The sequence below is a fragment of the Agelaius tricolor genome, unplaced genomic scaffold, assembly GCF_023055355.1.
Source record: "Agelaius tricolor isolate 1412-34295 unplaced genomic scaffold, bAgeTri1.0.p SCAF_25, whole genome shotgun sequence".
Taxonomy (NCBI): Eukaryota; Metazoa; Chordata; class Aves; order Passeriformes; family Icteridae; genus Agelaius; species Agelaius tricolor.
In genome coordinates this window covers 6,829,941-7,039,822 of record NW_027269285.1, presented here as the reverse complement: position 1 = coordinate 7,039,822, position 209,882 = coordinate 6,829,941, and the positions used below count along the sequence as shown (strand labels likewise).

The 209,882-nt window shown below is 45.5% G+C and overlaps 2 protein-coding genes across 5 annotated transcripts; both read left to right on the top strand.

Annotated features, from left to right (window-relative positions):
- Positions 1–13,081: 13,081 nt before the first annotated feature.
- On the top strand, positions 13,082–185,077 carry COL26A1 (collagen type XXVI alpha 1 chain). 4 transcript variants are annotated; one of them, XM_071447847.1, is made up of 15 exons: positions 13,082–13,523; positions 36,478–36,600; positions 47,122–47,219; positions 139,075–139,136; positions 152,196–152,349; positions 155,262–155,306; positions 159,162–159,278; positions 160,424–160,576; positions 165,930–166,022; positions 167,520–167,581; positions 169,936–169,998; positions 173,816–173,860; positions 175,142–175,186; positions 175,781–175,865; positions 180,458–185,077. In XM_071447847.1, the coding sequence occupies exons 1-15, from the start codon at positions 13,372–13,374 to the stop codon at positions 180,628–180,630; spliced, it is 1,470 nt and encodes a 489-aa protein (XP_071303948.1). In that variant the 5' UTR covers positions 13,082–13,371; the 3' UTR covers positions 180,631–185,077. The 4 variants fall into 4 exon arrangements, with proteins under 4 accessions (XP_071303948.1, XP_071303949.1, XP_071303947.1 ...); XM_071447848.1 differs by having other exon boundaries at positions 47,116–47,219; positions 180,482–185,077; XM_071447846.1 differs by having other exon boundaries at positions 47,116–47,219.
- Positions 185,078–188,184: 3,107 nt separating this feature from the next.
- LOC139600027 (3 beta-hydroxysteroid dehydrogenase type 7-like) lies at positions 188,185–203,598 on the top strand. The gene is made up of 6 exons (XM_071447884.1): positions 188,185–188,332; positions 192,965–193,120; positions 196,577–196,685; positions 201,146–201,245; positions 202,099–202,261; positions 203,159–203,598. Exons 1-6 carry the CDS (start codon positions 188,185–188,187, stop codon positions 203,596–203,598), a joined length of 1,116 nt encoding a protein of 371 aa, XP_071303985.1.
- Positions 203,599–209,882: the final 6,284 nt, after the last annotated feature.

Genomic DNA, 209,882 nt, shown 5'->3' with positions numbered 1-209,882 from the left:
ACGTTTTCTACCATGATGTTTTGGTAGCAAGCAAAAATTATCATCTTCAGGTGATTTTCCTTGTAAAAATCCTCCTTCTTCCCTCCAAAGCCACTGCAAGGTATCAATAATATTTTAATAAAGCTGTCCTTTGCTCTAGCACTGCCAGTGAGAACTTGAGTGAGAGATGCAGTGATTGCTGTATGAGGGCAAGTGATGCTTTTTGCCTGAACTGCAGCTCAGAGGATATTTGCCTCCAAGGTAGAGACCCAGAGCAGTAAAATGTAATGCCAGTCAGCTTTCAGATAATACTTGAGCACTTGCAAACCATTCAGTCTTTCAGTATTCTAAATTTGCATTGTATTTCGTTTAATGTGGCAAATAAAAATTTTCCTATGAAAACAACTCAAAAAAATTTTTTCATAAGCTTTTGTGGCTCAGTATTGGTGCTTTGTTTAATGTACTTCAGCAATGTTTCCAAACTTTAGGAAACACGCCCTGGAGCACTCCAGTTGTGTGTGAAAATGCTGCCTGGGTTAGAAGCACAACCACATGGCACAGCTCACCATGAAGGGCAGGCTCTGCCTGCTTGCTGGGTGTTGCATGACATTTATTGTGTGTGTGCAGAAACAGCTCTTCAGTGGGTGCAGACAGGGACCTGCATTACATCAGCCATTTATTTATACTGCTTCACCTGGAGGCAAGGCATGGAGTACAGGAACTGAGAGGAAGGAACACCTATTTTTGAACATTGTATTCTGTTATTAAAAATTAAGGAGAAAATCAATATTGTAATCTCAAAGCTTGTTGGTTAAGAAGCTCAGAGCAGGGATGTGTCTCTGGGGCTCAAAGCACAGCTGATTAAGTAAATGATGGTTTGGATGAAGTGTGGCTGCTCTCTGGAAAAACTTTGGGTGGAGCTATGGCAAGAGACCAAAGGGAAAGAGGACATTAAGGTGCATTGACAGGGGTGAAGTGCAGCCCTGCTCTTTCTCATGAGTCTGTGGGGTAACACTCAGTTCAGTCTCTCAAGAAACCTATTCTGGAATCAACAGGAACAGCTCATGCAAAACCTTATTGCTTTGTTCATGCCAACAGATTGTCAGGGACTTCAGCTCTTATTGATCTGTGGCCTCAAAGTCCTTCCCAGGGGAGATGAGGGTCTTTATTTCCATTTTATAGATGGAGAAACAAAGCAGAGATGTAAAAACAAACCCAAGGAATATGCCTGCCTCTATGGCTACCCCAAGAAAAGACACCAAAGTGTTCTGATTTTTGAGTGGCAGTACATGAATCCAGAAGTAGGAGTTCATTTCTGTGGTTTGAATCTTCAGGTGCAGCTGCAGATGATGCCTCTGATAGATGTTTTGCTTATTCTAAAGTCCGTGGAGCAACAGTAACACCTAGTGGCTGAATGTGCCAGTCTGTTTCTCCTTTCTTCCCTTCCTTTCTAGAAGTAGAGTTGGAGGGCACCCGCTGTGATTGACAGCTTTGACTTGCAAGGCCAACACTTGGGATCCCCAGGGATTTGCTATTTTCCTTTCAAGCTCCCACCACATTCTGTTTTCTATTAAAAGTGGTAGATGAAATATGAAACTCTTCCTCCCACCTCCCAACCCCCTTCACTTTTCTGGCTTATGGAGGAGGTTGTTCCAGTCCATCTTGATCTGTAGGTGGGTGGGCTGTGAGTGACCAAGCCTACTGCTTCCAGCTTGGAGCACTCAGATTTCTGTAAGAAATCCAAGCTTTTTCATTTTCTTTGTATTTTTTCTTCCTTTTTTTTTTTTTTTTGGCCTGAAAAGGATCAAGCAGATCATCTGGTAGAGGTTGGTGACCTCAGTCCATTTGATAATGTGGTGTTAACTTGCCTGCATTAAGGCAGACCAAACCAATCAGTTCCAAGAAGTACCATTTCCTAAAATGTGGTGTGTGGGATTGTTTGCCACAATCTACTGGGACTGCTAATTCATCAGAGAGGGACCCCTAGAAAAACAGCATTAGGGAGGAAAGAACCCACAGATGTTTATTGTGTTAGCAGGAGAGCCCTTCAGAGGGTCTTCACTGCTTCTCACAGGGGAAGGTTTCAGTTTTTCCATGGAAAAAAAAACATTAAGCAAAAGTATTTCTGCTTAAGCCCATATCATTTGCATTTGTAAACAGAACCTCAACTCTTTGTGGGAATCACAGTACTGAGATATTCTGGGTTTGTCATATTCATGCTGTTTAATTTTAGGTTTCTGCTTTAGGTATTCTGAATTACCATTGGAAGCATCTGTTCAGGAGAGTTGGCTGCTGCCAGAGCCTGAACTCTAATTTACACTGTATATATGGATATATGCTCTTTTACAAATGACATCCACTTGTATCACCACTCAAAGAATAGTATTTGCCTCCCTTCACATCCCCAGTTTGTCATCCAACTTCCTCCCAATTACCTGAACAGATTAAATTTAAAACTAGCCTGATGCCTCTGGGATAATAAAATAAAATAAAATAATCAGCTCCATGAACCCATTTACTGCAAAACTGCACAAAAGCCTGGTGCTAACAGAAGGGAGGTAATGGGGACCAGTGGGGACATGGCCAAGTGAGACAATAATCCATAGTCAGACCTCCTAAATCTGGTGTTCCCAATACCTGTTTGTGAGGGAAGGCAAAGAGAAACACACCCTGCTGCTGAGAAATGAGGAGCATTGTGCTGGGATGTGTTGGACAACCTTTGCTCTTCCAAGAAGGGATGTGGCAGCCTTGGGCTGGGTGAAAAGTCTTCCTTAATGTTTGGTAAAAATGCTGTCAGAGGTGGCAGACCAGAAAGTACTGAAAGAAGACAATCACAGGCTAATTGTTATTTGTGATTCACAAGGATCCTTTTCTGTTAGACCATATGCTTTTTGTTTTGAGTGCAGAATTCAAAGTCAGCTTTGTTTCTCAGTGGCAGCTGTGGTGTTTGCCACCCGTGCTGGTTTGAGAAGAGACAGCATTTATTAACGTTGTCTGTTCTGGTTATTCACTCAAGCCAGACCCTCAGTGACTTCATAGGAAGAAAGCAAAGCAGTGTGCAGAGTCTTTAGAGGGACTGCCATGTACCCTGTAGGAGAGGAGAGCCCACTGACAGGAAGATTTTGTTTTCTCTCAATTTCATTCTCTTGTTTGACTTATGTGTTACTTTGCAGTTTATGGCCAGTCACGGGAGTTCCTTAACCCCACGATCCTTCCAGGCATTATGTTTCTGCTAACATCCTGGGTCAAATCAGCTGTCTTTTCACATGTCACACATTCATTTTCATTTAAGGCTCAATTACCTCTTGGCAATATGCCACTAGTGACAACAGATTTATACCAGTAATTAGTATGTTTTGAGAAGTCTGGAATAAAATCTTTGCTCCTTTGCTTAGGTACCTGGATGCAGTGATGAATTTTTAACTCTACACCCTAAACTTTAAAAGATTTATTCTTAATAATTTTGCCACAATTCCCTTTAAAACCTTGTAAAAGTAGTGCATTAGTTTCCAATGCTTGGCTCACTTGCAAACTCCTCATTTGAAATTCCCTCCTTAATGTCTCTGGGCCACAAAAACCCGTGTGTGAGACTGGCCCTCTGAATGGGAGCTGCCACTGCAGACCTGCTGGGACTGAAACTCCTTCCACTGCTGCAGGTGGGGCTTGAAGCACTGTGCTGTTCTCTGTATTTTAAACACCACAAGGAATGTCTTGGAAATATAAAAAGCAAAGTAGACTGGGCCCTATGAAGGAGTTAATATTTAATACAGATTGCTGATCATTTAGTATTAAGTGGTTCATTATTTTATTGTTCTTCAATAATTTGAGAACTTTAATCTTCTGCTTTTGGCTTGGCTAGTGATGCTGTCTTGAGCTGGGTTATAAAAATACTGTGCTTCACCTAAGCACAGATTGTTATAGTTTTCATCTTAATTAGCAGGCTGCAGATTTAGATGGATTAATACAATCACTCTTTCTTTCTTTTGCCATAGAAGTTCAGAAGTATAATCTGTCACTTGTGAGAACATAAAGAATTGGACTGGAAGCATTCCAAACTCTTTACTGTAAGTGTTCAAAGATTTAATGGAGTCCTCAGTCATAAAATCTTAAATTTGAACTAGACCTTTATATTCTCCATTCTTAAATTCACTATTTTTATGTCCAGGGGATTTCCTGTTATCCAAGTATGTACGGAGGTCCTTTATTTCCCTCTGTGTGTGTTTTTTAATTCAAATCAAATGTGTATGTCAGTGGTTGATTGCACTTAACCTCCTTAGGTTCATATTTCTTATTTAATTACATTACATTTTAAGGTTTAAGGCGATATATTTACTGCAGTTAATAGCACACCATATTTTAATGAAGCTGTTATCTTCTGCAAATATATACAGAACAATGGAGATTGATTGTATAGGACCTTTTGTAGAAATTCTATCTCAAAGCCATTTAAAATGAATAAACACAGTGGAGAGTTTTTCTTAATGTAGTTCTTCACCTAACACAGCTTCAAACCTAAGGAAATGAGTGGTTGGGTTATCAGGGCTGTTGTTCTCCTGGTCCCCAGCCAGGGACTGCACCTCTGTGGGTCACAGCCACAGCTGGAGTGTCCCAGTCCCAACAAACCAGAAATGCTCCAGAACTGCAGCTCCAAACCCACTCACCTCCCAGGTACACTGGCCAGGATCCCCCTCTGCCCTGCCTACAGCTCAGCTCTGTACATCTACTGTCAGTCCATGCAGGGAAGGCTCAGTACATGAACAATTATTACCTGATTTTACTGAAACATCTGAAAACAAGGGCAAGAATTACCTAGAGATGATGTCCAGAAAATCTGGGACAAATCTCCTGTTCTCCACTAGAATGCAGCCAGCTGAACACCTGTTTTCAATGCAGAACAGGGCATCACCCTACACTGGGGCACTGCACTGGCCTTCTCACAACAATCTGAGAGTTAAATACTCTGAATTGAGCCAAAAAGTGCTGGGAGAGACTTCTTTCCAGGCACACTATCAGCAAGGCTGATAGTCTTGTCCTGCCATTCCATCACATACCAAAAATCTCCTTAGTCTGGTCAAAAGCTTTTATTTCTTCTTTTGGGCAACAATCAGTTTAAACATTGCATAGTATCTTGCAGACTTTATAATTTCCTTTCTGCCAAAAAACAATTTATATCTCTCTTTAGATTACATCTCATCTTGCTTCTTTTATTTTTATTTCTCTTCTTTCATTGTTGTTACTATTTATACCACGTCATTTTTCTTCCATTCCTATTATCCTTACAATAGCCATGATACATAACAGAGCACTGAACCCTGTGCTACAAAGGGAGGCACTGAGAGATTTCCTGATGGCTCTGGTAGGTCAGGGAGTTCAAGCAGATTCTCTCTGGATGTAGACTGACAGCCCATGTATCCTTCCTGCCTGAGACCCTGTGGCATGAGGGGCTGTGAGCCAGTGTAATCCCAGAGGATTATTTGGGGATTGGTTTTGCATTTGTAGAGAGATTGATCTCCCTTAGGCAGAAGAGAAAACAGAGAGATGAAGAGCATTTCTTGTGGTAAAAGAGATTTGTGTTCTGTGTGTGGAGCTGGATATAAGTAAAGTACAATTTAGTAGCTCCAGCTTGGGTCATTTAAAAATGGAAGCGAGGCCCTGGAAGAGGGCTGGATTTTGGAAACCAAGCCCATTAGGTGTGGAATCCATTGCTGACAATGTGAACACCTAAGCTAGCATTAGTGTACATGTGCTTAGCCAAGAAATACTTGGAACCTGTTGCTTTGCAGTGACTTTATCCTTTAATGCCTGCAATCTTTCGTATTTAGCACCTTAGCTGCCTTTTTATTGCTTCCATGGAGGAATCTGTCAGGTTCAAGAGAGGAGATTGGGTAGAGAGCCAGCTAAAGAGCAAGGCAGTGCCACTGAACAGTGCTGGTGTTTGCTTGGATGATTGCTCCCCTTGGAATGAGGAGATGCAAATGTCATAAAGGTAAATTGATAAATCTGGAAAATATTCTCTTTGAATAATCCCCAGAGCTCCCAGCCTAACACACAGCTGTAGGGGAAAAAAAAGCACCCCAACAACTGAACAGGATGTTGGGCTGCATTACAGTAAGAACAGAATATATATCAAAAAGGTGTTATTGTTATTACCTAAACCACTGGTGAGTTCTTGTTGAGAGTGCTCTTTTCAGTACTGCTCACTCTACCTAAGGAGGATATGATTAAGGGATAAAGCAAGGAAAATGACAGTAATACTGTGCCTTTCAGCTTTGAGTTATAAAGCAAGACTGAAGAGCTTTGGTATTATCTTGTTTAAAAGAGATCTTGCAGTGATTTTAAATGATTTTAAAATAATGAAGGAGATTAATCACATTGAAACAGACAAAGTCTATGAAAACAAGAGGAGTTACATTGGAAAATAGGATCTTGGGAAAAGAATGAGGACAGAGAAGGGTAAGGTTCATGTGAATGCTCCAATAAATGTGATACCAGTTATCAGAGGGGGCAGTTATCTGGATGTGCAGGGTAAGGAAAACAGGAGAGTGACAGTGGCATTGCCACTGTTGGCCAGTAACACACAGAGAGTGGGAGCCACACTGGAGCAGGCTCTGGGAAACAGCTGCAGCAAGGAACAAGAGGCAGGTCCTGCAGCCTGGGTGGTAGGTCCAGCATGGGCAGGGTGCTGCAGGGAGACACTGACTGACAGAGTTTGCAGTGTGAAGACAGAGGCTGACAGGTAAGCAGCTTGGGGAACAAGGCAGGAGAGAGAAGATTGAGAAAGCACATGGCTGCTGTTAATCCACCTGAACTGCAGAAGGTGAAAATACTGGAGGCAATTTCAGCTCTTAGCTGAGCAGGATCTTGCTGTGGATGTGGTGGTCCATATACAATGCAACCAAGTGCAACAAGTTTCAGCTTGCAGCCCACAAATTTTTGAAGGACCAAAGCCAACTTCTAGGGGCCCTGTGAAAGCCAGCTAAGAAAAGCAGACTATTGTGGTTAGTCCTTGTTGTAATGGCCCACAGAGAAAGTTCCTAGGAGATTTAAAAAAAATCAATAAAAGCTGTAAAAATATGGCTAAAACATTCAGATTTTCTGGGTGGATGAAGGGGAACACCAGTGTCCCCACTTGCATCCACACTGGTTGGTTCCACAGGGCAGGTGGCAGTGACTGGGATGAGGGTGCTTATTTCCATAACCCCTTGGGTTTTGTGTGCATTTACTTGTGTATTTTGTGAGGAAGGCACTGAGCCCACTCTCTCTTCTGTGACTTGCACAATACAGAAGGGGAACTCAGACTCCCACTCATACTGGGTTCCTCAAGTCAAGCAACCTTTGTCCATGGGGAAATTAGGAGAAGTAGAAGGATTTAAGAGCCAGAGTACAAAACTGAGACATTCTTTGGTCATGAAAGTCCTTCCTTCTCTGAGATTCAGAGAGTCCAAGACTCAGGACAGATTTTCAAATTAGCTAAGCCCACTGAATCTGGATATCCTATAGTCAGTGACTCCAATAAAAATTGCAGCCTTGTCTCTGGTAGCTTTGTTTTGTTGTAGAAGTTCGAGATTCTCTGTGGTCTGGAGAATTTATAATATCAGTGTTTATGTCCTGTACAGCATCAAGCAAGCAGGCAGCCCCCAGTGACTGAATGATGTTTAATGAACAGTTAATGAACAGGATCATGCTTTGGGGATACAGACATGGAGGCAGACCTCCCAATGTTTTCTTTAGTGACCTCAGAGAGGGAAGAGAGAGTGTACTTATTAAATCTATACATGAGGCAAAGCTGGAACTGAATGCAAGAGTTCTGGAAGGCAGGATTAAAATTTCAAGTGATCTTGACAAATTGGTGATATAATTTGAATAAAATTAGATGAAACCAATTAAGAACAACTGCAGGGCACTTTACTTTGGCAGGAATAATTTTAACTAGCAAGTATAGGATGAGGGAATGTCAGGCTAGCAGTCCTGTGGAAAAGGCAGAGAATCCCAAACTGAACAGGGATTAACAATGATGTACAGATGTCAAAACAGCAAATCCTTAGCAGGGCAGTGCTGTTCCACAGAAATATAAGTCATGGATACCATAAAATAGATGTAGACCTGTTGGAAAATCCAGAGAATACCAAAAAGAAGCAGAACTATCTAACATGATCTGAAGAAACTGCTGTTGTTTTGCTCCTAGAAGACAAAGAATGTTATTAAAACATTTATTAAAGTATGTTGAGGAATTAAAAGTCTCTGTAATGAGAGAAGAAATAGTTTTCTACATCCATAATGAAAAAAGTAAGCCATTAAGAGCTTAAATTACAGTAAAGCAGAATGAGGTTGAATGCTAAGAAAAACTACCAGAACAGAGCACAAACACTGGAATTTGTTTTCAGATGACCATGGAGACTTTCTATCTTGAGGTCTTTCAGAACAAGGCAGAAAAATTTGTGCCACCAATGATCTGTGTATAACAGATCCTTCCTTCTTACTGGGAGGAGGAAGAAGGATTAGGTAACTCTTAGAGTCCTTCCTGGCTACTTCTGGATGTGTTTCTACTCTGGCAGGTCTGAGGGCAATAGCCTTGGTGCTATTTCTGCCTTGTCTTTGTCACCCCTGCTGCACTTTTGATGATTCTGATGGATCAAGGGTGTGTCCACAACTCCCTGGGCCTGTGCAGATCAGTGCCTGACATCAAAGGTGCCATCAATCTTTTTTCCAGGACACAATCATGCTCAGAGTATGTATAATTCCACCGGACACAGGCATTGTCTTGCTGATCAGTTGAGTCATCACATTTTCCATCTGCTGAATTATGCTTCAATCTGAGTTATTTTATCCCTTGTATTACTTTATAATACCCACACAAGTGCTTCACTCAGGCAAAGTTCTCATCTATGGTCAATGAATTTTGCCATTCATGACTTCTGACTCATTTCTCATGTTGCACACAATAACACTGTCTATCATGTTTGCTGTATGTTAAACTGCTTGTGTAAGTGAGCCTTTTTTCAATTCTATTCCATTCTGAGTTGTGATTAATTTATTCCTTGTCAAATGTAAGAAATGTCCACAAAATAGCTATCTACTAGCTTAGAATAAAAACCTCCACAGTCCCATAAAATTTTCAGTCTGGCTCAGGTTTGGTTTGACTCCCCAGTAACAGACATGTTACAATAACCTTAGTAATCTTATAATTTAATTTATAATAGAGGTCTTGAACTCTTACTGGTGGTAACCTCTTATCCATCTCTTTCAATTTTCCAATGTTTCTTGAATACTTTGTATATCACAATGATCTAGGCATTTTGGGAAGCTAGAAGGGGTTTATCTAAATTATTTTTGGGTTTAGATGATCTTATCAATGACTTCATTCTAACTTCAAAAGGACACTTCATAATTCTAAAGCTCCTCAAGGTTTTATCACCAGAACAAAGCTGCTTTTCCTTTGGTCTCTTCTTAGTATCCACATGAAAAGTGCACTTGAAAAATCCTAGGACTGGCCTTTCAAAATTTGTTTGCCATGATTCTAACAACATTGTGACTTTTCTTTTTCAGCTAATTACTGACTTCTGGAATACAAGTGGTGCTGAAGAGTTGAGATGGCATTTCTATTGTGGAGCTGCACTCTGCTTACAGATACAGCAATGCTTTTCTACCTTTTAGTGCCAGAGATCCCTCTTTTGCTGTATCATTCCAGTTTTTCCCTTTCAACTGAACAAAAATCAGACTAAACTTTGATTATTCATTTTATTGTCTCTATTTTCCACCACTTCATTTATTGGTTGGCTTGCATGCAGGGTGTGTATAGTTAAAGAAATAATAGACATTTTCTCAGAAGAGTTTCTGATGTTTTAAGTCTCAGGTTTGCCCAGTGGACTGGGTAGCTGAAACACACTCCATGTGCCCACATGATTTTTGTCCAATGGATTATCCTTCTGACATGACAGTGCAAGGCTGGCATTTGCATAGCAAGTGAGCAGAGTGGAGGAGGACAGAAATCCTTCAAGGATTTCTTCTTTATGACAGCAGAGTTCACAGGGTTGGTAAATAAAAAACTGCCCCTTACCTCTTTACTTATTTCCCCCAGTGCTGCTCTGCATTGTGGCTTTTCAGTGTGCATCTGCCCCTTCTATCTTGAACTGAATTGGTGAAGTGTATCCAAATAACTTATTTAGCCCTGCTTGCCTGGGCAAATCTTTAATTAACAGGCATAAAAAGTGTAGCTTTCTATTTTAAATATATTACATTTGGTTTATAAGAACAGGACTGTTCAGATTTCAAGGGTTTTCTTCTCAAAGCCAGTCCCTCTGATAAATTGAAGGGATTATGTTTTTGTTGGCTGTCTTTGTTACCTCCATCACTGTGTTTCCAATTTATCAACATAGTTTTGAGAAATTGTTAGAATATGTTGCACTCGTAAGCACCGTGGGGAGAAAAAATATTCATTTATTACTGCTATTGTGTTTGATTATATTACACATATCCAAAGGACTAAAATGAAATGTCATCTTTAATTCTCCCCTTACAGTAGACAATATCACCCTTTCTTCTTTCTTTCCAGAAACAGCTTGGAAGTCAATTCTTCATTTTCATTTTAAATCAGCCATACAGAATAGAAGCAAGTGTGCATTAGGGACACGGCAGAAATAATGGGAGGCTGGAGATGTGAGCTCTGTTTCTGGCTCTGCTTTTAGCTCTTTGCAGTCTTGAGCAAAGTCATTTGACCTCTGGTCTCCACTCTCTCGGTTCATGAAATAGGAAGACCATTTGCTTCCTACAGATGTCTCTAATAATTTGCTAGAATCATGTCTTGTCTAATCACCTGTGTTTAATATCTCCTAGGGTCTTGCAAAATCAGTGAAGGCTGAAGCGGCAAATTTTCCATGCAGCTGAAAACAAAATGCTTTTGGAAAGTTAAGATTTGAGGACTACAAAGAGCTTCTGAAGGATCTAACCCAGGCCAGGTTAGAAAGACACTGGTGCAGTACAGTGTGGTTAAATATTGATAAATGATCAATCTGACCCTGTCAGGAGAGAGAGCTGTGACTGGGACAAAACCCTGAACCCTGCCCTCAACTCAGTCTGGTGCTGCAAGGAACTTCACTTTGTGCACACAGAGTTGAGGATGAGCACCTAGGTTGAGGGGAAGGGGGGTCTTAGAGAACTGCTCAGTGTTTTGCTGTTCCTGACTCCTTTCCTAGGTGAAGGCTGAATTTGCAGTGGTCAGTGGTCCAGCTTAGAGGGAAGAGCAGAGAGTAAGTCTCTTCTTTTGTTGCCCTGTCAGGCTGAGCAGAGGTTTCCTGAGGTCTGACTCTGAGCAGCATGTCTGAAAGGCTGACCATCCTAGGGTGGCTTCCTGGGAGCTGTGTGCTTTTTGGGGGTGAGAGAAGGGAAGGGAAAACATTTCCTTGCTGGAGGTGAGGGAGATATAAAGGGAAGAGTGCTCAGGCTGCAGGCCTGGGGATAGAGGGCCCTGTTACATCCCAGCTTGAGGCACTGAGGGCTTTTTGTAAATACACAGTGTCTGTTTCTGAGTGGGCTTGGCATCCAGTGTTGCTGGAACAGAACTTTTAGGTCCCTTTGGGCTCAGAGAGTGCTGGTGCACTGCCTGCCCCAGCTCTGGGTTTGGGGCAGCCTGGGGAGGCTGTGCTGAGCTGCAGTGCAAACTGCATCTCTGCCTCCTTGTGTGATTTGCTTCAGTGATTAATGGCAGCGGCTGTTTAAAAACCTGGTGCCTCATTTGCAGTCTAAACTTGTCTGGTTCCAGGCTCCAGCCAGGGGCTATTTATCTCTGTGTGCAGGCTCTGGAGGTGGGCACTGTGGGGGCAGGGGTAGCTGCTCACCTGTGGCTGGGGGCAAATGGCAGATATAGGATACTGGATTTTCCCAGTGTCTTGTAGGGAACATTTTTTCAGCTGCAACATCTTGCAGGGATTGTATTGCCCTCGAGGAGAGAGGGCCTCTGCCTTTGCAGACCCCCATGGGGAGGCCCTGGGCCCCTAGAATATCCCAGCAAGAGACTTGATTTCAGTGGTACATCAGGGCTGTCTTTGGCTCACTGCACAAACAGTGAAGGTGCAGAGGGGATGTTGAGAGTTTGAAGGATCTGAGGGTAAAAAATTTAGAAAGACATTTGTGTCATCTTAAAAATTAAATCCCTTCTTGAGGTGTTTGGTGCAGAGAAGTTCCTTGCCTATTCAGTGAACTGCAACAGCCCAGGTTCCTCTGGAGCTGGAAAGAGGATACTGAGCCAGCAAAAAGGGTCCTGACACTGTTGCCAAATGGGGGATGTACAAGGGTTTTAAACATAGATTCAGCTGCTGTACTGAGGGGGAGCCTTGCTGCTGCCTTCCTTCTCGGGGTGTTACTGTTGCAGAGCACCCACATCCTTCTACAACTGCAAAAATGTTCCTCCTGCCTGGGCTTCACTGTGCAGTTCTTCAGAGCCATCCTATGTGATAAACCAAGGGAGTCTGTGGGAAGTGTGGCAAAGGGAGTGCTTGTGTGTGAATCATAGAATCATGAAGGTTGGAAATGGTCTCTAAGATCATTGAGTCCAACAGTCAACCTCACACTGTCACGTTCATCACAAACCCATGTCCCCATCTGAGTGATGCCAGAATGAGCAGGATGCACATGGTGAAAGCAGGGATCACTTTCTCACTGCTTACCATGTGAGTGAAATGTCTTTAAATTATTTATTTCCTATTTTATCTGTGTAACTTCTGCAGCAGAAGTTATCTGTGTTAGTGGCAGCAGCAGGCACCAGCTTTGAGGTATTTGGGCTGCACTGCTGAGCAGTGAGTTCCCTTCGACCTGGCCCTCAGTTAACTGGGGAGACACATGGGTTCTGCTGTGTGTCGGTGATGGGTTTGGGTGGGGACTGGGGCTCCCCGGGCGCTCCCTGCCCTCGGGGTGCTGCCGGCTGTGCCCGGGGCAAGGCTCAGCCCCGAGGGTTCCGTGTCCCGCGGGAGCGCGGCTCGTCCGGGCCGGGACGGAGCCCCTCGGCAGCAGGGTCTGCCGCGAGGCCTGGCAAGGGTTAACGCCGAAGCCCCACGCCCCCTTTGACGGAGTCGGGCCAACCTCGCCAAATTTGAAAAGGCATCCGGGGCTGAGTGTGCGCCCTGGGAGCATCGAGCCGCGCTGGCCCCGGACCCCCTGCGCGGGCAGCAGCCGCAGCCGCCGGGGCTCGGCTTGCCGAGGGTCGGGGCTTCCCTTTGGCGGCCGGAGCGGCCATCCCCTGTGCCCGGCACCCCTGCCCCGTGCTCCCCGCTCCCGGGGCTCCTCCGTGCCGCGGGACCCCGCCGTGACCCCGGCCGGGGCAGCGCGGTGTGGCCCTGCGCCTGCCGTGCAGTGTAAGAGGGAAAGGGGAGGCGGTAGGAAAACCCCGTTCTTGCAAAAATGCAGCTCGCTCTTTTCTTGTCCTGGTGCTGCTGCCTGCACGGATGCGCGCTGGGCACTGGCTTCCTCTATCAATTCCCAGCATCAACCCTGCAGCACAACTACCCAGAGCAGAGCTCCGGCTCGCCGGGCAGCGGCTTCGCCAGTCGCCGGTGAGTAAGACCGGGTCCGCCTCCGGGCGAGGAGGCTGCGCCCCGCCGGTGGCCCCGGGGGACAAACGGGCACGGCAGAGCCGCGGGCAGCGGTGCCTCGGAGGGTGCAGGGGCGGGCTGGGCTGCTGCCCCTCGGCCAGCCGGGATGGGCTGCCCGCATCCTCAGTGGGGCGCGGGACGCTCCCTACCTGCCCGCAGCAGTGTCCGCCTCCGGGGGGATGGAGGAGCTGAGCTTGGGTAAATGACACCCGCAGAGTGTCCCCCTGCCGCGCCCAGCCCGCCGGGGAGGGGAAGGGGCTCTGCCGGGCTGAGCGTCCCTGCGCAGCCGGAGCAGGAAAACCTCCTGAGCCGGGACGCTGGGGATGTCGGCAGAGGGAACTGTTATAGCCCTCGGCTGCGAGGAGAAACTTGTTCAGCTCAACAAAGGAAAGCCCTTAATTACAGATCTTTCTTCAAGAGCTGCAACTTCCAAGTAGCTGTTTAAAACCAAACCTCCCACTCTTCTCCTCTCCCCCCACCCCAACCCAATTTCTTATAAACTTAATATAAATCAGGTTTGATTTACTATATCTTACTGCTTTAGTAGAGCAAACAGCTTAGGCTTCTCCCCCTCCCCTCTGTTTTCTCTGGGTATTTCTCTAGAGGTGAAACAGCTGTTCAGATGAATGAGCTGCACTGTATAAAGCAAGAGAGTGGCTTAACCTGATTCCAGTTGTTCTTGAATTTCACTTTTTTCTTTTTTTTCCCCCTGTCATTCCCTTAAGTGGGGACTTGAGATTTAATATTCAGGGCTCGTCCATCCTGTCTCTACCTCTTTTCCTCCTCCCTTGCTAATACCTAGTCTGCGTGAGTTGTGCTGCTGTGGAGGAGGGCTTCTGTTAGCACGGCTTACTTGGCCTGGGGTTTGGGAAAAGGCACGGACTCCGTGGATTTCCGTGTGGGATCGGAGGTGCAGGGGCGGCACCAGCCCTGTGCCTTGCACGGGGCTCGCATATGGTGCGGATTTTCCCCCGGGGGGAGGTGGCTTTGTCCGCTGCGCTGTCAGACAGCCCTGGGGCTGCAGGGGGTGTGATGTTAAACTACAGCAACTGTCAAAGGGTTTGAAACGGCAGAAAATTATAGGAGAGTAATGGGATAAACCTATCCCAGCTGGATCTCTTCCAAGGTACCCCCTTCCCAAAGCATGAGCTGCAATGAGAACCACATGTCATTTGTCTTACATATCTATTAGCCTGCAGATCTTTGTTCAGAGCTACCACACTTACATGAGTGTGGACTCTGCTCACCAAAGACCTTCCCCAGTTCCCACTCTTGCACAGCTTTCCTATGCCTCAATGGTTTGGATAGCTGATGCTTTGTCAGGGGAATGTGTCTCTCTCCAAGTCTATAAAGTGTTGTGTAAAACCACATAAACCTGATTTAAACAATGATGCTGGGGAAAGCTGGTAGATTTTTTAGATTTATTTTTATGTCCGATGGAACTTTGCCCTGGGAGAATCTCCCATTCTAGTTTAATACAGAGGGGGAAGTAAAAAATTGAAGGGAGGAAAAAATCAACAGTGGATGTTGTGAAAGAAAAATTCAAGTGCTCAGTTAAATATCACACGTTGAAGCAATCTTTGTATGTTTTAATTTCCCCTTGAGTGGTGAAGTTTTGTTGTTGGCAAATGTCTAACAGCTTCACTTTCTGATGGGAAAATCTGTGTGGGAAAACTTTCCCCAGCTACAGTGTTGGACTTTTGAGGGAAGTCTCCTGCTGGGTGCAGCTTCAGGTTGGGATAGCTGGACTTTTCTGGGTTTAATATGGTCCATGATAGGAGTGAGGCTTTTTGCTCTGAGTTTGACATTGATATTGATCTATATGGGTGCAAAGCCTTTTTTCAAGGACTGAATCAGACTGGTATAGATGGGTTTTTATGTTGTTCAGTGTCCCTTTTGCCATTGAAACAGGGGATCTTGGTAGCATCTGAATTATGTGAAGCAACAGCAGCTCCATCACAGTGAGGCTTTCTGGCCTCTGCTTTGGAGAGGCTGTGGAGGAGACAAGATGGTGGGAAGGTGATTGCTATTAATGGCACTATATTGCCATTCTGACTTTCTCTTCTTCAGCCTTCCCAGTGTGTGCTTTGTACAGTGACTTCTGGCACTTTTCTGAGCCAAAAATAAGCAGGGACAGAGCCTTGAAAACTCCTGCTGCAGCTCCAGGTGTTGGTACATGGCATCACATACTGCTGGGATGCTGTACAGTGGACAGGTTTCCTTGCTATAGGACACACCATCTTTCTGCACTTGTCTGTTCCTGTCTTTGATCAACAAGTGATTGAGCTGTTTGGGAACCTGCTATCAATTTTCTAAAAATTAACTTGTTATAAGAGCTGTATTTCTCCAAGGGGAGAAGTTTCTGGAGTCCTTTGTGCTGATACAGCCTTTGGTATCAAGGTTGCAGGCTGGCTCAGAGAGGGCTCCTGAGCTCTGAGGACTGCTGATCATGTTTGCTGCAGAAGAATAAGGCCCTGAGCACTGTAAAAAGCTTGGGGTGGTGGTGAAGGGAAATTTGGAGGAAAAATTACTGTTATTCACATTCTTCAAAGTGAAGCCATGGAATACTTATTCTGGAGTAATGATGTATTCTTTGTTTCCTTTTTTTTAAATGAATATTCTAACTTCTGATTGGCTTCAGTTGACAGGTCTTGGTTATTAGACCAAAGAAACTTGCAGTCTATCTTTGCATGTGCTTGAATTGAACTGCTGATGTGCTGCCTGAAATCCAGTGTCTGCTGGCATTGTATGGACTGCAACAGCCTCACAATTTAGCTTGAAATTCCCATTCAGTGCATGCATTTTGAACTTGCTGCTGTGTTAAGGCAATGAATGGGAAGTGGGCCTTACTGGAAGCATAAGAATGGAGGGGCTGCCTGCCAAGGAGAAATCTTCCTCCAAGCTCTGAGAAGCTTTGCTAACTGAGTTAAGGGAAGCTTGTTCCCATGCTGGAAGTAGCTGAGTTGTCAAGGAACGCTGCCTCTGTGTTAGTTGTCTTTGGGGTTGGTGTTCTCCCAACTCCTCATTCTATTTTCCTGTTCTTTCTAATTAGTCATGCATTGAGTCCTTGTGAACTTAATTGTGGGAGTCTGAAACTTCTGAGAATAGAGGCAGGCCTTAGACTGGAAACCTCTTTGGATGAGAAGTGGAGGTGGCTGATAGAAAATCCCAAAACATGAACCCAAAAGCAATGTAGGATGATAATTTTTTCACTGGGATCATTACAGTACCATCACAAAAGCCCTCTGGGGTGGATGCAAGTCCAGCTGTTGCAATTAGGTCTTCAAAACACTCTTCAGCCTAAAAACTTCTTCCTGTTAATGAAGATTAGAACCATGATGTTACAACTAATAGGACTGTACAAATAGGTATTCTTATCCACATTCTACTGGCAATTGCACATTTGGTCACAGTAATTCCCAGTGATTCCTACATCAGTGATGTTTCTTGAGGATGGATATGGAGAGGAAAGTAATATCTGATAGCTCTAAGTGCAATATTTGCTTGGCAGAGGCCTTGACATGGAAGGCCAGGTAGCCTTTGGCCATTTTATGTTGTGACTCAGAGCACAGCCCAGGAGAGTGAGACCTGGGTCCCAGCTGCTCCTCTACCAATGGTTTACTCCATATCAGGGGCCAAATCCCTTTGCCATGGATTCCATGGAATAGTTAAACAAGCTCTGTGAGCTGCTTTGGTGTGGGAATGATGTTTAAACAGACACCAGCTTTCCAGTACTGCAGCTTGTCTTCCTTCCCTGAGAAACCCAAAGTGTTGGTGCTTGAAATATGTTGCCAATTATTCCTTGAGGCTACCAGTTTCCTAACAGGTCACTTGGATGTCTGCCTCTCAAGATCAAGATGCATGTGTGGACCTCTTGTAGGTAGTTGTGTTCTGTCCAGAATAACTGCCTGTGTTGTGCCTGGCCCTGCAGCTACATCTGTGCTGGGCTGGAAATGACCCTCCCCAGCACAACTGCACTGAAATGTAACAACCTCCAGCCTCTCAGGTGAGCTTTTAGTTCTTTTAAGTAACTGTGGGTCTCTTTATGTGATAGAGGCCTATTCTTAATATTAAAAGGTCATCTATGAATAAGTATCCCTATTTATGTAGTCTGTAAGAATACTTTCAGAATGTGTATCTGGAGTTTTCCTGATGGATTTTTATTAATTCTCTCTTCACTAGAGACAGATGACTTGAACCTTATTTCAGCCTCAAATTCTGAACCTCTCGTGACTCTTAAGTGGGTGTGGAATACAAAACTATACATATTGGCCAAATGTGGTTCTCTCTCCTTTTAGTGACAGGATCTTGCTCTCTGAGTCATTCTCTCCATCACCTAATTGTCTGCTCATTGCCTGAGGTCCCTGGTTTGCTCTGGACTGTGAGGATGTCAAGCAAACAAACTGGGATTTGTGTCACGCTGAGTCCTCTGCTCTAATTCTGCTTTGAAGTGCCTGACCCAGGTAACCAGGAGGTCAGAAGGTCTTGAGCTCATCACCAGACCCTGGAACTATCTGGTGTTTGTTCCCTGGGCTCTGCAGCCATATGATCTTCATCTGCCTGCTGGGGTTCAGGGCTGTAACTTTGCAATGCAATTAGCAGTGGAGCCAATGGTAGGCTGAGGGTCTGGTGACACTGGAATGGCTTTGAAATACCAGATGTGATTGTAGCTACTGCAGTAAATTGTATTCCTGTAGGAAATCTACTGTCCTGCCTTTCCAGCTGCTTGTGTGAATGATTTCCCCTTAGGTAGGTTTCATTTACCAGCTCAAGGGGAAAAAACAAAGGGAGCAGAAAGGCAAAACAATGGGTGCCAGTGAACTTGTGTTCCTCTTGGATAAATGAACAAATATTTCTTTCAATAATCCTTATTTTTTAGTTTTCTCAAAGCTGAGCTTGTTAGGGTGCTAAAGTGCTGGTGGAAATAGATTAGAAATGTCACAGCTTTGCTTGGGGAGTGGTTCTATGACACTGGGAGCACAGAATATTTACTTACATCTTAGTTTTGTTGGGCTGTGTCTTGATAAAGGGGGAAAATGAAGAATGACTTTGAGATAATGATTAAGAACTGAAAGCATGGAGTGCTTTAGGTCTTCTAGGTCAGAGTAATGGACCCTTTTCTGCATCAGACCTCCAGCATGTCTGGAAATTTAACTGATTTATAAAGCATAGATGCCTTTCCTGTAGGATTATACAAAAATTCATCCAACTGCATTTCTGAAATATACACAAAGCTCTCAACTCACTTTTAATTAGGCAGATCTAGACAGTGCTTAATGTACTTCCACTGAGGCATAATGTTTATTTAGAATCTTTGAGCATACACCCAGCCTGTGCCAACTTAGATATCACAAGCATTCTGCTGAGGGTAGTAGCTGCAAATTAGAAAAGAGGCAAATACTACTAATTTGGTTGCTGTCCTACATTTTCCATCTTTTTATATAGCTGAATAATACTAAATCTCTTGCTTATTGTAGATATGCACAGTGTAGCACTCATCTGAATTAGAGTCCTTAATACTGCAGAAACCAGCAAGAGTAGGAACTGTGATATTGCTCCTTATTGGTTTTGTTCCTTGCCTCCTTTTGTTTGGAGAAATGGTTGTTTGTTTATGTGTAATTTATTACATGGTTTAGGTGCTTTGGCTGCTTTTGATAAGTAATGTTTTCCTCCTTTTGGAATTGAACAGATGTGTAAGTGAGGAGTATGCTTGGGTGGAAGTATTGCCTGTAAGGTTTAGGCCTTGCTGTTTGAAAACAGCTGAATCTTTTGGGGAGGACCAACAAATAGGAAACTATTTCAGATTTCAGACTCCTTTTCCACTTCTAAAGCTGGGCAATCATATTTGTGGCAAAGAAAGAAGCCTCTTCTATCTGTCTAGAAATGGCTTTCACCCAGAGGCTCCCACAGTGGATGCCTCTGAGACAAAAGCTGAAGGCAGTTTCACAATGTTTCATGTTTGCAACAGGTCAGTCTCCTCTTCCACATTGATGTAGTTTATCTGGGAAAGAGAATCTGCTACTCAAAATCATAACAGCTGATTTGGAGACTGAGAAGAGACAGTATCTATGAGATTCTCTTATTCAGGACTCTTCTCTTTGCCTCTGTGGTTTGCTTTGTGTCTCCTGTCCATCCTCCCAGAGCTGAGTAAGGCTGTTCTTATCCAGCCACCTGCCTTTGTGCTGAGCAAACAAACCATCTGTCAAAACATTAAAGCTAAAGTGAGGTACCACTGCATAGAAGGGACCAATTCATGTCCAATATTGACATCAGGTTATGTAGTCAAATGTCTTTTTAATAAATTCCACTTTTTCTGCCCCTAGGAACTGGGTGGAAGTGATATTCTTTGCAGCATTTGTGCTGCATGCAGGCATGTGTTTGCTCAGAGCATCTCAGAAATGCCAGTGCAGTGAAATCATGAGGCAGGGGAGTATTCCCTGGATGTGGTTGTGTAACCAAGTTAGACTGAGTCTGTAGAGTTAAGAACAGGTCCAGTTCTGTTTCTTCTGGATGTCCCCCCACCTCTTTTGTGTGTGTGTATGTGCACTCTGGAGAGGAGGTGTGTTTGTTGGACAAGGCTCTTGATTCCTGATTTCCACTTTTTAATGGAATAAAAAGACCAAGGATGTGGAAAGAGTGTGCCTTGTAAAGGTAGTATAGGACAAGGTGTTTCATGAAAGGTGCCTGTTTCATGCAAGGACAGTTTTGGGGTGGACTGTGAGGAAGGGGGCACAGCAAATTCAGTTGCAGGACCTCAGTACTAAGGTTCTTGTCTTCTATGTGAGAAATGGGAACAGGATGCCCCTTCCCCTGTGCATGTTGGATGTTAGAGCTGTTTAGGACTAAGAAAAGGCAGCTGCATAGTGCTAAATGAGCTAAATACTCCTTTTGCCCTCTTGGGATGACCTGGTGAGATGGAGCTGCTCAGTTAAGGCGCTACACAAAACCTTCCCTTTTTGTTTTGTGCCTGGGGTCAACCAAATCTGCTTTTTGCCTCCAGGACTTTGCTAAGTTGCTCAGGAGTGTGGTGCTGGGAGCTCTGAGCTTGGTGGGAGCTGCTGCTCCTGTTGAGGGGCAGGGCACAGGGGCTGGGGGATGGATGACATCACGTCTCCACGCTGGGCTGCCCTTGCCCGCGGTGCCGGTGCTCGCTGGGGTGTGGTAGCCCTGAACGGAAGGGCAGACATTTCTTTTTTGCTGTGTGCTGCTTAGCCCTTATTAAACTCAGATGTTTCTAACCCCTTCCTCCAGGCTCTCATTATTGCTGTAAACACAGCAGAGCACAGGGAGCTTTTTCAAATCCTCGTTTGAGGCAGCAATGGGTGACAGCTCTCCCCACATGAATTTAACACTTCAACCCAAGGGAGATTCTGCCTGTGTTTTCCCTAAAGAAAAAGACTTTTTCATCTGATGCCACTTCTCTTGTGCCTGCCTTGGGTTGCTTGGCTTCCTGGCTTTCTTCTTGCCTGATTCTGTCTTGTGCTTCCCCAGAACCTGTCTGGTTTCTGCAACCCTGCTCAATGTTGGCTGTCTGGCTCTTTGTCTCATCACTGTATCTTGTTCAAATGTTGAGTTGTTTGCATTTTCAGTGGCAGTGAAAACAATACCAGCTAAAATAAGGTTTCTGTTGCTGTGCTAGGATGAGTCAAAAAGGCTCTCCTGGAAGAAACACCTAGATCTGCATGTCAGCAGGTCTGGATCTCAGCTGTACCTGTTTCAGATTTACTGTGTGCCTCTGACAGAAAATTATATTTCAGCTTTCTGTGGAGGGAGAAGGAGAGGAGAGACTGCCATGGTAACAGGATCTTAGATGCTTCCTACCTATGAACCACAACTTCACCCAGCATGAGCTACTGTACCCCTGTGGGGGAACTTAGGAATCCTTGGTATCTCTGAATATAACCCACTAACTTTGAGGTAAATCCAGGCTATTTATAACCTCCCTGTATGCAGTTCTCCAAGGACTATATCCATTGCAAATCTACTTATGAGTCTCAAATATCTGTCCATTTAATATAATTCTACTTTGAGCTGAGAAATTCTTGGCCCATTTGAGGTATCAGAGCTGCTTTGTGCATAGCATTGGCTTAGTAAAAGCTGTGTTCCTGCAAAATCTCTGATGGTCTCTGTCAGATCATCTGTGTGACTTGATCTTGGGACATTTGTGTCTCACTCTGGTTTTGTGTTGTCCCTTGCTGTAAATTGAGCTAAAGAGCTCCTGACAGAGAGCTGGACAGAACCAGGTTATGGCAGATGTTAGGAAGGTCATTGCCATTCTGATGCTGTATTTAGTCACTGGTGCTAAGTTTCCTTTTGGAAATTTAGGCTATCCTAAAACACTTAAAGATGAGCTACCTTGTTGCAAAATTCTCAAAATCTGGTCCCTTGAGTCTATGGCTTGATTTAAACTGCCCTTCAAAAGTTTCTGGCATGTGGGGAGGTACAGAGAGCTTTTCTCAATTGTGATTCTATATCTCCAAGAAAACACTGATTTAATTAGTGGCCACTGCAGATTTGAGGTGAACTTTCTAGGCAGCTTTTAATAAACTTAGAGCTAAAATGGCAGTGCCCCTGAGAACTGAGCTGTCAGCTTGTGTCTGTCACTGGCACCAGCAGTACAGGACAGAGAAAATCTGATATGCTTAAGCTTCAGTATTTCAACATGGCAAACCCTGCTAACCTAAACACTGAGGGGGGAGCTGCATTCTTTGCTATGCCTAATCTCTGTATTTTGTTAAACATGCATTCCTGCCAGAACTTTATTGGACAGAACAATAGTGACCAGCTGGGCAAGTGACCCTGGCTTTTCTGGTCGGCAGAGGAATTCAGCATTTGAGAAGTTCAGATTCTCATTTGCAGCTTAAAGTGATCTGGATTTAGTTGCTTTTAATTATTAGCTGGCTGATTCATGAGGCTTTGTTTTCCACCCTCTTTCCCAAGACAAAGACTGTTTCCTTAAATGCTCAATATATATTCTATAGAGCAGCACAGAGTCTGGGAACTGAGACTTGCAAGTTCTCTCTCTCTTTTCTTTCCCCTAAATAAAATGGGAATAGTAATACTTCCCTTCATGTAAAGGAGGGCTCTGGGGAGTATTTCACGAGGGTGTGGTTATATCTTAGAGGGAAAGCTACAAAATCCAAAGTACTGTATATGAATTTATGCTGAAGTTTATAATAAATCTATGAATGATAATACTTGGCTCTTGTATAAACTTCCACTCTTACAGAGTAGAGGTCATTGTGCTCCCTGTTTACTGCACCTCTCTGAGTCTGAATGACTGAAATTGGTCTTTGGGGTTAAATCTTTGCCTGAGCTCTGCAGAGAAGGATTAGTTTGAAGGGGATGCTGAGGGGTGGGAGAGGGAGGTGCTGAGCAGGGCAGGCTGGACTGACCAGTAGCAGAGGGCTGGGTGATGGCACAGGCTGAGGGGCTCTCCCGTCCCCAGGGTGGTTTTTGGGAGCCTGGCTGTGGGACACACCTTTAGAAGCAGCTTTGAGCTCAGGGCACAAATGCCTGTGGCAATGGGTGTGACCCAAGAGCACCGGCCTTGGAGCAAAGGCAGCCCTGGGCTCTGGTGCTGCAAACTTCCCCTGCTCCCATCTGAAATACAGCAGAGAGCAAAAAGGCAAATTGGCTTTGTAGGATGTTAGAGTGCTTGGCTTAATGCTGCTGTAAATCAGCATAACCTGCAGCAAAAGCTACAGCCTCCCTGCAGTGTATTTCAGGATACAGCACCGAGCCAAAGGGTTTAAACTATCACACAGTAAAATGCTGTCTCTGGGGCAGCTGTTACTGGAAGTCACTAATGTATATCACAAATGATACAAAAATTTTGGATTACAGAGTGGTAGGAATTCTTAGGCTGTCAGCCTGTGGATAAGCTTTGAATGAGTGTGCATTGCAAGCAGAAATAATAGGATCTCATATTGCCAAGCACTAGAAAAATACTTGAGGCCCGATACTGTAATTAAAAGTCTGCTAAAACCCTTGCAAGACCTCTGCAACCAAACCCATTGTAAATTTGTTTCAAGAACCACAGCAACATACTAATTTTCTTGGGTAATGTCCTTTGAAACAATCAAGCTCTCTAATTATGTCTGTCAGGCCTTGCCAAGTGGTTCTTGGCATCTGAACTAGAAGGTTTTCAAAGTTGCTTCTGCAAATGACTGTGGAATTTTGCTGAAGGTAAACTTTCAGCTCCCAGGTACCATTTAGAGAAGTTGCTGCATAACTTTTAGGAAGGTTAGAGTGAAGCTGTATAGCTGTACAGTGGCTGGGAAGAAGGAGGAGAAAAGTGGGAATATGGAAATTACAGGAATCATCCCAGCTTGTCTCTTGAATTGAATGCAGTTAGAGACTGGGTTGATTTGTGTTGGGCATTTCAGCTGGTGTCCTGGCTGAGCCTGGGAGTCATCTTGTGCTGCCTGTGTCTGGGTGATGGATTGGATCTCAGCATCCCTGTGGAAGCAAGGTTGGATTTGCAGCACACACTCCATATGTGGGGGTGGTTTGGGGCTTTTTTTGTTGTCATTTGGTTGGATTTTTTAAACCAACCAGCCAAAAAAACACCACCACAAAGACCAACACCAAGCCCCACCCAAGCATTTGACTGGAATCACACACTTCCCATGGGCTGGTGGCTCAAGTGTTGCCAGTAACAGCTGGATAGGTGAGCAGCCTGTTCCCATGGACATACCTCCAGCAAGGGGAACCAGTTCAAGAGTTCTTCTGTCACTCTGTGCTCTGAGGTTCTACCAACCTTTTTGATTGGTGAATGAGAGTGGTTTCTAGTGAAACTCAAACCACTTTTTTCTGCCGTGATGTGAGTCTGTCAAAGCCATTTAATGTGATGTTCAGCACTACAGTGTTCATATATCCCTCTATACCTGCTTAGAAATGGCTCAAGTGAATGCTGTGGCAATGGCAGCTGCTGGCTTTGCTTCCAGGGTGGCTCAGTCTGGCACCATCCTTTGCTGAGACAGTGCATGGAAAGATTTCTCCAAACTGCAGTGAAAGGTGTAGAGGAAAACTCTCATGTATGTTTGTATGAGGGAGGAAAAACCACAAGCAAGTTTGAGCTGTTGTGTGTGAAGGATGTTTGTGTACATACTTAGTGCAATAATAAACACAGATTGTTGCTGTGTGTCACTCACAGGTTTGCTGGTGTGCCCTCAGCCAGTAAAACAACATTAAGATGTTCCCAAGCTATGTAAAAGGTACCAGAAATACAGAATAACTGTCACCCATTGGTAAAATTCAGGTCATAACTACTTGTTTGAATCAAACTTTTATCTTGCATGCTATTTGTGTCACACTTCATTCTCTGATGGCAGAAATGTGTGTAAATAGGAGAAAAGGAAAAAAAGTTAATCTCTCTTTAATGGTTTTGCCTTGAATTTGCCCCAAGCTTTTGTCAGTATTGTGTGTTTAATGTCTTTAGTTTCAGCCACTCCTTTGCTCACACAGACCGAGACCCTCTCGCCAGTAACTCCAGGCATTCCCATTCCCAGCAGAAGGATGAGGGATGCCTGTGAAACCTTTGCTTTAGGAGTTTGGTTCACTTGTGGGCACCAGGTTGAATTTTCACCAATTTGTGGTTAAAACACTTTAAGTTGTGGATTTTTGCACTTTGCCATGGTGGAGCAGTTAGGTTGCCCTGTCCTTTTGCATTGGCAGGCAATCTCTAACTTAAACCACCACCAAAGAAACCCTGCAAACCCCCATCTAGTGGAGTTTGCTGTACAATTCTGCACAGAACAGGGCAGGAATTTTTCTGACCAAATGCCTGTATCTCCTTCAGACCTCCTGCTGTCCCCTCTCTTGCTCAGTGCTGCCTTCTCCCCATCCGGTTTCCCACGTGTCTCCTCGGGAATGTTTCAAGGCAGTGTTATCATTCCTAAGGAATCTACTGTGCATGCACAGCCTATGGAAGGTTTTTTTTTTTCTTCAGCTGTTATTACTTGGCCAAATCAAACCCATTTTCCACCTGGATACTGAAATGTAGATCTCCTCCCTTCCAAACAGAGGCTTCCAAAGCACTGAGGCACTAAAGCAGTTTTGTAGATTGCTCAAGAATTTTTTAATAATAGGGAAAGGTGTTAGTGTTTCTGTTCACAAGAGAAAGGTTTTCTTTTTTTAAGCTCTTTTTATTTCTAATGAACAAACTGGGTTGCAGCAGGGTTTAAAAGGAGAATACAAATAATTGTTCTTGGCTAGAAATGAGGTATGGTGACTGCTTCCAGAACCAGTGAAAGCTTAGGAAGCTGTGTTAAAAGCAGAACAAACCTTTTACATTGAAAATAGTTAGGTAGAGCACTTAGTTTCTTGCTGTCTCTTTCCAGTCTGTCTGTAGACAGATATCAAAGTGCAGTGGGTTCTGTGTGATTAAAACACACCATCTGCTGAAGAGTGACTTTAGAACTTGGTGAGGCAACACTGAGTGCTCCCCAGCAGGGTTTGGGACTTCTGTGTGCAAAGAGCTGAGCTCCAGCAAACCCTGTGGAGTTATTTTTGTGGCATTGGATGGGTGAGTCAGGAGAGTGGGAGTCTGGAGGAAGGTGAAGAGGAGGCTGCTGGTATACAGCAAATTGTTGTGGAACTGGAACTGCCTCATCCCAGCCATGCTGTAGTTGCAGGGAGGTTTCAATGAGGTCTCTACTTAGTGCAGAGGAGGCTCTTTGGAAGGGCTCCTCATTGGCAACCAAGAGGTGTTTTAGAGCAATTCACTTCATTTACATGGGCTCTGGAAAGGACTGGCTTGAGAGGGAAGCAAGGAAGAGAAAGATGTGATAGACTAACACCCATGGATGTGAACATGTGTTTGTAAAGGCTATTGCTATGCTAATAGTGGCTTTTAAGAGTTTTAGCCTGGGCAAGTTGGAATTTATCAACCTTAAAGCTATTGCTATATCCTTCTGCCTTAGCTCAGCTCCTGATCCTGCTCTCAATATGCCCTTGGATCAAAACTGGCTGTTGTAAAGGGCAAACTCAGCTCTCTGATGACAGGACAGATCTCAGTTCTGATGTTCCTACTTCCCTACACATGAAACTCCCATGGGTGTGACTGGAACAATAGGATTATTTTCCAAATTATTTTTTATTGTAGTAACGCCCAGGACAGCCTTGTGCCAGACATGGCAGACATGGAATAAAAAAGTTTTCAATTTAAATAGCAAATTAACACACAGGCTTTGGGGTTTGTTTTTCAGGCTGATTAACACTTTGAATACCCAGGCAGAATGGTTTTCCAAGGCTTTGTTTTCACTGAACTGGGTCTTATGTGGCTCATCCTGGCAATCTTGAGCTGGTCTGGGGGTAAAAGCCTGATTTATCTACAGCACACAGCACAGACTGGTAGAGCAGTTACTGGAGAAAAGTGCTTTGCTCTTGAGGTGCTGATGTGTTTGTGGGGTACAGCTGTCCCCAAAAGAATCTTCCTGGAGTCTTGTCTGAGGCCTGGTGCAGATGCTGGCTCACAGGTACCTGAGCTTCAGCTGCCTCACTGAACACAAGTGGCTAATGTGAGAATGTAAAAGGAAGAAGAGAAAATGTTGGTCTCCAAGCAAAATAAGAAGATGGATTTGTCTAGACTGGCCTATTGTTTCTAATCACCTCCTCCAGCACAGGAAATATTAGAAAACTGTGGGGTTTTCTTGCACTTGAGGAAAGGCTGTTCCCTTGGTGGTTTCAGTGGGGTTGGTGTCAGGTCTGGCTCTTTGGCAGCCACCTGAACCAGGAGTGAGCCTGCACAGCTGCTGCAGCTTCACTCTGGAAGAGGTGCCTTGGCCCATGAAATCCTGTTCCCACCAGGGATGGACAACCACATGGTAGGTACTGCTTAGAAATGTCTGCTTGTAGTCCCTTGTACACCAGAGCCCACAAATTCCTGTACAAGCTGCTGACCAAATTGAAGACCTAGACTGAAAAAATTGGAATGTGGCACAGGAAAAGAGAAGTGGGCAGGTGGAAGGGGTGCTGCTAGAAGAGTTGTGGGTTCAGTTTACCTCACACAGCTGTTTGTGCAGGTATTTCCAGTTGCATCCTAAGACCTGTGAATCTGAAGTTAAAACTTTAATCTGGTTTTTGATACATTTGGGGCTCACTGCTCTGACAGTTGAAAACATAAGGAAAACACATCTGTATTGCTCTAAATAGAAAGCAATGTGCTGTTTGTGGGATCTCTTTCTATATATATTTTTTTGGTTTGTTTCTAGCTATCAAAAGGATGTACCTTCTCCAGTGCAGCAATATCCCAACTGTTCAGCTCCAGGAAAAACCCAAAACATGCATGTTACATGAGCAGATTAACATCATGCAATAGTAGGAAGCTTGATCATGCCATCTTAATTTTTTTTTTATACACTCAACACTGTCCTTTTGACATTGCCTTTTGTTCTTGCTGTAGTTTGTGGTTTTTGGTGCCAGTATAATGTTAATGAAAAACACTGCTTCATTTAGGCCAAGTGCCTGTGTTCCTGTCATGCATGTGGCATTCATTGCTGCTGGTAAGTGCTGGGAGTTTGGCACCAGAGGGCTGAATGGGAGGCACAAAGATGCTCTGTTGTCTGTACAGAGCTCTATAAGCAAAAAAACAAAACAAATTTGGGAGTAGGCCCTGTCCAATCCCTGCAGATTGGCTGCTGATGCAGATACAGGCTTTGTAGGGCAAAGGGTGGCACTTAAGGAGATGCTGAAACCAGCAGGAGCCTGATTTGTCCCTTTTGGAGGACTGAATTGTGCAAAGTGTTTTGTTACAAGGGGAATTAAAGACAGCCATGGGCACTGCCTTTGTGGATGGTGGAGGAGCAGCTGTAGCCACAACAAGAGCAGTAGTAAAGCACAGGATGCTCTGACAGGGTCAGTGACTCCTTATACTGCTTTTCTTAATGTTTTCTTTTCTGCAAAGGTTTTGAGGACAAGCAGGTGTGTGTCAGTGCCCTGTTCTTCTACTTAAAATTCACACTCTACTTCTTGCTAAATCAAATTTAGAGCTTAATTCTGAATGAATTGTTCTAAACTCAGATGTATTGACTTTTATCAAAGTTAGTCTGGTGCTTATAATGAGGATCAGGGTCACTGTCCTCAGCTTAACCAGTTCTAGATCAGACCCTCAGAGGAGGACACAGACAAGTACCAAATGTAGACTTAGACCACAGGGATCTGTTTCAGACAGACAGTTGGTCTGCCAAATCCCTACTGCCAAATCCCAGCTCTCTACTTTCAATCAAGGTCTTAAGGATTTTTTTTCCTGTGATCCCACCCCTCCTTTCAAGGTCAGGCTTTTTAGGAATGAACAACCCAGTTCTCTGGATGTATTCACAGTGTGGAGGTGTTAGACCTATCTACAACCATGTTATCCAGCTGTGCACAAATGTTTAGACTCAGGTTCTTCTTTTGGAAGACTCTAATTCAAGCAGTTTTTAATGCTGCAAAAATGACATACTTGGTTGTAATTGTGCATGATTTCCACGCTGCATGGATATCAAATGCCAAATTCCACCAAGTCAGTCTAACAAAGACAGATTCCATGGATATTTTGGTACATTTCCTCTTTCCTCCCTCTGAGAACACTGGAAACTACTGTCTTCTCATTGATTGTGATAAGCTCATGGGAGGGAGCAGCAAAACATTGCAGTGTGTAAAAGAATGTCTGTAAAAGCAAAGAACTTCAAAGGGGTGAAGCCCCCTTTTATTTCTGAGCACTCAGTCATGGACTAACTTCTTTCATTTCACTGCTGAAGGTAATTATGGTTCAGGTCAACCATATTTATGGTTTGATTCAGTTGGAACATGTCACTGGCAAACTGAGAGGAGATGGGTACTGGCTCTGAATCAGAGGGACTTTATGCTGGAGGAATATTCTTGGTGCCCTCTGCCCTTACACACAAACAGGTATGTAGGCTCAGAGGGACTTTTGAATGTGATCAGTTTGTTTCTGATACTCCCTGCCTGATCAACACTTAAATCTTCATCTCCCTCTGTTCTATCCTTCATTAATATCAGTGCTGATGCTCTACAAGGGTGTGTAACAGGTGAGTGTTCTTATCTGGCAGGTGCCTAATGAATGAGTTTGAAAATTAGAAGAGAGGAGGGATGTTCTCATGGCTGAAGGAGCTGAATGTGGCTCTGGGAGCTGGATCCCTCCTTATCTCTGAAGAAGAGTTGCACACATGTTCCTTGGTATTTAGCTATGCTGCTTCTAGGTGTTTAATAATTCCAAAACAGAGAGGTTTTCCCTTAGCCCCTGTAACTTCAGTGGCTGCAGGAGGATAAGGTAAAATCTAATGCAGTTTCCTATGGATTGAAGAAAACTCAGCCCTCAAGGTAGTGCTTTTTGGAGGGTCATCCCTGCATGAAACAAAGCAAGGAAAGCACAGTTAAATGTGCTTGGCTGCAGAGCTTTCTGAAGACTGAGGCTGAAGCTGTGTGCAGACTGAACTGTGTTTTCCTCCTCAGGTAAAGATTCCTCTAGGACTAAACTCCCTCCAGCAGGCTCTGATAATGCACTTTGTGTGGGAAAACTTAAGGCTGTTATTGGCAAGTGAGTATTTGAAGTGCACAAAGCACAGAACATATTGCTCCCCTGGGGAAGGGTTATGCTTTTGAGAGGTTCCTAGATAAATTGTCCCATCTTACTCTGCTAGCCAGAACTTATTTTTATGGCCACTTTGTTCAGACTCTTATTGTGGGGGTGGAGTGGTGGTGTGTGCAGAGAGATTGGAGTTCCTTCCAACCTTTGTCTGACCAACAGAGCAGAGTGGGAGACCTGGAACTTGTCTTATTCATGTTCGTGCCTCTGGCTCTCTGCTGCTTCAAATGGCTGCTGCTGTCTGGCTTCAGAAACACCAGCAGCCTTCCAGTTTTATTCCTTTCCCAAAATGAATGGGCTGTTACAGAGATTTCTCTCCCTTTTTTTGCAGGAGTCAGGGTAACCTCTATTAGTGACTATGAAGTGCTCAGTGGGAGTAAGGCATGCGTAAAACATCAATATTGACAGCAAGATTACTGTGGCTTGTCGTGGCTTCTGACTTGCAGGCCTCTTAAAACTTTGTAATGGAGGAGCAGAATCTGCTTTGTACTGAACCCTGCCATGATAAGCCTGTGTACAGCCAGCCCCTCACCCCTGCCAGGTGGTCTTTCATGGGTTCCTTAGCAAAGGTCCATCTATGTACAGGCAATCCTGAATCAATCCATCAACACTGAACATTCCAATAGTGTGGAGACTGCTGGTTACAATTGAATTTTGTAGCTGGACAATGAGCTGGATGACAGCCTTGATCCTAAAACCTAGTTACCTGGGGAGAGCATGAATACAGCCAAGAACAGGGGGAACTTAAGCCCAACTTGGCTTTTATCTGAGCTTTCCAGTAACATGTGATGGGATGGTTTCCTCTTTAGCCAGGTCACAGCAGTAAAAAGTAACCTGGTCCCAGCCAACTGAATTAGCTGGTAAACTTGATCCTGATGAGAGTCAAAGCACATTCAGGGAGGTGTGTATTTGTGAATAAGAAAGGAATAATGTGATTTTATAGAAGTGGATGGTTCAGGAAGAGATAACCCAGAGAGCCTGGAAGCCTTTGAATTTGGATTTCTTGGAATGTAGAGGGCAACTTCTACTCCTGGCCTCAAGGGAATATATAAATAACTAACCCCTCCTAATGCTGGGCTGCAGCACAGAGTGTATGGATTGCTGTTCTGGCAGAGCAAATGGGATGCTGTACTATTTACACAGAGAAAAGGGCACAGTTTGCTTTCATTGAGTCAGAATAGCAACTTTTTCCCAGTGAAAGTCAGTGACCTTCTGATTTTATTGAAATTCCTCACTAGGATTGCAGGGAAATTGATAGCTCCAGTGAAAAATGTTATGAGGAAACTTGGGGAAATCTACCTAGCTATCAAAACACTCCTACTGTTTTCTGTGCCCTAAATGTTGATCTCTGCTAAGTATAACACACAGTGTGTTATCCTTATGGAAACAAAAAAGATAATTCAGTGCAGTTGTTTACACAGGACAAAGCTTTAGGGCAAATCACAAGCATCAGAAATGCCAACCTTCCTAAGAGACTTCTGTCATATTTATTGAGAGTGGGGAGGGTCAGTTTGTGCCCAAACACATGGAACAGGTGCTGATGAAACCATCCTGCATATGAAGTGTTCTCCTACTCTCAGAAAGAATTCTCTTCCTTCTGGCTTGTCCAGTTAACTCTTTACCAAACCCACACCATTTTACTCAGCTCTACAAATGGCTTTGTGCAGAGCCCAGCTGGGGGGATTGTTTCTGCTGGAAGCTGTTCTGAGCTGGTGGGAGTGTGGTGTGATGGGAGACCACGGATTTCAGGAGCTGGAGCCGTGTCTTTCAGTCCAGTGAGAGCATCAGCTCCCATGGGGGAGGTGGTGCCTGCTGTAGGTCTGTCCCTAGCAGGGCAGGCAGCCCTGGGTTTGTGTGTGGTGCTGAACTGTCACCTCTCTGACAGAGGTGATTAGGCAGGAATGCAGCCACTTCCATTCTGAGCTGCACAATCCCGATTCACCAGCCCTTGCTGGGTCCTGATCAGTCCAGCCCAGTGGTTCTGACACTGCTCACTTTGTGATCCCTTCTCCAGTGAAATGGAGCCAGCAAACAGCCAGGGGGCTTTTCTCTTGTGAACCACCTGGAACGTCCTCCAGGGACCCCCAGGATGAAGAGAAGCTTGGAAAAGTGAGCAGTTTGGACTAGGAAAGAAGCAAACACTGCTTTTGGGCATGGCTCTGTGTGTTGTGGTGTGAGTGCTCCTAAGGATGGGTGGGTGGATGGATGGAGACATCTCTTATGCACCCTGTAGGCTTAGGGAACACTGTGCAAATCCCAGTGGTGAGAAGGGAGGGAAGATGAAGTTTCCTGTCAGTGTCTGCCCATCCATGAAATGATTGCTCTAACTATGCTATCCAGGAATTAAGCTTTGATATGTGAGTGTGGGGCTCTTCTGGAACCCACAGTATTTTAGCTTGGTTGTATGTTACCTTACACTTCTCCACCCTCTGCAGTCCCTTTTCTCTCACTGTTGGATGTAAAATCATCCAGAATCTCCAGAGGTGAACTGGGAGTCCCAATAAGCACCTGATGGGTGCAGGAGGATCAGAAAGTCAGTGGGGTGCAGGTATGGCTTTGTCTGGTGTCTGCCTCTGGAAGCAAACTGCACCTCCAGCTTTCTGAGTAAGCCTGGATGTCCTGTGAGATGCTCTCAGGCTGTTCCCCATGTGCTCTGGAAGGGGAGGATTTCTTGTGTCCCTCCAGTGTCCAGGTGCCTGAAGCCATCACTGCTTTTGCTGAGTCAGCAGAGAGCAGGCACCCCTCAGCATCTGCTGAGGGAGGGGTCTGTTCAAACTCCAAGCAGGAGTTTCCAGACTATCTCCAAATGGAAGCAAAGTATTGATTTTGTTGTTCCATTTAGCCTGAAGGGTCCACAGCAACATTCTGAACCTACACAGTGAATGTGATTTGATAGCTGCTGGCATCAACACCCCCATTCCCTCTGGAAAAACACATTGTCAGCTGGGATCAAGACATGAGATCTGGGTCTGTAGCCCCAGAAGGAAACTGTCTAAATCAGCAGTTTGCAGGCCATGATCTGCAGATCCTCTGTTGTCTGTGAAAGTCTTCCAAGAATTAAATAGGGTGTGAGAGGAGGGGGTGTTTCTTTGGAAACAGCTGGAGGAAATGGACCAAGTGAAACTCCTCTCTCTGAGCAAGGACCAGTTCCTTGGGATGCTGCAGAACATCACACTAAATATGCTGGTGATGAGCATGCATGAGATCCTGAAGGAGCTGCTGTTTGGATCATTTTGTTTGCTTGGTTGGAATATTCTTTCTGAATAAGCAGCAATATATTCTCTGCCATCCTGGATGCATGCCAGTAAAAGTCCTAAACCTTCCTTCCTAGCATCTGTGTATAATATAAAGGGTCATTTATAATCTCTGTAAGCCATGATGGGGCCTTTCATCACGTTGTCTGAAGCCTGCTTGCATTCTGGAGGCTGTTCTTGCTGACTTTTGGCTTGCAAAGGGAAGTTTTGGGATGGTTTTGTCTGTCTGTCTTTCTTTTGTAATCACTGTGCTATTTTATCTGCACTGAGTTCCAGGCTGCATGTCCTAATGCATCCTTGACCAGCTGTGTTCCTGTTTTTGTCTCACCTGCCTGTGTGCCACAGTAAAAAGCCCTAAAAGTTGTATTTGTAGGAAAATTATGCTATTTATGGGAAGCCAAGAGTGTGATGTACCTTTCACTCCTGGCTGTGGGTACCTTTGTAACCAAACCCTCTCTTCCATTGGTAAAGAGAGAAGTTGGAGAAATCAGTGCTCACATTTGATTAGCTGAGTATCTTTGGGGTCTGCCCCTTTTTTTTATGCCCACATTGGTGTTTCTGCTTTGGAGGTGAGGTGATAAGTGTGCTGTCCCTGGATTTGAGTGAAGGATCTGTTACCCTGCCATGAGCTGCCAGTCCTGTTCAGCCTGGCAAACCCAGGCTTCAGGCAAGGAAGGCAATGCATGGAGAGCCTTGGGGAGCTTCTCACTTCCTGGAGTGATTGAGGAACCACTGAGGGAGCTGGGGGTGCTCAGCCTGGAGAAAAGGAGACTCAGGGGTGACCTTATCACTCTACAGCTCCCTGAAAGGTGCCTGTGCTCAGCTGGGGCTGGGCTCTCTCTCCAGGCAGCACTGACAGACCCAGAGGACACAGCCTTAAGCTGTGCCAGGGGAAATATAGGTTGGATATTAGGAAGAAGTTTTTCACAGAAAGAGTGGTAAAGTTCTGGAATGGTCTGCTTGGGGAGGTGCTGGAGTCCCCATCCCTGGGTGTGTTTAACAAAGCCTGGATGTGGCACTGGGTGCCAGGGTTTAATTGAGGTGCTGGGGCTGGGTTGGACTCGATGATCTTGAAAGTCTCTTCCAGCCTGGTCATTCTGGGAATTCTGGGAATGCAGGGCTGTGATTTTCCCAACCCCTCTTGTTCTCACCCTTTCTCCTGGCTGCTTTTCCTTCTGTGCTCAACTGGCTATTCCCATGTCATGAGGAGATTTTACCCCAGCCTGGACAAACCCCATGACTCAGGCTTGGAGAGACCAAATGGCTGATTGCACCAAGTGTGCAAGTGAAAGGTAAAAGAAAACTTCACTTTGAATTATCACATTTTCAGCCTTTAGCTCCTGTTGTTTCTCCTGGTCCTGTTCCCTAAACTTTGTATGGAAGCTCTGTTGAGCCCATTAAAGGATCTGATGTCATCATGTGATCTGAAGCTTCATTAACTTCATCTTTTCCCCCCTTGTTTTGATGCTGCAGATGTCAGTAGAGAAATTTGGCTACTCCAGTGCCTAATCCCTATTTACACACCACAGATCCCTGACAAATGTGAGATAAGTGGTTCTGAAAGACCTCCCTGCTCACCTGGGGTCACCTCAGGTGTGCCCACAGTGCACACTCCCTGCTGAGGAGTCCAGGGGGGTTTCTGGTGAGCAGGAGCAGTGTCTCAGGGAAAGCTGCAAGCTGAGCCCTGTCCCTGCTGCTGGGCTGGTGGCAGTGGCACAGAGCCACCCCTCCCTGGGTGTCCCAGCCCTCCTGGCCGGCTGTAGCCCAAGGGTCATCGAGCAGCCCGCTGGCCCCATGTGGTGCTGGCATCTGTGCCTCCTATTCATGGAAATGGGAGCTATCCAGAGAGCAGGGATTCCTGTGGAGATGGGAGGGGAATGCAAAAAGGGGAAAAAAAAAGCAACAAATGCTGTAAATTGTGTGTTCTGGGGAAACTGACAGAGAGGAGGTGGTTTAGGGAAGGAGAAGGGGATGTGCAGGTGCATTTCTACTTTGATTTTTGGTGTGCAAGGTTGGGGAGTCACTGTGGTGCTTGAAGGGATCAGCTCTATTGAGGGCTCTTGCTCTAAGATAGATGAGGAGCCAGGACTCTGGCTCTGGTTCAGCAGGGAATGCTTACACAAGCACTGGGTGTGTTTTGGAGCACAGGCTGGTGTCTCCATGTCCCACAGTGACCCCAGTTCTGATCCCCAGTCAGTAGGAAAGTGACTCTCAAACCTGTTAACTACACTGATGTACAAAAGCATCACAAAACATTCCACACCAAAATATTCACAGAAAAGTGAACCAATATTTGGCAAAATGAGCAATACTTGCAATGGGAAAAGTTTTTGTGTCCCCTCAAGCATGTCCCTAGAACCTAAAACTTTTTTTGTTTTTTAGAGAAGGTCCCTGAAGGGTCTTTAGGTCTGAATTCCCTGTGCTAACACTGTAGTTCCTTCTGTCTCATACACCTTGCAGTGAGGGGTCTGTCTCTCTCTCTCTTGACAGTGTGAGACACTCATCCCTCCCTCCCCTGCATTTTCCCTTGCCCATTTTTAGGCAGTAACCTCAGCAGGACAACAACAGGACTTGTTCAGCACCCAGCTTGTTCAAGCCCTGCTGACAGAGAACTCCACCACACCAAAAAGCAGAACTTTCCTACTCTGCTGTTGTTCAGAATGGTGGGAGGCTGGGGAATGATACCATAACAAGCAGGGTGGAATTAGGACCAGTACAATGGGAGCTGACTATCAGGAGATTTGGAACATGTCTTTTTTTCCTCCAAGTCCTATTGTTTCTGATAAGTCACAGAACTAAATTATGCACTGTAAAACTCTGGCCTCTGACAACCAAGCAAGAGACATTACTGGATCTGTGGTTCAGGTTGGCAGGAGCTGGGAATCTTTCTGCAGCTCTTGGAAGGAGAGGGTGGGGTGAGAAGTGAAGACTGCAAGTCAGCCTGGCTATGGCTGGCAGAAGAAACCACCCCACCCCCAGATTCTTGGTCTGTTCTTCCTGCAGTCTGGTGTGTGTTGGTTCCCTGGCTGTCTCACTGGGGCTCACTAACGTGTGTCCTCTCTCTCTGCAGGCACTGGTGTCACTACACAGTGACAAGGACAGTCTCCTGCCAGGTGCAGAACGGGTCAGAAACGGTGATCCAGAGAGTTTATCAGAGCTGCCGCTGGCCAGGACCTTGTGCCAACTTAGTCAGGTAAAAATCTTCATGTCTCATGCTGCCCAAGCCTGCTGCCCTTCCCCTTGGGTTGGTGGCTGGTGAGGGCTGCAGAGAGGGCTGAGGGTCAGCTGGGATGTCCTGCTTTGGGGGGCTGTGACTGAGGAGCACCACTGGTGGTAACTGCAGGGAAATCACAGGTGAAGGTAAGTGTAGCATTGCTTCCAGGTTTAGGAGCTCCCTGAACACAGACAGGTCTAATTTAGAAAGGAGACATTGTTTATTCTGTGCAAGGTGGAGGCTCCCACAAATCAAGCACATTGAGGGGTAAATATTACATCTTTTATACAGGAATGTTTCCATGAACCCCCATAATACACATTCTCCTATTTATTTGGGTGATATAATCTTACACAAGATGCTTGAAACATAAAGTTCTCTTTTTCATTAAGTGACTTCTATTGTAGGAGTTATGTGACAACATCAGTTTCATTTACAAAAGGGGAGCAAATTCAGCCTGGGGGCAGATAGTTCAATTCAAAGACATCAGTATTAGGACAAGTTCTGTGAAAGAGTTTAGCTCAGGCTGGAGTGCCAGTTTGTGCTTCTCCACACAGGAGGCTGCTGCTGGTCAGGCATGAAAGCAGATAAATGTTCAGTGTGAGTGGACAGGGTGAGCAGGGATGCTGGGTCAGCCCCAGCACTGACTAGTGGGTTAACCCCACTGGTTCTGTGGGACTTGTTGGTACCAAGTCCCCACACTCAGGGCTGTAGTGGAAATATTGATTACATACCCTGGAAAGCTGTGATCAAATCCCTTACAGGCAATGGGGAACAAAGGTAATGTGCCCTGTAACTTTCAGGGTGGAATTTCTTTAGACTTCCTGGATTTCAGTACCATTTAAAGACACCTCAGAATGTCCTCTCCTCAGACAAGAAACAAAGCTTAAAAACAGCTACATGTCAAAAACTTGCTCTGAGCCTGCTTTGCCTTTTGATCATTTATAGTCTTGGAACCTACATGTAAGAAGGGAAAAAAAGTGTGAATGAACTGTCCCCAGCTATCACCTTTCAGTCAAATGTCTGCATTGTTGTGCTTTGCCTTCTCTGAAAGGCATTCTCAGAGCAGAATAGTGTTACCCACCCAGCTGGGAATTGGGGCAAAAAAGCCATTGTGCTCTAAATTTGCACCTAGCTTCTAAAACAATTTCCCAAACAGACAAGCCATAACTTAGCTCACAGAACTCAGTCATTTTATTGTTGTTGTTACCAATTCACCCACAGGGCACTGGTTGAGGTCCTCCTGTAGTTGATAACCTGGCCAGAAGGTGACTGCAGGCTGAGCCCCGCCTCCCTGTTGTTGTGACACTTCATCTAGAACTCACATATTGCATGGGGCAGTTCCCATTGTTGGTTCTCCAGTTTCCACTTGGCCAGTGGTCAGTCTCAGTTTTTTCACTTGTAATATATCTGCTTTGGTGTCTCTTTTGTCTTTATGCAAGGCTGTGGTTGAAACACTTCATATTTTACACTGTCATGGCCAAACTTCTGTTGAAGTTTTTTAATTTCCCAGGCTTTTTAGGCACATAATTGTCATTAGAAACTTGTGAGCTTTCACCTTGTCTCCTAAACTTGCCAAAAATCTTAGTTATTTTTCATTTTTAACACAACTGGAATTTCATAAGAACCAAACATTTGATCATGTTATTAATAAAAATTCTTTTTGTGGGCCCCTGCAGTTGATTGATGCCATTGATTCTTACATTAACCCAGAGACTTTAGGAGTAGTGTGTGCTGTTGTGACATTGTTCATGGAACATTTTCAGTTTCAAATGTAGTTTGGTTTGTTTGCCTGATGAGTCCAATTGTTTGGAGACAATGCAGAACAGCAGAAGACATCTCAATTTTTCTTTCTGTGTGAAAATATCATGGAAAGAAGCCGGGGTTATTAAATATTCAAGATCTCAGCTGGTGAAAGCTCAGCTAACAGGAGCTGCATTTTTGGAAGATGATCACTATGGAGAAACCTTCCTGAAGAGATGGGAGTACATCAGTGCTCTGTTCCCTTTGGGCTGGGAGGAAATGCAGGACAAGAGTATGGAACCCTTCCAGGGAAATGCCTGTATGCCTCTAGGCACATATTGCATGACATTCTTGCATAAAGTAGAGAAAGACCCTGCACCTCTTTCCCAAGGATCTCTCAGAAAGCTGCTGACAAAATGCTGGAACTCATCCAGTTATCATTAGAGGTAAAACAGGTCCTTGATAATTTCCCCTACTGCCACTGTCAGAAAGGGAGAGCCCCAAGAAAGAGTAACAGCAAAGGTGGGATCTGAGATCTGAGAGTTGAATGGGCTGTTTGATAAGTTATCCCCAGTCAAGACATCTTTTATAAGTGGTTGCTTGTTTTCAGCAATGCACCTGACTTTGATAAGAGAATGGGAACAGCTGCTGAAAATGGTGACTCTTGTGACGTGTGGCTGCTGTGGGCAATGTTTGGCACCCTGAGCCAGGCTGTGTGACATTGGTGTTGTTTTCTGAGCACACAGCAGCCTAGCACTGCTCTGTTCCCAGCCCATAGGGATGCTTGAAGTGGTTTTCTTTTTTTTCTCGGAGCCGAGCTGCAGTTCTAAAACTACATTTAAAAAAAAAATCTTTTTCCTCCTCTCTTGCCAAAATGAGTATTGTCTTTTTAAGAAACACCAATCTCTCTCCTAATTCAGGTAAACCCCATCTCCTGTTCTGAGATGATAACTCCTCGTGCATAAAGGGCAGAAATAAGGAAAACAGTTCCCAAAGGCACAAGGTAGTGTAGTGCCTTTCCTGTTAAGAAACTGGCTTTGAAAGGGCTTGTAAGGGTTTATCAGCCACCAACCTGACCAGCTTCCTTTGACAGGTCTCTGAAAATCCCTGCAGAAGATGAAGAGCACAAAACTCAGCCTGGCTGCCCTACTTGTTTCTGTTTCCTCCTTACCTTGTCTGTACCAGTCTCTCTTTTTGGGATTTCTGGAAGTCTGGCTTCAGCAAGGTCAGGCTCATTCCAGGTCTGGTAGTGGCTAAAAATGTTCTTGCTCTCTATATCCCTGCAGTTGTTCAGGTAATATAAATATATCTGCTTTTCTTTTGCTAAAAAAGTAAATTTGAAGTGTCTTTTGGCCTTCTCCTGCTCTTCTCCAGGGAGGTTTGTGGTGTCTGAGCTTGAATTGAAGGGCACAGAGTGTTCTGTGTGGCTGTAAGCAATGCAACATGTCAGCAAGCCATTGGCACCATTTTGCCTTTACAGTGTTTCTCCCAGCTGTGATTTGAAACAAACTGTTTTCATCTCCTTGTTTACAGGAGTCAGCCATATCTGGGAGAGCTTTCATTCTGCCAGCACCCCTTATCAGGCTGCTCACTAGCAAAAGGGATGGCAGCCAAGGAAAAAGGCATCTCTCAGCCTCGTGGTGACAGCTGAGAGGGGCTCTCTGCTACAGAGACTCCACTTTTGAGCAGACATCGCTGGGGCCAGACAGGATTTAATCCCTTTCCTGTCTCCCATTCATTCCTGTTGGGTTTCTTTCCCTTACTGCACAAGCTGCAGCTCAGGGTCAAGCCTTTGGCAGAGGAGGATCTGTGAGATCCCAGCCTTGCAGCCCTGGCTGTGGGATGTCCTTGCTGTCCATTCACTTGCTCCTGGCAAGCTGCTTTAGCAGGAGTGTTGTCATCTTGGCTGGGCTGGGCTGGGATGAGCTGCTCTGTTCTTGCCCTCTGCCCCAGGCTCTTTATTTAGCTTGGGTGCTGAGTTGCTCTGGAGCAGTCTTGGCTGGAGGATTTCCCTCAGCAGATCTGTTCTTGAGCTCTCTCCATTTGTGCAGTGAAGGCTTCAGCTCCTGTGTGCCACAGGCTGTGCCCTTGCTGTGTCACACTCTGGGTGCATGGGCAGCTCTGCAGCAGCCTGGCTGAATGCTTCAAACTCATGTGCCATTTGTTTGTCTAAAGGAAAGGACAAAGTCCCTACCTTGGGGTGTCAATGGGAACCTAATCTCTGGTTCTCTGCTGCCTGGATGGTTGTCCCCAGCCTGGTAAACCAAATTGTAACCCTTCTCCTCAGCAATTCTTCTGCTGCAGCAGCTGCAGGGTGATGCCCAGTCCTGCCCTGCTTGGGACACTGCACTCCTCAAGGCTCACTCAGAAGGGTGGTCTTGAAGACCAGGCAAGGATTTGAGACCTACATTCAGTTGTTGGAGCTTCTGTGACCTCCTGTGCCTTCAGACCAGCAATGCTACCTCACCTGTAAGATGAAAGCAGTGCTGCTTTTGTCCTTACTGTGTTTTATGACACAATAGGGCAGCTTCTTGCTATACTCTAGCTGGCCAAAATCAGCCCACTTTTGATTAGAATATTTGTGTATTATTGTTGTGGTCAGTAAAGTAGTGTCTGACCACAGGGAGGTAAATTGATAGGATGAGTGGTCTTGGCAGATCATGTGCTGTTACAGCCTTCAGAAAACAAACACTTTCTGCTTCAAACTGTTGTTGCCTTGAAAATCCCCATCTTCTCTGGAAAATCCCCATCTCCTCTCTGGAAATGTTGTTCATTTGTGGTGGGAGATTCCAGCTCCTCTCCTACTTGTCCCATCCTTGAAAATCAATGTTCCCAGCAAGTTCCCAAAACTCAACTGTGTGAGCTTTTATTATGCTTTGCTGTACTCTGTGGTCACAGAGCTGTCTCACTTTAGCTTTTGAGCCTCCTGTCTCTGCAGCATTTTCTGCCTTCAGAGACTTTGAAGATTTTCCTGGAAACCCTCAGCTGGCTTGTACAGGGATGGGTTTACCTGGTCTCTTACTTTGATAAGAGTCATTGAAACTCCAAACATTAAATTATTCATCTGTTGGCTTTAAACTTCACTCAGAGATGGGAGAGATGGCAGGAAGAGTGTTCTTGCAGCACAGCAAATCTGGGCTGTGATGCCCTTTCCAGCTGCCTGTCACTGCCTGGTTTTTTATTTCAGTATTGTAGCTGGTTTGGCTTATCACAAATACTCTGTGCATTTCATGTAAGCAGGCTACACATCTTGCATGGATCATCTTGTTTGGTGTTTTTGAATGCTGGGTTGTTTTTGTTTTTCTTTTTTTTTTTTTTTCTTTTCATTTAAATTGAACACATTACTGCTCCCAGAGGGATTTTACAAGCTAGTTTGTAGAATAACAAAGAAGGAATTCTGCAGGCTCATCCAATTTGGTCTTCTGTGCTTTTGAAAACTCTGTTGCTACAGGGTCAGTAGGAGAAGTTGGGGATCTGTCACCCAGGAGATTGGCCTGTAGATGATGTTTCCCCTCAGTTTCAGAACTAGTAATGCCACAGGGAAATCCTTCTCTCTTTCTTGCTTTCCAGTCAATTGAATAATAAATCCCAGAGCTTATTCCAGTGCATTAGGATTGCTATTTGAAGTCCTGTTACACATAAACTCTTTTATGTGTTTAATTCCCTTACAACTCTACGTCTTGGAGAGAAATGTGCTTGGAAAAAGGCATCTGCTCTCTGAACACACATGGGATATAAATGCAGGATGAACAGTGCTCCTACAGCAGGACAGACAGAGGCTCTGGGTGGGTGGGATTAGAGCTGTAGCACAAAGGGGCATTCTCAGCTCTGAACAATGGCTGTGTGGTGCTGCCTGGGCACAGGTGGAGGGTCACCTGTTCCAGGGGTTGTGCTCAGGCTGCTGATTGAGGCCTTTTGATCTTGCTCAGACATTCTCTGATCACTCCTCCTCCCTGCTGCAGTGCTGCTCTGCAATAGCACTGACATCTGATTGTTAATAAAGGCAGGAGCTGATGATTACTCTGTGGTGGCATAGAAACTTCTGTCTCTGTGTCCTTGGCCCCTTTTCTTGGGACTGAGAGACTGTGGACAGCAGGGCATGGCAGGTAGATCAGTTTGTTTCCTGGGTTTAGTCTTTTGCTGAGTTGTTTGAACCAGATGTGTTCAGAGCTAAACAAAGTCTTCTTCCTCCCCACTGGCAAAGGCAGAAGACACAATGAGCTCCAACACTCCTGCAGCTGCAGGTTGGTTGTTTTTTGTTTAATCTGGTGTCTGCAGGAGCATATTTGGAGCTCCCCTGGTTATGCTGTTCCCTGGGGAACTACTCAGTTTGTGGTAGGGAAGCTGGAAGAGCAGGGGCAGGAAAAAAGAGCCCAGCTCTGATTCACAGTGATGGTCTCTGCCATGCCTGTGAGTCCAAATGTGATGGCAAAGGTGCTTCTTGTCTCTGCATCAGCTGTGGCACTGGTTTGAGGTGAAGTTGTCCTGCCTGGTGTAATCAGTGTCTGGTAGCCTTTGAGAGGAGGCTTAGGATGGTCTGTGTGGGCATGGTCGTGTTGGGAACCAAATATATATTTGATAGCTTCTCTGAGCTCTTAAACTCCCTTCTTTCCAAGTACTTTGAGATATGGTTACTTAACTTGATGGATTTCAAATCTGATTTCAGAACATTCTGATTTTCCGTGGGGAATTGCAGGGTTTTGGCATGTCTGTAAATCAGGGCATTGGTACCAAGAGTTAGAGGAACCATCCAAGCTTTGTCCTGAATGCCTTTTGATGCACTTGTTGGAATGAAGATGAGGGTCCCTGGAAGACAAGGTGGCAGTTTTATGGATGGGGCTGAACCCACTGAGTGGATACTTCAGTGCCATGAGAGAAGCAGGGAAACCAGAGCTTGGATTCCTTGGTTTCTGGACTCTTTGCCAGTCAAAAAGGCAAGTTCATTCATCTTGTGATCCTGAACCCCATCAGGAAGTGATGGTGAAATTTCCAACCTGGGGCTTGAATAAAAATCAATAGGAGCCTCTGAGGGTCACTGAGGTCTCCTTGGGCACAAACTGCAATGGCTGAATGAGTCACAGTAACAAAACCTTCTCTTGTGATGTGGAAAGGAGCTTCACGCCTTCTCTGTGGTCTTTGTGCACAAACAGCTTTGTTTGTGAGTGTCAAAGGGCAGGGGAAATCCAGAAAGGGTGAAGGTATTTCCTGTGTGTGACAGCCTGTCCTGCCTGGGTCATGGCAGAGATCACCCTGTCTCTTTTGACCTGATTTTGGAGGCTTTGATCCAGGAATGTGGCACTCTTCCCCTTCTTGTGTCATGTCTGCCTGTTATGTTCAGTGACACTTCCTTGAAAAGGGGGACACATCCTTGTGTGCTGAGGAGTGAGACTCCTTGGCTGCCATCCCTTGGTGTGTCCTGACCTCTCCAGTACTTACAGCTTTGTACCCCCAAATCAGTTCATCAGTCAGCTCATGCTCCTTCCCCAAATCACCTCTTCCTTGGCAGTCATTTAAGCCACAAGCAAGAAATGCTATTTCCCAAATGATAATTGCATGTGGTCAAGCTTGTGTAGCTCATCCTACAGGGATCAGGCAGCTCCAAGGGCAGCCATGTGTTGCCTCTGGTCTAGGAACAGCTGCTTGAGCTTTCTGGGCTCTTCCCTGGGAGTTGCCCCACTCCCTGGGATATTGTTGTGCAGCCTCAGCAAAATCCCTGGAAATGACTCCTGACTCTTGCAGTGGAGTGGCAGACCCTGGGAGTTTGTTCTCCATGAAGTGCTTGTGGTTCTCCTGCTAAAGGGAGCTGTGTGCTGAGCACATCCTTTGGCTCCCTGAGGAGCAGAGCAGTGCAAGGTTGTGGCTCCTCCAAACTTCTTCCCCTCTGCTTTGGCAGATTTCTGTGCCAGTGTTTGTGGCTTGAGTGACATCCAAGGAAAAGGCTTCCCTATTTTGCTACCAATCCTTTTTTCTGCCTCTTGTGTTTTCCACACATTTTCATTCAGGGGCTTCTGATCTTTAACAGGTATCTTCCTTCCCTCTCCTTTTCCATATATATTTTTTTCATCTCCTTCAGTTGCAACACTACAAGTGTCAGGTGGTGGTGATGCTTTGCTAAAGGTGCTTTTTGTGCTCCCCTCCTGGAATAGGAGTCATAAATCTGCATGATGTGTCTGCACCAGCAGACCTTGGTGCCATGTCACAAAATTGAGGAAAAATGGAGCTGTGAAGGACAGAGCAGCTTCAGAACAAACTGGACTTGCAAGCTGGGCCCACTTCAGATGCCTGAGTGTGTAATGTTGAACAGAGCTGCACACATCAGGACACTTCCAGGGAATTCAGGGTGGGTGGTAGACTGTGACAGCTGAGCTCCACGCTTGTCATGCCCTGAGAAGTCCTCCCTCATTTGAGGATTAAACTAGAGCTACTTCCCCGACACAGAACTGCTGCCAAAATTCCAGTCTGGCTCAAGCCACTCTCCACACTTCATAATGAAGTTTGAAAGAGTTTTAACATCTTGGTGTTGGCAGAAACATGGTTTTAAAATCACGGTGTGGTTGGAGACACGCTGGCTCTGGACACTGGTAACAAGGCTGGAGACTTTCATCTGAAGGTCAAATCCAGCTGTGGTGTTAGTGACAAAGTCATGAACTTCTGACTGATGCTTTGGGGCTTACGTGTGGAAATGTGTCTGGAGTCCAACGCCAGGAATGGGAGCTGGGAGACCTGGGTTCCATTCCTGGGCTTTGCCAGAGCTATTCTGAGAGACCCTCAGCAAGAAACTTAGTCTTTGTGCCTTTGGTCTCTTTGTGAAAAAGCACTGAGGTCTACCTACATCAGCGTGCTCCAAGTCCTCAAACTCACATGACTGTGGACTCCTGAACACCACTGGATGCAGAAGAGCAAAGAAATGGGTGGGATGAGCTGGCTCTGTGCAGCCCATAGCAGCCAAGAGCCTGGATCACAGCTGTGGGTATTAGCAGGGGCTGGTGGGCTTTTTGGCAGTTCCAAGAGTGAGGACATGCTATTCTCAGGAGACTGTGCTGCTCTCCCTCTCTGAGTGAGGCTGTTCCCAGGACAGGCAGCCCTGTGCAGCCTACCCTCTCCAGTGGCTATAGCAGAACTTAGTTTCTGTGTTTGGCAGCTGGCACAAATCATCAGCAAACAGCTTCCTGAGAAATTAGCTTCCCAAAGACTCTGCTAACCACGACTGAGCTGCTCAATCTTTCCAAGACACACATGGGCAGCCTCTCCTGGCAAGCCTTTGTTACTGCTCTTTGGAGTAGCTACCAGTGCTGTCCTGGGTGTACACCTGCCTGCCCTTGGAGCAGTTTTGGATGAGATTCATGCAACCTCCAGCTCTGCTTTCCCCTGTGCCCAGCTGAGCCTGGGGCTGTCTCTCTCCTCTGGCTCTCAGCAGGAGGAGCCTCTTCCCCAGGGACAGGGTGCTCAGGGCTTGTGTCTGCCTGGCTTGGAGAGACGAGCATAAACTGCAGCCTGCAACACTGTAATCCCAAAGCTTCAGACTCTCCCTGTGTGTGCCAAATTCTTTTGGCTGTTAAATAAGGGTAGGAATTTTGAGGGGAACTTGTAGAGTTTGCTTTTAGCTTCATGAATAGCAGCAGTGACTTTGTTTGGCTGTATACTGGGAAAACTCTGAGTTGCCAGCTTTGACGAGCTGCTGTTTTAAAGGAAAAGTTGTCACTTATGCAACTGTCTGTTTTGTGTTGACTTCAGAATCACTGGTGCCTTGCACAGCCCTGCTGTGTCTGCAGGTCACCCTCCAGTTCCCAGAGGGGCTTGGCAGTGCTTGTGCTGTAATTGGGACTCTGGGGATGCTGTGCTGCTCACAGAGCTCCCAAACTGTCCTGCAGAACCTTGGCTGTGGTGCAGAGGAGTGTGACCCTATTTCAGATGGGGGGAGAATTGGGGCACAGGCCAGGTAGCTGAGAAAAAGAAGTTCCCTGATGTAGTTGTCATGTTGATGTGTTGGTACATCCCAGGTCTCAGTGGTGGGGAAAAGGAAGGCACCTGGGAGATGGGAAACTTTTACTGCTGAGTGAGAAAAGGCTATTGCCAGCCTCTGTTCAATGTCACAGAAGCCCACATGAAGGGAGAGTGTGGGGATCAAGTCAGCATCTCTGCATCTTGCAGGGCTTTGCATTGGTGAGATCTCCACAAAACTGCTGGTGGTACCTGCAGGAGGAGAGGTGTGGGGAAGAGCCAGTAGAGCATGAGGGCTTAAGAAGGAAAATAAAAGCTGTTAAATCACATCCACACTCTAATAAATGTGGAGGGATAGAATGTAAGAAAATAGATAGTGCAGAAGGCAATCTCACACCTGAGGAGTGCAGCTGTGCTAATCACCAAAGATTAGGAACAGGCCTGCCCTTAACAGGCCACAGCTGTGTCCAATGAGGGTGAGTGCTACAAAAGAGTGGGGTAGCTGGGTGAGGAGAGAGTTGGGATTTGTTGGTTGTGCTGAGAAGAGTTGAAGTTTATTGTCTGTACTGTGAAGAAGAAGGAGTCTGTGCTACAAGGAGCTGCCCATGAGGAATTACTGAGAAGGTATGGGACTTCTGCAATACGAGGACAACAAATAAATCCTTGCTGATATTTTGTGTGACTCCTTTTTCTGTGGCTGGGGTTGGCTGGGTGCTCTGGGATGTACCCAGGTGGGAAGGTGTGCTGTGAATCAATAGCAGCACTGCTGGGTTAGGGCACTGTGCTCTGCTGACTCCTTGTTTGTGTTAGTTACAGGACTCTCATCAGGCCCACGTACAAAATGTCCTACAGAACTGTGACCACGCTGGAGTGGAGGTGCTGTCCTGGCTTCACAGGGAGCAACTGTGAGGAGGGTGAGTTATCCAGCAAGGCCTCTGTCCTTGTGAGCAGCAAGGATGGACTGGCTGCCTTGAGCTGGGGCTTGTTCCTTTATGTGCCCTATACACCTCTTAAACACAGGAGCAAATCACCTGTTCCCTTCACACCCCAATTTTATCTGAATGTCACACACAGCTCTGAAAGGTGGTCTTGGAAAGCAAATAATTCTGAATGCCTGCAAAAAGGCCTGAACAGGGAGGGGGGAAGAAATAAAGAAAGAAAAGGGAATCAGGGATGACCTGTTTAGAGCTGTGCTCATGCTTGGCATCCCTGGTGTGTTCAGAAAATGTGTTTTCTCCTTTTTGTGTGTTATCTTCTCCCTGTTCCTGTTGTCACCATCAGTTGCTGTACCCAATAAAAAGCTGGTTCCTGGATGCTGCTTCTGTAAGGTCTGGACATAAATACTGTGCTCCCAGAGAGCTTGGAATCAATTCCTTTGGTTCCCCTTTCTACCTGCTCCTTGACTTACTGGTGTAACATTCACGTAGCACAGTGTGTGTGAAAACACAGTTCCCTCCACTCAGAGGAAAAGGGGTCTCTCCAGAGGAGGAGGAAAAAGTATTTTCCTTTTTTTATCACAATAGGGCAGGTTTTACATTTTCCTTCCTAACATTTTCTACTTTACTGTCACTTTTGGGGATTTGAAACGAGTCCTGCTTCTCCACCAAGTATCAGGTTTAGGCATTAAGACATCTGCTGAGCCTGACTTGAGAGTTCACAGCTTATGAATGGGAGAAACTGAGCCTGGACTTTTCTGTTCATTTGCATCAGGTCAACACAGCCTGTCTCTGGCTGCTGAAGGGTCAGTGGGGGTGTCCAGCATCTCTGAGTCTGCTGTTTGTGCTGCTTTTCTTTGTGCTGTGATATCTTAATACCAATCACACAATTCAGGCAAATCTCTGATGAGGAAGTTGTCTCGTTGCAGTCCCAAAGAGTGATGGCTGCAGACAGCAGCTGGCTCCAGGCTGCTGAGCAAACAATAGCTTCCCAGAAGCTCCAGAAAACCCTTACAAAGAGGCAAAACTACCCAAAGTTGCAGTCTGCAGGAGAGAGCTTTACATTTTAACATAATGCTAAAAGAAGTGTCACAGGCATGTTTTATGAAAAATCCTTTCCTTAGGATTTTTCCTCCTGAGAAGCTGAGAAGCCTCAGGAACAAAATGCAAACAATGATTTCTGCTGCTGTGGAATACAACAGGTGCATCTGGGATTGGTCTCATAAAGTTGTTTCTAATTAATGGCCAATCACAGTCAGCTGGCTCAGACTCTGAGACACAAGCCTTTGTTATTAGTTTTTCTTTTTCTAGTCTTAGCCAGCCTTCTGACGAAATCCTTTTTTCTATTCTTTTAGTATAGTTTTAATTAATTAATATATATATTACAGTTTTAATTAATATAATATATATCATAAAATAATAAATCAAGCCTTCTGAAACATAGAGTCAGATCCCTGTCTCTTCCCTCATCCTTGGACCCCTGTGAACACTGTCACAGAAGTGAGCTGAGAGAGAAGCTGCTTTGTGCACTTTGAGTTTTCAGCTGTCCCTGCAAGGCAAGGGGAGCTGGGGATGGTGGCAGAGCTGAGGATGTGCCTGGTGACCTGAGGAGCCCCTGTGTGCAGCCTGTTTGTGCCTGTACGTTTGGGCAGGTGTGAGTTATTGCAGCTTAGTGGTGCTGCTGGTGCAAAGGAGAGATTCCAGCTCCCCCCTGCAGTGCCAGATCTGTCTCAGCAGAGTTCAGTGGAAGTACAAAGCCAACATGAGCTGCTTGGAGAAAGCCGGCAGTGATCTCGCAGGAGCAGCTCTGTGCAACGAGGTGACAATTTTATACAGCTACTTTGAAAGGTGGAACTGTTCTTTTGGGCTTGGATATGGTCTGTGGAGGGTGAGAAAAAAGCCAGTAGTAAGCACTTACTTTCAAGTGTGAGATTCTTTTTACCTTTTTTTCCTCTCTCCTTAAAACATCTGGTGCTACTGACAGTCCCATATCCTTGAATGAAAGAGGAAAATAAAAAAGGCCCTTTCTAGTGCAGCAGGGTTGGGCCACTTTAGTTTTTAGTGTAAATACTGGTGCTAGTGGTCTGCATGGCCCTTCAAGCTGTCAATTTTAAAATGGAAATATTTACTTACTCTTTATGTTAATTCTTAATGTTAGTGTCACTTGGAAATCAAAGTAAAAAAAGGCTAAAAATAGGCTGGTTTAGGGTTTTTGGCAACCCAATATGAGGCCTTTTGTACTCTTTCCTTTCTGTGCTCTCCCCTGCTGCAAGATTGGTTCCTCTGAGAGGGTGGGATGCTTATCTGTGTGAGTTCTTCCTGGAAACTGCAGACAAAAGGAAACAGAAAACTAAACTGAAGCAAAACAAAAACAGTGCAGTGATGAAGCCACAGTGAATTAGGGCAGAACCTCAAAATGCTTTCATCTTTCTTTGGTAGTTAGATTCCTCCTCAATATTTCATTTCACTTGTATGTGCAGCTGGTGCTTTAGAAGTTGATGTGAGGTAGGTATGACTGGAGGCAGCCTGGACCTGCATTATTTTTAGCTTGGTTTCTTGCTGTGCTGCAAATCCTCCCATTCTCTGACAGCCACTGTTGCCCCTGGCAGCTGCAGTGGCTCTGAGCTTCCATGCAACATCTGGTGCCAGAGACTGAGGGGAAACTCTTCCTTTCCCAATGGGCCTTGGAACAGTCAGGGTGTGTTTCCCTCAGTGGGCTGGATTAAGCCAGCAGAGAATGGATTGATGGAGCACACAGAACAGTTCTGAGAGCTGTGTGTGCATGGGCATGGATGAAGGTAGTCTTTGATGATAGAAATCTGTCTCTAAGATCTATTGATTCCTTCTTTAACCCACTATAAGCAGAGTTAATATTTGCTCCTTTTTTGTGCTGTTCTGGAGCAGTTTCTTTGGGGGAACCACTGTAGCATAGTTTATTTTTACTAGCTGTCTTTATATCAAGCCTTCCTTGACCTTTTAAAATTTATTTCTTTTAGTATTTTATGAAGGAAGACAGGATAGGGTGAACCAAGGAAAGAAGTGAAAGAATTTGAAACCATTCAGAGGCTGCAGCTATCTCTGATACCATAACTTGTGATCTCCCAAATGGCAGGTCAGCTTTTCTTTTGCAAAAGCAGCGGCTCAGTGTGGGTGTCTAGCCCCAAAGTATGACAGATTCCTGATGAGACTGGTTTGCTAGAAAACACCCCTCTGCTAGAGCAAGGTGTTAAATGTAATTCAATCATTGAAGTGTCTCCATCCTCAGCTGGTAAGTGTAGCTTGAGACAGTCACTACTTCAGTGTCACCAGCTGACAGGCACCTACATTAACACTGAAAACTGCACAAGTTTTGACTTAAATGATCCTGGGAATCTAATTCCTGCATTGAAGCTGATAAAGAGCAGCATTGTCTGGAGGAAGCCCAGCTCTAGAGGTGGATGGAGGTTCTGCTCTCAGTGGGCCATTCATTTACTGAGGTAAATTTCCAAGCTGCTTCCTTTTTCAAGCTGACACTGCCTGGGCCTTTCTCCCCTTCCTTTCCTTGCTTTCTACTCAGCCCAAGGTAAATCAATATTTGAAAGATCTCCAGCTCCTTTACTGGTTTTGTAGAACTGCTCATTGAGTTGATAGTCAAAAACCACCAGTTGTACCAGGCCTTCCCAGAGGGTTTCTTGCAACTTCCTTGGATGGAGAAAAAGACTTGATGCAAGCCAGTCTGGTGAATATAACTGTCACTAGACACTAACTTTTATTTTCCAGTTTCAGGGGGTTTTTGTTTTCTTTAAAGTGGAGCCCAAGCCCAGGACAGGAAATGAATGCACTGAGCCACCCAGTCTGCTGACTGCTGATATAAAGAACATATGGATGAGGGCAGTGCAGGGGTGAAGTGCTTTAGCCCTTGCAATCATGCATCAAGCTGATTGATTTGAATCCAAGATGATGCTGACATTTCAACTCAGCCTTTTTTTCTATATGGCTGAAAGTTCAAAGGCAAATGCAACCTCTTGGGAGAGGAAAAGTGTCCCCAGCAAGTTCAGGGGCTCAGCACTGCCCTGGAGCTCTCCAGCCAGGCAAGGTCTTATTTTACTTTACAAATATAGCATAGCTTTCTCCCTTGTTTGTTTGTACTGCTTGAGTTTGGGACAGTAGCCAGTATCCTATTTACCCCAAAAGCACACTGATGGTAGACAGCTTAGCTGTTTGGGCAAGAGACAGCTCCCAGAGTAACCTCAGCACCTCTAAAGTGATGCTATTGTGATTCCAATCTTGCTTTTTTTTTCTTTCCTAAGTATGCAAGTAAGATAGGAAATTTGAGCAGCCTTGTTCCAGTAATGGCTTAACTAGAGAACTAGTTTTGTTTTTTTTTAATGTCACCCCCTCCTCATTTCTGTTCCTGGAATATCCTGATCTCCTTCTAATAACTATTGTTTGCATCTTTCTAGTCATCCTGATATTTTTTAAACCTCTTAAGACTCCCATGTGTTTACAGTTTTCAAAGCAGCATAAGAAAATGAGGACTTTTCTCTTGGTATGATAGAATGCAAAAACCATTTTCATTTTACTGCTGGTTTACTAAATTTCTTGGTCCCAGGAGGAGAGATGCAGAACAACACTGCCAGGAAAATCTTAAATGAGCAAATGCAATTATGAGATAAAATTTGATGAGACTGGGAGAAAGGACATGAAAACAAGAGACCTGAAAGTTTGAAAGCTCCTTGAAGTGCTCTGAAGGGAAGGGAATTCAAAGTGGTGTTAATGGGACCTCACTTCTCCAACCTTGTCCTTCTTCCCCATGAACCATTCAAAGACAGAACTGTCCATGATGTGGAAATTCAACACAGAGATGATGAAGTAACATTTCCTGTAGTATCACAGCAGTTCTCTCCAGGAGTTGAGCTTGTGTGTTCTCCTTTCCTTGAGTCCCTCAGTCCCTTCCTCAGCAGAGCTTTTTGCTGCTACTGAGCTTTTTAATCTTCCCTTAGAAACTGAGAAAGTGTAAGAGAAAGCAGTGGGAGTCAGAGCCACTGCAGTGCCTGTTCCTGTTCCTGCTGAATCCTGGTTCAGTGATGTTTGCCCACTGCAGCTGAGTCCAGCTCCTGTCATAAAACAAAAAATTCCATGTGAACATTGAAATTCCCCCCCAGGGTGGATTTTTCAGTGCCCTCTGACTGGCTGGGCAGTTCTGTGCTGCAGACATTGCAGGGTGAGCTTCCTTCCCTTCAAGTTTGGATCTAACAGGGATGTAGCTCTCTACTAGAGACTGGTTCAGTAATTCCTTTAGGGAAATGTGGGGCTTAGCTCTCATTTGAGACCTTTGAAACCAAGTACAACATTTGATTCCACATAGCAAATTTTTTTTTCTGAAAATATCTTTTCATGCCAAAGTTTTTGTTAGATACAGTACGTGAATTTTGTGAATACATGTTATAGACTATTAAGTGGAATGTGAATTAATTACAGTTTTTAAGTAGGAGGTAAAATGTGGTAACTATCTCTGTAAATCTACCTTCAAAAATATTTTATGAAAAAATATCAAAACATGTGAGTCCCCCATGATGGAATTGCTGCCACATGGAAGTGGCTTCCTGAGCACTGATGTTTGATGGAGTCCCAGGTGTGACAGGACCTACCCCAGTATTTTCTTCCATAGCATACACCTCCTGCTGCTCCAGTGTTCCACCTCCTGCCTGTGCTTCTGGTGGCCTCTTCAATCAATACAAGATCCACCAGAAGTTGCCCAAACCACCCTGCAATGTGTCACCCACTTGCTGTCTGCTCCCATCACCATGCTGACCACTCAGCAGCCTCTGGCTTCAGGCATAGCTTGTGTCACCCCTGATCAAACTGATCACATTTTCTGAGGAGTTCCTGGAGTGTGTGGTCACTGTTGGAAGTATCCACAGCCTGCTGAGAGCATTTCTGGCATCAGCACTCTGTGACTACTTGAACAATTTCTAAATGTTCATCTTCCTTTTCAATACATAGATTAAAAAAAAAATAATCCCTGTTAGATTTCCAAATATTTTGACACTGCATTCCAGCATCTGAGTAGTTTCATTTCTTTGGACATTTCTAATCTGAACAGGGAGAATTTTATTGGGCACCTAATGTCAAAATATCTGAAGTGCTAAATATCTGCAGATGTTATCTTAACATAAGTGGGAAAGCTGTATTCTGTACCATTACACTGTCCCAAATTTTTTAGCTCCCATCAAATCAAATACCACATCAAATAACTGTGGTATGTAGAGAATCTTTTGTGTTTTCATAAGCTATTGGCTTTCCCAAACACATGGGCTGCTTTCTCCTGTGTATGTCTTAATTCACAAGTGAGGGACCCACCTGTTTATAGTGAATGACTTTCCTTTATGAATTTGCTTTATTTCTAATCAGTGAGCATAATCTTCCCCTGGGAAGGGCTGGACAGGGCTTGGAGCAGCCTGGGCTGGTGGAGGGTGTCCCTGCCCATGGCAGGGGTGGAATGAGATGAACTTTAAGGTCCTTTCCAACCCAAACCATTTCAGACTTGTATAAGCTCAGAGACATCTCGAGTGGTAGATTAGTTATATATTGAAAGTTTTGCACTCAAAGGAGCTCCTGAGTTACTTTAGAATAGAATTTGGGAGGTGTGGGTTCTGAAGAGCCCATCCAACCTCTTGACATTTTCTTTCACAATCTTTACTGCCTCCTTCAACCCTGAGCTTTTAACAAGCTACTTTCTTATGCAGCTGTTCCTTCAGAGCTCTTGTTTTCCCCCAAATTATCACTTGTTTCCCATTCATCCTCCCAATGATGAAATTTTATTTGCTTGAGGCTGTTAGAAGGGAGTTGGTTTTTTCCCCTCTGTGAGTCTCTCATTGTTAGAGCCTTTGGGAGTTGCTGACAGTGTAGTGTCCTCTGGAAAAAGGGAGATGTGACATGTGCTGTGAGTCCTGCAAATGCAGTTAGTACCAAAGTCAGGAAAAACATTCTCCCAAAAAACTCCACCCTGTCTCTCTTTTCCACAGCCATTCCCATGGAGCTGGTGTGGAAAGGGTGGAGCTGTGTTTATACCAGAAGTTGGTGCTGTTTGGAGTGAAAACTCCCATTTGCATAAGGAACAGCTAAGTGAGAGGAGTAGTTTCTGATTGGTGGCCACTGATCAGTTTGATGCTTTTCAAGTGAATTAATGGAAGAAGAATTAAACCCACCTGCTGATGCTGTTTCCAAGTTTCCTGCTGCTGCACTGACTTGTTTTTTTATCAGGAATAGGAAATGATGCTTAGGCCTTTGATATGAAATTCCACAGTTGGAAGGGGTAGCAATGAGGAGTCTCTTTCTTTTACTCACTTTGCAAGGCTATTACCCACTTAACCAGCTGGTTTGTGTTTAATTTTTGAGCGCTTATGAAATTACAGCTCCCTCCCCATCACTTTCCAAGGGCTTAGTTATGAAATGTGTGGATTTAATGTTGCTGTCAAACAGTGCTGAATGGAATGGTTCCTTGAGGAAGAACTTACTGAATTTCTTGCAGGAGAATACTTGAGTGGCCTGATTTGCAGAGTTCCATTTCTTTTTAGTGCAGTAATTTATTTACTTGTAGTTATCTTTGATATCTGACTCTAGAAGCAGTGGAGACTTGTGCAGATGTGAATGTTGGGGAGGATAAGGGAAAGATGAGGGACAAAGTTCCAGGTTTTCAGGACTTTCACACCTAAGTGTGACTCTGTGTTCAGAATCCTGCTGCCATCTCTTATTTCTGTCTTGTCAAATACTGGGGGAGAGACAAGAACATACTTTACACCACACAAATTCTAAGAGACCTGTGCAGAACTGATCAAACAATGATTTGTCACTTTGTGTGAGCGATGGAGAAATATCTTGTACTCCTGAGATTTAAAGACATGAGGATAAAGGACGATCCTGAAGATGAGACACTTCATCATCAGCTTTCCACAGAGCAGATGGACAGGCCAAGGTACTCTTGCAAAAAGTTTTTTAATAAGTTTAAGCCAAGCTGTTGACAGTGCAAGCTTTTTGCATGGGTGAGTGGCAAGATGTGTCTGAGGGGGTGTGAGACGAAGGGGAGAGGTTGAACACAGAGTACATGGGATGGTGCAGTTGGTAGCAAGCTGAACTGGAGTCAAGATTTGGGGTGAAGCAGATGGACACATTCCTATGTATATCTTAGGGACTCTTGCCTTTCCCCCCCTTTTTTATGCAGGTTTTTCATGAAACAATTTAATGTGATTGGTACAGTAACACTTGTGTTTTCTGTGGTAACTAATTCCAGTTGTGGGCTGCTCAAAAACATCAACACAAGGAGGATTTATGCAAGGGCAGGATGTGAGCAGGGTAAGCCTCATCCACACAAACTTTCTTCAGGAAGAAGAGATTTACTAGGTACCTTAAATCCCCATTACAACTACCCTGGGATGCTTTGCCATGTGGAATTGGGATTGAAAGGAATTGGGTGTGGTGGGATAGAATGCAAGAAAATAAAGATATTGCAGAAGGTAGTCTCACACCTGAGGAGTGCAGCTGTACTAATCACCAAAGATTAGGAACAGGCCTGCCCTTAATAGGCTACAGCTGTGTCCAATAAGAAGACCAGTGCTACAAAAGAGTGGGGTAGCGGGGTGAGGAGAGAGTTGGAGTTTGTTGGCTGTGCTGTGAAGAAGGAGAAGTCAGTGCTGCAAGGAGATGCCCATGAGAAATCACCAAGAAGGAATGGAACTTTTGCAATACAAAGACAACATCCAGGTAGAATTGGGATTGCAAGCCCAGGGGTAGGAACAAAGGTGGATTTTCCAGAGAAGTTTGAGGTTGGTTTCATGTTTTGTACACTTCAAGGTGAAAGGAGGAAGTAAGCATTGAATTCCCATATTGCTGATTCCTAGACTTTATTCTTACTCCATTCCTTGTTATCAAATGGGGAATCAAAAGTGTTCCTGCAAATAATAATTTCTGGTGGAGTTTAATTTCAATTTGACATGAAGTGCTAGGCAAAAGCATGTTCCATACATTGAAATGTGTCTTCTCTATGTGAGCCCCTTAGAAGGATAAAGGCAGCAAAGTTAGTACAGCTTCATTTGGCAAGCTACAGAAATGTGCAACTGCAAACCACACAGCTCACTCAAAAAACCCTCTGTGCTGCCATTAGTGAGGGCTCAGACTGTGCCTGTTTGGGCAGAGGTGGCAAATGGAGCTGTCCCAGGGGCTGTTCCAAGTTAGTGGAGGAATGGAGAGCCCTCCCTACTCAGATCTGTGTGTGTTGGAGGCTGGGCAGTACTGGGAATATGTGGTAGACTAGGATTAAAATGCTGTTAAATCTTGATTGAATTGTAGAGTTGGGCAAGAATCCATGAAGTGAGATTCAATCAAGGATAGCTATAGAAGCAGGAATAATTAAATGCACAGATTTAAAGAAGGGGTTCTGAAGGTAGTGGGGTCCCAGAGGTGGGAATGGAGGTTGTGGAAGATGTCAGAATGAAGTGTTGCTCTAAAGTCAGGAGAAGAAATGCCATGTTGGAGTTTGATGCTGCAGATATTCTGACCAGGTGTAACATTTACTACTAAATAATCCATGGCACTGCCTGGCACACAAGTAAAACTTCCATGGACTGTGGTACCTGCATGTGTTTGTGTTGGTGGTTCTCAGAGAGGTCAAGTTTCAGCATAGATTGGAACTTCAGCCTTTTAACTGCTAAACTCATGTGAAAGCCAGTCCTAATTGTGCTGCACATCTGAGCCCCAGGACCTTCAATACTGTAAAGGGACATGTTGCATCTGTGAAGGGAAGTGTTTGGCTCAGAAAGGAATGTGCCTTTCATGGTAGATGGTGTGTGAATATGTTGTAGAGTTAAATAATTAGACTGCCTAACTTTGGAGGAGTCAGTAGGTGTGGCTTATACACAGCTGAAAATTAGCATCAGCACAAACAAGCTGTTCTAAATATGCCATGACTGCCATGGTCATTTAGGCTAACTGATGGTTTTCAGAAACTGGACAAGAAGTAGGTATAGATGACATGATGTCATGCACATAATTACAGAAAGTCTAGAACTGATTAAATATTTCCTATGAATGTATCACTGCAAGATATCCTGATTGTCACTGAAATATTGTCAAGAAATTTTGTTGGATGGTTCTTTAGCAACTTTACCATTCCTAAGTAAATGAAGGCTGGGAAAAACTTTCTGGAGAAATGAGCTTTGCTTTTATGTCCCATCAGATTTCAAACAATATTTAATAAGTCTTCACCAAAATGCGAGTGAAGCATCACCATTTAACCAAGTTGTACTAGGTTCCTCAACCACCAAAGCAAGAAAGACACCAGAGGAATGGCTCTGTGCAAATCTCCTATCATGAAGCTCATTAAGGACTGATAAACTTTATTCTGGACTCTAACATATGCTTCTTGTTCGGGCTCCTGATTTGTGTCTCCTTGGATAGTGCATCCAAATCCACAAGTAACATGCAAGTTTGCATTTCATTTTGAGCCCAGCAGGCATACAGCAGTGAGGTTACAAGACCTTTCCAAGTGAGCCTGGAGGGACTTGTTGGCTAGAGTTTGGATCTCTGGCAAGCAGCTCCCTCCAGCTCTGCTCTGTAATAAACTCAGGGTTCAGTCCCCGGCCTCGCACAGATACCGAGCTCTGTTGCGTGTCTCTGGGTAATCAGTCACTGGGAAGGCCCAGATGTTTCAGGATGCACAGCAATGGGTGCAGCATAAAAGAGAGGCAACAGCAGGGTCATGCTACAGATGCAACCACATCTCACATGTGTTCCTTCTTGACAGGAGAATTCTTGTAGCATTAGTGGTTTTCTGGTTGCTAATCCCATCAAATGAGGACTCAAAGGCTGATAAAGCTCAGGCCTTTTATTGCTGCTCCCTTAGCCATGCAGTGCCAGGTATGGCTGATGCCTCCCCTGCAGGCAGGTCCAAGAGAAGGGCATTAAAGTAACAGAGAGGGGTGCACAATTGCCCCACGCAGTGGATGAAATTAATTTGGGCAGCAATTTTAATAAAGTCAGCAGCATTAAAGAAATCTGAGGCTAGAAGATGTCCTAGCCTTCACCTGGTTATGGAGATAAGAAATGAAAATCTGCATTTTTCTCTTCTTTTCCTGTAAGTGAAATACACTTGAGCCTAAGAGAAGAAGCCAGACCAAGTCAGGATTCAGTTTGATGTTTCATTTGTGTGCACATAATGACTTTTGTAGCAGTAATGCTGAAGAAGTTTTGGCTTGTATCCACTGTGGGAAGTGCAGGGTCTGTGTTCATTGCTAGGTGGTCCTTCATTCTAAAAACCTTGAGGGACACCCAAGGCAGATGGGCTTTAATTAGACTATGTCCTGCTTGCCAGTGACTGTCAAATGTGTCTCCCCAGATCAAGCACTAGAGCTTTCTGTTGAAGGTGTCAGGTCTTGCTCTGGAAAGAGAGTTTCCTGCAGCATGAGCTGTAGAAAGTGCTGTGGTACCCCTGAGACCCCGAGAGAAACTGTGCAGTATCTTGGTTAATTAGTTCTTCAGCGGCCAATTGGATGGAGATACAAACCTGTTACTGTTGTCAGCCAGTGTTTTAGCCTCAGTGGCAGAGGCCCGTGCTAAGTAACAAAGGTTCTGGTTTTCTCTTTACTGGTGTGGAGACTTGTTAAACCCAAGTGGCTCAGAGTTCTTGTGTAGGGATGGCTCTGCTGTGTTGCTGCAGGGCTCTGCACTGTAAAAAGCTACAGCCTATTCAAGGAGGGGGACAAGCTACTCCTAAACTTGGCTTGTTTGATCTTTTCTAGCTTAGCCTCAAGTGATTAAGCAAACAGTGTCTTTTCAAGCATTCTCCACTTGTGTGATCTGCTAAACACATCTCACAGTGTGATCTGCCAGAGATGCCTTGAACACTGTCCTTGTGCTGTGCACTTGTGGGAACATAAATAAGCAATTATTTCTATTGCATCTGGTCTGTCTGGGTGGGATGCAGAGGATGGGTGTTGGTTTATGTTTAACCTAAACTTGAAGATTCTTGCTTTTGTCTTAATATTAGCACTCACAGCAAGGCACAGCTCTTTATTAGCTACCCAGGAAAACATCCTTGCAAAAGTCCTTTCTCCTTGCAATGAGCTCCTTCATCTGCAGTGTGGTGTGTCTGTACAAAGGGGTCATTCTTGCTCTGCCCTTATTTTAGGGAAGTAGAATGTCTACCAGCAGTAGTAGTTGAGATACCAACCATAAAACTGTAAGCTCCTTACAGACCAGTGTAACCCTCACACCTTCCATGGGGAACATGAATGAGCATTTACATGGCTCCATTAATGTCTAGTGGGCACTTTTTTCTCTTTGATGTGTATTTTCTGATCACAGCAATCAGTCATAGATCAAGTTTAGACACAGTATTTGGGTTTTGTTTTCATTTTCTCTGCAATAGATGCTCAAGAGTTCCTCTGTTCTACACATACACCAACAGCCTTGTTCTTTACTGTTTACCACTGAACCTCAGGGCTGGGTTCCCACTGCAGATGGGTACCTACATGAGGGACTTGCTTTTTCTCAGTCTCTTTACTGTTCTGCTACAGGTTTAGCTGTTAAGCTTTGGTCTTTGCTGATTGATGCAGAAGAGAGCAAAAGTAAATTTGATGCCTCAAACAAATTTGAAATGGTCAGGAGTAAGAGAGGATGGTTTTCCTGAATTATATTAAAAGCTGATTATTTATCAGACCTTTCTTCTTGAAATTGGGATGATCCCAGAGTAAATGGGACCTTTTTCCTATCCACATAATTTTGAACTTTATTTATATCTCAAATCAGCAGAAACTCTGATCTTCACCTGGCCTTTTATGGCAGCTTGTAGAACAGTAAATGTGAATATGCTGTGACAGCAAACCCTAAATCAACCCTTGGTCACTGCAAGCTGGAGCAATTTGAAAACCTGTGTAACCTTTTGACCAAACCTGGGCTGATGTTCAACATCTTTAACAAGAACTGAAGCCAGAACAGAACATTCTGATGACTTCAGACTTTCATTATGAGCCAGCTATAAGCTCTAATATACACCCAGGTTGGGACAGAGGATGCAGTGGGTCAGCTGCACCATTTGGGCAGGAATGTGCTTCCTCTCAGGGGATCCATTGAGAAATGGTGTTCTCAGGGCTGCTTTTTGCTTTGGCACTGAAAAGCAGTGGGCACTTCTCCTTTTCACCACTGCTGCTGGGCACCAGCCATGTTGGGGCAGTCCTTGCCAGCTTCTGTCATGGTTTTCCTTTGCTCCCCAGCTCTCCCCATGGCCCAGTGTCAAACTGAGCAGCTCCTTGGGAATCATCCTATAGCTCTGCACAAACCCTGCACTACAACAGTGGGCCAGAATTGCTGGTCCAGGTGTGCAGCTGATTTGAAATGTGTGTTAAATCCCTTCTTCTGGCACAAATCCCTGAGCAGCTTCATGTCCCATCCATGTGGATTGGAGCAGGCAGGGTTGAGCTAGTTCTGGGTCTGCATTAACCAGCTGAATAGAGGCTAACTTCAGCTTGGGTGCAATAATCAGCCTCTGCTGGTGCAGTAGTATGGGCTCTCTCCCATTTGCTGTTAGCTGAAATGGATCCCAGTTTCTGAGAGGGTGTTGGGAGAGCTAAGAAGCAATTATCAAGATGTCTCTGATTACTATAGATGACAGATCTGGTCCAACAGAGAGTTGGACCACTGATGTTTATATAACAAGACTCTGTGGAACGTGTATAGGAAGGGAAAGTGATTTTATTTCAAAACACATTAATATGTTGATTCTACCCACTCACATTCTTGTAACTGTGAGCACTTGTGTGGTCTGGGTTGGATCACCTGTGGGACATGGACAAAAAGGGACAGTGGCTGTCATATCCTCTGTCTTTTGAGTCTTTCCAGGCTGTTGCAGGAAGCTGGATTTTGGAGAGTCTTTCTTGCCTTCTTGATATCAGCAATAGTTGTGATGTTACCTTTTGAATTAGGAGTTTGCTTACTTCCCTGTCAGTGACTACAACTTAGGGCTTCTGCCTGTTGTCTTTGACCTTTTTTTGGCTGCTCTTTTTCTGCCCACTGAGATAACAGGAAGGAGCACAGTGTGTGTAACCTTCATGTGTGTTTCCTTCTCAGCAGTGTTAATGCTCCTGTCAAAAAAAACCAGTTGGGCTTGGACTAGGTGATTGTTGTAGGTCCCTTCCAACAGGGACTGCTCTAGAGAACAATTTCTGTGTGTGACATCCCTGTGCCTTTTGAGATGCATGCTGTGGGCTGAGTTCCATCCAATGCACCTGCAGATCCAGGTTTCTCTTTGGGATCTTGGAGTTGCTTTGGATTCACAGAATTCACAGAATCACTGGGTTGGAAGAGATCCCCAAGATCATGAAGTCCAACCCAGCCCCAGCACCTCAGTTAAACCCTGGCACCCAGTGCCACATCCAGGCTTGTTTTAAACACATCCAGAGATGGTGACTCCACCACCTCCCTGGGCAGGCCATTTCAAAACTTAATCACTCTTTCCATGAAAAACTTTTTCTTATATCCAACCTATATTTCCCTTGGCACAGCTGAAGACTGTGTCCTCTGGTTCTGTCAGTGCTGCCTGGAGAGAGACCAACCCCACCTGAGCACAGCCACCTTTCAGGGAGATGTAGAGAGAACAACATGGGAGCTTCTCTGGGTTTTCTACCATAAAGACAGTTTTGATGTGTCCTGAAGCATCTTCCTGAGTGCTCTGCTCCCAGCTCCTGCTCCTGGGGTATCCAGCTTGCCCATGCAAACAGACCAACCCCAAACCCCCCAAAGACCATTTAGTGTTCAAATAGCACAGCTTTCTCCCTCACTCCAATGACTAAATTCCACTTCATTGATGCAATAGGATGCTTCAGGCCATGTTCTCCAGGACAGTGATTGGAACTCCTCATGTGATTAAAGTCACTTGGCTAGCAGCCCTTATCACAGAAGGGTTCATTCCTCCAGTAAGAGAGGCTGGTGCATGTTAACCACACTGGGGTTCCAGATTTCATAGCCTTGGGATTTCTGCCTCAGTAGTGAGAATACACTGGGATTTGTTGTGATCCCACCTGAGCCCCACAGGACATTTGGATAATGGGCATACAGCAGGATGTGGGTGCCTGAAGCCATCAATCTCCACAGGCACAGTAGATGTTTTTATTGCCCTTGCTTATCTGGCTGTCCCTCACTCTTTTAATATGAACCATACTAAATAAAGCTGACTGAGGATGGAAGATTATCTGTGGTATTTGTCACTTGTAGGAGGGGAGTTGGTTCAGTGCTGGCTTTTAGCATTTGCTAGGCCTTGTCTCCTTGACAGAAAATAACAGACTAAAGCCATTACCAAGAACAGCTGCTTAGAAGGGGCTTGGAATATTTTTTCCGCCTTTGCTGACCTGAACCACAGCAATTATAAGTTCTGGTTATTGTAAACTTACCACAGAACACAAGGCATACCTTAAAATGATGTCATGTCTAGACATACAATTCAGGTATAAATTATGGAGAGAAAGTAGCTTGTTCAGTGGTTAAACTGTAAAAATTTAACAAGATATTTCTGTGTCTCTAGCCTTCACTCTTGCATACGTATTTCTTTACCTCTTACCAGGAGAATTCTGTGACTGCCTCTTAATTTTTTGTGTTGGGAGATGGAATTTCCTCCCTGTTCTCCATTTCATTTCCTATTTCTGCCTCGCTGTGTCTCAAGGGAAGTTGTGTAGCCATCTACTCAGAGTCCAGAGCTGGAGAAGAAGACTCTTGGGTCCAGTCATGACTCAGGCAAGGTCACACAAGGGGTGATGTACGGCAACCTTTCCAAAATTTGGCTTGCGATTTTGGGTAGCTTTGTTTTATGGGGTAGTAGAGGAAAGAGAACTCTGCTCTAGTGCCCAGGTGCCTGATTTTCCAAATACTCAGAATTTGGAGTCTTGGCAACATCCCAGTGAGGCTGCATGGGCCTTACATTTCAGGGGAAGCTGGACCCCATTTACAGCAGACTCATCCCTGTGGCTGTGTGAGCTGGATTTCTGTCTGGAGCCACTGCTGCAGCCCTCAGGGAGTGGTGGGCACAGCTGATGGGCAGTGTCACCTGGGGGCTTGAGTGCTGCAGGATCAGAGGAGGGGTGGCTGTCACAGATGCTGGTGAGCAGTGTGTGCAAATCTGTGTCCTGCCCACCACCAGGGACTTGGGCAGAACTCCACTGCTGCATGGGGAGGGCTGCCCTGCTGACAGGGCCTGGCTACTCTGACTTGTGTCAAAATGCAGCTCCCCACGCTTGGCCTGGGCTGAATTTCCCCATGAGATGGGAAGGGTTGGCTTAGCACCTGGTGTCATCTATCCCTGCAGGTAGCTGCAATGAAAGGCAGCTTTGGAGGTGGAGGAGGCCTGTTGGGTTAGCAAGCCAGTGCAGGGTTATTCTCCATAGTGCATTCTGTTGTGCTTTCCTGGCCTAATTACACAATCCTCAAATGAAGGAATTTGGCAAGAGCATTCTTCTGTTTTTACTGGTGTTTGGTCTCAAGTTCTCTTAGTAAGCTTTTTCTCAGTCATCTCCATTAGAACAAACTGCCATCTAGAATTTCTCTGTGTAGAAGCCTATTGTGGATTTTGCTGCCAAGTCCAAATATGATACTTCCTACCTGAGAAGCACCTTGCTGTCCCCAGACACCTGGTTTGCCATCTGTGTGTCCTCTTGAGAGCAAGGATCTAACTCTTGTCCTACCTGGGCATCTCATGGTCTTTTTTAACCCATAATCACATGGGTTTGTTTCCTGGAAGCTGTCTATGCTGCAGGTCTCTGGAGACAACTATTAATGCTCGGCAAGCAGAGATGGCAATTGATTCTAGAGAAGTTGTTCTGCTCTTGTTGCCATGGGGACAGTTTTGGAATACACTGAAGAACAGTTTCACTCTATTTCCAGCTTATGCAGCAATATTCTCAATTCCAAAGGGGCACATGTTTCTGCAGTCTCATGAACTTGAAGCATCCACACTGGCAACTGGTGTGGAAGACTTTTCTTTGGTATCCATGAACTTAGGGAGAGAAGCCCTAAGTCTAGGTTCACTCTCAACACCCATTTTTTGGTAGAACAGCAATCAGGTCAACTGTCCCTGTGCCATATAGATGTCAGATCTGCTCTGGAACTGTGGCTTTCTTGTCCTGACCAAGTATTTGTACAAAGGTCCCCAGGTCCTTTTTGCTGTCCTGCTTTTCAGGATCACAGCAAGACCTGTTTTCATTGGATGCATTTGTATCCATTGTTTCTCCTGGCCTCTTTGTCCCCTGTCAGCCAGGAATGACCTTTTTCCTGCATTGTTTCCCTGTGTTTGCCCCCTGCTTTTCTGCTGTCTGCAGGGCAGTGTGTGGAAGGTGAACTTTGTGCATCCTGCCAGGTGTCCTCTGAGGGATTAATGCTCTGTGCAGGGGGCACAAACCTTGGGTATTTATGAAGGCACCACAAATTGCTATAGCATCTTCAGAGATCCACAAATAAAGTGGTTGTTGAAGCAAGGCCACGGAGTAGACACTGCCACTGGAATACTTTGTTGTTTTAAGAGCACTGAAGAAATTAAAACTCCCACTGCACCCTTCCAATGTCTTGCACAAGCTGAGGTGGCCTTAGGGCCCCTTTTCAGCTTTTGATTGAGTGATTGTTTTTGTACATGGATGTCTTTTTTTTTTTCTTTAATGGCTATTAAACATAGGAGGAGAGTGTTATTACAGCTCTAAGTGCTGTCAGCCAAAGTTTGTCCTCACTTCTGCTTCTAGGATATCCACTTGCAGTTGTCCCAGTTTTCCCTATTCATGGCTTTTAAGAGGTTCTTTTTCTTTCATGAGACTCTTGATCAGCTCAAGTACAAACAGATGGAAAGCAGCAGAGATCCAGTTCCATAGCAGCACCCAGGCCAGGGTCTTAACTCATCTGAAGTGTTTGGTGCTCAGGGATGGGGCTGCAGCCAGGAATTGCGTAACCTGGGGCAGGATGCTGTAGGTTCCTCCATGTGCTGTCCTTCACTATTCTCCCATCTTTACCTCTCCCTCACCTCCCCTTTCACCCTGTCTTTCCAAGGCTCTTGTTTGCCCAGGTGGAGCTGACTTCCTTTCCCAGAATAGTGGTGTGTCCCTCTCCTGGCCAAGTCCAAGGACAGGAAGCCACAGGGTCAGCTGGCACCTGTCCCCTCCCTGGGCACAGAGGGACAGGGAGCGATGGCTGATGGTCCATGGGAGCTGAAAGCTATGGGGAAACAATTGGTGTTTCATGGAAGAGTTGTCTTGGCACCCTCTCTGTTTCATGGTGTTTAGGAAGTGCTCTGCAATGGAAGAACTGTTTATTTGGATAAAGGATTCTGGTCCTGCTGCTGAGTGTGTGTTGTGAATGCCAACTTCTGCTGTTCCTTTCCTCAAATACCCACAAAACAGAAGCCCTAGTTAGCACAGAAATTGTCACTAATGGGCCATCTTGCCTCGGGGGGTGTGTGTGTGTGGTTTTGAGCCCCTGGTCACTGCATTACCTCACTTGTAAGGAGGTTTGGCCATGTCCTGACTTTGTGCCAACAAAGGGAATTCTCCACTGGACCACTGTGTGTGTTTCTCCTGTGGAATGATCACCATGTAACTTTGCCAGGGTCAATGTGAGCCATCTTTCAAACAAATGTCATATGCAAGTTTGCAAATCCTATTGTCCCAGGAAAAATTAACTTTCTCCAAAGTGTTGAAGTGTTGCAGGAAGCAAAACTTCAGACTGCACTGGAATATTGAACTATGTGGAAGTTGGAGGATTTTCCCACTTCTGCTCCATGTGGAGTAACTTAGCTTTTTCAGCACCTTAAGGGCATTGACATACATCCAGAGAAGGGAAAGGAGTAGAAATGCAAGAAATGAAAATGTGAACCAGAGCTGCTTAGGCAGAGACCATGGCCTGGATATAATACTCCCTTTTGCTTCAGATTTTATAGGATTTTTATGGGAAAGGGAAGAGATATGATCTCTGGGAAGAACACACCTATTCTGCAGCTTTCTACTCAGATGTGGCCTTTAGCAAGTGTGTGTGGATAGATAAGCTCTTAATATGAAGCAGAGCTTCTTCAAGTCCTTAACAACATCTAAGTATCACCACTAGGAACTCTGCAGGGAGAGGTTTTGTTTAATTTTAATAGAAATTTTAAATTTTAATGGGAATTTTAACTTGTAGGAAGTTCAAGTTTAGTTAACAGTTCATACATTGTAGTTGGGTCAGTGCTGCTGGGAATTGAAAATGCCTGTTGGAAGTGAAGCAGTGGATAGAGTGTAGTGTGAAACCTGCTGTGATGTTGATTCTGAATAGATGTTGTTTAACACAAAATAACAATTTCCCTTTATATAAGTTCTAAATATACATAGAAAAAATGGGTGTGCATCTGTGGATGTACTGAGAAGAAGCATCTTTGCTCACAGATTTCCATGTTTTCCTCTGGCTGACAATCCACTCTGGCATTTTGTGCCATGTAATTGCAGGGCTCTCAGTCTATCCATTTTCCAAGTAGTGCTCTTGGCCACACCAGCAAGCCAGGCTGTGAACATTGTGAGGACAGACTCTACCACATTTTTCTATAATCTCAGCTAGTTCCTGAAGTGGAGCCTTGAGTGACTGGTGACAGATCTGCTCTACGTTTGGAAGCAAATGCAAATTATTTCAGAGAAAATCTTTTTCACAGAGCAAGCCTCTGCTGGCTGGGGAGGAAGGATCAGATATATTCACCTAGGCTTTCTCATCTAGCCAGCTTCACATTCCTTTCCCTCCTCCTCCCAGGCTTCTGTTTCTTTTGTTTCCCCCCAAGACCCATTGTTCTTGTTCTCTTCCAGTGGTTAAGGCACAGCTGGAGTCAGGAACAGCCAGAGAGCAGTTTTGGGGTGCTGGGCTGAGGTGGGCTCCCCATTCCCAGCCCCAGCTGCTCTTCTGTGCCCAGTCCTTGGTGGCTTACAGCAGCTCCCACCAGTGCCATCATCCACAACTTCTGCTGCCTCCACAGGGTCAGGCATTCCAAACTCCTCTGCCTGTACTCTACAAGTACAAGGCCCCTTCTTCTGCACTGCTAATGGGGAATAATCACATCAGTCTCTAGAAAAGCTTCAGATGTGGGAAAAGGAACAGGAGGCAATTGTTTCCCCATTTCCCTGTCATAAGACACCCCAAACCTGGGATGTTGTGGACAGAAATTTGTTCTGAGAGCAGCAATGCCTGGGGAAGCCTCTCTGCAATGGGTACTAAACTGAATTTGCACCAGGAGGGTTGGTAAGGGATTGTCCCCACCTTGCTGTGGGTTTTCAGAATGGCAAAGGCTGCTCTCCTGTGCTTGGCTCCTCAGGCTGAGGAAGGTGAGGGGACTGTCCCAGCTCTCAAGCTAGGACAGGGTGTGGAGGCCCTGCCTCTCAGCCCTCTGCAGCTGCTCCTCGTGCAAAGGAACCAGAGGGTGAATCCAGCAGCAGCTTCTCTCCTGTTCCTCAGCCACCTGAGGAAGGTATCTCCTGTGCCTGCTTTCTGCAGCTGCCTTCCCTGGAGGGCTTCCCTGATGGAAATGCAGGAGGGCTCTTGGCCTGTGAGAAGGAAAGTGATACTTTGGAAATGACCAGGCTCCAGGATTTAAGTCTTTAGCCTCTGGGGTTCCCAAGCATGGACTGCTTCAACATGCTGAGTTAGCCCCTGCTTCCCAAGTGTCCTGCAACTGAGCTGAGCCTTCTGGGATGTGCAAGGCAGCCCATTTTCTTCCCTGCATCCACAGAATCCCAGCTGTGCAGGCGAGAAATCATCAGGGAACAACCCAGCAAGAAAAGAAGGTGAGAGCAAGTGCCTGAACTCTGAAAAGCAAAACTCTGGGAGTGGCTCACCTCCCTCCCCACCTTTCCTAAAGCTCAGCAGCACTCATGGAGCTGGAATAGGGGCTGCATTTATCAAATTCCTGTCTGCAACAGCAATGCAGTTGTTTTAGATTAGTGTACAAATAGACATTAGTGTAATACATCTGTTGTTAATCCACATCTTGGTAGAAAAGAGATGCCAACACATCATTTATTAGCCACATCGATCCTATAATGTCCTTTCTTTTGTCTTTTGAGTATGTAATGGGTTCCAGGATGTCTTTTATTTCATTGTATACCACATTTCCTCTTGTCTAACATAGCAGGACATAATGTGTTCCAGGATATAATTTATGCCATTTTGGAACTGGACACCACAGAATGTATCCTGAACTTTTCTGAAAACCTTCAGTGTGTTGTGCTCTGCTCACAGGTCTTTGCACAATTGATGGGTAGAAAGAGCTGGAAAACCAGTAGGAAGGAAAGCAATTTATTCTTAGTCCAAGGAGAGCTGAAGGACCATGAGGAACTCTGGATGCTGGCATGGCAGGCTATAACTCTTACACCCTTGATTTGTTTAGAGAGTTGGAAAGGGAAGTGATAAGACCCTGATAGTTTCAGTGAGATTTCACCTTGGAAAGGAACCAGTGAAGGGGAAGCTGTTTATCTCCTTTTTCTGTGAAAACTGAGAGCTGCTGCTTATCTGACTATATCAAAACTCTGTGCCAGCCATAGGTAAAAAAATGAAAATCCTTCACTGTCTTTTTCCCTGTTTGGTGGTGTTAATGGGGTTTGAGAAGCAGATGACATTTACAGGTTGTGAGGGAAGCAGGGACACAAGACCTGCAGAAAATTGGGGAGTTTGGTGGGAATTTTCTTGTGGAATGATCATCTGGGGAGGAATTGGCAGTGGCCACTTGCCTGATAGCTTCTGCAGGAGTCTGTTCCTTTTGCTTGTCTTTGTCATGAATTAAAAATCCCACCCAGAATGATGGAATCTCTGCATCTCCTCCCCAGTGCAATACCCCAGTGTCAGCTTTGGCCTGAGCCAGATGTTCACTTTGTGGTGGAGTTGGACACTTGAGCAAGAGACTGGTCCAAAGGGACAGCACAGGATTTCAAATCAGCTTCTGCACAGAGGCAGGATCATGAGCAGAACCTTTTTGAGTTTTAGGTCAGACCAACAGTTGTTGTCAACTTGTGGAAAGGTTTTTAAAGATAAAATATTTTGGCATGATAAAATAGATTCCGTTGTTGTTGTTTATTTGTCTTTGTTTTGTTTGTTAGTTTGTTTTGTTGTTTTCTTTCTTTCATCCAAAGATCTCACAGCAGACAATTTGTCTTGCACTGTCCCAGTTTCCCTGCTGTGGACCCCATTCTGTCTGAGTGTGTCTGGCTTCTGATGCCTCAGTCCTGAGGCTGGAGGACTGGAAGGTAACAATGGCCCTGTTAACTGCAGCCCTGAGTTCTTGCTCCATCAGACCTTTTTCTTTTTTTGTGCTGCTTTTAAGCACAGGGATAGTACAGGGAGTCTGGGGAAGGGTTGCTGGGGTAACAGAGACGTAAGACCAGAGGGAATAATGTTAATAAAATAAATTGCTGACTCTGAGCAGTCTGATAACTCAGACGGGTGAGTTCTCAGGCTTGACATCATGTTTTTGTCCTTTCCTCCCTCCTGCCCTGCCTCTCACTTGCAGGCACTGTCATTCACAGGCCTGCAGTTCAGCTAAATCCAATATGGTGTCATGCCATTAGCACACAGGTCTCCTGTGCCAGGATCTCATTTCCAGGTCTCCAGAGAACCAAATGTTCAAACTTGTTAAAAGGCAAACTGTTGGAGAAATAGGAAACTCTTATTCCTCTCCACACAGCTCAGCACCATTCCTGTGCAAGGGGAGATAGAATATGAAATAACAAACAGCACAGACACCAGTCAAATGATTAATTCTCCTGCCAAGGCATAAGAATACCAGAGGGTGGGAAGGAGTGGAGAAGGTGGAGTTATTTATGTTGTGAATTACAGCTGTAGGTCTGTATTGTGCTATAAACACAGAATAGGGTCTCAAACTGAAAGCTCTTCCTGTCTGCACTGTCTGCTTTAGTTAAAATGAGGGCAGTTGTGAAATTGTCTTTGCATATGAGTGGGCTCCAGATCTCAGTGTCACAGGGCATGAACAGCTGAATTTTCTGTGTAGTTCAGAACTTTTTACTGCTATTGAGATCTCTTCTGGTTGCATCAGAGCAGATAAGCTTCTCAGAGCACATCCCAGCTAGAAAATTGAGGTGCTTGAGAAGAGCCTTAAGGAAGGATAATTTTTTCTGTTAACAGTCTGATGTATGGTCCTTTATGCTTTCCTTGATGCCAGCCCTTTTCAAAAGCATTTTCTTGCTGGCACTTCCTATTGGCATTTACCTTGTTGGTTCCTGAGGCAGGTAGTTGCTGTTGAGGGCCTAGATGACACTTTGTGCTACCACCAAGAATTTAAGAGCTCCTTAGGAGGAGTGGTGTGTGCCTGTGCACAGAGGACAAATTAACAGCACACTTAGGTGCTGTGCAGGTTGGGACACTGGAGGAAACCTCCAGTGACTTTCCCATGGTTAACAAACTGTGCTCTGTAGAAGATGTTGGTGCTTCTCAGCTCTGTGCCTTAATCCAGTTTGCATTTTCTCTCCCTGGAACAGAAATGACAAATATTTGGGTGATAGAAGCTGCCTAGATCATGTAAAATTCTGCCCCTGACCTTTTTCTCCTAGACCAAGCCCACTTTGTGTAGCACTGCTGAGGGTCTGGTGAAACCTGCCTGGCCCCCAGCATGGCCTGGTGGAGGATGTGGTGCCACAAACACTTGATCTCTGAGCAAATTGGCTTTCCTGGGGTCCAGGTAAAACTGGCTTGTGGTCCTCATCCAGTCCTTGGTCCATCAGCTGCTCTAAGATCACCTTTAGAGCTCAGCTGGTTAGAGCATGGTGCCTGTATCACTGAGGTTGTGGCTCAATCCCTGTATGGGCCATTTGCTTAAGAGCTGGACTTGATGATCCTTGTGGGTCCCTTGCAACTAAGAATATTTTATTTTGCACACTCTGGTTTAGTGGCTTAGAATGGCCAAGGGAGCCACTCCTAGGCCATGTGTGCTCCTGTCTGGGCCCTGCAGCCAGAAGGTTGCAATTATTTCCTTGCTCTTCCAGCCTTCATTATGCTGCTCCTCATGCCTTCATATGGTAAAGGACACTGCAAGTTCTAACAAGCTTGGCTGGAACAATCATTCCTTCTTGGCAAATACTTCCCCTGACTTAAAGCTGTGCAGTGAGACCAAGGAATCATCTTTATCTTTTTGCAGTGGGGTGGGGATGCTGCTCTCTCAGCCCTGTTCCTGCTGAGGCAGGTGTCCATTCCTGTGGGAAAGGGAAGGAAATACTTCAATTTTGGCTGTTGAGCTAAAATCAAAGTGTCTGCAGCTCACAAGCCCTAGGAATGTGCTGTTGCCATGGTGCTGCAGGCTGGGCAGTGCCATGTGCTGGTGCCACAACTCCCCAGACCACTGAGGGGGTGGGTTAAGAATCCTGTGCCCAATTAAGCACAGCAAGCACCAGCCTACAGAGCTGTACAGGCAAATGCAGTGAGGGACTGGGGTGGCTCTGTGGGAACTGTAGGAAAAGCAACACTGAAGACACTTAAAATACCTTGGAGGTGGTTGGTTTGCCACATGCACTTTCTCAGGTGAAGCTGGTGCACTTTCAGGTACTCTTTTACTTGTACAGCACATAGTTTAGCAGGTTAAATTTGATTCCTTCCTGCCCCTGAAGGCCCTGGAACTGCTCTGAATTTACCCCAGCAGAGCTGAGGTTGGGTTTAAAGCAGATGGGAAACTTGGCAAGCTGTGCAGGCAGGATGGCCTTTGCAGGGGCCAGGCACGAGTGCACATCTGTGTGCTTCTGCCATTCTGTGAATCTAGTGAGAGAGGGTCTTAAGGGGGTTAGAAAAAAAAAGGAGAAATCATGGTGTGATGCAGTGTTTTGGCACGACTGAGTTATTTTCCTTAATAGTTTGGAGATGATTTAATCTTGGAGATAATTAAATTGAAGGTGTCATTTCAAAAGATAACAATGTCTGTATGAGCTCTGTTAGGTTTGGCATAAACTTCAGCTTGTTTTGTGGGGATTGAGGGATTTTCTTGAGTGGAACATGGTGGAGGAAAGTGGAACATGGTGGAGGAAAGGCAAGGCTAGCTTGATGGTATTTGTTTCCACCCTTTCTTGCTATAAAATAATCTGACATAATGCAGAGCAAGAAATCAGCCCCAGTGACTTCAAGGGGGGTGAGAGCAAAATACTCCCCTGGACTTGAGTGTAGCTTCTGACAAAGAAACATCTTAGATCAGGGTCCCATCTTCATGTGCCTGCTCCCATGAGCTGCTCAGGGAGAGAAACTGGACTGGGAAACAGTGCTGGGGTCAGGAAGCACTGTGAGCTCTGCAGGGACCATTCTTAGGGGTGTGGGGTCCCAGGGTCCTTCTGGACTCCCAAAATGTCACTCTCTTCTCCACTGTCACTTATTTCAACTGGAAGGTCCCTGGGTGTGTAGCTGATGTGGTTTGTGGCTTGCTTTGTGCCTTTCCTGCAGGACAGGCAGGTAATCATGAGAGCCACCTCTCCTTCCACCCCAGCAGGGGAAGTTCTGCCCTGTGCTGGGCACGACTCAGTTTGTGGTCCCTGTGGGGATGTTCTAATCCTTATGCTTTGGGTACAGGTCTCCTCCAGAGCTGTGTGTGATGTGGGGGACTTACCCAGCCAAAATTTAACATTTAGCCTTCTGGTATGTGACCTACGGGTGACTGGAACACGTGTTCCAGAACTGAGGTGCCAGCCTGCTCCTATGGACCCTCTTGCATGGTTGGATGGAGCCAGCCTGCAGTTTCCCCAGCCAGAATCCCTGTGGGTTGGCAGGGAGCCCTCAGTGCCTCGTGTCAGTGCTCTGCTCCCTCCCTGCTGTGCCCCAGGGGTGACCAGGGGAGCTGAGGAGCAGGTCCCTGCTCAGGACACCTGCCTTGGTGAGCTCTCCTCTGACTCTCCTTAAAGATGCTCCCTCAGCCCAGCCCTACTCAGCAATGGGTTTGTGCAGCAAGTGATTGGTAGCAGTTTTCCTTCTCTTTGAACACTGCATTTTTAGTGATATTTTGCCTTCTTCCTAAATGCTGCATTTATTTCTCTGGGCCTCAGTGTTCTGCTGCCACCAGTTTAACACCAGCTGTGTGACCCTCAGAGAAGAAAGGCTCTATGTAATAAAGTGTGTGTGTCTGTATTTTTTTTCACTTTAGCTCTGATGTGAAAAGCCCTGTCTGGGCATTTAAGTGGAGTAGCTTGTGATATACACCAATTTATGTAGAGGTTGGCAGGGTTTTTTTTCCTTGCCAGCAGGAGAAGGAAGGGGACCTGGGACCTCCTTCTGGTGAATTACTTAGAAAAACAGCCAACATTTAAAATTACAGGTTTGGAATTGAACTATAAATTCCAGTGAAGTAAAAGATCCATGAATAATATGTCATTAGTCTGAAATATAATTTGTTTGTATGTTTTAAGCAGTAGAAAGGAAACAGGATATAATTCCTATTAGCAACGTATATATTTTCCCCAAGCAAGAACCAGCTGCCTGATGGAAAGTTTATGTTTGCTCCATAAATGTTTTTAACTGTTTGGTTGTACTGGGTTCTTTTTCCAGTGGTACCCAGGGCTTTAATCTCTCCTGGTTCAGCTGGGCTGGTGTGCTGCTCACAGTCTGGGATTGTGTGCCCCCTGTTCAGTGTGAGCGTGTCATGGGCTGCCACAGATTTAACACAAGATCCAGAAATCAACAGTAAGTTTGTCTGTCTGCTCTGATGGGCATCTTGAGAATTACAAGCCAGACTCACAGAAGATCTTCTCACATTTTTGCTCAGATCTGACCAACACTTCTGTGATCTGGAAAAGTCTGGTGAAACAGGAGGAAGTGTTTTTACAAGGGGCTTTTTGCATTTCTCACATAGCATTGGACCCAGCGTAATCATAGAGAACTTTTGGTGGTTTTATTGGGGACCACATGATTTTGTTTATGCCATAAGATGTCTGGGTGAACTGGATCAAAGCTGTTGCATTTGCTTCTGTTTGAGACAGAAATTGCCACAGATTCTTCCACAAAAAGGTTTAAGGCACTTGTGATGTCCTTCAACATTTGCTCTTTCAGTGAGCAGAGGTGGATGCCAGCTGAAGAATCTGGAGTTTATCTCATTTTCCTTTATCATTCTCTGCTCACTGGGATGATGGTGACATTGTGGCTGTACCTGCTCATCTCACAGCAGGCAGCTGTGGAAGGCAAAAGTTTACAGAATTTTTTTTTTTTTAAAGAATTATTCCAGTTTAACATTTTTGTGTTTTAAGTCACTTTGGGTTTAGGTTGGGAGGCTGGAGTATGGGACTTGGTTTGGGAAGTTATGCTGGCTCCAAAGTGGTGCATCCCAGGGGTAAATTTGGGCTCACAAAGAGCTTTTGTGGGTTCTGAAAAGGTTCTGAGCTTCCTGAAAATCTTAATGACCTTGATAAGGGCTTGTTGTGAATTCAGCTTCAGAGAGAGTGAGAAATAAAAAGAGGAGAAATGATTCAAACATGGTGTGTGGTGACACCTGGCACTGCAGGAGGCTGAAGGAGCAGTGTCTGCCCAGCAACACTTGGGAACAGTAAATCTGTAATTCTGGGGTCCTGGGCCATTCTCACTGCTTGGAACTGGAAACAACTCAGCCAAAGGCAGTGGAGGAGCAATTCCATAAAGATGGCACAAACAGGAACATGGTGGAGACCTGTGGCACCCCTGTGAATCCCAGGCTGAGCGAGAAAGAGTTAAAGAGCTCCTGTCCAGGGAGTAATGGCAGGAGCTGCCCTTTGGTGCTGACAGACAGGGAGTCACTCGCTGCCTGCAGCTTCTATCAATTTCCACTCTGTTGTCAGCAGGTTGTAAATAAAACCTCTGCTGGGCTGCTCTTTGTGCTGGCTCTGGGACTGCAGCTCCGATGGATTCGAGGCCTGACGGACGCGCGGGGCCTGCGGCCATCGCTCGGAACAAGGGACACGTCCCCGTGCTGCTGGCATGGCCCCAGAGCCTGCCAGGGCACTCTGGGTCCTGTGGGGATCACCCCAAGGAAATAAACTGCTGTCTGATGAGAGCTGGCCTCGAGTTTTTGGCAGCTTTGAGAGAGAGAAATAGGATTAAAACTAAATGGAGGAATTCCTCTTTTCAAAAAGAAAAATGGAACTGAAGGGAAAGGGTCCAGCTTGAAATTGAGCTTAATATTGCTGCTCACTCTTGGAGTTGCTCAGAAGGCATCCAAAAATGAACTTGTGTGTTTTTGGGAGTGCCCTGGCCCAGCACGGCGAGCTATGGAATGGGGGCCCTGAGCTGTGCTTTGTGGCTCCACCACCAACTCCTGCTTGTGATGGGGACCAAAGTACTCAGGCCAGCTTGTCAGAGGCAGTCAATAATTTTTGGGCTGTCTGGTTTGGGAGTTTCCAAATCCAAGCAGCTTCCACTGGCTTCTGTTGGTGGTTCAGGGTAGGCAGAGCCTTAAACAAACAAACAACCCCTGCTGCTGCTGCTCAGACATCCCAGCTTAAGACATCTGAAGTCTCCACTTCCTAAGTCCTCTTTCCACACCAGAAAATGTTGGCTTTCATCTTTGTCTGTTTCTTCATCCATAAAATAATAATTTTACAGGGAATTGCTTATACCTGATAGCTGATGTAAGCATAAAAAAAGTTAGCTTCCTCAAAGGAAACAGTTGTGAAGCAAACTTTACAAATGTGGTGCCAAGGCTTTCATGATGGCCCTGTCTCTATGGGAGGCTCAGATGCCGTGTAACTCTCTGTTTTGAACTAATTTAGAGCATTTCTTTTCAGGCTTCTGCTAGTTTTGTCCTCTCTGAACATGGGTGTTCCCATTTTCCAGTTTATTTTTCACATCCATGTGGTCATCTGGAACAGCCCAGTTCCCAGGGCAGGCTGTATGGAGAGCACTGGATTTGAGCAGGATGGTGTTCAACCCCAGAAAATGCTGATTTGAGGTCACTCCAAAGCAATAGCTCCAGCAGGACACTGCCAAAGCTGCAGCTTTGGGGGTTTGGATGGTGGCTGGGGGCCTTGGGTCTCTGAAATGAGGCTGAAAGCTTTTAGATTCTATTAAATGGGCACTTTTATTTGTGTTTGCTGCTGTGATAAAGGTAGGGACTGTTCATGTCTCCTCCTGCCTGAGGGCAGAGTGTTTGGTGCTGTAATTTTAGCTGTTCAGCATCTGCTCTGTTACTCCCCTGCTCGAGAAGGGAACTCAGCACTAAACTTTCCAGGTCTGTCTGCAGTTCTGCTTCAGTCCTGGCATTTTTGATGGGAATTTTATGACTTCTTTCTTGCAAGTTTGGTACACATTTTGTTTTCTTTGGAGCCAGTATTGGCTCCTTGTGCCTTTCTTTTGGAAGCTCCAGTGATCAATGCCTTTGGTTGTGGGAACTCTTGCAGAGAGGAGTCCTGTCATCATTTATGGGGGTACAGGAAAAACAGATGAAGAAGTGTAATATATGCCAGATATTATCCTCAGAACTGCTCTTATCTGATATCTACAGCTGTACTTGTTTAATGTTAATAATTATTTTGCTTAGCTGGACCTTTCTGTAGAGAAGTTTTTGTTAAAAAAAGTAGAATTCTCTGAAATCAGGCATCTTTGTTCAGCAACTAGAATTATCTGTGTTGGTATCTGTGTGTATGATTCATTTTTACTGCGTTGGGATTGGTTTTTAATACTATGTATTTTCTAAAGTCCCATTCTGGTGGAAGCCATCAGCAGCAAAGGAGCTCTTGTGGTTTCAGATGTTGGATGCACTCCACTGGTTGGCTGGATAAAATACAACACCTTATTTTTAATCTGGCACTGCTCTGCCACCCAGATTGGCTCCTTAGGTAGGTTCTTGAAAAAAAAATAGGAATTCTTGGGTAGCACGAGCCAGCAGGACAGATTCTCCATTGGTATCATTGTCACATGTGGTGTTTGTGCTGCCTTATGCTCAGTTCCCATCTGCTCCTGAGCCTGTTAAGTCATCTGAGCAATTAGTCCAAGGCTTATTCATCAGCCAGGGACTATTTATGCTTATTTTTGGAACTCTTTCATCACAGTGCCTGGACCTAATGAAGGGAGTGTGGTACAGATGCCAAGGCAGGTAAATGAAATAAGTAAACCTCAAAGTTCTCAAATCCCCCAGTAACTTTTGTAACCAACAAGCTGATTTTGGAGACAGAGCACTTGGCCTTTTAAGGGAAATCTGTTGTTCAGTCTGGAAATTCAGACTGACAATTAATCTTTAACTCCTGCATCACTGTTATGACCCAAGGCAAGGCATCCATTCCTATTGCAAAAGAATTGTAATCCAAGCCCTGACCATTCAGGATAGTGATGATAAAACAGGAGCTATTAAAGCACTCACTGCATGAAGCCAACAGTTACAAAAACATTTTTAATAGGTGTAAAAGTGCCTAAAAATATTACCTGCCTACACAAATAAGTTTAAATCAGAGTAAGGAGTAGAGTCTCTTAAACACATCAGCCTAAGATTCAAAAAACATTTTTTTTTTCAAGTGAAAAGCTTAAATAATTTCCCCAGAAAGCCAGTTTGTAACTTAAGCCTTCCTAGGGAATGATCCAACGTCCAGTCTAATCGTTTTATGTGACTATTTAATCTACTGTTTAACAAACAAAAATACTTGCAGTACCATAGCAACTACTGCACAGATCAGTGCCCCTGGGACAGAGATCAGCTTCCTGATCCAAAGCAAACCTGCCTACTCTAAATTCTAAGATACACTTTAGGGCAACCTTGTGGGATCATAAGGAAGACTTTCCAATGCAGGCTAAAAAGGACCCATTTTTTGGATGAGGATGTTTCATTCACTGGCCCAGGGATGCATAAATATGCTCCTTGCTTTTGGGATAAATGTGCAGCCATATTCTGCAAGGCTTCAAGGGCCATGAAGGTTTCCAGTCTTTTTCCTGAATGTAGATATATTATAGCTAGAAATCACTTAATTCTTTGTGCATAAAACCTGTGTGTGTTGAGTTTCAGAGGAATGCCCAGCTAATGGTTTTATATTTAAGGTAATAAAGAACCTCTCCTACTCTGACTGGGGCTGGAAATCTTTAGGAAACTTTGCAGAAGCACTGGTTTTGATACAAGGCTCTCTTGTGGGTCTACACCCCAACACTCCTGATTCCCTTCCTCTCTTCTGGATGTTTATTCCACAGCTTCACTGCTGCAATGGAGGCTTTTCTGTCCCAGCCTTTCATATGTTTTGCTCTGGTGCTGTTGGATTTGCAGCATATTGAGGACATTACCCTGGACCACAGCACAGCTCAACAATTAAAATTAATTCTGATCAATCAGCTACATTTGTGTCCCCTGATGAACATGCTCTGGACCTATGGATGTCCTCCTGTTATTCTGTGAATTTTCATTTCTGCTCTCCCCTCTCCTGTAGTTACAGCACCAACAAAAGCTGATAGTATGTTTGCTCAAGAAAAATAATTTATCATATATGTGTGTGTAAAGTTTGAGAACTTTTCTGGTTTAAAAACATGGATGATAGCCACATGTAGATATTTAACTCAAAATTGCTTTGATAGTCTGGTACTTTAACTGGTGCAAATCCCATGTAGAAATGCTTATTTTGGGTTGCATTAGGAGCAGGGATGGGTGTGTGCTGTGCTCACTGCAGGTTGATGAGGGTCAGGACATCAGTTTAGCAGGCTGCTGCCATTCTGTGCCCTCTGCACATTGTGACACAAAGGACAATCTGTTGGCTTAAAAAAAAAATCTGAGTGTGCTAGGAAATGGTTCATCTGACTTAGATTAATCCTTGAATCCCAGAATGGTTTGGGTTGGAAGGGACCTTAAAGCTCATCTTGTTCCACCCCCTGCTATAGGCAGGGACACCTTCCACTACCCCAGGTTGCCTCTAAATACCTTTTCTCATTTCCTATCCAGCCCCTCAGTCAATTCTTGGCCAGAATTGTGATGGGGGCATGCACAGTCTGCGTCCTCACAGTCTGCACACCTGCTTTAAATTCTGGAGAGTACCAGGGTTTTTAGAGATTATCCCAGCACTGACATAGCTGGATGCTGACCTGCTGGAAAGGTCCCTGTGGGATTTGGCAGTGACATCTGGAAAAAAGCTGAGTGTTGTGCCCTTGCAACACCATGAAGAAAAAGCTCTGCAGGGTGGTGTTGCAGTGATGCAGTTTTGTGCTTTTTTTTTTACTCGGGACAGTTTTGTGCTTTCCAGGTGAATCAATTGTGGATACACTGAAGGCCATCTTGTTTTTAAAATGCTTTGCTGGCTTAAGGCCTTGACATGGGGATTTATCCTCTACCTTGATATGGAGTAGCATTATCTTAATTGTTCTTGGTGTGGTGCAGGACAGATCCAGCCCTTCAGGCTTTGGGTGGGAAGAGTGAGAGCCTCTGGGAAGCACAGGGGTGTTTTTCTGTTGTCTGGCTGCTTGATTAAATTGCTGGGAGTTCAGCTGCCTGAGCAGCTGAGTTTTAGTGCATGATTTGTGTTTTGAGGGTTGTCAGGAGGCCTAGATCCTCGAACAAGCATGCTTTTTTCTTTTTTTTCTTTTTCATCTTAATTTTGAATAAATAAAACGAAATTACAGCGACAATTCCTGGAATTTCATCAGTCTCAAAGCTTGTTCAAATACTGGACCTGCTCAGATCCCAGGCAGCCAGGTAAGGAACATCTGTCTATCACATAACATCTGTCTATGAGTAAGATAAATTAAGAGGTTTTCTTATTGGTCTGCCAAAGTTATTGGTCTTAGAGTTGGGAATGGAAACTGAGACCTTTGCTGTGCTCTTCAGACCACCCTTCCAACCACATGCTTATGTTTCAGTGCTCAGGCTCCTCTCAAGCATGTGCAGTTAGTGATCTGTGCTGCTCATGCTATCAGGCATCTCCATTAAATTTATTATCCTGCAAGAGATCTAAGCTTTTGCATAGTTATCCCCTGGCTGTGTTCCTCTGTGAATTATTTACGGTAGTATTTTTGGTCTTCAGTCATCCAGTTTTGGCTAAAACTCTTCTTCCTCCAGTTTCCTGCCATTTATCCATCATGCTTGAAGCCAAACTTTTAGATTGTATGATTACTGCATTTCAGGTGTTGTTGTTCACCTCTTCCTTAGAAGGAGCAGCTTTATCCAGCAGATATTACTGGAGCTCTAGGTAGCAGATGAACATTTTTTCCTTCTTAAAAGGGATGGTGTCAGAAGATTTGTATTGAAAACAAGGAATTAGAAGTCTCTGCTTTTAATAAGCCAAGGTTATTTTGTAACATAGGGAGGGGTCTTGGTTTTTAACAATTGTGTTTTTGCCATTGATTTTGTTTGCTGCCATTTGAGTTTCTCAGCTGGACAATGAAAAATATTCTTATTTTAGCCGGATCTTACAGCAAGCACCGCTTTTCACTTCCATCAAGAGACATTACGTGTAGGAAGGCTGCAAGGGATCAGATATTTTCTTTAATTATGTTGTTTTCACTTTTCATGCTTCACTTTTCATGCACAGTTCTGTGATTTTTGCTATGTCAAGCAAATATTGCTGATTTTTAAAAGCCCAGCAAAACATGTCACCAGAGTTACAGTTCTTTGGAATTTCAGAACAACAGTCAAAGCTCACCTGTGGGAAACTTATGATTGAAGGAAGACTTTACTATCTTCCCTCTAATTGTAACAGTGATTGCAAAAGTGCTGGAGACATAAAAGATTAATGCATTCCCTGTAGTGGCTTTAGAGACAATGAAACTGCAGAAAATAACCTGGTAACAGAAATGTAACAGAAAATAAACTTACTGAAGGTGAAGAGGGAGAGAATTGACTCTTCTGATATCTGAGAGATGCTTTGTGAGGTGAAAGCTGGTCCTTGCTAATGGAGATTTTCTCAGTATTTTTGACTATAAATGCAGATGTTATGTAGGCAGGATAAGAGTAAGTGGGTGATAATGTTTCAGTAAGAAAAAAGAAATTACTCTGAAGGATCTGTGGCAGAAGGGCAGCAGCAGAATATCTGTGTGTTTGTGTGTGCCTGTGTCTCCCTTCACTCTTGCCCAATCCCATACAAATTAAACCTATTTAATCTTCCTTGCTCCATTTTACAAGCTGTGCACAGGTTCACATATTAACTCTACTTTGTCTTAGCTATAGCAGCAGTACAGGTGATGGATGGACTGTCATGCATGTCCTTGTTCATTTAACAGAGATGGAAACATTCTTCCTGCAGGCAGGTTCTCATTCCTCTTTCTGCTTTCTCAATTGCTGTCTGGCTGACAAGAAGATATTTGTTCTGTAGGAGTTTATCTGCTCCTGCTGTTTGTTCTGCACCTGGAGTCAAGATATTGATTTGTGGCACTTTGTAATCCCATCCACAGCAACCCACAGGGACAGCTTGAGCAGTGTGGGGATGCTCCAGGTGGGAAGGACACATAAGGGGGAGGATCTTTGAAAACTGGAGAATCCTCTCCTGCAAATACCCTGCAAAACTAAAATGTCAGGACAGCCCCATGGCATCAGTCCTGTGGGTTTGAGTCCTGAGATTTTCTTCAGCAGTGCCTATAATAATAGCAAAGGATCTGTTTTGGGAAAACTGTTGACAACCTCTAAATGCCCAGTGTGCTTTAGAGTTTCTCTTTGAAGCATGGCTTTGCCTTGAACTATCTTTTTGGGCATAGCTCTTCTCCCCCTCCCCACCTGCTTATCTCCTTATCTCTTTCATGCTAAACTGCAGGGCTTGGTTAAAATAACAGTGGAGTTTTTAGGACAGCCAGAACAGCAACAACAAAAAAATCTCTTCACTGAAGTGGCTACAGGTCCTTGATTGCTTCCATCCCATCCTGTCTTGAGATTGTTATTTTTGCTTTCTTGGGTTAGATGCTTTTATGGATATTAGCATCCCCTTTCATCTTGGAAACTTGAATATTTTGGTACCAAATAGTGCTAAACTTGCCTTCATATGAGAAGAAATCTGGCTCAGTTGCCTTTTGTAATATTTCCTGACTAACTTCCAGTTTGCTTTATCTTCCTCAGTTTTATTGCTGTAGGTCTCAGCAGCAAACTTGTTCATGGTTGAGTTTATACCAATAAACAAGTTTATACTCAAAAAAGGAAGAGGCTTTTTCAGCCTTGACCTGCAATAATCCAGCTAACCAAATGTGTGGAGAGAAGTTCAACCCTTAAAACAAGACACTCAAAACTTTCAAGGTCAGAGGGATAAAAACTATTGTGCATTTTTTGCTGCTTTAGCAGAAACAGCTCTGTGGACCTCTAGTGGTCTAAGGATCAGACTTTTAGCCACAGCTTTTATCTGGAATTAACACATTTCAGAAGTTGTTTTAAGTTTGTAAACCTGGTCTCTCTATGTTGAACTGCTTTACTGAAGAAATGCTGGATTCTTTGGCACTTTAATGTCAAAAGCTGAGCAATGTTTGAAAAACTAACTAAAAAACCCTTACCCAGCAAAAGGGTGAGAATAGTATACCCAGTCAAAAAAAAAAAAAAAAATGCAGACATAAAGGAAGAATCTAAGGTCAGATTTCACCCCAAATTTAGGGTCTGTGTTCTCAAGAAAACATCATGCAACATTTCTCTCAGACTTGGACTTCATAGAACATTTTTTTTCTCTGAAAAATGTTCTATCAAGAGAAATGTTTTTCCTCCACCAAGATGTGTGTATGTGTAATACAGAATGTGGTATCCTTTACATCCCCAGCACTCCCACATTTTCCCAGCACACCAAGAACCATTCAGTGAGACAGGATGGGAGCTGTCACCCAGAACACACGAGGGAGGAGAGTTCTGAAATCATACAGTGTGAAAAACGTGGAAAGAGGAAAGTTTTTCAAATTCTCCATTTTAATAATGTGAGTGGATCCAAATCATTGCTGCAAGTGCTGATTTCAGTTGTCAAACTGATGTTCTCTCTGCTAGGAGGCAGTTTTTGAGGCAGCTGTGGTGTGCAGGATGCAGAGGCTGCACATCCCACCTGGCCCTCTGCTCCCTGCTCTAATACAGACCTGATGCTGTGGAGACACCAGGGAAAAGGGGAACCAATCCCAGTTTATGGTGCACTGTCCCAAACAGTTCATAAAACAGTGCTATTTTCTTTAAATTGCAAGTTAGTCCTCACAAAAGAGCATTGTATGACCACTCAGTTGTATGTATTCTTCTCTGCATTTGGTTGTCTGCTTCTCTAAAACCAGATTTTATTGCAGCAGTGACTACAGAATTCTCAGAACATCAGAAGTTAGGTGCCTGAAAGGACAATTCTGGGATTTTTATATGTGATTAGGCTGGGATAATCCCCACAACAAACTGGAAGAGGGAAAATTCAGGCCATCCTGTGCTTATCCAGCTGCAGCAGATAGAGAAAATGTAGTAGAAAGACAGACTGGCTGCCCCAATGTGCAGTCATGGCAGAGGAGAGGACTGTAAAATTGGCCTGAGACCATAATTTCATTTGGAAATGTGTTCATAATAATTACTGTAATTTTTCACAGACCTGATCACAAATTTTCCAGCAGTTCTCTAAAATGAAGCTGCTGTTGGAAATAAAGGTGCAAGTTGTTCAGTGTCAAGTCCTGTTTCAGAGGATTTGGAAGCAGAATTTGTATCCAGGTTGCCAGTGTGGTTTTTCACAGGTACCAGTTGCTTCACAGGAAATCTTATTTAAATGGAAATGGGCTAGCAGGGCTAAAGGCACAGCATCAGGATTTCTTGCACATTTATTAACATTGTAGAAGTGTTTGTATGTAGATTTTTCTCCTTTCTAATTTCAGATTTTCTGGTGGAATGGATAGGTTACTTTTTTAACCACTTGGAGTTGATGGGAGGTGTTTGAAGCAAAGATGATGGACCAGGCTCCCTAGTGTCCATGGCATGGCTGTGTGTGCAGCTCTTACCTTGCAGAGCTCTTTGGGCTCAGCTCTTGGGATGAGGGCAGTGAATCAAAGTGATGCTGCCTGAGGGGCATTCCAAGCAATCTGTGTGCACAGAGTTCCAGATTTCTCTGATGTTCAGTGTCACTTGTCTTGCTGTTGAATTTTGCCTTGCCATTAGAAGAGTTCACCCTCACCTTTAGAGACACTGGCTTGGTTCTTTTCATCCTGAGGTGGCTGAGTTCCCTGTGTAGCCATGGCCACTGCTTTTGGAGATGGAGTTTGGATCTCAGCCCATTTCTGCTGACTAATTCAGTGTTGGTGATGTGAGGAGGCCACGATTAGCAGGTGAGAGATGGATGCTGGCACGCAGAAGATGAGAGAAGGCAGTGGAAGGATAGGATGCCACTCAGCAGTGTCTGAAATGGAAGACAAAGATCTGGTGTGCAAGTTGGGGTCCCTTCCAGCAGGAAAGTGGGCCTTTGTCTTGTGGGACAATGTTAGGGCACAAAGCCATCCTACACGCTCCGAGTGGGGAGCTTAACAAATGAGCTCATTCCTACTGAAACTCAAGCACTCTGAGCATATTACTACTATGGATTAATGCAATTTATTTCTGTCCCTGACTGATTCATAGGGTGTTCTCCTGCAATTTGCAAAAGCACCTCGTGAATCATTGAAGTAGGAATTAGAAAATTAGATGCTTCTTTCCTCTTCTGACGCTAGTCCTTGGAGCCAGGCTATCTGGGGGAGGTGTGAGGGAAGGGTGTGTGACTGTGCACAAAGAGTCATGTCAGCAGTTTCTCCTCTGCTTCTCTCACATCACAGCTTGGAGGACATTAGGATGTTGAGGAACCCTCTTGCTCTGCTTCACATGCTCACATTGGAGAGAGGGTTGCCTCTCACTGCACAGCTTTGCCTGGGTTTGGTGGATCAAGTGCTACACCCATTTTATGTGACCACGTCTGTTTTGTGCTTAAGACCCACTTACACTGCTCTCCTGGCAGATTTTGGGCTGCCTGCAGCCAAATTCCCCAGGCAGGCACCAGGTTTGTACCGTGGGTTTGGGTGTCTGGCTTTAGCAGATAACCCTGAGCGTGGCCACCTCCTTTGGCAGGCCATGGACACAGGCTGTGGCCACCTCAGCCTGCCCAGAGCACCCACCCAGGATGGACAGGTGTCATCTGTTCCTCCTGTGGGCGTCCCAACCTCCCTGTGACTGCCACCACACTGCGGTCCTAAGATCAGCTACCTGCTCCTCCAGGAGCTGTTCTCCTTCCTTCACCCCTGGAGTCAACATTTGAGGAATTACTGGCTTATTCCTCCTTCCTGCCCCTCCATCCTGCCTCCTCCTGTGGGTTTGATTCTGTCTGTGCCCCAAAGTACTTCAGCCACTTGATATTTTTCCCTTTGTTACCACCCTGACATTTTGGAGTGGGGTTCTGGGGCTGGGTTTGGTGATGTCCTGAGTATCCCCCACTGCTGCTGGGATCATCTCAACCCTAAAGGGCACTTCTGCAGTCTGGGTATTTAAAGAGCAATGAGTTGGATATTTAATTGAATAAAGTGAGACCTAAAAGGATGGCACCTTCTAGCAAGTGGTCCAATGAACACTGCAAACTGTGGGAGAGCCAGAACACTTCTGGAATATGATGTCAAAAATAGTGTCTGGGAGAATTTGATTCATTAGCCAGAAACACTGAATCTGTTTTACCTATACTGTACCTTTTCCAAAGGGGCTTAGCAAGTGAAAACTTTAGGTGTTGTTTCATTAGAGTATTCCTCAATTTGCAGGGTTTTCTCTTTTTTTTTTCCTTTAAATGACTATGCTGTAGCTTTAAACCCCTGGAATATTGTAAACATATTGCAAGCATATGCTTTCCATGCAGAAAACCACAAAACAATAAACCTAATGTTGAAAACCACATTAAAACAAGGGAAAATCACTTCACTAATGTTTTGTTTCATACTATTTTTTAAGACTTGGAATGGAGTGGAGTCCATTCTCTTGGCTGCTAATCAAAGAGTAAGCATGCTTCACACAGGAAAAATGTAAACTTTAGAGGGCCAAGGATTTTACTTTCAATGCCCCTTTCAGACAGTGGTTTTTATGGGTTAACAAATGTTAGCCAATACTTCTCTGACAGAGACAATCAGTACTTGGGTATCTGAGAGTAGCTGGGCTCCCTTTGGGGGACCTGGAATCACTTAGTTCTTGTTAGCCCAGTGATTAGAGTTGTTGAGTTTTCAGTGTGTCACCATTTTTGTAACCTGTTAAGGAAATAAACAATATTTACAAAGGGAAATAAATTAATGTGGATTCCTCAGTTAATTGCATTCATGTCTTCCTAAATCAAGATGCTTTATTTGGATTTGCTGGAGGGCTGCAATTCTTGTCAAAGGCTGATTGATTTGGACTTTTCTGAGCCTTCATCTGGATCTGATTCCCTCTTGTAAAGTCGGCTAACAACAGAAACATCTGATAAAAGGACTTTTCACTTGGAGCCCTTTACAACTGTAATTGCAAATTATCAGCCTGAATTAAGATAGGGGAAAATTATTAGTAAAAAGGTACTTGGCTCAATAAGTTCCATACATCGTAATTTTAGCTAAGAGTCTTCTGGCTGCTTGCACATCACATCCCCTGATTATTCAGAAGCATGCCTGTTGGTCTCAAACTCAATTAGATGATCTCCTTTGTCCATGAGATCACCTCTGGTTTTAGCATTTATAAAAGTTTTTGGAGGTTCAGAAGACTTGGCAAGGCCTGGGTGCAAGGCCAGCCACAGGGGCCATGCACTGCTCTGCCTTCCCTGGATCATCTGCACTGGGGAGAACTCAGGGAGATGGCACAGGGACTGGGAAAGGTCACAGAACTCAGGGAGATGGCACAGGGACTGGGAAAGGTCACAGAACTCAGGGAGATGGCACAGGGACTGGGAAAGGCCCCAGAATTGAGGGGATTGCTCAGGGACTGGGAAAGGTCCCAGAATTGAGGGGATTGCACAGGGACTGGGAAAGGCCCCAGGGGATCTTTGCCCTCCTTAGTGCACAAGGAAATCACAAATAGGAGCAAACCAGTGCTCCTTTGGCATTTCTCAGTGCCTGAGGAAGAATCACTTGGGAAGCCAGAACTGAGGGAATCTGCAGTGGGGTTCACAGTGTTGAGTGCAGTCACTGATCACCACTTCCCTCTTGCCTGGGAGTAGAATAACAAAACCAAAGCAAGTCAGGGACACTCCTGCCACTGAAACTGCTACTGAAGGGTGCTCTGGTGCCATGGGTGAGTGCAGTGTGGGAGTAGAGGCTGGTTCAGCTCTTCAGTGTCTTCCTTTAAGAGTTTTCATGGGGGTGAGGCACCTGTTTCTCCCTGCCCTGCTGGATTTCCGTATCAAACATCCTTCCTTGAAGGTGTCAAGTGATTTGCTCTGTGTGAGGTGTGAGCCTGTGAGAACCTTGAACTGTGCAGTCAGTAGATGTCAGTAGAAACTGAGCCATTTCTCACCCTGTGGGGCTGGACTCTTTCCTCAATTCACCAGAGCTGGAAGTGTCTTGGTTGTGCTTCAGTTCTTGGTGATTCTTCTGCTGGTCAATGCTCTCTGTGCACACTCCCAAGCAAACCATGTAAGCACAAATTCTTCATTTCCTTGGGTTTATTTCCCAGGCACCAAACTTCTGCCTGGCCCTGCAGCTGATCTCTGCCATTTTGTTGACTGGCTTCCCTTGTAGAAATGTTAAGGTTGGAAAAGGCCTCTGAGATCATGGACTCCAAGCAAACAGACCCTCCAGAGGCTCTGCTGCTGCAGTACAAGTGCTCAATGCCCAGGGCTGCAGGTTTTGTTCTTGGCCATTGCCTCCCTTCCCTCAGAACTCCCATTTGCTCCTGTGATAAGCCTGGCTGTAGATACCTGCAGTAAGGTTGATATGTGTAATCTGTATAAACTGCACTATTCCACTGTATCCATTTAGTCTGGTGGAGTTCTGCCTTCATATTGACTCCTAAACCTGCCTGGCTTTCAGTTTTAATTGCTCTAGCTGTTCCTTAAGTATTTCCCATCTTTTTTGGTGATGAATTTCCAAGACATTCTATAAGAGTCCTCACTGATGTTCTCCAGGGCATTTTCAATCTATTGCTCAAAGGGAGAAAAATTTGTACATTCCTTTCTCAAGTCCTTGCAGTCTCCTCAAGAACTCCTCAGATCTGCTGATAAGATCAGAATGCTCTTAAACATCTGATGGATGTAATTATGGCCAGCAATATTCTGAATTGTGAAGATTAGGAACACTACAGTGCTTGATAGTGTTGGCTGCTCAGCAAATCACACTGGGGAGTTCCTCCTCTCCTGACACATGTTCACCCCTGCCTTGCTGTGCCTTAGTGTCATCTCAACCAGTGTCTGAGTCATTGGAATTTTGGAGTGATTGGACTCCTGGCTTCTGCCTCAGGGTTTGGTTTTTTTCCTTTTTTTAAAGATGTGTAGCAACATCCCTAATCCATAGCCCAAATTTAGTATCCTGAATCTCTGCCCAAAAAATCGTCAGATGAAAAGTTTTTAAGCTGTTTCCTTTCCTCTCTGGGATCTGTTTTCCCATCTGTGTCTCCAGCAAGAGCCATTTGCTCTCCCTCCTCCTCCAGAGAGTCTCTGCAATGCTAAGGTGGGGCTGAGGAGGGAATGCTGTGTTGTTGCCACCTCTTTAGAGGATGGATCCAGGCACCTGGCAGGCTGGCGCTTCTCACTTGCCACCTCAGGCTGCAAACATTGGTTTTCCATTAAAAATTCCACAAAACATTTAATTGCTTTGATTGAAAGTGCTGTCAAGGAGTGAATGAAGTGCAACCAGTGCAGAAGAATGCTCTTGTCTCTGCAGGAGCTGGGAGCAGGTGCTGGGGTGGGAGGACAGGCTGCTCTGTGCTGCTGAGCACAGGCCAGGGGAGCTGCTGAACCACAAACCACTGCAGTCTGGGAGGGTTTCCAGGTCAAGCATTGCTTTGTGCTGGTCCTGTACACTTCCACACACAGCAGCTATTGCCTGCTAGGGAAGTTGGGATCCCAGGGATCCTGGGACATGGCCCTGACTGAATTCCTGAAGTGGTATTTTATGTGTTAAGTTCTTTGTGTGGAAAAAACCAGACAAGAGATTCTGTTATTTACTGTGACTGGCACCTCGAGTAGCAGGTGACAACCTGAGCTGTTGCCTCTTCCCTGCCATCCCCTCAGTCCATCTAAGCAGCCTCAGCACAGCTCCTGGGCTTTATCTGAACCCTTCCTTCTTCCTTCATGAGGTAAACCAGACCAAACTAAGGGGGTTGCTGGTCCCCAGTGCCTTTATGAGTACAGATTTCAAAAGCTTTTCAGGCAGGACTTCTCTGTGTGTGATACTTTGACAGTGTTTGCCTCCTCTATTTTGCCTCATTTTAACTCTTTCTCTTCCCTATGAACCATTATAGGTTCTCCCTTTCTCTTCTTTAGCCCATTATAACAAGATTGTCATATTCTCATGCAGAAGGAAATTTGTGTGACCTTAGGTAACCCAAAGTCCTACATTTGGGCCTTACCAAGTGTTACTTACATATTTTTGAGCAAAACAGTGCTGGCTTTGGTGTTGTGTGACAAAAGAGAGCCACAGTGTGCTGAAGGAGCCATTGAGTGGCAGCTGCTTGATGGAAATGTCACAATTCCTGAGTGTCCTCATTGTGATTTGAGGCAGACCCAGATCAAGTACTCTCAATCACAAGGATATTCAAATCTTAATCCAGCAGATGTAGTTCAGGTGTATGTAGTGCACCAGACGTAGAGCAGGGTGGATTTTTTTCCATGCCATAATTTCCCCCCCCATCACATTGGATTGAATCAATGGTCTTTTTTTTAGCACCTTTGTTTTCAAACTGTCCTTGCCCTGTGTCATCCCACAAGCCCACATGCCTGAAACAAATACAGCCCACGTGGAAGCTGCTCAGGAGCTGTTCTGCCTGTTCCCCCTGCTTGTCCAAGGACAGGGAAATCCCCTGTGCAAGTCTGGCCCTTCTATGGCTCCTTTCTCTTATTCCAGTTTGACTCAGCAGGTTTCAGAGGAAGCTTAGATTTTCATCTGGCATGGAAGGAAAAGCAGTTACCTTCCCATCACAGCTCTTTGTAGGAAGGCTCTAAATTACCATCCCAGCTGTGTGCAATGTCTGCAGGAGAACAGGATCCATCCTGCCCCGTGCCAGCTCCCTCATTCCCACACAGATGGATCGGAAGCCAGCTGGGAAGTGACAGCCTGGTGCACCCCTCCACAGCCTCTGGGAGCAGCTGGAAGTGCAACACACCATGGAACTGCCTTGCATGGAAGAACAGCCATCATTTATTCCCTCCTGGATCGTCTGCCTGGGTTGCTCTTGGATGTGCAGTTCCTCTTTCATCTGAGATTTGGCAGGCGGTGCTTTCCTGCTTCATTGAGCTCTTTTTCAGAGAGAGACAAAGATTTTACTTTTTTTTCTTAAGGGGGGTGTGGAGGAGAAATCACTTGCAATCCATAATTTGGTCCCAAATTGAGAGCAGCAGAACTTTCCAGGAAAGGATGAGTCCCTCTTTGGCATGGAATTCAGTGGTTTTCATTGTTTCTGGTTCTTTGCCTGACTTTTCAGAGATTGCTGAGCATATGCAGCTCTGCCCAAATTCACTGGGATACAGAGACTGAGGACTCCTGGAAGTCACACCTTCCTCGTTTAACTTAAGCTCATCTTACTGGATCACTGGAGGAATTAAACTTTAATAAGTGGCAGATTTATGTCATCCTTTAAATGACTTGCACCTCACACTGCATTTTCTTTTGATTAATATCAGGCAATGATTTAATCAACACTTTTAGTTACAAGCACATTTCATTCCTGGCTGGAAGTTATAAATCAGCAAACTCCTCGAAAGGATGTAAATAGAAACCTACAGAATTAATTTGTCAGCCAAGAGGTTCTAGTTTGTCACAACTTTACTCTAACCATGAGAACGTGTTTTTACAATTAGAAAGAAATGTTCACTTCAAAAGTATATTACATTAAATAGAAAAAATATGCTGTTAGATTGGAACTTGAGCTGGGGTTATGGTGGAAGCAACTGAATAAACCAATGAGGAGAAACTGAAATATCTGTAAACCCATCCAGTGAGTTACCCAAAATATATTGTGTGTGTAATTGAATATAATCCAAATACAAGGTAAACCAAATAAAAGCAAAACAAAACCATAATCAAGATGGCAAGGAATAACATTAAAATAAATTGTCAAATATTGAGAACTTAGGGAAAAAGCCCCAGCTGGTGAAAAGTACATTCTACAGGGTACTTAGAACTTCTGACATGGTGGGTCTGGAAGTGCTTCCCATAATTCCAGTTGCTGTGTTTGTTTTAATTATATGCTCTGTATGTTTTGACCAAATATATGAAACAACAAAAATTATATGCTTCAAAGGAAATTGATTAAATTTAATTAGACTTTGACAGAAAGAAAGAGTTTGAGCTAGATAGAAACAGCAGATAAAAATAAATAGCTGGGAGAAAAATGGCTAAACCCACATACAAATGTAGCTCTCTTTAAAGAAATGAGAACTTTAGCTGCTCCAGCCTGAGCTGGGAGAGTCCAGAATCCAGGGAAGTCTCCCCAAGGCTCTGGAGATGGGAATGGAGAGGTGCTGATCCACAGGAACTGAACCACAGGGATCAAAAAAACCCTGCAAGAAGGAAAGGAAGTGATTACCTTGTCAATGACCTGAATAACTGGAAATTCTGGAAAACAATCCAAAAAATCCTGCAAGAAGTAAAGGAAGTGATTGCCTTGTCAATGACCTGATTGGTAACTGGAAATCCTGGAAAACCAGCTGATGAGCCATGCAGATAAAGGAATGACATGTTTAAGGAACTGGTTCAAGGGATACATGAATCCCAGTGCAAAGCAAGCAGATGGAATGTTTGCAGGATCCCAGCTCAAACTGCAGACTGTAATTTATGTTCCCAGTGTGGTACAAATGTGAACATTTCTGTGGAATGAGGTAGAGCCTTCGGGGAAGGTTGGTACCCCCCCACAGTGGTGGTCCTCCTCAGCAGAAGGGAAAATTGCTGTATAATTGTGGCTTTGGATGCTTAAACCTCTGAATGGCTCAGAATCACTAACCTAAAGGTGCTTTCAATAACTCTGTGTATCTGCCTGCTCTGCAGCCATCTCAGGGTGCTTGGGCTGGTTTGTTGGTTTGCAGCAGATGTGCTGGGAGTGCTGCTGGGACAGGAGTGTAGGCAGTGGGCACTCGTGGCCATGTGCTCTCCAATCTTTCAACATTAGCATGCATGTTTCAAACGTTTGTTTTGGACCTAAGTGAGCAAAATTAAATGTAGCATTCAATTTGAGATGAGCTGCTGATTTATATAAAACACACACAAGATTGCCTGAAGTGGTTGTGGAGCCTCCAGTGTTGGAAATCTTTAAGAACCACTTAAGCAAACATGTCAGGAATGATAAGAGCTGAGCTGATCCTGCTTTGGGATGAGAGGATGGGCAGATGGCCTCCAGAGGTCCTGGCCCCACAGCTGGAGGTCAGAGAGGCATTTCAGAACGAAATAAAACACAAAAATCAGACCTCTGCAGATCAGCTCTGGCCAGGAAACACGCCCATTGTTAGCAAGTACAAAAGGAGAATTTGAGCCACTTGCACTTCATGAGCCTTTAAAAAAAAACCCTCCTGAAATAGCATCCAGTTGTTTAAGTGACTCAGATTTTTTTGCTTTGACAGCGTGCTTGGTAAGCTACATTGTTTTGAATGATTTGCTGCTCAGTTCTGTGACATTTATTGCTTTTTGGATGAAAAGGAGAAAACTCCCCTAGGTCTGTTTAGAATTTGTTCATCTGTAATTTCCACGTATGTTTCCTTATTTAGCGGTTGGAGTTGGAAGTCTGTGTTGGCATTCCCTCCCTTCAAATTTATTGAGTTACACTCAGAAGAGCCTCTATTCCTCTCTGTTGGGCAATGTGTACAGAACAGCTTATTCAGCAGTTGCTAAATAGGTGATAGGTATGTGTGGTTTCTTTCCCTTTACTCCTCTGCCTTGTTCCCAGCCTTGCCTACAATCGCTTTTAGGGTTGGGAGTGGGGAGCTTGCTCTGAGAGCTGCCCCAGCAGGACCTGCCTGGTGCCCAGGTGCAGCCCACTCGTGGTGTCCCAGCCACACGTGTCCCAAATGTGTCCTAAACATGTCCCAAACACCATGGCAGTGGCTGGTGGGACTGGCAGTGGGGTGTGCTGGGAGGGAGCTGCTGGCCAGCCCCAGCTCCAGCTGCAGGGAACGGGGCCAGCAGGGGCTGGGGAAGAAGTTGATGTCATTGGGTTGACCTGGGACCCACCCACACACGTGCCCAGCCCTATGGTGGACATGAGGGAGATGACTGTCATCTCCCACCTCCTCCCTTCTGCTCTCACTGGGGCTGTGGCTGCTGACCTGCTGCTTCCAGCCACGGGAAGGGCTTGGGATGGGGCCTGTAGCCTCAGGAAGGTCACTGTCGTCTGGTGGGGTGATCCCAGAGGTCACTGTCTTCTGATGGAGTGATCCCAGACCTGTTACTCTTTCTCCTCAGTGTTTTTTTGTCTAGACAATCCCTCTTCTCTCTAACACATGTGTCTCATCTGTGTCCCATGGGGCCTGGATTGCAGGTAGGACAAGCAGCACATCTGCTCTGGATGCTGGGGGTGTTTGGAGTGACCTCCTTGCTGCCGTATTTTCAGTCCATCCTGAGTTATAGCTCTGGCTATGGATGCCCTGCATCACTGTCATGCTGAAAAAGGAAGGCTACATGTGGCTTCTCAGAGATGGAGGTTGAATATTCTTTTTAATAAAAAATATTTTTTTTCTTCATACTTAAAGACCCTTGAAGAGTTCAGAAGTCAGATCAGCATTAACACAGAAGGGAAGTTGGTTAGATCTTAGTTCAGCTACCAGTGTTCATGAAGAGCCTGTCCTATTGATAAGGAGTGAGAGCAGAGGGAGCTGTACAAATGCTTCTAACAAGACTTGCTCTTGCAGAGAGAGAAAATTAGGCAAATATTTCACCAGTAAGGTAAAGTCACTCCAGATTAAGAGTGTGGGTGGATGTGCCCACCTTCCAGCTGGCTCCTGCCTGAGGAAACGTCAGGCGACAGAAGCAATAAGCTCCAGATAGAGCCCGTGGGCTCCAAAAACCTCTACCAGAATCGTGAGCAGAGGTAGAAAAGTGCCAACATTCAAGTAATTCTTTCCAAAATGCTGCCAGAAATGATTTAATAATGTTCCACTCCTAGCAGTTCTTCCCCTTTGCCTTTCATTTCTGGAGGAAGTCCTAGTGGCATTTTCTGGACTAGTCGTATCCTGTCTGAGATCAGGCTTGAATTTCATCTCTTCCCCTGTGTTGTTCCAGTCCTGTTCCAGTTGTGAATCCTCATTCCCAGCCCTTTGCAGGCTCATGAAAATTTCCATTCTGGCCACAGTGGTGTGAGCAACCTGGGGGTTGGTTACTCATTTAAGCTCTTTTAATTTCCTCTGACCACTGTCTGGCAGAGCTGAAGGCTGCAGCACAGACTGTGGCCCTTTTTCCAAGCAATTTGCAGTGTTTTTTCTCCTAGGTGAGGCCACTGAATGGGTCAGCCAGGAGAATCCAGTATTGCTGGAGGTTGTGTGAGATTTTAAGCTGCTTTTTATGCCTGTGGGATTGTAGTGTTTGTTTGTAGGTCATCACTTCTGACTCTGCAGAGATTACTTGAACAAATCCACTGTTTGGTCCAACCTTTTGGGTTAAGCTGGTGGATGGTGACTCAGAAGTGCCAGTGGTTGGTCTCAGGCTGTGCCTTGTGCCTCCTGAAAGATCCTCTGCAATATTTGCTGGTCTGTGATGGTGGAGATGGGAGACATCCCTCATCTCACATGGTCGTGGAAAATCTCTGCTCTGTTCAGACACAGAGTTCCCAGTTGTGTGTCTGACTTTATTTAGCCATTTTCACATGGCAAGTTTGGAACCAGCTGTTGACTGAGTGGCAATAATTTAACAGAAAAAGAATAATTTAACAGAAAAATAAGTAAGTGAAAATACACAGTTGATGTATGGGAGTTCATCTTCTCTGTTGTGGTATGAACACACTAATTCAGTTATCCTTGAGATCCTGCACAGATCATGGTAGGCTACCTGCAAGTTTTGAAAGAGGAGTTGGTTCCAGTGGGTGTGTCTGGGGAAAATCCTATTGTTTATACATAGGTTTAGGTTCCTCCCTTTCCTTTTAGTGCAGCTGATAAAATGAGAGAAACAGTGGTTTTAGTTTACAGGAATTCACACCCTAAAACCCTACTGCAAACAAGAAAGAAATGCTTTGAATTCCCAATGTGAAGTGAACAGGACATTGTAGGAAATCCAGGAATGATCTTTGTTTGTGGGTTAACAGTGGGGATCTGTGTTTTCAGGGCAGTGTTGCCATTGTGGAAGGATCCCAAAGCTCAGATCTGATCTGTGTTTTCAGGGCAGTGTTGCCCTTGTGGAAGGATCCCAAAGCTCAGATCTGATCTGTGTTTTCAGGGCAGTGTTGCCCTTGTGGAAGGATCCCAAAGCTCAGATCTGATCTGTGTTTTAAGGGCAGTGTTGCCCTTGTGGAAGGATCCAGGAGTTCAGATCTGATCTGTGTTTTCAGGGGAGTGTTGCCCTTGTGGAAGGATCCAGGAGCTCAGATCTGATCTGTGTTTTAAGGGGAGTGTTGCCCTTATGGAAGGATCCAGGAGCTCAGATCTGATCTGTGTTTTCAGGGGAGTGTTGCCCTTGTGGAAGGATCCAGGAGCTCAGATCTGATCTGTGTTTTCAGGGGAGTGTTGCCCTTGTGGAAGGATCCAGGAGCTCAGATCTGATCTGTGTTTTCAGGGGAGTGTTGCCCTTGAGGAAGGATCCAGAAGCTCAGATCTAAGCAGTCTCTTGTGCTGAAGCCTAGAAAAGATGGATGTTGGTGCTGAGTGAGCGCTGCCATTGCCACTCAGTGATTGCCACCTTTGGGTCCCCTTGCTGCCCCTGGGGGCCCCTCAGCCTGGAGAATGAGCTCCAACCCCAGCATGTCAAACCCCTGTGTGCCCTGCTGGCAGCTGTGGGGTGGCTGTCCCACCCTTTCAGCCTCGGCAGGGGCACTCCTGGCCCCTCTCCCCAGGATTCCTGAGAGCCCAGCCTTGTCTAGCAAGGCTCCCCCTCTAATCAGAGCCGGAGGAAAGGAGTCCTCAGGGGTCTGTTCAGAACAGGAGCTGATAAAGATCCAGAAGGTGATTTCACTCTGTCCATTGATCACAGGCAACCCAGGGAGACCAGACCAAACACAGACATGTCGGCTGTGTCCCAGGGTTATGTGATACAAATGCTCTTGCTTAAGAGGTGGAGTGTTTTAAACTCCTCTTGATTATGTGGTCAGTGTGTTTAATTCCTTTCTCTGCTACATTATGAAGTGGGATAAAATCTCAGCCTCTCTTGCTTTCAAGAGTATTTCCTGCGTCTCCCTTCCTCCCAAATGCCCATTTCTTCTTGCCTAATGGCTGGAATCTGTTGGAATAGGGCTGGGGCAGTGTGTGAAACCACTAATACACAGCAGCCTTTAGGAGGATCAGGGATCCGTGGTCCAGAATGCAAATACATGCTTTAAAAGCGTTCCACTGAGCAGGAAGGGAGAGAGGATTAAAGTTTCACTTCCTTTTCATTTTTATGGGCTGAAGTTATTTGTCAGTTGGAAACATGATAAATTAGACAAACATTATCCTTTCCCTCCTCCAGGTTGCATATTCTGCTTTGCATTTCACAGTGCAATGAATAACTAAGCTTCATTATCACCAGGCTGTCAGCACTGAAAAGCTATTGCAGGGCTCTTTGCCTTTAATTGAATCGAGTGTGCTGTGCACCTCATTCATGGCTTGGTGCATTTGTCATTCAGAGTGTGAATGGCAACAAAAGATGACTTTGGTTGGAGCATTGCTGCTGCCTGGTGTTCACAGGTCACTTTTCAAAGCTCCACCAGCATCAGGTATTTACATTGTGCAGTCACGATAACGGTATCACGAAATAAGTACAGCAGGGACCATTTCATCATTTCAATTATGTGATTGAAAGATGTGGGGAGCTGCAAAGCCACTGAGGTTAAGAATGCCATGATGTATAAATAGCCTTGGATAAGTGTAAGCATCAAATTGGATGCAGATGGGTTTGTGGACTTTGCAAGTGGCTTGCTTAAGAATGTCTGCACCACACACCCAACCATGCATCCATCATGGTAAAAGTGCAGTCTTTGTCAGCAGGTCTGAATTATGCTAAAAATACCTAATTTGTACCTAATATTTTGTGAGAAGTGCTTTACTGCAAAGGATGGCATTGTTCTTCCTGTGCTGCATTTACAGAAATGGTGGCACAGAAAGCCCTGATGGCAGAGCAGGTCAGATGGGAGCTGAGGAGAAAACCTGCTTTAGGGGCAGCTCTGTTGCTGTGCCTGGGCAGGAAGGAGGGTGTTCAGGAGGAATGTGATGTGGAGTTTCCTCATGGAGCTTCTTCCTACAGCAGCCAGCACTAGAAATGAGCTTTGAACAGAGGCAGTGAAAGGACTCAAGGACTTTCTTCCTCTGGGGAATTGGTGAAGGGTCCTGAAGTGCATTCCAGCACTAGGATCTCTGGGATTTGGGTCTGCCAGTGAGGGATTTGGGTCTGAAGGCAAGGCAGAGCTTGGGCCCCTGCCTGGCACATGCAGCATTCCCAGCCCAAAATCAGAGAAATGTTCTGTGAGCCACACCAGGGGGAAACGGGCTGGGGTGGAGACAGCTTCTCCTCATGAGTCTGGGTCACTGACTGGTGCCTTGCAGAGGTTTCATTTCCCACCTCAAGATTAAATCTGAGATTTAATCTTTATTTTTGCAGTGACTTAGTCTTCCCAATGCTTTTGGCAAAATGGTCAGCTTTGATGTTGGACTTAGCCAGACGCTCTCATGACATGAAATGCTGCCCATCCCAAACTTCCCCCACAGTTCCATTTAGCAAAGGAATTTTTGAGAAGGATCTTAGAGTTGGCACTTTCAAGTGCTGAGTGAAGCTGTGAATTTATAAACTTTTAAGTCTCCACCAGTCACAAGTTCTTTTAGTGTGTGACCTCCTGTTCCCAGCCTGGAGAAACAAAATGGGGCAGGATGGAGCCAGAATTTAAAAGCTCTTTAAAAGGACCATGGCCACCTCCAGCTTAGATTTGGGAGAGGGTCAGAGCTGTGGAGGGGTGGGTTTGGGTCACACTTTACTGAGAGATGACACTTTGAGACTCAAGCCTGCAAATGTTTTCCTTCTCAGTCTTGTTTTCTAAGATGTTGTGGCAACACAGCGAGAGGAAGGTCTTTGCACAAGGCTTCAACCATCTGACCAGCATTAAAATTGCTCTTTTTGGGTTTTAATTTGGCTGGTGAAGAAAGGGGTGTGCTCCAGCAGCTGGTGTTGAATATAGAAGCAGCTGAATTTTAGAGTTGCAACTCTGAAGTAATAGTTTTGATGCTTCTCTAAAATGTACTATTTTTAAGTGTCAGTGCAGATGACCTGTACAAAAGGAACTTGGTGATCTATAGGCAGTACAGGCTGCACAGCCAGGGCATGTTATGTGAATGGAGATGGGGGGAAAAAATAAAATTGAAAAAGGGAATTATAGGAAACCAGTACAGGAGCACTTGGTGAGCAGCTCTTTAATAATTTAGGGAAGGTTATACCTGGTCTAACTCAGCATTAAAATAGAAATCATGGGGTAAGACTTGAGCTATAACATTCCCCTGTGGTTAGTATCAAAGTTTATTCCAACAAGCTAATGGGGTTTTTTAGAGATATCTTTGGTCTCCTAAAGTCAAACTCGTGGCTAGTTCAAAGTTTTATGGCTGTCTAAGGTACCAATTTTCATTTTCCGTATGTTTCCATACTGTGCAGTTTTTATGGCTACACTAGAATTACTGATGTTTGTGCATACTTACCAAGTTATTTAAATATCCTGGTGACTCTTAGCCCAAAACACACACTCAGGCTCTCCAGGGAAGTGCCTGCTACTCCACACAGTTGACTCATGTGGTATACATTGCTGAACAGATTTGAAGTACAAGCTGAGAACAGAGGGCCTATGCTGAGTGACTAAGATAAATTGCAAAAATTGGTTATTTTCAGCCTATATGCAGGAAACTCTGAAGTCAATGAACCTTAGGAAAGATCAACAAATGCAAGATGCTCTTTGTAATTTTTTTGTATTGTTCTCAGTGTTTTGTTTACTTATTTATTTTACTTTTGGATTTTTTTGCTTTGTGTCCTCACGCTGTCCTCACCCCAACCCACTGCTGAGCTACCTTGGTGAGAGGCAGTGGGAGAAGATAAAGGCTGGAGACATTTCTTTTTCTTTATCTTTGTCTCACTGCTGGGATGCAGGAGAGCTCCCTCTAAACCCAGGGAAGAGCCACCTGTGATGGAGGAGGAAGAGTGAAACTCAGCTCAGGCATGGGCACCACAGGAGGAGGCCCAGGGGAGAAGCTTTTCCATCTGGAAATGGGCTGGAGGTGTGGGATGTGGGTGCTCCAGAGAGCCAGCTCTCAGCTGGAGAACTGTGATGGGGCTGTGGATGCAGGGGTGGGCTGGGGATGCAGGGATGAGATGTGGATGCAGGGATGGAGCTGTGGATGCAGAGATGTGGATGCAGGGATGAAGATTTGGATCCAGGGGTGGGTTGTGGATGCAGGGATGGAGCTGTGGATGCAGAGATGTGGATGCAGGGATGGAGATTTGGATGCAGGGATGGGGCTGTGGATGCAGGGATGGGGCTGTGGATGCAGGGATGGGGCTGTGGATGCAGGGATGGAGCTGTAGATGCAGGGATGGGCTGTGGATGCAGAGATGGAGCTGTGGATGCAGGGATGGAGCTGTGGATGCAGAGATGTGGATGCAGGGATGGAGATTTGGATGCAGGGATGGGGCTGTGGATGCAGGGATGGGGCTGTGGATGCAGGGATGGGGCTGTGGATGCAGGGATGGGCTGTGGATGCAGGGATGGGGCTGTGGATGCAGAGATGGAGCTGTGGATGCAGGGATGGAGCTGTGGATGCAGGGATGTGGATGCAGGGATGGAGATGTGGATGCAGGGATGGGGCTGTGGATCCAGTGGTGGAGCTGTGGATGCAGAGGTGATGTGGATCCAGGGATGAGCTGTGGATGCAGAGATGGAGCTGTGGATGCAGGGATGAGCTGTGGATGCAGGGATGGGGCTGTGGATGCAGGGATGGGCTGTGGATGCAGGGATGAGCTGTGGATGCAGAGATGGAGCTGTGGATCCTGGGATGGGCTCTTGATCCTCCTGCAAAGAGAGGCCTCCTGAGATGGTCACTAAGCTCCAAGTCTGGAGTATTAATGGGTATTTGAGTGTTCTGTCAAATAGATCATTCCCATGTGGCATGGGAATCCTTGTTCAGTTGATTGTTGTGTTGAAACCCCCCCAAACCCCAGATTAGCCTGTCTTGCAATGCTAATTCAAAACCAGGATAAATTTGCATGCTGGCTTTCATGAAAAGAAAAAAGAACAAAAAGTGTCTCCTGTACAGATTTCTGAATCTGGAATTAAAAAAAAAAAAATACAGCTATTAATATCTGAAAGAAATGAGCTGATGTCTAACTAATGATCTTTCAATGCTGCTGGGAACATGGTTTATATTTTTCATTTTATATGATGTCAGCAACCACTTCTGGGGGCTGGCACGTACTGTGGGCGAGTCCAGAACATTTCTGAGACAAGCCAGCATTTTCAAAGCAGCTGTAAGAGTTTTGACTCCTGGGCACTAAGGAAAAAAATGTTCTTTATGAGCTAAGCCCATCCACAGTGCTTGTTTCCCAGGCTGCCTCGTTTATTCAATAATTTGAGACAGTGTTGGATTAAATTTCATCTTCCAAGCCCTGTCTGCTGAAGCTGCTCACCAGCTCTGTCATTTATCAAGGACACTACATGTGAGCCTTGATTTGATTGCTGCTTCTCTGGAAACCACTAACAGAGGGTGAGAGTATAAAGAAACAGAGAGGGGGAAAAAAAAGGAAAGAAAAAAAAAAAAATCTGTGTTTCTTGGAGGCAAGGAGTCCCTGGCTAATCTGTTGAGCCCTGCAGTCCCCAGAAGCCAACTCCTCAACTAGAGTTCTGTCAAAAATGAGTCCTTCCCTAATGTAATACTGAGGGAAGAATAAATTTACAGCTTGCTCAGGGAGGGCAAGAAGCCTTTCTGAGACATCTGTGCTGGACCCACCCTATCTGGTTCTGATTTTTTTGTTTTGAATGCATCTCCAAACAATCACTGAAGATAAACAACACGAGCAGGGAAACTTAGCCAAGTGACTGAAATTACTGAACCTTTGAAGACTAAACACATGCAGGATCAATCTTCCCTGTAGCCTTTCCTACTGAAACTGGATCATTTCTTGCTGCTACAGGAAAAATTGTCTGGAAATCCCACAAGGCCTCCCAGAAAGACTGGTAATCCCTTACCTGCAGCAAACTCTAATGTGTTTTCCCTCAAACAAACTTTCAAGCCTTCCTTGCTGGGCTGCTTTTCTTTTTCTTACCAGTTTAGGAAAGAGTATGGATTAGCCTAATAACTCCTGGGGTCATCCAGAAGTTGTTAAAGCTACTGATGTCTTTGAAAGCCTTGTTCTCTGTAGCAGCCAGAGCTTGTGCTTGGCTTGAAGCTGCCTCCACTGTTACAACCCCTAACATTAGTAAGTGAACAAGGAACTGAGCTAGCAATCTTCATCTGCATTTGCCCAGATCATTTTCAGGTTCATAAGCAGGCTGTTTCCAGCCAGGTCACAGAGCTGTGTGCCAGTGTGTGTGTGCTGATTTGGGCAGTGCTGGCATGGGGAGAGCTGAGTGTTTGTTTCTGGCTTTGTGCAGAGGAATTGCTGCCATGCTCTGCAGTGTCTCCTGAGGTACCATGCAGTGAAGCTCATTAATCAATGTGTCACTAATGACTGGAACCCAGCTGAGCTGGATGCTGCTGCTGCCTGCTGAGCAGGGCTGGAGCAGGGAAAGCAGACCTGGGAGGTGGGAGCAGTGAGTGTGAGCAACCTGTGGCAGATCCTTCTGCTTCACTTCCCTCCATGGCCTCTTCTAAGTGGAGGGTGCCACCAGTGTCCAAAACAATTGTGATTGCAGCTGCAGTCAGCAAAGTCCTTGGCTGTGTCTCATTGGGAATGCTGAGATGCCACTCTTGCTGCTTCAGTTTCCTTTCCTGAGGCAATCTGGGAAGCAGCAAGGCTCCACAACAGTGCTGTGGTACAGCCCAGAAACTACCAGAGGTTTGTTAGTGGCGTCTTCCTTTAAGTGCCACATGTCTTCAAACTCATGTTAAAAGCCATATTTATATATTAGGTGAACCACACATCTTGGTTACTGCCAAGTCTGGAGTTGGTGATGTACCCATGCTGTATTAGGAGTTCTTGCAGCAAATGTGTATTTATTTGTGGGCACTTTTGGCTGTCCACAAACTGTTATGTTCAGCTGAGCTGCAGTTTCCTTACACAGCACTATTTAGCATTACAGTGCCTCAGCCTGACTCTGCAGCAGCTAAAATATTCCAGCAGCAGTGTCTGACCCACACTGCTCAGCCAGGGCTTGCTGTGACCCTTCTCCCTGCAGCTGTCCTCCCTTGCTCAGGAGAAGCTGTCCTTGTTCACTGAGTGCAGCCTCTGCCTCTCCAGGCCCTGTTCTTCCTTCAGGAATTCATGTCTGCAGTGTTTCCACATTTCCTTCCTGAGCAGGTTCATTCCTCAGTCTTACAGCAAGTTTTTTGGTTTGTTTTTTTTTTTTGGTTGGTGTTGTTTTTTTTTTTTTTTTTTTTTTTTTTTTTTTTTGTTGGATGCTAAACCCTGGGTGTCTCCCCCTCATCTGAATCCCTGCAGGATGTGTGTATAAATTCTGGGATTGGGTCACTTTGTGCACAGGCAGAGAGAGGTCTGTTCCAGCATCATCTGCTGTCTAGAAAGCACTGTCTAAACACATCAAAGGGAGCACTGGGATGTTAAGGCTTGGCCACAGTCCCAAGCCCTTATGGTCTTCAAGCCCATCCTCCTGGAGCAGCTGATTGTGGAGCTTCCACCAGGTGCCTACAATGAGGATTTGACATGGTGCCACTTGGCACTCAGCCCCCAGCATTATGGGCTAGAAAAAGCAGCAGAGGCTTAGTCCTGCTACAGCAGATACTTTCCAGGTACTCTTGCCTTAATCCCTCTGTCTGTCTTCTTTATCCCAAAGAGCAGGAAAATCATGATAGAATTAAAATGGGATTTGCTTGCTACAAAATCCTGAGCAGCTGTCTCCTCAAAAGCTGCATATTTTAGCAACTCTTCTGTGATGGTCCAAGAGGTTGGTGGTGAGATGCAACTTCTGCTTTTTGATGGGATAAGGACCCATCATTTCCCTCTCTCTTTGTGCTGTCAACTTCCAGGCTCTGATTTCCATAAGAGAGAATCCTAGGTGGGTTAAACAAGACCCATGTCAAAGATTTCTGTTCTTCAGAAGTCTGAGATAAAGAAAAGAAATTCCTTATCCACTACCCTGATCTTTGAAGCTGAGGAAAGCAGATGGAGAATGAAGGCACAGGGATCACATTGGTCACCTTGGATCAGATCAAATATCCATCTATCCCCTGGTCTTGTCTCTGACACTGGCCAGGAGCTGATGGCTGGGGAAAAGTGTGAGTAAAAATGCAAGTGTGTAGTAATGCTACCCTGCAGGCCTGAATCCAGCAAGCTATGGCTTAGGCATGTCCTTAGCTCTGAGCTGATTTTATTCCTCCTTTTAGCCCTCAGTGGATTTTTCTGTAGCTTCCTCCAATCCTTTTGTGAACCTGTGAAAAGTTTGGTCCAGGGCAGTCCTTGGGATGATGTTACAGTGCAAGGGTCCTGGCAAACAGTTACCCAGCTTCACTGCCTGCAGTGTGCAAGAGCAGTTTTGTGCCACAAACTCTGTGATCTTGGTCAAGGCATTTTGATTCTTATGTAAAATGAGGATTATGTATTCCTGTTTCACAGGGAATTGGGAGGATAATATTTAGAGGTTTTTCAGATACAAGGGCTGAGAGATATATAGAAACATAAATACTAAATTAAGCAATTTGGTCTTAATCTGATTCCTTTCTGACATCCAATAGCCCAAGCTATAAAACCAGGCTTTCTTTTAATTCTTTTTAATTTGGTTTCTCCCTCTCTTAAGAAAATAGCAAAATGTACCTTTGCTGTCTTTATTATACCTAATATTTGTGCTGGACATGCTCTTAATGTGGGTTTTCCAGTGTTAAACTCTAAGATAGAGGATGCTATTGTACCTTGAATATGTTATCATTAAAAATCACTGCAGAGTTAAAGAGTTCCCAGGTTCAGCAGGAATTCACAGTCCTTGTCACATTCAAAGAAGAGACTCCTCCATAGCAGAGTTTAAGAAGAGTCTGGTGTTTTCCTGATGGAAGAGTCTGAATGTCTCCTCACTGTGGCTGGCTTGGGCTGAAATGCTGAAAGGAGGGAAGAAAGAGGAGAGGAATAAATTCTCCTTGGTGTCAGGTCTGACCTGGTAGGTGGAATGTTCTTCAGGGTGGGTGACACCTGTGAAATGGTTGAATTGGGTGTATTTTGTGCTATGAAACATGAGAATGTTGCCTTGTTTGCTCTGCTCATGCACAGCAGAAACCCTGAAAAGGCTGATTTATCCACATCTTCTGTTCTCTAAAAATGAGAAATCATTCCTGCACCTTTTCATTTATAACTTCATGGAACTCCACATGTGTGGCAGAAATTAGATCATCTAATTGATTTATAGTCAATCAGTGACTGTAAAGCCCTTGCATTCCTCATGAACAATTTATAGAGGTCTGAAAGCTCACCCCCTGAGCTGCAGGGGAGGCTTTAGCCTGGCTGCAATGTGGCTTTAAAACTGCTAAAAAATCCCTGGACTTGCGATCCTCTGGTGTTGGAGATTGTTTTAGAGGGTGTTGGCTGTGTGGTGGGAAAGGGGGTGATGAGAGAACAGAAGTGAGTGCCTGCAGCCTGAGAGCTCTGACACTGCAGAGATGGAGCAGCCCTGGCCAGGGCTGGGAGCTGCAGCCATGGAGGCATCACTGCAAGGGACAGGAAGGCTTAGTTGCAGCTCTGTGTTCATTTAGCCCAAAACTACTGCAGCTCTGTGTTCATTTAGCCAAAACTACTGCATCTCTGTGTTCATTTAGCCCAAAACTACTGCATCTCTGTTAATATAGCCCAAACTACTGCAGCTCTGTGTTCATTTAGCCCAAACTACTGCAGCTCTATGTTCATTTAGCCAAAACTACTGCAGCTCTATGTTCATTTAGCCGAAACTACTGCAGCTCTGTGTTCATTTAGCCAAAACTACTGCAGCTCTGTGTTCATTTAGCCCAAACTCCTGTAACTCTATGTTCATTTAGCCCCAAACTATTGCAGCTCTGTGTTCATTTAGCCAAAACTACTGCAGCTCTGTGTTCATTTAGCCCAAACTACTGCAGCTCTATGTTCATTTAGCCAAAACTACTGCAGCTCTGTGTTCATTTAGCCAAAACTACTGCAGCTCTGTTAATATAGCCCAAAACTACTGCAGCTCTGTGTTCATTTAGCCCAAACTACTGCAGCTCTGTTAATATAGCCCAAAACTACTGCAGCTCTGTGTTCATTTAGCCCAAACTACTGCAGCTCTGTTAATATAGCCCAAAACTCCTGCAGCTCTGTGTTAATATAGCCCAAAACTACTGCAGCTCTGTGTTCATTTAGCCAAAACTACTGCAGCTCTGTGTTCATTTAGCCCAAACTCCTGCAGCTCTGTGTTCATTTAGCCCAATACTACTGCAGCTCTGTGTTCATTTAGCCAAAAGTCCCGTAGCTCTATGTTCATTTAGCCAAAACTACTGCAGCTCTGTGTTCATTTAGCCCAAAACTCCTGCACTGACAGGAGGGGGAGGTTCACCCTGGCTCTGGCTCCTGTTTGAGATGAGGATTTGGGAATATGGAAATAAAGGTGAGATGGATTGTTTGTGCTTTTCTTTATTGCTGTTAGTGCATGTCACTATGTTATTGGAAGTTCTTGCTTCAGTTTTGATCACTTAAACAATTAACAATTCATGTACAACCAGGAGTAGTCTTTGCTTTTTCCCAGATCTGCTGTTGGAAAATATTGGAAGAAGCAATTAAACCCCCAACCCCCAAAAGACCTCAAAATCATCTCTTCCTGGAAAAAGAAACAGGGAAAAGGAATATATATGCACTGGTGTAGGAGCAAGCATCAGTTTTGGCTCCAGCTACACAGATGGGTTTGGTTGCTTGGTGTTCATCCCCTGTTGCCAGTTATATCTTGTGAATTTCCAGTTATCATCATCCACACACAAAACCCCAGAACCCTTAGTTATTAATTCTCCCTTCCCACTGACCTGGCTCTCCATAAATCTCAGGCCTGGAATCTTTCTTCCTTTCTTCTCCTCCTGCTCCCACCTCTTTCTCTCTTTTTTCTCTTTTAAATTAAACACATTCCAGAGAGAGGCTGGGAGCTGTTAGGAAGCTCTGCATTGATGGGGTTTCCTTTGGGATGTGCAGGCTGGTGAGATTCCTGCCAGTGCTTCTCCAGCCTGCAGCAAGGAGTAAGGGGAGACATCAGCCTGTGGCATCCAGCACTCCCTGCTCTGCTCCAGAACCACTTTTGCATTCTGAGGTCACCAGGAGAAATACACTAAAAATTAAGAATAAACCCATATCAAAATCAAGATATGTGCAAACTACTATTGTGACTCTTTCCTCAAGGGGCCTGGTATTTCATCACAGAAGAAAATTAGATTAGTTTGACATGATTTGTTCTGGACAGATGTATGTTGACTGTAAAGTGACTTGATTGTTATCTTCCAGGTGCTTATAAATAGACTGCTTATTTACTGCTTCATTTTTTTCTGGGTATTTATGTAAAAATGGCTGGCTTCTGTTCTCCATTTTTAACTATCAGCATCATCCTGCCCTTCTGCCCACAGGATCACAGGATAGCCTCCAGAAATTCTTGAACATGTTCACCGGTCACTCACCAGAACACTCTTTAAGTGCTCTCAAGATACTGTGGCTCACATACTCAGAAACTTCAGAATTGCCTTGATAAGTCGATAATGTAATAATTAGCAAGATTTTCTCCTTTGGATGCTATATTTGTGAGAGAGACATGTAAAACTTTTCATTTTTAAACTTTGTGCACTATTTTGGTCATGCCCAGAGACTCAACCTCCCAACTGGGTGAGTCTGAATGTGGATTCCCCTCACAGCCAGAGAAGAAAGTATAAAAGAAGCTGGGAAACTTGAAAAAGGATCTTAAGGACTGATTGAAGTCAACCCAAGCATGGCAAGAGAAAGCCCTGGGGTTTTATGTAGTGCAGGCCCAACAGAGAAATAAGGCAGGGAAGCAGCGGATATCCCACCTATTAATTTTGCACTTTGTGTTTGGCTTTAACAGATTCTTTTAGCTGCAGTGCTTTAACACAATAAGTGGTGTAAAATGTTTTAACTTTCTCAAAGAAGCCCAAATACTTTTCGCAGATGACTTGATCTCTCGTGCCAGTGAGCGTGTGCTTCAGTCTCTGAGCAATTTCCCTTTGACAGAGTGCCCAGTCCTGCAGCAGAACAGCTGAAGGCACAAAGTAATTTGATCAAAATTTTAAGACATCTTGAAGGATCTAAGGTTTGCCCATCAAGAAGAACCACTTTTCACCTTTCCCTCACTTCTGCCTCTTAAAAATCCATAAGGAAGAAGGAAAAAAAAAATTCCCCAACCCTTAATTTATATTTAGAAGCTGACTGTTTTCCTTGAATCCCTTTCTGGCTCAGCCAAACTCAGAGCCCAGGCTGACAGCTGTGAGTTTGTACCATCAATTTCCATGTACATGTTCCTCAGATAATTACCTGAGGGAGCAGGTTTCAAACCACAGCGTGTGGCCCAGGGCCAAGGCGATAGAGATCTGGCATTGTGTGGGAAGAAGGGTCAGTGCAAATCAAATATGAGCCCCATTCCCACATGAAAAGGAAATAAAAGCTCCACGTGCAGGCATGTGGAGAAGCTTCTCCTAAGTCTCTCAGCTTAAATACAACCAAGCAGGAAAAATAATGCTGGCAAGGAAATAGAGCTGTGTTTATTGGCCATTCGGTGCCCAGCAGGTCTCAAACCCTTCAGTGCTGGTTTTTCATTAATGCTGCACTGGAAACCCTGGCTGCCTGCTTGTTTTAGGAGCTGAAAATCTTCTGTATGCTGGAGGCAGGAATAAAAGTTTGCAGCAAAGAACATAAAAGGGAAAAGTTGACATGGCTGTGAGCAACTGGGGTGGAAAGCCTTAAGCTCCCCACACAGAGAGTGCAGAAACAGGTTCCTCCAGAGTGGATGAACTGTACTGGAGGTTGGTCACCCAGGGATGTGAGCCATCCACCCTTTGCCTCTGAGCATGAAGAGAGGCCAAGGTGACCACCTTGGGCTTCAATGTCTCACCTTCAGGTACCTAAATTAGGGCAGGTAAATCCCACACTTGCCATGTAGGCAGGGACTCTTGCAGATAATGATGCTTCAGGGGGAACAGGTCATGTCTTGCCATGCTGCTGAAACTCAAACTGTCAGGGATGGCTCCAAAGGCCCCATGTTCTGTTTGTCCAGGACATTGACCCCAGTGTCTGGTTCCTTTTCTACAAACAAGAGCAACCCGGTTTCCACAACCAAATTGTTTCAGTGGCTTGTTCAACAAGCATGAGCTCAGCCATAATCATCCCCAGTGCCACCCTGTCAGAAACTGCTGGATTTTGATGTGTGTGGAATGGCTCTGTGCTAACAGGGGACCTGCAGGGGGCCATCAAGGTGTCCCTGTGTCCCATGGGCTGCAGGACAAAAGAGCTCAAGCAGCACATTCACCTGAGCCAGCTGCTGGGTTTATTCCCACCAGTGTCACTTGTCCCACCCTGGAAAGGCACAGACCCCAGCCTTGGTGAGGTGTCCTGTGAGTCAGCTGTGGATGCTCTTGGGAAGTCAGGAATTCTTCCCATACAAAAACTGCAGGCAGTGTAATCCAAATTGCTATATTTAGGCATTTGAACCACAACTCACTGAGTGCCCCCAGTGTAACAGAGCAAAAGGAGTGTGAGGAGGTAGCAAAGAATTTGTCCCACATAAAGACTAAATATCCATTATCAGCAATCTCTTTGGCCTGCTTCCTCTGTTGTTTCTTTCCCTCTGGAGATTTGGCAATTGGATTGATTTGCTGCCTGACTCACTGTCTTAGATTGAGATACTGAGAATTGCTGACAGTATTAATAAAATTAGCATTAGGGAGGATGTTTGAACATTTGCCTTTGACGTTTTTAGGAGAGAGAGCTGACATTTAGTCTAAGTTAAAAAGTTACTTAATTGCCATTATTTTTTTCCCTGACCAAAGTCTTTGTAGTTTTCATGTGAAAACTTAGTCCAGAACTAAGAATTTCAGATTGCAAGCTTTGGTCTTTCTTTTTGCTGAGAACCCCTGATTAGTTAAGAAAGCACTAGATATTTAACAGCATTCTTGGGAGAAATATTTTCATAAAACCATAAAATACATGTACAAGTATCTCCAGCAGTATTGTCTTATGATAGTGAGGATTATTTTGTTCTGTCTTAGGTGACATAAAGGTCAAACTGAAATAATAGTCTTAATGTCAAAATCTAAGGACAGGCAAATAATTTTCAAGAATGGTTTGCATCATTACTTTTAAATACAATTGCCTGGTCTTTAGGATTTGTGGTTAACTTTTGCTCCCTATGGGAAATGACTGAATTGAGGAGACATTTGTTTCATGTCATGACTGCTCTTTATCTACACACGCTGCACTGTTTTCACGTGGTACAATTAATCCCCAGGGAACAGCAGCAGGCTGAGCTTGGGTTTGCTCTGGTCAGCAAGAGGATCACTTCCCAACAGTCATTACAAGCAATTTTCAGTAGTCCTTAAAGGTTTAATTTGGGTGTTTGTTGTTTTGTGCTCCTTGCCTGACAAGTGGAGCTGCCTGATGTCACTGAGTCTTCTTAAATGTTCCCTTTCCATAACCATTGGGGCAAAGCGTCCCAGCTTCTGCCACTGCTCAGTGTCCATGCAAGGTGTAGAATAGTGTGAAAGATCTTCCATGTGTTAACACTCATTTATTGGTTGTATTGTTATAAACAGGATCCTTTTTATCCTTTTAAATGGGGCACTGCTGGTCACCTCCCTGTTTCCTGTGTCCTCCTGTCTGTTTCCTGCTGGCCTCAGCCCTTGGCTGGTGGCAATGCCATTTTTTGGGGCTGCCACTGCCATTACTTTGTGCCTGTGTCATTTTGAGGCCATACATGCTGCCTGTGTGCTGCTATCAGCAGTCCCAGCTCCTCTTCAGGGGGGTTTTGTGTGGGGGAATCAGCAGAAGCTGTGCCAGTCCCAGCTGTATATGTGTGCGGTCGAATTCCCCCTGCCTTTAATGAAGAGCCACCGCCAGAATCTAAAACAACTTTTCTTGCTCTCCCATAGACACCACTGCTTGTTCTATCCCACAAAAAGCTGCTATTCTCTTATCCATTTTTCCCTTTCTCTGACTGCAAAAAACTATAAATTATTTTAGTGCAAAAATTTTGGAAGCTTTTCTCCCTCTTCCCCATTTCCTGAAAAGCTTACATACAGAGTGAGACACTCATAAGCTTTTCCGAGATAAGAATTTAATTTATTTATGCTTCATTGTTCCAAGCATGGCTACAGACTGGTTTGGAAATTTGCTGTTCCAACTTTAACAGGTCACTGCATGGAAAGGAGCAGCTGGATTTTCCTCCAGAGCAGCCGTCAGCTGTTGGAAATCTCTTGATACTCCCCTGGCTTCTCCAGATTCAGCATTAACTTCTCCTTCCTGTAACAGGAATTATGCTACGTGCTGTAGACTCTTTAGCTAGAAAAAGGAGGAAAGCACAGGAGGGGAATACAGCAGATGCTGGTGGGGCTGGCAGAGGCCACACCATTGCTCTGTCTCCTTTTCACCTCCATAAGGTCAAAGTGTAGGAGAAAAAACCCCCTCTAAAATCCAACATGCCACAATCTGTCTGAAGTGACTCCTGTAGCTCAGGCAAGTGGGCAATGAGTCCAAACTCCAGAAATGTGAACTACTCCATGCTTTTACACTGCTTTTCCCTCTCACCTCTTCACCTCTTAGGAAGTGCCTCCTGTAAGAGCCTAAATGAGGGATGTGGGACTCCAGGCAGTCTCCAAAATGCAGTTTATTACATCCAAGAGGTTACAGCAGTCCAGGGTGGTGGGTGACAGAGCTGTGCCCACAGCTGTCAGCTCCAGCTGCAGGCAGGCCTGGAGACCCTTTGGTTTTGGTTACAATGCATTATAGACTTTTCTTTGCTGAGCATCCTCATACAGTAGAACCAATCTATACCTTCACTTTTACCTATAGCCTATCATAACTCCTGTAATTACCATATTCATGTTACTATTCTCCAATCACTATAAGTTGGTACATTACAGTTTAAGCTAGAAGTTGTTTCTCAGTTTTCTTGCAGTGGAAAATTCTGAGACCTTTTTTCTACTTGCAACTTTGCTGCCTTGTTTGCCTGTGCTGTCCTTTCTGCTTGGTAAAAACATCTTCTTGTTTGGGGTGGGTTTATCCTTTGCTCTAAGCCATAAAAACCCTTCTAACTAACACACCCTTTGCCTCCTTGGTTATCCAGTGAGACTGGCTCAGCAATTCTTTTCTTCTATATCAAAACTTGCTTCAATCTCTATTCCTTCATCAGACTCCACATTTAAAAAATCTTTCTGGTAAATACACATGTCTGTGAAACTTTCTTGTCAAACTTTCATCCTTCCCAACAGCCTCCTCCATTGCTCATTGCAGAGCTCCAGGATAGCTGAGGGATGGAGGCAGCAGCCCCATTTCTCACCTCACATGGCTGCATGGCAGCAGGATTGTGCTGACTCTGCTGAGCTGCTCCTGATTTGTACAGATAGAATGACCCACATGTGAAATCTGTGTGATGACATCTGCAGGAGATGTCATGCAGCCAAGTAACTTTGCCATGAGAACAGTTCCAGTGTTGCTTGACTTTCTTTTAGAATACAATGACGAAAACATCATATTGCATTAAGTAGTACTTAATTAATGTAAGCCATGAGAGAGAGAAATTCAAGCAAGTTGCTCCTTTGAGCTGGATGTTTTACTGAGAACTGAGCCAGAGTGACATAACTGGTGACTTTTTTCAGAGGTTGAGCTGTTGGTTGCCTCTCGTCACAACTTTACTGAGATTTGTCCTTCAACACCAGCTAAAAAATTTGAAAGCAGGTTTGCTGCTTGATCTTTCACATTCTTTGTATCAGAGCCCTCATCAGTGCTCCTTGCTCTGAACTTTGTTCTGTAATTTGTCAGCCCTGAATGTCTCCAAAGGTTGTGGGACAGAAACTGCACATGCAGAGTGTCCCAAGGCAGACAGAGCTGCAGGCATTGGCAGCACAGTGTTTAACCTCTGCAGGGAGTTGCTTGATGGACATTTTGCATACAGTCACAATCAATACAACGTTTTCATGTAACTAGAACTGATTATGGGAAGAGAATAAAGTGAGAAAGGGAAAGGACAGGGGAAAATGCCACACAGTTACTACTGCTGGTTATCAGAACTTGCAATTTATGTCCTGTTGAAAACACGGGGAAAAATAATTGAAAGTCAGAAGGGAAGAGTTACTGGCCATGACATCATTAACTCAGTTAATATAAAACATTAAATGCTCACAAGTGGGAGACTTGTTTGTTGAGCTGCTGGTAGAAGGGGTGGATTCTGCCTGGTATAAAATGACATGGTTCCACTTTGACATGTCAGATTCACTGGCCTTTAGTGTGGTTCTGTCCAGACCAGGAGATCCTCAATTCTCTGTGATTAGTGTGACCTTTTCCCCTTAGCCTTTCTGCTTAAGGTACAAGACAGAGGATATAAATTTGGCTGTAGGATGCAAGGAGCCTGAAGACACTCAAGATGAAGTTTCCAGATCCTTTTGATGCACTGTTGACCATTTTCAGGCACTTTTCCTCTTGCCTGTGTTCTGAACTCTGAGCTATTCATTAAAAGGGAAGAAAGAAAAAGCAGTTCCCTCTAGCTGAGGCACTTCATCATGTTTGGGAGATGCAGAGCAGCCCCTGAATGGGCCCAGTCTGAGGCTGGGCTCTCCCCGGGGGATATTAGCGGCTCATCGTTCGCACATCCAGCTCCCGTAATGACGAGTGGGATTATCAGAGAAAATCCCCCCTGCAGCAGCGAATCTGAGCTCCAATTCACAAAATAAAACAGCTGGATTAGCACAGGCAAGGCCAGGATATCTGGGGGAGGGGTACATCACCTCCTGTGAGCAGAGCAGGCATGGCCTGAGCAGCGTTCCATGGTTTGTCTGACCATGAAATGCTCTGAGATTCTCTTGGTTTGTGTGGGGAAAGGGCTTCACAAAACCCTCCTGAAAAATGGCTGTTTTTAGAGCTCCTGTTGATGGTCTTCTATGTGAGAAACAACTGCTCACTTTGAAAATTTAAAGAGGTTTATTAAACCTTGAAAAAATACAACAAAAGGACTATATAAGGAAGAATTTGCAGCGCTGGGAACTGCCCTCGAGGATACCACGTGGCCGGTTCATCTTCAAGATGGATGCTCAGTCTTTTATACCCCTGAGGGTTTGTGATAGGTGAGTAATGTGATGATTGACCCTCACAATACACAAATCTCATCTATATAGGTTAAGAAAAGTTTTACAGATTCATAGTTATGTTGTACCCCCTCACGTGGTTATCAAGCTGGAGCTGGGACATCTGGGAGGGCTGGGTTGTCACTGTGGTGACACCTGACCTCCAGCCAGGATTTGAGGAAGACATCTCCATCACTGGATAGCAAAGAAGGGCTTGATGGACAGAACTTTGAGAGGGGTTAAAGGGTTAAAAAGGAAGAAACCTCCATTGTGAGGGGGCTGAGCACATGGTGGGGAAAATCTTTTGCTCCCTGCTCCATAACCTTTTTTCTTTATTCAGTCTTCTGTTGTATTTTTGATAAGGTTTAATAAATCTTCCTAAACTCTGAAAAGTGAGTAGCTATTTCTCACAGGTTACCTCAGCCAGCCCTGGCCCCTCCAAAGTCTGTCAGTCAGCTCTTCTTTGCCATTTATCAGTGGAGATGCTTTCTTGTGACTGCATTGGAGCTCAGGTGTTGCCATGCCCACCCCCTGAGCACCCCCAAGCTTTTCCATTCCCACCTGCCCCATGCAAGGGACACCTGTGCAGCTTCTTTGTACCTGTCCCACACAGCCCAGGCTGTCTGATGGTCACAATACAGGGGGAAAGGGAACTGTGGGGAGAACAGAGGACATCTAAACTCCAATAACATAACTGTGCATCACTAAAGCTTCTCTTAATATTCACACAATAGTTATCTTTTAATTGGGAGAGCCAATCATCTCATTATCCATCTATAACATGGATGAGTGTGACTTTATGGTAGAACTCTCCTTCTGACATTCAGTGAGCTCACACCCCCCCATGTCTTGGCCTGTGCTAATCATAATCACTCGTTAATTGGAAAACAGTGAGGGAAATTGGTAGCCTGCTATAGAATGAAATATTCCATGGACATCTGGAGTTAGATGCATATATCCAAGGGGTGTGAAATAAGAAAGCAATTGTCTGTGTCTCCAGGGAGCTGTAACCCTGTCAGTAATGTATTTTTTGTCCAGAGAATGTAGCAGGAAGGATGCCTTCTCCTTGGCAAAGTATGGACAGCATTGGTATTGTCAGGAAAATTAATCCACAAACACCAGAGGTTTATGTCCAAAAAGGAGACAGAGGAGTTCTTTTACTTTATTCCAATAAAGGGAGAGGCCATGGGGCATTCCCCTGGGATCTCTCCAACTTTTGGAGGATGCAGCCTCCTTTTTATCCCAATTTCCCAGCCACATTTCCCTTCTCTCTTTCCCCATTAGCTGAGGTACTTAGAGGTTCAGACTTCCCAAAATACCTGATACCAGAGATTTCCCTCTAATGTATAACCCTCCTTTTAATTTTTAATTCTTATGGAATTTAGGGTTTTTCCCCCATTGTTTCTCTCATCTTTCAACGTCTAATTTCATTTATCAGCAAACCTACAGTTTATTTGTAAAGGCAATTATCTTTTTCTATTCATCAATCAGTGGAATCCTTCCCATTGTTTCTTTTCTCTCCCAGTGCTGGTTTTATCTCCCAGCAGACCCAGAGCTTGTTTGTAAAGACAAATCCTCTATTCCTCTCAGTATTGGGGTCAGGGATCCTCCAAGGACACAGTGTCTCACTCAAGGCTGATGTGAGTGGAACCCACCAAACATGGGCAGGAGGTGGCTGGGCAGGTATTTCACTACCTGAAATATCAACCAAGCTTCAGAGTTTAAAACCATCTCATCTACCCTCCACAATGAGAATTCCAGATGCATTTCCATCCCTTGATTTTCAGTTAATCTTCCACTGGTTTGTGATTTCTGAGGAGCTATAGATTGAATCCAGGCATGCTAGCTCAGCTGAATTTCTGAGTGGTAGGGGTTTTAAATGTTTGTTTATTTCTTTAAAAATAATTTTTCCTTTGAAATTCCTTCAATACCAAAGGGTAAATGGATTCTTGGGCACTAATTTAAGATATTGCTACTAATAATAACCTAATGCTTGCTGTTTGTCAAAAGCTGAGAATCAGCAGTGATGAAAGATGAAACTGCCCCAACTTTCTTGGCAAAAGTGATGGAGGCAAATATTTCAGAGGTCACTTCAATTCTGAAATTTGCTTCCTCAGAGATTGTGCTGTGGTAACATTTGCCTTCTAGATGTTATCAGAGAAGCACTGGAATTTCATAGTAACTGAAATGAAAGAATTTTAGGATGTAGAGTCTGGCTGTTGGAGATATCCCTGCCCTGCTGTTCTCATTAACCTTGCTGGTGTTGCAGGCAATCTCTGTGCAGTCCAGGTCCAGCCTTTCTCAGTCAACATCTTACATCTCAAGCTCAAAATTATTTGGTTGTCCCCATTCACTGATAACACACTTGACTCTTGTCCTATTTGTTATCTTTTGGCTCTTCAATAAGGTTATGTGCATTTTTCTCTTTTTTTTTTTTTAAAAAAGCAAACATAATCCCAGACTTGCTTGTACATTAATTAACTTTGCAAGTTAAATAGTGCTCTCTCATTTAACAGCAATGCTGCAGGAGCACCAAGAGACCACTCAGAGCAGAGCCCACTGTGGGCATGGAACAAACTCACAGCTGCATCAGGACCTGCCAGGTGGCAGCTTCTGCAGCCCCAAACATTCCCTTTTATTGCATGGGAATAATGGAGACTCTGAAGAAATGCTGCATTGGTAGATGCTGCAGCTCAAGGGCAGCAATGTAGGAAAACAAAAATCCTTTTAGCTTTTCTGTGCACCTTTTGATACTATCCTAATTTTGATATTGTGTAATTCTTGCACAGCATAAAACTCCTATTGCTTTTGATTCATAGATGAGTTCAGCTGCTCCAAATTTACCCCCTGTTCCTAGTCTGGAATTCTGACCTGTATCTTACTGGGTGGAGCAGGAAGGCTGGACCCAGACACTGGTAGGAAATTTATTTGTGCTTTTTTTCAGCTAAACTGAATCTGGCAGCATCTTGAGAGCAGCTGTTGATGTGTTGTGCTCCTGCAGTTGGTGCCTCTCCTTGGGGTATCTTGGACCTCAGGGAGAAGGAATTGAAATATCTTTTCATTGGGAAAACAGGGCTTGTGTGGGAGCTGGAACAGGGAGAATGTCCTTCTGCAGAGGCTGTAAAAGCAGGTGGCCTGTTCTCCTGGAAGTCACCAAGTGCTCTGATCTCAGATCAGAAATGAAGTGCCTGTTTCTGTGAGCAGGTGAAAATACCCCAGGATATGGTCAGATTTCTAAGAAGTTTCAACACCTACTTACTCTGTTTCTTTCCTTATCTCCCTCCAGCAATCATAAGTCATGTGGAACACCTTTTCTCATGGAATTGAGCTGCAGGTTGAAAACCCCTCTGCAGTAGATTGTGAGCAGGTTGCTGCTTTGACTTTTCAATTTATATCACTGAAGACAAATTTTATTAGTAAAATCTTGGGCAACTCAGCCGTGGATTTTTAGGCTCTGACTGGGTGCCTGGAGCTGCATTTCTTTGAACTGTCTTCTAGAGGAACTGCAGCTGTATAAATGGATGAAGACTGTGGAAAGAAACTATAAATATGGCTTTATTAAGGTGGGTTTTTAAATCAAAGTGACTTTTTGAAATATTTTAATGAACCCTCAAAACTGTTTTGCAGTCCTTTCCAACAGTTATGTTACATTTTAGCAGTGGAAGAGGAGGGGGATGTTAGTGAGGGAAATGTGGCCATTGCATCTGTGGCAGTGCCTTTTCCATGGACTTGGCTGGACAGAAAACTTCAAATGTCCAGGGGCTAGAATGCCTCTTCTGCTACTAATTTTCATGGTGTAAAGTGTAGCCAGGTTTCACAGGGATACCACATTGTGGAGTGAGGAATTTGGGGGCATTTGAGACATTTCCTGTTGCCCTGAAGCTTTTTCAATGGGCACTGCTGGATTGTGCTTTACCAGGAATGTGACAAACCTACTCAATATATGTTTTCCTTGCTGGAAGTAAATTGAAAACAACAATTTAGCACATAAAAAAAAAAAAAAAAAAAAAAAGGGCAAGCATTGTTTGCTGATGGTTTAGTGCATTCTTTTCCCCTTGTGTTCTTGTCCCAGAGAGTTTAGGATCTGTGCTTAAGCACACCTGGCAGGTTTCAGGATTCCATGAGCCAGCTGGTCCTTGGTGTTGGCTGTGCTGGGAGTTAGTGGTGGGCTCAGTAAGCACCACTGAACTGTGCTTCCTCAGCAGCTGGAGATGGGAAACTCCATGGAGGGGCTTTACATCAGAAAAGACACATCCATTCCAGCTTAAACACACATCTCCACATCCCAGTGACTCCAAACCTGGCTTCAGTGAGCTCTAGAGGGACTTAGAGTGAAACAGGCAGAGAGTGGAGCAAGGCAGAGGTGGAGGGAGATGGGTGTTCAGTGGAAAATGAGGGCCAAACCTCTGGCAGTTCTCTCTTGCTCATTCTCCACCATAACACCACTGGGCAAGGTTCCTCACTGAAGGCCACAGCATGAAGGAAATCATTCAGAAAGCTGCTCAGTAGTATTGCAGAGTGTAGAAATTGCAGTGATGGAAGCAGTTTTTCCTCTGGGTGTGTGCACATGGACATGTCTGTGTAAATGAATGTCTAAAAGGCACTGGAGTGCATCATCCAGAGGTGGTCTGAGCTGGGATTTCCACTCAGCAGAGCCTGATGTGGGGAGGCTTTGTAGCAACTGCAGTGTTCTGTTTGGGGAGGTGTTCCAGATACACAGTACCATCATGGTAAAAATGATTTTGGCACAGAGGTAAGCACCTCTCTTTTAATTCAAGTGTCACATTCTACCCGCTTGCAGTTTCCTGCTTGTATGTTTTGGCTTTTGCCCAGCACCTCGGGCTATGTGTGCTCATCTGGTTTTGATAAAACATTGAACTTAGACAATACATCTTCTTGGACATTTCTTCCTGTTAGATTCAAGTGTGATACAAAGCAACCAGCACTTGATCAGTAGCAGACACTGTTTTTATCAAGCATTGTTGGATGTTCATTAGCCATGAAAGGACTGTAGAGAAAACTTGCCACAGGACAGGCTGGTGCTTCTCCTTCCTTAGCCACCTCAGTGGCTGCCTGTTGGGTGCTTTTTGAAGCCCATGTTCACACACCAGGCTGCAATATCCAAGTTATTTGGCTGGTGTTTATCTTGCCTCTTTCATGGTCTTGTTAGTCTGCTAAGAGAGATAAAAATGCCCCTGAGATTTTGAACAGTGGCAGATGAATGGGAGTAGTAACTTCATTAAAAATCATCTCCTCATCCTGACATTTAGGTAGCATTTGAGAATGCAATGTGGTAAAATGTTGGGTGAAAAGATGAATAAAAATTTCTCATGGTGTGCCCAAGGAGCACATGTGACCTCTGATATGACTGTGATCACTGAGCCTCTGTAACACCCTTCACATCCCTGATATATGCAAGAAAAGGATGCACCACATCCATGTTTATTAGACAGTGAGCTAAAACATGAAAAAAGGCATTTATCTCACTGAAATTCATCTGTCTGCCTGTCTCCTTTTCCCCTTGGGTTCCCCTTGGAGGAGGGAAAGGAGGGATAACTCCAGAGGCTGAGCATCCCTGCCTGATTTGCATCCAGAGGTTGCAGTGTCACCACATGGTGTTAGTGATGCTCAAGGAGCTTGGGATGCTGCCCTGTCCCCGTGTCAGCACCACCCTCATGGAGAAATTGCCTAAATTCCAGTCCCAGGGGAGCTCTGCCTTGCAGCAGGGCACTGTCCCTGTCCTGTCCTGCTCCTGGGGATCCAGGACAGCAGCTCCCACAGCCCTTGCTGTGGTGCTGATTTCAGAGTTCAGAGCTCTTCCAGCAGGAGGGAAATGGGTGACACTCCATGAAAACCTTCTGGATAAGGTGGTCCTCATGCTGTTGGGAAGCCTGAGTTGCACAGGGAGATAAAAGACACTCAGGCTTGCAGAGCAGCCTTGTCAGAGGCTTTGGCCTGACCTCAGGCTCTGACAGACGTGTTTATCCAGCATGAGGGAGGCTGGAGGCACTGCAAGGACCTCTTTGTTCTCAGCTTTTTTATCTCTTCGTGTCTCATCTCCCTTCCTTGCCCTGGTGGACCGAGATGAAAGTTGTGTCCACCCCTCTGCAAGCCTCCTCAGAGATCCAGCTGAAATACCTCATCCTTGGAGCACATGGGAGGCTTGAGCCATTGAACCTATGCCACTGGAGGCTTACAGTCCCAGAGCTTTTTTTTGGTCTTGTTTCTGGGATTATGGATATTCAAAACTCAGATTGAACACTTAAACTTTTATGGGAAAGGCTGGTAGAACTTAATGTGCTCTTTGGTTTTCAGCAGATTTTTTGCTCAGTGTGGAACTGAGTTTTGCCATCTTGCTGCAATACTATACTCCAATAAATAAATGCAGTAGAATCCCATTTAATTTGTATGAGTTGCACCCCCTAAAATCCTCTAGGCTATTTGAACAGATTACAAACCAAACCCCAGAGTTTTTCCCTAATTTTCCAGCTGTGCAAATCCATCCTTGGATATTAAAAAGACTAAGTCTCATTATACATTTTCTGTCTCCTCTATCATGACCAATTTGCTAGAAAAATCAAAGATCTGCTTCTTGGAATGTTGTAACTAACAAGTGTTTTTTTAATCATATCTTAATCCTTAAAGGCAGGAGATAACTCTCAGAGTAAAAGCTGCCTGTAGGTTTCCCAGTGACACTGAAATACCTGATAGACCCTCACTAAATCTGTCTCCAGGTCCAGGGATTAGAAGGCAGCTGACAATTTTCATTAATGATACGTAGGATGAGGGGAAATCCAACTTACACTCCCTGTATTGGTTGTTGTGATGATTGAAATGTGGTTTTATTTTTGCCTTTATCACATGTATGTGGAAAAGAAGAAATACATAGCAGAGGTTCCATTTTTTTGAAGTGTCACTCATCTGAGCCATCTCTGGTGTAAAATATGAAGTTACTTTTACAGAAACCATACAAAACCATTGTCAGGGCTTATATGAAATACTGTTGTGTCCTAATAATAACTTCTAGCTGAAAAATCTTGGCATCCTGCAGCTTAGGAAAGGGTTTTAAAATTCACCTTCAGTTTTTGGGCAACAGGCAAAACATGTGGCTCTGTTTAGGAGCTATTTTCGTTAAAGCTTGACAATACAGGATGATAAAATACAGCTGCATTGTTTAAACTTTCAATTTAATTTCTGGTTTGGGTCCAAGCTGTTTCATCAATATGGCGCCATTCATTTCAAAACAAAGCCCTTGGAAGGGTCTCCATTACCCCACCATTGATCAAGAGGGTGTTAAAATGTACAGCCTAATTATGTTCCTGGCCTCTTTGGAATTCCAGAATTGGATTTTTATAACTGTCAAATTTGCAATCAGGGTAACTTTCCATGACAATTAGTCAGAATTATTAGTGCTTTCCTTGCCAGGGAGTTATAACTAATGGTGGTGGCTCACTTTTCAAGGCTCAGTAAGAGTCAAAGGCAACATATATCTTACAGAAGAGCCATTTGACTGCAAAATTGTCTGCACTGAACTGCACCCGAGCCTCTACTACTGTTACAGTCATTTTTATCAGTCCTCTAGGGCTGAGTTGTGGCTACAGCCTCTATTACAGGCTCTGCACATAGAATTAACCACTGGGTTCTGCTTTGTTGCAAGGTGGGACTCAAGAAATTGTGACATGAGGAAGTTCATCCTTGAGTATTTCACTCAAGCTTACCTTGGTGAAGGCTGGTACTCAAAAAGTTGCTGATTTTGGTCAATTATTGCTTTGAATCTTTAAAATGAGCCAAGAAGAAACATCTGTACAACCTGTCTGAGGAAGGCTAAATCCTCTCAGCCTGACTTGCAGCTGAAGCTCCTGTCTGTGTGTAAGGCTGAGTTTGTGCTAAACCAGAGATGTTTGCCCAGGTGGGAATTCCTTCTTGGTACAGCTCTATACAAAATATTCAAGGGAAAAAATAAAGAAGAAAACAGTTACAACAACAAGCAAAGCCAAACCCAAAGACATTAAAGACATTATCCACCCTTCCTTGCTGTCTAATGCAGTACTTTGCAGATGTGGTTCTTCAGCCCAAATGCTGGTGCATGAGGGTATTTGCTCACAGGAGAGCAAACACTGGCAGAGAAGAGCAAACACTGAGCCTTGCTTCCTGTGCTACATCAATTTTGGAGGTATCTGTTCGAGATGCAGATGACCTTGTGCTGATAGGGACAGATTTTTGATGAGCTGCCTGGCATGGCAGGCAATGACCATGTCCTCATCCTGCAGGAGTTCAATGAGCCCCTTCCCAGGGGCTGCTCCAAACACCCCTCTATGTGCCTGCTCCTCCTCCCACCCTGCTCTGCCCTTTCTGTCCCACTGCCACAAGTGGAACAGCCACATGCTTTAAGGAACTGATCTCCTCAAGAAATTATCTTCTCAAAAAAATTATCAATTACTATCTCCAGATTGGGTTATTTTTCATCTTTCTCCTTCTTATCTGGCAGTGTCCCCCCATGAGCTGCAGACACTCATTCTACAAGTCAAGGTGGCAACTCCAACCAGTTAAACTTGAGCACAAGTGCTGGTGTCAAACTATCACCTCTGGCTTTCCCCAGGCAGCCAGAGCCTGTCTTTTGCTCTTAGGACATCTCTTTTTCTCTTAAAATATTTTTTTTTTTTTCTTAGAACACCTGGAACATCTCTGTGTCCACTGACATCTATTTACCTGGACAGTCATAGGATTGTTTTTGACAAAAAGATCTGGAATTTAGCTTTATTGATACAGGTTCCAAGTTGCTCATACCCCTAATCCTGCAGAACGTTTGCCCTGGAAGAAAGAGGGATTGTACTCAATTTTGCTTAATTAAATCAACCTAAACTAATTGTCAGCTAATAAAATAGTGTTGGTCAGCTCATAAAACAGAAATGAAGATTAAAAGAGCAGTTGCCATGAACAGGTGGTAACTCTGTTTCCAAGTTAGACCACATTACTCTCTGGCACAGAATCTCTGAGAATACCTCATATTCCAGTTTTTTTTTTTCAAAAAAATGTTTATGAAACTTATAAAATATAGAGCTCATTTTATAACCAATTTTCTATCTCACCTGCCAAGAGCAGTGGGGGTTGAGCCAGCACAAGGCGGATGCAGAGTTTTAGGCAGATGTCCAGAAATGGATTCTCTGCACAGGGCTGTGGAATACATTTCTACCTTTGACTGGCCTTTCTGTTACAATTCTTGAGGTTTAGTTTTTTATTTCTTGTTGCTGTTAGAGAAAAGACCTAGTAAACATTTTTTTAATGTCATTGATCTTGACCTGACACTGTTGTGCAAAGGGAGAAATTCTGTTCTCACTGTGGATGCTGTTTAACTCTAGATGGATCTTGAGTTAGTTAACAGGATCCCTCTGGATTTGGCCTTTAGTATTTTTGTTGACTCTGCAGATCTTGCAGAAGGCATTAAACATTTATCTAATTTCATCTGGAAAAGGCTAAACTGGAATCTTTCTCTGCTTCTCAAAGTAGAAGCAGAACTCAGTAGTTTGAAGTTGCTGCTAATGGATGAATGATGAAAGAAAATTTATTGCATAGTGATTATTCTATTATTGGGATAAGAGTGCAAAACCATATGGTTTGGAGCATTTTGTTATGGCTTGCAGGTAATGTGGATGCTCTGTAGTGGTGCAGGGCTTCCAGCACCAAAGAAACTTGCCATCTTCTGTGACCACCCATTCCCAAAAATCTCATGCAGGATGTGCTTGGCTGATCTTATGTGAAGCCCTCAGACGTGAAAGACAAGATGAATTTTCCTCCTCTTCACTCAGGATCAAAGTGGTGCCTTGATGCAGCTCCTCAGGCTGCACTGACAGTGTCAGAGCACAGGGGAGGCTTCTGCCAGAAATGTGTGTGGGCTTTAGTGACTCTGTGAGGGTCCTAAGGGGCTCCAGACATTGTCCAGGTTGGCACTGGTATAAATGCACCAGCACCTCCTGTTCCTGAGGATGAGTAGGAGGACCCTGAGCAAATTGGCTGCTCAGCTTCCCAGGCCTCTGCACAAACCCATCCAGGACCTCAAGCTAACAAGAACCACATTCAAAGCAATTATCTGATCTTGTTTGGTTGGTTTTAATGTGATGTTTCTAGACACTGGTACAACAAACACACTCTTGTAAACTCTTGTAACAGTTGTTTGCAGTTAGTATCTTCAAGATGGTTTTATGTGTGTGATCATGACTAATATCCATCACTTCAGTGGGACTGTCACCCTCTGCTGCTGGGGGAAGTTTTTCCTACTAAGACAATTATTTTCTCAGCTTGTTTAGCATTTTTCTTTTTCCTTTTATTACCCTTTTAGTCACAAAACACAGATACAGATTTGCTCATATATTTCCAGATGAAAGTGCTTTGTGATTCACAGACCTAAATAATTAGGTCTTCACAGACCTCAGACTGGTTGTAAAGGCAGTTGGAGTCATCATCTCTGGTTTTACACTTGGAAACAGAAAAAGTCTGTAGAGGGAAGGTGACCAAACCAGCTGAGAAGCAGAGCTGGGGCCAGACACCCCCTCTGAAGTGTACTCTGTTTTTCTAAGCATTAGGAGATGCTGCTGTGCCCATACTGCTAAAGGATCCCCTCTCTTCTTGTCACAAACATCATTTTTAGCACATGCAGCAGCAGCTGGGAAGGTGCTGGATTCTTCTCCCCGTGGCTCACCCAGAACAACAGCAGCTGCTCTCCCTCCTTGCACCTGGGACCATTTATTCCCCATTGTGTGTGATGGAAGCAGCAACTGCTGTTACCCAAAAAACCACCCCAGCCCCAAGCCCTGGCCCTTTTACATTGAGCCTGGGGGGATGCTGCAGCCTGTTCCCTCCAGGAGATTTGTTTGAGGCTGTATTTCCTGGAATTGTATTTCCTGGAAGTGTCACCTTTGAATCAGAGATGACCCAGCATCATATCAGAAGGCAAATGGCAAAAGCCCCTACATTTATTTGATCCTCTCTTCTTTTTAGACCTTAGTTTGGTACAGGTGGACCTGATTGGTCATTTAATCAATGCATTTCACATGCTTGGCTAATTAACAAGACATTGTAAATGTCTTTTTGTAAACATTTGTAAACAACCTCATGAGAAAAACAGCAAAACATTGTTAAAAAACACCACCTGCAGATGATTTTAATATCTGACTATCACTGTTTATCTCCAGCTCCCTAAAGCTTCCCAGGGAATTCATGGCAAAACTTATCCTGCTTCCTCTCTCTGTGACCAGGCTGTCACATCCTCACTGGAAGCACCATCTCCAGAGGAGTTTTGGGGCTGGTGCAGCACCAGTTTTGGGGCAGTTTTGGGAGGGAGGTGTGTGCTGTGCATGCCAGGGCTGCTGCTGGCCATGGGGCAATGGAGGTGCTCCTGTTGCTCACCCAGGCCAGGTTTGCTCCCCCAGCTGAGGGAACTTTCCCCTGCTGAGGCAGGGCTGTGCAGGCCCAGGTTTTGCCACCAGCAGTGCTCACTCCCTGTCTCAGTGCTCAATCATTCCCTGTCTCAGTGCTGGTTCCCTGTCTCAGTGCTGGTTCCTTGTCTCAGGACTCATTCCCTGTCTCAGTGCTCACTCATTCCCTGTCTCAGTGTCATTCCTTCAGTGGTCATTCCCTGTCTCAGAGCTCATTCATTCCCTGTCTCAGAGCTCATTCCCTGTCTCAGTGTCATTCCTTCAGTGCTCATTCCCTGTCTCAGAGCCCATTCCCTGTCTCAGAGCTCATTCCCTGTCTCAGTGTCATTCCTTCAGTGCCCATTCCCTGTCCCAGTGCTCACTCCTTGTCTCCCCCCGCAGGTTCCTCTGGTCCCCAGCACGGTTCCTCTCCCAGCCAGGACCGTAAGTGGCACCCGGGGCAGAGCCCCAGCAGCCGGGAGGAGGGGGGCTGTGCCAGCCAGGGGTGCCCTTTGCTTCAGGGAGGGGGGGCTGTGAGTCTCTGCCTGCTCTCTGCCTCAGTTTCCCTCGAGGGTCTGGGGAAGGAATGGCCTGCTTGTTTCTGGGAGCTGCCCAGGAGGTACCTGATGAGCACCTGGGAGGGCCACCCCGCTTTCACTTTCCTCCTCCTTGCTTGGTTCACTGTCTGAGGCTCCTGGGGCTGTCTCAGGGGACCTGTTGTGCTGTCCTTGCCATTAAAGCTCATGCCTCTGTTTTCCCCAGCCTGCTTCTCATCAGTCTTTTGGGGTGGGATTTGAGAAGAGCCAGGAATGGGTTTATCTGGGGTGAGTCCTCAGAGGGAGGCTGGCTGTGGCCTCATTTGCAGTTGCAGGCTCTCCCTTGAGGTTCCTCAGCCACTGGCAACCAGCAGCCTGGTGTCTCCTCATGTCTGAGTGTGTTGGAACAACCTCCCTGAGAAAACCAAACTGGTTTTAAAGGTTGAAAGTGAATGAAAGCTGATTTGTTGCTTGCTAATGCATGAGCTGCGTGTGGTAAATCTCCAAAAAGATGTTAAAAAATTGCTTCAAAGTTCTCTGGTGCAGATTTAATTTTAGCCATTCAACTTCCAAATGACACTCTGATTTTAGGATGTGGGCTAAAGCCTTTGGAACTGTGGGGCCAGGCAGCAAGGCAGAGGCAATATTGCTTGGATGTGGTTATGGGCTTTTTCTACACCCTGGTCATCTGCATCCCAACATTTTAGGATTGTCACTTCAGGCAAGGTGGGCAGGTAATAACAGTGTTATATTTACCACTGGGAGGCTTTCAGCAGTGTGAGCTGCTGCTGCTGTGTTTCTCAAAGGTACAGGAGGGTCTGTGTGTTTTCTTTCCCACTGCAATGTTCCTCATGGGCTCCTAAGCACTGCAGTACACAGAGATCTGCAGATGCTTCTGGCTGCACTCAGGCACTTCCAGCCCTTCCCAAGGTGGGTGTCTCTGCCTGGCCTTTGCTATTGGCTGTTTCTGAGGCTTCAGCCCATTAGAAACTTTACTTTCAGGGAATGAAGTGGAATTTAAACTATCTGAATATAGTCCTTTGTGTCAAATCAAATGATTTGTTAAAGTGAGGCCAGATTTGTGGGGAGAATCAATCTTTTTTATTAGATCAACTGATGTGGAAAAAGCAAACAAACTTTCAGGCATATTAACCCCTCTGCTTGCCTGTATTTCAAGAATGGAGAGACCTGTGTGCCAGGGGAGGCTGTGCTTTAGGTTATTCCTCAACAGTCTTGGTCTGAACACAGGCATGGATGGTATTTTTGGGTGTGCTTGTACACTTTTTGGGGAGAAGGAGTTTTCTCTCTCTGTATTTGGACACTAGATGTTACTACAGAACAAATAATGGGCTCTGCTCTGCAGCTGACTCATTGTGCAAGTCTGGGGCTAATTACTGAATCCCTGTGTGCCTCCATTTCCATCTGTAAAATGTCACAGATGCCCACCATTCATAAATCCCTTTCAGATTTCCAGATGAGGTGCTGTGTAAGTGTAGACCAGCATTAGTTTATGCATATTGTGCTGGAGGATAATACAAACCACATGCAGCAGAGGAGCCTCACAGATGTGTCTCCTTCCCCTGCAAAAGGCAAGGCCCAGGCTGATGAATTAGCACAGCACTAATTGGGCTGAAATAGGAGATTGTTTTTGTACTGATGCAATTGTCACCATTCAAGTCCTCATTTACCAATGGCTCTTGGAGGTAGCCCAGTGCTTCCCTTTGAGTTGAGGAGAGCTGCAGTGCCTTGCCTTTGGCTGCACAGCAATTTACAGCAAACACCCCCTGTGCCCTCATTCCCCACCTCTGGAGAGGGACTGGGCCATGCTGTGGTGGGAATGTGCATCCTGCTTGGCCTCCAGCTGCTCTTAGCACGTTTTTGCTGGCATTTCCTAATCTCCAAGCAGAGGCATTTGTTTGCAGTGCCACTCCTGGGTGTTGCACACACAGGAATCCCCATTTATTGATAAGAAAAGCTGTTCCCATGGCTGCAGGCGAGTGAGGGCCTGGCAGCTGTTCAGCATTAAGTCAGTTCTCAAAGTTTAAAGGATTTGTGGGCTGTGATGCTTTGGGTTCAGGCAATTAACTCTGGTGAAGTGCCTGAGAGTGTCTTGCAGACACATTTCATGGAGAAAGATGAACTTAAACATTCAAGAGCTTTGATTTGATTAAGTGCCCTCAAGTTTCTGTATTGTGCTGTTGGGGCTAAGCTCAGTGGGTACAAAACCTAGGAGCTCTCTGACTGCAGGAGAATTATGGTTGTTGCTTCCCACTGCAATCTGGCCCTGTGTTTGTTTTGAAGTGCCAAAATCACCACTGTTGCCAGCAGCATCACATGGCAGCAGGCACCAGTGACTGTGCATTGGCCTCTAAAGCTTGAGCTGTGTCATTTTAAAGCCCTGCTTGGAGCTTATTTGCCAGTGCATGATTGTTGCCTGGTGCTCAGAAGTGACTATTGATGGTGTGGGGTTGGAGGGATGGAGGTGTCTCTGGAGGTATCCAGTTCCTTCTTGGTGTATTGCAGGCAAATTGCACCATTCTGGCTTTGTCCAGTTTGGACTCTTCTCCCTGTTCCTCATCAGTGCTCAGAGGGAGGCTGAAAATTCATTGTCAGAACCTCCACAGCTGTAAAAGTAACACAACATTGAGGCAGAGTGTGTGGGGTGACAGGCTGGGAGAGAAGATTGGCTGACACCCAGCCTTACCCAGTGCTTGCCATGTTCCAGGAGAAATCTCCCCACATGCTAGGCCTTCATTCATGGGTCTAAAAGTGCCATTTAAGGCATTTTTAAGGGGAGTTTCAGGGTGGAATCATCTAGAACCTCAACATGAGGCTCCTCAAACTGCCACCAGCATGAGGGCTCTTAGGGGACGTGCTGTTTGTCACAGGGCAGAGAAAGGGCACAGGCAAATGGTGATTAAAGTCTTGGTCCCATCAGAAAGTGAATAGATCCCCACATTTAGGAAGTGTTTAGTGAGATTTGATTAAAACAACAGAATGCAGAAATCCTGGAAAACATTTTGATTATGAATATCCTTTGATTTTTTTCAATCTAAAATGAGTTGGAGGTGTAGCTTCTTTAGAAGAGTTAAAAATCTGAAGCTGAAACTGAAATGTGCCTGGCTAAGCCCAAGCAGATATTTCCTCTACTAATTTTTCTTCACCCAGAAGTTAACAAGGCAACAATAGAAAACAAACCCAAACAAAAAGCCCTTTGCACAGCTCTGTGCTCCCCAGTAATGGGATGCAAATGTTACCTTGTTCTTCACATTATGGAGACCAGAGGATGTGAGGGATTTGCTGGGTCCCCTGAAACCCCAGTGTCCCTGGGTGTCCTGGAGAACAAAATCACAGCTGCAGAGAAATGTGGGAAGGATTGCTCTTGCTGCTGCTCAGATCTCCAAGGACCACTGCAGAGCTCAGGGGGATTTAGATAAAGGGTAACCAGCAGCAGGAGGCAGAGTGAGGGTCCTTGAGGGATGTCCTGGAGCTGTGAGCCACTCCAGGAGCTCACTGGCCTTTGCAGGGCTGGGCTGTTGGGTGGGGGCTGTGGGGGCCCTTCAGAGCCCCAGGGAGGGAGTGGAGGAGAATGGACAAACCATGGTATGGTGACCCTGAGGCTGAAATGCTGACATGGGAAATCAAACCTTTGCAGAGTGCCCCCAGCAGCAGTATTAATAACAATCATCATCATCATCATCATCATCATCCTTGTGCATTCGCTGGAGAAAGAATGTGCAAAAAGTATTTTGATGTTCAGGGAGCCAAATTCTTCTGAATTCTGACCATCCTTTTCAGTGGCTTAAAGAGTTGTTTTCCTTATTGGTCTTTCAGCTGATTTTTTTTTGTCTTGGCTAAAGGAAGCCAGTGCTAAATGTTCAGGATGAGGAACAACTAGAGCTTGACTGAGCATCCTGAATGCCACAGGTTTGTGGGTTACAGGGACTTTGAGCAGAGGGGAGGTGTCCAACCCTAGAGCTGCCCTGCAGCTCTGCAGCCCAAATAATAAAACTCAAAGCAGGGGTAGAATTTGAGGTCAAAAATCCCAACTGGAAACAAGATGCATATTTTCTATCTATCTAATGGTTAACTTTGGATGCAGTTCACTAAGGAAACCTTGCTTGTCTGGCTCTGGAGTGTCTTTATGAAACACAAACCCAGCTCAGCACACGTTGCTTGGCTCCAGACTGTGAGAGATTCCCTGTCCTGTGTTACACAGGTGCAGAACCAATATTGTGAGAGTCCCTGCAGACTTCACTGTGAGCCTGATTCAAATGTTTCCTTTTGTCCTGTCTGCTTCCTTATTTCATGTTCCACTGCACCATATTTTGACTGCATTTTCCCTGTGATTGCTTCTCCCAGAAGGGAGAGGCAGTCTGCTTTGTGAGGGATGTGAAACCATCTCAGTGTGAAGCCATCTCAATGTGAGAGGAAGTTTTGAGTGTAGTGGAGTTTCTGTGTGTTCTTCACTGGGTCCCATGAAGTTTCTCTCCATGTCATAGAGCAGGGATTGAGGAGGAATGAGCTCAGCTCAGTGATGGTGGGATCAAACATGGGATTTTGGCATAGAGAGGACTGGACTCACTGTAGTGTTTTCCCTGGGAAGGAGCCCCAGGCCCTATGGACATCATGCCCTCAGCTTCCTTGGCTGGAAAACCTGTGGAATCCCTCTTTAAATTTGGGGACTTTTAATCTAATTTAAATTTGTCTTGCTGTGAGAGGTTTCTAGATACATATCATCCTCCTACCTGTGTTTCTTTATTTTCTGTCCTTTTATTTGCTGTCTGCTTTGCTGCCATGCCCCGTGAACCAGGGCAGGGTTTGTTTGGTGCAATATCAAAATTATTGAGTAGCCCCAGTGCCACCAGCATCACTTGGAGCTCCAGGATCAGCAGCTCCAGTCAGCAAGGCTTTAGCAAACATGCTGGAGAGGTAAAATCTTTGTTTTCAGGGTAACTTCAGTCAGGCTGTGTTAGTGAAATGTCCTTGTAAAAATAAAGATGATGTATTTCTATCCAAAAATGTTGCATCAAAACTCAGCCATTCCCTGCTAAACCTTCCTCTGGCAGATAGAGATGGATTGGACATGGATCTCACAGCTGATGGTTCCCTGTGAATGAATTTTCCTGATCAAATTCCAAATGCTGACAGAGCACCAGCCTCACCAGCATCATGGGGAAGAGCACAAATCCCCAGGCTGAGAGGAACTGTGGATAAAATTTGTGACTGGGGTGGGAGTGTGCATGTGTGAAATCTTAAATAAAACAATGTGAGTGATGTGAGCTGTTTAAGAATAGACCTGGGTATAATGGAGGGGTTTGGGCTTGATTTGCCAAATCAAAAAAAATTGGAAAGCAAAATGATTTGGGAGAATCTGAAATGGAAAATTTTAAAGTTTTGACACAGTGTAGTAACTAAAATATGGGTTTGGGTCAACCAGAATTGTTTCTTTTGACCCAAACTAAACAATTTACTTTCACTTAAGACTATTTAATGTGTTCATTTATTTTTAATTTAAGTGAGATTTGATAAAAATGCTATTCAAAACTTAAGACTGAAACATTTAATTCAGAAGGTATGAAAAATAATTTAATTAAAAACCCCTAGAGATAATATTGCAAAACCTTTAAAAATTGCACCTATTTTTTTTCACTTGAAACAATGTACCAAATTTTGTGTAGCTTCTTGAATAGTAGTTTTTACTCCAACAACTTGGAGTAATTTGCATTTTGTGATAAACTTTCTTTTCACTCAGTTTTGCTGAGGTTTTTCTTACAAACATTTCAAATTCACTGAATGTCATGATAATGAAAAAACATTTATTATTTGTTTATGAAAAAGAAAAAAGCCTTTTCCTCTTTAAGAAGGAAAAGAAGAAAGTAGACATGAAAATGAAGTATGAACACTTTACAAGAGGAAAAGGATCAGATAGCAGTTCTCATAAGAAAGGAAATCTGAGCTGCTTTTTAAAGATAGCCAGTAAAGTTAAGAGTAAGGGTTGTTATAATAGAGATATGAGAGACATTACAAATGGGGGAATTTTGGCAGTGATTGGGGTCTCGTAGCAGAGATGGTGAATTATCTGGAATGAAGGTAAAAAGGCAGAAATATTCTGGAGGTGTTCTGTTTCATATTGATAGGCAACCTAATAACTCACAATTTCCAGGTGAAGATAAAACATTCCAGCCTGCAAAATCCTGATGTGAAAACTGTGGGAAAGAACAAACCCTCTTTGATCGACGAGAACATCTTTAAGTTGCTCTGAGCTCCAGGTTCCTGATGTGGGACATGTTTTTATTGTGCTGATGACCAGGCTGAGGGAGATGTTGTGGGGCTCTGCCAGTCCCAGAGTGGAACCTGGATCCCAGAATGGTCTGAGCAGGAAGGGACCCTGAAGGATCACTGAGTCCCACTCTTGAGTGAGGAGAAGTGTAAATGCAGGGTGGAACCTGGATCCCAGAATGGTCTGAGCAGGAAGGACCCCAAAGGATCAGAGTTCCACTCTTGAGTGAACAGAGGTGGTGTATACATGCAGGGTGGAACCTGGATCACAGAATGGTCTGAGCAAAGGATCAGAGTTCCACTCTTGAGTGAACAGAGGTGGTGTATACATGCAGGGTGGAACCTGGATCACAGAATGGTCTGAGCAAAGGATCAGAGTTCCACTCTTGAGTGAACAGAGGTGGTGTACAAATGCAGGGTGGAAGGTGAGGCTGTGGCCAGGTTGGAGCCTGTAAATTTTGCCAGAACAGAGATTTGGTGCAGCTGGCCATGGGAAGTGCTGGGGAGAAGAGGCACGGAGTGCACAGCTCCTCCCTGGGCTGGGTGATTTGGCCTTTCTGTCCCAGCACCAGGGCTCTGCCAGCTCTGGGGGGTCCTTCCCTTGCCACTGCCTTTGTCAAAGAGGGAGAGGAGGGACAGGCACTGATCTCTCCTCTCTGCTGACCAGTGACAACATTTGAAGGAATGGCCTGGAGCTGTGTCAGGGGTATCAGGAAAGGTTCTTCCCCCTGGGCACGGGCACTGCCAGGGATTGGGCACAGCCCCAGGGCTGCCAGAGCTCCAGGAGAGCTTGGACAGCACTCCAGGGATGCCCAGGGTGGGATTGTTGGGGTGTCTGTGCGGGGCCAGGGGCTGCACTGGATGATCTTGGAGTCCCTTCCAGCTCAGGATATTCTGTGGTTTACAATGCACACAGCAAATAAATATCAGGGTAGTAAAAACAGAGCAGTGGAGTCTTAATGATCCTACACTAAACAAAACTCAGAGAGCTTCCCCTTGCAGAAACAGCTCCTGCTCTGGCTTTACTGGGACTGGAGCTGTGGCCAGGGTCAGAGCCCTTCCCTCCCTTTGATTCCTGAGCCTTTTCTCCTCAGGCCAGAGGCTACTGGGTGACAGAGGTGTCCATCCCCTCCCTGCCTGCTGTCAGCCCTCTGCCTTTCACGTGCTCAAACCCAGTCACACACAGCCTGTTCTAAACAAGCACAATTAATAAAGCCTATCTAGCCAACATCTGACTCTCATTAGAGGAAATGTGTTGAAAAAACAGATCCCAGGTTGGCTGTGATTTATGGCTTGGGCCTGCTATCCTTCACAGGCACTGGCGAAAGCTTTTGCAAAGGGCCAGAACATAAACTACTTAAGGAAACTCAGTAACCATGTAAAAAGGCTGGAAGGGTCAAATCAGACAAATTAAAGAGAGGTGGAGATGCAGGCCCAGGCTGGCTGTCCCCCAGCTGAGGGCCACCTAGGTAGGCACAGAAGATCTGTGTTCATATTTCTGCTGTGGAATTTGACTTGAAATTCCTCCTGTGCCAGTGTCAGAAAGTGTCACTGTTCTTTTTCTGGCTAAAATGTCCATATGTGTGTGGCAGTAAGGGGATGGAGGGGTCAGTGGTCTGGTGGTTTCTCTCAAGAGTGTCAAATAAAACATCAGTGCATGAGATCCTGGGTGCTCCCTGAGTTAGTTAATGGTGCTTCCTATTTCCCTTGGGAGTTTTGAGTTCATCTCTTTGCAGAGAAACATGGTGCACTGGGTGAATTTAGCTGAGTTCTTCCAGATTCACTCAGAGACTGCTCTGAACTTGTCCTGGGTGAAGGTGTCTGCTGAGAAAAGCTCCTCTCCTGCTTACACTGACAGACAAAATGTTCTTCCAGCTGGACCTTCTCGAGCTGTGTCACTGATTTGTCAGGGCAGAGCCGTGGCTGTGCTGCTGCAGGAGCTGATGCTGCAGTTGCTGCTCACTCAGAGCTGTTGTGTTCAGTTCTGTGGAGCTGCTGTTGCCTTCCCAGGGCTCCACCATGGGCTGTTGGCAGCTCTGGTTTGCTGCCCTGCCCTGGGGACCACTCAGCCTGTCCTCTTTGTGCATGGCCATGCAATGGAAGTGCTGGACTAGATCAGATGGAGAGGGAAGAGCTGCCAGGCAAGTTGTGGCACAAAAATCAAGTATTTTATTTTTTCCTCTGCCTATATGTTACATTTGATCCTTTTTCATCCTTTGACCTTGGAGCCTGTACATTAAGCTAACAATGGATGAAAGGAAAGTGATCCTGGGAGGGGGGAAGTGTGTTGTTTGGAGTCTGAGCAGGTTGAAGCATGAGCTGCAGATGTGATTCTCAGTCCCTGAGCCTGCCTGTGTGCTATGCCCCATTGCATTGCAAGGTTGAAGTTTCTTGTAATAGCAAAATATGGTCTTGAAAAAAAACTGGCTGCAAAGACTTTATTTGTTTAAACAAAGGCTTTGTGATTCCAGAATTCTCCCCCCTTTCATATGCTATAAACCACCTCCTCTGCCTCCCCTCTGAAACACAAATTTTGGAGCAATCCATCAAGAAAAAGAGAGACAGAGCCTTGATCCCTTGACTTCAGTTGAGCTGTGCAATTTATATCTACTGAGCATCTGGCTGTAGGGAAACCAAAAGCTCTTTTAATATTCTGCAGAGACTCTGGGTGTACAAATAAGTGTGGGCTGTCAGAGCTGAGAAATGGGGCAGAGGTGCCAGGAGGTTTCTTTGCCTTTTCACACAAAACTGACCTGTGGCCCCATGCTGAAAGCTGGGCTGGTTCTTTTACTGCCCTCAGTGCCACTGTGATAACTGTGCTGAAATCATCAGAGCCCTGTTGGTATCAGGCTGTTACCACACTGTTCTTGTTAGGAATTGAGTGAGGAGTTTGAAGACTTGTGGGGCTTTCAGGCTTGAGAAGCTGAAGTGTGCAACTATTTAATAATGAAATTATGCAGAGCAGGAGTGCCAGGTTAACAAAGCAGGAATTCCAGGTTAACAGAGCAGGAGTGCCAGGTTAACAAGGACCTGAAGTCATCACTCTCTGCTTTAGGCCACTCTCAGGGGTGTATCCAGACTGGAAGCTCAGCACAGATCTGGAGAGCTCAGATCATCTCCTGTTGGCAAAGCTGCAGCACTGGAGGCTGATCTTTAATCAAAGATGGGTTGAAATATCAACCTTTGTGTTGGGGTTAAGGGGGTCACAGCTGGTACAGAGTATCTGGGTTGTTATTTTCCAGCATGTGAAGTCTTCCATCTCTTCTCTGCATTAGAATTTTCCATCCCTGCAGTTGCATCCCAGCTGAAAGGAGGAATGGGAAAGGAGAGATGTGCTGGGACAGTCTGTTGTGGAGACAGACTGGGTGTCACAGGATATGCTGGTACTGTCTCTTATTCATTATCTCAATTATTTATCCTCCCTGCTGGAATATTTCTAAAACAAATCCTACCATGTGTTTTGAGGTTGGGATTCACAGAGTGAAATCACAACTCCTTTCTCAGAGTTTAGCTGGAAAAATACAAATCTGCCAACTAGGAATAGAAGAGAAATAAACTGTGGTTCTGTGTAGCAACAAGTGATGGATTTCTGCAGATATGGAAAGCGTCTGCGCTGCAGTCCCAGGTCAGAGAGTGTGTGCATTTGCCCCAGTGTTATATTTGTTCCATGAGAAATAATGATGTGAGATTCTCAAGCTCTTCTAAATAACACAGATTGCTTCCACCCTGATCAGAAAATTCAGCTTCACAGTCCCAGCCTTGGAACCAGCAGCCATCAAGATCAGACACTAAATACTTCAGAGCATCGTGCTTAGGGAAGATATTTATTAGCTTGATTTGTCACCACCATTCTCAGTCTTTCTGCAAGGACAGCTGTGGATTCCAGCCCCTGGACAGTCCCTGGTGTGTTGTGAGGGAGCTTTGGATGGAGTGTCTGACACTGCAGCCCTGAGCATTCATCTCTGCCTTCAAAAGCCTTGTCTGCCTGCTGGTCAGATAAATAAATGTCACATGGATTTGTTGGCAGGACTCTTGCCTTAGTAAGGTCTTTTGCATGAGGATATCCACTTTCTGGATTATTTAAATGTCTTTTGGGCCCAGTCTAAGTACCTTGGGTGTGGATCTGGGTTTCCAGGCATTTCACAACAGAAAGGATCAGAGATCAAATCCAGCCTGAACTTAAGTAGTTCTATTTCTGAGCCAGGCTGTGTTTTCTGCCTGTTTCAACATCACTGACATGAAGATCATATTAGTACAAATATCACATGCAGTGACACTGCTGGTTTACCTCCTCTTCTGTCACTTTGTCCATTTAAACCAAACCCTTCCTTTTGCAAATGCACCTGAGAGGGCTCTTTGAGACACTCCTCAAGAGCAGAGAGAGCTGCTGGACTGGTGCTGTCCCTGAAGCCTGTCCTTCCCCTGGTTGATTCACCCCTGTGCACAGGGGTGGTACAAACCCCCTTTTTAATGAGCTGAGCTCTCCAGAGGGACCTGAAGTGGTCAGTCCATCTCTGAGATGGTTTTCAGGCAATTCAAGTCAGTCTCTCTAAACCTGTGGGAGTTACTAATATGTGCAAGCCAGCAGAAGTGAGAATAGGACTCTGTGTTTTATTTGCTCTGTAACACATCTGGTGCCTCTTTTGGCTCCTGGGAGCATTGGATTTATTCACTCTTATCTTTCTGTGGGGATGAGCAAGATCAAAACCCTGAAGCCAGCTCCATACAGAAACCAATTCCCTGTTTCACACACCACAAGCAGATCCAGACCAAACAAGCCTCACCCATTTCCTTCCCCAAAGGACAGTGCACTTATGGCACTTGCATATTCATGGGTTAATTCAAGCCAAAAGAGATTGCCCAAGATCTATTACAGGAAATAAAAATAAAAGAAAGTCCATGTCAGTATTGACCTGTGAGGAAATCCCTCCATCTGAGTGTTCCTGAAGCATCAGATGCTTTTTCTGCAAAATGTTGTATATTATGAGGTGGAAAATCTATGTCTGGCTCCTTTGGGAAGCTGCACAGCTCCTCACAGAGAGCCAGTGTGAGAATTCCTTTGGAAAGTGGATGCACTGGGTTGCTGTTAGCACTCAAAAAATCTTTTTAGCCTGTAAATCACCAGGGTGGAATAACCCAGCTTCCTGTTCTTCCAAGCCACGCACTCAAATCTTTGCATGGCTGAGAGCCACCAGGGCATGCAATGTGCTCCACAAAGCCAGCAAGAGACTGGGGATGGAGACTGGAGAGGTGCCCTGGGGGGCTTTGTGCAACAGGGGACAAATCTTGTTAGGGGGGACAGCAGAGCCCTGGGGTTGGGGTGTTCCCTCAGGGCAGAATCCATGTTCACCCATTCCGTGCCATAGGGAACTTTTGGGTTTCCCCAGCATCCTCTGCATCACTGCAGCCTCAGCTGCACCTGAGCAATCTGTAGGGGCTCAGGAACTACAGGACAACATTCCCAGCCCTATGGGAGCAGCAGAGTTAAATAATTCTGTGATGGTGTTCACAGGGGTCTGAGGATGAGGGAAGAGACGAGGATCTGACTCCATGTTTCAGAAGGCTGATTTATTATTTTATGATATATATCATATTAAAACTATACTAAAAGAATAGAAGAAAGGATTCCATCAGAAGGCTGGCTAAGAATAGAAAAGGAATGGAATGAATAACAAAGACTTGTGTCTGGGACAGAGAGTCCAAGCCAGCTGGGCTGTGATTGGCCATTAATTAGAAACAACCACATGAGACCAATCACAGATCCACCTGTTGCATTCCACAGCAGCAGATAACCATTGGTTACATTTTGTTCCTGAGGCCTCTCAGCTTCTCAGGAGGAAAAATCCTAAGCAAAGGATTTTCCATAAAATATGTCTGTGCCATACTTCCATGGCCAGTCAATGGAAACCGAGTCAATGAAAGACTCTGGCCCTTAAGGAACACAAAACATACACACAGAGATGTGATTCTGCTCTATGGGACATGAGCTGTGATTCATCACCTCAATATGGATGGTTTATCCTCTGAAATGCTCCATGCTGTAAATAGTTTTCCCTTTTTGAGAGCTGCTGGGCTTCAGAAGTCATGAGAGGTGAGGGTCCAGCATGGAAAGCTTCTCTGAGAGCTGGGAATGGGCAGTTCCACCTTGCTGCAAAGCACTGGAAAAGCACCTTGTTGATTAAATCTCTGTTCAGGGCTTAATCCTCCTTCACTCACTTCAAAACTGCTGAGATGAAGCCAGAGGTGAAGCAGCAGGCCTTGTGTTTAGATAAGGAATGACCTTTGGAGGGAGCAGCCTCTTTAACCTGCACTCAGAGCTCCTTCTGGCAGTGCTTGTTCTCACTGAGGCTCCTCTCAGGACTCCTTTGGTGGCTGCTCACTGTCTGCTGCTCCTCTGCAGCAAAGGGAGATGGAAACCACTTCATACTGCAGCTCTGGGCTGCATCAGCCCTGGGATCTGCCTTGGGTTTCCTGGCTGAAACAGAGGTGGATGCTCTGTCTCATTTGTTGGGAGTGGTAACATCCCTGGGAGCCCAGGGATGGAGCAGGACTCCACAGAGATGGGTATTTTGTGTATTCATTGCCTTCCTCGGTATTTAAACAGGAAAATAATAGAGGGGAGAGTATTAAAGGGTGGGGAGGCTGTGCAGCCTGGTCAGTGAGGTGGGAGCAGGTGCCACACCAGCCTGCACCAGTGCCAGGACAAGTGTCTCTGCCTATGACAGCAGGTCATGCTGGTTGGCAGCATAAAAGTCCCAAAACTGATTTTTATTTCATCTACCTTTTGCATTTTGGGACCTTCATTTCACACTCTGCCTCACTGAACATCCCCAAACGAGGTTCATGTAACGTGGCTGGTGACCCGTGCACTGGATTTGAATATTTATTTTGCTCCATAACTGATCTTGACTCACTTTTCCATGAGCCCTGGATAAAGGGGTCAGCCTGGAGCTGTGGGTGAGCACACAGAGCAGCTGGCAGTGTGACATGACTGTGTTTTGTTCTCTCTGTGACATGACTGTGTTTTGTTCTCTAGAGTGCATGAACTGCACCAGGCTGGCTGACATGAGTGAGAGGCTGAACACGCTGGAGGCCAAGGTAAGGAGCTGCCTTTACTCTCCTGTTCCACCATCATTTCCAAGAGTTTCTGCTGAAAACCACATTGAGTTGGCTGCCCTGGATTGATCAGTGCCTCTTCCTCTCTCCATGGCAGTGGCTGTGCCCTAGAACATGAGGCACTGTTTGCCTTTAGCCCTGCTCCTTCCCTTCCCCTTCCCATGTGTCTGCATCCCTGCCTCAGCCCAGCTCCTCCAAAATACTGCTCAGACCTCAGAAATACCTTGCCATGTAACATGTTTATTATTATTTATGATTATTAACACATAAACATGTGTTGCCATCATGTTTATTTGTCACTGTCTGCCTGTCCCACCTGCCCTCCCTCTGCCCTGCTGTATTTCTTCAAGTGCAATCCAGTCCTGCTCTTTTTATCCCTTTTTCTGAAGGGTGGGAGGCTCTCATGCATAGTTTAGTGGAGACAAATATTAGGGGGAGACCTTCACATTGTTGTTTTTTTTCCTTACAAATAGTTTTAATTTCTACCTACTGGGATTCAGATAAATTGTTCCAGTCTAGCAACAAAGCAGCTGAGTCAGCATTCCCCTTTGATCTGTGGTCCCTCCTGTGACAGCCCACTCCTGGCTGCTACTTATCATGCTTTGGTCCCTTTAAGGCATTTACTGCTGTTATTATTCATTAACTGATGCTTATCAATGACATAAAAGAATTTAGGGAGAAACCTTTGTGGAGGGAGGTGGTGGTTGTGTGGTGTTTTTGAGGCCAGTACATGATATTATGGTAATTTGGGAATTGTTTGTGCTGAAATGAAGTCTGGAGCCTCCTCAAAGCCTTCCCAGTTTTATTTCACTACAGGAAAATGAAGGGGTGGGGGGAATGAAGTTCTGGGGAACAGGATTGTTCCAGTGGAAAAAACTGGTGTAGTGCAAAGGACCACAGGGAGCTGGGCTGTTTGTCTGAGCAGCAGGGGCTGGCACTGGGGGCCCTCTGGCAGGGCAGGACAGAGGGACAGGACAGAGGGACAGGACAGAGGGACCCCTGTGTGTGCAATCCTGAGTGCAAGGGAGCCACAGGCCTGGCCTCAGAGAGATGGGAATCAGCCCTTCCCTCCCAGGCTGGACCTTTCTTTGCTGTCCAAGATTTTCTCTGTCTGGCTGACTGGAGAAGGACAAGCAGAGGCTGTCCTGCCTGTCCTGCCTGTCCTGCCTGTCCTGCCTGTCCTGCCATCACTGCCCCCTCTGCTGCCTTGTGCTGCTCACCACTGCTGTGGGAACTCTTGGGTTCCTGTTGCTGATTCCTTCACTTCTGGGACTCTGGCTGGGCCCTCCCAGGGGGCTCCCCTGACCCTCCTGGAGTGGTTTTGTGTCAGGAAAGAGAAATGCACTGAATCTTTTCAGTCTTCAGGTTCTTGTTTATTGTTATCTTATCTAGAGTTTTGCATGCTGTCCACACCAGGCTCAGTGCACTGGAAAAGCACCACAAAAATGGCCAACAATCTCTTGGTACAAGGTCTTTTAAAGCTAAACTATCCAATTCAGAACTGACACCTAGATTATTTCCCTTTTTAACCCAATAACTGATCCCCAAAAGGCCACAATGGGGACTTTTCTGCCCAATTACAAAATGCCACCCAAACCCATGAAGAAAAAGCCCAGGATGACACCCTGTGCCCTCCATCTTGCTTCCATCCACAACACACTAAAAATCCCAAAGCCTCAATTTCCCAACTAAGTGATACACCTACACTACTCTCTGTAATCTGTTTCACATTTCTGTGGATTTTAGTCTATTCTGGAGTTTAGGAAACTTTCTCCATGGATGAGGGTCAAAGTCAGTGCTGCCCTGGGGGTCAGGGCACCCCAGAGCAGACAGGGAAACATCCCCAGTGCCCTGGGTTTGCACAGGTAACAACGTGTAAAGGCTGATGGCAGCTCAGCTGGGGCCTGGCAGGACTCTGGGGAGGGGGAAGGAGGTTCCACCTGCCCAGACCCCTTTGGGAAGCCAGGCAGAGCGTGCTGTGTCTCTGATTTAGTGCTGCAGTCAGGCAGTGGGTGCTGTGGCTGTGATGGTTTTCCTCCTGACTTCCCTCTGCTCCCACACAGACCCAAGCTGGGAGCAGGGCTCATCAAAAGGGTTCACTTTTCCAGAGGAAAATGAGTTATTGCCTTGCTTTTTGAAGTACTAAAGACCATGTGTCTGCAAGGAGACCTTCTGCAGCACAGCCCAGCAAGGTCCTTATCAATCTTTTGGCTTCCACTTTGTTTGAAAAGCTGTGGATGCTTTGCAAAAATTGACTGTAGCAATGAAACAGAGAGTGAAGCAACAGCACACGACTGCTGGTGCTGTACACAGGAGAAATGTGCTGATTCCCCCTTTTTACAAGGTTAATTTAAGTTCAGTTTGATCTCTGTAGCAATCTAATGAACTCAGTTGTTATAATTCAACAATAGCCAGCATCATTTAAAGGTGCTTATGTTTGTTTGGTGGTGTCTGCATTCCTGCTCTGGATTTTGGAGGAAGATCCCTGTTTTGCTGGATGATCTGGATGTGAAGTTGTCTCTCAGCTGTCCATACTGTCTTCTTGTAATGTCCCATTTCACCACAACAACCTGAAGCTGTTTTGAGGAGCACAGTAAGGGTGGGATGGGCACACACTTCTCTGCCAGTGCCAGAGGCTGTTTCCCACTGGATTTTTGCAGGTTTTTTCTGCAAAAGCAGATGTGGAATTTCATCTTCCCCACAAGCAGAGCTGGATTTTCCTGCCACAGTGCTGCTCCCTCTGGAGGGAGCTGAAATTGAGGCACTTTGCTGCTTTTGCTCTTTTGAATTTCAGCCCAGAATGACCAAGGTGAGCTCAGGGGATGGCAAGGGGAAAACCAGCTTGAGTTTTCTTCTTTCCTGACTCCTCTTCAGCTTTTATTGCAGCCCCCCTAAAACTGGGGATAAAACCAGCAATGGTCTCATCTTTCCTATTACAAGGCTGAGCTGGTTCATCCAAATTGTAAGATCAGTGTCCAAATGAGGTAATAAAAGTACTCTGATTTTAGTAATATGAGAGTTGGATCAGAAGGTGAGAAGCAAAAATAAACACAGAGCAAATGGAATAAAAAATGACTCATTAGGGACCAGTGCTTTTATTGCCCTTGGGGAGGAGAGAGGCTGAGCCATGGCTCAGCTGCAGCACCACCAACTCTTCAGGTGCCTCACACCTTCCTGTGCTGCCCCAGGATGTCCTTGTGCCTGCAGGAGGGGTTTCTGCAGGCAGGGAGGTGAAGGCAGATGGAATCAGGCTCCATCCTCATCCCCTGTTTCCAGCTAACACCTTGTCCCCCCAGGATGGAGCTCATGTGCTCACCAGACCACTGAGTGCCAGAGTTCTGAGCTTGACTGATGGTGCTGAGCTGGAAATGCACAGAGCACAGGACCTGTGCCAGGGAGGATGGTGACCACCCTGGGCTCCAGAGCAAGAAATGGTGTGGACTGGAGGAAAAGTGCCTCCTCCCCAAGCCCCAACATGCCAACCAGCTTTTCTCTCCTGTGACATCTTATTTTACACCCCCCCAATACCCCTGACCCCATGAGAGCCTCACTGGTGGGATGGCAGAGCAAGCCCTGCTTTTATTTCATAGCAAAGGCTTCCCAAAGAGCAAACCCTGCTTTTATTTCATAGCAAAGGCTTCCCAAAGAGCAAACCCTGCTTTTATTTCATAGCAAAGGCTTCCCAAAGAGCAAACCCTGCTTTTATTTCATAAAAAGGCTTCCCAAAGAGCAAACCCTGCTTTTATTTCATAGCAAAGGCTTCCCAAAGAGCAAACTCTGCTTTTATTTCATAGCGAAGTTTCACTTAAGCCAGCACAGCCCCTTAGTGGGAAGTGTGTTCAGCCTTTCCTGGGTTTCCTGAGCCTGGTGCTGCCCTCCTGTGTCACAGGACTGAGCCCAGACAAACCTGGGGAGTGACAGCATTGCCCATGGCAGAAAGGGCTGGAAAGGGAGCAGGGCTGGAAGGAATGCAGGCAGGGATGGAAGGGGAGCAGGGCTGCAGGCAGGGATGGAAGTGGAGCTGGCAGATTTGCAGGCAGGGCTGCAAGCAGCTGCACACAAATTCCTGCTCATTTTTCTCTCCCATTTTCTCTAAATAAGCACCACCACAGAGCTCTGGGCAGTATTAATCCCAGGTTTGGGCTGGAGTTGGAGTGCAGTGCTTGATGTGAGCTGATCTAAGCCAGCCTTATCTCCTGACACAGCTCTTGTGAAGCTCGTGGCATTTCACTTCCAGCTTTAATGCCTGGAGATAGCATTACATATCCAGTGTCTGATTGATTCATTGTGTGATTGATAAATGACATGCATAGTTTTTGCATGAAAACAGCCCTTGTAATGTGATCCCCCACACAGAAGATTCTGAAAGGTTTTAAAGAAAATCTTTGTAGAGTGCAAAGAATTTGATCAATTCATTGCTATTTTTCTGAAATCAGCCCATTAATTTAGGAGAGATCACCAACAGCACCTTCACTGCCTTGTCTTTGAATGGCAAAAGATCATAACTTGGAATTTTAATGTGATCATTGTATGAAATGTTTCTGTATTTCCCTCTTCTCCCAGGCAGTTACATTAAATACTGGCAGCTGTCTGGGATGTTTTATGGGGTTTGTCTTTCCTTTCTCTGATAGACAATAAAACAATTCCCTGCTGTAGGGGAGGAATATTTGGAAGATAGCAAATGTTTCATGGTGCTGTGACATGGCAGAGAGATTGGGAGGGGAACCAGAACTGCCTGGCTGTGAGGCTGCTGCTGGCCCTGCAGGGTGGACAGGAGCAGTTGCTTGATACTTCAAGGACTTCCATGGATTTTCCATGTTCTGTATGTGATAGCTATGAGCAGGTATTTCCTTTCCTTTCTGAACAGGAAGGTATTGTTATTATTATTATTATTATTATTATTATTATTATTATTATTATTATTATTATTATTCCCTAAGGTTTCCTAATGGCTCTGTGCAGAATCTGTTTCTCCAGCTCCAGCAGTACACACTGAATTTAAGAATTTGGGTTGTTTCACAGGTTGCTATAATAACTGGCTGGTTTCTGGTAGCAGTAACAACATGGAATCAATCCCTGTAAAATTTCTAATTTAATGCTGAGTTTTGAGTAACTTAATGACTCAAATATCCCTAAGAATAAAATCCAACTTCTTAACTGATTCTTACAAGAAGGAACCATGAATCAAAACTGGGTGGGCAAACCGAATTTTGTGTAACTTTGCATCCATCTCTTGCTTTTTAGCTGCTCTGCACCAATCCTGATGATGAGGCAGTTTGGGTACTGACCCTTCTCTCATTTAGGCATCCTGCTGTCTTTCAGAATGATGGTTAAAATCCTTTCCTCCTAAAGTCTAGTGATTTTTGGACCTTATTTCTTATCACTGTTGGATTGAAGGAGCAGTCTGTCCCCTAAGACTGTTTCATGTGTTTGGCCAATGCTGGAAATCGTTTGCCAGAACAACAAAAAGGCTGCAAAGGCCTCCTCATCCACCATTCCCTCCCACAAAGTCTTTTTGTTACAAGTTTGGCTTTTTTAGTCAAATGGATTTAATATTTTCATAAAATAACTTTGGAAAATTCTCTTTTCCTGACACGCAACTCAAGTTTGCCAAGCAAATTCAATGTCTGCATTAGGAGATACTTTTGGTGTGTTTAATACCTGGGAACACTGTTTACAAGCTTGGATTTTTAAAGAGAAATACATTTGTGGATGAAGAGTAGGCTTTGTCAAGGGAGGTGTGTGAGGAGCCCAAGGGATGTGCTCAGATCCTTTTGTAATTTGGTGTCCATACATTCAAATTTCCATTTGATTCTAATCAGAAATTCTGTGGGAGCTTCAGAAGTAAAGTACCACTGTGAGATAAAAACCACTTTGGGTCCTTTTTCTTTCAACATGCACCAAGGTGAGCCAGGAAAGGCCCAATGTCCTCACCTTTTCCCTTGCTCTGCTCTCTCCCAGCAGCTTTTAGAGCTCTGTGGAGGAGAAGAGCACACAAGGCACCTGAGCCTGCTTGAGGTGAACCCCTGAGCTGGTCCCTCCTCCCCTGGGGGAAGCAGAGCTGATCCCAAAAGCATTGCTGGCACAGGAGGCACTTGGTCAAGACTAAATTCACCTCAGGCTGGGCTGGGTTCACATCCCTGCTGCTCCTACATCCCCAGGAGGCCTCAGCAACACCTGGGGCAGAGGAATTGTGTGATTTTGAGGGTGGAAGGTTATAGCTCCCATGTATCTTTATATGGTGTTTTAAAGGCACAATGGTGAATCTGATTTCACTCTGAGCTCCCTTGTGTGCTTTGTGTACAGAATTGCTGGATCCTCTCCACATCTGGCTCCTGTGTTAGGCTGGGGGTCTCAGCAGCAGAGTAAACCCCATTGGGGAGCACATTCAGAGGAGCTCCCCAGTGCCTCACTGGAGCACAGCCAATGCTTCCCTCCAGCTGTTTTCTCAAGCAAAGCCTCCAGGGTCTGAGGAGCTGCTGAAAGTGCCTGTGTTTTGTCTGAACTGGGAGGGCAGCTGGGCTTTTGTGTCTTCTCTGCCCTGATTCCCCTCCAGAAGGTACCTGCTGAGGAAAGAGTTGCATTTTCCATCCTGATTTTGGAAATCTGGTTGCTCTCTTTGTAGAAAGAACAAGAACTGTGCTACCTGATGGAAGCCTTTATCCATGTTTCTGTCTTCCATGCTTTATCTGATGACACAAACCTCACCTTTTGCTCTGCACTGGGTCACTACAATGACATCAGCTAGTGCTTTCCCCATAATTTATCAATGCAACTTCTCCATGCACTAATAATCTTGTTCCTTTGGCCAAAGCCTCTAAGATGTTCTAAGTTTGAAGTCACCCAGATTCTCTGGGCACCCAGCTCCTCAGGACACTTACTGGATGTCTTTTGGCTTTTGAAACCAAGCACTTGTGTCTGTGCTGGAGCCCTTTGTTCACAGGTCCCACTTTGCTTTGAGAGAGAGACCTTCCCCATCACTTTTTGTCAAACTCCCTGTTTAGATCTGTCTTGATGAATGATTAAAAAACTCTTATATTGCCAAATAATTTGCTATGAAGAAAGATCTGTCCAACAAGTTATGTAATTTACCATTATTAATCAACTTGTGTCTCCACAAGATCAAGGGAACCTTACTTTATACTGGAATGTTTAGCTGATGAGTTGGATTCATGCAGTTTCTTTTCCTCCTTTTTAGAGAGGGATGGAAGGGAGTTAATTCCACCAACGCTTCAAGAGACTAAATATCCCCTGTTTATTAATTAATAATATCCATCTGGATTTTTATCCAAAGAAAAAAGCATTCTGAGCCCTGTCATATCAACTTTTAAATCTTTGGAAGCCTAGCTGCTCTTCCCTTGTTTCTAACACCTACCTAGTTACAGGAATGTGAGCAGAGGACAGATGATGGGAGGAGGCTGCCTTTGTGAAATCTTTTTTTGATGAGTGGGAACAACAAAAACAGGGTTCTGGAAAGCCACTACAAGCCAAAAAACATCCTCTGACACCGAACATCTCCAGAAGATGAAAACCGTCCTCCCATTTCCATTGTCCCTGGCCTGAGCTTTTGATCTGACGCAAGAAATGTGGTATTTGTCTGAAGTTGAGAAAGTTTATGCTGGCAAATGGAGAAGGAGGAGGTGGGTTGAGTAAGCTGGGACTGAGCTCCAGGCACACAACGCTCGTGTCCCCATGGAGGGCCGGGAGCAGAGCGGGATCCTCAGCCAGGATCCACAGCCCTGGGAGTGGAGCAGGAGCCAGAGCCTGCCCTGGGAGCCTGGTGGGTCTGGGAGCCCCAGGGTGACCCCACAGCCTCTGGAGCTGGGCCTGAGCCTTGCTCCCTTATGCTTCTTTCTCATAAAGAGATGTTAGTAAAACAATTACATAGCCTTGTCAAGACTAAATTGCCGGTGAAAACCCAGCACATCTCTACCTAAACACGGCCAACCACTCACAACTTAACTTCCAAGACAATTCCTTGCCAATCATAGAAGAACTGATAGGATTCCATGACCAGGCCCTAATGGTTGCACTGGCCATCTGCAGCCTAGTCCTCTACCTATTAACCCACATACTTACAGAAAAATTGTCATCAAGTACAGCCAATGCACAAGGAGTGGTCCCCATGATGGTCCCCATGTTCTGAGCGCTCCTGCAGCCGGCGCGGCTCCCGCACGCTGTTGGCAGCAGAGGTGGCTCCATCTCAGTCCCTTCCAGCCTCCTGACCCAGCCCAGCTGGGTCTGACCTGGGTCTGAGCCAGAGACAAACCCTCTCTTGCCAGAGGCTCCAGTTCAGCACAGCCATTAGGCTAATTTGAGTTTTTCCTTCCATACATGCAGAAAGACAGAAGTCTGAGTTGAGGCTGTCCTTCAACTCGGAGTGCACATTGCAAGGTGGGAAGGGGAGGGTTTTTTGTGTCCTGCAGGGATCTGCTGTCCTGGCACCACAGGCAGCAACCATTGTCCTCCTCTCTGCCTTCCCTGGTGGCTGGAGGGTGACATCATCCAGGGCTGCAAGACATATTTCATTTATCTGGTGGCATGAGGATGTTTTCTGCCTCCATTCTTCATGGAGGCAGAACTTTTGTGTTGGAAGTCGTAGCAGCAGCACAGGTGGGCACTGCTTGCAATGAGGATTCCCTGTGAAAACCACACATTCTTCCCTTGATTTTATCCCTCTCTCTACCTCAACCCTATTGCCTAGAAAATACCAAGATTTTAGTACTGAGACTTTAATACACTGCACATTTTGCTAATTTTCTTTCTGGCTGTGAGCCTCTGTGGTATCATTTTCCAGCAGTTTACTCAGAGGGCTCAAAACTTTCTTTTTTTTTGTTTAATGAAAGTGGGAATTCTCCTCAAGTCCCCTGACTACAGCAATGGCAGCCTTAAGAAAAACAGAACGTGACAGAAAGTGGATGAATGGCTCCAGTGCTATTGCAATAATGTGTAAGGAGCCCATTGGTGCTCTGTGCTGTGTGAGCTGTGAGAGGACACTCCTTGTTGAAAGAGCTGTGTGTAGTTTGAGATTTTTGAATGTGACTAAATCCCTTGTGCTTCTCCTTCTTTAGCTTGGCTCTGCGGATCTCACGGATGTGAGACCTCTCCTCTTTCTGCTTTATTTCTTTTGGGCATTTTTCAGTCCTAATCATAAAAACTAGAATTTCTCAGCAATTTCAAGTCTGGAGACTTCCTGACCTGTATCATTTCGTGCCCAGGGAAAATAAACTTGTTCCTATGGTTTGAGCCTTAATGACTGCAAAGTATATATAGTCAATTTATAACAGCACATGCTGGATTATCCTGTGCATGGCTTTACAGCTTTTACAGCATTTATCAGCAGAGTGCTCATTTCAAACATGTTGTTTTAATGAAAAGGACACCGTTGCCACTGTTTTGTGTTGATTATGTGGTAACACATTTTTATTATCACCCATAAAAATGATTTGGAGCCGTTCCACTCCAGATGCGACCTTGGGCAGAGCCGCAAGGGCCACGGGCCCCTGTGCTTTTCTGGGCCCTGACCATGGCTGCAGGGATTTAACATCCCTGTTCCCACAGCTCTGCAGAACACTGGCCAAGACAGCCCCTGGGTGCCCCCTCCTCACAGCAGGAGCATCCCAGCCCTGGCCTGGCTGCAGCCCCTCTAATTTGCCACCTCCGGGGCTACTCTGCCTCTCTACCCGAGCACATTTTGGCAACATCCAGATGTTTGCTGGGGAAGTGAAAGGATGATATAATAAATAATGTAAAGTGATGCAGAAAAGGTCTTCAGCTCACACTTGAGTCCCATGGCAGTGGAAGTTAAACACAGTTATGGTAAGGCACATGCTAAAGTGTTTGTTGAACTGATAACACGTTTCCTGGAAAGTCTGAGGAATAAATCATTGGGTAGGAGCAGAGAGTGCAAGAGGCAGATGGAACTGATTCCTTCCTGCCTGGCATCAGTCAAACTTGGTGAAGAAAAGCATTGTGACCTACCTCCATTTTGCTGTACTCAGAAAGCAGGACTCTGGATCTGTAAATAAAGATCCTTGCAATAAAGGAAGAATTTTGCTTGTTTGCAAGAGTGAGGTTCAGTTCCCTTGCACTTAACCCAGCTCCCAGTTTAATTAGTTTCTGATTCACCCCCATCAGGCCAGTACATTCTGCAGGAAGTTCATCATTCCTGGCGCTGCTGCAGTGCTGGCTCTCACCAGGCCTTGCAATAAAGAAGTGATAAACCTTGTAATAATTGCAAGTTAAAAACAAACAAGCGGAGCCAAGTCACTCTCATTTATAATTGCAGTGTGACTTCATTATGTAAAGACAACACAGTGAGTAAAGGCTGAAACTTCTAGGGATTTAATGGAAAGTTTGAGCCATATTCCCTTTTATTTCCCTTATCCCTAAATTAGTATTGCTTAGGTGCTTTTCAAACAGAAAAAGATGATGCTGTAACAAACCTCAGTGCTGCATGCCTGGAAAAATGTTCCCATGTTAGAGACCAACTCCCAGTTTCACAGAGGCTACCAGTGGGCAGGGAGCAGAGCCTGAGGGACAGCCTGGACCATATGGGGAATGTGGGGTCACTTTGCCAAGGAGAGAAGGTTGTAAATGGCCCAAACACCTCAGGGATGCCTGCTGGGATGTGGGTTTGTTTGAAGGTTGTGTGTTTGTAAGGCCTAGAAACAGCTGTGAGTTTTAATAATATCCTATTGCTTCTAAGCAGAGCTCCTTGAATAAATAGACTGCTTTCTTCTATTTATTTTTTTTAAAGTTGCTTCAAAGTTTAAGTACTTCAATTTTCTAAAAGCTTAATCTTCTTCATCATCTTTAATTCAGTTGATATTTGTGCCTTTACAAGCAGTACTTGTCCTCAGTTTGCTACCCTGGGCTTTCAGCTACAGCCCTTCACCTCATCCCTGCTGTCAGTAATTTCTGATTTTCTGGCTCTGTGTTTGAACACGAGGGAAATGCTGTGTCCCTGACAGCAGCTTCAGTCCCTGGCCTCATGTTTCTCACTAGGGACACAGTCCCATGTGAGGCCAGGTCCCTCTGGAGGCAGTGAATTCCTCCCCAAGGAGGGTGTGTGTGGGACACACTCACAATTAACACAGCAGGTTCCTGGCTAATTGATGCTGATTTCCTACAACCAATGAAGCTTTTATGCCAAAATCCCGTGGTCTGTGAGCAGAGTTATTCCGGCCCTGTCTGGCAAGAAGAGGAGTTTAGGATGTCCTCAGGAACTGAGACCGTGTCTGAAACCATCCAGGTCAGAGATTATGGAATATTCTGAGTTGGAAGGGACCCAAAAGGACAATCCAGTCCAAGGTCCCATGTGGGGGCTGAACCCATGTCCTGGTTTGAAAAGACAGGTGTCTGCTAAGGAAGGCAGGAGGCTGCCTTGAAATGGAAATTGTAAACCCCCTCCCTCTGAATTATTATAATTTTGAAATTAAGGGGCTCTCAGGCAAAGATATGGGAATAGGAATAACCATTTTTAATAGGAAAACTAAAAATAGAAAGGCAATAGTACAAAAAAACCCCAACCTTAACAGAATCAGAGCAGTCCCTGTCCCCTGTGTGTCAGGGGGTGGCACAGCCCCATCCCATGGGGGCTCAGCCCTCCTGCAGTGCCAGCTGTGGCTCTGCTGGAGCAGGGATCCTGCACAAGGGGAGAGTTTTCCTCTGCAGCTCCAGGGCTGCTGCAGATGGGCCTGGGCTCCCTCTGGCAATGCAGGGCAGCAGAAGCTGCTCCTCTGGGAATGCAGTGGGCAGAGGCTGCTGTGGTGTCCCAAACCTTAGATTGTATCCAGGTAGGAATGCTTGGCTCTGTTGTAGTTGAAACTGAGTCAATACAAAGCAACGCTCAATTTTCAGAAGGCTTCAAACTGTTTTTATTATAGCATGCATGTTTTTTATACATTCTTGCAAAACTCATAAGTTTACGCTTTACTCATTGGTCAGCAAAGACAAACAAAGTGCTATTGGAACAGGCAGGTGCAGGTATCTCTTATTTATCCTTCTCTCTTTCTTGGTTTCTATGTCAACAACCTGGGTAGAAAATTCTTTTAGGGGTAAACATGGATCCTCTTATCAAACTTCTCTGTGGCTCACAGAAGTCACTATAAAACCTCTTCCACATGGCTCCTCCCCTGGGTGGAGCATCTCCCCATGGGATGATGGAATTGGATCAGCCCTGCAGGGACACTCACTGGCCATGGACAGAAGAGATCTCCTGGAGGGAGGATGGGTTGTGGAAGAGATAAAGAAAACTGCCCAATGAACAGTAGATAACTGCCCTGTCGGAATTCAGGACATCCCTCTGCTGTCCTGGACTGCCAAGACCCCTGTCAGGGGGCTCAGAGACCCTGGCACAGAGCCCAGAATGCCCCTGTGGTTTTGATTATCACCCATGGAACAAATTACCAACCTTAGATGAAGATCAGCAAGCCATGACAGTTTAAGCAGAATGATAGTGAATTTATCATGGGGTGAAAAAGTAGATTTTGGGGGTTTTAGAATGGGGGTTCAGGGGGCAAGATGGAGGAATCTGGGCATGTCCAGCCTTTCTCCTTCTTCTTCTTGGCCTCCATCTTCTGCTGTGATGGTGGCACTTTTAGATTGGTTTAGAGTAGAAGCTCACTGTCTAACATAGGTGACAGGTATTGGAAAGTTATTGTAAATATTGTATATGTAGTTTTTAGTATAAAAAGATAACACCACCCTGAGGGAGGCAGAGTGCCTCTGACTGTCTTGCTGAGCAAACCTCAGCTAGACAAGAGAAAAAATTTTATAGATAAGACACAATAAACAACCTTGAGACCGAGAACTGAAAAACTCTGACTCCTTCTTCGAGCACCAGGCTGGGAAAAAAGACTTTCTAACATATCTCAAAGTCACTCTAACCAGCTAGAGACCCTGAGACTGCCCCAGCTCTGACAGATGGCAATAGAATACACACCCCCATCTCCAAGCAAAGACAAGCCCCAGCTCTGGGCTCGTGAGCCCCTTGCTATGGGAGCCAGCTGACCTGTGTGTGTTGGTTGCCCTGTGCAGATCCTGCTGCTGGAGGCTGCAGAGAGGAGCCCAGCCCTGGAGAACAACCTGCCCATCACGGGCACCACGGCCACGTGGGACCAGGAGCTGCTGCCCGACGCCTTTCCCCTGCTGAACCCCGGCACCGTCCTCAGGAAGAACGGGGCAGCTGCTGGTAAGCCTGGCCTGCTCTCACCAAATCACCCATCCTACAAACACCATGCCTAAAAAGGAGTTTGAGTCTGCTCTACCCTTGGGAGCTGCAGAGGAGAGGGGTTGGGAGGTCTCTGCCCATCCCTGAGTTCAGCCAGAGCAGAGCAGGGATGTGCTTGGAAAAAATCCATTGAAGCTGCATTATGCCCGTGGCAGCCACAATTTCTGTTGGCACAAACATCTGCTGGGAGCTGGATTTGGGTCTGTTCGAGTTCTGTTAACCCCAGCAGGGCCACTGTGCCTGCCTGTGTGTTTCAGTGGGCTTGTTTAAAGTTTTTTAAGGATTTTAGAGGCCTGGACACATCAAAACATTCCTGAGGAAACTCCAGAGAGCCATCAGGATCACAGTGGGACAGTTCCTGCTTACCTACAAAGCACCAAATGCAGTGTTTCCCAGTCTGGGAGCAGTGCTGGGGGGTAGAGGAATGGACTGCATGGGTCATTCTTGGTTTTATTAGGACAAAAAACTTTCCCATGAAAAGCAGCATCAGTTGCAGTCTGCTTTATATTTTCTAAATTTGCCATAAACACAATGGGCTGTTTTATGATCCCTCTTGTGGCATGAAAAAAAAATACACTTATAAGAAACTCTCCCTCTGAGCCCACTTGGCCAGACAAATTCCCACACATTGAATTTTCTTGACCTTGGCATCTTTTTTCAAGATCCCTGCTCTCTGCTTCCAAAGCCCTGTCTGTCTGTTGCTTTGCTTGCTCCCAGAGCAGTTCTTTATTCTTTAGGGCCTGGTTTGCTTTTTTTCTTCTTTTTTTTTTTTTTTTTCCATTTTTTGGCAGTTTATTATGGCAGCAGACTTGGAGCAACCAAAACAGTCCAGATGTCATCCCTGTTTATGATTTGTCATGATGCCATGACATGGAGGGAGGTTCACTAACAATATGTTCTACAAAATATTCTCAGAACCACAGCCACAGCTGCCAGGAACTGAATTACAGCAGCTTCCCCAGTGTCCATTAGATGCTCATTCTGCCTTTCCCATGTCATTTGTTTTTGCTGTGGCAGTGGCTGTGCACCTGCACTTTGCTGCACCAAAGTCAGCTCAGGAAAATGCTCTGGGCCTTCCATGCCAGGTCCTGTCCTCGTGGAAGCTCCTCACACGTGGTCCTGTTGTTTTGCAGAGATAGCCAAAAACTCCACAACTTTGTGAAAGTTGTAAAGCTGGTGTGTTTACTACAGTGCTGGACCATGTGGAGATTACCCTCCTTAAAAGACATGCACCTTTGGGAACTTCAGGTCTCTTTTTATCTCCATACAATATGCATACACTTTCACAATAGGTCCACACATATTCATTTTTATGAATTTCGAGTGACATTTGCCGCTAGTTCTTCTTTATCAGAAAGAATTCTTAGGTCAGGTTGACCTGCTCCTTACAGCAGTCTGTCTGTCTCTCTTTATCACCTTTTGTCTCCCCCCCCTTATCTCTGTCCTTCACTGAAGCAGTTTCTCTGAGCCTAGGCCTTGCAGTCAGGCTCCACAGTGATGTTTTCTGACCACAGACTCAAAGATGTACATTTCACTTAAATCAAAATGGATTTCTACTCTGGAGAATTTCTACTCTGTCTCACTGTCCTTCTGGGCACAGAGCAGTGGCTGCCTCTCCCCCAGGCTCCTGGCAGTGCTGCCAAGCAGAGCAGCTCCCCTGCAGCACTTGGATCAGCCCATGGTGCAGGGTCAGCACCTCCCACCCCTGCAGCAGGGCCAGGTGGGCACTGGTGGTGATGTCTGAGCTGTGGGTGAGCCTGTGGTGTCAGCCAGATTCCAGGCTGTGTGTGTGTGCTACCAGGTGTTGTCCTTGCTCACTGTTACCCTTTGTTTTTCTGGCCTTGATTTATTTAACCTGGTGTGGAATAATAACTGTGGTGTAATAAAGGAATCAGGAATGCACTGGAGCGTTTGGAGCCAGGCCAGTGTCTTTCAGCAATGAGAAATAATCACTTCAGTGGCTCATTGACACTGCTGGAGCCCCTACCCAGCCTCTGTGGGCTTCAAATTGTTGCTTTGCTCAAGAGCTGTGGGGATATTTCATGGATCTGGGTCCATATTTGGCCTCCCTCCCTCCCCACACCAGTCTGTGTCCATGATTCAAAGCCAGCCAAAAAAACTCAGCATGGATTTTGGTGAAGGGAGCTCCACACAATTTAGGATGGAGGGGAGCTGCTCAATTTGCATGATTTCAACACCATGCCCTGACTTTTTGCTCCAAGCTGCCCCCAGGTTCTCCTACAGGGATCTCAGGAGATCTTTCATCATGTGGGATATTGGAGAAGATGGAAGTCAAACCAAAATCCTGAGTGTCCTGGGTGATTTTGTGGAAAGCAAACCCCCTGTGTCTCCCACCCCTTCCCCTGAGCCTTTTGGGAACCATTCCCTACTTTGCCCTGCTCCTGGGTGTTCAGCCAAAATAAATCCCAGCCCTAGCCTGCTTGTCACACAGCTGGAGGGACCAAGGGCAGGATGCTGGGGCTGGCACCAAGGTGGGTGACATGGACAGGGTGCTGTGAGCTCTGGAAGGGTTTCTGGATAACCCTGTAGCTCTGGGCTGGCTGATGCCTCTCCAGGCTGAGGTCCAGGAAAACTTGCTACTGTTCATGAGGGTGGTTATTCCTCCTGTGAGTGACAGGGCTGAGAACAGACAATCATTTAAAAGCAATCAGTGCTGTTGAGACAGCTGCAGCACTGGCCTTTCTGATCAGCTTGTTAATCAACAGAATACATTTTTCTGAGTATTAAGAAAATATATATACTCTGGCTGAGCCAGTTGGCAGCAAGAGACTTAATTTTTCATATCTCTCTATTTTTCTCCTATTCTTTTTTTTTTATTATTATTATTATTTTACCCTGTCCTTCTTGAACAGAGCCTAAAGGGCCCAGAGGTGCAGAGGAGCAGCTGATACCACAGGGTAAGTTCATAGTTTCTGCTATTTCTCTTTCAAAGCACAAACTGTTGTTGTGCCCAGTCCTGTACTTTTGTCCCAAAAAGCAGAAGGGTCCTGTGGGTCCTGTGGCCAGGAACTCTTTGGAGCCTCACAGATGGAGAGGCTGAGTTTGTTCTTTGGGTTTTCTGAGTTTGTTCTTTGAATGGAGAGGCCAAACACCAGTTTTGTCATTCCCCAGCACACAAGGGATGGGCAGCAGTGTCTGATGGAGAGCAGATCATGGGAGCACACGTGGCCAGAGCCAGCAGGGCATGTCCTGAGTGATGGGAGAAAACTTCTCTAGCTGGTATTACCTTCTGGGGGCACCAGGAGCCTCTGGGGATGTCAGGGCATCACTTTCCTGTGCTCCATATAAACAGAGCAGCTCCTGTGCAGGGAAAACCCAGGGGGAGGAGGGCAGCAGATGGTGTGTTGCAGGTTAATGACAGAGCCAGGGAGAAAATCCAGGTCTCTGCACATCTGATTTGGTTCCCAGCAGTAGATTACTCACCCTCTGCCTTTTAAAAAATAATTTTCCTGTGGTCTTTTACTTCATATTGTTTGGAGGATAAACACTCACCAGGGGTTTCAGCTCTCTGGAAGCAATGCCACTGCAGCAGAGCTGATTTATGCCAGCTGAAGATTTGGCCTCCCCCCTTTTCCCTGAATCTTTCCCTCTTTCTTCTCCCTGTTGCACTTGTCTCTTTTGAGCTGGCAACACCATTTGTCACCAGTATGAGCCCTTGCCTGACTCATTACCCAGTGCTCCCTCTCCAGCCTTTCCTTCAGCTCTTTCCCCTCCAGGGAAGGAAGTGCCAGCTTCTCTAAAGCTCTGCTGCAGCAGTGGCATTGAGAGTGCTGCAGGAAATGATTGCTTTGGGCTGCAGGACTTCATGGGATTGAGTTATAAGGTTGGGCTGAAGGATTGAGGGTGATTTCCACACGTGAGGGAATGTTCTGGCCCACACTCAGCAGCACAGCAAAACAGTTTCTGCTGTTCTTCCCTCTGTGCTGCAATTTGCTGCAGTGAAGTTTAAATTTTTTAGGGGTAGAAGCTGTTTCCAGTGCTGTGAAAAAATGCACTTGATTTCCTAAAAGAGCTCCTGAAGCTGCCTGGGCTTCCCAGGACAGCATCCCCTGCCAGGGGAGATCCATCCTTCTATCCATAGAAAAGGCTGCAGTTTGTGTCCTGTGGATAAGCAAATTGATCCAAATTGAAATCTGGCCTTAATTCCTTATTCAATACTCAAATTAAATCAGATCTTTATTAATGACTGAATGCAACAAAAGTACAGGCTCACACTCCCACTCAAAGCCATTGAGAAATGTCATTTCCTCAGTCTGCCCAGTTTCATTGTGGATTGAAGGCAGAGAGATTTCATTTTTGTAAGAAAAGCCAGTTTGGACATCTCTGCAAAAAAAGAAGTGAGGAAGGGTAATTTTTCCAGGGGGCCTAATATTGGGGGATTATTGCTTTGTTCTGAGAAATTAGGAGTCTGGGGTGATGAGGTTTTGTACTCCAGGTGAGCCATCCCACATCTAGAGTGGGAATTGTACCCAAATGTACAATTGTACACAAATTTGTACATAAATCCTGTGAGCCTTGCTGTGGTTGTGCAGCTCTGTTCCCTGGTACCAGCTGGGAAGATGCTGTCCAGCTTCCTTCCTTCCTTCCTTCCTTCCTTCCTTCCTTCCTTCCTTCCTTCCTTCCTTCCTTCCTTCCTTCCTTCCTTCCTTCCTTCCTTCCTTCCTTCCTTCCTTCCTTCCTTCCTTCCTTCCTTCCTTCCTTCCTTCCTTCCTTCCTTCCTTCCTTCCTTCCTTCCTTCCTTCCTTCCTTCCTTCCTTCCTTCCTTCCTTCCTTCCTTCCTTCCCTTCCTTCCCTTCCTTCCCTTCCTTCCCTTCCTTTCCTTCCTTTCCTTCCTTTCCTTCCCACCCATGCTCTCCACCCCCATATTCTGCTGGCACTGCTTTTGAGGGGTCCAGTACCTCTCCTGGTACCTGGGAAGGAGAAAGACACTCCTTAAGGGTTGATCAAACCTTAAATTGTTCTGCTGTGTTGTGGTCATATGTACCACATGGACTAAAATCTGAAATCTGAGTGTGCTGAACTTTGGACTCATCCTGATCCCCCTCTGGCTTTGAGGCTTGCATCTGCCACTGCTTTCACATCCTCTGAGCCCTTTGGTAGCCCAGAAACCAGGAGCCTCTGACAGTTAATGCCTTTATTGTAACCATTAACCACTTAATCTGAGCAGACAGACCCACTTGCCCACACCTCCAGGGCATCAAAGCTTCAGTGCTGTTTGCACAGTGTTTAAATGTCTCTCCATGTGAGGCCAAGATCAGCAGTGCTCTTCTGAAAAACACCATAAAATTGCCAAGTGTTTTTGTTACTTTGGCAGTCTGGGGAAAACAGCATTAAGATTTTATTTAGTGTCACCAGAAGTGGTGACTTTGAGGTCCCTAATGCTGCCTCTGCACCTCTCCTGGGCTTACTGGGGGTCTGACTGGGTGTTGGGGAAGATGAAACAGGAAAGCCTTATCAATATGATTGCCTGGCAAAAGATTTTGAGAATATAGAAGCTATAAGTGAGATTGAAATGAAAGCAAGCTTTGAGATACCTCAGTTACTGAACAACTGGAAAACAATGGTGTGGCTGCTGAAGGTGATCCCCTTTTGATGGAACAACACCCTCTGCTTGCAGACAGGCCCAAGGCTCAGAGCAGACCCTACAGCTTGGCAGAAGGGGCCCAAAGAGGAGTTTTTAGGGTTTAAAATGTTACACAGTATGGTAATGTAATGATTCTTATAGGCTGTATGGAAATGCTATAGGATTTGTATATTGTACTAGATTGGTCAGTGAGAATGAGAATATTCAGCACAGAAGAAGATTCATTGTACTGTAATGGGAACTTTGTGTTCCTGCCTTTTACTCTCTTACCTTTTCACTCTCTTATGCTTTTACTCTCTCACCCTCTCATCCTCTCTCCCCCTCTCTTCTCTCAGGTCTGCTCTGAGCTGTGGCTGGCAGCTCCCAGCAGGGCCCTGCCCCCAGGCCCTTTGCAATAAACCCCAAATTCCTGACCTGGCTGCAGAGATCTCTGCTCTCCGTCTGTCCCGACTGTGCCACCCCCGTCACTCCTACAACTGGGCTTGCCAAGAAATGTCCCATGGGCTGCAGTCACTGCTCCTGGTGCTGCCCTGGAACCCTGCTCAGTGATGTTCATTACTGACAGCCAGCTCCTGCACAAGGGGGGCATTAATGTCACTTTGGGATTAAAAACCTGTGCACAACACAGAGCCCTGAGAGATGAATGAGCTCAGGAGAAACCAGGGAAACAATCACTGATACAGAAGGTCAGGGTGGTGTGAATAGAGCAGGTGGGAGACAGGGTCTGATTGTCTTTGGCAAGTCTATTTTGTGTATTTTGGTGCACTGGGATGGCCCAGGAGTTTATGTGCCTGGATGAGCCCAGCAAAGGACACCCAGGCCCTGCCAAAGCCATTCAGGCCTTTGGAAGGGGACAGTGTGGGCTCAGTGTAGCTCTGCCCAGCACATCCCAGCTGGGGGTGCACATCCTGCTGACTTTTTGGGGATGGTCTTGTGCATGGGGATGTGCTTTTTCCTTACAGGATTGAAGGAAGAAAAGGAGAAGCAAAGTCCAGTCTGGCTTGTCTGGCTTACCTGCCAGAGACCTGCTGCCAGCAGTGCCCCCCTGTCAGGGCACTGCTGCACTTCTCCCCTTTGCAGTCCCTCTGCCCTGGTTCTGAGGTTGCTGAAGCCTTTCTGACTCAGCAGTGTCCTAACTTCCAGCTGATTTCCTTTCTGACATTTCCAGGCATTCCAGGCCAGGTTGGTCCCCCAGGCCCGGTTGGCCCCACGGGGCTCCCAGGACCACCAGGGCCCAAAGGAGAGAAGGGACAGCCCGGGGAGAGGGGCCCAGCAGGGCCACCAGGTGAGTCCTGTGACAGGAGGTGCTTCACTCCATACAAATTGGCTGTGACAGCAGCTCAGACAAGGCCAGACACACAAGACTGAGCATCTTCAGTTGGTATCAAATCCATTCCAGTGGGAATTCCCTGGGAGCTGGAATCAGCCAGGAGCTCCCAGGGCAGGCAGCCACCTGCAGGAGCAATGGCTGACCCTGGGATTTCCTGTGCAGCAGGAGAGAGCCTGTCCCAGAAAGCTGCAGAGCTGGATCATGTTTCCCCATCCTGCTCAGGAGCTGTAAGAAAGAGCCTGTGACCTGTCAGCCTTTGGAGCAGAGCATTCCCTGTTTAACCCTCTCACTGGGTGCCTGTTTTAACTCCCTTTTTTCTCCACCATTTGTGTCAAGCTGTCAGATGCCAGGATGTCAAACTAATGATGCTTTTGTATGTTAAGGGAAAAGGTTAGGAGGCCATTCTTTCAGAGAACACTCCATTCCTGAGCTAGGAGTCTTTCTTCATCCCCCAAACGTTCCTGAATGTTTTGATGAAGGTGATATTGCACAATAGGTGCCAGACCTCAGGCTCTGCTCTCTGTGTCTGAAAGGCTGTGCCCTGTGAGCCTGAGCTTGGGTAACATTTAAAACCCTGAGTGTGCCTTAAATGTGAGAGCAGCCCTGAACACTTTTTTGGCACTTTCTGGCAAGCTGTCATTGGCCAAGGTCTGGCCAAGGATGTGTCTGGTTTTTTTTTTTGGTTTCTCAGTTTGCAAGGAGAGCCTTGCAGCCCCACAGGAGATGTGATCTGTCTGCTCCTGGACTGACTCTGCTTCCTGGCAGGGAGGTGACACAGGTGTACCTGGAGGGAAGGAGGATTTGATTTCACACTTTGCTGCCTGTAGTTTCTCACTCAGCCTCAGGAAGAGGGGAGATTTCACTCTTTCAGCAATTGGGCTGCTCAAAGGCAGCACCTCTGAGCCAAGTCAAGCTCTCTCCTTTGCAGAGGAAGATGCTAAACAAAACAAAACAAAGAAAATTGGGAAGCTGTTTCAATTTTCTCCACCCTTCTATGCAGTTCAGGACAGAAATCCTTTGTCTTCTTGCTGCCTTTTCACATGATGGCATCATTAGCACATCCCCAAAAGCATTAACACTCCTCTCCTGCCTCTGCACAGGGATGTTGGGACCTCAAGGACCAAGAGGACTTCCAGGAGAAACTGGGATCCCAGGTCCCCCAGGTCCTCCAGGGCCACCAGCCAGCCCAAGCCTCCCTCTCACTTTCCAGCAAGGGGTCCTCTACTCACTCCAGCCCACAGCTGAAAAAGAAAGTAAGTGAAAGTTCCCTCCTCATTTCCCATGTTCTCCTGTGGCATCAGGCAGAGTGGGCATGCATGGGGCAGCTCAGCTCTGCTCCCACCTCCTTGCCAGGCTCTGCCAGGCCCTGGGAGCAGCTGGTGGACACTCCCTGCATTGTGTGGGTCTCTTGGAAGCTCCTGGCTAAGATGGAACATGTTGGGAGTTACAGGGGGTTCACCTCTCCAAAATGAAGAACAAAGTCCCTGCTCTCCTAAACTGTCAGTGAGAGCAGGGTTGGGAGGATTTTGTTCTCTGTGCCTGGTTGTTTTTTGGGTTCATCACAGCTTTGGGGAGGCAGTTTGGTGCTCTCTAAGCTTCCATCAGGAGTGGGAAGAGGGTCTCTGGTGAAATGACAGAGCTCAGGTAGCATCACCTGAGAGAGGGGGCCAGAGGGATCCAGAGGGGCAGATTAGGTGCTGGTGCACCACAGCTGTGGGATTGGAGCCCTCTTGGTGCCACTGCTGTGGTGTTGGAGTGTCAGGGCTGCTCAGCAATCAGCAAGGACTAGAGATTTGCAGCTCTGGAATTGCAACAGACATTTAGCATTTAACATCTGTTAAATGTGTCTCCTTCCCTGCCCCTGCAGATGCTTCTTCCACCTGTGTTTCTGGTGCATCCACATTATCCCACATCCACACAAAACACAGAATTATGGGCTGGAAAGTCCAGACTGACACCCTGATTTATCCCTTCCCTGTAACAGGAGGGCCAGGGTTTCTTTGTGCTTATGCTGATTTAAAGCATAGATTTATTTGATTTGTGCTGTGAAAGCTTTCTAGGGAAGGCACATCCTGCACTTGGACTGGAATGCTCTCAGATTTGGGCTTGATTCTCCTGGTCCAGCCCTGTGGAGCTGGCAGTAAGGAGGAGGGAGCAGAGCTCAGCTGTGTCTGCCCTTGCTCTGCTGGGTCTCCCACTCCACTCCCCCAGAGCTCAGCTCTGCCTCTGCCCCAGCTTTGCTGCTCCTGTCCAGCTTCAAAGCTCAGTGGTTTTAGTTACAGCCAAGGATTACTGAGTCTCCCCATGTCTGACAGTTATCTCAAGCTCTCCCTTCCCTTCCCTTCCACCCCCTCTGCTCTCCAGACTCCTTTTCCCAAAAGTGAACAGATGTATTTTTAATTTAGGGAGAATTTTAACAGCTCAATTTTGTATTCAGTTATTAGGGTGTATGGGCAGGAAGAATAACTGAGGTTCAATACTGAGATTTTCACAAAATACACATCAACATGCTGCATTCTTCAGCCTGAGAACAAGGGAGTTTTGCATTGCAGTTGTCTCACTCCTCTCAGGGTCACACATTCTGCCTTTTATTCCAAGTAATCCCTAGGGATGGTTTGGGTGCTGCTGCTGCCCCCTCCCTCCAACCACCCTTTGAATCAAACTCTTCCTTGTGATCAGTGGATAAATCAAAAAGTGAATAAAGGCTTCCCAGCTGATGGGTGAGGAGGGTGGACTCAGTGTTGTGCCCAAATGGGAGAGGATAAATGGTGGATAATTATTTCTATTGTCTCTGCAGCACAGGGACTTGAGAGCAGTGAGGAGATGGTGACTGCTCCATTTCCATCCCTGGCATCCCTAAACATTCCTCCCTCCATGCCTGTGCATTTCTTGGTTTGCAGAAGGAGTAGCCCAAAACTTTATGACACTTTTTCTTCATACAGATGCAGCTGCAAGTATCTATGCCACCATGACAATGTTCTGGCAGTATCAAGTTTATTTTCTTACCATTTTTCCTCTCTGTTGGCTGATTTTGCCTCCCACAGGCTGGTGGAAAGCTGATCTTCTGCCACCAGTGAAACTTAGCCTTGTAAATTCTGTTTAGCTTTTTAAAAATGTATTTACTTGTTTTGAAAGGAGCACATCTGAAAACTATAAAGACAAAATTCCAGCTGCTGACAGCAGAGGGAAGCATATTCCTGCTAATGGGAATGAGATGTGAGAGCTGTATCAGGTCATTGTTATTATAAAGAGTTTGGTTCTGCCTGAACATGGTTAATGCCTGTGCCTTTATTAATTGCAGCAAGTTCCTGTTGGCAATATTTATCTGCAGGCAGAAGCCAGAAATAGAGAGACAAATATTTTCTCAGTTTCCCTCTGCTGTGGTAAAAGAAATGGTCCCACTTTTTCGCCTCCAGATCAGGTAGCAGAAAAAAAATTAAGACAGGATTACTTAATTTCCATCCTGTCTCAACAAATCAAGGCTATAATGGGGGAATTTATCCCTTAGTCAGAAACCTCAGCCAGAAGCTGAGCTGCTGTTCCCCACTGCTGCTGCTACTGGGATCTCTCCCTTAAAAATGAGTGATCAGGTACATGGGCTAGAGCCAGCTCATTCCTACTCCTTGTGCTAACATTGGTGATTTCTAGGGAATAGTTAGGGAAAATAATGCAACTCCCACTCTTGAGGGCTGTTTCCTTCCAGCTCAAAGATCTGCCAAGGACACATGAAATAAAATTTACCTGTTTGCATAGAATCACTGTTGGAAAAGAACTCCAAGATCAAGTCCAGCCATCAACCCATGTCCCCAAGGGCCACAGCCACACATTTTTACCACTTCCAGGGAGGGTGACTCCACCACTCCCTGAGGGAGAGCCAGGGGAAACTGAGGCAGAGCAGCTGATGGTGTGCCCAGCATGTCAGAGGTGATAAGGGAGAGGGATCCTTGCAGCAACAGCATCCCAGCTGCAGCAGGGCCCTGCCTGAGGAAGGAGAACAGAGCAGGGGAAGTGAAGGGGAAGGGGAAGGAGGAAAGGAATTGAGAAAACTGATTTCTTTCCAAGTGTGCCCTGAGCTGCCTTTGCTGCTGTGGCTGGGCAGCTTTCCCTGTGTCCTTCAGGGCATTTCTGTGCTGTTTCAGGGTGTCTCTGTTCCATTCCAGGGAACACAGGTGCTCCTACCTGGCCAGGCCATCCTGGTTTCACTCCTCCCCTTGGCTTGGAAAGCTCCTGGAGCAAATTCAGTATCAAGGACTTCTCAAATGAAGCATTGTTTGCTGCTTTGGGGTGCCCAGGAGAAACACTGAATTCACTGAAACAGAATCCAGCTCTTGGGCCCAGCAGAGCCTGGGTCAGTGCAGGAGGTGCCTGACAAGGGAAGATTCCTGCTACCATTTGATGCTATTTTGTGGCTGCTCTAACAATCTCCAGCTGCAGAGAGCCCCAGAATGCCCCCATTTATAAGGGAGTTTATAAGGAGATACAAGTTCTCCCTGCTGCTTTATGAGAACATGGAGGCAATCCCTTAAAAACACATGAGGGTTGTGTTTGTTAAAACACTTCAGTCCCATTTCATTCACAGTGTGTTTCATTCAGAGCTGATCCTGGAAAGAAACCTGGCTCTGAAGGAAGTGGCCAGGAAGGAGCTGGCACAGTCCTGTGCTGCCCAGGCCAGGCAGGAGCTGCTGAGCCTGAGGTTGTTGATCAGAGCTCTCTTCTGTGTCACAATCATGGAATCACCTTTCATTAAATAATGTTGAGTCAAATGTCAGGAGGGGTGGATTTGTGGGAGTAACTGTCATGGTAATAATGTGCCATTTAGCTGGAATGTTTTGTAACCCAAATCTTTATCCCTGGCTCACCTCCAGCAGAAATTAAACCCTGGTTGTTTTCTGTCCATCCTCTGCCTCTCTCAGTGGATGTGCAGTTGATTTTGTTGATCACTTTAAAAACAAAAAGCTCTGCAGCTGTTTATGCCTTCACTGCTGTTTGATGCTCATTTCCCAATTTCATCTTACTCCCAAGCTGTGATGGATTTTGACATGGTCAAATAAAACTCAAATTAATTGGATTACACACTTCACTGGGGTACCTTTCCTCCTGAACATGAGAAGACTCTCAGTTGTTTTGTTTCAGGGCTCTGAGGAGGGGGAAGATGAATGGGTTTAGAAACAGCAGTCAGCTAAATACCTGTTTGCATTCAGGCTTAGGCACAAAATGTGGTTCTTAGAGGGATCTGGGTTGGATCTTGTGCTGTCCTGCTGCCAGGAAAGCATTGCAGAGGTATCCTGGCATCCTTGGCAGCCCAAGCCATTGCACAGTTTCCCCTGGAACTGCTTTCAAACACCTGCCTTGGAAGTTCTCTCTATCACTGCTCCAGAAGCTGGGAAGGCTTCACAATGTGGCTGCTAAAATTTCTGGAGAGTTCAGCTTCTGACCTAAGGGCTGGACTCTGCAGAGTAAGCAAACACCTTTCTGACCTTCCTGGTGTCACTTGGCATTTACAGTGAGGCATTGCCAGCCTTTTCCTGCCCAGGGTTCCCCTGAATTTTACTGTGATGAGTTACAGGGATGGGTGGAAGGAAACATGAGTGAGGTCAATTTTATTATATTTCTATTATATATTATAAAATATATTTTTATATATTTATATTTTATTATATTTTTATTATTATATATTTTATACATTCTTACAAAACTCATAAGTTTACTCATTGGTCACAAGAGACAAACAAAGTGCTATTGGAACAGGCAGGTGCAGGTTTCTCTTATTTATCCTTCTTTCTTTCTTGGTTTCTGTGTCAATGACCTTGGTAGAAAATTCTTTTAGGGGTAAACATGGATCCTCTTATCAAACTTCTCTGTGGCTCCCAGAAGTGTCTGCAAAACCTCTTCTGCAGCAGCCCTGGAGAGCAGGGGGAGGTGCTCCAGGAGCCCGAATTCAGCACCTGCAGCTCTGCCGGCCCAGGCCAGCAACGGGCGCCAGAGCCCCGCGGAGAGAGCCCGGCTGGGCTTGGGTTAACTGAGAGCCCGGCTGGGCTTGGGTTAACTGAGAGCCCGGCTGGGCCCGGGGTAACTGAGAGCCTGGCTGGGATCGGGTTAACTGAGAGCCTGGCTGGGCCCGGGTTAACTGAGAGCCTGGCTGGGCCCGGGTTAACTGAGAGCCTGGATGGGCTTGGGTTAACTGAGAGCCCGGCTGGGCCCGGGTTAACTGAGAGCCTGGATGGGCTCGGGTTAACTGAGAGCCCAGCTGGGCCCGGGTTAACTGAGAGCCTGGCTGGGACCGAGACTAACTGAGAGCCTGGCTGGGCCTGGGTTAACTGAGAGCCCGGCTGGGCCTGGGTTAACTGAGAGCCTGGATGGGCCTGGGGTAACTGAGAGCCTGGATGGGCTTGGGTTAACTGAGAGCCTGGATGGGCCCGGGTCTAACTGAGAGCCTGGATGGGCTTGACATTAACTGTGATCATGGCTGGACTCGGGACTGACTGTGACCCTGGCTGTGACCCTGGCTGTGACCCTGCCTGTGACCCTGTGTGTGACCCTGCCTGTGACCCTGCCTGTGACCCTGCCTGTGACCCTGTGTGTGACCCTGCCTGTGCTCTGTTGCAGATGGAGAAGCCCAGCTGGCCTCCACCGTCATCGACACCATCCTGGCAGGGCTGCCCGGCCCGCGGGGAGCCCCGGGGCCTGTGGGGCCACCAGGTGACAGCCGGGGCTGGGCTCAGGGATGGGCTCAGGATGGGCTCAGAGCTGGGCTCAGGGATGGGCTCAGGATGGGCTCAGGGATGGGCTTAGGGATGGGCTTAGAGCTGGGCTCAGGGATGGGCTGGGTTCAGAGCTGGGCTCAGAGCTGGGCTCGGGCTGGGCCCGGGGATGGGCTTAGGGCTGGCAGGGCAGGAGGATGGCAAAGCCCCTCTGGTGGAGAGTTGATGGTGTGTGGGTGCCTGCAGGGGAGGGGAGGGCTCCTCACTGGCAAGAAGTAACTGGGTTTTCATCTGTGGATAGTGGCTGATTGTTTGACCTTTACATCTTGAGAAAGGGGCTAATTATTAAAAGCTGTTTTTAAAAGTAGGTTGTTCAGTGATTCCTTCCTGAGAGCAGAGCTGTTCTCTCCCTGCTGCAAACCTGTCCTGTCACTGCAGAGCTGCACCAAGCAGGGGCTGCCCAGAGGCTCTGTGATGTCTGTGAAGACTTTGGAGCCAGTTTGAGCAATTCCAGATTTTCACCAGTGTAACTGAAATCAGAATCTGAGATGAAAATTCAGTGACAAGCCTTCTTTCTCTCTGTGCTGATGGGTGGCTTAAATGATAATATTCCTGCAAACGTCAGCACTTCCCTGTATGATGCATATTTAGGAGTCAACTCCCATTAGTTGCAGAAAAGGCTTCTCCTTTCATTATGAGGGCCTTTCATTTATCCTTCAATTCCTTTATTCTTTGACTTAAGCATTTGTATGGTGCATTAATGATTGAGGCTGATTCAGCTGTACTTTGTGTATAATGTCCACATTGTTTCATCTCAAGGGTTGTGACAACTAAAGCAGAGAGGAGTGTTGCTAAGTTCAGGCTAAGCAAATATCCTGTCTCCCATCTGCAGGTATAATTTAACAGCTACTGTTGAGATATAATTATTTTTTCAAAAGGAATGAATCTGTTAAGTCACTGTGTGAGACAAGTTGACCTGTTTAGATGGTGCTTAACTCATCCTGGAAGCAGCTCTCCTGTGGTACAGATTTTAAATTAATTTATTGCCACTGCAGTGAGTGAAGACCAAGAGAGAGCTTTGCTTGCCCCTCTCAGCCTCTCCTGTTTCTGACCAAGTGCAGCAGCCCTGGGGCTTCCCTTGCCCCCTGAGATTGTTTCAGGACCAGCACCTGCAGTGTCTCGCTCTCATGGAGCTGTTCCATGGATCCAGTTTATGTTTTCTCAAGGAATTATTTCTTTTTCTTTAAGGAATGGAAATGTGGATGTTACTGACGTCTTTCCTGCCTATTTTCACCATTTTTTTCCCTCCAGAGCTCTAGCATCCCCCCTAGGATGTGTTCTGTCAGGATGTGGGTGTTCAGCAATGCAGTGTTGGATGAAGGGTTCTCACTCATTGGGAGACTCAGCAGAGCATGAAAGAAGAGCATGCCTTTGGAATTTAGGGTTCTTCCTCCTAAATTTCCTTAACATTGTCTCCAATTTTGATTCCCACCAGGGCCACCAGGTGCTTCAGGACCCAAAGGGCCCCCAGGACCCATTGGAGCCCCTGGATCACAAGTAAGGTGCTTTGGTGCTTTGGGATGAAGGGCAGAGGGGGGTCAGGGGTGAAACATCATCCCATGCACCAGGAGGGAGAGTAATCTTAGATCTGCTGTTTTGTGCCCCATGAAATTCTGTGATTTAATTCCTTTTCCTGTGATTTATTTCCTTTTGCTCATTCTGGATTAAGAGGTTGAAATGGTTGTGCTTTCCAGAGTTTCCCTTAATCATAACAACACACTGTGCTGCTGCTGTGTCAAAACATCTCACTGTGGCCTGAGTTGATGCAAAGGATCTGACATGGGCTTTACTAACACAGTGATAGAAAAAACTCTGCATTTCCTGTGGAACACATAAAAAGAACAAAAAGGCATCAATGGGAATTCACCAATTCACCAGAGTGAATGTGCTAAGCCTACTTTTCCAGACATAGCACTTTCTATTCAAGAAAAATATCACAAATTCCCATCAGTTTGATTATTTATTGATACAAACATTGTGGAGGGGGGAGATAATAATGGAGTGGGAAAAACTCACTCCAAAGAATTTATGGTAGAAGAAGGGCACAGTGCTCACATGGATGGAAAAAGCTGATTAAATGGAAAGAAGTGAAGTCATGAATAGGGAACTGCCAAACTGCTCCAAGCTGTGGTTGGCTGATACAAAGGGGCTCAGTTTTGGGAAGAATATTGCTCAATGTGGAAGTAAAACAGCAGCATCAGATTTTTCAAGGAATCCCACATGGCTGGAGAGCACAGAGAAAGGTTAAGTAACTTTGTAGAGGGATGTAACTCAGATCTGGTAAGAGGAGGTTTGGAACTGAAAATAGAGATTTTTCCTATGTGTTTATTAACCACTTTGAAGAAGCAATGAACAACATTGCTTCTTCAAAGGCAATGAAGGAAAGTTAGGGGAACCTAGGGAAAGTTTGCCAGTGTAGCAGAATCCTTTCAATTAGGAAATACTCTGGAGAACAATGAGAAACTCCAGATAGATACAAACACAGTGAGAGATTTGGCAGCCAAATGACAGATGCAGTTTAACATCATTAAATATAAGGTAATTCACAATTCATAAGTAGATTCTGCAGCAGAGTCTGGCTTTTTGACATGCAGCACACACTGTAAGCCTTTTATTTTTTGCAAAACTGTGGAATTCAGTGTTCTTGAGCATCCCTGTCTCACCACACATCAAAGGATGCTTAGGACACTTGGGCTTTGTCCATGCTGCATGTTTGACATAAGGCCAAGCCTGGTGTGTGCCCTACCTCGTTTGGCAGCCCCAGGGAACCTCCTAAGCCAGGCCTAAGTCTCTGAATGCTTGGTGGGGAGCTCAGCTGAGCTGGTGGGGCTGGCTGCAGGCAGGGAACAACGTGCTGCTGGTGAGCACTGCTGGCTCCCAGCTGAAACAGGAGAGGGCTCCTCCTTTGCACCCTTAAATCACACATGTGCCACCTCCTTGGGTCTGAGCTCCTCACAGCAAAGTTCCTTTCTCTGAGCCTACAAAATCCATTTCTCTGGGTGCTGATGTGGGGATTTGTGGGGCTGTTCCTAACCAGGCTGGCTCAAATCCCCAGTGGCCTGGAGGGGAGCTCCAGACTCACTTCTGCAGCCTCCAAGACAACGTGCAAGTGACTTGAGGTGGAAAAAAAGCATCTTGTACGTGGCTGTGGGGAGAAGGAGAGCTGACAGGCTGAATATAAACAAACAATATTGTTCTCTCTTGGTCTGGTTAATAACTCTGGCTTCTCTGGGTGGATAAGTGAAGAATTTGGATCGATTTCTGCATAGCAGTTCAATTAGTAGAAATCTGGAGACTGTGCCCTTCTTAGCCATTGGTGACTGCTTTATAGATTTGTTCAACCCAGGGAGTAAAATTATTAGCAGAGATTGGGCTTAATTTCAAAATTGTTTATTAGGGTGAGTGAATAGCTTCAAAATAATTTCCACTACACAATCCAATTAATTTTCAGGTATGTGTGCTTGCTCCTGCCACCCACTGAGGCAATTAAGAAGAAGGGGGAAGCAGTGGGGATTTTTAAGCTAAACACACTACCTGTGTATTCATTTCTTCTTGGTAACTGAGAACAAGAACTGTCCTGTCATACTGACCCCAAAAAAATGTTACATCAGGGGCCTGCAGTGCATTAAAAGAACCAAATAGAGGAATCTGCAGAAAGTGCAGGGCTTGGGATATCTGCAAACAGAGCTCCTGTTGTGTGTGCTTGAAGGAAAAAGAGAATCCAGCCCAATTGCTTAATGGGTGTATGAGGTTTTCAGGAGCTGAGGATCACTGGGAAGTGTATTCACTACACCTACACAAAGGTTGCACAGTAGAAATTAATTCCTTCTCATTCTGCATCTCTCTTCCAGGGCTTGCCAGGATCTCCAGGACAGCCTGGACCAAAAGGATCCAAAGGAGACCGAGGAGAGAGAGTAAGGTTTTACAGGCACAGGGAGATTCCCACAGCCTCTGGGGGCTGTGGAATTTTACACAGCCCAGGTCTCACAGGTGCAGTGGGACCACAGCCACCACCAACTGTAAATTCAGTTTCTGGGGTTTCTGCAAGAACCAAGATGAGGTTTCCTGTACAGAGAAAAAGTTGGATTCCTTGCAAAGTCAGGTATTCCCCAAAGAGATTAGCAGATTTTCTAATTTAGATTTACTAATTTAGATTTGCTACCCCAAACAGGTAGCAAAGACATGGTGGATAAAGGCCTGTGGAGACCAATTTTGTTCCACCAGCCAATTCTGTTTAGTGTGGGGTGTTTTGAGAGGTCTAACTGAACTCTTCCTTCTGTGGCACTAAGGCTTTAAAAACTCACCAGCCTTTTCCTGAACTAAAGTCATTCCTCAGGTCTAATGATGTTCTTAACACATTTGGAATACTGAAGTCATGTTCTTAATGTTTTTGTGCCTCAATCCTTAGAGGGCTGTCCAGTGCTGATAACTAAACAGAGAACCAAAAGGCTGCTTGAATATTAATTCCAAACTGGTGAAATTTAGGAACTACCAGAGAAATAGAATGTTAATTCCAAACTGGTGAAGTTTAGGAACTACCAGAGAAATATCTGACAAGGGTATAAATGTGTCAGATTCCCAGCCCAGCATTCAGGCACTGGGAAGGGTTTGAAAGGGGAATTTGGGCCTTTGGCTGCTTCTGTCCAGCTGAGCTGCCAAAAGGTCATGGTCTGAAATCTCTGGGTGAGTCTAGGAGCACAAAATCACTTGAGAGGGGAGAGGATCATCAGCCCTTAGGTCTGAAATGGGCACCATGGACTGTGGGGAACCACTGAGACCCCAGCATGGAGAGAGCCAAAGGAGGGGACAAGGACAAGGAGGGAAACATTGTTTGGTTCCTGTGAAGTGATGGATGCCTGCAGTGGTGCTGCACTGCCCCAGCTGTGGGACACAAGCTCCCTTTGCTCCCAGCTTTCCTGTGCCACAGATGGGGGTGATGGGGGCTGCAGGTGTGTGATTCCCCCATGACAGAGCCTCCTCTGCATTCCTGCTCCCCTTCCAACCCAGCAGAGCAGAGGATGCCTGAAAGAGCCAGGACAGGGAACTGCAGATCAGTGAACTCCAATGTGCTGCCTTCTCAAATTCCTGGGAATAACCAGCCACAGACAAACTGCTCCTCTGTGCACACTGTGCAAGGTGCTTGCTTCACCCCTCCTGAGGCATCAGGAGCAGCAGAGATCTGAGGGTGAAGCACATCTGCCTTTGGAAATCTCTGTTATAATTTAGTTTTGGGTGCTTGGTCCTGTTCTTGTGTAAGAAATCACTTGCACTTCCCTGGAAGACAGAATGGATTTTGGTCATTTTTTGTAACATTTTCCTTGTGCAGCTCAGCCAGTTTGGGCATGACTTGGCTTTACAAATAGATTGCAGACTGATGGAGTTCTGGGACTAGAATTCAAGATTCTGGTAGAGAGCAAAACCTGAACTGATTACCAACTGCATCTCATTGCCATACAATCTTTATTTTCAGCTTAAAAAAAATAGAAGGGGATGGTGTGTGGCAAAGTGTCACATTTACATCCAGGAAACTGATAAAACTTTTCCTTGATGATTTATTTAACATTTTGCTCTAGTTTTTGGTCAACCATATTACTAATATTACTCCTAATATACCATATTATTACTACACTTATTTTGAAACAAAATCCTGTTGCATTGTGTCTATTTACTCTTGACAGATCCCTTAGAATTTGGTTTTGTTCCTTCCTTGCTGGGGATTTAGAATTGTAATTCTCCTCTTAGGTTTAGGACAAATGAGATTTTCAAATATCAAAATGTCTTGATAAAAAGGAAAAAAAAAAAAAAACAACCCATATTTCCAGTTAGTGTGGAAAGGGAAGCTGCCAGCTTTTTCTGTCAGAATTTCTGTAGGATGCTCTGTGTGCTTTTTGTCTTTTGTGAGTGTGGCTTTGAATGCTGGTTTTGACAACTACATGCTGCAATTTTGGGTTTGGTGGATAAAAACGAGGGCTTGAGCAGAGGAGCTGTGCAGCTGCAAAGAAAAGCAGAGAGGAGGGGGAGGTTTACAACATCTACTGAGATTTGAGAAAATGTTATTATACATTCTTCCTGCTTAATCTTGGAGAGAACAGATGTGGGAGAGACCTGCAGCAGTCAGAGCACAGCCCCTGGATGGCTCAGCTCTGTGTGCTGCTCACGCTCAGCCTCTGCTCATCCCAGGCACTGCCAGCCAGGGAGGCTCCCCAGCATCTCCAGGCAAAGCCAGGGAGGCCTGGGATAAAAGATATTGCCAACATCCAGCCTAAATATCCTTTGATCCCCTTTAAGCTGATAACATCCTTTCTGTTTCTCCTGGACACGGAGTACAGGCTGTTTATGTATTTTCAGTCTGTTGTTGTGCTCCTCTCTGAGATTTTTCCTCTTGCCTGTGCTTTTTCTCAAGCTTTGCTCCCTCCAGTGCAGAATCCAAGTGTTTCCCTTTGAAGATACTGGGAGCACCTGACAAACTGGGCTTTTCTCCCTGTCCATAGGGGTCTGTTCCTGGTGCTGGCAAGGCATTCCATAGGAACTCATTCCATGGGAATGTTCTGTAGGTGCCCCTTGGTTTTATACAAATTTGATGGACACAAACCCAGCAGTTCTCCCTTTCCACTACCACATATGCAGTATATGTATACATATAATACCATATATTATATATACATTTACTACATACACACACATGTATATATTTGAACATATATTTGTACATGTACATATACTACATACACACACATGTATATATTTGTACATATATTTGTACATGTACATATACTACATACACACACATGTATATATTTGTACATATATTTGTACATGTACATGTATATTTGTTGGGGAGGAAAAAGGATGGGTTTGTTGCTCTGTGTGTCTACAGAGGAAGAGCCAGGGGAAATATGTGGCTGTTTCATTAATGGATTTCTATGAATGCTTTTACATTTTGCCTCTTCTTCCCAAGCTCCTGCTTTCTCACTAAATAACCTATAACTGCTTTCCTGGTCAGGGATTCTGCCCTGTCCCAGCTGCTCCAGAATGGGAACCCTGGGGAGGAAAACAGGGAAGAAAAAAAAGATGTTCAGTTCAACAGCATTTCATTCTGCCCCAAACCAACACATACTAGTTCAAACTGTTTCTCTTAAAGAAAAAATAAAATAATTAAAAAAAAAAAAAAAGAACAAAAACCCCTCACTGAGAACAATGTGAAAATTAGCACAGCAGGAGAAAGAAACAAACCAACCAAAATATTGTGCCTGTGTTTTGATCAGTAGCAGTGGGGTGTGTGGAGCAGGAGCAGATTAAATCAGTGCTTGGTGGGAGTCCTGGGCTCTGTTCTGGCTGGGGCAGCATCACTTCTACCAGAGAAGAATGCAGTGTCTTTGTAAGGAACAAATCTCCAGCCAAATTCCTTCCTGCTATAATGTAACTGACTGCTGGAAAGTTCAGAAAACCTGCTAATCATCTTAGAGAGGGCACTGAGCTCAGGAGCTCTGTATCCAACCCAGCTCCTCCAGAGCCTGATGGGATTTGGAGCTGATACTTGACAGAAAACCATACCCCCCTTTTGCTGTCTCTAAGTGATAATGTCAAGGGAGAGGAATTTTTTTTACACATTATCCCAAGTGTAAGGGTTTTTTTTCCATTAAGCCATCTTAATTCCAGTAGTAAAAATTACACTGTGTTCTTGTCAAGTGGCAAAGTATCTCCTAATGACACTGCCTTTATTTCCAACAGGGGCAAGCAGGTCTGCCTGGAGAGAGGGGCATTAAGGGACTTCCTGTAAGTGCTGCACTCCTGGGTGGTGCCAGGCTCAGTGGGGCTGGTGCCTGGCACTGCAGGTGCCACTGGAGCTGCTTCTGAGCTGAGCTCTGCTGGTTCCAGCTCAGACATTTGTTCCAGACACCCTCACCTTAACAAATCCCTCTGCAAATGAGAGATTCCTGTGTAAAGCACAGTGCTGATGTGACATGGGGGGATCAGGGGGGCTGGGCTGTGCCTGCAGGTCCCTCTGGGCACACACAGGAGCTCCTGCACCAGCAGAGCCCAAAGGTGGGCACAGTTAAACAGCTCAAAGTCCATCAGCTGCTCCCAACTCCCTCCTGCACCTCAGCTGGCCAAGCTGAGCTGGAAACCCTGTGATGAGGTTAAGAGATGTGTCCAAATGATTTTTTGGCAATACCCAGACAGGTGGCCAGAGGAGATGTCTGCACTGGCACACATGGCCAGTGGAAACAAACCAATGGTGATGAAGGTTGGCTGACAGATCTAGTGGAGAAAATTGGAGTTTTTTTGGCTGGCAGCTTCCAGAGAAGCCCCAGAGCCTCTGGGAGGGTTCTTATGTCTCTTCCTTGGTTCCACCTCATCATTTCATACAATTCACACAACCTTTTCCTTGGTCCTTCTTCCTGTGCTCACCTCTGCTTTGCAAATGTCCAACAAGTTTGAGGAGGCCAAGCCTTCCCACTCTATTTTAGATTGTTAGTTTTGTTTTATCTTTAGCTTAGGGTGGTTGAATCTCTCCCTGTCATCTGCTCTTCAGAAAGTGCATGAACCTCCTGGCTGGGGGGAAACATGGGAGCAATGTTCACAGCACAGAGAGATCTTTGTTCAAGAAAAGCTTAATGAGCATCTTCAGAGGCAGAAAGTGATGTGACTAATTAATGAAAGCAGAATGGAGGGGTTTTCTGTTCTAAATCAGGATGAAAACGTGCATTTTGGGGTTAAAGGAGCAATTTATCTGTGGTTTAGCACACATGTTGTTCACTGAGAGCCCAGGGAGATGTCTGTGGCCTTGGGGGGCCCAGCCATGGCAGGTGGCTCCTCCTGCAGCCTGGCCACTCCTGGACAAGTTCATTTGTGTTGGAAGTGGTGGTGACCTCCTGGGAAGCTGACAGCAGCCAGGGCAAAGCTCAGGAGAGCACTGTGGCCCTTGGCATGAAGGTCCATGTGTTTCCTGCTGGTGAAATGCTTCTTTAATTTGCTCCTTTGGTGGGGAGGGATCCAAGGGCTCCTGGAAGGCTCCTCAGCCACATGTAACCAAGTTTCCTTCCTTTGTTTCAGGGTGAACCAGGCAAGAAGGGTGAGGAAGGAGACAAAGGTGCTGATGTAAGGATGTGTTTCTACTGTTTTACTTTTGGTTTTGTCACTTTGCTGTCCTTCAACCCTTTGACAGGTGGGTTTGGAGGGCCAGAGGGTGAGTCCACAGTTAAATGTGCAGAGCAAGTGTGCCTTGGGTTTGAATTTAATGTTTGGTCTGTGAGGTTTCCTTGGCCATGTTGTCACCATGTTCTTGAGCACCTCAGTCCCCAGAGATTGTTCTGTCACATGGAGCTGGTTGGGAATTGCTTCCCTGTTGTCCCTCCCAGCTGCTGAGGGACGGACTCCCAAAAGAGACCAAACTGCAACTGCAGAGCATTGGAGTTCTCACATCTCTGCTCTCAATCCCTAAAATACTTCCCAACATCTCTTTGGCCCTTCAAGCCCACACCTAAGGTGACAAGGACAACAAACTACACCTTGAGTGTACATGAGGAGCTCTTTGAACAGGGATTTCTCCTGCACTCCTGCTTTGGTCACCTCCTCTTTTGCATCTTTTCATTTTTAAACATGCACATGCAGGGTTTGGTGCTATGAAAGTGACATTATGGATAAGAAGCCTGTTTTGCAACACATTCCAATGTTTTGTTTTCTTCATTGCAGGGGGAAGGTGTCCAACAGCTTCGAGAGGCTCTGAAGATTTTAGCTGAGAGGGTATTGATCCTTGAGCACATGATAGGAATTCATGGTAAGCACTGCTGAGGTTTTCTTCTCCAGGGAACCAGGGCTCTGCTCAGGCTTGATGGTTAAACATCCTCCCACTCTCCTGAGCTCTCTGGTGTCTGTTCAAGCCCCATTTTCAAAGCTAGGTACCATGAATTAGTTTTGAGTTGAGTTCCAGCAGCTGTACTGTTTCCTCTGGCTTTCCAGTAGCAGGTGAAATGACCCTTACAGTGATTTTTGTTCCAGTTCAGGCAGCCAAGTCATGAGCAGCAGCTCAAGCCATGTGGCACAGATCATCCACCAGCTTCCCACAGAGCTGCTTGTTCAGGTCTTTAGGGCAGATCATTTAATCCTGTTAACAGCATCTTCCAAGTGACTTGAACACCTCTGAGGCCCTTGCTTTGTGCAGCACCAGGTTTTGCAGAGAAAGCCCAGACCCAGACAGTGCTGCCATGTCACCCTGAAAATCAGTGATCTTCATGTCACCCTGAAAATCAGTGATCCCTGAACATTTTGTGATCATAACTTACATGAAACCTATTTTCACAGTCAGATTTAAAGAAATTCCCATATGTTCTACATTCAGATAGATTTCTGTGATCTCTTGAGGCTGTTGGCTCTCCCATCACTGGGACAGTGAGTAGATAATTCCTCAAAGAACGTTCTCTTCCCTTAACCACAGGATGGTGTTGGTCATTGTCACAGGAGTTGGTTATTGCCAGACTGCTCCTTTTGGGGTAGCCAAGGATCAAATTCTCTCACAGCTGCCAAAATCTGCTGTGCCAGAACAACAAACACCTTCTGTGTTTCAGAAACACAGTTAGAGGCCAAATGTTTGGCTCTGCTACCCCAGCCTGTGAGCAGCAAACCTGCTCCATGGCACTGAGCAAGTCCCAGAGCACTTTTCTGTCCTTGACACGTGGAACCTCATTCCTGGCCTTGCTTGTGAGCCCACCTCACACCTCCCTTCAGATCAGCATCCACTTTTATTGGGATGTGGCCTTTGAGGATTGATTTAAGCTATGGGAATGCTAAGTAGCTGAAATGCCCAGCAGTTCTGACAGTGCCTCACTGCACAGTAATTCCATCCCAAGCACTTCAGGCAGCAATTTGGGCTCCCAGCCCTGCCTGGAGCCAGCAGAGCTGGGATGGAATTGCTGCTGGACCCTTGCAGTGCCAGGGCATGGCTGGCCTGGCCTGGAGCCTGCTCTGCTCTGTCACTGTAGGACACAAAACACGACGTGCACGTCGCTGCTCTCAGGGTGAAAAAAGAGAAGTTTATTTTCTGAATCCAACATTTATAGTTTTCTAAAAGTGACAGTGGATTGGAGGGTGAAAGTGCCACCTCTCCAATGACACTGGAGAAACCAACAGTCCATCAAATTTCTCTTCTTCCATGAAAGAATACAAAACAATGAGTTATTTACAAAAAGTGTGTGAGAAAGTCTGTTACAAGAATGTAAACATCAGAAGGCTTAGAAAATCTTAAAAAATCAGAGCAACACTGCTCAGTGGCCTCCTGCCCTTGGAGGCTCCAAGTGCTATTTCCAAAAGCAACAGGCAGCAACAGCATAAGATTTTTGGGAAACCCTGAATCACAACCCCATGATCCAGCCACACTCACCCTGACCTTACCTCTGCTCTAATCCTGCTTCACTTCACGTTTTCATTCCAAGGGTAGAAAAATGTGGTTTTATACATTTTGTACAAAAATGTATTTTATGCTGCTTTGCTTTGAACAGATAGAGGTACCAGGGAGATGCCCACTCAATTTCCTAGGCAGCAACCCATGCCAGCTGGGGTGATCTCCAGGGAGGAGGGAAAGGGGGGTTCCCTGCATGAGTCCATTAGAAAAAGGGATTTACAAGATCCAGGGTCTGGGCCTCCTTTGGCTTTTACTTTGTACCTTCATTTATAGTGGTTTAAAGCAAAAAAATCACATCCTTAGGAATCTTCTGTCGACCCTGGGAGTGGGGTTCACACACCTTGCCCCAGCAGAGCTGCCTGATTTAGCTGTTTTTCACATTCTCTGTGGAAATACAGCAGCAGCAAGGCATGTGCTGCTGTTATTTTGAAACAGTCATTTCAGCAAACCATTTGTATTGATCTGTTACTGCTTGGGATGGAGATGAGTTATTTACACCCATGTGTACTTCTATACCAGTGTAACTGCATCAGCAAAAATGGATGTTTTTTAATTGTGCACTGTGTTTAGGTCATATTTAAACACCTATATTGTATGACTTTAGGGGTTTTTTTGTCCCATAAGTATTGATAATTGTATTCCTACTCTGTGCTTTTGAAATAGTTCCATTCTTTCACTTCACACATTTTAGGCCTTAAAAAATACTGTTTAGAAAGGGAACTTGGAAAGTAAGGCATATTTTCCTTGTGCAATTATGTTCATCTTCACATAAAAGGTTAAAAAAGCCCCAGCAAACAAAGAGAAAAGACATTAAATAACAAAAAATATTTTCCTTGAGCACAGACCTCCCTGGACTGAAAGGCACCACAGAGGTTTAAAGCACCCAGCACCAACTGCCTGGTCATGTTCCCAGTGTAGGTGTTAAGGACTTGACCACAGATTCTGGGGCAGCCCAGCTTCAAAACTCCACTCAGAAATGCCAATCCCATGCTCTCATTTTCCCAAGAAACTTCCCACTGAGTGTGGTTTCCAAAACCACAGCCAGCCAAGCAACAAGGCAAAACATCCCAGCAAACAAAGCTCTCCTCTGCCCTGGGAGGGCAGCTGGAGCTGACCTGGCCTGGGAGCTGCAGAGAGCAGCCCAGCAGGACACAGCAAAGCCCAAATTGTTTGGCAGGGTTTGGTGCCAGCAGACAGAGCCCAAATCCTCTGGCAGCCAAAATCTCACTGGAAACAGAAACGCTGCCTGGTGGGATGAAACCAAGGCTGGCATGTTGGGCTCCTGGCAGGGAAACACAAACACCCAGCTCTGGAGGCAGAAGGAAGAAGAAATTGGGCCATTGGAAATGATGAGGCAGATCAAGCCACCAGCATCTGTTGCTGAAAAGTGGCTCAGAGCAGTGTATATTGAATTTGTTCAGCTGAGGAAGAGCAGGAGGTTGTTACCTGGAGGTGCTCTGGGAGCAGGGACAGCCACCATCCATCCCCAGCATTATTGCTGATTTGTCTGCAGCCCAGGGTGGGTCAATCCTTCCATTCAATCCTTTCAGTGCCCCCAAATGTCCTTTACTAGGAATGAAATGGTACTTAAACCCTAAGAGCATCACTGCCCACTGCCCACCAGCTCATCCTCCAACACCAGGAGTCTGTGGGCAGTGCTGAGTAGTTGCTGTAGTCCAAGTAAATTCATAATTAATATAAGAACAGTGTTGCCATGATATTTTCTGAAAAATCCCTTTGCCAGGATTTCTTCTCCTGGGAAGCTGAGAAGCCTCAGGAAAAAATGAAAACAATAATTATCTGACTTGCTTCTCCTGTGTTTGCTGTTTTGGAATGTGGTCTGGAGCTCATTTACCAACAGGTGCATGTTTGATTGGTTTCATGTGAATTGTTTTAACTTAATGACCAATCACAGCCACCTGTGTTGGACTCTGAGGAGTCAGTCACCAGTTATTATTCATTCTTGTTAAGCCTTCTCTCAGTATCCTCTCTTTCTTTAGTAATAATATAACATAACATAACATATAACATAACATAACATAACATAACATAATATCAGCCTTCTGAGGACATGGAGTCAGATTCTCATCTCTTACCTGTTCCTGGGGACTTCACAAACACAACAGAACAGCACTTTAGAAATGGAACTACAAAGGAGAACAGGCCCTGCAGTAGCAGCACTTACCCCAAAGATCTCAGGCAGAGCAGATGGGAAACATCTCATGCAGGAGAAGTGTGGTGGCAGCAAAGCTGTAGCTCCAAAGCTGCATGGAGAGCAAACAGGAGGGAGATTGTGGGAATCCATAAAATCAGAGGGTTTTGGGAAACCTGCAAAAGGCAGGCCTCAGAGACAGCAGAACTGTGATTAGAGCTAAGCAGTAGCCATGAGATTGGTCAGGAGAAAAATTATGTAAAAAGTAGAAAAGTAAGGACAAATAGAACAATGGGCTGTGTGTTAACGCTTGTCTAGAATAACTCCCTAAGCTGCAGAAAAGTTTATCTAGTGAGATATTAGGAAGTTCTAGGCTTAATAATGGAGCTCTGTGCATTGTGTTTGAAGGCTTACAAACAGGTATTGTATTTGAAATAAGCAGGCATTGTTTTAACCAAAGGTACCTGTGCTTGTAGTGGTTGGATGGAACTGTCAATGTGTTTTTGCTTTGTGTGATTGGTCAAAAAACTTTTAAAATGAGTTGTAACATTGAATTCTTGATCTGCTGCCTGGGATGTGATCTGATGGCATCTTCCCATTGCCATAACCATGGAATGAGGCTGATGCTGGAAAATCAAACAGCTCAAGGCACGTTCCCAGCAGTCCTGTCCCATTTTCCCATCTGTGATTTGTACCCAGCCCCTGGCCAGTGATAGGAGCACACTGCTCCCACAAGAGGAACCACTCAGAAGGGCCCACGAGTGTCTTCCTCAGCCTCCCCTTTTAAATAGTGCTCTCCCATGACTTTCTCTCCTTACAGACTCTTTGTCTTCCATTGAGCCAGGCTCTGGACAGGATGTGATCCCAGGCTCCCCCCTGAGAAGCAGCATCAAGATCAAGCGAGGAGGACCCCGGCAGCCCCAGGCCCACCAGATCCTCTCCTCCCTGCTGGATGATGCTGAAGCCAGAAGGAGAAGCCACAGGATGAAGTAGGAGCATCTCTGTGTCCTCCCTGCCTGTTCTGCAGTTAAAGATCCAGTAGCCAGTGCTTAATTGCACCCTGCAGATGAAGAGGGTGGGAGGCTGCAGTGTTGGTGGCTGGGTTTCCTTCCCTGGCCAATTCTGAGCCCTGGTTGCAGGGAATGACTTATCCATAGCTCAGAGAGGGTTTTGAGAATGTTTTCCTTGATTTTGTTGTTTTGCCTTTGGAATAGCAGTTGTCAGGTGTCTCAGAAGCTGCCTACAGGAGTGGCACCTCCTGGCTGTGCCTCCAGGGTTTAACCCTGCCCTTGTTCTCTCCCTGCCCTTGACAGTCACTCAGTAAAGCTCTGCTTAACTGGCCAAGCCCATCCATCCCACCCAGAGCCAAAGCCAAGCCTCAGCCTTGTCCATTGCTGCAGTTGGAGACATCTGCTTTTATTTCCTGCATGACCTGCAAGGATTTCTTTTAAGCAAAGAACAAATTAGAATACAAATTACATTTACAAGTATTGCTCTGAAAATTCAGGTGGCTCTCTGGATTTTAGCAACAAAATCCTGGCTCTTCATGTTGCTAATTGCATGTGAGTGACATTATTTCTATTTGTGGTTGGCCAAACAAGGACTTTTGATGCAAATGTTCCTAGAAACATTGGCTTTCTGTCTATCTTCAGAGAGTTTAGACTATTTCTGTGAAAACATAGAGCAGTTTGCATGAGATATGATGGAATTGTGCAAGAATTTTCCCATACTGTGTTCAGCTTGTGCGTACATCCAGAGATAATTAATTTAAGTGGTGGCAGTAGCTATTCACAGAAAAGGATATTTTGCAATAGTTTCTTAATCCTACAGCAATCAGAAGAAATGTTTTCACAGTGTTTTGTTCTAATCTTGTGAGTAAATCCTCACTATTTAGGTCTGGAGACAGTGTAGGAGCAAACCACGGCCTAGGGAATTAAAGTCTTGTCAAGAGCTTATCTTGCACTGAGAGTTAAATACAGAGTCATTTTACTTTTTGCAATAACTGGCTATTTTAGGGGAAGTACCAGCTTCCAGGTTTAAGAAGTTGAACCTGCCCTTCAGTGACAAATGAATCACTCCACCTGCTGTGCTAACCAGGTCAGACAAGCTGATGTCATCCATGTAGACAGTGATTTTTGTTAGAAGGGGGAGAATAATCAACAGAACTGACTGCAGTGTTTTTTACTTTTTAATTCCCACATTCTGACAGTTCTCAAATTCAGCCCAGGACAAAAGTGAGCAAATGGAGTTGTGTTATGGCCCCTGTGCAGAACACAGCTGTGTGAGCAAGCTGGGCTGCACGGCTGCAGTGTTTCTGGCAGAGGCTTTCCAAAGAAAACACTCTGCAGTCCCTGAGTCCAGCACCCCAAGTGATCTGCCCAAGGCAAAGCCCACTGGAAATGAGGCTAAAAATGGAGGAGCTCTGCCAGCCCAGCATCAGCCCCACATTAAACTGACTGCCCATAAACACTGTAAACATGGCAGTGCCACCAACAGAGACAATCCCAACGCTTCCTCTGAAGAACCTGGAGCCTGGTATTTCCAGAAATGAGCAGGTTACAGGCTCCTCTAGGTGAAGCCACCATGCTTTGACTTGGCCCTGCTCCTCAGGAACCCAGCCACCCCCAGCCAGGTGAAATGGCAGAGCTGATGCTGAGCAAGCACCAGAACCTTCTTTTTCTGCTGTGCAGCTGAATAACAGCCAGCTGTGCTGGAGGCAGCAGGGAGGCAATCCCTGCCCTGCTTTTGCATCCTCCCCCTGCTTGGTCAGTGCCAGCTGTGGGGCTCATTCAGCCCACCTGGTTCAGGTTGTGCTTCTGAGTGATTGAATTTCCCAAGAAACAAACCCAGAGCTTTGCAGGAGCCTGGGGAGGTCCCTGGCTGCACTCTGAGTTACAGCTGTGGTGTAGAGAGACAAGGAAATGAGTAAAACTCAAGTCCAGAAGGTTCCTGAGCTCAAGGAGCCATCCTGTATCTGCAATCTCTTGGGGAGAAGGAAATAAAGCCTCTGAATGCATCTCAGTTTCACCCCCAGCACTAATTCTAAACCCAGCCTTAACTCTGAGGGTGTCTGAGGTGCTCTAAGAGCCCAAGTCCCTCCTGCACTACTGGCAAGAGCTCTGTTTGTGGCCAGCCAAGCAAGGTGCAGCCATGGGAACATTCTTGGAATAATCATTCCATCTAAGAATTAAATGTCCAAAAAAATTGGATGATTCCTGTGCAGGAGTTGAGAAGTACTTGGTTACCTCTGGGGTGAATTGGGACCATCTTTGTCTGGATCACATGGACACTCCAAGACCTCACTGGTGGCTTCCAGGAGATAAATCAGCCAGTTGGTGTTGGAAAATCAGGCCTGGGGAGTGAGGAGAAATCTCAGTTCAGTCTAAACCCATGCCCTGGGCAGGCTGGTGCCAGCTGTAGTCAAGGCCACAGGAACAATCTGTGCTCATGGCAGCTTCAGGAACCAAACCCAACCAAAGCAATCTTTAAAAAGGGAAATGGGGAAATTCAGTTTCACTGGTCCTGTAGCTACAGGGTTGAATTTGGGGAAGAGGGAATACAATGAGGCCATTTTTACTTCCCTGGTATTTCAGAGGCTTCACACCGAACTGGAAGAGAAATCTTTCTTTCTCCAAGTTTGTCATCTGAATTCAAAGTAATGCTTTAGTCACTCACATTGCTGAGGCATTCATACTGACATGGATTTGGAATTTTATATTATTTAAAACAAATTACTGACAAGATGAAAGGAAAATTTAATGGAAGTTGTTTGCAATTAATCCTGCCAAGTCAATTGTCAAAAGGCTGTTCAAGTTTGGGTTGAGACCACTTTAATTATTGATAGTATGAGCTATGTAACTTTTTTCTCCTTGCTTTGTTTAGCCCCATCTCTCTGATGAGGTGCTGTATCTTTAAATGGGGCACAGCAGGATTGTACCAGATGGATTTTCTCTCTCTGCTGGGGTTCCATTCCTCTCCACTCACACAAGGGCTCTACTGCACTGTTGTGCCACCCCACTTCAATGACATTTAAAGGTGAGCACAGCCTCACACACTGACATTGATGAGACTGATGACCAAGCAAACCACTCCAACCACATTCTCCATCATGGGCAGGATCCTGAGGTTCATTTCAGCCAGGGCATATAATGCTTCTTGCCATGTCTATGTAACTTAGGGGATTTATTTTGAATGCGTGCTCATTTAGAAATATATTTTAATTGAAATGTTTAGTGCTTTATCTTACATACATACTGTGCAATACCATAGTGTGTTCTTTTCTTTTTTTTTTTTTTCCTAACACTTTTTTGAAGTTCCTGATGTTTGTTTGAGATCCAGTGTGTTTTTGACTTGGCTCAGCTCTGGTAGTAGTAGTGTTTTCCTTGCCCTGAGCTAACCAGAAGCAGCACATTGCACAACAAAAACCCTTTGCAAGTCATGCACCCTCACATTCACCAGCAACCTGCAGCTCCTGGGAGGCAGAGAATGCTCCTCTCCAGAGGGTCTAATTTGCACTTACTGTAAGGAATTGCTAGCAACCCAGGGAAATAGGAATTAACTAGAGAGAAGAGCCCTCACCTGCTCCCACCAAACTCCAGAGGCATTTTGTGATCAACTTTCAAAGGAACAGGCCTTAAAAATCAGACCCAGCCCTGGAGCAGCACATGCAGGTGCTGGGTGGGCTCTGCTCCAGTGTCTGCCATGAGCTGTTGTCCCATGGGACCCTGAGCACTGTGACAAAGGCTTCCAGAGACAATAGGCTCCTGGACTTCCCTCCTGATGCAAAGATTGGAAACCCATCCTCCTCCAGGTTTACATCTTCTGTCTGACTCAAGATGACATTCCACTGGGGGTGTAGGGGTTAAACTACTCAGAGTCTCTGTGATTTCTTGGTTTCCTGTGAAACCAAGGCATTGAAAGGTGCTATAATTGTTCACGAGGCACATGCCCAGCCACAGAAGGAAATGGTAACTTCTTCACCAGTTATTTTACACAGTACCTTTTTTATTTATATCAGTGTGTTTTGTATGTGTGCCAATGGTCCTGGCTTCTCTCCTTGGGATCAGCTTTACAACCATTTGGTCTTTTATAGGGCAGCCATAGGCAATATCTTGCAATCATGTGTAATTTCTTAACTTAGAGCAAGAATAAATCTCGTCTGACAGGATGAACTCATTTATGGCAGGCTTTAATGTTTGTTGTAAACACAACCTGTTTGTTCCACCTCTTGCATGGTTACTTATCTGTTTTCATATTGCTATGTTATTGTTCAAAATATCTATTTCTCTTTATTTGCTATGGGGTTTGTTACTGTATATGGAATGTTTTGTATTCAGCATTTTCTTACGGAGCAGAGTGGGAACAGTATTCAAGGACCCACAAATACCAAAGACCTTTCATGTAATGCACTGAGAAATAAACTTACTGTAAATGAATATCATGTCAGCTGTCCTCTATTTATGAAGTTCAGAGCAAGTTCAAACTGCAAACTGCAGCCTGAAATCAGGGCTTTTCCTTCCTGACATCTCAGCCTTCTCTTTGGGAGAGCTCCTTTGCAGGGCTCTTAAAAACAAGATGTGCATGAAGGCCCTGCTGTGGGCTGGAGGGGCAAAAAGGGCAAAAAAGGGCAAAAAGGGCCTTTCTTGCCTAAAACCAGAGCTGGGTCTCTCTGCCCTCGGTGGCACTGACTCCTCTGCAGGTGTTGGACAGAGAGATCAGTCTGCAGGACACACAGAGCCAGCCCTCAGCATTCCCAGCCACCAGAGCCAAACACAGGGACAGATCCCAAATATGGGGACACATCCCAAACATGGGGACACATCCCAAACTCAGGGACAGATCCCAAACACAGGGGCACATCCCAAACACAGGGGCACATCCCAAATATGGGGACACATCCAAACACAGCAACACATCCCAAAGACAGGAACAGATCCCAAACACAGAGCTCATCCCAAACACAGGGGCTCATCCTGCCCTCATGGGGAGGTGTTTCAGCTCCTCAGGCAGCCTCTCAGGTCACCTTTGAGCACCTTGCTGTGCATTGCAGAGGGAGGCTCTGCCCAGACCTGGCAGATTTCTCCTCCAGTTCCTTCAGGAATTTTGTGCCAGGGCAGTCCCAGGGATCCCAGCTCAGTGGGGCACTCAGAGGACAGGAGGCTGCAGCAAATTGTGAGGAGGAAACAAACCAGACAGAGAATTGTGCTCTGCCATCAGTGTAAATTCAAATCTGCTGATATTTGCAGTGTTCCTCACTTCCCCAAAAGTTTTCTCCCAGTACAAGGAGGTTGAGTTGGCTCAGCTAAGACAGCAAGGGCTGCCCAGACCCGCTCCCTGACATCTCCTGGTACCTCCTGGGCATCTGCCCCCCTCCAGCAGCCTTTGGGTGTTCTCTGAGTGTGCCTCTGGGCTTGTGGAGACCCCCAGAGTCATCTCTTTTGGCAATTCAAAGTGCCAGAAGATGATGTGGGTAAAGCCCTTCTTTTAACCTTCCTACTCTGGGAGCAGCTGCCCCTGGAGATGCAATACCTCTGTGTTGGCAAGGGAGGCTGGAGGGGAGGGCCTGGGCTGTTTCTGTCACAGATGTCACAGCTCTGGGCTCTGAACTTGTTTTTCATATCCCAAAGAAAATGAGATATGTAAATCCCAGCCAGTTTTTCCCCTCCTGATCAGACTGCACTGCAGAGATGCAGATACCAAAAGTGCAGCGAAGGCCGAGCCTTGTAAACACAATAATGTCCACAGAGGGGAGGTCTCTGCTTCACAGGGCTTTGTGCATCACTGATGAGGACATGCTCAAGGTTACCTCATGCCAGACATTCCCATGCAGCACTGCTCTGGGTCTCTCAGGGTGTATTTATCTCAGTTTTTGAGTCCTAACACCTCCAACTCCGATGTATTTATCCTTGCAAAAAGTCCTCTGAGGGAAGGCAGCTGTGTTAATCACCACTGTACAGATTGGGAGTTGCTGGATAAAAGGCTAAATTAATTTCTTGGGACATTTGTGGCTGTGCTGGTCTGCCAGGCACCAAATTAGCATCAGGCCCATGTTGGTCTCTGGGCCATTATGGCCACTGATTGTAATCACAGCAAGGGGAACTGACTTCTCCTGAGCTTAACACAGCCCAGGAAAATCAATGGCAGAGGGGAACACATTGAACTTGTAGCAGGAGCTGATTAAAAGAAAACTATTTATTCACCAACAAAACACAGCTACTCTTGGAGTTCACTGCCTTAACTCTTCATTAACCTCATGCTCAGCAGCAAGTGCCAGGCACTGGCACTGTGGTAAGAGTGGTCTGGCCATGAATGCAGTTGGAATTGTCTCCACATTCCAGCCTGGGCATGGGGAAAGCAGTGAACATGAAACAGGAACAAACTCACCCTAAACTTCCCAAAAAACAGCTACTACACTGTGTAAAGGAAAAATAAGCAGGGACTCCACATTGCCTTATTTACCCTCTAGGAACAGTTCACCAACACCAGTGACAAGCTGCTTCAAAGATGGATTGGAAAAAATGTGCCTGTTCCAGACTGAAGGATGTCATTTGCTTGGCATCAGGGAGAGCTGGGAGCTGATCAGGCCTGACTTTGTTATCTCTGAGCCTTTTTGGGAGAGGCAGGGAGAAACAGGACAGGTCTTGTCCCTGCCACATCCCACTTTTAGGACAGCATCAAGCACCCTTGGACAAAGCTGATGCCATTTTTGGACTCCAGTGGGAAATTAAACAGCACACACTGTGTAGCATAGCAGGGAAAGGTGTGTCAGCCAAGATGGAACTTGTATCAGTGATGAGAATTAATTGCTGGAACACTTTGCCAAAGGATGTGGTAGAGTTTGCACTCAACACAGTTTTCAAATTATGAGAGGTCTTTCTCCTCCTAAAAATACATAAATATAAACACATATAAATATATAAATATAAATATATTATATATATGTTGTAAAAAAAAAAAAAAGACATATATAAATATATCTATCTATCATAGAGAGGGGTGTGTGTGATGTATTCAGCTCAAGGCACATCCATCCAGGAGAGCCCTGCCAGATGCTCAGACTGGTGAAACTGGTGACCACCAAACCCCAGCTGCCCATCCCTGACACAGCTCAGCACTGGATTTGCTGCTCTAAAGGCTCTCTACAAACCACCAGGACATGGGAACAGGGTCCTGGCAGCATCCCCTGGCAGCCCTGAGCTCCCTCAGCTGACAAACCTGCCCGTGGGAAGGGAATGTCCAGGGTGCAAAACTGGCATCCAAATTTTGGCTTGAGACTGGACACACACCAAGGCAAGCCAGAGGTGCCCCACTGGCCATGGGCTGCCATGGAGCAGGGAAAGGCTGGGTCAGAGAGCCCAGAAGGGGCCTGTGGCAGCACTGTGCCAAGGAAAAGCTGATTTATGTGCAACCAGCTGCAGTTAATGTTCACCCAGCAGCATTCTGGGACAGCTAAACTTTAGACTTAGCTCAGAAAACACTGGCTGAGTGCACAATAAGATCCTGGCAGCCTCTTTCTCTCTCTCCTCAACCACAACAACATCTGCAGCAATGGATGGAGCCTGGGTCTACCTGGTGACAGGAGGATGTGGGTTTGTGGGGGAGAGGATCGTGGAGCTCCTGTCTCAACAAGACTACATCAAAGAAGTCAGAGTTTTTGATTCAGTAGCAAGAGAAGAAGTAGAAGAACTCAGCACAGGTAAGAAAAGGCCACCAACAACTATTTAGTGCCCATACCCCTCCCTTTCCTGACAGCTGGGAGAACACTGGAGATGCCACAGTTACAGGCATGGGGCAGGAACCTGGACAAACAGACTGGGTGAGGAACAACTTCCAGCTCAGAAATTTTACAGCACAGCACTAAATCAAAGAAAAAAGACCCCCAGGGATGGATCAGCCAAGAGAAGCCTCCCAGTGAGGCTCTGAGTCGCCAGGCAGGGCTCAGTTGTGAGGAGCCATGTGCACACAGAGGCTGTGACATGGGAACTTGGCTGCTCAGCCACTCTGACACAAAGGGGCTAAAACCAACCCCCTCCTGAGCTGCTCCAACCAGCCACTGCTTCTGAGGGAAACAACTGAAAATCCTGACAGCAACAGAACCAATCTCAGCACCTACTGCAGGCATTGTGAAATAAATGATGGAAATAATTGAGAGAAACCTATAGCAGCCTTAAAAAAAGAGAGGGTGAGTCTCAGTAAATACTCAGAGATACTGAATTAATTCATTTGATCCTGTCCTGAGTGCTGCCCTCATGCAGGGTTGAGCACAGTGAGATTTGTTGGGGAAAAGCATCCTGTTTTACTGGCTTCAGGAATACCCATGCAAAACAAGCCAAGGCAGCTCAGGGTGCTCTGCTCAGCTAATGCTGGGCTGGGTTCCCTGTCTCTGACTGCCCAAACCTTCAACCTGCTTTGAGAGAGGCAAAAAATGCTGAGGGAGATCCTGTGGGGAGATATGGACAGAAAGGGGATGCACCCACAGCAAGTCAAGACTCCCAGGGAAATATCACTATCAGAAACCTCCCTGGCAGATGAACTCAGCAGACTGGTTTCCCCAGCTTTCAGGGAGCCAATTACCTTAAAAGCACCCATAATTGAAGAAAAAGCTGTTTAAACCTTAGGGAGGTGCCAAAATCCCTGCTCCAGGAGGGCTCTGTGGCCTGACACCCCAGCAAACCACAGGCAATGAGGCAGGAGCAGCCTGAGGGGCCATCCCAACCCCACCACAGATGTTTGTTCTGTCCCCAGGCCACCCCATTTATCTCTGCCCCACCAGGCAGTGGGTACAGTCTGGCTCCTTGATTTCCCATCTAAACTTACAGGTAGAAGAGGTATTTCAGGATTACTGTCTCTCTCTCTTTTTTTTTTTTTTTTTTTTAACAACAATCTTTACCATCTGCAAACCACATCCTTCCACTCCATACTGGTTTCTGCTTCAGGCTAAAGCAGCTCTCACACACTCCTTCCTCCTCCTCTGCTCCATCCAGCACTGCAGGGCACTGCCATTGCTCCTATCTGCAAGGGGGAATTGAATTTTGGGCAGTGGCCTTCCCATTGCTGCAAAAAGCTGATGGATTTGGCTCTTCCATCCTGTAATTTATCCTCCTGTTTTACCTGTCATTACAATTGTGCCTTTCCCAGCTGACAACAAGCAACAGCTCCTGAGATGCCCTGGCTCAATTTAATTCCTTCATGAAGAGCAGTTGCCTCTTCCTTGCTAAACCCAAAAACTTCTCTTTGTTCCTATCAAATTTCACTTTATTTCCCCCTCCCCCTCCAGACTCTGTTAATTCCATTCAGCTCATACTCAAATCCTCCAGCATGGTCCCTCCCAGTCTGATGTTATCTGCTGATTTAATGAACAAATCTGCCACATTCTTGATGAAAACAATCAAAAAGACTCAAATACAGCAATAAGCCTTGGAAAGCCCCAGGGCAGCCACCTACCACAGCTGGCAATTCCCTGGGAACTGTAATTCCACCAGCTTTGTGCTCTCCTTAATGGGGCTTATTTAGCCCATGTTTTACTGACTCCTTGTGAGAATGACGCTGAGTTTCCAAAGCCCTTCAAAAATCAAGATAGATGACATCAACCTGTTCCACAATATCCCTGCAGCCTGTTACCTTGTCATAAGAACAAAGGAGGTTTATCTGGCTTGATTTGTTCTTGACAAATCCATGTCAGCTGCCTCCATCCTGCCCATTATCCCACAGGTGCTCACACACACATGTTTGAGTGCGTGCTCCTGAATTTCCTGGGGTTGAAACCAAAATGTTCTGTAATTTCCTGCCTCTTCTCTACCTCCCTTCTTAGCACAAGTGTTTCACTTGCTCTGCTGAACTCTCCCAGTGCCTTCAGAAGTTCTCCCAAGTAGCTGATAACACATTAAAGGTGCAGTTCCACCCCTCACCTCTTTAGGAGCCTTGGGAAGAGCTCACCAGCCCTTGTCAATTTGGAAATTCCTCATGGTTGCTTTACACCTGGCTGCCTTAACACAGGTGATGTGAAAAAGGCTATTCAACACTTCAGCCTGATGGCTTCTAGGCTTTCTCAAACAACAGAGGAGCAGAAAAATTCCCCCCAAGAGCCTGCTGACACCCTGCTCTGCCTCTCAGCAGGAGCATCCTCCTCTGGTCCTCCAGCCAAGGGTTTTACCTCTGCTTCATGGACAGCTCCTTCCTTTCACCCTCTATTCTCACTGAATCACCTCTGTGTTTTACTACACAGTAATTACTAAATTAATATTCATCCTCAATGTTAATTATTTTAATATTAAAACTCCTCAGAGTGAGTCTACTGATTGTTGGCTCTGCTAATGAAGAAAGCAGCTGGACCCTTTGGTAAAATTCCTGTCTCCTCCTCAGAGAACACTCAGCCACTTCACCTGCTGGCTTGGATTCCATCCCTCCTTCTGGGCCATGAGGAATAATCCTCTGCCCACCTTGCCCTGTTGGATCCTCTCTGAGAGTTTCCAACCATAACAGCCTCAAAGACCCTTCCCTGAATTGTGGGATCCTCCAGGAATTCCACTCCAGCCCAGCATGAGTGGGGCTCTGCCCAGGGCAGAGGAGACATCTCTGAGAGGAATAGAGGATTTGTCTTTACAAACAAGCTCTGGGTCTGCTGGTGGATAAAACCAGCACTGGGAGATAAAAGAAACAATGGGAAGGACTCCACTGATTGATGAGTGGAAAAAGATATTTGCTTTTACAAATAAACTTTAGGTTTGCTGATAAATGAAATTAGACAGTGAAAGACGAAAGAAACAATGGGGAAGAGAAACCCCTAAATTCCATAAGAATTAAAAAGGAGGGTTATACATTAGAGGGAAATCTCTGGTATCAGGTGTTTTGGGAAGTCTGAACCTCTCAAGTACCTCAGCCAATGGGGAAAGAGAGAAGGGAAATGTGGCTGGGAAATTGGGATTAAAAGGAGGCTGTGTCCTCCAAAAATTTGAGAGATCCCAGGGGAATGCCCCATGGCCTCTCCCTTTGTTCTAATAAAGCCAAAAAGGACTCCTCTGTCTCCTTTTTGGACATAAACCTCTGGTGTTTGTGGATTAATTTTCCTAACATCTTCCCAAAGCAACCCCTGAGTGGCTTCTTGCAAATCCCTGAGGAGTACAGGCTACACGTCCCAGCTTCTCCCTGGTCTATTCCCAACTACAGGAAAGGAAAAAGAGAAAAATCCTACTTAAATGTTACAACACTGTCTCAAAGCAAGAAAACAAATAGTAGATGCCAAAAGTAGCCATGCAAGGAGCAGCTACTCTGAGGAAGGAGGAGGTGAATGGGAATAGGGGGAAAATTCTGAGTGGCTCTAAGGGAGGAATTTCCTATGAAACTTTTTAAACCTGCTGCATTATTTTCCTTCTTAATCTCCAGTATTTGCAATTTAAACAAAGTTCTGCGGGATGTCTCTTGAAATCACCAGGTGTTGTTCCCACAAGCCCTAAAATTCTGTGTCTGAAGGGAAGAGTCCAGCACAGCTTCCCTGGGCCAGGAGTGTCCTGCTGCCCTCGGTGCAGGCTGGGGCTCTGCACTGACAGACACACAGACACACAGCCACAGCCACTCTGCCCCACAGCTGATGCACAGCACCATGTTACATTAAAACCAGATGCAAACCTGGCTTCTTGGAGTTCAAAAAAAAAAAAAAAAAGGAATTTTGCCCTGGTGTGCTGGATTTAAATGGCACAGTCACTATCAGAGAGTGCTTTGCCTTGCCCTGCAGAGATAATGTTCCATGCTTTTCAGGAAAGTATAAATTTTCTTTAGTTTGCAGAAAGTACAAATGCTGATTTGATGTATAATTTTTAAAATAATTTTGGATTTATCATTTTTAAATTTATATATCACAATGAATGGATTAATTTAATTAAATTGATTATTTATCTAATTAATAATTAATTACTTGTTAGTTACTGATTAATTATTAATTATTTATATTTATTTAATTAAATTTTAATTTAAATTAGCGAATTAATTTTTTTATTTAGAATTTTTTTGTAGTTTGCAGAAAGTACAAATGCTGATTTGATTTATAACTTTTTTATTTAAAAATTTTTGTTCAATTTGTAATTTTTATTTCTAAATTAAAATATATTTATTCAATTTAAAATTATTTATTAATTTAATTATTAATTAATAAAATATTTATGATTTATTAATTAATAATTATTTATTATTAGAATTGATTTATTTAAAGAAAATTTAATTAAAATAAATAGATTTTTTTTAAATTTATAGATCTTTTTGTACTTTGCAGTAAGTACAAATGCTGATTTGTACTCCCTTTCCCCCCCTGCACCTCTGCATTGTTTTTCTGCAGCTCCCACTCGTGTGACAGTGATGAGAGGGGACATCCGAGACCCCGACGCGCTCCTGGCTGCCATGAGGGGGGTGCACGTGGTGCTGCACACGGCTGCAGTGGTGGACTACAGGGGCACGGTGCCCTTCTGGGAGATGAGAGCTGTCAACGTCGGGGGTGAGCCCAGACAGGGCCCTGGGCACTGCCCTGTCCCCTCATGGGAACCTGGGTACAGCCCTGTCCCCTCATGGGCCCTGGGCACAGCCCTGTCCGTCCCTTCATGGGGCCCTGGGCACAGCCCTGTCCCCTCACAGGGCCCTGGGCACAGCCCTGTCCCCTCATGGGGCCCTGGGCACAGCCCTGTCCCCTCACGGGCCCTGGGCACTGCCCTGTCCCCTCATGGGCCCTGGGCACTGCCCTGTTCCCTCATGGGCCCTGGGCACAGCCCTGTCCCCTCATGGTGCCCTGGGTAAAGCCCTGTCCCCTCATGGGCCCTGGGCACAGCCCTGTCCCCTCATGGGGCCCTGGGTAAAGCCCTGTCCCCTCATGGGCCCTGGGTAAAGCCCTGTCCCCTCATGGTGCCCTGGGCACAGCCCTGTCCCCTCACGGGGCCCTGGGTAAAGCCCTGTCCCCTCATGGGCCCTGGGCACAGCCCTGTCCCCTCACGGGGCTCTGGGCACTGCCCTGTCCCCTCACAGGGTCCTGGGCACAGCCCTGTCCCCTCATGGGCCCTGGGCACTGCCCTGTCTCCTCATGGGGCTCTGGGCACTGCCCTGTCCGTCCCTTCATGGGGCCCTGGGCACAGCCCTGTCCCCTCACGGGGCCCTGGGCACAGCCCTGTCCTCTCACACACCTTCAGCCACATCCAGCCACATTTTCTGCTCCCTCTGCCTGAATCCCTCACACCCTGCATGGCAAAAGATGCCCAGAACCTTTCCAGCAGGGAGGTTTCTCCCTTTGCCCCTCTGTCCTTGCTCAGGGCAAAGATGCCAGAACCTTTCCGGCAGGGAGGTTTCTCCCTTTGCCCCCCTGTCCTTCCTCCTCTCATCAAATCTGGGCTCGGTTTTGGCACAGCTCTCCTGGGCCAGGGCAGAACTTCCCCTGGTGGCACTGAGATGGGTCAGGACACACCTACAGTGGTCTGAAACTGTTTGGTGTGTGACAAGGACAGCAATTAAATTAAACCCTGTTCTGGATAGCTCATAGCTTTCCCAAGGATTTTGCCCTGTCTATACCAGCACAAGGCTGTACCCGTTGAGCTGCACCCACCAGAAGGGAGTGATGCTGTTTTAATTAGCAGAGTGATGCTGTTTAATTAGTCAGAGTTCCCAGCTATCATGTACCAACAGGCCACGTGTAACTGAGAGCTCCACAGCCCTGTCCTCCTACCACCAAGAGCCAATTTCATGTTTGGTGCAAGATCTGCTTAGAGAAAATTTGTTCATAAATCTGGGAAATAAGCACAGGCTATAAAAATAATGAAATCCCTATTACAGCAGCAATTCCAGTGGTACCTCAGGCTGTTAGCTACTAAAATAGTCATTAACCAAAAGGAAGGAATTTTATTTTTTTTAAAATATATATACATCTCCAACTCAATTACTGCTTAGGGCTTCGACTATTTGCTGATACATTCAAGGGTAACATTTAAATTCCAGCCTTCTTTTCATTGCTGTACTTGTTTTCAAAACTCAATGCTTTTAGGAGCCTGTATTGTGCTCTCCGTGTTCTGAGAATATTCAGAGCCTGAGGGTTCATGCTGCTTTTTAGTGGCTTTGTGAGCTCTTCCCCCTCACTGTTGCTGTGAGCTCAGTGCTTCAGCTCAGGGAGGATTTACAGAGAGCACTGAACACGGGGCAAGTTCCCTCCTCAGCAAACCAAACCTCTTGCAGATGTTGGTGACATTCCCAGAAAACCACACATGCAAGGATTTTCCAGTGTGACTCTTTGAGGAGCACGGTCTGGGACGGTTTAAGAGGAGCCTGTCCTGCATTTCTGCCTCCCCTTGGATGGCTCCACGTGGAACTCCACAAAATGGGGCTGCTGCCCTCACTAGGGCTCCTCAAAATCCTGAACTGAGAGATCAGCCTGAAGTTCTCTATTAAAATCATGGCAGATAAAAGAATAAAAATGGTATTTGATACCTGCTGTAGACTCCATGGAAAAAAGCAGGGTCAGGAGAGGTCAAGTATATAATCCTCTAGCTGGCTCCTCTGTGCAACTCAGGCCACAGAAATCCATCCAATTACTGCTCTAAGCCCAACAATTTGTGGCTAAATTGGACCATTCCTTTTCAACAGACTTGTTGCCTCAAATTAAGGGTGCAAGTTAATGGGCTATCTATCATGGCTTTCAGCAAGCCATAACAATGCTGAGGAGTGGTGGTGTGGCTATGGTTAATTATCATTTCTGGCCAAAATTTACATCTTCTGCTTTGATTCCCTCCTCTGTTTCAACCACTGGCTGCTGAATCCTGTTAGAGCCTTGTTGACTGAATTGAAGAGCTCTCTTCTACAAGAATTATTTTTTCCATCTAGTCACTTAAAGACTTTTTAATCTGCTTTTTGTTAAGCTGAATGGATTTTAACTCAGCTGTTTCCAGTGATGTTTCTCACCAGGGGTTCTCAGTTAACTTTACATATTGTGATAGGCTCATGGAGAAGCACATTGATTCTTTTCCACTGGGATTTCAGATGGATTCATGTGCTTGGAAATTATCCTAAACTCAGGATTTCCTTGGTAATTTCAGATTATGCCCTTAAGAGCAAAGAGAAGCCCTCCCACACAAGATCTGCAGACAGGCTCAGGGCAGAGCCTGCTTAGCCAGGCACAAATAGTGTGGAGGTTTCTGGAAGCCAACCCTACAAACTTCCTTTCAGATCTGCCTTACCAGGTCTGAAGGCTCAGTCCTTGTCATTGAGGCTCTCACAGGATCAACTTGGATCAAAATCACAATGAATGCAAAAAACCACCCCTGAAAGAGTCACAAATCATTCAAACCCACCAAAATACTCCAAAATAACCACACTAAACCACACACACTGACCAACTAATTCAGCCAGAACAACCTTCCTTAGAGCAAACCATGTTTTGGATTTGTCACATGGACTTATAAGCTGCCCTCATTATTTTATTTAAAGTTCTGCAGCTATCAGGAGTCTGATGGAGTGATTTCACCCTGTAGCACCCTGCAGCTCTTCTACAGAGCAACACATGCAACTAAAACACTGATGCTTTGCCAGAAGGCTGCAGCTCACCAACAACCTGCCCCCAAATGAAAAAATATGGGGTTTTGCTCTGCCAAGCCCTCAGCTTCCCTTTGTCAGCAGCTCTAAAACCCAAGTTAAGTCAGTTGCCAATGGCCATGGAGGATCAGGCATATCAGAGCTGTGGATGTGACTGCTACTCATGTTATAAACTATGTTATAAACTACTCATATTATAAACTACTCATGTTATCAACCATCCCCTTCTGAGAAAATGCAGCCCTCACCTGGGGCTTTACATCTTTTCAGTCATAAAAAAAGATGGGTTAGCTCCAAGTTGGAAAAATGCTGGGAATCTGTTTTGATTTGCACAACAGGAATCAAGACAAGGTGGTTGAATGTTTGTCCTTCCCATCTTGCCCCACAGGAACTGAAAATGTGGTAAGGGCCTGCTGTGCCCTGAGCATCCCATACCTGCTGTACACCAGCTCCATCGCTGCCGTGGGACCCAACACCTCCTGTGAGCCCCTGCTCAGGTGAGCCTCAGCAAACCTTCTCCTTTTACTTTACTTTGTCCAGTCAAACAGCAATGCAACTGCAGCCAGGTGGAGATTTGAGCTACTGAGGAGAAGATTTGTGTTCCCCTTCCTGTTTGTTCCTCTTCTCTTTCTTGAAAACCTTTCTTTGCTGCTCTGCCCATTTAGGAACCCTGGCTCTTCCCAGCCTAAGCCTGGCCAGTGATACCCCAAGGTGTGAGCTGTGTGGCCCAGCTGTCCCTGGATCTACAGCCCTGCTCCTCTGAACCCTAAAATAATTTTCAGATAAGGTTTCACGTGCTCAAAGTTTGGGATATGGCCAAATTACATCCTGCTGTTGGGTCAGAGGTTTTGTTCTCCCTCACAATGAGTCAGCCCAAAGGGCAGGTGGTGCCTCACTGCCACCACCACACTGCCCCTTCTCCTCCCAGCTCCACAGGGAACTGCTGGCAAGCCTGTGCCAATCTCCTGTCATCAAGTGTGGGCAAATCTCATGTAGCATTATCCCAGAAAAAGTAATTGCCCATGAAGTCTTAGGGGAGAGAGGCACTGTGTGAACCTGCAGGATTCAGGTGTAGTCACTTCCTTCTGTTACCTGCTTCTGACCTGAAAATTGTACCCTTCTATCCCTCAAAATCCTTCTTCCTGGAACATGCTCATGGGGGCTACCTCCTGGGCTTCAGGGAATTTTATGCTCAACCCTTCTCCTCTGTTTGGGCTCCCATGAGATTGACCCACAGACCCAGAAGCAGCAGCAGAGCTTTAGAAAAGCCTCTGTGGCAAAAGTGGGATTTGGATCAATGCAAAGACAGTGGTTAAAATAACAATTTTGAGGGTTTTTTTGCTTTGATCTCCAGAAGTGACTTTGACAATCAGCTGACACCCCTGCTCAGGGCTCAGCATCAGGATTTGGGAATACTTTTGTATTCCTGGGGCAACAGCACCTGCACCTTGAGAGCAGGGCTGATATTTCTGAAGAAATATCTTAAAAAACTTCAGGGGCTGAAGTTTTAGGTTAAATTTGAGGGCAGTCTGATGTGCATTGGAAGGCTCCTTGCTGATTTCAAGCCTGGTTGTAGCCACACAAACTGGTCAGCCCCTGGAAATTTGTGTGCCAGGGGAGCTGGATCCAAGTCAAGTGGTGTCTCCACAGGCAGCCAGGCTGGGCACAGCTGCCTTCAGTCATTTGGTTCCAGAAATTTGAACCCAGCTAGAAAAGACAACTTAAAATTGCCTACAAGCCAAAATTTCATGCTCACAAGTAAGTTAAGGCATAAGCCCCTTGTTTTGAAAAGTGTCTAAGCACTCAAATCTGTAGAATAAATGTCTGGTTTATGAAAAAATCCATGAGAGCAACTCAATCCACTTGGGACCACAAGCACTGGGGACTGTGTCACTGCAAAGCTATGGAATTTGGTCACTAGCAAATACAAATCCTAAGAATTCATGTAGATACAGGCACATACTTGTCAGTATTTTAGTCCTGTGAGTTAAGATAAAGATGTGAACAGATGTCTTGAAAAAATCAGCCCCAGATCTTGCCTGATCACAGTCCTTTGGCTTGTAAAGCAGGCACCAACAGGGGCAAGAAAACCCACCCAGGCTGATGCTCATGGAGCTGTGAACAGCCTTCCCCACCACAAACACAAACAAAGCCACACCTGGAGCCTTTCACTCATTTTGCAGAACACAAAATGAGTGTTCTGTTCAGATTCTCCCATTATCCTGAGAGGAAGCCCTAGAGAGGGGTCTTCATTCTCCAATTATTTTGATTTTAAATGAAAGGAATTAGATAATGAGAAGTATCAGCCTCCCAGTGAAAACTTACCCCACCTGCCTCAGGGGGGCCCAGGGATGATTGGGAGCAGCATAACATGGCTCTGCTCTGCAGACTGAAGGCATAGGTGATGCCTCTCTCCTTCCTCCTCTTCCCATCTCCCCACCCCATCTGTTCTGCCCTCTCCCTCACAGTCCAGGATCCTGCCTTTTCCTTTTCCCTTTCCTCTGTCTCCCTTCTCCATCACTGCACTGTAGAATTTATTTTCCTCCCTTTTACGTGCAGGGAATTGGCACAGACAAAGCAGGAGGAGTCTCTGGCCGGGGTGATGGGCTCAGGGATAATGCTCACACCTCAGCATCCAACAATAATAGAAAATGCCTCTGTCAGTCTCAATCCCTGGGAGACAGGCACTGCTGAGATACCTTCTGACAATGCTGCTCCACTCTGATTAGCGTTCACTTATCTGGGATCGTTTTGAAAAGCAAGAGCATTATGCTGAGCTCTTTGTTACTACCAAGCTTCAGAGGGGTGGGGGAAGGCACACACAGCAGAGCCCAGGAACAGCAGGCAGGTTTGTCCCTTTGTGAGGCTGCTGCTTTTCAAAAGGTTTGCAGGGCAAAAAAACAGGAAAAAAAACCCAAACCAAAACCTAAAAAAAATTGATTAAAAAAAAAAGAGAAAGCAATTAAAACTAGAACTTCTAGATAACCCCCCACTAATTGTCTTGGGCCTCTCCTGGGCTTGCAACAAACCTTGCACAATCAATCTTTTGTCTTGCTTGTTTTTTGGTTTGTCTCTTGTTCATGCCCTGTAAACACAGGGAGGAGAGGAGGGTTTTGTGATAGAAGCCCAGGGTGTGTGAGGAGTTTGCATTTCTGATGCTCCTAATTTATTTCTGTTGCTGTAGTGCAAGGAGAGCCTGATCTCAGCTGGGATATCTGACACACAACATGCCAGACTGCTGAACAGGCAGGGGCCAGGCAGCAGCACCAGCCACGTTTTACACAGGGAGATCTGAGCACAGAAAAGAGAAAACAACTTGCCAAGGTCAAAGAGGGAGCCTGAGTTAGAGCTGACTCTCCCAAGGCCCAGTGTTTGACAAAAACATCTCTGCTGCAGATTTGCTGGGTGAAGTCCTCACAGGCCACTGAACAGGAGATGTATCTGAGCCCATCTGCCACAGGAGGGTGAGGATTCCTCTTTGCCCTGTGTGGGGTACCCCATGCCTGGCAGGTCCTGGTTTGCCAGGGTGGATTTCTCTTGAACAGCAAAATATAGAGAAAATTAATTTAAAAATGGGAATAAAGTCTCCAGCAGCACATGGAGGGAGGGAGAGCTCATCTCTGCTACTCAGGGGAGCAAGTGGATGCTCCTTCCCCATGCTGCAAGCCAGGTTTCTTCACTCCAGAGCCCACTGGAGATGTTTAATCAAATCCCATAATGGCCTCAGGCTGATCTAAAACCACTGGGACATGATGCTGACACCCTTTGGGGAATAGAGCTGCTTTCTGCTTTCTCCTTGGAATTATTCCAGGCCCTGTGAGGCCAGTTCCATGTGAGATCCCACATGAGGTTTTCCCCTTGGCAGCTGTAAGGAGCAGGTTGTCTTCCAGCCACAGCCCAGGGTTCCCTGCTTGTCCTTGGCCATGGGTTCTTTGCTTCTCCTTGCCCTCAAGGGTAATTTGTGAGGGGAGATGAAGGAGCAATCCCAGCCCAACCCTGCTGATTGCAAGGCTTCCAGGAGATCTCCAGCAGCTCCACCACATCCCCAGTAAATGCCTCCCAACTTTAATCAACTCTGTGAGAAAATTAAGTAGCAGTTTCTCCTTTTAGTTTATGGCTCATGAGAGGCTTTTCTCTGCCCTTGATGAAAAAATGAAGTAGAATTGCTCTCATTTTCCTGCCCTCCATCTTCTTGTGCTCTTTTTACCTTGCTCTGAGTTGCTTAAAAATGTCACTCTGCTGCCTTCTAATTTGCCTGATGGAATGTTATTTCAATCTTGCTATTAGACAAACCTAAATCCAGCTCTGAGAAAGCACTGCCCCATGCAAACCTGCCTGTGAACACCCTGAAGCACCTGGTGTTCCTTGGGGCTTTATTCCTCCCAAAGTGCAGTGAGGAGCTGAGATTCCCATTGCTGCCAGGCAGCAGAAACTCCTGGGAGCAGGGAATGCAGAGCAAACCAGCCTGGGACAGATGTCCCTGAGCCCTGTGCTCTGCCCCATTGTCACTGTCACATTTTCTGAAAAATCCCTTCACCAGGATTTCTTCTCCTGGGAAGCTGAGAAGCCTCCGAGAAAAATGAAAACAATAATTATCTGATTTGCTTCTCCTGTGTTTTGCTGCTTTGGAACGTACATTGAGATTGTTTATACAAAACAGAGGTTCAGGTGATTGTTTCATTGGTTTCATGTGAATTGTTTTAACTCAATGACCAATCACAGCCAGCTGTGTCAAGGCTCTGGTGAGAGTGAAGAGTTTTTCATTATTATCTTTTAGCTCTTCTGTCAGTATTCTTTATTCTTTAGAATAGTTTTAGTATAGTATTCTTTAATATAATATAATAATAAATTAGCCTTCTAAGAACATGGAGTCAGATTCATCATTCCTCCCCACAACAGGGGACCCTGAAAATTCCACCCCCCATGGTCACTCCCTGTCTCCCACAATCTGTTCCAGAGGAAATGAGGACACTCAGTACACTGGGGAAGTGGAGCTGCCCTATGGGAAGACAAAAGCCATGGCAGAAAAAATTGTGCTTGAAGCCAACGGAGCAAAGGTACGAAATCCAGTGGTAGCAGCCCTGGAATTACAGCACAGGGCAGGAGGAAGAGGGAGATGGAGAAACCCCACAGCTCCTGGCTAAGTGTGTATCCAGCCTTTGCCTGAATTTGATGCATAAACCACATTATCCTAAGCCTCCCAAAGCCTGATATTCCCACATCAGCAGGAAGCTGCCAGACTCTCCCAGGATCACAGGGTTCTTCCCTTTGAGCCTCTGCTTCAGCTCCAGCAGGAGTGTGACTTTGGAAAGGGCTGTGCTAAATTAGGGCTGAAGGAACCAGGTTCAACTAGTTCATACTGAAAAAAAAAGTGTAATTTTCAGGCTTTCCAGAGTGACTTAAGAACTAAAAACATTGGTGTACCCAGGGCTAGCCCCCTGTTCAGTGTTTTAGGCTTGCAGCACATATGAGTTCTTCTAGACAATTAAGGAGAATGTAAAAATGACATTTGTGCTCTAAACCACTGCCTGGAGCATCTCTGCCCTAGTCCCAGTTTGAGGCCAGCCAGATGGGCTGGCTTGCTGTGGTACCTGGTTTTGGTTGTTGCAAATCCTCTTTTATACACCAAACTGCAGAAGAATTCATGCCACCAGCCTCTCAAGGAGCACCACATGGGTGCAGGTCTGCAGTGAAAAAAAAAAAAAAAATCAAACTGGGCACCTCCTTGTGTTTTTAGGGACCCAAAACAGGTGCCAAGCATGCAGAGCAGCTCTGCAAATGTTGACTTCTCTAGGCCAGAACTCCCAGGGTTTGGATTTATCCAGGAAACCCAGTGTCACTGTGGGAGATCCCATCTCTGGATCCACCCAAACTGGATCCATCCCCTGACATCCCTCCCTGATTTTGCAGCTGAGCAATGGCGGCACACTCAGAACCTGCGTCCTCCGTGCCAACACCGTGTATGGGGAGAAGGCAGGGTTCCTGCAGGAGCTGTACTCACTTGCCAGAGCCAGGAGGGGTGTTCTGAACTACCTGGAGCCTGAGGACACCGAGAGGAATCACACCTACGTGGGTGAGTGAAGGGCTGAGCTCCTTGCATGGGTGCTACCAGCTTTAGTCACAGGGGATTGTACACGTCAGCTTAGCCATAATCTCCCCAGACTGAGAGATCAGCGTGGTGAATGAGCACAAATGGGTTTGGAGCCACAAAACTTAGACTGGCTAAAGGATTTTAAAAGTGTCTTATTACTATTTTCCTGGGAAGAGTTTTCTTTATGCCCTTTGAGAAGTGTTTCAGGGATATATGGGGGGCAGAGAGAAATTCTGGCTGTGTTTTTAAAATGTTTTTGCTAGGAAAAGATACTTCTTCATTAGGAAAAAAAATTAAACTACCATTATTTATCAAGTTCTTTACAGAAAAGGCTGCACTACATGACCAGTTTTAGCAAGCAAAGAAATTACTCACAAAACCTATAGGAAGAATTTGTTTTGGTGCCTTTCAAGGGGGGTGTAATTCACCATTAGATCATGCAGGCATTCAGTGATTTCTGTGCAGCACACTGATATGTCTTTTTCCAAAAGTGCAGATTTTGAAAATGCTGTTAGAGAAGAATCAGGCCCAGGTAAATCAAGTGACTCCTTCAAAGGCTCACAGTAGAGGCAGGGATAAAACCCTGGAGCACTGCCTCCTATTCATCCTGCTCTCACTACAAAACACTGCCTTTTGCTTCACGTGAACCAGCATCACAAGGCACATTAATTGTCCAGCTCAAAGGGGACACCAAAGGTTTAAAGGATCTTGGAGGCCTGGATTAACTACTCAGTCTCTCTGCAGCACAGCTGAGCACACATGAATGCCTCCCTGCTTCCCAGCACTGAAGCTGGCACATCCAATGCACTCATTCTATGGTGAACAGGGAAGCTGAGCTCCTCCTGAATGGCTGTTCCTCTCCCTCTGTTATTTCTGCAGGGAATGTGGCATGGATGCATGTCCTTGCAGCAAGGCACCTGCAGCTGAAGGCAGAGCTGCTGGCAGGACAGGTGTATTACTGCTATGATGACACCCCAAGCAGGAAGGGTTTCCTGGTCAGGCACCAGCTGCTCTCCAGTGCAGACCCCTCGCTGAGGCTGGGCTCTCACATCCCCTACTGGAAGATGTGGTTGATGATACAACTGCACAGGATCATCAGGGTCATCCTGTCCCCTTTCTGGAGGCCACAGCCTTTCCTCAGCATGCCCCTGCTGAACACCATAGTCACCACCTTCTCCTTTGAGACAGACAAGGCCTCCAGGCATTTTGGGTACAGGCCCCTGTTCACATGGCAGGAGAGCAGGCTCAGGACTGCACAGTGGCTGAAAGCAGCTGCAGGGAGCCTGGCACCCCCCCAGCTGCAGGAAAAGAAGAACTGAACAGCACTTTTGGGGTAAGGAGGTTGCTTCTCACAGCAGCAGGTTTCATCTGAATTCACAAAATGACTGGGTTGGGAGAGACCTTCAAGATCATCGAGCCCAACCCAGCCCCAACACCTCAACTAAACCCTGGCACCCTGTGCCACATCCAGTTATTTTTTTAGACATATCCAGGGGTGGTGATTCCCCCACCTCCCCAGGCAAACCCTTCCAGAACTTTATCACTCTTTCTGTGAAAAACTTTTTCCTAATATCCGACCTATATTTTCCTTGGTGCAGGGAAGAGAGCTTCACAACCTGCACAGACCTTTGGCAAACACAGAAATCCTGGTACAGAAACAGAGAGGGAGAAAACTCACAGGCTGCAAGCTGTGATAGCCTTGCCATGCCAAAATCTCAGCTATTTTGTGTCCCATGGGCATTTGAAACCTTCCCTGCACACACACAGGACTTGCTGGCCTCCCTCATTGCCATGGTGCCACCATGGTGAGGGACTTGTGGGAACAAGAGAGAACAAGCTCAGCTGGGAGATGGTGCCCAGAAAACTCCTTTGTGGTAAAATCAGTGAACCAGTTTTGTTCCACAGCCTGGGAGCCATTGGCTTGGACATTTGGTGGGGTGGCTGTACCTGGCTCAGACACTGAAGGGCTCTTCAGTGATAGTTTTGGGGAGGACAAGTAAAACCCAGCAGGTTCTTGCTCTGATTTAGGGTTTAATATAATGAAAAAAAAAAAATTCCCTTTTCCAAAATTGCCCTTTGCAAGATGCTTCCTGTTACTCTTTACCTGTGGAATACTGAATATCTATTTTGAAATATTATCCCTCTAAAAGAAAAACCTCTGATCTTTGGTCCTAACAAGGCATAGACTGATTTACCTTTAATTGTATGGATGGAGAAGTGATGTCTACAAGCTTAAAGGTGGGATCCACATATTTTGTAACTCCAAATCTCTTACTTCAGAGTTCTCCAATGGCAAAACAAAGCAGATTAAAGCCCATGTTCAGCTGCTGTGCTGGCAGAAAGCAAGTGAAGTGAAGGCCTTAGGGGCTGCATTTATGCTAAATAACGTTTGAACTCCAGGAGGAAGAGGTCATTTCAACTCCTTGCATGGCACTGGAGCTGCACAGCCCATCTGGGAGCAGCATTTCACAGATGATATTTTCCTCACACAGATGGGGTGGGCACTTCCAGGAGATTCACAGCAAAACTGTGGTTTCTATCAGTTTATCAGCTTCTCTATTTTTAAGACTTGCAGAGAGGCTGGTAAATCTACATTATGCACAACTGAGATGTCAGTTTTCACTTGAGCTCGGAGGAATGGGATATTTTTACAATACTGGCTCAAATTGAAAATAAACACTGTTAATGTCACACTTCTGTGTTCTGTGAATCTGTACCCGTCTCTTGAGTGTTCTTGGAGTAAAAGTGTGCATATGCACAAATAGAAGCTTATTTTAATTACAAGTGCCCTGATACTCCTGGAAGCAGCAAGTTTCAGCATGGCATCCTTGATAGAAATGATGAAAATTTGCTTCCTGTTAGTCCTGGTAATTACCCAGGAAGGAAAGTGGAGCAATACAGTGAGAGCTGCCAAGTTAAATTCACACTCATAAGAGAATTCTTTTTCAAAATGAGCTTACAGATCAGAAATCAGTTCTTTTGGTAGCTCATTACTAAGCTCATATAACAATAAGTTTGGCCCAAACTGTTTCAATCTGCTCACACAGATTTTGAAAAGGTGAAGTGTGTAAATTACCAGTTCCCTACTATTTTCCCCCTTCCACTTGTGCTGGGAGGGGTTAAGAAAGGGGATGATGAGATTTCTGATTTTTCTATATTCACTAAAAGTCTCTTTGCAGGTTTTTTGCCATTCTCCAAATGGTAGCTGGCAACTCAAAGAATGTGACAAACAAATACACCCTCAATTCCTCCTGCACATCCCAGAGCATCTCCACCGTTCATCAGTGTTGGCCTCAACAAGTTCTGATGCCTCTGAAATTATGGATTTATCCTGCCAAAAAAGAGCCACTGGGTGGAGCTGCGAGGCTGGGAACAGGTCCCTCCTCGTGGAGCCTCACCAGGATTCAGCTGCGTTCGGCAAGGACTGAAATCCCTGCCCAGGCAGAGAGGCTGAGGGCTCTGTCCTCACTCTGGGAATTCTGGCCTTCCCTCCCCTGGCTGGAAGCAGTCACAGTTTTATCTGCATGTAGCCCTGAAATCAAAAACACTGAGGAAATTGTTTTTTTCCACTCAGAGCTCATTAGAAAAGAATAAAAGTTTGCTTTTTTGTTTTTAAAAATAGAATGAATTTTGGCGCTCTGACCTCTGAGGAGCCTTGCACAAGCACAACAGGCTGATGCCTTCAGCCCCAGTCCCTCAGTAATTCCTTTGTGGGATTTGGAGCTGCTGCAGATATCAGATGGGAGAGTTGTCAAGCCCCAGTACTATCCCAGAGATTAATGCCTTACAAGCTTGCCTGCTTTCATAAACCTTGCTGGGAACTTCATCACGCTTTTGTTCCTGTCCTGCTCATCATCACCTATGAGCCTGATGCTTATCAGGGTGCAGATGACATGCAGGATAAGCAGAAGGGATTTTCAAAGGTGGTTAAGTGCTGGATTTTTCAGATGTATCTGAATTAGCTGGCTGCTCAGCTTTTTTAATACCTACAACTCCCAAGCTTTGACAAAAGCAACCAGAGGATTCCCTTTCCCTGGTCATGGTAGAAATAGGGGGGGAAGTTAGACAGCAAAGCCTCTGTGCTATTTTCCAAAAAGATGAGTAAGCTTCCTTTGGCTGCCCTGCCTTTTGGCTCCTCCAAGCTAATTCTGCAGCAGACTTCCTGTTAGATCCTTGATTTTATCAGATTATAACTTGTTTTCCCCTGGCAATGCTTTAATTCTTTCTACTGCATTGGGTTGTCATTGGCTTTTCTTTTCAGGGTCTCAGCCTTATTATGTAACAGCAGCAGCAAAAAAAGAGAAAAGAAAAAATATTTCAGATCTGTTTCTACTTCTGGAGAGGAGCCTTTGTGCACAATTACTCATCCAAGAGATTCAGCAGGTATAACTGCTTCCCCCAGGGGCTCCATTATATAATTGGATTTCAGCCATACAAATTAAATCCTATCTTACCCCTTAGTTAAGCCAGGCAGTAAGTATTTAATGCTAATATCCCTGACAACTATTGCAGGGAGAAGCAGAGCTGAAGCACAGAGGAGACAGATGCAGGCAGTCTCTGCTGCAGGAGCAGGGAGGATGAGCAAGGACTGACACCTGCTTGTATTTTCAACATGGCCAAACTTCCCCAGGACGGGCCCTGGCTCAGCTGGAGCTGCTGTGTGAGCTGGAGCAGGGCTCTCCCTTGGTTTTCCACGCTCAGGAGTGCTCACCCCCCAACACACACTCTTCAAAGAGCCACATGCCTAACCCTGTTTGAGTTCCTCTGTAAGTCTCTGTTCTTGTGCAACGTCTGAAGGAAGCAAATTTAGCAATATTAAAACTCAAGCCAAACGCAAAACCAAGCAAAGAATCCCCAAATTAAAAAGAAAATCTCGACTGAGTTACTCATTCATCTGCATTTTCTGCCACGTTCGGTCTTCTCCCGGCGTGTTCCTGTGAGACAAAGCCCTCTGGGCAGAGCCCATCTCTTTTGGTGTCTGGTACATCAGTCACAGAGTCAGGGCATGCTAATAAAGCAAAATAGATTCATGGTAGGAGTTAAACCAGTCAGTCTGGTCCTGTAATTGGAACATAATCTCATATTGACAGTGTTTAACTCAGGATGCACAGGGAGCAGATGGCACCAGGCCAGGCCCCATGCGAGGATTGGGAAGATATTTTCCAAGTCCAGCTTGTGATAGTTGAGTAATGCAATGATTGACTCACAATTAGAAGGCAAATATAATGTATATATGTTAAGAGAAGTTTTACAGATTTATAGTTATGTTTTACCCTCCTTGTGTTGTTATCAGGGGGTGGCCTGGGTTTGGGACATTTGGAGGGTCAGTTTGTTACTACGGCAGCACCTGAGCTCCAGTCAAGATTTAACAAAGTGATCTCCACCACTGGACAGTGAAGAACAAGATGGACAAAATTTTGGGAGAGTCTAAAGGGTTAAAAGGCCCTTTGTGGGGAACCCTTGAGGTTTCCACAATGGAAACCTCCATTGTGAGGACAAGCACATGTTGGGAAAAGTCCTCTGCTCCCAGCACTGTAGTATTTTCTCTATTCAGTCTTCTGTCGTATTTTTGATAAGGTTTAATAAACCTTTTACATTTTTGAACGTGAGTAGCATTTCTCACAAGCTCCCAAACCTCATCTGAGATGTCAGACGCTTTGCTTCCCAGAAGGGCCTTGAGCCCCTCACTAATCCTGGTTCACAAAATTCACAGAATTCACGGAATTCACAGAATGACCAGGTTGGAAGAGACCTTCAAGCTCATCAAGTCCATGCCCCAACACCTCAACTAAACCCTGGCACCCAGTGCCACATCCAGGCTTTGTTAAACACACCCAGGGATGGGGACTCCACCACCCAGGCAGACCCTTCCAGAACTTTATCACTTTATCACCTTTTCTGTAAAAAACTTCTTGCTAATATCCAACCCATATTTCCCTTGACACAGCTTGAGACTGGTTGAAGCCCCACACCCTGCTCTGCACAGCCTGGCTGGCAGAACAGCCTTGGGAGCACTGGGACAGAGTGGGAACAGAGTCCAAAGGGCAAAAAGCTCCCAAATCTGCTGGGTCACAGCCCCAGAGCTCCTCATCCTCCTGGGGCCAGCAGGGACCTGCCTGTGACACGGGGCACACGCCCAGGGGTGCTCTCAGTGCCAGGGACACCCACCAGTGTCACCTTCCTGCTCCTTTTGTCACCTCTAAAGCTCCAGTGGCACAATTAGCTCCACAGCACACACTGGCAACAGTGACTAATTCCTTTCTCTGAGCCCAAAATGCTGAGCTAAAGCAGGTGAGAGGAGAGCAAGCACATTTATTCCAACTCATCCCACGGCACAGGCTAAGTGCAGACACAGACTCAGCTTTCCAAGGGTGTGGGACAAGAATACCAAGCTTCTTATAGCTTCTACAGGAAGTTTAAATTGATTTTTCTCCATTTCAACAATTAATTCCCATTAATCAACTTACTGTACAATGCTGCACAATAATTCACAAGTTTTATGTATTATATGAATAAAATTGCACATATATTTTTATGTGATTTTCATTTAATTGAATTCCAAGGAGATTTATCTGCTGGGTTATTAATAAATCTTAATATGGCCTATAACACTCAATTGATATTTAATTAACCTGCAATAACTGCCTTGTAAAATGTAAATTGAATGCTTTATTTTTTCCAGGCATATAACGTTAAATCAAACCCTTCATTCTACCAGCAAAGCAAGAAAAAAGTGAGGAAAAAACAACATTTCAGGCAACCAAACCTTACACCTGAAAATATTTGATATTTAAAGAGTTTCAAACTGGAAATTAGACCCATGCTTTCTAATCAGTTCTTCTCTTGAGGAGGTACTTTTCCACTCTTCCCACTTTTAAAGATCACAGAATTTGGGTGGATTTAGATGAAACAACAAAATCTCAGGAGGCTTGAAAAGAAGCAAGAGGCGCCCATTACTAATAATAAGGTTGCAAATTCCCGTAGGTATTGTGGTATTTGGCATTTTTTCTGAAAATCTTGGCACCTAGAGTCACATTATTAAATGAGAATGTCAATTTTAATTTTAAAAATTTAAAAAAAAAAAAGGAAAGGAAAAGGAAAGATGTTAAAACCCTTTGATAGGGGAAGTTTGCAAACCTGAATGTCAAAGGCATGAGGGCATGAGAACTAAGAGACAAAACTACATAAATTTTGATCCTTATCTTTAAAAGTATCAGAACTTTTTGAGACTGAGATGTTTGAAAACTGGGAGGTGGCAACAAATGATCAAAACAGCCTTTACAAGAAAAGATGAGAACAATCCAAATTATATTTTAAGATCAAACTCTTCTCCTCCCCCTCCCCTAGCAATTTACATAGATCTACATTAAATACTGCAAACTGCAAAAACAACTGGTTCTGATTTCCAAACCAGGAGAGCTGGCTGCCTTTGCAAGGTGATTTGAAAACTTCAGGAGAATATGACTGTCCAAAATTGATAAGTCTATAAAGTTTTACTGCCACAGCATCTAAATGTAGTATATCTTTCTTTTTTAATGCATGGAGGGGCCAGTCTGTCTCTCAATATTTTATTAAACAGGGTTTTTCTACCAAAGGACAGTAA

Excerpts from the sequence above, each read along its gene's own strand:
- COL26A1 (XM_071447846.1), top strand. The coding sequence starts at position 13,372 with ATGCAGCTCGCTCTTTTCTTGTCCTGGTGCTGCTGCCTGCACGGATGC. Across the intron at positions 36,601-47,115 it reads CCTTGTGCCAACTTAGTCAG|TTACAGGACTCTCATCAGGC; the intron begins GTAAAAATCTTC and ends TGTTTGTGTTAG. Across the intron at positions 47,220-139,074 it reads AGGGAGCAACTGTGAGGAGG|AGTGCATGAACTGCACCAGG; the intron begins GTGAGTTATCCA and ends TTTGTTCTCTAG.
- LOC139600027 (XM_071447884.1), top strand. The coding sequence starts at position 188,185 with ATGGATGGAGCCTGGGTCTACCTGGTGACAGGAGGATGTGGGTTTGTG. Across the intron at positions 196,686-201,145 it reads TCCTGTGAGCCCCTGCTCAG|AGGAAATGAGGACACTCAGT; the intron begins GTGAGCCTCAGC and ends AATCTGTTCCAG. Across the intron at positions 202,262-203,158 it reads GAGGAATCACACCTACGTGG|GGAATGTGGCATGGATGCAT; the intron begins GTGAGTGAAGGG and ends TTATTTCTGCAG.